Here is a 272,259-nt window from a genome sequence, read left to right as displayed (position 1 = left end):
TTAGTTTCTGTGGGGGTCACAGTTCAAACCTAACCTAAACCTACTTTTTGACAAGATTCCTTTCTGTGGGGTCACAGTTCAAACCTAACCTAAACCTACTTTTTTGACAGGGTTCGTTTCTGTGGGGTTCCCAACCTAATTTTGTGATTTATATGACATGTTGTTATATTTTTTAATATTTATATATTATTAAAGATATAGTAAATGTAATTAGTTAATATGTATATTATAGTATACGGTAGTATGTATATTGTATGTTATATTATTTGTATCTTATACAAATTGAAATTATACCTTTTGTGCATTATACATAAAAAAAGTATACTTTTTGAGCGTTTGTAAATTGAGAATATGCCAAAAGTTTGTATTCATTATGTTACGCACCCCATTTTAATGTATGGGATGGTATGATCTTGTTATATTTAATTTATGATCTCACGGCGGCACTCTCTCTCGGAAATAATGTGCTAGCCCTGCAGGAGCAGTAGGAGCACTAAACATGTTGTGTTATAAGTCACATAATATTCAACACTGTGTAGAAGATTTTGGTATATTGTTTTACTAATCAGAAGGGATTACATAATATTCCATTGGTAAACTTTTTATTTGTGTTTATCTATTTACATGTAAAACAAATCTGCACTATTTTGATCCTCGACATTATGCAGCTCTAGTGTAAACCAGCCTTTATCTTTAATATTCCTGAAATTATAGAATAACAATTATACGAGAATGGGGAATTCTAGAAAAGAGTCGGTTACGTGACGATTTTTTATTAATTGTTGAAAAATTATGATACTTATATTGAACTAGCTTTTGCCCGCGGCTTCGCACGCGTTAGTAAGAGACAAAAAGTAGCCTATGTCACTCTCCATCCTTTCAACTATCTTCACTTCAAAAATCACGTCACTTCGTCGCTCCGTTTTGCCGTGAAAGATGGACAAACCAACAGACACACAAACTTTCCCATTTATAATATTAGTATGTATAATTAATTGATTGTTGCAATGTCTTGAACAGGCCTTTATAATTCTTTTCAGTGATGTGTACATTTCTGTGGGCCTAGTGAAAAAGGGTATAACTCAAATTGACTCGGTGAAAAAGGTCACAAGTACGAGGTGGGACTTGTGCCCTTTTTCACCGAGTCAATTTGAGTTATACCCTTTTTCACTAGGCCCACAGATTGTATACTTAATATTAACAAATGTGTATAGATTCTAGCAGTATTGTAAGCGTCCTAAATTAATTTATTTTCTTTCATTCTAAACAATATAAATTTTTGCAGGTAATATTAATTATGTAGGTAGTTGCCAAACGCGTCACGTATCCGACATAGGAGCCCTTTTTTGTGAAATTCCCCCAACAATAGCGAGTATTACTGCAATGTTTTCAGCTAGAGGTCACCACTAGTACAAACGCGTTTATCAACCCATAAATAAGTGTAAATAAATTACGAAGCCATGAGAAGAGCCTCTATACAGGGTGTAAACCTAATACGGGCGAACCTCTTAACGGTGGTGAGTATAGGACATAAAAAATGGAATTAGATAATTTTTACTTAAAATTGAAATATTTTTTTTATCCATACAAATTAATTCGGCCCGCAACGTAATGCAAACACACTCGCGTTAAACGCTCGTTGACAGTTGTCATTGATTGTCATCGCAACCACGTTTACAGTACATTGCTGCTGGGAAATTTTTCAAAAATTCATTATGGGGTGAAAATTAAGAGTAACTCAAAAACACCTCTTAATTAATGATAACAATATTGAATTATATGCCTGGTTTCATTTATCGCCCTTATTAGGTTTACGCGCTGTATAGTGTAAATTTTATTCGTCTCGTTTTGTTTCCGATTTTTTTAAGATAAGTTGTTTTTTTTTTTTTCAAAACTAGTTAATCAAAATCCATTACATAATGATGTCTTACCAAAACGTTTATTTTTATAAAGCCATGTTTTCGAATAAAATGTATGTACACTATGTACACTAGAGGTACTATTTACAGTCGGTTCATCTTTACTTGTCCTATCATGTAAAGAAACGAAACGTTTCTAATGGGGTGGCAACGCGCATGTGACACTGTTTGAGTTGCAGGCGTCCATAGGTTACGGTGACCGCTTTACATCAGGCGGACCGTATACTTGTTTGCCACCGACGTAGTATAAAAAACGTCAAATATGATCAAAGACAATTAATAGTGATTAGAAATGTCGATAAAATGATGTATTAACGATAATTTGTAAATAAACGCTGTTAACGTCATAGGGTGGCTAGCCGAATGGCACAATCGCTCACGAAACGCTCACGAAACGAAGCGCTAGTAGATATCTATCTCTATCGCGCTTGCGTATTGGCGCGACAGAGCCAGCGGCGTATCGCTTTCGTTTGGCGTCGGAGAAATGCCATTCGGCTACGGGGCCAGAGGATTATTAATTTTACGTCACACAATATCTATGTAAAAACCAAAATTTAATTAGGTTTCGTCACATTTGCATAATATTTTTTTTTTGTATAATATAACATTGATGTATGAATAACGGTTTATTTATTGTTTGTGCTAGTAGCGCCATCTATACGGAATTTTGCGTAATATTCGCTATTGGTTTATAATATTGGTGTTTACTAACGATTGTAATTTTCATAGGATCTAGTATATTTTTCTAATGTTACCATTTTTATTGATTTGTCAGATTGGATTTAATGAGAAATGTATTAAAAGGTAATCCTTTAAAATAATTAAGAGATATAGGTTATGCTCAAAAAAGCTATTGTGTTTTGTGCCAAATTATTCATTTTATACGAGTAACTACTAAAAATAAACAAAAGTGAACAACTAAATTAAATTGAAGAATACATTTATTACACATTAGTTAATATTTTTAAAATTGTTCAATTTATCAGTGTATAATTATCAAAAATATAGTATGATCAGTTTTGTATAAATAAAACCATTTTTTGAAGAAACATGATATTTTAAGAATAACTCGTAACGTCAAATTATTCTAAATTAAATGAGTAGAGTTGAAAATGAAAGAATGTAAGGAAAGAAAGAATAAAGGTAAAAATATCAAACAAAATTTTAGTGAGTAACAATTAAATTCAATCTGACTTAAAATTAATATAATAAGAAGCCCCATTACAAGATTGACCACGTTTTTATCTCGCATGAAAATGTTTGAATAAACCTGTACCAACAATATTTTGTATTATTTCTAAATTTTTTTAGCATGTAACTTGGGTAAAACCATTCTGCTTTAATGTTAAATATGAAAATATTATATGGATTCTAAAGATAATAAACTTTATAGCAGAATAGATTTACCCAAGTTTGAAGATAAGCCACACAAGTGTGAACCAAAAGTCAGACAAAGTCGAAGAAATCGAGCGTACAACTGACTCCTATTAAAAAGTGAATAAACTAGTTCTTAGGAAGATTTTTTTAGTAATTTTAACTAGCCTTACGAACTCAATGTTTCAATTCAATCAGTCTTTCAAAATCTATAATTATCCGTATTATTCCATATTTTTTACCCCCGACGCAAAAACGACGGGTGTTATAAGTTTGACATGTCTGTCTGTCTGTCTGTCTGTTTGTCTGTCTGTCTCTCTGTTTGTCTGTCTGTCTGTGTGTGTGTCTGTCTGTGGCATCGTAGCTCACGAACGGATGAACCGATTTAAATTTAGTTTTTTTATCTAAAAGCTGAGTTAGTCGGGAGTGTTCTTAGCCATATTTCATGAAAATCGGTCCACTATGTCGCGGTCGGGGGTTTTTTCAAAATTTTAATTTTATGGTTAGGTTATTCTTGTATGTGGCGAATACATTTTCCACAGTTTCTTGCTTTTATTTCATGGTTTTATTTGTAATTTTTGTATCTGACTATCCAACTTCTTTTTGTTGTCGTCTAAACAATCATTTAATGACCTTCAAAACGCTCATACCAATATGTAAGCATAACTTAAAATACACCCAACCAAGACGATTTCGCGCGATTAATTGGTGATTTTTTGACGCATTTGAGTGACGGCCTCAAGGGGGAAAGCGAGCCCGCAAACGCCCCGTACACTGCTGGACGCGGAGCGTAGAGAACAAGCTGCGGGATTTCGGACTGAGTTGGAACGAGGCCAAGGCGGTGGCTCAAGATAGAAAGGTGTGGAAGGATCTTAAGGAGGCCCTATGCACCTATGGGGTACCCTAGGACAATCAACAACAACAACAACATCCAAGATGATTTCCAAAAAATATCAGATCAAAACCACTTCAAGCAAATATCAAAATTTTCAAACCAGAACCGGACTCAAGGTATACCCTACTACTAATAGCATCAGTTCGTATCGTGTTAATACGCCATCATCCCCGTAAACATTTGCCTCGCAAGCCTTCGATGGAGCCCGAAATTTAATCTGCCAGCCCTTTGAGGCGCAGCTTACGGCCTAAGCTCGTTCCGGGGGCTGGGTGGCCGATTCTGATATAAGATTTTGGTGTGATGTTACCTTATTTCGATACGACTTTATGAATTGTGTACTCTGGTGGTGGAATATACCCGGAAAGCGCAAACCATGCCGCCCTAAATCGATCTGGCGTCGCACGGTTCAGCAGGAGCTCAGGGTGCTAGGCATGGGGTGGGAGGAGGTTACCCAAGACCGGAGTAAATGGAGAAATATGATTCGAGCCCTACACCCCAGCAGAGGGTAACAAGACGCAAAGAAGAAGAAGAAGAAGATACTCTGGTAAAGTAGGTAAGGTAGGATGTGCTAATTACCAAGACGACCGTTAACGTTGTATCAATACCAGTTAGTGCCGTACATAACGCGCCAAGAATTGACTAATATTTTGACATTCCTAACACTACTGAAAGTTTGGCGTTTTAGGATCATCATCATATCAATTTTAGTACATTCTATGCTGAACTTAGTCATGAGCAAGTTGCGGAAACTTTCAAAAAAAATCTTAAATTCCTTGAAAAATTCACGAAACTTTCACGAAAAATGGAATTTAAATTTATGAAATGGAAAGTTTCCATCCATACAATTGTCCATACAAAGTATGGAAAGTTTCCGAAGTTTTCCTATGTGAAAATTTCAGAATTTTGGAAACTTTCCGTCGGCACATCAGTATGCTGAACATAAACCTCCCCTTTTTTCATGAAACATGGCTAAGAACACTCCCGACTAACTCAGATTTCAGACCAAAAAAAAACTAAATCTAAATCGGTTCATCCGTTCGGGAGCTACTATGCCACAGACAGACACACACACACACAGACAGAAAAAAGACAGACAGACAGACAGACACGTCAAATTTATAACACCCCGTCGTTTTTGCGTCGGGGGTTAAAAATCAATAACTGGTAAGTCAGAATCGGCTCCCCGTTCCGCTTGTTTTAATTAACGGTTTATGCTTAGTTATCAGGTATTGCTGATCCGAAAATAGGTTTAAGTGCTTGTAAAGGACTTATCTCTGGCGGGGATCTCTTCCGGTTGACCGGTGTGGTGAGAAATAATATTAGGTCGAGCATTGGGAGATTATCAGCGAGAAACGAGTAAGTCTACATTGAGATATGATGAAGTTGGAGGGTTGAATGGAGGTTAAGTAAAACTGGTCATTGTGGATGATGTGTGTTGTATTGTCAATAATCAATACAGAAGAGAGGGCAAGTAAAACTAAACATACTTTATATAGTAAATTATTGCTTACATGCTATTTTATTCACATACGTGTGTCACATGTATGTTGCAGACAGTAACGTTAAGTTACTGTTAAAGTGTTAATTAGGGATATACTACATCTCCCCGTAAAGTTACTCTTCACCCCCACAAAGGAAGAAAAAAAAATGTGACATACGTGTATGAATTTACATTTTTTTTTACTTATTTATTTTAAAATAACATAAACTTATTTTTATTTCAAATACATCTTAGTGTTATTCTTATGAGTTATATATACCTGATCATTTTTTGAAATCTTAACATTAGGTGACATATCTTCTATAACCTCATAAGGTCCATTATAAATAGAATCTAATTTATTGCCTACTTGATTTTTCAAAAGTACTAAGTCTCCTGGTTTATATTGAACAGAATTCATTTTCTTATCATATATTAATTTTCTACTAAATTTACTAGACATTAAATTATTTCTAGATTCTGATTGAGCTCTTTGTAACCTATACTTAAATTCTTTAGGATAACTATCATAATTATAGAGTGGGTCGACAGAAGAAATTAAATTATTGGGCAAACGGCAGTGTTTGCCGAAAACTAATTCGAATGGCGTATATTGTGTCTCGGTATGCACGGTGGTGTTATACGAGAAACACCAATAACTTAACCAAGTGCTCCAATCGGTGCGGTTGTTACTACATTGAATCCTAAGATACGCACCTAGATTTTTGTGTGTGTTTTCAAGCGCTCCTATGGTTTCGTGGTGATAAGCAGTCGAGTGTAGCTTATTAACACCTAATAATTTACAAATATCGCTAAATACACTAGACATAAATTCGGTACCTTGATCCGTTATAATGTCGCTTGGAATGCCATATCTTAAAACGAAATTATTTACAAAAGCTTTACTTACAGATTCAGTGTCTTTTCTTTCTAACGGGTATGCTTCTACGAACTTAGTCAGTTCACACTGAATTGTTAATACGTACTTATAGTTATAGTTATCTATTTCTAAAGGTCCAAGTATATCTAAAGAAATTCTTTCAAAAGATGAGCTTGGTGTCGAAGTGATCACCATTAGTTCCTTAATGTACTTATTAGTGTGCTTGTTGTATTGACAATGTGCACATTTCTTAACGTACTCGTATACATCGTGGCTCATTCTTGGCCAGAAGTAGTGTTGCTTTATATTATTAAGCATTCTATTAACCCCCGCGTGTCCACTGGTGGGTAATAGATGAAAATCGTTTAAAATAACTCGTATTTCGTCTTTATCGTATACTTTTGTAACACCTCTTGTTACTAAGATCCTAGGAATATCACATTTATAGCTAGCTAAAAATTCATTTACTTTATGTGCATTTCGATAATTCTTTATAATTATAACTTCACTTATGTTTTGCTCCTTGCAAAATTGTTCTAATTCCCTCGCTAACACGCCTACGGTAGATAACGATCGGGATGTTAGATACATGCACGATTTGCTTGGTACGTACCAAAAATTTCCTTTACTACTCATTATTCCATTTCGACATGTCTTGTAGTTAGAGTTTAGTATTAATTCAATATAATTTTTTGGTGCTTTGATGATTTCCACCACTCTAGGTTGATCAAGCCTATCGTGTGCGGGATCATCTGTCACTAAGCTACCTTGATCACACGTTTGTTGTTGTTCTTGCTGCGCGCGTAACTTCCGTGATTGAGCTCTCGTTATGACTGATACAACGTTTGACCTAATATTTTTTAAATCATCACTATTCATCGGTAAACGACTCAATGCGTCTGCAGCTGCATTGTTTCGTCCCGGAATGTATTCAATGTCAAAATTAAATTCCTCCAAATATAATCTATATTTGGTTAATCTGCTCGAAGGATCAGTCATTCCGAAAAGATAAATTAAAGGTTTATGGTCTGTGACAATTTTAAACTTTTTCCCATAGAGATATGGTCTAAAATGTCTTGTCGCCCAAACTATAGCTAGCAATTCCAAATCTATTATTGGGTATCGCGTTTCAGCTGGCTTAAGGTTTCGACTTGCATACGCGACTACTTTGCCATTAGAATTAGACAAAACTGCTCCTAAGCCTATCTTTGAAGCATCTGTATGTAAGGTAAACACATTACTTTCAGAAAAATCAGGGTAATCTAGAACTTGTGGACCTGTAAGTATTTCTTTCAATTTTATAAAGGCTGTTTCACACTCTGGGGTCCAATTGAAAACTGCATTTTTCTTAGAAAGTTGATTTAATGGATAAGCGATGTTCGCGAAATTTTGAATAAACCGTCTGTAATAATTGGCAAATGCTACGAATCTTTTAACCTCATCTGTATTCGTTGGTCTTGGATATTTATTTAATGCTTCTACTTTGGCTGGATCGGGTTCTACTCCATTTGAAGTAATTTTATGGCCTAAATACATTATTTCTTTTCGCAAAAATTCACACTTTAATGGATTTAGCTTAAGATTTGTACTTCTCAATCGTTCTAACACTCGAATAAGGTTATGGTTGTGTGACGTCATGGAGTTTCCTATGACAATGCAATCGTCTAAATATATGAAACATTGTTTGTAATTTAATCCGGACATGGCTATAGTCATAAGTCTAGAGAAAACACTAGGGCTTGTTCGCAGTCCCATGGGACATCGCTTCATTTGATACATCTTATCGGTCGTGAACGCTGTATACTTTCTAGATTCTTTGTCTAAAGCTAGTTGGTAATAACCTTGAGAAAGATCAAGTTTTGAAAAATATATACTACCTGCAAGGGAATCTAAAATTTCTGTTATATTGGGTAGTGGGAACTTATCATCCTGTATCTTATTGTTAAGCTGCCTATAATCGACAACTAACCTCCACTTCTTTTCTCCTAACTTATCACATTTTTTGGGAACTAGCAAAACTGGGCTGGACCACTCTGAAGTGGTCTCCTCTATTATATCGTTATCTAGCATATTTTTAATCTGAGTTTGAAGTTCATTACGTAAAGCATATGGTATTCTGTATGGCTTTACGTATACCGGACTTGAATTATCTTTTAACTTAATTTTGTGTTGTAGCAAGTTAGTTGTAGTTAGCTTGTCGCCGGGCAGATGAAAAACATCTGCGTATTTTGCGCAAATTTGTTCTATGCTTAAATTGTTCCTCTTTATTTAAATAAGTATCTAAATTTAAAAGATCTAATAATGTTTTTACTCTGTCAACACTAATTTTCCTTGAATCAAAATTGCAAATATCAAAATGACATAATCTGTGTACATTCAAACTTGATAAATCTAAACTGACTGGCTTATCTGTCGTATTTAATATTCGTACTGGTATTTTACCTTTCTCTGGTCTTGAAATGACACCTGCTACAAAAACGCCTTCTTGCATTTCTTCCGATAGTACTACACAATCATCGGTCAGCTGTGACGCGATGTGAGTCATAATTTCGCAGCGAGGTGGTATGTTTTGAATAAAACTACTTTTAGAATACACGTTCATAGGTATTGAGACAGTTTGACCTTTGTCCTCTAAAAATAATGCATTATGTTTATAACTTATGTCTGCATTGTAACGTAAGAAAAATTTTTCACCTAAAATAGCTTCAGCTGAGCATTGCAAATTCTTAAAAACATGAAACTTTCCTTTGCAAACGAAACCGTTAAAGTCTAAATCTAAATAAATGTATCCATCTGAAATTAAATCTCCACAAACTCCAGTAATAGTAATGCTATCTCCTTGCACTCGTTTAAGGAGATCGGGTTTGTTTTCCAAATATTCATACCTAATAGCACATAGGCCTGCTCCACTGTCGGCCAAAAGTTTTAATTTATGTCCATTACCTACACTACAATTTACCGTACTATAATTATTTTTGTTATAATTAAATATCGCACTGTTCATGTTAGTCACGAAAAAACTGCTTATTTGGCTTTACGTCCTCATTTGTCGATCGTATGTGTTGAGCACGTGAGTGCGCGGGCGCGGGCCGCGGCGGGGTCGCGCGCGCAGGTCGGCGAACGCTGGATGCGCGGTCAGCAAAAGGCTGTGGCCGCGTAGCTCTATTTGTCGAGAAGTGTTGCGAAATACTTGCATTACGGCTATTATTAGAATAATACCGTGTTCTAAATGTATTTATGTCTGTATTATAACTTTTACTCCTATCGTAACGATTATAATAATTATTCCGGTTCTCGTTGTTATGATAATTATTACGAGAACGTCCCCGTCTGTAATGTAGGATCTGATCGTCGCGTGGTGACGAGCTATACTCATCAATGGCTGTCCTAATAGCTTCGTGCAAAGATGTAAATTGCCTAGAAGATATTATTGTGCTTAATTTTGGGTCTGAAAGACCATCTGCAAAGCGCTTAATAGCTGACTTTTCGTTCAGTGGCCGCAGTACGTCGTACCTACTGTCGTTACCGTCGGCCTGAGAAATAGTCAAATTGACAAAAAGATCCTCAATTTCAGCTCCGAAAGCTTCTATTGTTCTCCTACCTTGTCTTGCTCTGTACAGCTGAGCCTGTATTGATTCGGACGATTTTTTAGGAAGCAAAAATGTACGCATATCAGAAACGAGAGATTCTACGCTAACGTATGACGTCTTTAACCTGAGCTTAGCGCTAGACGAAAGTCTTGTTTTTAAAACAAATTCTATCAATGTCCGCTGAGATTCGGTATTAATAATCGTACTGTACATAAGAATACCATCTATTAACTGTTTAATTGTATCCTCTTGCCCTGTCATGACGGGCAACAAGGCGATGGCCGTTTTAACATCAAAACTAGGTTTAGCCATTTTTCCGTCTGTTTGGGAATCTGTATCAAAGAATAGTAACGATAACTTAATCCTCTCGTAAGTGTAATTCATCCTGCTTTTTCTTTAACTGAGACACAATATCCGCAAAATGGTTATATAATTCATTTGATTCCTCTAATTTCCTTCTACCTATTTCTTTCCGTCGCCTCTCTGGACCTAACTTAGAAATATCTTCTTTTAACTTATTTAGTTTATCGCGTAAAGACTGTAATTCTAATAACATAATAAATTTGTCACCTCAATTAATCAACATATTACAAAAAAAAACTGCTGCAAAAAGGATCCCTATAAATTGCTAAATAACATGACAAAATAATATAACTAACTTACATAGATAGCGGGAACGTACTTCGCTTAGTAGGTCATGTTGAATTGTTGACGCTGCATTCCGCGCTGGCACGGGCGGGCGGTCGGGCTGTCGTGTGACGCTGGCTGGCAACGTGAGTCTTCCATGTGCACGTGACCGATGCTCTGCTACCGAAGATGATGCGGGCCGGGCTAACCCTGGACTCCCTCGAGCTGGGCCGGGATAACCCTGGACACCTCTTGATGATGGGCCGGGATAACCCTGGACACCTCTTGATTCGCGAGCCGGGAAACCCTGGACAACGCTCTTCTTTCTTCATAGGCTTATTTATATATAGAACATATTTTCTTTCTTCTTTTCTTCTTTAGTTTGCTGAGAGGCTTCTTTCTTCTTAAAAATGATTTCTTCAATGCTGATCTTCATAAAAGTAATCTTGTATCTTCAGTAGGGTGGAGCGAAAAAACACTTTTCTGGAATTAGCAAACCTAATAGTTATCAATCAATGCCCCTTAGTCTATGAAGCCTTTGTGTAAATTTTCAGCTTTTTAAATCAACATCTTCTGCCTCCGCATTAGGTTTGAAATTTTGAAAATCTCATACAAACCTGAAAATTCAACTTTTAGATAAAAAATTTTTTTCAGCAGTATTATGTTCAGTATACATTATTGATACATATTATTACAAGAAACTACCAAAAATTGCGAAAATAGCGTCAAGAATCGCCAAAGTTTGTCTAGTTTCAGTACATTTGCCAAAATAGCCGCTAAAATACTGAAAATTGGCGATTTTTACCGCTATTTTCGCAATTTTTGGTAGTTTCTTGTAATAATATGTATCAATAATGTATACTGAACATAATACTGCTGAAAAACATTTTTTATCTAAAAGTTGAATTTTCAGGTTTGTATGAGATTTTCAAAATTTCAAACCTAATGCGGAGGCAGAAGATGTTGATTTAAAAAGCTGAAAATTTGCACAAAGGTTTCATAGACTAAGGGGCATTGATTGATAACTATTAGATTTGCTAATTCCAGAAAAGTGTTTTTTCGCTCCACCCTAATCTTCAGTGCCGATCTTCATAATGGTGATATCTTCGTTAGGGTAATCTTGAATCTTCAATCTTGAATTTGTTTTCTGTCTTCATTATTGCGCTCCGTGGTGAAATCCGTTTCCTTGGTTCTACTGGTATGGATCGCCATGAGATATGATGAAGTTGGAGGGTTGAATGGAGGTTAAGTAAAACTGGTCATTGTGGATGATGTGTGTTGTATTGTCAATAATCAATACAGAAGAGAGGGCAAGTAAAACTAAACATACTTTATATAGTAAATTATTGCTTACATGCTATTTTATTCACATACGTGTGTCACATGTATGTTGCAGACAGTAACGTTAAGTTACTGTTAAAGTGTTAATTAGGGATATACTACAACATATTTCGAGAGCGATAATACTTTTTTATCTTGGTGCAATCTTGTAACTTTTAGTGATATTACAATGTTATAGTGCACACACCATACTCACAATTTTATTTCCATATGGGGTTGGCAGATAACATGAATTCTGAGGAAAGCGAATTATTGAAAATTGTCCAGTTGTAACTTGATGCCTTTGACCTGGGGCTACCATGACGTGCTAAAGCCGTTCAGTTTAGGTTGAGAGAGAGAGACGGAGCTATGTAACTGCTATAGCTGTGTCCCTTTCTCTCAACCTAAACTGAACGTCTTTAGTACGTCATGGTAACCCCCCTGTTATTGTCAATGTACAGTCAGCATTAATTTTAGCAAATAAAATAATGCACCAAAAGTATCGGACATCTTGAATAAGTTTTCTGAATATAGCTGAAGTTTGTACAGCAAGTAGTCAGAAATAACAAAGTACTAGCTGTTTTCCGCGGTTTCGCTCGCTTTAAAATCGAAAATACATGTCCATACAAACTTCCACCTCCCATTATAGGGGGGGGGGTCATTAGTAGGGGGTTAGAAAGAGATAAAAAGTAGCCTATGTCACTCTCCATCCCTTCAACTATCTCCACTTAAAAAATCACGTCAATACGTCGCTTCCTTTTGCCGTGAAAGACGGACAAACAAACAGACACTATGATTAGTATAGATAACCATTTATTCTATTTGTTAAACATCTTTTTTGTTTAGTGGTTATATAATGGTGGTTAACGTTGATTAGATTATCCCAGGACCGGGATAAGTGGCGTACACGAAGGGAGGCCTATGCTCAGCAGTGGGCGATTAATGGCTGAAATGATGATGATGAATCATCATCATCATTTCAGACAAAAAAAAAAACTAAATCTAAATCGGTTCATCCGTTCGAGAGCTACTATGCCACAGACAGACACACACACAGACAGACAGAAAAATCTCATCTCATCAGAGTTAACGTTGAAGCGTTATTAGATCCGCTACTTTTAAAATGCGGCCGAAAAGAGTGTGTTAAGTCGACACGAGTTACGAATTTCCTTTTCGCACGTGTATCGTACGACGTTCTTCAGAAAAGATGGCTCTTCTGTAGTTTCACAAGAATTTACGCACTGACACGAATTTACGCACTAGTTCGGGCGAAAGGCACCATCTGTACTGAAAAATTATGTTCGGTTTTATAGTTTTTAACCCCAGACGCAAAAACGACGGGGTGTTATAAGTTTGATGTGTCTGTACTGTCCTCCTTTGATATATTTTATTTATTTATTTATTTATTTATTTAATAAGTTTACACGGCATTACAGCATAAACACCAACACACCGAATAAACTAACATTGACAAAAAATACAATTTAAAAAAAAGTATTATAACAACACACAATTACTTAAAAATATCATACACCGACCGTGCATGGAAGGCCTATCATCCATCGTCTCGCAATACCTCAGACACTCAAGATACACTGTCTTCCATCTCCATGCAAACAAATCGCAATCAGGTGCTGACGTCAGTAGCGCATTGAGAAGTGTCAAAGCTCGAGGAAGCGGTAAGTTTTTGCGTGACACTGTGCGCGCTGTCGGCACCGCCAACATTACAGCGGGCGCACACGCAGACTAATTCTGGGAATATCAGGCACATACAATCTGAGAACGCAATTCACTAGATCTGGGCAGTCTGATTCACCCTGCAGCATTCGACAAACGGTGACTAACAGGTTGCAGTTACGCCTTACCTCCAGAGAATTATAACCTAGTGCTCCCAGCAAGAACTTCGTTGGGTATAGAAACGGGTAATAGCCATAGACTTTCTTGTAAAGAAATCTGAGAAAGGCCTTTTGGATCTTCAATTTTATCAAAAGAAGGAGTTCTGTAATAAATAAAACAACTATTTCTCCGTACGGCATTTTATCCGACCTCACACACTTGGTGCCATCTTGACAGCAACAGAGTGTTGCCAGCACACCGCCATTTATTTGAATACCACAGTGTCTGTTTATCTGTCTGTCTGTCTGTGTGTGTGTCTGTATGTGGCATCGTAGCTCCCGAACGGATGAATCGATTTAGATTTAGTTTTTTTGTCTGAAAGCTGAGTTAGTCGAGAGTGTTCTTAGCTATGTTTCATGAAAATCGGTCTACTGTGCCGCGGTCGGGGGTTTTTCAAAATTTTAATTTTGTGGTTAGGTTATTTTGCTCTATATACGTAGATTATAAATAAACCCCATCCATCCGTATGCGGATATACTCTCACGAGATCCTTCCTGGCCCCGTAGCCGAATGGCATTTCTCCGACGCCAAACGAAAACGAAACGTAGTCCGGCTCTGCCGCGCCAATATGCAAGAGCGATAGGGATAGATATCTACTAGCGCTTCGTTTCGTGAGCGTTTGTGCCATTCGGCTACGCACCCTGTTCACGATTACACCCTTTAGTAGGTATTTGGGGCACAGGATATTACATCCTCATTTTGGAATGTTTGATTAATTGGATATCGACCCCTGTACAGTCAGTAGGTAACCAAGCTGTAAATACGTGCCAAATTTATGTATACACACCTTAATGTACAGGAAATAAAGTTCTGTATACATATTTTTTACACTGGCTGTATTCATTGCTTTGTTGTTGACTGTACTGGGGGGTTACCATGACGTACTTAGACGTTCAGTTTAGGTTGAGTGCTTTCACTCACACACACAGCTATAGCAGTTACATAGCTCCGTCCCTCTCTCTCAACCTAAACTGAACGGCTTTAGCACGTCATGGTAACCCCCATGGTGTTTTGTAAGAGGCGAGCCTGCAATTTGTAACTCGAACTTTGTTTTTATACAATACGTGTAATGATTTTTCTAGTTTAACGTTAAGAAAAAAACTTTGGTATACCTATTTATATGTGACAAATAAACTGTACCAGATGTATTAGTATTAAAAGTGAGCAAACGATCAGATGGCAAGCAGTTATCGCCGCCCGTGGACATACGCAATATCAGGGGAGTCACTTATGCGTTGCCGACCTTTGAAAACCCTAAATACCTGCTTCTTGGAGAACCCCATGTCATAGCGCAAGCAAAACCTTAGAAGGTAGATCATTCTACAACTTGTACCTTCTCGATAAAAACGAGCGAGAGGCCCGTTTGTTCTTGATTAATACTAGAAAAAAATAGAATTTTGTCCCTGGTGCAGACTATATACTTACGTCAAATATCCGGTTTACAGTTTTTCGCAATTTGCTCGGGGATTAACGGGTAAAAAATAACATCAACATAATTACTTTGTCACATAATTGAAGGATATTTACCGAAATGATTTTCGGTTTAGCCTTCTTCACAAAATTTGAAATGTTGTCAATACTGAAGAAGAATTTAAAGTTTGAAAAAACCCCCGATATAGTAAACCGATTTTCATGAAACATGGCTAAGAACACTACCAACTAATTCAGCTTTCAATCCAAAAAAGGGGCCTCTTCGGAAGATACGGTGCCACAGATAGACACACACACAAACAGACAGACACGATAAATTAATAGCACTCCGTCTTTTTGCGTCGGGAGTTAAAAAGCAATAATAATAGAAAATGAGCAAATATAACTACGCCCGCATGACCATGCTAATTTGCAAGCAAAACTTAAATATTCGTAGAATTAAATGAGACCAGAGCTTAGCGAGTAGCTCTTAGAGGACTCATTAGTGGTTTCATTTGGGTGCAGAGTTAGGGTGCAGTCACGGTGCAACTGCAATATGCATCTGCTATGCAGCTATGAGGCTTTGATATGTAAACTTGTATTTCGTTTCTCGGAAATTGAGAACGTTTTTATAGCATTTCTCGTAATTTTTGAGTACTACAATTTTATTACCTATCTTCAAGTAATACGATTTTCAACTAATAAAATGACGTAATTGTGTGACGTAATAAAATTTTCGTTTATTACCGTTACACTTACCTAACGGTAATTGCGATCCAATTTAAAATGATTTCGCAGTAATCGCATTTAATACTAAATTGAATCATATCACAAAATATCTAAAAAAAAACATTTGTTTTAAGGGCAACACAGCTGAGCAAAAGGGAGTGTACAAGTTTCTAATAGGGTGGCAACGCGCTTGTGACACTGTTTGAGTTGCAGGCGTCCATAGGTTACGGTGACCGCTTTACATCAGGCAGGCCGTATGCTTGTTTGCCACCGACGTAGTATTAAAAAAAAAAAAAAAAGGGCCATCAGTTATATAACTAAAATGCCTTTCTCAAGTACAAGCTACTGTACTTGTATTCACATGCAAGGCGTCGCGTTGTTCGGAATTACCACGATATTTTATTCCATTAAGAGGGCATTCAACGAAAACGTCGTAATAATGTAAAATTGATAGTTTTAGTCGGCAAAATGCTACACTTTCCGTCATCTAAAAGACTTATTAAGTTCAGGATTCGATTAGGACATCTTCTTAACTTACATGTTGTGAGACTGGATTTTTAAAAACTAACTCACTTAATAAATTATGATTTTTTTTCTGGTGCATGTTTAGGAAAACCCGCGAAAAGTGCTGACTTAGTCCGTCTAATTTGTAAAATTTGGATAGTTTTGAATACTTCAAGTGGTAAATTTGTATTATGTATATCCTGTACTACAATCATCTGAGACTACTTCTTTGTTATAAGGCTTTAGAATAGAGTAAATGAGGATATGATGAATCCAATTTGTTTCAGAAATCACCTCAGAATAAGTGTCAATTTCTTCGAAAACTTACGTGTTTTTGAAGTAGTTTTAATATAAAAATAATCTGCAACGCTTACTCAAACAGATTTTATGCAAAAGTTTTCTATTAATTGCAATTTAATATTTTTGTCGATTTTTTAAAAATGCCTCCTTATTACCGGTTACGCGCGCTTGCGATGTCAGTACCGCGGCAGAGCTTGTAGAGGTAGGACGTATGTTAGTCCGCTCCGCACGCGGCTCGACGATCGCGAAGTTATTTTGTCATTGTGTGCGGCACCGCCGTGTCCAAAACCGCACTTGTGTGCGTGTTTGGCTGTACTGTTGCATGTATACTGCGACCGAAAACTTTGATCCTTGGGTTGACGACTTTGGTAACTAACTAATTAACTTGACTAATATTTTTAGTAAGTATTATTTATTATTGAATATCATTTGAGGTTACTGACTCGTCTCAACAAAATCTTTGACAATAGATGGTACTCAGGATCTGATGATGAAGTCAGATGGTAGTCATGAGTTCTCATCAACCAGGTCTTGAAACCATTTCGTGTTTGGGCTCGTTTGATTTGCCTCAACAAGATCTTTGACAAGAGGTGATGGTACCCAGGATCTGATGATGAAGCCGGAAGATAGTCATGAGTTCTCATCAACCAGGTCTTGAAACCATTTCGTGTTTGGGCTCGTTTGGTTCGTCTCAACAAGATCTTTGACAAGAGATGGTACCCAGGATCTGATGATGAAGCTGGAAGGTAGTCAAGAGAATTCATCAACCAGGTCTTGAAACCACTCCGTGTTTGGGCTCGTTTGGTTCGTCTCAACAAGATCTTTGACAAGAGATGGTACCCAGGATCTGATGGTGAAGCCGGAAGGTAGTCAAGAGTATTCAACAACCAGGTCTTGAAACTCTTCTGTGTTTGGGCTCGTTTGATTCGTCTCAACAAGATCTTTGACAAGAGATGGTACCCAGGATCTGATGATGAAGCTGGAAGGTAGTCAAGAGTATTCCACGACCAGGTCTTGAAACCACTTCGTGTTTGGGTTCGTTTGATTCGTCTCAACAAGATCTTTGACAAGAGATGGTAATCACTCTTTTATACTCTGGCGCATCCACTGTCTCAGTGTGTCAACAGTCAACTAAAGCAGGTAGGCGTAGCGTAGAGTTGTATTTCCTTACAAAAAACCAATACATAGATGTGGACCTTCCTGTGCTCCATGCAATTAAAACAACATAATATTTAAAAACCGGCCGAGAGCGTGTCGGGTCACGCTCAGTGCCTACACTGAGCGTGGCCTGACACGCTCTCGGCCGGTTTTTAAAGCCGCGTTGGTAAATAGCCGCTCGGCTCTTCCGTAGTTTTCCATATATAGAGGGGGGGGGACACTTTTTTTTTCTTTAGGAGCGATTATTCGCGAAAATATTAATATTATCAAAAAACGATTTCAGTAATTCATTTTTAAATACCTATCCAACAATAAATCATACGTTAGGGTTGAAATGAAAAAAAAAATCACTCCCTACTTTACGTGTAGGGGGTACCCTAATAAAACATTTTTTCCGCTTTTTATTTTTGCACTTTGTCGGCGTGACTGATATACATATTGGTACCAAATTTCAGCTCTCTAGTTCTAACGGTCACTGAGATTATCCGCGGACGGACGGACGGACGGAGGGACAGACAGACAGACATGGCGAAACTATAAGGGTTCCTAGTTGACTACGAAACCCTAAAAACACATTTTAAATATTAAACTTATATTGACCGGGATATAGACCGTGAATATAGTCTAATGAAAATAACCGTGAATCATTCAAAACTCTTACATTTTAAATATAAAAAAAAACTACTTAAAATTAAAGAAAACCGATCTTAGTTCCATTATATACAGAGTGGGGCCTGTAACAAAGGCGAAGAATTGAACTGTAGGCTATTCTCCTTATACTGATCAACATTTATTCAGTGACTTTTAAAAATTATGAAGTCTTTAAATTTTTAATTTTTCATACAAAATAAATATTAGCTTCAATGTACGCCATTATTGTTGTCATTGACGTTGTCTGTCACACTTTAGACTTAACAGAATTCGCAATACATTACCTCTTAGAAAAAACTTTCAAGGGTGATAAAAATCAAAATAAAAGTTATTTTTAAAAGTCGCCGAACAAATGTTGATCAGTATAAGTGCGTTTTCACATTATCCGATCCGATATCGGATGTCGGACCGATATCCCATACATTACAGGCGCCATCTTGGATTTTTTCTATTGAAATGCTTCCGACATCCGATATCGGATCGGATAGTGTGAAAACGGCTTAAGGAGAATAGCCTAGAGTTCAATTCTTCGCCTTTGTTACAGGCCCCACTCTGTATATGTACCTAGAAAACATCATAATCTTCCTTGCGTTATCCCGGCATTTGCCACGGCTCATGGGAGCCTGCGGTCCACTTTGACAACTAATCCCAAGATTTGGCGTAGGCACTAGTTTTTACGAAAGCGACTGCCATCTGACCTTTCAACCCAAAGGGTAAACTAGACCTTATTGGAATAAGTCCGGTTTCCTCACGATGTTTTCCTTCACCGAAAAGAACCTAGAAAACATATCATATACAAAATAAAATAAAACTAAGAAAACGGATTATATTCATTATACGCGATATAATCTGATTCCATAAATTTATTTCATGAGTAACTATCGCGGTGACAGAAGACAATATTATATACACAATTTATTATATTATAAAAGTTTTTTAATTTATTTCTTCCAAGGCTACACACGTTTTAATAAAAAAAACTGTGATAAGTTTAATAATTAAACTAAAAGGTCAAGTATTTATGCACGAAATCATGTATGCAAATATGTAATATATACTTTACGCAAGTATCAATAATGGTTAGTCCGCAACGCCACTGACGGCGTGGCGGTACCGACCATGAATGCTATCCCTTTCGCTCTAGCCGCACGTAAGGTTGGTTCGAAGAGGATCGCACGCTATGTCTGTACCGCAGGCTACAATCGTTATGCTTCTGGTTATAGTGTGCGTCTGCACACAGGCGCACGCCAGCGCCGCCGGCGTCGAAATGCGAGCAAGCAGATTTTTTGAAAGCGCTCTTAACGGAATAAATGTGAATTATTACACGATATGTGGTTCAATTTTCATTGACAATTAATAAAATGTGGCGTCTCACGGTTAAAGGTACCATCAGTGGGCGCTTATGCCTTTATTAATGACCCCGATGTAGTGACGGGTTTAAAATTTCACTCCTTTTTCTCCCGTTGGTTTTGTAGAAGTCGACTGTGGGATATAGGGTTTAATTCTGGTTTGAGTGATGGGCTAGCAACCTGTCACTGTAATATAATCATTTCGTTTTCTTAATGCACTGAAACAAGAATAGGAAATTGTTTGGTGCTCTGTTTACCCTTTTTAGGGTTCCGTAGTCAACTAGGAACCCTTATAGTTTCGCCATGTCTGTCTGTCCGTCCGTCCGTCCGTCCGTCCGTCCGTCCGTCCGTCCGTCCGTCCGTCCGTCCGTCCGTCCGTCCGTCCGTCCGCGGATAATCTCAGTAACCGTAAGCACTAGAATGCTGAAATTTGGTACCAATATGTATATCAATCACGCCAACAAAGTGCAAAAATAAAAAATGGAAAAAGATGTTTTATTAGGGTACCCCCCCCTACATGTAAAGTGGGGGCTGATATTTTTTTTCATTTCAACCCCAACGTTTGATATATTGTTGGATAGGTATTTAAAAATGAATAAGGGTTTACTAAGATCGTTTTTTGATAATATTAATATTTTCGGAAATAATCGCTCCTAAAGGAAAAAAAGTGCGTCCCCCCCCCTCTAACTTTTGAACCATATGTTTAAAAAATATGAAAAAAATCACAAAAGTAGAACTTTATAAAGACTTTCTAGGAAAATTGTTTTGAACTTGATAGGTTCAGTAGTTTTTGAGAAAAATACGGAAAACTACGGAACCCTACACTGAGCGTGGCCCGACACGCTCTTGGCCGGTTTTTTATTGAGTGTGCAGGCGTGAGTTATGCATGTACGTGAAATGACACTCAGCGCCAACCTTTTAAGGTACCTCTTACCATGGATACTGATATTGCAAAGTAGGTCCTGTCATAAGTATATATAGTCCTATATATACCTATATATAGTCCTCCTCACCGATTTCGGCGATGGCGACCTCAGCAACTATGGATTACGCCTGTTATGGGCTCTAATATTTTCTTCGTCTTCGTCTTAAAGACTTTGGCAAGTGCTACAATAGAGTTGGCCAGAGGTATTGTATGTATACATAGGAGGGCTTCGGTCTGTCTTTGCGTTGCTGGCGTTTGGCATCTAAAGTATTGAGGCGTCTTTCCTCGAATACTTGAATGAGTACCTAAGTCATAAAGCGAAATAGGGAACGTGCAAGAACTATAGAGGGCAGCACTGGCCGACTAAAGCGACACTGCGCGGATAAAATGAAAAGCAAAAACTTATCTGTCAAACTGCGGTCACATATTATAAACTGAAAAACATGAGTAAATAATAAAATGATGATTAAAATAATAAAGTACGGCTTTGTTCCCGTGAAGAGCGACATCGAGCGCGGTCAGAACAACGTCAAAGGGCTCAAATTATTTCAGGCGGGCCACGTTTTAGATGCGACTGAGAAAATCAACGTCGACATAACAGCTAAAATTAGTGGATGAATCGTGGCCCAAACGAGGATTTCAAATGTTTATGAAGCCCAAATTACAGTAAGTATGTTATTGTTAATATTTGGGTTCCCTCTATTTGGCATAACTTTAATTGTCCGAAACAATTTTCGCATAACAGACTTCGCATAATCGATTTTCGCCGAATATTAATCTGGCACAAAACGTATTTGTCATAATCTAAAATAATACGAATATTACTTTGTCCGAAAATAAGTTCGCATAATTCAGTTTACGCCGATTGTTTTAATGAATAAAATTAATTCACATAATTGCATTTGGCATATTTATTAAAATCAGAATATTGGCCCATACTAAATGATGTCAAGAGAGTCGGTTTGGTTAGGTTAGAACTGCGACCTCAAGAAATACAACATCTTGACAAGAATTTCAAAGACAAATTCTTGACAAAGGTTAGAACTGCAACATTAATAAAGTAGTATTACCTATGATAAAAGTTCTGCGTGGTAAATTTAGACTAAACCATGTTATGCAGAAATAATTTATGCATAAAAACTATTCGGCGAATAACCTTTATGCACGAAATATATTCGGACAAACAAAAATATGCCTAAACTAATTATGCGTAACTATACTATGCCATAACAGATTATGCGAAAGGTGAATTATGCCAATATAGATTATGCCAAAAAGAATTCGTGATTGTAAAATTATGCCAAAACAAGGGGAACCTTAATATTTAGTAATAACAGAACTGTATTTGCGACTGCAACCGACGGCAGTTTTTAAACCTCCCGCCACAAACGTAACCTCGTATGTTTTGAAACCTGGAGATGCTTGAAGCCTGTATCTATTGTATTATTCTTTACTATCGATGATTACCACAATTCAAATATCAGCGTTATAATTCAAGTATTGATCATACTTACGTACATATGTTTCTTTAATGCATTTATCCATAAATTTCGCTTTTCACGAGTCCAAGGTACGAAAGTGCTTTCGGCTGGAATGCTATAAAATTTTATATTTTTCACTTTATGCTGGTTGCCCCGCGTTGTGCTAGGACACCTAGATACACAACAATTCATTTTAACGCCCTTTTATTCCCTATTTTAGCAAATATTATGAATACAAATATTTCCGTGACAGACCAAAGTGATAGGTTGATAGTATTTGGTTTCCCATTATAGCCACTAGATGGCAAACTCCCCAACGCGCACGGTCCCTATACCCTTCGTTGTCTTTACACGAAGCATCAAACACGACTCTAACCTTTGTAGTTGTTCAATTATCATGAATAACAGCATGGTGAGGCAAGTATACATCATCTTTTTATCGCGGAACGTCACAAATGTAATTGTTAAATTAAATCGTGATGCAACATGAGTTAATATTGCCCAATTAGTTTCCAAACTTTGGTCGGATATCAGGATCATGTATGTGGTTTGGTCTAGTAAACATAAATTTGCCTGTGATTTCCACCAAATGCACTTAATTACTATTATTTTTGATTTGACGTGTGGTATTGCTTCTCATAACTCATATAATTTACACATTTATACATTAGCTTACACATATGTTCTCAAAAGGGGTAAACAGAGTACATGAAACTAATTAATAAAAATAAAAAAACGAAATTGTGATATTGTGGTGACCGGTACCCACCATTGCTAACACCACAATGGAACCCATATCCCACCGATGATGATAAGATGCCGTCCGATACAGAAATATGGAAATAAAGTCATGCCGCCGACTCCAAGTAAACGAAATTAAGCCAATAAGGAAAGAAAATGATGACTCTGAATCATTATAATATCTAGGTAGATAAAATTATCTAAGTAATTTTAGAATTGTTACATTCATATAAAAGTTTATCACGTTTTCAAGAGCTCACGCCTTTATATTCTTTAACATGCAAAGCCTAGGGTTTTACACATTTTACATAAAATGCTAAAGAGCTTCTACTTTCAAGCGGATATTAAAATATATAGTAGCATATGAAAAGCAATGCAAAAAATAATACAACTAATAGTAAGAAAAAAAATAGGTAAAAAATGGTGTTATGAGATAGTAGTTGTCAATGGACAATTTTTAATTTATTTTTTTATTGAATCCTTCTCGTGAAATATTTTATTAAAATAAATTACACTTTAAGATAATTTTTATTCCATTCTTATTTCATTTTTTAGCAATTTTGAGAGTCCGGACAGTGAAAAAAATATTGAAAACGTGAAACTTATAAAACTGTTGATATTTACTAAATCTTGATCTGATGAAGCCATCAAAATCCTTTTTAAAGTAGCTTAGTCTGGCTCTAAAGGTAAGTGATATTTAAAATTCAGGTACTTAAGACATTTTGAACTAAGTGGATACTTACACAACTAAAATGAATAACATTTTAAGCTCTCAAAATCAATCAATGCTTCTTAGCTTCACTTTCATAGTTAAACCAACTAAAAAAAAATATTGGAATCATTAAAACGTCAATTTCTCGCAGAAGAGCTGATTAAATAGATGCACAGAACAGAAAATAAACGAAAAAGAATACTTACGAACTCATTACTGCGAGCTAACTACTTGTGAGACTATTCTACCTTGTGCTTAATGCGTGTAAAATTATATTGAAATTGTTATTAAATTTCTTATAATAATATGATTTACAAGGAGAAAAGTTGTTTAACTGCACGTGCCAATATTGATACCGGAACAAGGGAAAGATCCCAATATTGAACAGTAATCGTAGCAAAACCTAGCTACGAGGTTAAGCAAGTTTTGCCACCGAATGAAATACAAAATTTTTCACCACGCCAACAGAAGAAAAAAAAAATCCTAAACTAAATAAAAATAAATTAGGCACCATGTGGTTTTGAAGCGGTAAGAGCGTGTGACTTTTAATTCGGAGGTCGCAGGTTCGATCCCCGGCTTGTACCAATGAGTTTTTCGAAACTTATGTACGAAATGTCATTTGATATTTGCCAGTCGCTTTTCGGTGAAGGAAAACATCGTGAGGAAACCGGACTAACCACAATAAGCCCTACCCTTCGGGTTGGAATGAGATGGCGGTCGCTTCCGTAAAATTAGTTCCTACGTCTAATCTTGGAATTCGTTGTCAAAGCGACCCCAGGCTCTCTTCAGTTGTGGCAAATGTCGGAATGACACAAGGAGGACGATGATGGAACAATGATGAGAAACTTTATGGTTTTGTGAACAATAAAAATTGAATTGGCGTAACATTACAATACGTTTGATATCGCGAATACAGTCAAGGTGCGATAGAAAAGCAAAACATTTGCCAATTAACTTTGAACGAGGGATTTTATAGGCGTCGTGTTCAAGTCATTCTGTAGCAGCTCCGGGTAAAATGCACAAACGCTTATGATAATTTTGTTATCGTAGCCAGCTATCTCTATCGCTTTTCCGTATTTGCGCGACGGAGCCACACTGCGTTCCGATCGGCGTCTAGCGTAAACGATTGTCATTTTGGTTAGGCCGGCAGGTATTTACTGCGAAGCATAAAGGGATTTATTTTAAATTTGCTATCAGGCTTCTATGAGTTTTTTATTATTAAGTCGGTAGCATAAAACACCGATAATAGTTTGTTTATTAGAAAGTGAACGATCCGAATCGGGTCCTAGATAAAACCGAAATTTATATACTCACTTGACTTTTCAACATACCAACGGGTAAACACATAAACGGCTATTTTGATTCTTTTAAAATAGATAGCAAATTGCATTTTATCCACAAGAGTGCAAAAGTAATTTCATACTTTTAACTCGATGTCTTAATACGAATGTTAGATTTTACCTACCCATAATGATGATTTTTAAACATAAATATTTATTAAATTGATGGATTTGATTTAGTTTGATGTTTTAACTAGAATTTGTTCGTGGTGAAAATTTTGTATTTTCACTAGGTGGCAAAGTTTGTTTAACCTTCATGCCATTGAAACCCTCGCAACGCTCAAGATTCCACTTTTTGAATTCAATATTGGAATCTTTTGCTTACTCGGATATCAATATTGGCACGTTTGGTTAACCCCTCAAGCACCTTGTTCCAGATCTGTCCCAGGCAATTTAAACTGTAATTAACAGATTGAAAGTTATTAATTCAGTAGCATTTTTTTGACAACGGCGTTCCAGGGGTTAAACAACAAATTTACCCCATTGCAAAAGAAATAACTATTTTATACCTACTAGCAATTTTATTACACAGAGGAGTATAATATGACAGCAAACCGTGTAGCTTTTAAACAATGTCGTGTAGGTTGTAAAGTTTCTCACATAGTTCCTATGTTACTTCTGTGGTCACGTCACATGTACTGAAATGAATAGAGGAAATAAAATGACATTGTAGTTTAGTTTCAGAGTAACAAAACAAAATGTAAACTTGGCTTTAACTGTTGGGGAATAAACTTGACTATGTATAGACCCACCCATTTTTGCCAAGAGTGGCACTGAAACTTTAGTATCATGTGTTCTGCGTACCACTATATGGGATACAGGCGTGATTGTATGTATGATGTTGTATGTATGTATGTATAGACAAAATTCATAAGATGCTTCACTTGGGTAAAGTTAGTTCATGAGGAGACTTCGTCAATGTATTTTTCATCATGCCACAATGTCTGTATTACATATTAAAAAAAAAAGAAAAATGAAAAATCCCACCTCCGGCAGGAGTCGACCGCGCGACCTACTGCTATGGCGGAGAAAACAATATTTTTTTCGAAGATCTGACTAGCTGCCCGAAGCTAGTGGAATAATAATTATAATTTTGTACATCACAATCTTCAAATATTCATAAAACTGTATCATTCTAAATCCATAGGCTTAATATTAAATATTAAAAATTTCTACAGAAATTTAAAATCAGTGAACTTTTATTTTAAATAAAACTTCGCAATCAAAGCGATCGTTCGAATTGTTCTAATACAATGGGCATTGTGCCTCCGCCTTTTAAATTTCTTATTCTGCTTTAAATTGTTCTGCTTCTTTTGCAGACTCAAGGCAGGATCAAAGCGTCTCGGCAGAGAGAATGAATATAGAGGATTTTTTTCTTTAAAATATGTTGGATCCGAAGGTTGCAGGTTTGTGTCCTGTCACGGTCGCCAAAAACTTGTAGGCAGTTAAGGTGCAAGTAAAATTCTTGAAGATTATGCATAAGGATAATATATTATCCAAAAATATTACAATAAAAATGGTGTTTAATAGCCGCTGGAGCTATAAATGGTCGATAGTGGGGCTCATGTGCCGGCGCCCGCGCCCTGCGCGCGAACGAGGCCCCGTCCTGGCCCTGGAAACGCCGCAGAAATGTAGTCTGGCACTGTCACGCCAATACACAAGAGCGATAGAGACAGATAGCTACGAAAGAGATGTTATCGTGAGCGTTTCGGGAGCGTTTGTGCATTTGGCTACGCACAATGTTGTCGTAGATAGGACATGTGTAGTCTAGTTGCATTGACCGCCATCTCTCGACACAGGGTTAAAACAGTTATATACTCAGCAGACCTAGCACATGATAGGAAAGACAGTATCGTTTTTTTTGTAGCTAATTGTATTAATATATAAGGAAGGTAAGTTTCTTTGGCAGCGTCGTAATCTCGCGGCAATCATATGCTATCCCTGAAAGTTTGGCAATTTTAATCATAATATGCTTTATTATGGTGTGTAAAAAAGTTGTTAAATACAAATTTAACGCCATCTACGGCGTGACACCGTGTAAACGAGCATACATTTTTTGCTGAAACTTTATTTCTCTTTTACGGAGTTATATTGTCTTTGATCTCGATGCCAAGGAGTAGTTTTATTTCTTGGGAGAGAAACATCTTTAATCGTTCCGAAGTTCGTGGAGGAAAAATCAGATTTTATTACAGTAACTGTTTCTTATTCAGAAAATAATTTATTTTCTGTTATGAGATGAGTTATTAACTTTTTTTTTAGTATGAATAGGTAGACGTTTGACCACGATCACACCTGATGGTAAGTGATGATGCGGTCTACGTGCAGCACGCTTACCTATGAGGTACAAGTTCACTCTTATTCAAACTTTCACGATTTTTACACATATTTAAAATTGCAAACGGGACTTAATCGCGTATTTACTATGTTTTAAACACTAACCTCCGACGTTTCAAGGAAATTTCAATCGAGACGAAGGTTTTAATATCTCATCCACATGGAACCCGGTCATTAGTAAATGCAGGAAGAAACAAATATCGCGGGTTGAAAAACCGAATATCGTGAGTGTTGTGTGTCGACAAGGTGACATCCCTAGTGCACAAACTGTTCAAGTGGGTAGTCAGGACCAGGTGCGGGTAGTTCGAAAAACTCGTACAGCTAGAAGATGTTGATGTCAACTTCAGCCAGTCTGCTCCGAGACCACGGGGACAATGCCGTCCTTGAAACGTCGGAGGTTAGTGTTTAAAACATAGTAAATACGCGATTAAGTCCCGTTTGCAATTTTAAATAAGTTCACTCTTGCTTTGAAGAGAACTGGATTGTACGTTTCAAAATGTCGTTACTCAATAAGTGTAAGGCTTGAGTGCACGCTCATATTAGGCGTGCAGCAGGGCGGGGCGTGCGGCGTGCATATCAAACAATTGAAGCTCATACAAGTGTTCTGAGTCGACGCTGCATAGGGTGGACGCACGCTCGCCCGCCACGCTGCTTGCCCCGCCAAACGCTCCGCTCCGAGCGTCCACTCAGGCCTTACACTAAACGTTTGTTTCATACATACATACAATCACGCCTGTGTCCCATGAAGGGGTAGGCAGAGCACATGAAACTACTCAGGTTTCAGTGCCACTCTTGGCAAATAAGGGGTTGAAAGAAAACGAAACTGTGACATTGCAGTGACAGGTTGCCAGCCTCTCGCCTACGCCACAATTTAACCCCATATCCCACAGTCGCCTTCTACGACACCCACGGGAAGAAAGGGGGTGGTGAAATTCTTAACCCGTCACCACACGTTTGTTTCAAATGTCTCAAATTACAAGCAATTGTCTGCCGAGGCAAAGCCGAGATCAAAAAACATGTGATCTGATGATTTCCTATTTACTGGCCAAGGTGTGTATACTATTTTTTGACGGAGACGGGAGCGGTAGCTTTATTTCATTTAACCCTTTTCGGCCAGAGTACATTGACATAGTGTTCGTATCTTTTTTTATCAGGCACACAAAATGGCTGACATTTACAACATGAAATAAAATAATATACACATAGGTTTTAAGTTAGAATGCCACCCAAAACATGTATGCGCAGCATGAAATAAACACATATAAGGAACGGAAACTATTTAAATACATTTTTAAATACCATAATCAAAACCTGTTTCAATTAAGAACATTATCATTAAAACATTTTGTCCCAGATGTTTCCAATTAAATTCAATTAAAGTAGTTGAATTTCTAATTGAGACGAGCAATTATTGAAAATTGTTTATCTAATTTACTAAGTTTTAAATGGTGGCAATTTCGTGTTTGAATTTTGTATTTTTTGTTTTTGAATTCAATTATAGTTCATTTGTGCTATGAAAATATTTTATAAATTTAAGTATGAACAATTTAAAATCCAGAAACAAATTAACACAAAGCTGTGAATCAAAGCTTAATTAGGTCTACCTACCTAGATATATATAATTTAAAACAGGACGTTTTGTAAAACAGGTACCTACCTACCTACCTAAACTTACAACCTACCATAGTACTGCAGTTAAAATGTAATAATTATTTGTTTTAGATATCTTGTTGTTATTTACTGTTGTTGTGTTGTATGTTTTATTTTATTATTTAGTTTCGGCTGTTATGCTGATAACGTTTAATTGCAAATAAATAATAATAAAATAAAAAAATTGTAACGTCAAAAAAAAATTACAAGTAGACTTAGAAATAACATGTGTATTTACACTTATAAAACACTTTGAAACATTTTCCATAATATTCCAGTGCCAATAAAAAAACTTCAAGAGCACACACAAAATCTCGCTCAGTGAAGTTTTCTAAAGACACGAACTGAATAACGAGGTAAAAGCGACCCTTCAGTTGGACCCTTAAAGTTTAGGAAATGAGAGCGACGAATTGACGTGATTTTTTTAAGTGGAGATAGTTGAAGGGATGGAGAGTGACATAGGCTACTTTTTGTCTCTTTCTAACGCGAGCGAAGCTGCGGGCAATAAAACCGGCCAAGTGCGAGTCGGACTCGCACACCGAGGGTACAAACTTTCAATGGTTAAAATAATCTCATGGTACTCATATAAGACTTGTCTAGAAGTATAGGTACTCTAATGAGCATTATTGTGTTTAGCGCCATCGCTCGGCAAAATTTACTAAGTAATTTACGTAACTTGTGACTTGTGCGAATCTTTAGGCTTTGAAAGTCACATGAAAAGTTGTCGAAACAAATAGTAGATGGCGCTGCATTCGAATATCTTGACTGACAACTCTATATCATACTATTGAATATAAACTCCATGGTAGCGCACAGCACAGCGGATATCATCTCGCTCAAATCTAAAGCAGAGGCTAACTGGGGAAGTAGCTCCGCTTTACAGAAGACCGCAGCCAAATAGCACTAGACCCTACTCATAATGTTGTGTTCCTGCCGGTGAAGCGGCCAGAGCTCAACGAGGGTGCGGTTTGCTGACGACGGGAGGACCTACGGAACTAATTAGTAGATACAGTCTATTGTCCTTTGAGTCGTCGGCACCCCGGACCCTCCTTAGAAAGAACTACAGGTGCCGTAGCCGAATGGCATTTCTGCGACGCGAAACGAAAACGAAACGCCGCGAAAGGTAGTCTGGCTCTGTCGCGCCAATACGCAAGAGCGATAGAGATAGATATCTACGAGCGTTTTGTTTCGTGAGCGTTTGTGCCAATCGGCTACGGGGCCAGGTTCGTACAAGTTTCTAATGAGTCGGCAACGCACATGTGCCACCCCTTGAGTGGCAGGCGTCCATAGGTTACAGTGACCGCTTTCTATCAGGCAGACCATATGCCTGTTTGCCACCTACGTGGTACAAAAAAAACTCTCGACGAATTCACCTTAAACATTAAAAATTAAATCAAAATCGATTGATTCGTTCGGGAGCTATGATGCCACAGACAGACATGTCAAACGTCAAACCTATTACTTATTATTATAACACTCCGTCGTTTTTGCGTTGAGGATTAAAAACAAGAAACTTCCTTCAAAACTATAATAAAACACAACTTTCTGTGAAAATTGGTTAAGTGCGAGTCGGATTTCGACATTTCCATACAAAAAGGTCATGAGCGCCGTAAAATATGTGATGGCAAAGTTTACTAAATTTCGTACTTTCAAGATTTTTCGTATATCTCGGAAACGATAAGAGATAGACCAAAATGGACTTCAAATTTGGGCTTTCGATGGCACAAATTTTAAATGTTTTCGTATATGTAGAGACCTTTTTTCAGACCGATTTGAACAACATTTTGGACAGTCAACTTATGAACGGTCATAAGCGCCTCCTTTTATGAAGGATTTTGAGTCATTTTTGCAAATAATAGATATTTTGAACAATTTCTATGAATTTTCCTGTGTGGTGACGGGTTAAGAATTTCACCACCCCCTTTCTTCCCGTGGATGTCGTAGAAGGCGACTATGGGATATGGGTTAAATTGTGGTGTAGGCGAGAGGCTGGCAACCTGTCACTGCAATGTCACAGTTTCGTTTTCTTTCAACCCCTTATTTACCAAGAGTGGCACTGAAACTTTAGTAGTTTCATGTGTTCTGCCTACCCCTATATGGGATACAGGCGTGATTGTATGTTGTATGTATGTATGTTCTATGAATTTCTTTCTAGCTGTCAAACGCGCTCACAAAATTTTAAGACATTTAGTAACTACTTGCAGCGGCAGTGAGTGAAAATCTTAATTTTAGTTTTCTTCTCTTAAGTCCGACTTACGCTTAGCTGTAGATTTCTAATAGGTTTTCCTGTAATCTACAGGTAGAGGGCTATCTCGTGTATTTTTTTGAAAATTTTACGCTATTTAGTTTCGGAGATAAGGCGGGGAGGGGGGGGGGGCGGGGATGGTCATTTTTTGACTATTTTCTGAAATTATTTCTAAATTACCAAAATACAAAATATATATTTGAGATACTCATAAAATGCTCTTTCATTTGATATGTAACACAATATAGTTTAAAAAAACTTTGATTTTTAATTTTCACTTTTACCCCCCAAAAGTGGCCTCTATGATTAAATTTAATTTAATTTAATTACATGTCCGTCTTTGTGTCACAGATTTACATATGTGTACCAAATTTCAAGAAAATCGGTCCCGTAGTTTCGGAGAAAATTGGCTGTGACAAACGGACAGACAGACACCGAGTGATCCTATAAGGGTTCCGTTTTTCCTCTTTGAGGTACGGAACCCTAAAAACTAGTATTGTCATAAATATCTTCTACCGACCGAGCCTGTATGGTGACGGGTTAAGAATTTCACCACCCCTTTTCTTCCCGTGGGTGTCGTAGAAGGCGACTATGGGATATGTCACAGTTTCGTTTTCTTTCAACCCCTTATTTACCAAGAATGGCACTGAAGCTTTAGTAGTTTCATGTGTTCTGCCTACCCTTTTATGGGATACAGGCGTGATTGTATGTATGTTGTATGTATGTATTTTCTATCGACTTCTACATTTCCTTCTAATTTTTGTGCTTTATGCTTCATCTTAAGGTAAGATTAGCCAAACCCAAAACCAATAACTCAAACAGACGTAGGAAATAGAGTGATTTGCCACAAATTCACAAAATGGCTACCAGTCATAACCGTGACGGAGTTGCCAAAACATCGCGCGCCATTTGCGATGTTTTGAAAAACTCACTCACAAATCATTGTGGACAGTTGGACTGAGCTTACGTGGATTAGGCAATGATGGAGTGGGGTTATGTCATCGTTTATGTCAAAGCCATTATGGAAAACTTTTTTTTATACCACGTCGGTGGCAAACAAGTATTTAAACGGCCCGTTTGATGGAAAGCGGTCACCGCAACCTATGGACGTGTCAAATGCTCGTTGCCGACCCATTAGAAACTTGTAAACTCCTTTTTTGAAGAACCCCATACTGTAGTTCATTGAGAATACCTCGGCAGGGAGCTCATTCCACAGCCGGAGCGTGCGCGGGAGGGAATTTCTCTGAAACCGCAAGTTGCGTTTTTTTAATTTTGACATTTTAACTTAGGCTGATCAAATAGAGCACTACAGGAAACCTTTTCTCCATAAAACGCATGTCATTTTCCATATCCTAAAATTTCGAAGACGCATGGTAGCAGCTCATATGCGGACTGTAGCAAATTCCTTCAAAAACGGGGTAAAGATAGCAATGCACCAAAGAGATGTTTCCGATTGTCAACTGTTGCGAACATTGCGTAACACATTCTGATCTTTAAGAGAATATTCTCACTGCAAACTTGCATGAGAATCATCTCATGAAAATTTCTAGTAATTTACAGAAATTCTGAGAATGTTGTGCAACTTACACATTGCTAGGTAAAGAACTTTCCTATTTTCAGAACCATTTTCTAATTTCAGTTTCATCATCATCATCCTCCTTGCGTTATCCCGGCATTTGCCACGGCTCATGGGAGCCTGGGGTCCGCTTTTGACAACTAATTCCAAGATTTGACGTAGTTTTTACGAAAGCGACTGCCATCTGACCTTCCAACCCGAAGGGTAAACTAGACTTTATTGGAATTAGTCCGGTTTCCTCACGATGTTTTCCTTCTCCGAAAAGCGACTGGCAAATATCAAATGACATTTCGCACATAAATTCCGAAAAACTCATTGGTGCGAGCCGGGGTTCGAACCCGCGACCTCCGAAACGAAAGTCGCACGTACTTACCGCTAGGCTACCAGCGCTTTAATTACAGTTTCATATTTACATAATTATATAAGAAACTAAGACTAAACTTAAAAGCTAGCTAATGTCTAAAATAGGCCCTTGAGGCAGTGTACCAAGGATACTGGCGGCATTTCCTCGCTGTATCGCAATGCTGATACGTTGTGCGAGGAAGTCGCCAGCTCTTCGGTCACCAGTTACCTCAACCAGACGCTTCGCGATTTCTGTGAACAACTTGTTCGCCCTGGGACCCCATGGACCTAGAGTTTCTACGCCAAAAGGTACAAATAGTTATTTGTTATACAAGGGGGGCAAAGTTGTATTTTAACGCCGAGTGTGGAATTGAAAAACGAGTAAGTGAAAGGATTCTATAGTTGAACCACGAGCGAAGCGAGTGGTTCGAAAATAGAATCCTGAACTTGCGAGTTTTTTAACACACGAGAAGTAAAATACATTTGCACCCGAGTGTAACACAAAACTTTTCCCCTCACTATAGCGAGGAAACTACAACGCAAAAATGCATTTAATCACTGCTTTCAGTAGTTCCACAGGTGGTAAATCATCTTTATTACTAGATTCACCTACGTTTATCAATTTTAAAGCAGTTAATTCGACTTTATTCAAGGTCAAATTACTTTACCCACTAGTGGATAAAATGCGTTTTTACCCGCTGGTATTAAAGGACAAAACACGTGTTTCCGAGCTAGTGAGGGGAAAAAGGTATTCTTTGCCAAGACTTTTGTATTTATTTCAGTTTTAACAAAGGTGTTAAAATTACATTGAACAATATAAATAAAGTACCTAATAGAACCGAATAGGATGGGAGTTAAAAGTAAATTACTCCGTATTTGATGGAAACGTTCTAATTGCTCCTTTTGTGAAGGTGCCATTAAAAAGGGTTTAATTTTAAAGGCCCTTTTAGCACTTGAGTTCCTTTTGTTGATTTTCGAAGGATATTACACAATGTGGAAGGTTCTGGTGCAATTTATAACTGGGAAGAATGAGTTGGCGAAAAATTACCTTTTAACGGGCCAATTTGAAGGTGCCGTGAAATGAAATTAGCAACTTACCTTTACAAGTGCAAACAGAAGAAAATTCGCAATTAGTGGAGATTAATTTTGACATGGAACGCGTCCTTAATGACGGTTGACGTCTACAGATTTCTATACATTTTCGGTAACAAAAAAGGAAAGTTTCAATACAATCAACCTAGGACATTTTGGGAAACCTAGTGGATCTTGCTCAGCATCATGGACTCTATCACCCTACCAATTTTACTAAACAACCCCCCCCCCCCCCCGTCTGCCGCCATTGACGGATCATAGTCCTATGTCAGCTAAGTTATTTATGTTGCTATGTTACATTTAATTCCATCTAACTTAAAGTAATTACTTACATATAAAATATCATTATTATTAGTCTATAAAAATCCATAATGGTATATAATTATCTATCTTTTACGAATAACTTACAATAACAATTTTTATGAAGAGTTGAAGAACCTTTATGTATAGAACGCCGTATGTATTCACATTTCACTAAATTATATCAACCTATTTTCATTTTTAAGACATCTCATAACATTTAACGCTTTAAAGCCAAATATGGTTAACCCCTTTTAATTAAAGTTAATTTCAAACTACGTGTCAAATAGATATAGAAGTCGATACACATTAAGGGGCTCCACAATCGCAAAGATACTCAATTAAAATTCGTACGAAACCTGTAGCGTAAGAAGGACAAAAACATTAACGTTTTATAAACTTAAATCTCACCCTTTACACCCCCACATTTTATATTTATCCTTACACTTACCTTAGTAGGTTAAAATTTAAATAACGCGTGGCTTGACGATAGGTTATTTTACCACGTATGTGTGTGTCGATGTAATTCAGGACTAGCATTCTATACGCTAAGCAAACGCACGAGAGCATTCGCTTCAATCACACCAATATAACAACAACATATCTCTCTAAAGAAACACTTAAGAATTTCATAGAAGTCTTACGTTGGATTTAAGAGGAGAGAGCTCGCGTCAAGTTGTATAGTATTCTGAATAAAGCTGACACACACAAGCGCACTTCAACGCATGCGTGTGAAAGCCATCTCGTCAGTACCGCTTCGTCCGTCGAGCCGACCGCACGTCCCGCGTCCCACTATATTCAAATATGAATATCGAATTCGAGCAGTGACATCTATATTCTACTCACGAAACAGTGCTTTGTTATACAGTGTGTTCGTTTTTTGAGTGTGTTGAATATTTAATGCCACTGCGGTGGTAGCGTGTCGCGTTATACAGGTTGGTTATTTTAATTACTTTTTTGCGTGAGCTTTGGTAACGCAACTATTATTTAGAAGGTTTTATTCTATAAACTGTTTTATTTTATAAGTCGCTTGGGAAACGGTATTTGGGTCACCGGTTCGGTTTAATGGTTATTATTTATTCAGTGGTTGGGTAATTGAATTTGAGCGGATGTGAGGTATTTTTGACAGGGGTTGAATGAAATTGATTCTTGTTCAGTCAAAACTGAGACTGAATTTATATTCAGCCGTTATTTTCAATATAAGTTGAAACGTAATCCAATAAATGTACAACAAAATGTTATTTATCTATATTCAATTTTATTGTGTTTTTTTTTCCTTTACAGTTTGATTATCGTCTCTGTATTAAATTATTCCGCTGAAGCTTTTCTTTGCGGAGTAAAACATAAAAACATTAACAACCTGTGACTTACTTTTAATATACGTAACTGACTGGTATCAAAAGATAAGTAATATCAACCAAACAACCATCTTTGAGTATTTCGTTTTTTTTTTGCCACTTTTATGAATGAATATTTTTGAAAAAAAAATCTGCTATTTCTACTCAGAATTACTAGCTTTTTCAATCCTAGTAGTTAAAAAAAAAGTCCCATACGATTTTTTCTTATTTTGTTACCATTTTCCGTACATGTTGTATGGGGCAACAAAAGAGGAAAGTAACAAAAATGTATGGAAATTCTAGGACACTTTTTGTCTCCCAGTGAGATTGAAAGTACTCGTGATTCTGAGTACAATTGACCTTAAATTCCCTAAACCAATCAAATTTTTTTTATTGGCAAAAAAAAAGAAATGGTCCTTTACCCTATAAACATGAAATACTCGACCCGGGTTGTGACCCGGTGGCCGAGCGGTTTAGGTAAAGACCGGTAAACGGAGGACGCTGGTTCGATTCCAGCTCGGGACACTTGGAGGCCTTGGTCAATGTTTCTTTGTATATGACATTTATTTCATGTTTATGAAGTATAATAGTAGTGTGACAACTTAAAATACAAATTAAAATATTTTCTATGAAATAATTTAATTTGTTCTTAGAGCATCTTTACCCTGTTAGAAAAATATCATAATCTATAACCGCAAAATTAAAATTTTGAAAAATCCCCAACCGCGACATAGTGGACCGATTTTCATGAAACATGGCTAAGAACACTCCCGACTAACTCAGCTTTCAAACCAAAAAAACTAAATCTAAATCTGTTCATCCGTTCGGGAGCTACGATGCCACAGACAGACACACACGCAGACAGACAGACAGACAAACAGACACGTCAAACTTATAACACCCCGTCGTTTTTGCGTCGGGGGTTAAAAATATGTATATTAAATAAGTAAAATTAAATCGTGTAGAAACGGTATAAGTACTCGACAGTGTCACAGTAGATAATTTCAATCTTAAATCATTGTCAATCATTGTGACAGAAGGGTATCATCTTTTGGACACTAATGAGAATGAGAATGAGAAATCGTTTATTGCCTGTTAATGTTTACATCTTTTTGTTCCCGCAGGATTGTGTCAGCTGACTTATGTCTAGGGAAGATCTGTGTAAGCTGAAGGTGTCATGTCACGTATGAGTTAAAGATGTTAAAAAGTATCTTACAGTTTTTATGTTTACCTACTTAATTCTAAGAGGACGAGGAGCCGCTGCCCCGCGAGGCCAACGTCTCATGTCTTTATTAATAAAATATTCAATTTCGCCAATTCTATTGTATGTTAGTAATGGGTTAAATTCTCCGTGTGCCAGGTAAGCGTCCCCAGGTGTGTCTAGGTCTTCTATTCCCAGCGATGCGATCTTGTCCAGCATTTTGTAATTTAGATCTGCTGCCCGGAGGTGCCATGCTTCTAGATCTGCCATTTCCCAGAGGGTTTCTGTAGGGAGACGTCTAGGAAATTGACCTGCACCCTTCAGCGCCATTCTATATTGCCTTTCGATTTTTTGAAGGTTGGAGTTACTGTATCTGGATAATAGCTGCACCACGCCATAGTCCATGATGGGAAGAATACAGGCTTGAATTATGGCTAGTTTGACCTCTAGATTAGTCTTGGCGTGGAAGCCGATGATGGGTCCCAGAGCACCTCGTACCTGTTTCAGCTTCTTGACTACTTTGTCTGTATGTGGAGTCATTTTAAGAGTCTTATCGAAAATAACTCCCAGATATTTTATTTCTTTTTAACACGCTTTTATTAGGTCGTCGTGTATGTAACTATGTATGTAATGGAATCTAAGGAAGCTAATTTAACCATCTTCCAGGAGTCGTAGCGTAATGAAAATTGGCAGCTATATGTAGTTCCGATGACAATACAATAATATGGTACTGTTGAGCTGATCTGATGATGGAGTCGGAAGATATGAACTGGAACTACATGATGGAACATCGTATCATAGCCGTTTTTGGGTTTCTTAGAAAAGTCTTGTAATGAACTTTGACTACAATTAGGTTTCAAGGTCTGATGATGAAGCCGAAAGATATGAACTGGAACTACATGATGGAACATCGTATCATAGCTGTTTTTGGGTTTCTTAGAAAAGTCTTGTAATGAACTTTGACTACGATTAGGTTTCACGGTCTGATGATGGAGCCGGAAGATATGAACTGGAACTACATGATGGAACATCGTATCATAGCTGTTTTTGGGCTTCTTAGAAAAGTCTTGTAATGAACTTTGACTACAATTAGGTTTCAAGGTCTGATGATGGAGCCGGAAGATATGAGCTGGAACTACATGATGGAACATCGTATCATAGCTGTTTTTGGGCTTCTTAGAAAAGTCTTGTAATGAACTTTGACTACGATTAGGTTTCAAGGTCTGATGATGGAGCTGGAAGATATGAACTGGAACTACATGATGGAACATCGTATCATAGCTGTTTTTAGGCTTCTTAGAAAAGTCTTGTAATGAACTTTGACTACGATTAGGTTTCAAGGTCTGATGATGGAGCCGGAAGATATGAACTGGAACTACATGATGGAACATCGTATCATAGCTGTTTTTGGGCTTCTTAGAAAAGTCTTGTAATGAACTATGACTACGATTAGGTTTCAAGGTCTGATGATGGTGCCGGAAGATAAGAACAGAAAAAAGGGGGGGGGCTCGAGGGGGAAGCATGAAAGAAAGATCAACGTAGTATTTAAAATAAGTTGGGTTAGCGTTTTCTTGTGACCTTTCAGAGCAAACAAAGGGGGCTCGGGGGCGAAGCCCCCGCATGAAAGAAAGATCAACGTTGTATTTAAAATAAGTTGGGTTAAGGTTTTCTTGTGATCCTTAAGAGTAAAGAAAAGAGGGGGGCTCGGGGGCGAAGCCCCCGCATGAAAGAAAGATCAACGTAGTATTTAGAATAAGTTGGGTTAGCGTTTTCTTGTGACCTTTAAGAGCAAACAAAGGGGGCTCGGGGGCGAAGCCCCCGCATGAAAGAAAGATCAACGTAGTATTTAAGATAAGTTGGGTTAGCGTTTTCTTGTGACCTTTAAGAGCAAACAAAGCATAAAAGAAAGATAAACGTTGTATTTAAAATAAGTTGGGTTAGGGTTTTCTTGTTACCCTTAAGAGTAACGAAAAGGGGGGCTCGGGGGGCGAAGCCCCCCGCATGAAAGACAGATCAACTTAGTATTTAGAATAAGTTGGGTTAGTGTTTTCTTGTGACCTTTAAGAGCAAACAAAGGGGGGCTCGGGGGCGAAGCCCCCGCATGAAAGAAAGATCAACGTAGTATTTAAGATAAGTTGGGTTAGCGTTTTCTTGTGACCTTTAAGAGCAAACAAAGGGGGGCTCGGGGGGCGAAGCCCCCGCATAAAAGGAAGATAAACGTTATATTCAAAATAAGTTGGGTTAGGGTTTTCTTGTTACCCTTAAGAGTAACGAAAAGGGGGGCTCGGGGGGCGAAGCCCCCCGCATGAAAGAAAGATCAACGTAGTATTTAGAATAAGTTGGGTTAGCGTTTTCTTGTGACCTTTAAGAGCAAACAAAGGGGGGCTCGGGGGGCGAAGCCCCCCGCATAAAAGAAAGATAAACGTTGTATTTAAAATAAGTTGGGTTAGGGTTTTCTTGTTACCCATAAGAGTAACGAAAAGGGGGGCTCGGCGGGCGAAGCCCCCCGCATAAAAGAAAGATTAACGTAGTATTTAAAATAAGTTGGGTTAGCGTTTTCTTGTGACCTTTCAGAGCAAACAAAGGGGGCTCGGGGGCGAAGCCCCCGCATAAAAGAAAGATCAACGTTGTATTTAAAGTAAGTTGGGTTAAGGTTTTCTTGTGATCCTTAAGAGTAAAAAAAGGGGGCTCGGGGGCGAAGCCCCCGCATGAAAGAAAGATCAACGTAGTATTTAGAATAAGTTGGGTTAGCGTTTTCTTGTGACCTTTAAGAGCAAACAAAGGGGGCTCAGGGGCGAAGCCCCGCATGAAAGAAAGATCAACGTAGTATTTAATATAAGTTGGGTTAGCGTTGTCTTGTGACCTTTAAGAGCAAACAAAGGGGGGCTCGGGGGCGAAGCCCCTCATAAAAGAAAGATAAACGTTGTATTTAAAATAAGTTGGGTTAGGGTTTTCTTGTTACCCTTAAGAGTAACGAAAAGGGGGGCTCGGGGGGCGAAGCCCCCCGCATGAAAGAAAGATCAACGTAGTATTTAGAATAAGTTGGGTTAGCATTTTCTTGTGACCTTTAAGAGCAAACAAGGGGGGCTCGGGGGCGAAGCCCCCGCATGAAATAAAGATCAACGTAGTATTTAGAATAAGTTGGGTTAGCGTTTTCTTGTGACCTTTAAGAGCAAACAAAGGGGGGCTCAGGGGGCGAAGCCCCCCGCATGAAAGAAAGATCAACGTAGTATTTAATATAAGTTGGGTTAGCGTTGTCTTGTGACCTTTAAGAGCAAACAAAGGGGGGCTCGGGGGCGAAGCCCCCGCATAAAAGAAAGATAAACGTTGTATTTAAAATAAGTTGGGTTAGGGTTTTCTTGTTACCCTTAAGAGTAACGAAAAGGGGGCTCGGGGGCGAAGCCCCCGCATGAAAGAAAGATCAACGTAGTATTTAGAATAAGTTGGGTTAGCATTTTCTTGTGACCTTTAAGAGCAAACAAAGGGGGCTCGGGGGCGAAGCCCCCGCATGAAATAAAGATCAACGTAGTATTTAGAATAAGTTGGGTTAGCGTTTTCTTGTGACCTTTAAGAGCAAACAAAGGGGGGCTCGGGGGGCGAAGCCCCCCGCATAAAAGACAGATAAACGTTGTATTTAAAATAAGTTGGGTTAGGGTTTTCTTGTTACCCTTACGAGTAACGAAAAGGGGGGCTCGGGGGGCGAAGCCCCTCGCATAAAAGACAGATAAACGTTGTATTTAAAATAAGTTGGGTTAGGGTTTTCTTGTTACCCTTACGAGTAACGAAAAGGGGGGCTCGGGGGGCGAAGCCCCCCGCATAAAAGAAAGATTAACGTAGCATTTAAAATAAGTTGGTTTAGGGTTTTCTTGTGACCCTTAAGAGTAACAAAAAGGGGGGCTCGGGGGGCGAAGCCCCCCGCATAAAAGAAAGATCAACGTAGTATTTAAAATAAGTTGGGTTAGGGTTTTCTTGTGACCCTTAAGAGTAACGACAAGGGGGGCTCGGGGGGCGAAGCCCCCGCATGAAATAAAGATCAACGTAGTATTTAGAATAAGTTGGGTTAGCGTTTTCTTGTGACCTTTAAGAGCAAACAAAGGGGGGCTCGGGGGGCGAAGCCCCCGCATGAAAGAAAGATCAACGTAGTATTTAAGATAAGTTGGGTTAGCGTTTTCTTGTGACCTTTAAGAGCAAACAAAGGGGGGCTCGGGGGGCGAAGCCCCCGCATAAAAGAAAGATAAATGTTGTATTTAAAATAAGTTGGGTTAGGGTTTTCTTGTTACCCTTAAGAGTAACGAAAAGGGGGGCTCGGGGGGCGAAGCCCCCCGCATGAAAGAAAGATCAACTTAGTATTTAGAATAAGTTGGGTTAGTTTTTTCTTGTGACCTTTAAGAGCAAACAAAGGGGGGCTCGGGGGGCGAAGCCCCCTGCATGAAAGAAAGATCAACGTAGTATTTAGAATAAGTTGGGTTAGCGTTTTCTTGTGACCTTTAAGAGCAAACAAAGGGGGCTCGGGGGGCGAAGCCCCCCGCATGAAAGAAAGATCAACGTAGTATTTAGAATAAGTTGGGTTAGCGTTTTCTTGTGACCTTTAAGAGCAGACAAAGGGGGGGTCGGGGGGCGAAGCCCCCCGCATAAAAGAAAGATTAACGTAGTATTTAAAATAAGTTGGTTTAGGGTTTTCTTGTGACCCTTAAGAGTAACGAAAAGGGGGGCTCGGGGGGCGAAGCCCCCCGCATAAAAGAAAGATCAACGTAGTATTTAAAATAAGTTGGGTTAGGGTTTTCTTGTGACCCTTAAGAGTAACGAAAAGGGAGGCTCGGGGGGCGAAGCCCCCCGCATAAAAGAAAGATCAACGTTGTATTTAAAATAAGTTGGGTAATGGTTTTCCTGTGACCCTTAAGAGCAAATAAAAGGGGGCTCGGCAAAAAAGAAATACTTAAATTTTGTTTGAATTAGTTGAAACGTGACAATATTTTCTAATCGAGTCAAACAAAATTCCACTAGTTGAAAGCTTCAAAACAACGTATGGCGAAAGTATGTCTCTCTAATGTCTTCAAAAAGTCCGCGATGGCACATGTCTATATTGTCTATCTTTTACGGATAACTTACTAGGTATAAACATTTTTATGATAATACCGTAATAAGAAGGTAGCCGCTAGTTATTATTAAGTAGCAATTAGCAATAAGTACACGTTAAGCCACAAATGGCATGTAAAATCCGCCTACTTGAAATAAATTTATGTATAAATGTTAAAAGTATTTCATTATTAATGACTAAAAAGTATAAAATAAATTAATAGTTTAAAAAACACTATAAAACACGCTTTTATAAATGCACGTAAAAGCCAAAAATAAATTATGGATCGTTCAAGTTGTCTCTATTTGTGAGCTGAAGTTTAAAAACTATGTGCTTTTAATTATAATATTTGATTGTAAAAGCGTGGGGCGCTGGAACAGGAAAGATTTTCTTGTAAACAAATACTAATCCGAACTTCCTGGCGAATGAAGTTGCATAAGAACATAACGTTTACATATGCCGCCTAAGGGTTACCAAAGAGAACCAAAGATGTCTCGTCCACGAACAAGAACTCTGCATCTGCATCCTGTCACTGTAGACACTTTCCCCTTTTGTTTTTTGATTACCGGAAAAAAGCGGCGTTCTAAGTGTCGGTGACTGTCGACTCTCCTCGCTACTAGCGCTTATTTTGTCTGAGTTCGACAAACTGGTACCTACTTTGAACACTGACTTTTAATTGATTTGACTGTTTAATGTAGAACCTACTAGTCATGCTGCAACTCCAGTTAGCGCGTCAATCTGTGTAACCTCCTTCCCGTAACATAGCATAATTTGATTTATCAGCAAGTTATACAAAAAGTCTTTCCTGTTCCAGCGCCCCACGCTTTTACAATCAAATATTATAATTAAAAGCACATAGTTTTTAAACTTCAGCTCACAAATAGAGACAACTTGAACGATCCATAATTTATTTTTGGCTTTTACGTGCATTTATAAAAGCGTGTTTTATAGTGTTTTTTAAACTATTAATTTATTTGTATGGGAATGTCTGATTTTTTATTTTAACCGTCGGCTTGAATTTTTTCTTTTTTGTGAACAAGATGCATTCTGTCTTATCTACGTTGCATTTAAGTCCCCATCTGTTATAATAATCCACAATGGTTTCAGCTGCCCATTCCGCTCTCATGGTGGCGTGATCGGGGTTAATTTGGACACTAGCGTGTCATGCGCTTTTTACTTTAACTCATCCATATCCATACTAATATTATACTAAATGGGGAAGTGTGTGTGTCTGTTTGTTTCTTCGTCTTTCAGGGCAACACGGTAGTAAAACGTCTTTAAGTGGAGATAGTTGAAGGGATAGAGAGTGACATACGCGACTTTTTGTCCCTTTATAATCCCCCATTTCACTAGAATAGGGGGTTAATATTTGTATGGAGCATTTCTTAAATTTCGAATTTAACGGGAGCGAAGCCGCGGGAAAAAGCTAGTTTCAAAATAATCAGAATCTCAAAAAAAAAAACGATATAAAATTTACCAAAATTTTAAAACATGTAAATCATAACTGTGATAACCCTAAACCATGAACAAAGTTAATTATACAAGTTCCAAAGGCTGGCCCTAAGGCATTGGCTACCGTGTAGACCCTGCGTAGGCCCGTAGCCACGTAGCGCAAAATTTTAAAATACATAAATTGTAACTGTGAAAACCCTAAACCATGAACAAAGTTAATTATACAAGTTCCAAAGGCCGGCCCTAAGGCATTCGCTACCGTGTAGACCCTGCGTAGGCCCGTAGCCACGTAGCGCAAAATTTTAAAATACATAAATTGTAACTGTGAAAACCCTAAACCATGAACAAAGTTAATTATACAAGTTCCAAAGGCCGGCCCTAAGGCATTCGCTACCGTGTAGACCCTGCGTAGGCCCGTAGCCACGTAGCGCAAAATTTTAAAATACATAAATTGTAACTGTGAAAACCCTAAACCATGAACAAAGTTAATTATACAAGTTCCAAAGGCCGGCCCTAAGGCATTCGCTACCGTGTAGACCCTGCGTAGGCCCGTAGCCACGTAGCGCAAAATTTTAAAATACATAAATTGTAACTGTGAAAACCCTAAACCATGAACAAAGTTAATTATACAAGTTCCAAAGGCCGGCCCTAAGGCACTGGTCCCATCGCGAGCTAGTAAGCTATCGGCTACAAAAACGAACAAAAGATAAGCACTCCCGTGCAAATAAAAGAGACACGGCGATTTTGATAGCTCACCGCTGGGCGAGTAACTTTATAGTTTATACATCGCCGTGTCTCTTTTATTTGCACGGGAGTGATTATCTTTTGTTCGTTTTTATAGCCGATAGCTCATAGTTTACTAGCTCGCGGTGGGACCAGTGCCTAAGGCATTCGCTACCGTGTAAAACTGTAGACCTTGCGTAGGCCCGTAGCCACGTAGCGCGTAGACGGCTACGCGGTGTAGGGTGGTATAGGTATTTTATTAACCCCCGACGCAAAAACGAAGGGGTGTTATAAGTTTGACGTGTCTGTCTGTGTGTATGTCTGTCTGTCTGTGTGTATGTCTGTCTGTCTGTCTGTCTGTCTGTTTGTCTGTCTGTCTGTGTGTGTGTGTGTCTGTCTGTGGCATCGTAGCTCCCGAACGGATAAACCGATTTAGATTTAGTTTTTTTTGTCTGAAAGCTGAGTTAGTCGGGAGTGTTCTTAGCCATGTTTCATGAAAATCGGTCCACTAGGTCGCGGTCGGGGGTTTTTCAAAATTTTAATTTTGTGGTTAGGTTATATTAGGCCGTCTTGGAACTATGCTTATAACAAGGATTTACATACTTCATACTAAGAACCGTACCTCGATTTTTTAGCGCCACCTATTAAATACTGTCATAACTACACTGATGATGTCTACAATTTTTTTTAAATGTGTATTGACGTGGTATCATGATTTTAAAATAAAGAAATATGTCATTTATTCAGTAAAACATAAAAACTCGCAAAAATATTTATGTTAAGTACAAGTTACAAAATACTATCTGACATGATCTTCGTTATGAAATAAAACTATGGAAACGGATTGAATTTAAAATACATCCCGACGTTTCGAACTCTTTACAGCGTTCATGGTCAACGGGTCACCCGGGTGTCACCCGTTGACCACGAACGCTGTAAAGTGTTCGAAACGTCGGGATGAATTTTAAATTCATTATAGGCGATTTCCATAGTTTTATTTCATGAGCAACTATCGTGGTAACCGAAGACAATATTATGATCTTATTTGTAAAGGCATACATAATAAATACATCGAATATCCCTCAGCGATATTTAATTCAAAGTCAGTTAACCGCTGATGCCATTATGATTCCTCTAACTACTAAATAATAACGTTTACCAAATACATCTGGAAATGGCAAGCCATTAATCAACCCAGTGTACCTATTTCTACCCACAGTTTTGCTTTAATAAAAGCTACTGTACTGGAAGGATTTTAGGTTGATAACAAAGATTAACTCGATGTCAGTTTTGTGACGACAATTAGGTAAGCATGCAATAAAAATATTGTTTTTGAGTTAATTACATAAACTATTTACAAGCAATAATCTACATTTAGAACATGAAAAAAAAAAATGTTTATACCAATTTTATTCTTAATTGTCGTCACAAAACTGGCATCGAGATCATTTTTGTTCACAACTTCCAGTAATTTTGGGTCCCAATCTCTGAAAATGTCCATAGATGCGGACAAAGCGCCAAAAATATTATCCACATTCTATAACCTTAAGACGATACAGGAGTGGTCAATTCTCCATACAAACGCTCTTGACTATTTCCTCCCTGGTTTTTGAAGATAGAGCAATGATTTTTTGAACGCAGATTACTATTATTTTTATCTATGTCGGACCGTTTCGATTTTTTTGATATTTTTATTGTTGAAGACGCTAGAGTCAATCAAAAATTTCCAAAAACACCCTTTTTAATTATGGCGCAAAAAAAGGTGTGATACTCCAGATTGGTAACAATTAGCCAAAAAAACTAAACGGTCCGACACAGATTATTTCATTGTTATTAGATTCTCAAATTTCGTTCCGATTGATTAAGTTTTGAATGAGGAAACAGTCCACAACCTCGGTTTTAAAGATTTTTTCGCATTATCTTTTGACTGAGTTGTTCTTAATGGTGTTTTCATCTGGGTACGAACGAACTAAATCACAGAATGGCATACTAATCACGTAGCCGAATGGCATTTCTGCGACGCCAAATCCCGCAGAAATGCTATCTATCTCTATGGATCTTGTGTATTGGCGCGACAGAGCCAGACTGCATGTCTGCGGCGCGTGGCGTTTGGCGTCGCAGAATAGCAATCGGCTACGGAACCTGTTCAGAACACTGAGTGAAAAATGCAGCATAATGTCACTAATATGTAAGCAATAAAGTCCATATACATATTTTTAGCAGGTTTTCCATGTATATTTAATAAAGTCAAAACTACTTATTTCTAGCCAAAAATTGCCCTTAAATATAAAAATAACTTTATTGTTAGGGGTTTATGTTGTATTTTGGATTTTTGTGTACTGATTGTTTGATAAACAAGTTAAATAGTTGAGGATTTAATGTTTTAAGGTTTTATCTGCCACCATTCTGACTTCGTTATTTGTAAACCCATTTGAATACGCGGAGATTACAGGATAAGTCTTACATATAATATCAAATTGTAATTGTCAATAGTACAAAAAAAAAATTCTATAGAGACCTGACATGAACCTACTCATTCATAGAATATAATAATACAAAAAGATTTGTGATCGGTTAAAGAGTTGAAGGACGAAAATGAAAATGAAATATTAATTTTTAAGAGGCATATTACAATGCGCATATGAACGTCAAAATAAAGAGATTGTTATGTTTCTTCATTCATAAAATAGGCCTCTCGTTCACAAAAGGCACATAAAGAAGTAGTTAAAAGGTATCAAGCCTTATTCTACCTGTTTGATAAACAAGTTCAGTTTTAAATCACTAGTCAAATTGATACAGAATTCAATTTCTATAGAATCTGTACTTTTACCTGATATCTGGAAATCGTTACAGTAACATGTATTCACTTGCCTTTGCAATATCAACCTTATTTATTAAAAGCGAAGGTTATTTTTCAAAAAAAGATTAAGTAAAAGTCATGGAAAAATTATCGCTCCAAGGGCATTCGGTTAAGGACGCTTAAATGACTATAAACGCTTAGGAACCTCGGAAATGTCTGCTATACAAAAAAGATCTTTATTAACATGGTCCCTGCGTCTTTTTCGACGACGACGTCTACGACGCAAAAACGACGAAGTTTGACGTGTATGTCTGTTTGTCTAAGTATGTGTCTGTCTGTGGCATTGTAGCTTCCGAACGGATGAACCGATTTAGATTTGGTTTTTTTGTTTGAAATCTGAATTAGTCGGGACTGTTCGTAGCCATGTTTCATAAAAAACATCGGAGGTGTTTTCAAAATTTTAATGTTGTGGTTAGGCTATTTATTATTGCTGACTGTATACAACCAAAGTAATATTAGACATTATTAGCAAAATCAATATTTGCCGACATTATAAAGTAGTGGCACCATTACTAAACCCGTGATTATGCTATAGCGTATGCCATTGCAATACTAGGGCGATAAATAGATATTATCAACGTGTGGTCAAAGATAGGTATTTAATAGATACTGTAATAACCAAACCACAAAATTAAAACTTTGAAAAAACCCCCTACCGCGACATAGTGGACCCATTTTCATGAAACATGGCTAAAGAACACTCCCGACTATTTAACTCAGCTTTCAGACAAAAAAAAACTAAATTTAAATCGGTTCATCCGTTCGGGAGCTGCGATGCCACAGACAGACACGTCAAACTTATAAAACCCCGTCGGTTTTTGCGTCAGGGGTTAAAAAGAGGAAACTGACTGACTGACTGACTGACATATCAACGCGCAGCCGAAACCGCTGATTCTAGACATTTCAGGCACGTACATAGGTTCCTTATATGGTGTTGAGGAGCACTAAGAAAGGATTTTTCAAAATCCACATCCTAAGGGGGTGAAATGGAGGTCAATGTTCAACGTTTGAATAAGATTACTTTTAGAACGCTGGCGAAGCCTCGGGAAAAATCTTAACAGCGTATTTTATAAAAATGTACACTCCTCATTTTATACCGGTCTGTGGTATGTTGGCGTTGTATTGATTTTACATGTTTTTGTTCCAACTGTGTATTACAATGGCGTGAGTGAAAACCGTTCATGTAGAAATAACATGTACATCGCCCGAAATGTCAAACATTTATTACATTTACAAAGTTTATTCCAAAAATGTATAGGTTTTGGATCGAAAACCTTTGGAAAACTGGGGTAAGGTAAGACCTGTTAGACGTATAAAAGTTAACAAGCTCAAGTTATGAGAGGGTTAGAAAATTCCTGTATAGTTCATTATTTCGGTGAGATTATTAGAATTAAAGGTTAAACAACATTAATTTTATCTGTAGCCAAAAACGTCTAAGAAAAGATATTTAAAGTGCTGTTTTAATAGACTTCCCTATTATTAAACCACCAGATAATCCACCCATTTACTCATGCTCCTAAAAATACCGTTTACCGCCATTTTAACAGTTGAAAAAAGTTTTACGCGCAATAAGATGGCGGGTAATAATATGCGAGGTAATAAAGTCCGCGGTTTATGGAGTAATATTATGGGGTAATAAACTGACCGTGATTAGAGAAATAATTGCTTATTTACTAGTTTGGATTAGGGATATTGATAAAATTAATTGAAGGATACTTTTATGTACTTCCTTACAAGTATTGTGATTCATAAATCAATAAAATTAATATAATACACTCAAATAAGAAAATAATACTCACAGAGACAGTTCTTGGCACGTAACACTCAATTGGCCTTGTTTAAACACAGAGTTCCGTTTCCTGTTTTCATCTTTAAATCAATTCAACCAGTGCCATGATTTGTCGCAAAAGAAAGAAAATATAAAAACTTTATTTTAACCTACTTCAACCACCTCCCACTTCAATACAAATGGGTAAGTAACATTTTTCCTTTTATCAAATTTCATATAATGAACAAAGGTAGGGCTATGAGAACACTTTAGAAAATTGAACGTTCTAAATTTAACAATCTTTAATTGATTTTTGAACTTGACATGACAATCGTGCCCACTTTGCTTCAAAAGAATTCTAAATTTAATTGATAACTGTATGATGATATCTAAATATGTCAATTAGATGTCAATGAGGAGGCACACTTAAAGTTTATGACAGATGGCGCCACCTCATTAGTCCATTGCACAGATAAAAAAAAATCCTACGTGAGAGCGAGAAGATGATATTTTTTCTCTGTCTCTCTCGCATATGAATGACATTGACATGCCTAGGCGCTTGCACAGGCGCCGCCTGGCGTGATAAAATGTCAGTGTGCCTCCCAATTCTATCTAGACAAGAGGTCGAAAACATATAACATTAGGGTATAGAGATGATTGAGTACATTTCTTGTGAAATGACTTCTTGGGAAGCAATATTGGCATATTCCATAAATAAATAAATACACAGATCAACTTAGCCCCAAACTAAGCAACGCTTGTACTATGGGTGCTAAGCGACGATATACATACTTAAATAAATACATACTTATATACATAGAAAACATCCATGACTCAGGAACAAATATCTGTGCTCATCACACAAATAAATGCTTTTACCGGGATTCGAATCCAGGACCGCGGCTTAGCAGGCAGGGTCACTACCGACTGAGCCAGACCGGTCGTAGTAATTATTCTCTGTTGCGTTTAATCGAAACTGCATTAGTTGGTATTATAATTATACGAAACATATTTTTTAAACAGTCAATATTTCCTCAATTTTTATTTACCTAAGTATTAACCACAAACCCGCACTCTCAACTGACGAACCTAAGACCTAAATGCATTATATACCAAACAACCATAATTAAGTCTACCAAAAAAATCTATTTGTACGTATAAAGTTGATATTCCGGAATTGTGAATATGCCTCGAAGTAAGCTTTGTTTTAATTTTCCGCGTGGATTATTACAAAAACTTTAGCCTTATGCCCTAGCTTTTGATGTTACACTGTAGGCCAGAGAAAAGGACAATTTCGTTTGTAATTTTTGTTTTTGTTGCTGATTTATAATCATAAAGCAAAGTATTTAGTTGATCACTTTCATCTAATAGCCCAGTACATTTTAGATTCCTTTAACTTTCAGTCCATACACCCTGGCAGATTCTGCCTCTGCGTGGGCAAGGGCAGCATCCGCTGGGTACCCCTTACATTTCATCAAAGTGACAAAAGGGCCTCTACGTGTTGGCTTCGGCTCCGCGGCTTCATTAACTATCTTAAATAAAAGTAGATTCGTATTTTAAACCCCCGACGCAAAAACGACGGGGTGTTATAAGTTTGACGTGTCTGTCTGTCTGTGTGTGTCTGTTTGTGGCATCGTAGCTCCCGAACGGATGAACCGATTTAGATTTCGTTTGTTTTGTTTGAAAGCTGAGTTAGTGTCCCAGTGTTCTTAGTCATGTTTCATAAAAAATGGTTCACTATGTCGCGGTCTGGGGTTTTTTCAAAATTTTAATTTTGTGGTTAGGTTATTATCCTCTTTCCTCCCGGGCAAGCAACAGTAGCAGCCTGTCATTGCATGTCAATTCTTTCCACCTCTGTATGCTAAGAGTGGCACTGAAACTTCAGCACTTTCATGTGCTCTGTCTATCCCTTTTGGAATTGTAACCGTGGATTTATGAATGTATGTAGAATAGGTATTTACCCTCTAGCTAATGCTTGAAACTCTTTCATAACAAAATAAATAAAATAAATGCAATAAATAAATAAATATTGGGGGACCCCTCACACAGATCAACTTAGCCCCAAACTAAGCTTGTACTATGGGTGCTAAGCGACGATATACATACAAAATAGATAAATACATACTTAAATATATACATAGAAAATATCCATGACTCAGGAACAAATATCTGTGCTCATAATACAAATAAATGCCCTTACCGGGATTCGAACCTGGGACCGCGGCTCAGCAGGCAGGGTCACTAGTCACTACCGACTGAGCCAGACCGGTCGTCAAACACACACACCTAATAAACAAACAGTGACAATTCGTCACTACTTTTAAAAAAACTTGTATCTTCGTCTGTCAATGAAAAGAAAATTGTAGTAAGTATGTATGGAATGCATATAGACTTACTGCGTTTTAATTTTGAGGAACAGCGTGAGATACGAGATTTTTTAAAAGTAGTGACGAATTGTCGCCCGACAGTGACGCCGTGTCTTGCGTGGACAACGGTCGCGCGACCGTCTCCGTCGCGTCTCATACTTCCATATCGATAAGGTTTGATTTCGTATGCGTCGCATCGCCGTCGCGCGACCATCGCGCGACCGTCGCCCACACTGAGAGAAATTTGCATTGTGAATTTAACAAGTTCGACTTGTTGCGGTTTATGCGTTTGAATCAGCCAAACGTATGTTTAAAACAATATGTGTCAGGTTGTTTTTATAAAATCGACTTGTTGATTCAAATATATTGCCGATTCAAATGACAAGTAGCTTGTTGTTTGAACCAAAGAGCACGTAGGCGCTATTTTAACCAAAAAACTTGTTGAACGAACATGAAAACTGGTTGTATTTTCTCTCAGTGCACGCAAGCCACGGCGTGACACTGCGCCGTTCGTTGCTTGTTCAACAAGGAAATATCGACGCTGAGTCTGAGTACCTAAAAATCTTCCTTATCAATTCAGAAATAGGCACGGAATTATTAATGTCACTGTCATTGTCAATGTCACTGTAGTGAAATAGCCTTTAGTTGTTGACCATAGTTTGAGCATTTCTTTTTCTGGCATTTTTTTTTATTTTGATTTTTTTAGGGAATTTTAGGTCAATTGTACTCAGAATCACGAGTACTTTCAATCTCACTGGGAGACAAAAAGTGTCCCAGAATGTCCATACATTTTTGTTACCTTCCTCTTTTGTTACCCCATACAATATGTATGGAAAATGATAACAAAATAAGAAAAAATCGTATGGGTCATTTTTTTTTAACTACTAGGATTGAAAAAGCTAGTGATTCTGAGTAGAAATACCACTTTTTTTTTTTTCAAAAATATCACATTTCATAAAAGTGGCAAAAAAAAAGAAATGCTCAGTTATGTATTGCTTCGTAGTTTTCTCTCTCTCTATTACCCTAATAAAGAAGAGCGAAATAAAACCATTTTTTTGCACGCCAGTATAAAAAATCAATTACCTACCTACTATTTTCGTAAGGGCACTAAGATAAGGGTATATACGTTAAATCGAGCGTATACGAAGGCTGACCTAGTCTTCAACCACTCAGTTACAAAAGGACGCAAGTCCTTACAAATATAAGAACACTTTCGTCTTTTTGTATTTGCTAGTGTGTTTCTTATTTACGGTTATAGGCGCGGGGATTTGAGTTGGATTTGCGAGAATATGTTACGCTGCATAATAAAGTTGGGGCAAGTTGGAACTGAAATAGATAGGTTAGGGACACTGGGTATAGTTGTCACAGGGGTTGGTTGTTACAGCTACAATTAGTATATAGCCAGACGCTCCGGCTGTGGAATGAGCTCCCTGCCGAGGTATTCCCGATGAACTACAGTATGGGGTTCTTCAAAAAAAGGAGTGTACAAGATTCTAATGGGTCGGCAACGCGCATGTGACACCCCTTGAGTTGCAGGCGTCCATAGGTTAACGTGACCGCTTTCCATCAGGCGGACCGTATACCTATTTGCCACCGACGTGGTATTAAAAAATATATGTGTAATACCATTTAAATTGAAACGTAATAATTAATCGACTCATTCGTTAAGTAATACCAAAGAGGATCGAGTATTATAGAGAGTTACTGTCGAAGTAAAATGTGTAATCACAGTGCATATACTGCCATCTCTCGACACAGGCTTAAAACTTTTGAACGTCAGTTTTGACAATTTGGTCCATATTCTTACCTCGATATGTGTGAAAATGTCAAATATTAATATTAGCGCCATCTAGCTGAGCATACCTCAAAGGTGTAATGCCATCTAGCCCATCGTAACTTTTTCTGTATGGTGCTGAGGTACGTTTTTTTCTGAGACTTTATCTGTCTATACGGAGTTATATAATTATGTCTTTGGTAATACTAGTGATCTTTCGAAACTGGATGGACGTACTCGCAAGCCCATGTCGTCTAGAAAGCTCTACAGTAACTTTTCCATATTAGTTATATTTGGGTAGGTACAGGTACTAAATAAAAGTTGCTACGAAACCCCAGTGGTTCAAGCGTGAAATTTTATTAGTATTTGTGCTGTATACCCTGGTTCGATTCTAGCGGTACAAATATACTCGTATCACTGTTTATTTCATAAATATGTGATATCAAGTCTAAATACCGATTTTCCCGGAAAGATTTTAAATCTCAGAAGCGAATCAAATTCTTTTGATCCGAACATCCCAAGATTGGCTTAGATCTGAAGAAATTATTTGAAATGAAAATGCATTTTATTGGTGATTAACGTGATCTTCTTTCAATAAAATATACTTTCTTGGTATGCAGGAAATGCCAATTTATATGATATAATTTTGTAATTTTTTATCTAGTATTAGCAGTAATATATATTTAATTTTATTCTTGCATCTTTATCATATTATTGTTACACTACATGCATGCATACATGCATGTAATGTAACAATAATATGATAAAATTACAAGTTTACTGTAAATAGAACAAATAAATAATGCGAATTCAACAAGTTGACTGTTGATAGAACAAGCACGTACTGTAACTACAACATGATAAAACAACAAGCTTATTATAGATTCAATAAGCTAAACTAACCATAAGTAGCTTGTTAAATCTACAAGTTACACTTAACGTAGAAACAACATGATACAGTATCATGTAAAAACAACATGATAAGTAGCTTGTTGAATCTACAAGTTACACTTAACATAGAAACAACATGATAGAGTATCATGTAAAAACAACATGATAAGTAGCTTGTTGAATCTACAAGTTACACTTAACGTAGAAACAGCATGATACAGTATCATGTAAAAACAACATGATAAGTAGCTTATAGAATCAACAAGTTAGATTTCACGTTAAATTAAAATGACAAGTAACTTGTTGAGTCTACTAGTTACACTTAACTAAATCCAACTTATTGTTTGAACCAAAGAGCACATAGGCGCTATTTTAACCAAAACACTTGTTGAACGAACATGAAAACTGGTTGTATTTTCTCTCAGTGTACCTTATGTCAAATTTTAGTGGACACTGGACACGTTGTTTTTAACCCCCGATGCAAAAACGACGGGGTGTTATAAATTCGACGTGTTTGTCTTTCTGCCTGTTTATCTGTGTGTATGTCTGTTTGTGGCATCGTAGCTCCCGAACGGATGAATCGATTTCGATCTATTTATTTTTTGTTTGAAAGCTGAATTTGTCGGGAGTGTTCTTAGCCATGTTTCATTTTGGGTCTACTATATTCGGTTTTTTTTTTCAAAATTTTAATTTTGAGGTAAATGCTCTCTTTGCAATTCGAAAACCGATAGCAAAATTGCATTTTATCCACAAGAGTGCAAAGTAATTTCATACAAATTTTAACTTGACGACTTAAGCTGGCTGGTGGAATTACCTACCTATAAAATGATGATTTTGAATCAAAAGTATTGAATAAATTGATGGATTTCATATTTTATTTGTAAAGGTATATAATATTTTGTTTGTGGTGAAAAATTTGTGTGGTGAAAAATTTTCTGTTTCTCTCGGTGACCAAAATTTTGGTTGGCATCCGTGCCTTGAAACCTTCGAAACGCTGAAAATTCCACTAAAAAAATTGAATATTTCGCTTGCTCGGGTATTAATATTGGCACGTGCGATTAAACAACAACTTTGTCCCTTGTAAAACAATTAACTATTTCGTCACTACTTTAAAAAAATCTCTTATCTCACGCTGCTTCTCAAAGTTAAAATGCAGTAAGTCTATATGCATTCCATACATACTTACTACAATTTTCTTTTCATTGACAGACGAAGATACAATTTTTTTTAAAGTAGTGACGATTTATATCCTAATCTCAATTTTCTCTTGAAGTTCTAAACATAGAATATTTATAAATTAAAACTTCCGTTAAATTACATTACAATGTTTATTTAAATCCGACTTCACAAATTATTTACTCCCTGAATGTTTGCCCTTGCCTGATTTTATTCAGCGCGAACTTACAACTATCGGGCGTTAAAGTAAATATTTAGTTTCGGTTTTATTCGGCTGAGGCGTAAACAAAATGGCGGACACAGACGATGAACTGTTAGACACTGAATTTTCCAATATTATTTTGTGTGAAATATTTAGGGCAGAAAACTTGTAACTACATCGATAATGCCTACAAATGTATTTTTTAAAAATGTGTGTTGACGTGATATCATGATATTAAAATAAAGAAGCATGTCATTTATTCTAATCTAAATATATAAAAGAAGAAGCTGACTGACTGACTGACTGACTGACTGACTGACTGACTGACTGACTGACTGACTGACATATCAACGCACAGCCGAAACCGCTGGTCCTAGAAATTTCAAATTTGGCACGTAGGTTCCTTATATAGTGTAGAGGAGCACTAAGAAAGGATTTTCCAAAATTCACCTCCTAAGGGGGTCAAATGGGGGTTCAAAGTTTGTATGGGGAAACAAGATTAGTTTGAATATTTTATTTGAAACTTCACAGGAAGATTCCTTAAGACATATGACTGAATACGTGTTTCAGGTTTTTTGAAAATGTAACTCCTAAAAGGGTGAAAAGGGGGTGATAAAGTCAAAAAATCAATATGGGTATCGTTTTTATTAACCGACTTCAAAAAAGGAGGAGGTTCTCAATTCGACTGATTTTTTTTTTTTTTTTTTTGTATGTATGTTACTCGATATCTCCGAGAATCGTGGACCGATTTTCAAAATTTTTTTTTGATCGAACCGGTATAACCCCGAGATGGTCCCATTGGCACCAAGTCAGGGTCTGATGATGGGATCCTGGAGAAATCGAGGGAACTCTTCAAATGTTATAGGCACATGTAATGTTTTTAGTCTATTTTTCAAAGGTACACCAATATTTACGTCTGATGGTAATAATTTTATGTGGCTGAGCTGATGATGGAAGGTCAACTCCTCAATGGTTAGGAGTTTAAGGATAATTCTTTCACTACTGTACATGTATTCGGACTGATACATATAATATCACTAGGAACCACTAAAAATCAACTGAGCTGATGATGGAAGGTCAACTCCTCAATGGTTAGGAGTTAAAGGATAATACTTTCACTACTGTACATGTATTCGGACTGATACATATAATATCACTAGGAACCACTAAAAATCAACAAATAAATAAACTTTTTAACAAAAAATAAAACCGCCTTCAAAAATAAGCGCGTTACAAAACACGGAGAAACTAAAAAGCCAAAAATAATAAACCTTTCAATTCAGATTTCTTATCGTATTGCAATAAGCTAAACATCCAAATTATAAACAAATCAATTATTTTTGGAGTCGGTACCAGCCTGTGTATGGTTGGGTGGGGCAGGCAAACAGGCAATAGCAAGGCGACGAACAGGTCTGGTACCGACTACAAAAATAATTGATTTGTTTATAATTTGGATGTTTAGCTTATTGCAATACGATAAGAAATCTGAATTGAAAGGTTTATTATTTTTGGCTTTTTAGTTTCTCCGTGTTTTGTAACGCGCTTATTTTTTGGTTTATCGGGTCGCTGATCACGATAAATACGACGTTTTTAAAATCTAACGAGGCGGAAGTGAAATACCTTCTCCCCTGTTGTGGTGCAATGGGGTTTAAATATATAAAAGAAGATATTGATTGACTGATTGACATATCAACACACAGCCGAAACCGCTGGTCCTAGAGATTTCAAATTTGGCACATAGGTTCCTTATATGGCGTAAAGGAGCACTAAGAAAGGATTTTTCAAAATTCTCCTCTTAAAAGGGTGAAATGGGGGTTCAAAGTTTGTATGGGGAAACAAGATTAGTTTGACTATTTTATTCGAAACTTCACAGGAGGATTCCTAAAGACATATGACTAAATACATGTTTCAGGTTTTTTGAAAATTTGACCCCTAAAGGGGTGCAAAGGGGGTAAAGTCAAAAACACAATATGGGTATCGTTTTTATGGTTTATCGGGTCGCTGATCACGATAAATACAACGATTTTAAAATCTAATGAGGTGGAAAAGAAATTTTCTCCCCTGTTGTTGTGCAATGGGGTTAAAATATCCAAAATAGCCATAAGTATAGCTTTAGTTTTTATCTTTACTTCTGGTTCAAGAGATTCCAAATTGACACGGAAGTTCCTTAGAGGAGCACTAAGAAAGGATTTTTCAAAGTTCACCTCCTAGCATGATAATTTGACAGGGGCAAGGACAGGGACAGGGCCAGGGACAGGGACAGGGACAGGGACGGGGACGGGGACGGGGACGGGGACGGGGACGGGAACGGGAACGGGACAGGGACAGGGACGGGGACGGGGACGGCGACGGGGACGGGGACGGGGACGGGAATGGGGATAGGGATAGGGATAGGGATCGGGATAGGGATATGAATAGGGATAGGGATAGGGATCGGGATAGGGATAGGGATATGAATAGGGATAGGGATAGGGATATGAATAAGGATAGGGATAGGGATAGGGGAGGAACGGGGATAAGAATAGGTATTGGGGTCGGAATAAACGGTCGGCAATCGATATCTAGGCAGTGTAAAATGCAGGTGGCTCAGTGAGAAGGGATTAGTAAGTAGGCATCGGCGAGTATCCTGCATCCGTAATAACTATTACATTCAATGTGCTGTAAGAAGATCGTTGTTTTGCTTGCCTTTTATATGTTTACGTTTGCAATAAGTATAAGCAAAATGGAAAAAATTGTAAGCGATAATGCAAGGAAGTACTTTTTACCCTACCGACCATAGCGTCGAGATACTGGCTATGTGGGTCGTATGAAGTTTCCCCAGTATAAATATTTATATAGCTAAAATACATACATATTCGTACCTACTACCTACGCTGTGGTCGCTGTGTAACAATTCTACAATCATTGCAAGAATTTCTTTAAAAACAATAGTAATAGGTGTAAGGTACAGTCAGCCAAAACCGGACCGTATAGCAAATAGATCAGTTACAATGGCCCCCCAGTCGAGAATTGCCCCGCTTTACCTTAATCGAAATAATCGCGGACAGATGTACCTACAAAGAAACCTACGGATCCAAATGAAAATCTTATTTTTTGTAAACGTTTCAATAAGAATACTTTTATTACGCGGGCGAAGCCGCGGGTAAAAGCTAGTAAAAAATAAAAACACGCAAGAATATTTGGGAAAAATATGATTTTGGCCACTTCCAGGCTGCGAAACAGCGCCATATTGTTTTAAGCCTAAAAAGGCCCATACACGGGTACGCTTTTTTGTATGGGCTTTGTCTGTCCCGAATTATATGGTCCTTGCTTTTGGCACATCGTGGACACTGGCGATCAAATATATGAAAGAGGCGCGTTCCTAGCACACATTCTAAGCTCGTGTAGGTGAACGTGTACCATGCTTGTATGAGTGAGATATGACAGGTTGACTGTTCGCGTTTTTGACCGGCGATAACTGTGAGGTAACCGAGAGGGGGTGGGCGGCGCTTTCAGCGGGGAGCGGGAGTGGCCATACTGTATGATAGTACTCTTTATTATACTGTGCTATAAATGACAATATAACAGATCGTAAAACATTAATATTTGGGTTTAATAAAATGGCTCGCGTCGTGCTCATAGTGCATCTTTGGCAAACATTCGTTATTTTGGCAGCAAACGATTCATAAAAAAAAATATATATATACATATTTTTGGAACTTTGTCCGCATTTATATTCAATACTGTAACTTTTGATAAAACCTACTGCGAGTTTTCGTTGGTATAGCCAAGCAATTGAAACCCTAGGCCACTGTAGAACTATGTCACAGTGACGTTACAAATCAAATTGTAAGAAATCTCATACTGCTTGTCATTTTGACATGGTTGTAGACTGGCCTAGGGTTCCATTTGGTTAACTGTACATATTGTTGGAACTTAGTCTTGTAGTTATGTTAACTCTGTGAAGTTCGTATACCGGTATACACTCTACTGGTGGTATAGAATTGTCTTCTTGACTATGTTACATTTGTAAAAAAAATAGTTTGGTTCAGTTCGTTTGCCTGAGCGGTCGGCACAAAAATACATTAGAAAACTATCTAGTATTTTATTTACTGTGTGCCTAGATATTTCCAAGTCGTATAACATAAAATATGTGGGTGGGTGTCTAGAGGAAGTGGTCTATAATGGATGCGTAGGAGGAAAGCGGATGAACTGGCATGCTCATGATTGACTTGAGATCCGGATCCAGACCTCAGGAGGATTAAAATATATAAGGCTTACGAAATATACATGTATCTCATAAAAAAACATTTTTAGAATGATTTAAGGTCGAAAGTCATAAAGGTCGAACATGTTAATAGAATAGGTTGTAATTATATCGACCATTTGTGAAACATTTTTACTCTTAGGTAGATACACTATTTAGTTGTCAAAGTTCAAAGGTCAGATTCATCATCATCATCCTCCTTGCGTTATCCCGGCATTTGCCGCGGCTCACGGGAGCCTGGGGTCCGCTTTGACAACTAATCCCAAGATTTGGCGTAGGCACTAGTTTTATGAAAGCGACTGCCATCTGACATTCCAACCCAAAGGGTAACTAACTAGGCCTTATGGGACAGTTCCCATAAGGCCTAGTTAGTTACCCTTTGGTTTGGTTAGTGAAGGAAAACATCGTGAGGAAACTGGACTAGTGTCCAGTTTCCTCACGATGTTTTCCTTCACTGAAAAGCAACTGGCAAATATAAAATGATATTTCGCACAAAGTTCCGAAAAACGGGGTTCGAACTCGCGACCTCAGGATAGTTTGAAATCGCACGCTCTTACCGTTAGGCCACCAGTTCAAAGGTCAGATTGATACATCAATATAATAAGAGTTTTGAATGATTCACGGTTATTTTCATTAGACTTATATTGACCGGGATATAGACCGTGATTACCTTTTTGATTTTTGTCGAGCTCCCGATATTTCGACGCAGTTGCATGCATCATGATCACGGAAAACTGACGAAGGCGGGTGGATGTTAAAGTTGTATAGACAGCGCGCGATCTACCCTCCTTCGCGTCTATATCCCGGTCAAATAAGTCTACATCAATATAATTCTGCCATTAGTAGAGAAAATAGTAGTTGCGCCCTTTTTCCTGATGATTGCAAAATAATGTACTTTTTCAAAATAATGTATGTTTTGTAAAACTATAATATCATGAGTAGCAAAAAGTACCTTAAGGGAATAAATCATAAACACAATTTATTATTAAGTAACCGCTGCAACTACAACTCAATATAATTATTCCTTTACTATTTTATTCCAATTTGCTTCAATTCCCTAATCGAAAACGTACGTGTTCCAAGTAAACAGACAGAATAAATAACTACTCTGGGTCTGCAAAAGCCTCTGAGGACCGTTCCAAAAGGCTTCAAACTTTCCAAAGGAGACCGTTTTCTCTCTAGTTCTACCATAGATTAAATATAAGAAGATCATAGTATGATCTGGTATGGGATGGTATTACCATCCCATACTTTAAATACTAACCTAACCTAACCACAAAATTAAAATTTTGAAGAAACCCCCGACTGCGACATAGTAGACCGATTTTCATGAAACATGGCTAAAAACACTCCCGACTAACTCAGCTTTCAGACACAAAAAACTAAATCTAAATCGGTTCATCCGTTCGGGAGCTACGATGCCACAGACAGACACACACAGACAGACAAACAGACAGACAGACAGACGGAGAGACAGACAGACAGACACGTCAAACTTATAACACCCCGTCGTTTTTGCGTCGGGGGTTAAAAAATACGACCGCCTAAGAACGCGCATACACATAGATGATAAAAAATGTCTTGTAGCTTTCGATTATACTTGTAGATGGCGTTAAGTGTCACTTTTGACATAGATTTATTTTTGACGACCAGTCTGGCGCAGTCGGTAATGACCCTGCCTGCTGCGCCGCGGTCCCGGGTTCGAATCCCGGTAAGGGCATTTATTTGTGTGATGAGCACAGATATTTCTTCCTGAGTCATGGATGTTTTCTATGTATATAAGTATTTGTATATTATATATATCGTTGTCTGAGTACCCACAACACAAGCCTTCTTGAGCTTACCGTGGGCCTCAGTCAATCTGTGTAAGAATGTCATATAATATTTATTATTTATTTATTATTTATGGCTCGAAAGTGACACTTAACGCCAATCTACAAAAAATCGAAGGGGGTCCAAAGTTCAACGTTTTAATAAGATTACTTTTAGAATGTAGTATTGTCATTTGATATATGCCAGTCACTTTTCGGTGAAGAAAAACATCGCGAGGAAACCGGTCTAATTCCAATAAGGTCTAGTTAACTCGGGTTGGGCGGTAAGATGGCAGTCGCTTTTGTAAAACTAGTGCCTACGCCAAACCTTGGGATTAGTTGTCAAACCGGACCCTGGATGACTTTTAGTAGGTACCGACGCGGGCGCAAAGCGGGAGAAAGCTAGTTACTTATAAAATATTTTGGATTTAGTACAGATATTTGAATATAATAAGTAAACATATAAATAGTAAACATATTATGTTTACTATCAAACAAACCACTTAAGTACTATTGAATGTTCACAACCGAAAATGTAATTCCATTTTAGTCCATACAATGAACAGAAAGTCCCGTATTTACACAACATTTTACTCCCATTGTATTCATTATATTGGAAAGTAAGTGTTTACATAGTAGATGGTTTTCTCGTCCCTTGGAGGGTAAATACTGCTTTGACCCAGACAAGGCTACGTTCACATGGGGCAAATTTTCTCATATAGGCAAGTAGGTACTGTACGAGATTTTATCGATTATCTTAGTGACATTAGAAGTAAGGTAACTCGGTAAATCGATCACACGACGTCCATGCGAAAAAATCGACATTCGACATATTTTTTACCGTATTGTCTTACCACCGGAGATGCGAGATTCTCGCAACAACTTTATCGAATGCGATGCTCAGTGTCGCTTATGTTTACGTTGATTCACACGGTCACACTGAATTCTCGTATACGTTGTGTTAGTAACAGCGTTGGCGAAGGTCATGATCATATTGGAGGACGGATTGCCGATTGCAAAACAAACACACAATGAACAGGGCAAGTAATTTATATTTCATAATAAAGTAATCTTTGATACGCAACAGGGTTGGCACAAGAAACAATTTAAAATTGCAAAGATTGACCAATTGGGTGTCCATTTCAGATGGTCACCATTCCTTTTGTAGTAGATTTAGATACATTTTGTTATACATTATAATATCGACATTTCTTACCTAATCAAACAAAGTAATAATTATTTCGCTAGCTGTCATAGAAAAATAGTTAAGTCTGATTTTTTACAAGCAGGAATTTGACCCCACTGTTGGCCATTTGAAGTGGCCAAAATTTGGAAATTGAAAGATAAAAAAAATAAATGGTGGTGGTCCAGCACTTCTGCCACTATTAAGTATGTCCTTATTTTTTTTAATCAAATCAAAACGCATGCAGTACACTCGATTTGTTGAAATCGCCTGGAATGACCCTTATGTTTACGTTGATTCTTTCACATGGACACACACTGAATTCTCGTATACGTTGTGTTTGTGACAACGAGAACGGATTGCCGATTGCATACGAGAATAATCCGAATGGACCTAGCACCATGTGAACGGCCGTCCCGTATACGGTCAAACCGTATAAAATATCGAATCGAATAGTCGCCGTGTAAACATAGTCTTATTCTGCCCCGGGTGCGTAGCCGAATGGCACACACGCTCACGAAACGAAACGCTCGTAGATATCTATCTCTATCGCTCTTGCGTATTGGCGCGACAGAGCCAGACTACCTTTTGCGGCGATTCGTTTTCGTTTGGCGTCGGAGAAATGCCATTCGGCTACGGGGCCTGATGTGCACCCTGTTTAACCCCCGACGCAAAAACGACGGTCTGTCTGTCTGTGGCGTCGTAGCTCCCGAACGGATGAACCGATTTAGATTTAGTTTTTTGTCTGAAAGCTGAGTTAGTCGGGAGTGTTCTTAGCCATGTTTCATGACACACACGCAGACAGACAGACAGACAAACTAACAGACACGTCAAACTTCTGACACCCCGTCATTTTTGCGTCGGGGTTTAAGAACCTACTCATTCAATTATCTTACAAGAATTCCGAGAACTGGTAGCACGTCGGTAAAACTTTGAAACGTTTCAAATACTTTTATACCACTTTTGCAGGTAGTATTAGTATTTTAAAGCGAGGCTGTAAGTTTTAAATCCTCCGCCTGTTTGTGGCATTATAACTTTTGGAGCCTGAAACAGTTTGATCTATTTTTCAAGTTCTCAGTACTACAACTAGAAATTATTAAAAAAAATACCAGAAAAAATATAAAAATATTACAGAGCAGCTGCTACCTCAAAAACCGAATTTTACAGTGTGCATGTAGGTGTAATATTGTTGCTTTTCCAATTTGCAATTCCAATATTTGTATAGACTTAATTAGAGTAACCGAGAAAGATACCCAAAAGATGAAATTAGGACAGGGTGCGTAGCCGAATGGCACAAACGCTAGTAGATATCTATCTCTATCGCTCTTGCGTATTGGCGCGACAGAGCCAGACTACCTTTCGCGGCGTTTCGTTTTCGTTTCGCGTCGCAGAAATGCCATTCGGCTACGGGGCCAGTTATAGCCGTGTTCTTTAGATTTCGAGTAGGTATGATTTTATCTTTTATTGTTATCAATGTTATTATTTACAAATCCTACAACCTATCCCCTTGATCTACACCTACATACATACATACATATAATCACGCCTGTATCCCATAAAGGGGTAGGCAGATCACATGAACTACCAAGTTTCAGTGCCACTCTTGGCAAAAAGGGGTTGAAAGAAATCGAAATTGTGACATTGCAGTGACAGGTTGCCAGCCTCTCGCCTATACGCCACAATTTAACACATATCCCACAGTCTACTTCTACGACACCCACGGGAAGAAAGGGGGTGGTGAAATTCTTAACCCGTCAGCACACGGGGCCCCTTGACCTATATGTATTCTATACCCATTCTATCAACCAAATTCTTAAAAGATACCTGCAAAATCTAACCATACGGCGTTCATTACATTCGTAATATATTTCATACATTACCAACAGATCTGAAGCCGAGTTAAGTAAATAAACGGAACTAATGTTAAACATCAGACGATGTTGAAATCCCTTGATTTGTGAAAACGTCTGGTGCTGGTGATGTTCAGTTGAAATATTTAGTTATTTCACTTATCGCTTGCTTTCATACCAGTTAAACGTTCTAAAACATTATTGACAAGATGTGTGGAAAAATAGGGCTGGTTATCACACTGAGAGAAAATACAACCAGTTTTCATGTTCGTTCAACAAGTTTTTTGGTTGAAATAGCGCCTACGTGCTCTTTGGTTCAAACAACAAGCTACTTGTCATTTGAATCGGCAATATAATTGAATCAACAAGTCGATTTAAACAACCTGACACATATTGTTTTTAACATACTTTTGGCTGATTCAAACGGATAAACCGCAACAAGTCGAACTTGTTAAATTCACAATGCAAATTTCTCTCAGTGCACGAAGTCAGGTAATGTTGGATTGTCAATTATGAATGAAACTCTCACGAAACGCTCATGATAATATCTCTTTAGTAGCTATCTATCTCTATCGCTCTTGCGTATTGGCGCGACAGAGCCAGACTATTACATTTCTGCGGCGTTTCGATTTTGTTTCGCGTGGCAGAAATGCCATTCGGCTTCGCCACCACCAAATGCGAGTAAGCGATATTATAAGCTATCGTCAATATAAACGAACAGGGGAACCATGACGTACTAAAGACGTTCAGTTTAGGTTGAGAGAAAGGGACACAGCTATAGCAGTTACATAGCTCCGTCCCTCTCTCTCAACCTAAACTGAACGGCTTTAGCACGTCATGATAACCCCCCTGTAAGCGAATAGCAGTCGCTCACATGTAAATAAAAGAGACGCGATGATAGCGCGAACGAGTTATGGGTATTTCGGTGGTGGTGTGTCTGCATTCGACACCCCTGTTGGGGTGTGAGTGGCCCCTTCCGCGCTGAGCGCTGTGGGGTCTGTCGGGGCGCGCCCCATCCTCATGGGGCGGTTGACGTCGTCATTTTGGGGACGACTGGGCGACCCGGTGATTGCTAGCCCTACCGGCCGTTATCCAACCCCGTGACCCCTAGCCTGGTGATACCGTTTGAGCGGGGCCAGGTTCGGGGCCGCAGTGAAGGCGACCGGCAGCTAGGGCTAGCGTGGGCGTGGTGGTGGTGGCGATGTTGGTGTTTAGTGGAATGTGGGGATCTTGTCCTTTTCCTCTTCTTCTTCTGTGATGGTGTCTGTGTAGTAGGGCTCGGGGCAGGTCCCGAGCTTTGCGCTTGTCCGCCGGTGGCCGTGTGTAGTGGGGCGCGATCCCTCGAAGATTCTCGAAGTTGGAGTTGTCCGCGCAGTCATACATGACCCACGCGAGACGTACGATGAACTGCTTATGGGTATTTCGTCACTGAGCGATGAACTATAAATCGCTCGCTCTCTCTTTTATTTACACGGGAGTGATTATCTCTTGTTCCTTTCTATCGCCGATAGCTCGTCACTTACTCGCTTTTGGTGGATAAACTCTGTCAAACAAGTCTGTCAGTAAATAAGAACAAAGAAAACTATAGGTATCCTTTTCTCTAGCACCTTAAAGAAAAGGATGCATATAGTTTTCTTTGTTCTTATTTACTGACAGACTTGTTTGACAGAGTTTAGTAACTTCACTGCAAACTTGAAACTTTATATCAAGAATTTTGACAGATACATCAGTTTCAAATTCAAAACCACAGTTGCTGCAATACTCTGTCCTTTTTATACGTCACTTACTTCGATAAGCGCCGTATTCAAGTCTGAACCGCCGCTAACCGGTTTCTGCCGTACAGAGAGCCGGAATATCCGGCGTCCGGCGGTCACGACTGTTGCAGTGTGCCGGATTATCCGGGAAACGTTCCGCGACGTATGTTAGGTGACATCGTTATATATTATACTGGAAACCTAGCCATGATAACCGTTTAAGAAAATGAAGCAATACGCTACGACAAGATTTAATAAAGGAAGATCATACCATCCCAAACTTTAAAATGCGACCGCCTAAGAACGCGCATACACTACACCACACATAGATGGCGCCACAAAAGAAAAATGTCTTGTAGCTTTCGATTATACTTGTAGATGGCATTAAATATCACTTTTGACATTTTATGGCTAGAAAGTGACACAACGCCAGTCTACTTAGTAATTGATGGCAACAAGGCATTTTTTTGGCGCCATCTATGTGTGGTGTTGTGTATGCGCGTTCTTAGACCGCCTAATGCGCATTTTAATGTATGGGATGGTATTATCTTCTTATATAAAAATTTTAATCTATGGCTACGACAATCGTTATTACTGAATGTACCTATAAATGGTAGCAGTAATTTATTAAGTGACTGTTACATTATAACCGACTCCAAAAAAGAAAAGTACTTATTTACAATAGGTAAAACAAAAATCTGAATAATTATTTTATTTATCGTTATTACTGAATGTACCTATAAATGGTAGCAGTAATTTATTAAGTGACTGTTACATTATAACCGACTCCAAAAAAAGAAAAGTACTTATTTACAATAGGTAAAACAAAAATCTGAATAATTATTTTATTTATCGTTATTACTGAATGTACCTATAAATGGTAGCAGTAATTTATTAAGTGACTGTTACATTATAACCGACTCCAAAAAAGAAAAGTACTTATTTACAATAGGTAAAACAAAAATCTGAATAATTATTTTATTTATCGTTATTACTGAATGTACCTATAAATGGTAGCAGTAATTTATTAAGTGACTGTTACATTATAACCGATTCCAAAAAAAGAAAAGTATTAACAATATGTAAAACAAAAATCTGAATAATTCTTTTATTTACCATTATAAAGTTTTAACACAATGGTTTCTGTTTCAGGTATGAACGGGACAAAGCACATTTTTCACAGAAGATGTTTAAGCGTGTAAGTTGTAAGTGTTTACGCGATTAAGTCCCGTTTTGTTCTAAAATTATGAGTGAAAATCGTGTAAGTCTAAATCAATATAAGATGCAACTATGGGAACAAATCAAATTTGCCCATAGTTGCGTATAGATGGCAGCACCAGTCTCTCTAGCTATATCGCAAACCTGTAAAGGTTTCGTATAGGAGGTGCAAGCACCTACTGCTTGCCCTTAGAGTTGGTCAAAGACGCCTAGTCTTACAAAGATGACATATAGAAGAGAAATTTCGACGGCTTCCGCTGTGGCGAGGTGGCCTAGGGGTGATGGCGTTTGGCCCGGATTGCTAAAAGACGCCGGTTCGAATCCGGCCTTCACCACTGCTGGTGCTCGTCGTTTTTTCTTTAATATATGACATCTTATTTCGATTTTCAATATAAGATGTTTAAAGTTAGTAATAATTGTTTTTAACCCCCGACGCAAAAACGACGATGGCGCTAATATTAATATTTGACATTTTAACACATATCAAGCTAAGAATACGTGCCAAATTGTCAAAACGGAGGTTCAAAAGTTTTAAGCCTGTGTCGAGAGGTGGCAGTCTATGCACTGTGATTACACATTTTACTATGACAGTAACTCTCTATAATACTCGATCCTCTTTGATCCAAGTTATCTAAGGTAGAGCCGTTTACTAAACTTATCTCGCCGGATAAGATTAGAAGAAGGCTCTCTGAATAAAGAACTTACCTAAAAGGCTGTCTCATGTATTGCGATAGCGAGCGTGTCTTGGTCAACCAGTGTATTGTGACCTTTATGTTTGTTGTACAACCAATTGGAATACTAGGCAGGCCACTCTACAACCATGTCAAAATGACAAGCAGTAAGAGATTTCTTACAATCTGATTTATAACGTCACTATGACATAGTTCTACAGTGGCCTAGGGTTCCAATTGGTTGACTGTACAATTATATATACATAAATAAACGCTTGTACACCCAAAAGGGGTAGGCTTCTGCCTACAAACTCATGAAAGTTTTTGTGTTGCACAGTGTATAATCAGTTTTTACATATTTACACGTTGTATACGTAACTGAAGAACAGGAAAAGCCGAAAAACTTGTGCAAAACATGCTTACTATGTTTGTATGTCTAAAGAAATTAACACACTGGCCCGTCCCGTTATATCCTAACGTGAGCCAAAATGTCCGAATCTAAAAGCATATTTTGGGGTTTTCGTGCAATATTCGAAAAATACTATACTGCTTCTAATTTGCTATTATTTTCTTTTAAAAGCTGGATTCACTCGAGTTACTACCACAGCTCACACTTTCAGCTGTTAGGCACTGGTCCTACCGCCAGCTAGTAAGCTATGAGCTATCGGCTATAAAAACGAACAAAAGATAAGCACCCCCGTCCAAATAAAAGAGACACGGCGGTATTGATAGCTCACCGCTGGGCGAGTAACTATAAATAAACATTGCTTACTAGCTCGCAAAAGTTTACTAGCTCGCCATGGGACCAGTGCCTAAGGCCTAAGGGATAGGTCACCGCTGGGCTAGTAACTATAAACATCGCCGTGTCTCTTTTATTTACACGGGAGTGATTATCTTTTGTTCGTTTTTATAGCCGATAGCTCATAGTTTACTCTCTCTTCTTCTTCGTCGAAACCTCATGACTGAGGGTCGTGACCACCATAAGTCGCTGTACGTTGCAGTGCTCTCCACTCAGGCCGATCTTTTACCTTCCTAAAGGATCCCTGGAGCCCAACGCGCGTGACCTTCTTTATTGTGTTGAACCAGCGCGTGGGTAATCCGGCTCTTTTACGATGGCCCTCCACTGGTCCGACGATCAACGCCTTCTCAAGGCTGTCAGGATCTCGTCATAGTTTACTAGCTCGCGGTGGGACAAGTGCCATAAACTGGCACACCCGAGCAATCGTCTCGTCATGCGTTGGGAAAGTAAAGTTCGGATAATATCGATAAGGGCCCGCCTTAACACGTTCCCTGTGTAACCGACAACCAGCAATTGACTCCTCACGTGCATTTTTATTTTTTTGTAAATTAACTCGGAACTGTATTATATTGTTATATTTATACACAAATACATCTTTTATGACGACCGTTTTCCCTATTTTCCCATTTTTCCGAGTGACCCACATGTGATGCACACACGTATAGGCTTCTAAACTAGTGCCCACAATGTGATGCATGCACGTACTATCTCATTGCTGAGTGCATCACTCCTATATTTATATACATATTTTTAAGTAATTTGACGTTCTTTTTGTTTCTATATATGTGGCCTACGTTTGTTTAAGCCATTTTTTTGAAGGAAGAAAGTTTCACAAAAGTTTGATTGGTATATGAATATGCCTAGTCAATTGTCAGAAGTGTTTGGTAAGACGGATGATAATCATGAAATACTCTTCAAAACTAAATGCGATTAGTAAATTTTTTCCATATACCTACTTATGAATAAATATAGATAATTTTAGAGGGAGTGATAGAAAAGATCATGGACGAATGGGAGCAAATTGATGGTTCTAACATTTCTGGTGATAGGGCCTGTATCGTCCTTGGACTATTGATGACATAAAATACTTTATTAATCGTGATTATCTTGAAGATTCCAGAATGGAACAATTGGAGATTACGTGGCTTTGCAAAAACTTACTAAGACATAGCCTGAACCAGGTTTGCCGCCTCTAGTTCAAAATGCAAAATGTGTACTGCCAGTACCAAATTTGACGTCTGACAACCGACAATCTGGAGCTTTATATAGTTGAATCCTTGCATCACAGTTTACGAATTTATTTGATTAGTCTTTTGTTTTCAATATAACGTGACATTTATGCAAATAATTAATATTGTTTAGTTATTTAAAATAAAGAGATATTTTTTTATAAACAGCCATCACCTGGAAACATTATGAAAATGTCCTCCGGACGCACGTGTTTTCTGTCAAAGTTTTCGTACCCAATATGTGCACGCAAATAAAAAACATCTAGCTCACACGTGCAATTTTTGGCGATGCCTTATGTTCACGAGGGGTCGTGCATCACCCATGATGCATGCACGTATCATGAACACCCTAAAATGCTACACATATGATACATGCACAGGGAACGTGTTAAGGAGGGGATGGAACACTATCCCTCCAGTCCCTCCACTAGGTGTTATCGATATTAGCCTCGATAAATACTAGGGAAACTAGAGGGAAAATAATGTACAAGTATATTTTTATCATGTCGATAACTGTATTATTTATTGTGGTAGGTTAGAAAAGGTTTAAAGGTTGTTTCAGTATGAGTCAAAAACGTGATACATGTTGTAACAATATGAAGAACCCGTAAGATTTAAACCATGCATTTCGCAGGTCAAAAAACAATTATATGAAAGAAAGGAAAAATTAAATTTCCTGAATTTCAAGAGCAAAAAAAAATATTTAAAATAGTCTTTTGTACTAAGAAACAATAACGACTTGTTTTGCATTAACTCTGAAAGTAGGCTAAATCCAGAAAAAAAGACATTTTAGTCTTGAAATTTGATCAGTAACACGCTGCTTAAATTATTCTATTTTCTCATGCTACAACGTGTAATAACACTCCACATTTAATTTTCACGTCAGAACTCTCAAAGATAACTCAATAAACGTCTTTCAATGCCATTTTACTCAACTTCCTTTCAAGTCGCCTGTCACATATTCAATCCAACTTTTGACACAAGCCTAGCCAAAATGACTATCATTGACGCTAGACGCCGATCCAAACGCTCTTTGGCTCTGTCGCGCCAATACGGAAGAGCGACAGAGATAGCTACAATAACGGTACCTTGGCAAGACGTGTGCGAGAAACTTTAATAGTCGAGGCGCGACTTCTCACCTTTGATCTTACGTGTCGTGTTAGAAGGTGGAACGAAGAAAGAAAATTGTGATTTTTTTGCCATTTGAGCATTTTTTTTTTATTTTCCCAATAATTTTATTTTTATTGTTTTAGGGAATTTTAGGTCAATTGTACTCAGAATCACGAGTACTTTCAATCTCACTGGGAGACAAAGTGTCCCAGAATTTCCATACATTTTTGTTACTTTCCTCTTTTGTTACCCCATACAAAATGTACGGAAAATGGTAACAAAATAAGAAAAAATCGTATGGGACAATTTTTTTAACAACTAGGATTGAAAAGGCTAGTAATTCTGAGTAGAAATAGCATTTTTTTTTTCAAAAATATCACACTTCATAAAAGTGGCAAAAAAAAATTGAAATGCTCATTTAGACTGAGGCGGAGCGATCTGCGCGGCGTTTTGTATGAAGTTGATGTTGTCGTCCGCGCCATTCTAAAACGCTCCCTGAAGTTAACACATATTAGTCCAGTGCGGATCGCTCCGCGCGGTCGGTCCGCGTGACCACACCTCGGACACTGGCAATCAAATATATGAAAGAGGTGCGTAAGGTGCGTTCCTAGCACACAGTCTAAGCTCGTGTAGGTGAACACGTACTATGCTTGTATGAGTGAAATATGACAGGTCGACTGTTCGCGTTTTTGACAGGCGGTAACTGTGAGGTAACCGAGAGGGGGTAGGCGGCACTTTCAGCGGGGAGTGAGAGTGGCCATACTGTATGATAGTACTCTTTATTATACTGTGGCGTGACACTAAAACCAGCCTTAGGAATAAAAGGAAATATGTTGGAGTGGAGAACGAATCATATAAGGCAGCATTCCCACTTAAGCGTCGCGGGTCTCGGGGCGCGCAACGGACGTCTCCGCCACGCCGCCTGAATGTAATTCAAAAAACGTCTCCTCAGTACATTTTGTATAGGAAGGACGTAACACGCGCCCCAGGCGGCGCGGCGGCGCGGCGGCATGGCGCGCGCCGGCGGGGACGCGTCTTACGTCCTTCCTATACAAAATGTACTGAGGAGACGTTTCTTGAATTACATTCAGGCGGCGTGGCGGAGACGTCCGCTGCGCGCCCCGAGACATGCGTCTTATGAGTGTGGATGGTCCCTAAGATGTATAGGCGCCTACCTACTCGTACATAGATGCACGGTACTTGCATAAGATATGTGTATTCAGAAACGCCTTCCCTACATACTCAACAGCCTGCCCTCTGACATCAGACAGGAAACATGTAAAGTGCAGTTTGGGAAAAAGCTACGTAGTTACCTTAAAAACTGCATATAATAATTAGTATTATAGATAATATAGTTATATGTAGATTATATATACATGATAATAGTGATAATGTAATAGAGTAGAGACTTCTCGATCCCACAGTCAAACCACAGTAAAATAAATAGTACTATCGTACAGTATGGCCACTCCCGCTCCCCACTGAAAGTGCCACCCACCCCCTCTCGGTTACCTCACAGTTACCGCCTGTCAAAAACGCGAACAGTCGACCTGTCATATTTCACTCATACAAGCATAGTTTCGATTCAATTAAGAAACTAAGACTAAACTTAAAAGCTAGCTAATTTCTAAAATAGGCCCTTGAGGCATTGTACCAAGGACACTGGCGACATTTCTTCGCTGTATCGCAATGATGATACGTTGTGCGAGGAAGTAGCCAGCTCTTCGGTCATCAGTTACCTCAATGAGCAATTAGTTATTGTTATTAGGCTTAGTATACTCGTATGAGTAGATTGTAGGTTTTTTTGCTGCTTTGTGTAGTTTTGTGTTAGTTTGTAACTGTGTAATTTGTGTGTTTTTGTAATTATATAATACTAGCTTATGCCCGCGGCTCCGCTAGCGTTAGAAAGAGACAAAAAGTAGCCTATGTCACTCTCCATCCCTTCAACTATCTCCACTCAAAAAATCACGACAATTCGTCGCTCCGTTTTGCCGTGAAAGACGGACAAACAAACAGACACACACACTTTCCCATTTATAATATTATTTAGTATGGATTTTTTATTAAGATTATGTAAATAATAATAAAGCTTCCTGCAATGACATTGTGATAATAGATCGACCGCAATGCCGGGCAGTGCTCGTTGACATCACCATCCCCCATGATGAGAATCTCGTGAAAGCCGAGAAGGACAAGTCCAGTAAGTACCTAGGCTCACGAGATAACCGCCATGTGGGATGTTGAATCAACGATCATTGTTCCGATAGTCGTTTCAGCGAACGGTCTCATAGCGAAGAGTCTCGACCAACATCTTAAGAGACTCTCGCTAGATGGCTGGATCAAGGGTCAGATGCAGAAGGCAGTGATCTTGGACACAGCGCGGATAGTCCGACGGTTCCTCTCTCTGCGGCCCTAACCACCGGCAGCTTGGGCCCTGCCCCGCTGCTGGCGGCACTCTAGGTTAGGTTTTTTATAATGTGTTTATATGTTTTTATATTGTTTTGTACGTATTTTTGTATTTTACATTTATATATTCATATTATAAACAGCCTAACTTAAGACGAAAGATGAATAAAGGAAATAAATCTTCAAAACTTGATACTAAAAAAAATTAGTTCATTAAATCATTATTTGAAACAAACAATAGAACAATGTAGATAATTGTACTTGTTGTATCTTAAACAAAAAGTGGCTGGGTGGCAAAGTTTGTTTAACCTTCGTGCCTTGAAATCGCAACGCTCAAGATTCCACTTATTGAACCACTCGCTACGCTCGCGATTCAATATTGAAATCTTTCGCTGGCTCGGGTATCAATAATGGCACGTGCGGTTAAACAACAACTTTGCCCCTTTGTAAAACAAACAACTAACCCTTTATAGGTCATTGGTCTCAAAAAAGATCACTCTGTAAGACTATCTTTTTGTATTTTTTTGCATAGAATTGAGTCTTGCCTATTAAAGGGTTAAATTTGGACATCACCAATATTATTGCAACTGTATTCTTATGCTGTATTACTGCTTCAAACATCGATTTTACTGCCCACCTTTTTCACATTTGTTCATCAACTCACACAAAGTCGCAGAGAGATACTAAATAGTTATGTTATATGGCAGCGTTCAATGTCGAGAATGCATCTTATGCAACATCTGCGTTGTGTAAAGGAACCAAGCTTGACCCATATTCAATTATGGAACCGGCTGTCTTGTCTCAAAGAAGAATGGATACAATTTCTACTATACAAGGTGCTCGCGAGGAACCCGCATAACTTGAACCACGCGTTTCTGAGGCCAAAAGAAAGAAAAAATGTAATATGAATTTTAAAATTTTTCGCGAAAAAAAAAAATTTTTTTTTATTGTTTTTTTTTTAACTTTTTTGGACGTATTTTCACATAAAAAGTAATTTTTATCCATAAAGTTGGCAATTAAAATGTTCCTTAATTTATTTTTCTAAAAACCAAATTTTTTGATAGATAACCGCCATGTGGGATGTTGAATCAACGATCATTGTTCCAATAGTCGATTCAGCAAACGGTCTCATAGCGATGAAAAATGTAATATGAATTTTAAAATTTGACATCTATCAATGACTACTGTGAGACTATGCTCCACAATTGCGCATCAGCGCCGTTAAGAAGACTTTTTCTACTGAGTAACAATACGGAATTTTTTTTTTAATTGGCAATAACTCTGAAACTAGACGAAATCTAGAAAAGTTTATATGACATTTTAGTCTTAAAATGTGACCAAGAATATGCCGTTAAAGTTATATGGGTTCCTCGCGAGCACCTTGTATAATTTATACCTACTAAGAAATTTTTTAAGTTATATCAGCGAGCGTAGCACATTATTTCGATAAACTTTATCGTGTCCGTGCGTCCCTATGTGTAAGTGCGATAGGGACGTACCGATACGATAATAGTTATTTGTTATACAAGGGTGTAAAGTTGTATTTTAACGCCGAGTGTGGAATTGAAAAACGACCAAGTGAAAAGATTCTATAGTAGAAAATAGAATCCTGAACTTGCGAGTTATTTAACAGACGAGAAGTAAAATACATTTGCACCCGAGTGTAACACAAAACTTTTCCCCTCACTATAGCGAGGAAAGTACAACGCAAAAAATGCGTTTATCACTGCTTCCAGTAGTTCCACAGGTGGTAAATCATCGTCATCATTAGATTCACTCACTTTTATCAATTTTAAGGCAGTTAATTTGACTATATTCAAGGTCAAATTACTTTATCCACTAGTGGATAAAATGCGTTTTTACCCGCTGGTATTAAAGGATAAAACACGTGTTTCCGAGCTAGTGAGGGGAACAGTTTATTGAACTAACCCTTAAGGGGCTACTAAAGGAGCGACTGACAGCTCATAGGCCACGCTTGTCAATTACCTCAGCCCCCGCAAGCACGCACACATAGAAGCGCCGAAATGCGATCCGCTGATCAATAGAGCTCCATCTAGCTTTATGAATGTAAACTACAACTATCGGTAGTCCGCCAAAGAAAAATATTTAGGCAAACTGACATAAGACAATTTCACGCTTCACAGATGGCGTTGTAACTAGTATTGTATTCTTAAATTCGTAAGCCCAATGTCAAATAACAAAAGGAATGGTTCTTAATGTTCCTATCAAAGCTATTATACGTTATTATGGCTTATGGAGTTTTTTCTACACTCCATATTATGCGCCTTAGGAGTTTTATGGAGACAGCTATAATAACGAATTATTCTTGGGTATAGGTCTAAGTAGGTAATTCCCCTCTTACGATAAAATTTCCTTGCTACCTAGGTATCATTAATATACGTTGTAATTGTTTTGTTTTGCTACGATAAACATCTAATTTACTTACCCTTTAGAATATACCATAACTTCTGCAACACTGCAAGCCGTGATGTAGGTAAGTGCGTTTTCACATTATCTGATCCCATATATTTACGCCGCCATCTTTGATTTTTCCTTGAAAATCCTTCCTAAATCCGATGTCGGATCGGATAATGAGAAAACGCACTACGTACCAACAGCGAGTCATTAGCCGCCTCTACAGCATTTTTTAGTTCCATTTTTCACACCCGTCGCGCCGCAGCAGCTACCAGATCTTGCTATGCCACTATGCGAAATGCAGGTGCTGCTAATGCTGCTATACAGAAACTTAGAAAACCTCTACTAGATTTGAAATTAATGAAAATTGGCGTTTACAGATTTTGAAAAAAAAAAAACTTGTGGGTGCAAAAAAACTTCATTTTAATAACTGTCAAAACGAATTTCTGAACCTTTTTCTGATACGGAATTAATATGAAATTGAGTCTCACTGAGGTGACAGCTAGGAACTAGAGTTGCCAAAAGCAACTATAAGTAGCCACTGACGCCACGGCCAACTCATTTATTTACTTTTATCATATATTTATCAGACTTAATACAATTTTAATTAATTAATAACTAATAATGTTCTAACAGTTATCCGTTGCTTTGTTCTGTATGATATAGGACCTACCTATATAAGTCCGGAAACTCGTACACTCCTTTGAAATTTCGACATGAAAAGAAATATCCTAGTATGCAAACTTGTGCTTAAAAAAACACCAAGTGTTTAAAAAATGGTAACGAATTGGAAAAATTAAATTTGAGACGCTTTTTTTTGGAAAACATTAAGTGGGCCTTTTTTTTTTTCAAAGTTGTCCAGGGTCTCTTTTTTTTGTAACATTTTTTACGCGGTTAATACTCAGAATCGCGAGGTTTTTCGATCCTAATAGGAGGAAAAAATGTCCCAAGATTTCCATACATTTTTTCGAACCTTCCATTCCGTTATCACCATACAATATGTATGAAAATATGGTAACGGAATGGGAAAAAACCTTAGGACACTTTTTTTCTCCTATTAGAATGATAGAGCTCGCGATTCTGAGTGGAATCCACGTAAAAATTTCTAAATCAAAAAAAAAAGTGGGGTGGACAAGTTTGAAAAAAAATGGCCAAGTATACCTATTTTCGAAAAAAAAAATGTTTGAATCTTTATTCACTAAAATGCCTCATTACGATACAAATGCGGAAAAAAGGACTACATTTTTCAGTACATGTGGCTCTCTGAAATTTCGATCTGACAAAAATGGCCCACTTCTCTCACTAGTGTAATATAAAAGCACCGTCTGTAGAGTGCCGAAATAATACATTACAAGTGCAAAAAAAATAGACGCTCGAAAGGAGTGGCGAAGTGATACCGAACAATACTGAAGTTAATTTTAACTAATAATGTAATGTTATTTATTATATAATTCCTTTAATATAATAAAAAAAATGTTAAGATAAAATTAACTACGTTCGATTAATATTAACTCAGTAACGATGTGACAGTATGTATAAATATATAATTATATACACCGTGTTTCACTTAACACTAAAAACCTGAAAACAGTTTGTTCAGAATCGAGAGTAGAATCGAATGAGATATATCTTGATGGGGGTAATATTTTTATTTAAATTTGTATTATTAGTTATTTTTTACGTGCCTATTCTATTGTACTCGTAAGACAACATTGTGTATATCGCATTGCTAGAGGTTGTTTACCTTTTTCAGTATTTAGGGGTATTAATACTGGTTACTTGGACGATTATTTTTTCCGCTACGAGTTTGACGTTGTTTGTCAGTTTAATCTTAATGTTTATCATAAGTCACAACAAATTGAACTCGTACCTAATTACAACCTTGTCATTTTGGATATTGGGTTTAAATTTGCTTACTGCTACAAAGCTTTCAAGTGTTTTACAGTGACATCTTAGCTGTCTATTGGTAAGCCTTATGTCGTTGCAGTAACGTACACAAATAAATAGTTTTATGGTTTATGGTGGAAGTTAGCAATTATTTTATTGAGTGTAGAGCTAAAAGTCAAGTAGAACTGTACAGAAAATTAAAAATTCAATTAAAAAAAAAGTAACCATCAGATTAAAAGATGAATACTCTAGATGAGTTTAAAAAAATAAAAATCAGTTGGGGTGTCTGAGGTTTTGAGTGTTACCGGAAACACGGTGTATATTTGAACTTTGACTTTGACTTCGAAAATTTTTCATAAATGGCGACCACGGATTTTAGAACCACGGTATGAGATAAAAAGTCCTAGGCCTAATGATAACATATTGATACCTAAATTCCAATTTAATTTATTTTGTTCAGGACCAGGAAGTTCAATTCCTGAAATGTTGAAATCCCAAGCGTTGACTTTCCCGGAATGTTTAATTTTTTACTTTAGCAAAATGTCGAATTCTTATTTTGTTGAAATATTATACTTTCTCTGCATACAAAGTTTTAGTTAGTTATTTAGAACTGACTGGACGCCACCTAACTCACAGGCACCTATTAAGGTACAACGCAAACACCGATCAACATAGACTTACATTACATTATAAATATATTGTCTTCGGTTAGGGCGATAGTTATTTTATTACTCGTGAAATAAAACTAGCTTTTAATGTCGTCGTCGGAAAACGTCAGGATATAATGATATTGACAAGTAAATTATATAAATACGCTATAATATATATATATATGTGTGTATATACAACGTGTTTCCGGTAACACTCAAAACCTCAGACACCCCAACTGATTTCTATTTTTTTAAACTCATCTAGAGTATTCATCTTTTAATCTGATGGTTACTTTTTTTAAATTGAATTTTTAATTTTCTGTACACCTCTACTTGACTTTTAGCTCTACACTCAATAAAATAATTGCTAACTTCCACCATAAACCATAAAACTATTTATTTGTGTACGTTACTGCAACGACATAAGGTTTAACGACATACGAGTTCAATTTGTTATGACTTATGATAAACATTAAGATTAAACTGACAAACAACGTCAAACTCGTAGCGGAAAAAATAATCGTCCAAGTAACCAGCCAGTATTAATACCCCTAAATACTGAAAAAGGTAAACAACCTCTAGCAATGCGATATACACAATGTTGTCTTACGAGTACAATATAATAGGCACGTAAAAAATAACTAATAATACAAATTTAAGTAAATAAAAATATTACCCCCATCAAGATATAGCTCAATCGATTCTACTCTCGATTCTGAACAAACTGTTTTCAGGTTTTTAGTGTTAAGTGAAACACGGTGTATATATATATGCATATATATATATATATATTTATATAACATATAAATACGCTATTTAATCTTTTCATTCTTAAAAATAACGTTGAGTTTGCGGTCGCCTTCGTTGTTACATGGATCCGAATTAGGGTCCATGTAATGAACGTCCGTGTACCCGTGTTACATCCTATGTTCGAATTCATGGAATTTTATTTGGAATTGGATATTGTTAATTACAACAACAGATTGCTGTGATATTAAAAAAAAACCGGCCAGGAGCGTGTCGGGCCACGCTCAGTGTAGGGTTTTTCGTATTTTTCTCAAAAAGTACTGAACCTATCAAGTTCAAAACAATTTTCCTAGAAAGTCTTTATAAAGTTCTACTTTTGTCACTTTTTTCACATTTTTAGGGTTCCGTGGTCAACTAGGAACCCTTATAGTTTCGCCATGTCTGTCTGTCCGTCCGTCCGTCCGTCCGCGGATAATCTCAGTAACCGTTAGTACTAGAAAGCTGAAATTTGGTACCAATATGTATATCAATCACGCCAACAAAGTTCAAAAATAAAAAATGGAAAAAAATGTTTTATTAGGGTACCCCCCCTACATGTAAAGTGGGGGCTGATATTTTTTTTCATTCCGACCCCAACGTGTGATATATTGTTGGATAGGTATTTAAAAATGAATAAGGGTTTACTAAAAACGTTTTTTGATAATATTAATATTTTCGGAAATAATCGCTCCTAAAGGAAAAAAAAGTGCGTCCCCCCCTCTAACTTTTGAACCATATGTTTAAAAAATATGAAAAAAATCATAAAAGTAGAACTTTCTAGGAAAATTATTTTGAACTTGATAAGTCCAGTAGTTTTTGAGAAAAATACGGAAAACTACGGAACCCTACACTGAGCGTGGCCCGACACGCTCTTGGCCGGTTTTTTTTTAAACATATGGTCCATAAGTTAAAGGGGGGGGGGACGAACTTTTTTTTATTTAGGAGCGATTATTTCCGAAAATGTTAATATTATCAAAAAAACGATCTTTGTAAACTCTTATTCATTTTTAAATACCTATCCAACAACATATCACACGTTGGGGTTGGAATGAAAAAAATATCAGCCCCCACTTTACATGTAGGGGGGGGGGGGGGGGGGTACCCTAATAAAACATTTTATTCCATTTTTTATTTTTGCACTAATGGTTACTGAGATTATCCGCGGACGGACGGACGGACGGACGGACGGACAGACAGACAGACAGACATGGCGAAACTGTAAGGGTTCCTAGTCGACTACGAAACCCTAAAAATATCTTGGTTTATATTAAGGCAGCAAAAATATACATCCGCTACGGAAATTGTGCATCTTATAAATACAATCTGAGTTACTGAAAATTGTCATGTCATAACCAAAAATGGACGCCAAAAAATGGACATGGCGAAACTATAAGGGTTCCTTAGTTGACTACGGAACCCTAAAAAATATATTAATTCTACATTGTCAACAATAAATATGGCAGGAATGGAACGTGACAGGAAGAAGAAGAAGTAATTATGCAATCCTGCCCTTATTGTTATGATTTTGTAAATCTAATCTAATCAAATTTCGACTAGGGGCAAATACAATAGAGTGTCCACCGGTTATATATGGTAGGCGTGTGCAGCGGTGCACGTAGAACTCAACATCATAGTGTAATAATGGAAAACAATGGATCAGTTACAATTGTCTCCCGGTCGAGATTTGCCCCTGTACACCGTACCTGGTCTGGTTGCTTGTGTACTATGATTATAACAGGTATACCCATTTCAGACCATCGGTCCCGCATAGTTTGAATTTCGCGTGATTATCCCAATTGTGGCGCGTAAGACAGACTCCTATGATTACGTATTACATCTGGTCTAAAAAACATAACGCAGCTTATTATTAACGTAAACAGTAATTTTTGATACCAGGTTCGAGAATTTACTTCGCAAATTTAATGGAAAATTGTTTACGTGGTTCAAGTAAGTCAAAATATTTTATTAACCAACAAACAAATAATCAATCAGTTTTTTTTTTTTGTTTTCCATTAAATTCGACACGTAGCTAAGTTCATAATCAGGAACCACCCTTTTTAGTTAAATTCGCAAAAAACATTTTTTCATCATTTTCATACATAATAAATGAATTTATTAATGTGAGAGACCCTTCAAGTTAGTGTCAAGTGATTGACGGCACATGTCAAAAGAAACATTAGGAATTGGTAAAGGTTGTCACGCACGTGTTCCGTCTTGCAGATTTATATTTTTTTAATAACTCGATAACCGTAAGAGTTAATACGCAAGTTTCTTAGAGAAATTAATTGTATTTCATCTAAAGAACCTTCCCTTAATGTAGTTAATGGGATTAAATAAAAACAGGTTGCAGTTTCGGAACGTTGCTTTTGATTAATATATTTAAAATAACTCGGATATAAACCATATAAAGCATAAAACCCAACGCTCCGTGCTGCCTACCAATTTCAATTAAAACATTTTTTTATGTGATGTCTTGTACCTAACCTACCTTTTTATTAAATGTAGTCTAACATGTCTATTACATATTATTATGTTGAACATGTAGAGGTCTGTTTGGTAATAAATAATTATAACAGATTTGTTATTTTCATATTTTTACCTCTGTGCGAGGGTGCAACTTTACTTCACCTATACCTTTACTCTAATAAACCATATACCTATTTAAAAAATGACAAACATCTGACACCTCATAAAAAAAACTTACTCAATGAGGCTAAGTATATTGATTGTGTACCTACACTTATGAGGACACCGTGAAACAATATACATTTTTAAAATAAAGAATAACGATTTAATCGTTAGAGATATAAAGGTATGCAGGGTTAGCGCATGATTGCCGCGAGAGTATATCACCGCGAGATAGACTACCCGTCCTTATGTCATTAATTAATACAGTTAGAAGAAGACGTGTCATCTATCTCGCGGCTACATACTTCCGCGGTTATCATGTGCTATACAAACTATTTCAAACAACCAAATAAGGATGTGATTGAGTGAAATAAACAAATTGGTAGTTATGTTGTTTTATTTTGTAGGTATGTATTTAAGGAGATGAAGAATACAGGTTATGCTATATGCAAATTTATTTTTTTGATGATTTTAAATTGCAGGAGTCGAATTGACCTCAATGGTCTGCAATCTAATTAAAATCGTATGCAAGCTCGGGTGCCAAGTAAATTATTTTATAAGCTTAGGAGTAATAGGAATGTATCCTTAAAATTAACGAAATTAGGAAAACATCGTGTATAATATTCATATGTCTTGAGAGAATCTCTATCTCTCTCAGTTATTCTCACTCAGAAGGTGGTGATCTTCAACACGACTCGGGTAGTCCGGCGGCTCCTCTTTCTGCAGCCACGGTGAAAGCGAAACCTTTTCCTGATTGTTGACATGTAACTGAAAGTTTAAAATTTTTTAGTAGGTAGTAAAATTACGTTTTTAAAACAAAGATGTCAAATCAGGTAAACCGGTGAACATAAAAAAATCTCTTTGTTCGAACTGAAAGAGAGAGGCTTTGTCCCAATTTTTTGCTCATTTAAAAGTCAAAATAACGGTAACAACAAAAATAGCGCTTGAAATCGTCGAGGGATTCGACACGACAGGACGATAATTTCTAGAACACAGGATTGAGGCACAAATTAATACTGAATTAATAATTATGACTGCTTATTGTTACCAGAACTTATTTCAGATCATACGTATGTTGTCCCATAAACATAGTACAAAAAACCTAGGTATTAGGTACCTTCTTATTGAAAAAATGTCCGTTGTTGAAGCTGTAGACAGATTTAGTTACTAACATAATTATCTTCATCACTTTTGACAGCTAGGATGCTCTGATGACATTAGAATCCCCTAAGTCAAGTCCAATCCATCAGAATGGTATTAATTTTATTTATTATTTTATGCCAAGCTCAAGTTAGTCAACATTAATTTAGACCTGTAAATTAAACCTAAACGCACTGGCTAGCTCAAACTAACGTACAAGGTAAATCAACGTGATTATTTTATTCTACAGTTTGTCAGAGTTTCGTTTCCTTTCAACCCCTTATTTGCCAAGACTGTCATAGAAACAAGAGTAGTTGTAGTATTTTTGCAGGTGATTTGCTTACCCCTTTATGGGATACAGGCTGGTGGTATGTATGTTTTTAAATATTATTTTATGTAAACTTTATTGCCCAATTCATTAAAATTTCAGACTAACTTATTTACTTATTGACAAGTTTTATGTCATCGATAAAAAAAACCTGAAGCTATAAAAACAGGTGATAAAACGAAACTGATTTAATATAAAACAAAACTATTTTTTATGTAATACGAGTAAACTAAGGTTTTTTAGCAGAGTTATTTTTAATATTTTTATACTAAAGATTAAAAATATTGCTATTATTTGGTTAAATTGATAACCAAATATACAATTTTTGTATAGGTTTTTTAATTTACAGAGGTAAAATCTTTTTCAATATGATGGATAGAAATAAAAAATTAAACAATTAAAACCTAACTAAATCTAGCTTAACCTAGGGGAACTACTCTGTTCAGTTTTATTAATAGTGGCTTAAAATTAGTGGAAATTAATAAATGAAATAATCATAATACAGACTTACATACCTACGCTTAGTTTGTACCTATATGACTGTTTAGCATGTCGAGCACTAGATATAATGAACTAAGCACTATATATTATACATTATTTGTATAAAATTCGGTATCTGAAATAAAAACTTACACAATAAATAAAAACTAACTTAAAAATAACCAAAAAATACACCAAAATGAATTCCCGCTGGAAGTACGAGTAGTCAAGTACGCCTATTACATCAATATTACTCGCTAAATTCTTTGGCCAAGGAATGAACCAAGCCTAGTCTTTCCTAGTACTGTCGAAGAGGACCTCCTTTATAGGTATATTAGCTGAAGTAACTCTCTAACTTCACTATACCAGTCTCCTTTAGTGATGATCAATCCTCTTAAGTAGTACCTATCAAATACCAGAAGCGATATTATGCCTTATCGTATACTCCTCATGCTAAGAAATATTATATTTATGATGATGGTTACACGTCATCATGTAGAAACAGACGCATCCCATTTCCATTCCCATCATACCATCTTCGATTCCTATTCCTATATAGAAGAAAATAGAAAAAATTGGAGTAGGTACATAATTGGTCGTTTATACACCTAAACAATTAAAAAAAAAGTGGTAATGGTTCAGGAATACACAGATATCACATACATCAGTATACCACAGGTCGATATTCAAGTCCCTACGTTTTCTATTGCATGTTTCAAAACACTCTCTCATCCGTCACTATCCGATGATATCACGGCGCTTTTTAGTGGCAAGGACGGACCTATTTAGTTGGACCTGATTACAGTCTTCTAATCACATGTAAAAGCTACCACGTAAGTACCATTCCTTAACACATGAGCTTCTTCTACTCCATGCTTGTGCTGCTGTTGTGTGCTTAAAACTATAAACTCATAAAGCTTATAACTATGTGTATATTAAAAGACTAAATGAATATTCTATTTCGGAATACCTGAACCATTAAAAAAAATTTACCGGATTATCAAATCAAAGTATGAAAACGAATTAACATTTGCCTCCTAGATAGTTGTGATTACCAAGACCTTCTCAGTCAAAAGTCGCCAAAGGTACCCGTTCTACTAAGCTGCCGAGGTACCGAAGCCGTCCTTTACAGATTGATTTACATTACTTACTGTTATATAATTAAAAACACATCCATTAAACTGTATGTAGAAAGCAAACTGGACTATATTTTGAATCCGTGAATCCAGACATACGGGTAACTTGGGTACCCGGACCTTGATAACACGGACCAAGCCATACATCCGGATTTATATAACACTACACAAAAGCGAGCCAGGCATAAATGAGCAAATCCCTTAACATGAGCTATGTGTGACTGAAGGGTTCCTGATCGGATCATCATCAGCAGTTCTTTCATCAATGCGTTTTTGAGGAAATCCTTTCTGAACATCATCAGCAGTTTCACTTCGTCAAATGTAAGTCCTTGAGTCATAATCCAAAACATTAAAGATTTTAGTCATAATACAAAAGTCACTACAAGTGTTTCGTTCAAATTTGAGGAGTTCCCTTGATCTCTCATGGATACCATCATTAAAAATCCAGCATGATCAAAATCTGACTTGAAACCTCAAAGTGCTTATTAAACTTAACTCGTTAAATTCGTCGTTGAAAACTTTCATTTCATTTATTTCATTTATTTGTTGTAGTCTTGTACAGTAAAATTAAGATGTTACATAATAAGGTATAATTTTTAAGAAAAAAAGTTCTGATGAAAGCTACTTGCGAATGTTGGATTATCTAGAAATGTGTAGGTATTTTTTGTAACTGATTTTAATGCTTTAATTATTCGATGGCAACAAAAATCAATATACGTATACCATTAAGGTTTGAGGACTTTCCTCAATTCCTCATGAATCCGATTATAAGAAATCGAAGCTTGACAAAATTTGACTTGAAAACTCAATATGCTTAACAAACATAACTAAATAAATGTTACTGTTCTGAACTTAAATGCATGCTGTTCTAATAAAAATACCAAAGTCACTATAAGTGTGCCGTTCAGATTTGAGGAGTTCGGTTCTGACCATCATCAGCAGTTCCACTGCACCAAATGTCACTATTCTGGACGTAAGTGCATGCTGTTCTTATAAAAATACCAGTCACTATAAGCGTGCCGTTCAGATTTGAGGAGTTCCGTTCTGACCATCATCAGGAGTTCCACTGCACTAAATGTCACTGTTCTGGACGTAAGGGCATGCTGTTCTTATAAAAATACCAAAATCACTATAAGCATGCCGTTCAGATTTGAGGAGTTCCGTTCTCACCATCATCAGCAGTTCCACTGCACCAAATGGCACTGTTCCGTATGTAAATACATGCGGTTCCTTAAAAAACACAAACATCACCATATGCGTGCCTTTCAGATTTGAGGAGTTCATTCGAAATCTCCAGGATTTCATCATCAGAACTGGGTCCTGAGAAACATGGGACCAATGTGTATGCATATATATTCAAACAAAAAAAATTCAATGTCGGTCCAGTAACGACGGAGATGTCGTGGAACAAACATAAAAAAAAACATAAAACTAACCTAACCACAAAATTAAAATTTTGAAAAACCCCCGACCGCGACCTAGTGGACCGATTTTCATGAAACATGGCTAAGAACACTCCTGACTAACACAGCTTTCAAATAAAAAAAAACTAAATTGAAATCGGTTCATCTTTTCGGGAGCTACGATGCCACAGACAGACACACACACAGACAGACAAACAGACAGATAGACAGACAGACACGTCAAACTTATAACACCCCGTCGTTTTTGCGTCGGAGGTTAAAAAACATACAGACGAATTGAGAACCGTCCTTCCTTGAGAGATTTGAGGCGGCGGTTAACAAGTAAGGCCATGACACCCTGGAAGGGCATGCAACATAAACTTAAAACTAGACTAAAAACTAAACTTTAGGTATTATTATATAATAACAATTAATTTAATGATTTCATTTGACTACATTGAATAAATTATAAATTTAAAATAGATATCATACACGAAAGAAAAAACGACAAGGCCCACTGGTGGCCGAGCCGGGAATCGAACCCGGGTCTTCAGATTACGCGGCTAACGTCTTCACCACTAGACCAGGGTGCCCGCCGTCGTAAGATAAAAATATAAAATATTCAATAAAATAATTTTATTTGTTCCCTAGTTGTACATTGAATAAGTACAATTAATTTAATATTCTATAAGATTATTGTATCCTATCCAAACTATAATATTATCATTATTTATGAATTAGTAATTTCTTATATTTGCTTTTAAATAATTCATTTCCAGGTTCTAATTTGATTGTATTAGGAATTTTATTGAATATCAAAATTATTAATTTACACTTTTCTAAATTCGTTTTTGGTAAATATCGGATCGGATGATGTGAAAACACACCATATTCTTTTGTGCCTATATTTTTGGTATGAAACCCTAAAAAGGAGAAAGCCAGTGCTTAGGTTTATTTTACTGTTCTGGATTAAGCTTGAGCTTAGCTATATACATAATAATAATAACGTTTGTCGTACATGCCACTATCTCGATGACTCGGGCACATCATTTTCGGTTGTCGTATTCCTGCTAACGGGGAGTACTTGCACAGACATGACATCGTAGCCAGGATAATTCACCAGCAGCTTGTCTTTTCCATACAGTCTTGTAGACCGCGAAGCGCGAAGTACCGTGCTAAAAGTAGGTACTTACCTGCCAGTTGTCGAAAATGGTCGAGATACTTGGTTGATTCGACGATCATTGTCCTGACCGTCGTTTCGGCGAACGATCTCATAAGCAAAAATGAGCGACTCGCTAGAGGTCAGATGCAGAAGGCGGTACTTCTGTACACGGCGCGTAGGTCGGCCACCTTGGACCCTGCCTGCCCTGCTGCTGGATGTATTTAAAAAATAACCATGTACCTGGAGTCTGTCTTTTTCCTTTATTATACCCAGGGGCAGGAAACTTAGAAGAGGCCCCTTTTTGCATAGAAAGTGGCTACATCGTGTAAGTTTTGGTACCAAAATTTCTTAAGTTGGTACTTTCAACTATAGCTACTAGATGGCGGGGTCACTAAAATACGTTTCTAAAAGTTTCTATATGAAATATTCCATTTCAAGCACAGAACATTTAATGTTATTTTGTAACAAAGATTTTTATTGAAAAATTATTTTTTTACTGAGAAGTTAAATATCAGTATTTTAGAATTATCATTATTAACATTTATTACTTATTACAAACAATGTCCGAATATGCCCACCGTAAAACGAAACGTTTGGAAAAATGGCGTTACAAAAGTCATATTTTTTTTAGGTTAATTTACTTGGTTTATTATTTTATTATTTATTTATTAGTTTATTATTTTTGATGTCTTTTTTATCACTTTATTAAATAAAAATTAAATGTTCCATTTTTTTTTCAATTCAAATTCGAAATTGTGATTTTGTTAATTTCTTGTTAAAAATGAGTGAACCCGGCAGAAATAAACGGTATTGCATTTTCAGCTGTGCGGATTTGGGTAAGTAAAGTAGTTTTTGATACATTTTCCATTTGCGTGGTAATTATTTCTTCATATTTATTGCGTTGTGGTGCATACACTTGGCCTATGCGTTTTGGATATTTATAATTTTTCTTATAAGATTAAACAAGACGGTTTACCACCACATATGTTGCAGGTGCACCCATGCACGGTATTCCTCATCCGGAAAGAAAAGTCGAGTTATTTGCTATTTGGCTGTCAATTGCTGGATAGAAACTGAAGGAGACTGACCCTTGGAAGATATATAAAAAGGTTTGTGACCATCACTTTACATTACACCAGAGCAAAAAGTAGCATGCCCGGTGGCATGTGTGAATTTTGAAGGTGGGTAAATAATTATACACCATATTTTTATTGAATTCCGTTAACTTCGGCATATAGTTAGGTCCACAGAACTTAATTTAGATAGAAGAAACAAATTCATATATTTGTATAGGGGCCGAGCGTGTCAAATTTTGTACTGAAGTTGATTCTTGCCTGTAATTTTGAATATGTCTCAGGCTCTTGATTGTTCATAATTTTTGTGTTGTTGCAATTGAATATCACGTAACAAGGCATTTTTTATGTTTTGGTTGACTTCAACTTACAAAAATTGACGCCCGAAAGCTGCAAGCTGCGAGTAAAGACGGACAACTCAGTGGATTTCACTGAGTTCATTTGACACGCTAAGTAGATACGTTTGCTTGATCTATGGTTTATATCTGTGGTTAGGTCCATTATAGGAAACAGAATAGCATGGTTAGTTTTTTTTATTTCGTAACTTTTTTTTGAAAAATCCCATACACCTGCAATAGATGTTACATCAATTGCGGTTAAGAAACGGGCTCTGTGTGTTTGATATGCGATTTAGTACGAGTTCTTAACCAGTCCCGTCTGGCAGAAAGCATGAAATTTATGTAGCTTATAGGGCATGTATGTAGCTTATAGGGTTATAAGAAAAAATAGAAGTAGAAACACGCCGAGCTGTCAATGTTTCCCCTCTTTCCCCCCACTTTTGTATCCCTGTTTTCAGTTTTTTTATATTTCCATGAAAACCGTAAAAGCTACAATAATAACGTCTAAAAGAAGTATATTCTCTATAAAATTCCCTACAATATTGTCTTTGTTAGCTAGAACTTATAATTTTCAAACTATGCTCATTTTCCCTTTGCCATATTTGTGTTTGGTGACCAGTAGGATAAGTAAGGCCAGCGACTTTGCACTTTTGCCTGTGGCGACGCTGCTTGGCAAAATTGTTCCTTGGGTCAAACTGATCCGATTTACCCCAATAGTCATGAAATCGCACGTGACTACTCCCCACAAAGAGAAGGGAAGTGGCCGGTTTCCTCGATGAAATCTATGCAATACTTCTTCTTGCTCCTAGCGACTAGGGCAAATCGTATATCATTTCCGTGTTAATCGTTTCTGCAAAAATCGTTGCTCCTTTTCATACAAAAAATAACGATTTTATAACAAAATAATGTTTTTAGGGTTCCGTAGTCAACTAGGAACCCTTATAGTTTCGCCGTGTCTGTCTGTCCGTCCGTCCGTCCGTCCGTCCGTCCGTCCGCGGATAATCTCAGTAACCGTTAGCACTAGAAAGCTGAAATTTGGTACCAATATGTATATCAATCACCAGAACCCCAAAGGCGGCGGTTTTTTTTTTCTTAAAAATTATTACATTATCCGATCCGATATTGAATGTCGGACCGATATCCTATACATTAATTACAGGCGCCATATTGGGTTTTTTCTACTGAAATCCATCCGACATCCGATATCGGGTCGGATACTGTGATAACGGCCTTAGGGTCATTACGCACCAGATCGGTCGTCATATATTATGGGTTCGTAGCAAAAATGTACAAAACGGAACCCATATAGTTTCATCATGTCTGCCTGTCCATATGTCATTGAATTATTAATTTTGATAACAAGTAATTTTTTCCTAATTCTTATTTATAACTGCAGGTTCATCACAGTTCCTGCACAAGGAAAGTAAATCTGCACAAAAGGACATCAGAAGTTTAAAGAACAAGTTGAGGAAGTCAGTGAAACAGGCAGGACATAAAAAAGCAAGACTCGCCACGGTTTCTAACCTGTTACATAGATCTGACGATATGGCAAGATTTACAAAAAATATGAGCCGATCATGCCGCATTTTTACGGGCATGCAATAACGCCAAGCATCAAAAAAACCAAAAGGAAGAAGATATAACATGGAAGAAAAAGTATTGGCGCTATCCATTTTCAAGAAAAGCCCTAAATGCTATAATTTATTGTATAAATATTTTAAATTATCATCAGCAAAATCATTGAAAAACTTGTGCGACATAAAAATATTGCCAGGTATTAACAATTGCATTTTTGAAAAATTAAAAGAAACTGTTGATGAGCTCATTGAAGAAGACCGATTGTGCACTTTAATGTTCGATGAAATGTCACTGACACCTCATGTTCAATATAACCCTGGAACAGATGAACTGAAAGGTTTTGTAAGCCACGATGATAAATTAAAAATCGCCAACCATGCCATGGTTTTCATGGTAAAAGGTATAAAAAAGAATTTCAAACAACCTCTGGCATACTATTTCACACAAAGTCTGAAAACGATTGAATTAAAGTAAAGGCGATTATAAAAGAAGGCTATACACAAAACTGGCCTTAAAGTGATATGCACGGTGTGTGATCAAGGGGCAACGAACGTGAGCGCTATAAACAGTCTCGTTAAAGACACTAGAGAAATGTATATAAAGGCAGGAAAACAATGGCGGGAGGAATGTTTCGAAGTCGAAGGAGCCAAAATTATTCCACTTTACGATGTCCCCCATCTTATCAAAGGATTACGAAATAATCTGTTAAACAAAGATATACAGTATAAAGATTCAAGCCAAAATGATAAAATTATAAAATGAGAGTTCTTCGAACAGCTTTATGAAGCCGATAAAACACGCGGAGAGCTTAGGTAAGTCAGCATTCATAATTACCAGGGTTCGAAAATATTCGATATTTATAATAAATATCAAAGTATCGGATATTTATGATATAGTATATCGGATATATATCAGCATTGATATATCCATTTTGTATGGAAGGCATATTATTTTGTTGCACTATTTATGAATATAACTTCAAGTTCAAATAAGGAAAAATCTTCAAAAAACATAACATTCAGTAGAAAAACAGAATCAAACACAAAAAAAAAATATCTTTAACAATGTAAAAATTTTTTTAAACCATTTTTGTATTGCAAAATTTATAAAAAAATTGTGTGTTTTTATTGAATTCCGTTAACTTCGGCATATATTTAGGTCCATTATAGGAAACAGAATGGCAAAGTTAGATTTGTTAAATTCGTATTTTTTCTAAAAAAACCATACACCTGCGATATATGTTAACTTCGATTGCTGTTGAGAAACGGGCTTTACAATTAACTCACACTAAGTAAGTGTCAAAACTATGTCATGTCAATCGCGTATCAAACACACAGAGCCCGTTTCTTAACAGCAATTGATGTAAAATCTATCGCAGGTGTATGGGATTTTTAGAAATTAGCGCGACCTGTATTCTGCCCTGTTACGCCGAAAGGCGCTAACTCAATCAGCGTAAGTTTTGAGTAAATCGCGTTTTTGTCAATTACTAATTTTCACCTACAAAAACAAACAATCTCAAGGATGTTTAAACGTATATATATACTATTTTCACCATAGATATTTTTCACATAGCCAGATTTTACATAAAGTATACTGTTATAAGTATTTGGTGAGATGGCGCTATTTTGATTAAAAATAGGGAACTTGAACACTGAGATACGGCCTTTAACCTTAATTGTGTCATATTACGCTCCATACAAAAAACATATATTTATTATATGATATAAATACCTTGATTTTTGGTTACAAAAAATAAAACAATTTTTTTTTCAACAACTTTACTAGTCTTGACAACAAAGTACACAAAAAAGAAATTGATAATACATTCCTTTCGATGTGAAAAAATTAGTCAAATGTTGGGAGTTCCCGCCAAAAAGACATATCCTATTAGCAGGAATTAAACCCGAGAGCGATTTTAAAATATTTTTCTTTTTTGTATGATGAATTCCCGCTGGGACTGATATGACAAGGTTTGTTCTTCTTGAATTGAAATGTTTTTAATAAGATTGTTCTCATCATTACAATTTGCGGTATCTATAGGTGTAATCGCTGACTGCTCGCACTAATGGAAATAGAGTTATTTGTTAATAAATCCAATGTTTTTTGATAGAGATGTTTTCCCAGTTTTCTGTATTGTTGTTATCTTCTCTAATTGTATTAACAGTTTCAATCTTTGAAGTAGAAGGCTGCGTTGTAATGTACTCTTCAGGAAAACTAATTTTAGGTATATCTTCGTTAATGATGGAAAAAAATTGTTTTTTATTGTCTTGTCCGGATAAAAGAGCGTCATCATTAGAATCATCACTGCTAGGAAAAAAATCAGGGTCGATATTTTGAATGTCACGTTTTAGTTTCTTAGAATCTTTAAATTTTTCTCTCAAAGATTTATTTTTTTGGGCTAAGGCCATCATCATTTTCGAACTTCTATGTGACATAGATAATCTGCAACCAACCAACATACATTTATTTAATCTATAAAATATATATAAAGGGACACTCGTATATAAAAAAAGCACAACATCTTATTTTTCTTCAAAAAATCTTTCTCTTCAAAAAAGGTTACAATCTTTCTGGTTATTCAGGCCCACCGTGTATAATCTAGTACTAATGTAAGACCGCTACATATTTTAAATACATAGAACTACGATATATATAAACATGGAATTATGAGCAAACAGACCTTTAATAAAAATGTAAAAAATACATACATATTTACCTACAAACACACTGTATATACAGTATGTAAACTAACGAAAACCATTTACTGTAACCCGTAAATGTCCAGGTGATACTGAGAAACTTTTACTATGGGATCAACCCCGAAATCACGAAAATATCTTCTGACAGTTTCATAGGTAGTTTTATTTTATAGTAAGTGTTTCCTATGGGAGAGTAAATTATGGTATATGGTCGGGGTGTTATACATATACTTGGGGTCGGTGCCTAGCTAGTATTCACACATAACATCTACTTATTAAATGCTGTTTCGTACTTATATCTACTTTGATATTACACAATAATATAAATTTATTATATAACTCAACATAAAAAATTATACCTACATGTTACCACGACATACGATTAAATGAAAAAAGAAATTCCATGTTCATATATCTTAGTTCATGTATTCGATTTCGAAATTTTACATTTATATAAAAAACTGGAGAAGTAATATGTAATGTAAAAACTTACCCAAATACAGATCGAGATCAAGTAGTCGATTTCCGTATGCGTCGTTTGAAAATATTGTGTGTAATTACTAATTAACTTTAATCTCACTAAACCAATTTGCACCACACCACAAAACCAATCTGCATCCCTTCGCAAACAAAATAATCAATTAAATGATCATTTCTTAACGTACCGTCATGTCTAACGGGAAACGTAAGGGATATGTGATTCTTAACTTAACGATCTTAAAGTCCATTTTAACTCGTAGGTATATTGTGTTAGTTTAGCCGTATCTCAATCATTGAAGAAATAACAATATCGATAGTTACTAAGCGTAAAAGGGCTAACTCCGAAAGTAGTTCGAAGGATGGACTTAACGCTTGTTGCTTTCGAAAAACTGTAAAAATATTTAGCGACCATTTCTAAACGTGTTTAACCTATGTCAATATAAGGCTATTTAGCTTAAGAAAATCGAGATGCCGTCAAACTTCTTAGTAATTATAGGAAAAATTGAGATATACAAAATATTGTTAGTGGTTTTATTTAAAGATTTAAGAGAGATAGCCTTATTTGGCTTATACCATTAGACGCACAATTGTGATGGCTATTGAATGGTGAAAAAAAAACCAAAAAGGCGTATCTCAGACTTAGCGCCTTTCGGCTTAGCAGGGCAGTATTGTATGTCGGTTTTTCAGGGATAATTATTTATATTGTTAATGCAATTCAACAGTTGTTATTTAATTCGAAACAAAATATTTTACACTAGGTTTTTTACATTTTCCTGAGAGGGTTCCTTTTCTATGACCTCACTTACCTCACTAGTAGTGTACATATCAGAGTGTTCTTGCTGAAATGTAATATTATTTTAGCACTAATGTATTAATTTTGTTCCTTGTCTATTTTCAGGAGCCTTCACAAACTAAGCCTTCAAAAAGATGAGAGTGAAGATGGCTGCCCAGATTTTTAGTCATAGCGTGGCTACAACAACAGACCATTTCGTTGCCAGAGGACTCTTGCCCGAGGAATGTCGACAGTTAATAAATCCTGTTCTCTTGATTGATAAGCTATTCGTTAGCTTGAATGCTGGTACATTTCATGTGCCAAATGGCAAATTATATAGAGGAGCTGTGCGCAAAACATCAGAGCACCATGAACTGTGGCGAAAGGCAATAACTTTTTTTAAAAATGCTAAATTTTTATCAAAAAAGAAGATAGGAAACAAAATTAGACTCGTCGAAACAAATATTCCTAGTACAAAAAATTTAATTAAAACTATCGAGGGAATGCAAGCCATCTGGAAAATTCTTAGCCAAAAATATTCTCTAGATAGCATGTTAACAAGAAATTTTAATCAGGACCCGGTTGAAAACTTTTTTGGAAATATTAGAAGCTTGGGAGTACGAAACAATTCGCCAACATGCACTACTTTTGAAGGTTCATTTAAATCTCTGCTCTTAACCCTTAATTTGGCAGAGACTCTGGTGACATAAATTTTCCGATTTTACTTAATATATTGAATTACAGGTGTTTTTAAAGCGTCCGAAAAATATTTAAAAAAATCTAGATTTATTAGTTTTGGAAAAAAATATGTCCGCCACAGCGGACTCTGCCAAATATTGGGATAAATTAATATGTCCGCTGAGGCGGACACTGCCAAACATACGGTCATTTAAAATAAACAAGTATTTCTTAACATATATTTATTTTAAAAATTAACAAATATAATAATTTTGTATGAAAATCAAACTGACACATATTTATAGTCAAATATCATAATTTTAACTTTTTTCCGACTTTTTGGCCAGATTACACAGGCCGTGATTACGACAGACTGATGTGACAGTGATGTCCCAGCAAAATGTCGTCGAAGATGTAAACAACACAAAACTACCCGAAATTAATTATATCAATGTTCGGGGCAGACAAAGAAATTATAAATTTTGATCTACCCGGTTTTCATTAATGTTTATTGCCCCTCGCGCGACATGTAACATTCACAATATCCGCGCACTACGTATACCTAAAAGTGCCAAAATTTTAACTGCTTGGTCCAGCACCACACGCTGTTGGATTAAATAAAAAATCTAAGCATAAAAGCAGGCCACCAAAACAAGAAAATCAAAATAATAAACAAAACAATATAATAATTTGTTACAATACGTGTCACCGTAACATTGGCATAGTCCGCCACGGCGGACAAATCGTATTTAGTATATATTTGGCACTGTCCGGTGCGGCGGACAACTTGTTTAGATGATGATTATGAGTATTAGATATTGAGAAATAAATTGAAAACATAACCACTTGCAACTATTATGTAATATATTTTATTATTTATACAACAGAAATACCCTGTTCTTACAAAAACCAAAAGAAAAACGCATAAATATTTTGCTAAAAACAGTTGACTTCTGATGCGGTGCCATCTTGACGAGTAACTGTCAAACGAGTGTAGACAGTGGTCAAATAGTATTTTTATACAAAGCATGTATCATAAAAGAGTCTCTTTCCATATGTTAAATTAAATAAAATTCTACCTAAAAAGCGAAATATTTTTTATTATCACCTGTCCGTCCCACCGGACTTTGCCAAATTAAGGGTTAAATAACTTTAGTTCCCAACAGGCAATCAACGCGAATTGCGAAGAAGATTTCAATTCATACTTGCAAACTTTAGATTTTTTTTTAGACGAAAATAAAAAAAAAGAAAGTTTAAAAAAACAGAACGATATGCAAATAAACGAAAAACTTATGGAATCATTAACATCAGAGTCGACAAACAATGCCAATTCGTCTACGCAGGCGCAATATGTTTGTGGCTGGGTCCTAACTAAATGTTTAAAAAAAAAACACAATGTTCTCTATGTCGAAACTCTTTGCTCGCAAACAAAAATGGAAAAGGTACTCTCATGCAGGCTAGAGAATATACCAACAAGATTTGGCTTTGCTATCCATCGGATGCATTATACAATAGTTTTAGAGAAATACAGGACATAACAGTCACATACAGTGCTGGACAAAATGCATCATACACCGACATATAAAATAAACTTTCTATCATAATTTTTTTACCCTTAAGCCCCATTTAGATGGTACGAGTTTCTCGCCCGTTTTGGTCGAGAAACTCGTATGACATTATCGTATGCGATAATCGCCTGGCGATTATCGTACGAAAACGTTTACATTGGTGCGAGAAATAAAAACTCGCATACGAGTATCGTATGCGATACTCGCCAGGCGATTATCGCCAGGCGAAATAGTTTAGACGGAGAGTTGAATTTTCGGGAAATATTTCCATAACATTTCTCGACTCGTCTAAACCGGTTCTCGTATGACATTTCTTCTCGAACGTGCGATTATCGCACGAATCGGAGCGAACCGATTTTCATGCGAGTTTTGCCTGTCAACTTGCGTGCTTAGTTGCTAATTAATTAATTATAAACACATATATTACATGCTTTTTTATAATGTTGGATATAATTTACTTTGAATTTATTTGAATTTAAGAGGAATAGTACCCAATAATATTAAAAACACTATAAAATATTTATGACGGTCTAAATAATAATTATATAATAGGGAAAATAATGAATTCGACCGTAGCGTTACCTAGTTAATAAAATCTTGGTTGCGATACTTGCTATTAGGTTTAGGATATTATTGAACATAAAATATAGATAAGATTTATTTTAAATGATAGCATTCACTATATAATATTGATAATGATAACCCTAATTTATTTTTGGCTTTAGCTGTTACTGAGAGTTAGCTGTAAATATAAAAATACCATGGTTTCTGTTTCTAGATAAAGAGAATTAATTTCGACTGTAGCGCATAAACTCGTATACGATTCTCGCATACGTGTTTTGTTTACACGGAGACATACAAACATCAAAGGTGAGGCGATTATCGCCTCCTCCCGAGCGATATCGTACGCATAGTTTACATGATACGATATTTTTTCTCGTACTTCGATAATCGTACGTTCGAGGCGAGAAACTCGTACCATCTAAATGGGGCTTTAAACTTAACATCACAGTTGTGTTGGAAAACTTTTAGCTAATTTCATGGCGTACAACATACAGACAATATCATATCAATGATTGTACAATTATTGTTTAACATGGGTATAAATATTAGTACTTTTGGCTCTGAACAAATTTGATCATACAATAAAATAGTAATAGTAATTAAAATACGAATGAAATGCAATGTACAAGTTGTGTATGGCTTTCATCTGCTTTAGATATTGCTGCTTGTCTCATAGGAACATTTTCAGTTACAAACTGAAGGTATTTATCCAACCCAAGCTTTTTCCTGTGTGCCTACTAAAGTAGGCAAAGTGGGTATAATTCAGAATAACATTGGATATTTTCTTTGTTTTTCCAAAAACTTCCTTAAATTTTGGCTAGGATTGATAACATGACACTATGTTAGCCATTGAAGCTTCTTAATCCTATGAATCACTACGAACGCATGAAATAGACATTCTAGTATTTTCTTTCAGTCATCTTTATTAAACACATCATATATATTCAGACGGGCGATGGCTGAAAAATAATACCAGTATGTATATCTCATGCGTTTGTTATGATTAATAGGAATGAATAGCTTGAATGGCTAACATAATCTCATGTAATCAATCCATGCCAAAATTTAAGGAAGTTTTTGGAAAAATAAAGAAAATATCAAATGTCATTCTGAATTATACCCACTTTGCCTACTTTAGTAGGCACACAGGAAAAAGCTTGGGTTAGATAAATACCTTCAGTTTCTAACAGAAAATGTTCCTCCGAGACAATCAGCGATATCTAAAGCAGATGAAAGCCATACACACTACTACATTGCATTTCATTCGTATTTTAATTACTGTATGATCAAATTTGTCCAGAGCCTAAAGTACTGATATTTATATTAATTATACTCATGTAAAAAATTAATTGTACGATCATTGATATGTTATTATCTGTATATTATAAGCCATGAAATTAGCTAAAAGTTTTCCAATACAACTGTGATATTAAGTTTAAGGGTAAAGAAATTACAATAGAAAGTTTATTTTATATTATCAGTGTATGATGCATTTTGTCCAGCACTTACTGTATTTAAAAACAATTTTGAGTAAAAATAATATAAAAGAAAATATAATGAATTTAACAGATTCTTTTGTCGCCTTTCCTTCGAATTGTGGAGAGCATCATGATTCATTTAAACATTTTTTCACTAAAACTACTAATAATGTATTAATACATAGTTGGTGTCGCTCTGTAAATAGAATTTTGTCGAGGAAGCAAACATATACAGAGAACGACGATCCTATTAAAAAAAGTGCTCAAATTTATTACAATATTCATAAAAATAAGAAATAATTATTTATATTAATATTAATACTTAAAATTGCAAACGGGACTCGCGAGTAACTATGTTTTTAAACTAATTTCCGTTGTTTGAAGGACGGCTTTGTCCCCGTGGCCTCGGAAAAGACAAGTCAAGAAGTCTTCTCCCAGACTACATGAACAACGCCGTTCTTCAAACGTCGTCGATTGGTTTAATCATCAATCATTCTATTTATCAATGATAACATTGAAATAATTGTGAAGGCTCGTTAAGTTTTAATGAAAATAAGTATATTTAAATTTGTGTACCTCAAAAACTATGTTTTTAACAATATTTGGTTATGCAAAATGTCATTTACTTTTGTCCTCCTAAGGCCTTATTTTGTTACTCAATAAAAGTTCAAAATTAATTTTGAATTTGTACAAAAATTTGTACACATAACACGAGGACTGAGATGACTATAAAAAGAAGTTAATGTGCTTGCATTATTTGCCATTTTTATTTCGGTTTTGGCGTAGAGCTCCTCTTGTAAAGACTGTACACGATAAAATCCGGCCATGCATAATATGGAATATTTTTTCACCGAATCCACATTTTGAAGTAATGTTTGTACTTTTATTAACCAGTATATCTTAAACTATGTAATAATAGTAGCTTTTCGTCGTGATGCATGAGTATGTGTGAGTTTCGCCGAATATAGTGCAAAGTACATTTCAATTTTTTTGTCCAGCGTTTTTTGACAATCTTCACAGGCTTCCTATCCCACTTTTCACAATTGTAGTTATATTTTTAAAAGCTGTTTTACACGCATTAGAATGTCATCATACCAAAAAAATAGTTATTGTAACTCATTTCGACATTTAGGAGTCAGGAAGACTTTCTACTCCAAGCACTGAAAGTTGTTTTTATATGGGAAAGCCAAAAAGTGTCAAAAAGTCGAACTCAGCAAAGTTAGAAAACCTCAGAACTTACTTAATCTTATTACAATCAGAAAAATGTTTACTATTGTGGAATCAGTAGGTATGTCATCAGTTATATTTTGGCTAATATTATTGAACATTAAAAAATCTTTGAAAGTTTTGTAAAGACTGCCAGAAGACAGTGGACAAAAAATACTGGTACCATGAGACTGCTAAAATTCATAGACCAACTAACGTTATGGTATGTTTATATCTTTAATTTGTAGGTTGATATCCACAAATTATATGGAAACGGTCCTGCTTGAAAATTCACTTTCTATTAAAAGATTTGCCATATTATGTTTGGCCAGATTTTATCGTGTACAGTCTTTATTATAGACGTTAAAATTTCGTGAGACTGCTGCGACAGGTTTCGGGCCAATTTCCTCTTGTATTAGTGATTTATTTACTATTAGCACACTTATTGTTAATTATTTTACCCTGTCATGTAATACAATAATAATTTAAATCCTGACCAGAAATGACTATGACCGACGCTGTTATTGTGATGCATGCGGTGACAATTCAGCATAATACCTATGAAGAAAATAGTTTTTATGAAATTCCGCAACAAGGTGCCTAAGTCATGTATTTCTGGTCAGGCTTGCTTGTGTAAACATTATAATATGTGATCAAACAATAAATTGAACATCAATCGGCACATATTGATTTTTTTTTACTTTTTCATGACTGCCCCTTGACTGTGTAGTCACCTATAATGAGATGTTTTGTTTTTACATTTTATTGTCTGCAACAATATTATACGAAATAAAAACGCGATGATATTATTGTAGTCAATAAAATAAAAAATAAATACATCTCATTGTTGGTGACTACGAGAGCCCGGAATGTAATAATTATAGGTAAACATGTGTGCGTGCACACATACATAAGATTTAGTATAGCAAAAACACGCTTGGGGCGCTTGCATCAACGTGCGTCCACGTTTGGTCGAGAGATGGCTCTCTTTTTATAATACTATTATTATACTCTTTGATTATACCGTTGTTTTTTTATCTTTTGTATTTTTAGCATACGCTACATAAAATATTTTGACATACTAACGTCAACGAATTTTAATCACAGACAACCGCAGAACAGAAAAATCACTGCACAGACCATACAGGTTGTTTGACAGCGAAGTACTAAGTACTAAGTATAAAATATCAAAGAATTATAGCAGGGAACGACATAACTACTTATGTTTTAATAGCCAAGCCGAAACGGCAGATTTAACATTTTAAAATTGTACTGAAACACAACCAACTTATCAGTACCTATAAAACCATGAGTCGTTTATGTAAATGCCCTTGGAGATGATGAAATGAGAAAATGAGCCAAATAAATATCTGTAAGTACTCGTCACACTAATAAATACCCTTGGCGGGATTCGAACAAGGGACATCAGCTTTAGCAGGCCGGCAGGACCAGTCCAGTCCAATATGTACACGTAAGGATTTCACTCCAGAGTTGTGGGTTCAAATCCCGTTGCGTGGCCAACCAACTTAAACATTGTAATTTTTTTTTTATTGCAATATCTATTCTTATTTTTCAATGAATGTATTTTTTATTTTTGTTTTATTTTATTTCACTTATAATTGTGTAAATTATGTACAATATACCTACATATAAAACAACATTGTAGACAATTAGGTTAGGCTCCCTCAGAAAAGGTTTTCGTCTTTTGAAGATGAATCAATATTAAATTCTTTATTTTATAATTTATTTGGTATAATAAGAAAGAAAAAAAAAACAAAAAGTAGAAATTTCGAAATAAAATGGAAAAAAGGCACCTAGAAGTTAGCAAATTTAGCTGATGGCTGGTACCACAGGGCCACGGACACATTATCGTTCGTGTCGAAATTTCATAGCATCTTGTAACTCAAAGAGTATAAAGTTTGACGTAGCTTTGGCAATACGCACACATGCGTATACATAATAAATACACAAAATGGACGTAGTTTAAGGTCAAAGGACCGAACACACAAAAATTGACAATAGAATTTAAACTTTCTGTCAATAGGAAAAGTCGTTAATTTCAATGTCATTTTTTTGAGAATGGATCCTTTTATCTAAACTACGTCCAAATTTTCGTAATAATAAATTGTCAAAAACGCTGCGCGATTTGACATAGGTCTTGCCTCCTCAGGGCCCGCCGGCCGTCTGACATTTTTGACAAAAGGGACGCGAGTATACTATTGACGTATGAAAGAAAGAGAAACGAAACCGCATAAAATGGCCGTTTTCTGTTGAATTCATGATATCGTAAATGATGATAAATCTTTGTATATACGATAATAAAAAATATTTCCTTCTACGAGAGACTAGATAATTTGGAAACCTTCACTTTAAAGTAGGTTAGGCTGATTAAAGTTGCATATTTTTCTCACAATGTTAGTTAAACGAAAAATTAAGACCTCTCTTTGGGTTAGATTTCTATCGAGAAAATTGTAAGCTTTCGTGTTTCGACTTGTACAAAAATTTCAATCATATAGTCAAGATATACATATCCAAAAATTAGATCTCTAGGTTTCCGGGGCTAAGCACACCAGTGAATCTAAAATCCTAATATTTATCGATGCATGGCCTTAAGCCCGCAGCACTTATATCGTATACCTACTATAGGTGATATCGTAATATACAGCGTGTTTATTCCATACGGGCGAATATCTTAATGACGATTAGTATTAGACCTGAGGACCCTAACTACATGTTTTTATTTTTAATAGATGAGATTTTTTTTTTCATACATAAAAATTCAGCACGCAATGTATTATGTCCACATCAATTAGCGTACCTACCTAAACGTCACTACGACATGACATTTATGTCATGTCAAATTAATTGGATGGTGTACATTGCTGCTGGGCCAGATTTCAAAAATTAATTATTCTTAATTAATAACACCTTTTAACAAAATGATTATCCTATACGATTCGTATGATCAGATACTATAACTGGATAAATTATTCGCCCGTATGAAATACACACGCTGTATGTACCTATTAGGTATTACAAAACTAACACAGACACAAGTTTCACAAACTACTCGATCGATTTAAACCACGTGGAAGGCCTTGAGACACCTATTCACTAATTTCCACGAAACTTCGTTAACACAACTTCCAGCTGTTTATAGTTTTGTTGTTTAAGTATTTAAGTTGACCTACTGTATGTATATTCTCATAATAGCGTGCTATTGCAAACTATCCATACTAATATTATAAATGGGAAAGTGTGTGTGTCTGTTTGTTTGTCCGTCTTTCACGGCAAAACGGAGCGATTAATTAACGTAATTTTTTCAGTGGAGATAGTTGAAGGGATGGAGAATGACATAGGCTACTTTTTGTCTCTTTCTAACGCGAGCGAAGCCGCGGGCAAAAGCTAGTATTCTATATTTACGATATAAAGTTAAAGCAATGTTAGATGACAGTAGATATGAAATAACATCCGGTCTGGATGTTTTCTATGTATAATTTTTTGTTAATATGTTACTGTAAAAGCGCGAAGTACGGTGAAACCTAGGTTTTACCGGTAAATCCTAGGGTTTACCGATGCCGATTGGTAAAATCTGGAAGTAAGAAATATTAAATTTGTTGTTTACTCCGGGATTTTACCGATATTGATTTAATAAAAATTAGGTCTTACCACGGCAGGCGGTAAATGTATCAGGCAAAAGTTTTGGGGAAGTCCTCTAGAAACTAAGATCACAATACCTACTCACAAAGGCATACCTACATCACTCAAGTAATGTGTCGACATACATTTTCGTTGCGTATAAATTCAACACTTATGTCATTTTGTTTGCGTGTCGCGCGTTCGTCGCTTATTGAGTATTTTAGGGTTAAAACCATTGACTTATATGGACTTCGTTAGGACGTGCCTATGGGGCATGAAAAATTGTGCAGCACTAATGTTGACCGAATGGTGGCCGCTATCGGATGTAAGAAGCGCCTGGCATACGTTGGCTCGTCGGGCGGATGACATTCGAGAAACTGCGGAGCACTTCTGTATGAGATTAGCCCGAGACGGGGAGGCCTATGCTCAGCAGTGGGCGATGGCTGAAATATAGTCTATGCGACCAGTCTAATCTTTCCAACTCGAAACCCTTTGTACCGTTCCACCAAGACGCATCGAACGAAAATGATGAAATTACATGAACTGCCTTGTCCTTTATTTGAAATCTTCAATCCTTCCTCAATTTTTTTGCCTAAATAAAAGAAAGATAATACTATTTTGACGATATGCCTTGATAATTATGCCTTTTATTCTTACCATTTATTTCCATTTACAATAAAAACTAACGGATATATTGTGTTGATCAGCAGTTCTCAAAAAGTTTGTACAAAAATTAAGGAAATTTGATTTTGTTTTATTCCTATTTTGTATGGCACTTAGGTACGTTTTTTTTCTTAGACTTTATCTGTCTATACGGATTTATTTATGTCTTTGCTATCATCTAACAGTTACACTAGTGTAAACAAAGATTTGGCTCAAAGGACTTGGATCCAAGCCATAATTATTAAAAAAAAAAGTAGTGTCTATAGTTTAATAAAAGATGGCGCCACTATAATCCGTCCTCAAATTTCCAGCCTACATAGTCTTCTTTTGACGGCAAACTGGTCGGAAAAGCCGATCCCGCGATTTCATCAACTTAATCGGATCAAACGCGAACACGGCAATGTGTTCTTTAAACTTACTATTTTAGGTTAGTTTCTGTGTAGCACTTTTGTTTTAAATATGGGTCTATGTTTAGTTTCTTTAGGTTTGGGGTAAACTTGATTGATAGTGTTTTGTTTTATGAAATGGTTCGATTTTGGTAAAAGCAAGACTAATCGATATGTATTGTGCGTTTTAATGTAATATTACATATGAGCGTTTGACAGCGAAGACAATCTATTTTTTAAATATAATTGTCATTTTTTACATTAACATGTTTATCTTGTATACAGATCTAATTTTAAGGAATTTATCAATATTAAAATCAAGCTGAATGTTGCGCTTTTACTTCGATTTGATTTGATTTCTTTAAATTCTTAAAGCACCAAAAACGTCAATTTTGAAACATAGTTATTAAAAAATTTGAGATTTGCGGCGATGTAGGTGATATGCTAGCAACATTACAATGTATTTTTCTTTTAACCCCTTGACTGCTAAGAGAGGCATGGAACTTGAGCAGTTTCATGTGCTTTACCCACACACTTTTGACAATACAGGTATGAAGTCCATATGTATGTTAAAAATGTTTTCCGTGTCTGTCACATTTTTAGATTAACCTATTTGTATGTACCTACTCGTATTAACTTAGTTACTTACCTTTGAAAGTAAATATGACGCTCAAAAGCTGCTAAGTCTGAGTAAGGCACTGGTCCCACCGCGAGCTAGTAAGCTATGAGCTATCGACTATAAAATAAAAACAGAAGATAAGCACTCCCGTGCAAATAAAAGAGACACGGCGATTTTGATAGCTCACCGCTGGGCTAATAAACATCGCCGTGTCTCTTTTATTTGCACGGGAGTGATTATCTTTTGTTGGTTTTTATAGCCGATAGCTCATAGCTTACTAGCTCGCGGTGGGACCAGTGCCTAAGGACGGCCAACCTAGTCGTTTGTGTTCATTTGACACGCGAAGTAATTGTGTTTGCTTGAAATGCTTTATCTATCTACTTATATGCTTGCTTGATCTATGAAATCTACGGTATTTATAGTACATACTTTATGGTTTTCCATTAGAGATAGTTCCATGGATCTTTTTTCCGTGAAAACCGTCCATTATACTCGTATATATTCCATTCGCGAAAAATTCTAATGAAAAATTGAAAGCCAAGCTTGATATTTGAACAATGGATATTCGTGAACGCGAACATTGGAATTGCAATGAATGTGTTGTTTTTGTTCTATTTTTCGTTTCCTTTTAATTGTATTACATTGAATCTAGTACGTTTTTAAATTTTATTGGGACTTATTTATTCAGAACCTTTTTGAAATGTTTGCCACCGAGTGAAATACGTAGTATGTGTTGTAAAATTTTTCACTACACCATCACGAGAAAAATATTATAACTAATTTAATGACATCAATTTATTTACCATTATAAATCATCAATTAAACGCCAATTCTACCAGCCAACTTTCAGCAAATTAAAATCGGTATGAAACTACTTTGCACGCTTGTGAATAAAATGAAACTTAACTTTTTGATGACATACCTTATAAAATATATCCCTAATGAAAGACCATAAGAATTTACAATGAACTTGGCCTTCATAAAAAGTATTTTTCTCTCAAAACTGTCACAGAAGGGATCTCGGCTCATATAAATAATAATCGCTCCTAAAGGAAAAAAAAGTGTGTCCCCCCCCCTCTAACTTTTGAACCATATGTTTAAAAAATATAAAAAAAATCACAAAAGTAGAACGTTATAAAGACTTTCTAGGAAAATTATTTTGAAGTTGATAGGTTCAGTAGTTTTTGAGAAAAATATGGAAAACTACGGAACCCTACACTAAGCGTGGCCCGACACGCTCTTGACCGGTTTTTTTCTGATGATGATATTGCCCTAAATAGTGGCGTTGTATCAGAGTTCGGAGTTTAGAAACAAATGACTCAAGCATTGATGGCTTTGTAAGTGCGATAGGGACGGCTCGATATTTTATCATTTATCGCGCGACCATAATTGCCTTGCAGATACGTAGACCTAATTTGAAGTACGTAATGACAACATTTCATTGCAAGTTTAAGAAAATAACATGTAGGCTGAGCAACTTTTACTATGGGACCTAACCGAAACTGAACACAAAATCGTAAATAAAATCGGTTTTATCACGTTTTAGCTGCCTGTCCTTGACAAGTCTGTATTTTTTTAGAAAAAAATGTTTTTTTTTATTTTAAGTACCAGTTTTACGAATAAAATTTACTTTTTATGTGAAAATACATCCAAAAAAAAGTAGGTAAAAAAAAATAACAAAAAATTTTTTTTGCTCAAATTTGCTTACCGTCATAGAACATTTTATCTTTATTTTGCTCACGGTTAAAATCTTTCGGGCCCCTCATGTTACATCGGGAACCATTTTATTCCTAGATACAAAACCCCACATATTTTTACCTGAATAGATAAACATTGAAACATTTTGCTTTAACACATTTTCTCTATAATTCCAAAGGAAGTCAATGGAGCATATAAATCGTGCTGTTATGGAGAGAATGTGTTTATATTTATACATCCATATTTTTAACCGACTTCAAAAAAGGAGGAGGTTCTCAATTCGACTGAATGTTTTTTTTTTTTTTTTTTTTTTTTTTTTGTATGTATGTTACTCGATATCTCCGAGAATCGTGGACCGATTTTCAAAATTTTTTTTTGATCGAACCGGTATAACCCCGAGATGGTCCCATTGGCACCAAGTCAGGGTCTGATGATGGGATCCTGGAGAAATCGAGGGAACTCTTCAAATGTTATAGGCACATGTAATGTTTTTAGTCTATTTTTCAAAGGTACACCAGTATTTACGTCTGATGGTAATAATTTTATGTGGCTGAGCTGATGATGGAAGGTCAACTCCTCAATGGTTAGGAGTTTAAGGATAATTCTTTCACTACTGTACATGTATTCGGACTGATACATATAATATCACTAGGAACCACTAAAAATCAACTGAGCTGATGATGGAAGGTCAACTCCTCAATGGTTAGGAGTTAAAGGATAATTCTTTCACTACTGTACATGTATTCGGACTGATACATATAATATCACTAGGAACCACTAAAAATCAACAAATAAATAAACTTTTTAACAAAAAATAAAACCGCCTTCAAAAATAAGCGCGTTACAAAACACGGAGAAACTAAAAAGCCAAAAATAATAAACCTTTCAATTCAGATTTCTTATCGTATTGCAATAAGCTAAACATCCAAATTATAAACAAATCAATTATTTTTGGAGTCGGTACCAGCCTGTGTATGGTTGGGTGGGGCAAACAGGCAATAGCAAGGCGACGAACAGGTCTGGTACCGACTACAAAAATAATTGATTTGTTTATAATTTGGATGTTTAACTATTGCAATACGATAAGAAATCTGAATTGAAAGGTTTATTATTTTTGGCTTTTTAATTTCTCCGTGTTTTGTAACGCGCTTATTTTTTGAAGGCGGTTTTATTTTTTGTTAAAAAGTTTTTGACGCTAGACGCCGATCGAATCCGTCGCGTGTTTTCGTAACTATAAGTATTCCTAATATGTCTTATTCTTGGCCTAACACATTACTTCTATCCTGTCAACCAAATTTTGGCAGTAGCAATGTACCTACATCAAACTAAAGTATGGTATCCCTATGAAACGAACAAAAACCAGCAATGTACGTCGAACAGCCACAGATTTTTTTTTTCAAGGGGCTCGTTGGGCCTGCAGCATTGGAATGCCTCCCTAATAAAAAAAGCATATGAAATGCGTATACTCATCCTTTATTTGCCATATATGCCAGTTATTTCTGTTTTTGGTAGGGTGGAGGTTTCCACAGATAAGATACAAATGACACGCGAATTTCCACCGATTTTTAAAACTAGTATTAGCTCGCGATTTTTCAAATTTGTCGCCTTTTTTGAGTGACAAGATTTGGTTGACGGTCTATAGTAAACTTATTGGCTCAAAAATCGCTCGCTCTCTATTTTATTTACACGACATGGGGATTATTACTCAAAATCGCGAGCTCTTTCGATCCTGATAGGAGAAATCCATGTTTTAAATTAGGTTGTTTTTATAAATCGATACATTATGTTATTGAATTTCTTGTAATTTGACTTATATTTGTGTAATTAGACGATCCGCTACAGGAGATAATACTTAAACATTAATTAGATATTGTTAAATCGTTTATTTTTAGAACTAGGTATCATGAAATTATTTATATTATTCTATTTGACGATCGTAATATGAATTCTTGTAGATTGACATGCAATTTATACTGTAATTTGTATTATGAAATAAATGAATCTGAATCTGAAAAAAAAAATGTCCCAAGATTTCCATACATTTTTTCGAACCTTCCATTCCGTTACCGCCATACAAAATGTATGAAAAAATGGTAACGGAATGGGAAAAAACCTTGGGACACTTTTTTCTCCTATTAGAATAGAAAGAGCTCGCGATTATGAGTGGAAACCACATAAAAATTTCCAAATCCAAAAAAAACTTTGAAAAAAATGGCCCACCTACCTACCTTAAAACCTATTGTGTGGGATCAATGACTAAATTGACGTATAGTGTCTGGCTAATGAAAGTTGATCCCGCAAAAAATATTTGAAAATCGGTTCACAATTCTCGGAGATATCAGGTAACATGCACACAAAAAAAAAACATTCAGTCGAATTGAGAACCTCCTCCTTTTTTTGAAGTCGGTTAAAATCGTGGCAATTTAAAAAAAAATGAGCGGGCAACACATTGATTACATGGATTTATTTTCGTAACTATAAGTATTCCTAATATGTCTTATTCTTGGCCTAACACATTACTTCTATCCTGTCAACCAAATTTTGGCAGTAGCAATGTACCTACATCAAACTAAAGTATGGTATCCCTATGAAACGAACAAAAACCAGCAATGTACGTCGAACAGCCACAGATTTTTTTTTTCAAGGGGCTCGTTGGGCCTGCAGCATTGGAATGCCTCCCTAATAAAAAAAGCATATGAAATGCGTATACTCATCCTTTATTTGCCATATATGCCAGTTATTTCTGTTTTTGGTAGGGTGGAGGTTTCCACAGATAAGATACAAATGACACGCGAATTTCCACCGATTTTTAAAACTAGTATTAGCTCGCGATTTTTCAAATTTGTCGCCTTTTTTGAGTGACAAGATTTGGTTGACGGTCTATAGTAAACTTATTGGCTCAAAAATCGCTCGCTCTCTATTTTATTTACACGACATGGGGATTATTACTCAAAATCGCGAGCTCTTTCGATCCTGATAGGAGAAATCCATGTTTTAAATTAGGTTGTTTTTATAAATCGATACATTATGTTATTGAATTTCTTGTAATTTGACTTATATTTGTGTAATTAGACGATCCGCTACAGGAGATAATACTTAAACATTAATTAGATATTGTTAAATCGTTTATTTTTAGAACTAGGTATCATGAAATTATTTATATTATTCTATTTGACGATCGTAATATGAATTCTTGTAGATTGACATGCAATTTATACTGTAATTTGTATTATGAAATAAATGAATCTGAATCTGAAAAAAAAAATGTCCCAAGATTTCCATACATTTTTTCGAACCTTCCATTCCGTTACCGCCATACAAAATGTATGAAAAAATGGTAACGGAATGGGAAAAAACCTTGGGACACTTTTTTTCTCCTATTAGAATAGAAAGAGCTCGCGATTATGAGTGGAAACCACATAAAAATTTCCAAATCCAAAAAAAACTTTGAAAAAAATGGCCCACCTACCTACCTTAAAACCTATTGTGTGGGATCAATGACTAAATTGACGTATAGTGTCTGGCTAATGAAAGTTGATCCCGCAAAAAATATTTGAAAATCGGTTCACAATTCTCGGAGATATCAGGTAACATGCACACAAAAAAAAAACATTCAGTCGAATTGAGAACCTCCTCCTTTTTTTGAAGTCGGTTAAAATCGTGGCAATTTAAAAAAAAATGAGCGGGCAACACATTGATTACATGGATTTATTTTTTATTTATTTTCAGCAGTTATTTTACTACTTTTTATGGTTATATTCATTATTATTTATAGATTACGCTGTTAAATTTTACCGAAACTCGTTAAAGTGACAGTCACACTGACAGGTGACAAACGATGATATGACATCCAGAGTTGCAGTTTAAAAAAATACTGGGATCAACTTTCATTAGGAGTTTCGGTTCGAACGCCATGTTAGCGGTATCGTGTTTTGAATATTTTTGCCTTCTTTTTAACCGACTTCAAAAAAGGGGGAGGTTCTCAATTCGACTGAATGTTTTTTTTTTTTTTTTTTTTTTGTATGTATGTTACTAGATATCTCCGAGAATCGTGGACCGATTTTCAAAATTTTTTTTTTGATCGAACCGGTATAACGCCGAGATGGTCCCATTGGCACCAAGTCAGGGTCTGATGATGGGATCCTGGAGAAATCGAGGAAACTCTTCAAATGTTATAGGCACATGTAATGTTTTTAGTCTATTTTTCAAAGGTACACCAGTATTTACGTCTGATGGTAATAATTTTATGTGGCTGAGCTGACGATGGAAGGTCAACTCCTCAATGGTTAGGAGTTTAAGGATAATTCTTTCACTACTGTACATGTATTCGGACTGATACATGTAATATCACTAGGAACCACTAAAAATCAACTGAGCTGATGATGGAAGGTCAACTCCTCAATGGTTAGGAGTTAAAGGATAATTCTTTCACTACTACTGTACATGTATTCGGACTGATACATATAATATCACTAGGAACCACTAAAAATCAACAAATAAATAAACTTTTTAACAAAAAATAAAACCGCCTTCAAAAATAAGCGCGTTACAAAACACGGAGAAACTAAAAAGCCAAAAATAATAAACATTTCAATTCAGATTTCTTATCGTATTGCAATAAGCTAAACATCCAAATTATAAACAAATCAATTATTTTTGGAGTCGGTACCAGCCTGTGTATGGTTGGGTGGGGCAAACAGGCAATAGCAAGGTGACGAATAGGTCTGGTACCGACTACAAAAATAATTGATTTGTTTATAATTTGGATGTTTAGCTTATTGCAATACGATAAGAAATCTGAATTGAAATGTTTATTATTTTTGGCTTTTTAGTTTCTCCGTGTTTTGTAACGCGCTTATTTTTGAAGGCGGTTTTATTTTGCTCATTAATGTTGTTTAAAGTGTAATATCGATAGCTTATTATGCAGTAAACTAACGTTATAGTTATAGTGAGAAGCTGATGAAGAATTAATCTCGAAACGCGTTTAGCCACTTTTTTGTCGTCAACGGCCGATAGTCCACGTGCCTTGTAAAATCTAGCTATCAATTTACAAGTGCCAACTACCGAACACTGTCGTACTTACCGTACCAAAATCAATAACAATTTGCTTATATTACCTTGACACTGGCAAAATAGTCCCACCAATGGACTGAGGCCATTTAATTTTAAAAATTCAATTCAACTTTCATTAAACAGACTCTAGAAATAAATCTTATACTTTTAAACGAGCAATTCTTGTATATTTATTTCTTTATTTATTTATATATACCGACGATTTCGGAAACCGCTCTAACAATCTCGCTGAAATTTGTTATGTGGGGATTTTCGGGGGTGAAAAATCAATCTAGAGTAGCCTTAGATCCCGGAAAACGTGAATTTTCGAGTTTTCATGAGTTTTTCTTTCGCGTTTGTAAACGTAAAATATGGTCGTTAATTACGCCGCGCGCGCATCGATTCCGCTTAGCTCAGTCGTACGAGGTCGGTCTAATGTACGCAGATAGATCGTAGGTGTCAGGGCTTCGAATCCCGGCCAGAAATCAAGTTTTTGTTTTTTGTCTTTTTTTTTTTGTTTTTGTATTTATAAGAGTTTTTTTTTATCTAAAGGCGTGATATATTAAAATGGAACCGAGCGAAGCTCGGTCGCCCAGATATTAGGTATATAATATACGGATAGCTTCAAAAGCCGGAAATGGTCTCACACGGCATTGTACAAAACAATAGGGGTCCAAACTAGAAGCCGGGTTCTAAAGGTTGCGTTATTAATACTTCCCCGCTCTCTTTCAAAACCGGAAATATGGGTACAGTACGAATATTCTCTATTACAAAACGGTAATTTTAGTTTAAGGTCTGAGTGTAAGGTATTACTATCGTAAAAACGATTATTAGAGCATTTCTTTTTTTTTTTCCAAAATTTTTTTTTTTATTGTTTTAAGGAATTTTAGGTCAATTGTACTTAGAATCACGAGTACTTTCAATCTCACTGGGAGACAAAAAGTGTCCCAGAATTTCCATACATTTCTGTTACTTTCCTCTTTTGTTACCCCATACAAAATGTACGGAAAATGGTAACAAAATAAGAAAAAATCGTATGGGACAATTTTTTTAACTACTTGGATTGAAAAGGCTAGTAATTCTGAGTAGAAATAGCATTTTTTTTTTCAAAAATATCACACTTCATAAAAGTGGCAAAAAAAAAAAGAAATGCTCATTAACGGCTTATTAACTTGGGTTAAATTGTGGCGTAGACGAGAGGCTGGCAAGTCATGGCAACCTGTCACTGCAGTGTCACAGTTTCGTTTTCTTTCAACCCCTTATTTGCCAAGAGTGGCACTGAAACTTGAGTAGTTTCATGTGCTCTGCCTACCCCTTCATGGGATACAGGCGTGATTGTATGATGTTATGTTGTATAAACATTAATGTAGAAGGGGGTTATAGGACGAGATACTTTTAAGACGATACGATACAGGTCAGTTCTCCATACAAACGCTCTCGACTATTTCCTCCCTGGTTTTTGAAGATAGGTACCTACCGTAATGGTTTTTTCAACACAGATTATTATTATTTTTATCTGTATCGGACCGTTTTGATATTTTTGCTATTTTTATTTAATAAAACGCTAGAGCCAATCAAACATTCCTAAAAAAGGCCGTTTTCAATATGGCTCAAAAAAGGTGTGATACTCAAGATCGGTAACAATTAGCCAAAAAATCTAAACGGTCCGACGCAGATTATTTCATTGTTATTCAGATTCTCAAATTTCGTTCCGTTTAAATAAGTTTTGAAGGAGGAAACAGTCGAGAGCGGAACCTCGATTTTAAAGATTTTTTTCGCAATATCTTTTAACTGAGTTGTTCTTAATGGACATTTTTTTTTCGATAAATCTAGTTAATAACACTAGTATATTTAACGGAAGTTCCTTAATTGAAAGGGGGACTCCGTTCCATTTTAGCATTTTCGCTCCTGTAGCGTCTTAACGCCGGATGTTACCAAGATAACGAATAACTATATACTTATATTAAAACATTACCACTCTTTTCTAAATATTTCTTTTAACAGACAAATTATCATGAACCCTCCCAAGCATGAAATAGTACATTACTACAGAGGCCGGGACAAATCCTCAGACCTATCCGTGCTGAGCAAGAACATAACAGATCAATATTAGTTATTTTTAGATTTTTTAAATTGCAACAACATCATGACATTTCGCTGAGCAAAATTGGAGTAATTATTTATATATTTGTATACTCGAGAAACTAACATTCAGAGGACTACTTGACGGTGTTTTTGCAAGCCAGGTCGGGCCATTTTTCGCCACTCCACGCTCTATTTATTTATTAGTATGAAGGTACGGTACATTGTTGCAGAAAGCATGAAACTTGGCATGCATATAGCTTTGCCGTTTATAAAAATAAAATAATTCATTAAGTATTATACCTTTCCCAGATACTTTGCTTCGTTTCATAACATATCAATAGAATTGTCTACGTGAGTTCATACGCTTGGCTAGAACTTATGTCTGGGGCATATTCTGCTTGTAATATATGGTTATGAATTTGATGTGAATTAGTTATAGGTACCTATAAATAAAATAAAATAAAATTAATATAAAATATTTATTGGACAAAAATAACATTAAATATTTTACAACCAATTATCCGCAACGCAGGCTTCGTCACGAGGTTACAGCCATAAATCAGCAACAGGCGTCGTCCTTCCTTACACACAAACAATAAAGCTATCCGCAACAGGCTTCGTCATTTACCCATATGTGGGTTATTGCAACAACAACATACGCGCAAACTAACTAGGACCCGCCTGAGTCGTACCGGGCGCAAAGGTTCCCATCACACTAGCAGCATTTCCACGCTGTACAGCCAAATAATTATAAATTGATCTTTCTTTCAAATAATTATAACAGTGATATTTATAAAAATGAAAAAAATATAACACATAAACTAAAATACAAAGTGTATCAGTAGCTATGTTTTTCTGTTATGTGGAAGGTCCTGACCACGAGACCACCCGGCCACCATGGCACAACATGGCATGTTATCTTTGATTATCAAGATCAAATTGTAACCTGATTCACCAATCAGAAAATACTTCTTGTATGACTGATAAAATCGCTCACTGAAGTGTGCAAAACCTGTTCACAAATATCACAATATACGGTTTAGAAGTTTACCCTTATCTTTTGTTTGCAGGTGAAGGAATTTATATGTCACGTACAAGAGACAGGTCCTCGACATATTTAAATGAAATATTATATTCCATTAAGGGATAAGTCCGCCTACATTGTATATTACTGACTCTGTAACTGTGTCTCTTTTGTTTCCTTTATGTACAATAAAGCTTATACATACATACATACATATTATAATGTTCACGCTGCTTGTATTCCAATGTTACCTAGAAGTCATACTTATTATACTAGCTTACTTAACTTACTAGTTAAAAAAATAAACAATTTATTGTATTTTTTTGCACAATATTTTTTTATGATATGATGATGACATGGTCAGGCATAACCTAACTTTCCTTTTTATATAAATATTCCACGTCAAAAAACTACAATTTACAAATATTAGGTGAAAATAAAGTGTTTTGACGCACCAATGAGTTTTTCACTTATGTGCGAAATGTCATTTGATATTTGCCAGTCGCTTTTCGGTGAAGGAAAACATCGTGAGGAAACCGGACTAATTCCAATAAGGTCTAGTTACCCTTCGGGTTGGAAGGTCAGATGGCAGTCGCTTTCGTAAAAACTAGTGCCTACGCCAAATCTTGAGATTAGTTGTCAAAGCGGACCCTAGGCTCTCATGAGCCGTGGCAAATGCCGGGATAACGCAAGGAGGATGATGAGGTGAAAATAAAGTGTCTGAATTCATAATAAAATGCTAAAATTTAACATTAAAATTTTTCACTAATTCCCAATATCACATCGTATATAAATCTTAAATTATTCCATATTAATACAACATCAAACGACAAAATCCCCCATAACAATTTAGAGAACAGTGCGATAATCCGTAAGAATCTTCACAAGAACGACATTACCATAAAACTCACCTAAAACATTTTAACACCAGTTACAACCAATCTAATGAAATATGTAACTCCTACTCAAAACACTGTGATGAAAAAATAACCTCTACAAATCATTTGGTTAAGGTTGAAGATGAAATGTAAGGATAAAAGGGGAGGGTAAGGAAATCAGGTAATAAACTAAAAGGAACTGCCGGCCTAGCCAAAATGACAATCTTTGGCGCTAGACGCCGATCGATACGCTACCTGGCTCTGTCGCGCCAATACGGAAGAGTGATAGAGATAGATCTACTATATTATCGTAACTAGGGATGTACCTACTAGTCGGGAAAGCCGACTATCCGGCCACAATTGTAGTCGGCGATTAGTCGGCGACTAGTCGGCAAAAAGGGCCGATTAGTCGGCACTTCATTAGTGATACAAAAACAGTACAAAATTAAATTACCAGCTGAAAATTATAGTTGTATTATGTAGCTATTAGTAATTCCTTTTTTTGTCAAAACAACAAATATCTGTTATCACCACAGAAATAAATTTCCTACCTAGGATTATCGACTTCATAGGCAGGATCACTACCCACTAAGCCAAGCCGGTTGTTAAAAATGGAAAATGTATATAAATATTGTCAATAACGTTTGAACATCTGTAAAAAATCATGAAAAGCGCGAACGAAGGACCAAATATTACATTCAAAATGTGAATTTATCGAAAATTTGGTTCTGGCCGACTAGCCGACTAGTCGGCCAACTAATCGGCCACCCGAGCGCCGATTAGTCGGTAGTCGGCCTAGTCGGCCAAATCAATAGTCGGTACATCCCTAATCGTAACCATTTGTGCGTTCGGCTACGTTCCCTGTCGGCCTAGACGAAATGGCACTCGTCGACGCCAGACGCCGACAAAAATGCAGTCTAGCTCAGTCGCGCCAAGAGTGATAGAGATAGGTCTACGATATCACAGTATAACAAAGAGTATTATCGTAACCGTTTGTGCATTTGGCTACGTAGGGTGGTTCCATTCATATTCGTGAGACACCATTTACTTTGCCTATTTTTGCCCAGATGGTGAGTACAGCTTTGTGAGCCTTTGCAATATATTTTGCCATTATTTGGAACAAGGTTCTTCAATTAAATTATATTCTGACAAAAAAAAAATATGCTTCACCTGAACTCGTTTATTCTGAGCGTAATAATAACTTCTGAAATTGATATATTTGGCCATCTCGCTCTCACAACTGCGCCACGGAGGCCTGCTAGATGTGTGCGAATTTATCCATGCCTTCCCTTAATTCTCATTCATCTGCACGGGAAGCATGGTCGCGTCGATAGACGATAAAATAGCAGGCCGTCCCTATCGCACTATGTATTTGTAAGTTCTCTTCCCGTGCTGGTGTTATAACAAACATCTACCCGTAAGAATAGATCTTAACAGGCACTAGAATCTCAATTTATATTAAGAAGTCGCCAGTAACAATGTGCTAACCCATACTAAATTTGTTGTTTTTTTTTCACATTACATAATATTTTTAAATTGAAGGGTTTTTTTAACATTTTTGTTTAGACGGTTCTTAATTAAATAATCATATATTTGTATAATTATGCATTAACACAAAAAAACATACTCTGTTTAATTTAAGCTTAATGAGATTCTCAGAGAAATACAACCTATTCATTAGGCCAAGGTTTTATCCTCAAAGAAAATAAGCAAAAAAAATCTAGCTAAGGCAAAAAAACCTACACTGTATTTTCTTTTCTAGACAGCAAATTAACTCCAGCTTCGGGTTAAAGGGGGTTACCAAGTACTAAAGTTAGAGAAAGAGGGACAGATATACTGCTATAGCGCTGTCCCTTTTTCTACAAACTCGGCTTTAGTACTTCATAGTTTCCCCGAGGCCTAATAAAAAATCTCTGCAGATCATAACCGCAATGAAATATAACCCTTTCACATTAATTTATTCCTATTTTGAATTAGCCGGAATTATTGTAAACAAAGGTGTGGCCGGTGCTATAAAAAATTTACACCATTCGAGGTATTAAAATTGCCGTTTATTAAAAATCTTTACATATTCCATTACACAAATAATGACTCAGTTAAACGAAAATGAATTTCAACACAAAACGTTTTGGTATATTTATTGAAATTAAAAAGCCGTTTTTGTCGGATAGTTTGTTTATTACACTGGTACCTATCACTGTGGAAATGTACCTGGGCGACCAAGTAGCGGACCGCTTAACATTATTTTTCAGCAACTTTTGAGACTAGGTGATAGTGAATTCTAATGGCTAATTGAAACCTTCTTCAAATACGATGGTGCATAATAAGGTGGTTATAAATGTACTTATTGGTTTTGTAAGTATCTGGTATGATATGACAGAACTTTGTCAATTTTTATTTTGACTTGCATGGGATCATAACATAATATAACAGTCATCGTGTTCGATCGATTCACGATTTTAAGTGTGTAATAGAGTGATCGTTAATAACTGGTTAAAAGTTACTTTTTTTCTGTCGGCCCTTATTTTGAGTAAAGTCAGGGGCTTGAGCTGCACGTGTTAGTTTGACAGTGACAGCAGTTTGTTTACGTTTATTCCGTTCAATCGTAATGGGATTATAGGCGTGTCACTGAGTGAGGCGAGTTTACTTTACTCATCATCATCCTCCTTGCGTTGTCCCGGCAATTGCCGCTCATGGGAGCCTGGGGTCCGCTTTGACAACTAACTTACTGTCGCTATAGTTTGTATCTTTAGGTAGGTATTCAAATAAATGTAAAGAAAATCCAATGATAGAGTTGAGGGTAAATGAAAACATTACACGACCAAATGAGAAAGGTTAAAGACTGTTTTTCAGGTGACAGATCTGCTTGGTTTTTGTATTTGGTTGGTTAACTAACAAATGTAGTAAATGCCCAAAAATGTACAAACTATTAGTTAACGATCTTTTAAATACCGAAGGCCTGATTTAGACGTGTAATAACAAAATATGTTATTACGGCTGTGGAGGAGCAGCGTCGCGGTATGAGGTGTCCAAATGATAGACACGAGTAGTAGATAGTAATGAATCCCAATCAATTTCCTTTATTGTGTAAAGGTATGCCTATATATACATGTTTGGGTTGTCGCTGACCAAGCAATATGCGTTATGTCGCAGTAAACCATTGTGTTACTGCTAAACACGTAAAGTGGCTAATATGCCATTACACCTCCCCCGAAAAGTCCCTTCACCGCCGGGGTGGCAGAAAAAAAATTTAAACGCATGTTACTTAGTTTACATTTTTTTCTGAAATTAAAATGAAATAGTTAAAATGAGTAAATGAGACAATAAACTCGAAATAAAATGAACATTAATTAATTAATTGTTCCTGGTGTGCTAGTGTCTTGACAGTGTCGCAGTCCTTAAAAATCATAAAAGTTAAGTTATTTTCCAGTTGTAAAATATTAGTAAAAATCAATAATAAGACTTGTAATTGTAACTTGTTAAAATAATTATTAACAGTAAAAATTCAACATCAATTACATTATTATATCTCAGGTACAAAATAATCAAACGCTATCGCTTCTTTACAAAAAAAAATATCTATGTAGTATATATGAAATCATTCTATCAGTAAAATAATATCGGTACTTTAAAAAAAAAATTAAAATTAATGCCATTTGGAGTCTAATACTCCTAATAATAAACTATGGGCATGGTCACCCTATAGTGTGGGCATGGTCACCCTATAATACCTTGGGCTACGCCTCTGTGCGTACCCTTTAACCTAACACAAAAAAAAAACACGGCATATCAGGCCTATCCTTTAGGGATATCCTGTACCTAGGCACATCTACATTAAGACTACAATGAGTCTCCTACATCTTTCACGGAGGAATACGGTTGTTCGCACCATGATCAAGTATGAAGGACTTGTGCTCTAGCTGTATGAGGTCACATAACTTGATGTGCCTCCACGTTTGCAGTAACTATTTAAGACATTGTCTCCAAATTGTTGATTTTATCTAACAAAAAGGACTAGTTACGCAACGCTAACCTGTCATACTCGTATACTAGTACCATTAACTAATTCACTATATGCCTGGTAACGAAAATTTAGTAAGTCTTAAAAAAAATATTTAAGAAAGTAAATCAATTCTACATGCACTACAAATCAGGTGATCAGTCTGAAATGTAGCTAAAGTAGTACTGGTTACTAATTAACAGCAATTAAATAATTTAATTGAATAAAGTTGTTAATTATTTAATTGTCGGTATCAAATTTCATTCACTAATTATTAAAATAATGTGGATTCGCGGCGAAGTCACGCGACCTAGTTAATTTTTTGCTGATGCGCGGAACGTGCACTAACGTCGTCGCGTGCGCAATTGCGTAAACTGTTTTCGTGGACTATTTTCGACACTTACAATTTGCTATTTACGATATGACTTTATAAATTATTTTACCATGTACGGTTAAAAGAGAAGTTATGTTGTAAAACCATAATAAGGGAATTATGATTTACGTTTTTATGGTAATTGGAGCGAGTAAAATTTAACTAGAATTTAGATTTTAGCAACAACCTTAAAATTTGGTAAAAATTAAGAAGAATACAAAATGCGAGAATTTTAAGTGTTATAAAATAAACGAAAAATATTAGGAAATTTGACATAATATGTGAATTAGAAAGGGAAATAAAATACTATTTAGGGCCTGTTCGTTGATGGAGATGGGCGCGTTCCTTACACCGTTGCTTCGCGCTGGCTCCATCCTCGTCCTCTTCCACGTGGCACTTGCTGACGCTGCATGTGACCGAATTCTCTGCTATCGATGATGATGCGGGCCGGGCTAACCCTGGACTCCCTCGAACATGGGCCGGGATAACCCTGGACACCTCTTCATTTGCTAGCCGGGAAACCCTGGACAACGCTCTTCTTTCTTCCTAATCTTGTATCTTCTTTTTCTTCTTTAGTTTTCCGAAAGATGGTTTTCAACACCGGACGTTTTCTGTCTTCTTAAAGATGGTTTTTTCAATGCTTCTTCAATGATGGTTTCATGAGAGTAATCTTGAATTGAATCTTCATTCTCGAAGTTCTCGGGTTCCCCGGGTCCACAGTGTGCCTGAACTGTGAACCCGGTCTGACTGCGTATCTGAAGATTCTTCACTGGTTCAGTGAGGCAAGGGTCGCCATGTAATAACAAAATATGTTATTACGGCTGTGGAGGAGCAGCGTCGCGGTATGAGGTGTCCAAATGATAGACACGAGTAGTAGATAGTAATGAATCCCAATCAATTTCCTTTATTGTGTAAAGGTATGCCTATATATACATGTTTGGGTTGTCGCTGACCAAGCAATATGCGTTATGTCGCAGTAAACCATTGTGTTACTGCTAAACACGTAAAGTGGCTAATATGCCATTACAGACGTCGTGCGAACTCGCATGCGATTTTAGTTACATTGCGGGCTGTTGAGTTTACATACGATTTTGCACAGCGGCAGCCCTCAAATACCCGCAATGTAATTAAACTCGTATGCGAGTTCTCGTACCGTATATGTAAATGGGCCCTAAAAGTACAGAGTATAGTGAAGTACGATTTATTATTTTCATCTTCAGTGAAACGTCAAGCATACATGTTTGGTATAAATAAATAAAGGTGGAAAGGAAAACGTGATGGGAATTATTTTCCTCTTGGCGTAGAAAGGGGGGGGGGGGGGGGTAAAGGGGGGAATTTCGCTGTGCGTGTTTGTTTGACGTAAGCTGATTGCGTGATGTGTTTCTGTTTAAACATTGATGCTGAAATTATAGGATTTTTACAAGGAAAAAACAGTTATATAAATGATTTCGGGTATGAGAAAAGGAAAAAACGAAGCCAGTAAGCCTGAAATATACGAGATAGTAATATATGCTTAAATCATATTGCTTCGATTACTTTTACCAGTGGGTTGTATTGTTTACTTTAACGTCCTTAACCGTTTAAATTGTTTGCCTGGTTCCAACTGTCAAGAATACAAAAATAGTACATTACATCAGAGGCCGGGAAAATGAGGATTTCCGGCCAAGTGGGTATATATATAGGATAGGGATACGAGACCGAGAATCCGTTTTCACGCCGAGGCATGTATAGTGCTTTTCTCAAACATACAATGAAATAAAAAAAAATGCTCTAAAGGACAATATTTTATAAAAAAAAGTTACTTTGCAGGCCTAGGCCTAAAAAATAATATGAAATCCCTTTACAGTCCTCTCGAGTTGTTGCGCCCAAAAAGCGATACTTCCCAGCCCATTTTAAGGAACGTAAAGACAATATTTCATTGCATGTTTGAGAAAAATACTTTTTTAGTTATGGTTCAAATAATTTAAGAGATTTGTAAAATTACCTCGTTCTGCTCACCATGTAGTTTGAGCCATTAAAATTTAGACAAATTAAATAAAATTACTTAATGAATAAGTGAGATTTTCGTTTGTAACACTTTTGAAGTAAAAAAAAAGTACTTATAATTACCAGTGTAGGTACCTATGTAATCTTAGCACGTCCCGTCCCGGCTTTTAATCATAACTTGCAAAACATGGAATATGTCCTTTCTTAAGCACATTAGGTAGGACGAAGATAGTAAAACTAATGCATTGCCACCTGGCTAAAGCTTCACGCGTTTCCCCATTCAATTTCACAAGAAAACACCAAAGGCCTACCAGTTGTACGCATACATGTTTGCGCAAATGATTTTCCCCCATCCCCCTAGACTACGCTAACCCTTGTCAACGCGTTCCGATTGAATACACAAAAGATCCGACCTTTGTTGGCCTAAGACATGCGAGATAGTTTCCTTCAGAAATAACAAGTGACGGTCGCGTGGATTCATTGTTTAGGTTGACACGGATGTGATTAAAATGGGGTTCAGATATTATAGTATTTTATGCAACCGGTATTTAAACAGGGAAAAAGAGAGTGGCAGTTTGGGGTGGTACGGGCATGTAATGAGGAGGGATCTCATATAGGCAAAAGAATGTTGGAGATGAATGTTGATGGATGCAGAGGGAGGCGTAAACCCAAACAACGATGGATGGATTGTGTGAAAGTGGATATGAGAAAGATGTGAGTGTTGATTTGACGACAGATAGAGGAGAATGGAAGAGGAAGACGTGTTGCACCGACCCCACATAACGTGGGATAAGGGTATTAAGAGGAAGAAGGAATTTAAGAGGTCAAAAAAAAAAAACATTCAGTCGAATTGAGAACCTCCTCCTTTTTTTGAAGTCGGTTAAAAAAGGCAAGTGGCGTGGGAAACAATTTGAGGCGAACCCGAACATTGTTTATAAAAACGCCACGAGTATTTTTGATTCACTTAAACAACGTTACTTATTCTACGACCATTCATTTACCTTTTAAAAAGATTTCTAATATTTCTCGAAATACAAACTGTTTACTGGATTTTGATACAAGGTTAGACAGTTAAAATGACATGTCTATCCAACGGAGCGACGAATTGACGTGATTTCTTAAGTGAACATAGTTGAAGAGATGGAGAGTGACATAGGCTACGTTTTGTCTCTTTTTAACTCCCCACTTCCCTAAAACGAGTGGTGGAAGTTTGTATCGAGCATTCCACAGTTTTCGAATTTAACTCGAGCTCGCTTGTTCTTTCTCTGGGCTGTTAAGTTGGTAGCAATGGAAAGTGGTATTTACGCAAAAGGCGCCAAAAAAAGATACAGCGTGTATACACAAAAAATAAATATGTTTTTGGGAAATAGACACTATTGTATTGACACTCAGTGAAAGAAATTCGTAGTCAGTCTGTCAGTTTATCCAAACCTACACCGTACGTACCCTCCACCGCAAACACCCAGAGGTCTGGTGTCGTGTATCGTGCCGTCTAAATTTATAGCCACCGCAGTATTTTACATACAAAAATACGCAAAACGAACGAGCGGTGAAATAAATACATCGTTGTTGAGAGCCAAACTCAAACCTTAACTGAATTCAATTTCACGATTTATTAGATACATTAAATGGCTAAAGTTGACGTCAACATCTTCTATAAAAACTACGAGTGAATGAGGAAAGTTCCTAGTACTCTGCATTGAAAATCTTCGTAAATTCCAATGCTAATTTTGCTGGCCAAATGTCAAAGAAAGCTTTGCTAGTAAATATTTGTTTTATACTACGTCGGTGGTAATCAAGCTTACGACAGTTACGACCCGTCTTTTGGTAGTCTCCAAAACCTATGAGCCTCTGCAACTCCCTAGCTGGTGTAATAAAACTTCACACTCTCGTTGAGCTTGGATTGCTTGCTTATCGTAAGGAACACATGATTACTAGTAGGAGTAGTAGGCTCTATTGTTATAATATTGGTCTGGGATTCTCTGCAAGATGGAGATCTTGGGCTCTGCGCTAGATTTGGAATTACATCCGCTATACTATGCCCTACCACTCAAAACGAGATGAGAGATATCATCTACAATGCCCTCACCTATATTTAGACGTAGGTTTAGGACAAACTTGGGCCCGGACTTAGTTTAACCACGGGTATTTTATAAGGACATCATCATCCTTGCGTTATCCCGGCATTTGCCACGGCTCATGGAGCCTGGGGTCCGCTTTGACAACTAATACCAAAATTTAGCGTGCACTAAGTTTTATGAAAGCGACTGCCATCAGACCTTCCAACCCGAAGGGTAACTAGGCCTTATTGGAATTAGTCCGGTTTCCTCACGATGTTTTCCTTCTCCGAAAAGCGACTGGCAAATATCAAATGACATTTCGCACATAAGTTTCGAAAGACTCATTGGTACGAGCCGGGGTTCGAACCAGCGAACTCCGGATCGTAAGTCGCGCGCTCTTACTGCTAGGCCACCAGCGCTTCTGGTGCCCTAGCGCTATTTTATAAGGACATATTCAAACCTTTCTCTGGAACCTTGAACTCGGCTATATCAGTGATTTCTTTAAACTGTCATTGTAACAGTTACATCGCACCCACATTCCTGACACTCATCCAACACGCCCTATGAAATGATTGAGTAACGTCGTAATCGTAAATCACCGGCATCCACGGCGGAAGCGAGAAAATAAGGAATGAATAAAGCAATTCGGGGGAAACAAGATTTCCTTCGTTGTGACGAACTTATGCTTCGAAATAGCGGTATAGGGTGGGGGTTACATATTCATTGAAAGATTATGGTGATATGATGGTTTTTGTGTCTTTAGTTGTTAGGCATATGAGTAGAGTGATAGTTTGTGTGATAAAAATGTTTTACGATCTGTTATTATGTCATCTATAGCAGTATAATAAAGAGTACTATCGTACAGTATGGCCACTCCCGCTCCCCGCTGAAAGTGCCGCCCACCGCCTCTCGTTTACCTTACAGACCTTACAGTTACCGCCTGTCAGAAACGCGAACAGTCGACCTGTCATATTTCACTCATACAAGCATAGTACGCGTTCACCTACACGAGCTTAGACTGTGCTAGGAACGCGCCTCTTTCATATATTTGATCGCCAGTGTCCGAGGTGTGTCTATAGACAGCATATATCATAAAGCACTTAGTGGTCGTTTCAAAATCATATCAAAAAATAACAAAACAAGTAAGTTCTGAAACCGGTTTGACTCAATATCGCACAGACTACGACTTGGCTGCAATGTATATAAGAACTTTATAGTGACTGGTTCCGCCTTCTACTTCTGTGTAGGTTCTTTTGAATCTGATCAGAAATTTTCCTTTAATTTATAGTTTATACATGTGATGATACAAATACGAGTATTTGTATATTGATTTAAACTAACACGATCTTCACTCATATTATTAAATTAAAACGGGACTTAATCGCGTAAAACTTACGTTTTATATTTAACCCGACGTTTCGGACATGACATTACGTCCGTGGTCACGGGTCTACCCGTTTTTTAGTGTTTTTAGTTTTACGCGATTAAGTCCCGTTTTAATTTAATAATACGAGTATTTGTATCCTAATCCTAAGGTAAATAAATAAAAATTATAGGACATTCTTACACAGATTGACTGAGCCCCACGGTAAGCTCAAGAAGGCTTGTGTTGTGGATACCCAGACAACAATATATATATATATAATATACAAATACTTATTTACATAGAAAACATCCATGACTCAAAAACAAATATCTGTGCTCATCACACAAATAAATGCCCTTACCGGGATTCGAACCCGGATGCGTTGATTTTAGAAAGGAAATTGGATTATTATACGATTGGTATTAAGATGCGTTGAATTTACTCGAACTAGATTATTTATTCGCCAAATCCCCAGAAATAGCCACGCAGCCCAATTAGTGCACGCCTATGCACCGGCGGCGTGAGATTAGTCATAAATGCAAGGCTATAAACTGCAGCGAGGCTAATTTTATACGCTGGTTAAGCACAGAAGCAGCTGCAGTAAATACATGAGCTTATTCCACCGTCCCCATTCTACCATCGGACTCTTAGGCGCGCGGCCGGTTTCCATCCTTGGTAGATATTCCGCGAATTCGCACGAAGCGCTTTGCTTCTTCTTTTCTTATGCGCACTGCCAAGGAGTGGGATTCCTTGTCGGCGGCCATATTTCCGAGCTCCCATAACCCGGCAACCTTCAAATTAAGGGTGAACACTGAACAGGCATCTCCTGGGCGAGCTCACTCCACCGTAGGCCACGTCTTTGCCTTTGGCTAGTCTGTGGCCAAGAGTAAGCCCATTTATAATTTAAAAAAAAAAACAGTTGAAACAGGCCCTGTACCATAAGAATAGCATAATTAATTTTATCGCCATTGTCCGAGGTGTGCCATAAGTTTCTAATATTTTAAAATAAGTTATTCGATAACCCGATCTTCTTCCATCCTTTCAAATGTGACCAAGCCAACTGAGAAGAATGTAGTATAACTACTACAAATTGAACCCATATTTCATAGTCTGTGGTAATCCTTGATGTACACAAATATGGCGCTATATTACCGCACTAGTGCGGTAATAAGCTCATTTACGCAATTATGTCAAAAAAATAAACGACCACAATTACTGTAAAACGTCTTAGTTACGATCCTCGTGTCGATTTGAAACTTTTCCTTCAGTCGTGTTTTAACCCTTAACTACCTACGTACTATTTTTATTTTTTGTCCACTTGTTACGGATTCCCTCTTTTCCGCACTTGTAGCGTAATGTACTGTTTCTGGATGAAACACAAAAAAGGTTTTCTTGTACTTTACCCTCCTTTTTATTTAACTCCTTACAAGTTCGCGAAGTTCATAACTTTTACAAATATTTTATATCGTGAAAGCTTCCTTCGAGATCGTTCGAAAATTTTATCAAATATTCAACCAGCCATACCAACCTGTATTACAATTTCAACGCATTTGATATGTATGAAAAGCGTTGCACGACTTAATAATAAATTCCTGCATTAAAACCTGGGACCTTATTCGACATACATAGCTAGCAAATCTAGCGTCATTTAAAAACATTGATATTATTGTTTATGAAGACTACAATTTGAAATGTATTACGTATTTATTGAAAATATCACTATTATAATAATTTATAGTAGTTTCTATTAGCCGTCACACCACCTGACGGTGGATTATTGGTTGTTACACTGATCACCTAACTGCGTTCAGTTTGGTTGTAACACTTGTCACCTAAATGAAGTGACATAGTGTTTTGTTTACGTTGGTCGCTAAGTCAATATTTTCCGGACATAAATGAAAGAGGCAAAATTAAATTTACGCCTTTCACAAGCGGTGATGGGAAACGGGTTAAAACCGGGATGTGTGGAAAGGGAAGAGGAAGCCTTCGCCCAGCGGTGGGGCCCTCAAAGCTCATAGGTATAAATAACTATGCGGAAGACATGTCAGTTGTCTCACGCCGAATGAGGCCCCAGTACAAAGCACAATATTCGTCAGATTAATCCAGCGCTCCCATGCGGGCTGAACACACACGTTTTTTACTTTATTTTATCTTCTTTTTATAAAGATTTAAGCAATACGGGAGGTATATTTTATTCTTACACAATGTCTGTTCTGAAAGAAGCGCTGGTAGCCTAGCGGTAAGTACATGCGACTTTCGTTGCGGAGGTCGCGGGTACGAACCCCGGCTCGCACCAATGAGTTTTTCGGAATTTATGTGCGAAATGTCATTTGATATTTGCCAGTCGCTTTTCGGTGAAGGGAAACATAGTGAGAAAACCGGACTAATTCCAATAAAATCTAGTTTTCCCTTCGGGTTAGAAGGTCAGATGACAGTCGCTTTCGTAAAAACTAGTGCCTACGCCAAATCTTGAGATTAGTTGTCAAAGCGGACCCCAGGCTCGTAAACTCGGAAACTGTTTGAACCCGCGACCTCCAGATCGAAAGTCGCACGCTCTAAGTCGCACCTATATTAAAATTATTGATTTATTGTTCCACAAAAAGTCTTTATAACTCAGAGAAAAATGGCTACCCATTCACAAGCGAAACAATACATTTTTCAGACAATTTTATGAGAAACACTAAAATATCGACGAGACGTTTCAAGTAAGTTGCCAGTATATTCCAAGATTACTGCAACTTCTATAATATTCAGTAAAATATTACTGTTCTCTCGCGTATAAATCGGATACAGTATATCAGAGTTAGTTATGACTTTCATTGTATGTTTTTTGATGATATGTATGTAGAGAATAAAGCACATATTTTACAGGACTTCTGAATTTCATTCAAATTAAATTGAATTAAATATAGAATAATATTTAAATTTCTTTGTCTTTATTATTTCATTTAAGGCTTGTTTTTTACTTAGAAGAGGTTGTAATATCAAAAGGGTTTTTGATTACAACCCCTTCTAAGTAAAAACTGTGCAACCATTAAGCAACGTTTTATTTGATGTAAATGTTGTAAAAGGCATTTAATTAAAAAGTGTATCCTCCAATGTATGGACTGAACTGGTCTGAAAAAAAGTTTTTTTTTTATAAAAGGTTGTACCCAAGCCAAGAGTTTCATCATTTTTTATGCCTACGTTGTACATGCCTATACATATACGTCTTGTTTGACCGACAGGACTTTTATACATTAAACATTCACTCTTCACACACATGTACGCATTGATATTTTAAGAATTTTTGACTACGTAACCTCTTTCTCTCTCTCTCTCCTCAGTATTATTATTCCCATCTGATTTTGGGGTCTATTTTTCCTGTTTGCGTAGCCGAATGGCACAAACGCTTACGAAACGCTTATCTATCTCTATCGCTCTAGCGTATTGGGGCGACAGAGCCAGACTACCTTTCGCGGCGTTTCGTTTTTGTTTTGCGTCGCAGAAATACACACACATGTACGCATTGATATTTTAAGAATTTTTGACTACGTAACCTCTTTCTCTCTCTCTCCTCAGTATTATTATTCCCATCTGATTTTGGGGTCTATTTTTCCTGTGTGCGTAGCCGAATGGCACAAACGCTTACGAAACGCTTATCTATCTCTATCGCTCTAGCGTATTGGGGCGACAGAGCCAGACTACCTTTCGCGGCGTTTCGTTTTTGTTTTGCGTTGCAGAAGTGCCATTCGGCTACGGGGCCTGTTCTTTCCTTCCACTTAGCGCTTTTGACAAGGTAACCATGTATTTAAAAAAAATGTTCTGAACTGTACAATAATTTTAACAACTGTTTTATTATTTCCAGGTAAATTGCACAAACTCACTTGGGTGGTAAAGAAGATTGATATATCAGCATAAACGTAAGTAGCCGTACTTCATGCATCAGCCGACGTTAACGACAACATTAGGTGCTGTGGCGTATTTCCTGTAGCTAAGATATTTGAAGATAACTAGTGAGAATATCGAGGGTAAATAAATCGAGATAATTTGTCCTTAAAATAACAATTTTTAAATAAGCATATCTTTATTTACATGAACATATTTACATAATTATATAAGAAACTAAGAATGGATCGGAATGGGGATCAGGAATGAGTATATTAGGGGAAGTTTGAAAGTTGCGCCTATAACGGAAAAGATGAGGAGTGGCAGGTTGGCGTGGTACGGTCATGTAACTATAATGAGGAGGGATGAATGTTATATAGGCAAAAGAATGTTGGAGATGAAGGTTGATGGATGGAGAGGGAGGGGTAAACCCAAACAACGCTGGATGGATTGTGTGAAAGAGGATATGAGGAAGAAAGATGTGAGTGTTGAGATGACGAAAGATAGAGGAGAATGGAAGAGGAAGACGTGTTGTACCGACCCCACATATGTAACGTGGGATAAGGGTAGGAGGAAGAAAAAGATACAAGAAACTAAGACTAAACTTAAAAGGTAGCTAATATCTAAAATAGGCCCTTGAGGCATTGTACCAAGGATACTGGCGACATTTCCTCGCTGTATCGCAATGCTAATACGTTGTGCGAGGAAGTCGCTAGCTCTTCGATCACCAGTTACCTCAACCAGACGCTTCGCGATTTCTATGGACAACTTGTTCGAGCTGGGACCCCATGGACTTATGTGGAAATTGCACATAGTTCGAATTTCAAAAACCAGTTTGATCAACTTAATTATCGGGTTTCACCAGTCGGGTGTCACCCTCGATATGTGCGCTTTGGTTGAACTCGTCTCCAATCGGTCCAGTATTACGAGCAATTATTAGGAGTGATAGAACAAGTAGGCAGGCATGGTCGTGCGATAAATGATAAAACATCAGGCCGCGGCCATCCTTATCGAACCCACAAATAGTGCGATAGGGACGACCTGATATTTTATCATTTATCGTGCGACCATGCTTGCCTGCTAGGTCTAGTAGAGTGCTATAGTTGACACTTTACAGCCACCGAGCGTCAACGATTTTACTTTTGTAACAGGTCTCTTTGTGTACGCCACCAAAGATTTTACAGTTTTAATAACGCTAAAGAGAGTGATGTGCATTAGAAAGGAAGAATACGATTCTCCCTTGAACATCTGTCCAGATAAGATAGATAAGATAATAAGATAAGATAAGATGTCCAACTTCGGCTTATTGAATTCTGTTCAGTAATGGTCCTATTATTAATATTCGATTTTAGTAACATTACGGACTGTTGATTTTTGCTAATGCTATATACATACCTAATGAAACTCGCGTCGTGTGTACGGGCCCTAAGTCGTAAAGGGTGGCGTTGCATAAAATATGCATTGCAAGTCGACTATAAAATTCAGACACGTCATCGTTTATTAAGTCTACAAAAACACATAGTTCAGTAGACTTGAAGTATTTTATAAAATACAACCATAGATTAAATAGAAGATTGTACCATCCCATAGGTACATTAAAATGCGACCGCCTAAAAGCGTGTAAAAAGTAAATGCCGCGACTAAACATGCCTTGTTGCCAGACATATTGACGTTAAGTGTCATTTCGAGCCATAAATCTATGTTGAAAGTGACACCTAACGCCATCTACAAGTATAATGGATATTTTTTGCACGCTTTTAGGCGGTTGCATTTTCATGTATGGGATGGTATAATTTTCTTATTTATGAAAGTATAAAAAAATTATACCATCCCATTAATTAAAACTATGGAAACGGATTAAATCGCGTATAATGAATCGCGGATTAATCGCGGCCTGTCATATGTGGGACAGACGAAACGAAGTATTTCCACACGGGTGAAGGAACACATAGCGGATGTCAAGCACCGTCGGCAAAGGGTCTGCTGTCTCTGAACATGTCATGGATAAAGTCAATCATGCTATAAAGTTTGACAAGCCTCTGGTTCTGGCTAAGGAGAAGCGATATATACCCAGAATGTTGCGAGAGGCCATTGAGATCAAGAAATATCCAAACTTTGATAGAGAAGATGGCTTTACTTTACCACCGGCTTGGGACCCAGTAGTACATCTGATAATGGAACAAGCACGACGAAGGCTGTGAGGCATTTGTGTTGTATGGTGTTGGACATTTGCAGTTTGTTCTTTGTCAATTTTGTGTAGATTAATTGGTTAATTTTTTTTTTAACATAGTAATGGTAAATTTTTTGAATATTGTATAACTAGCTTTATTAATAGTGTGTGAACCTGCCTTAGAAATCTATATTATTTGTGGTCATGGTTCATTAATATTTCTTCTATGTGGGTAGCTTTTGCACACTGTAATTTTTCCTCAGTCACCCGTTGACCACGAACGCTGTAAAGAGTTCGAAACGTCGGGATGTATTTTAAATTCATTATACGCGATTTAATCCGTTTCCATAGTTTTATTTCATGAGTAACTATCGCGGTAACTGAAGACAATATTATTTCTTATATTTAATTTATGATGCAACGTTACACCGTTAAAATGGGAATTCCCAAAGTGCAAAAGTAGATCAAAGTTATGAAGAAGTTATGCAAAGAAGCAGGGATAAAGTAGTGCCGATAGGGAAACTCTGCGTGAAGTTTAAATACGGTTTCTTTTGAAGTCGGTGGATAGTTTCTCTATTCATTTTCTTTCTGCGGCTAGGTCGCTTTACTCGTAATATGGATATTAAAAGTACTAATTCCAATAAGGCCTAGTTACCCTTCGAGTTGGAAGGTCAGATGGCAGTCGCTTTCGTAAAAACTAGTGCCTACGCCAAATCTTGGGATTAGTTGTCAAAGCGGACCCTAGGCTCTCATGAGCCGTGGCAAATGCCGGGATAACGCAAGGAGGATGATGATGGATATTAAAAGTAAAATTATATGGGAACGTATATTATATACGGTGTCTATGGGCGGCAGTGATCGCTTACCATCAGGCGACCTGTCTGCTCGTTTGCCTCCTATCCCATAAAAAAAAGAAAAAACACGATGTAAAGGGTTCGAGACGTCGGGATGAATGTAAATTGATTGTTTGCGATAAAATCCATTTCCATAGTTTTATACTTTGTGAAACAGGAGTTTATTCCACAATTTATTCGCATTTTTACTATAAACAGGATGGATTTTGAACTTGTATAGTAAACACTTTTCCCCTCACTAGCTCGGAAACACGTGTTTTGTCCTTTAATACCAGCGGGTAAAAACGCATTTTATTCACTAGTGGGTAAAGTAATTTGACTTTGAATAAAGTCAAATTAACTGCTTTAAAATTGATAAAAGTAGGTGAATCTAGTAATAAAGATGATTTACCACGTGTGGAACTACTGGAAGCAGTGATAAACGCATTTTTTGCGTTGTAGTTTCCTCGCTATAGTGAGGGGAAAAGTTTTGTGTTACACTTGGGTGCAAATGTATTTTACTTCTCGTGTGTTAAAAAACTCGCAAGTTCAGGATTCTATTCTCGAACCACTCGCTTCGCTCGTGGTTCAACTATAGAATCCTTTCACTTGCTCGTTTTTCAATTACACACTCGGTGTTAAAATACAACTTTGCCCCCTTGTATAACAAATAACTATAATGTAACAGAAATAACCCGATATTTATCTAAACACAGGTTTTCGTAAATACTTATCCAGCTTAAAACACGTATTTTATTTGTAAAAATCTTCTAGTAAACAAACCTCGAACATGCACAAACAGGTTTATGCAAATCAACAATTTGAAAGAACTTTTCCAATGTTTATTTGAATGATAATATAAAATGTTTAGCAGAAGTAGTATTTTGTTTTTAGAATTTGTTTGTTTTGATATTTCCATGGTTAGTATAGTAAGTACCTAGTTGGTTATGTCCTGTTCTCTAGAAAACTTCCCAAACAGGAATCAATATTCTCAAAGGGTTTCTTCTCACAGAGAATTTCGTAGGAACGGAACATCACTAGAAAGGACTATTCGGACGTTGTAACATTAATACACGGTGAAATCAAACGGAGCGTTCAAACTTTGCATAATGACTTTGAGGTCATAATGAAATGAAATGAATCTTCTTATTCACTCACTCATTTCTATGGAACATTTAAATTTTTTTTCGCGATTTCAGCATCGGTCCCATAGTAAAAATTGTTCATTATTACCTCAAAAATCACTATGCAAAGTTTGAACGGTATTTTTTATTTCACCCTGTATTATAATAGGCTACTTGCGTACTTGCCTACTAGTCAAATCAGCTTTTTTTGTATGAACTGTCAAAACGAATATCAACGTCCTGCTAATATGGAATTAATATGAAATCGAATTGAGTGACGTCACGGTCAACTTAGCTACTTTATATATTTCTACCTGAGTTATTAAATAGAAATTGGATTTTAAAATGTCTTCTATCCATGTTTTTCTTATAGTATTTATCTGCTTTATTTCGTACATAAATAAAAACTTTAAACTGTTTATTTCAAATTAATAATATTACAGTTTCTTAAACCTAGTAGTAATCTTTAAAATCTAAGATTGTAGTAACTAGGTAATACATACTATATTATAGTAATTATTATAATTAATCTATATCAGTGCTTCTTCATTGTTATTTTTTAGCATAAATTTTACATGGTATAAAACAACATGGTATAAAATATTTCATTTTAAGTACAGTCAAGTTTCCTATAGTTAACTATCAATTTTATTTTTAACAAGCAATATCTAACAACCTAAAAACCATGCAGCCATGTCACATGTTCAAAAACCTACCAAAATTATGTTTTAACTTTTTAACCACTTAGTATTTTTGAGCGTGTTCGTGTCGCCGCCGGTACGAACGAACTGTGAACGAAATGAGTTACATATTATTTGTCTTGTATACTAGACTTCTTTTTCCTCGATTCCTCCAAGCTGCGGGTCGCGACCACGTGAGGTCGTATTTTGTGCACCAAAGATGTCCATTCAGCACGGTCTTCTGCAGACCTAATAATAGGAACCTGTGTATACCAGACTACAACGGTTAGAAGGTTACGTGTCATACAGCTTTACAATATCCAACTAAGTACATTTCGAAATATCGGGAGCTCGACAAAAATCTAAAAGGTAATCACGGTCTATATCCCGGTCAATATAAGTCTAATGAAAATAACCGTGAATCATTCAAAACTCTTAAGTACATTTCATCTTCAGAATCCTCTCCAATTTATTTTTTACTTTTATATACAACCGTTTCGCAGATATTTCCGCAAATTACATTTACTTTTTAACCGTGGCTAATCTGTTATTTGCGCTGTAAACCTCTTGGTTTAAATTAGAAATTTCGCCGACTTGGCACCGTTAGGGCGGGGAGCTTTTGAATCATTTTGTAAACTTCTGTTGTAATTATTATTTGCGATGTGGTTTTGAAACTTAGATAGCGATTAAATCTAAATATATAAAAGAAGAAGCTGACTGACTGACTGACTGACTGACTGACTGACTGACTGACTGACTGACTGACATATCAACGCACAGCCGAAACCGCTGGTCCTAGAGATTTCAAATTTGGCACGTAGGTTTCTTATATAGTGTAGAGGAGCACTAAGAAAGGATTTCCCAAAATTCACCTCCTAAGGGGGTCAAATGGGGGTTCAAAGTTTGTATGGGGAAACAAGATTAGTTTGACTATTTTATTCGAAACTTCACAGGAAGATTCCTTACGACATATGACTGAATACGTGTTTCAGGTTTTTTGAAAATTTAACCCCTAAAAGGGTGAAAAGGGGGTGATAAAGTAAAAAAATCAATATGGGTATCGTTTTTATAGTTTATCGGGTCGCTGATCACGATAAATACAACGTTTTTAAAATCTAACGAGGCGGAAGTGAAATACCTTCTCCCCTGTTGTGGTGCAATGGGGTTTAAATATCAAAAAATATATAAATAAAAGAAGATATTGACTGACTGTCTGACATATCAACGCACAGCCGAAACCGCTGGTCCTAGAGATGTCGAATTTGGCACGTAGGTTCCTTATATAGTGTAGAGGAGCACTAAGAAAGGATTTTTCAAAATTCGTCTCCTAAGGGGGTTAAATGGGGGTTCAAAGTTTGTATGGGGAAACAATGTTAGTTTCACTGTTTTATTCGAAACTTCACAAGAGGGATCCTAAAAACATATGACTAAAGACGTGTTTCAGGTTTTTTGAAATCTAACCCCTGAAAGGGTGAAAAGGGGGTGATAAAGTCCAAAAACTAATATGGGTATCGTTTTTACGGTTTATTGGGTCGCTGATCACGATAAATACAACGTTTTTAAAATCTAACGAAGCGGAAGTGAAATACCTTCTCCCCTGTTGTAGTGCAATGGGGTTTAAATATCAAAAAATATATAAAAGAAGAAACTGACTGCCTGACTAACTGACATAATATATCAACACACAGCCGAAACATAGGTTCCTTATATGGCGTAGAGAAGCACTAAGAAAGGAATTTTCAAAATTCTCCTCTTAAAAGGGTGAAATGGGGGTTCAAAGTTTGTATGGGGAAACAAGATTAGTTTGACTATTTTATTCGAAACTTCATAGGAGCATTCCTAAAGACATATGACTAAATACATTTTTCAGGTTTTTTGAAAATTTTACCCCTAAAGGGGTGAAAAGGGGGTAAAGTCAAAAACACAATATGGGTATCGTTTTTATGGTTTATCGGGTCGCTGAACACGATAAATAGGTACAACGATTTTAAAATCTAATGAGGTGGAAAAGAAATTTTCTCCCTGTTGTTGTGCAATGGGGTTAAAATATCCAAAATAGCCATTAGTTGCATATATGTATATTATGTATATATCTTTATAATTATTAAGTTGACTTAGTTTAATTTAGATTAGTTTTTAATTTAATTGTATTTTATTTGTCTTAAGTTAACTACTAATATGTACTTTTTATGTTAATTTTGTTAATAAGTTATAGAATAAAATAAAATATGGTACTTACTTAAATAAAATATAACATAATCCAAAATAGCCATAAGTATAGGTTTAGTTTTTATCTTTACTTCTGGTTCAAGAGATTTCAAATTGACACGGAAGTTCCTTAGAGGACCACTAAGAAAGGATTTTTCAAAGTTCACCTCCTAGCATGATAATTTGACAGGGACAGGGACAGGGACAGGTACAGGGACAGGAACGGGATAGGGTTAGGGTTAGGGTTAGGGTTAGGAATAGGGATAGGGATAGGGATAGGGATAGGGATAGGGATAGGGATAGGGATAGGGATAGGGATAGGGATAGGGGGATAGGGATAGGGATAGGGATAGGGATAGGGATAGGGATAGGGATAGGGATAGGGATAGGGATAGGGATAGGGATAGGGATAGGGATAGGGATTGGGATTGGGATTGGGATTGGGATTAGGGGGATTGGGATTGGGATTGGGATTGGGATTGGGATTGGGATTGGGATTGGGATTGGGATTGGGATTGGGATTGGGATTGGGATTGGGATTGGGATTGGGATTGGGATTGGGATTGGGATTGGGATTGGGATTGGGATTGGGATTGGGATTGGGATTGGGATTGGGATTGGGATTGGGATTGGGATTGGGATTGGGATTGGGATTGGGATTGGGATTGGGATTGGGATGGGATGGGATTGGGATTGGGATTGGGATTGGGATTGGGATTGGGATTGGGATTGGGATTGGGATTGGGATTGGGATTGGGATTGGGATTGGGATTGGGATTGGGATTGGGATTGGGATTGGGATTGGGATTGGGATTGGGATTGGGATTGGGATTGGGATTGGGATTGGGATTGGGATTGGGATTGGGATAGGGATAGGGATAGGGCTAGGGTAATCTAAACATCCAAATTATAAACAAATCAATTATTTTTGGAGTCGGGGCCAGCCTGCGTATGGTTGGGTGGGGCAAACAGGAAATAGCAAGGCGACGAACAGGTCTGGTACCGACTACAAAAATAATTGATTTTTTTATAATTTGGATGTTTAGATTATTGCAATCCGATAAGAAATCTGAATTCGAAGGTTTATTATTTTTGGCTTTTTAGTTTCTCCGTGTTTTGTAACACGCTTTTTTTGAAGGCGGTTTTATTTTTTATATGTTTACGTTTGCAATAAGTACCTATAAGCAAAATGGAAAAAATTGTAAGCGATAATGCAAGGAAGTACTTTTTACCCTACCGACCATAGCGTCGAGATACTGGTTATGTGGGTTGTATGAAGTTTCCCCAGTATAAATATTTATATAGGTAAAATACAAACATATTCGTACCTACTACCTACGCTGTGGTCGCTGTGTAACAATTCTACAATAATTGCAAGAATTTCTTTTAAAACAATAGTAATATGTGTAAGGTACAGTCAGCCAAAAAAGTGGTTTACCACTTTTCGATCAATAGAGTCGAAAAGTGGTATACCACTTTCTTGGCTGACCGTACAGCAAATAGATCAGTTACAATGGCCCCCCAGTCGAGAATTGCCCCGCTTACCTACAAAGAAACCTACGGATCCAAATGAAAATCTTATTTTTTGTAAACGTTTCAATAAGAATACTTTTATTACGCGGGCGAAGCCGCGGGTAAAAGCTAGTTTACAGTTATAACTATAACTATAGTATTGAAAATGTTTAATCTAGATGCTTACAATTAGAGAGGCGTTGATAGAAATTGAATAGCGTTGGCAAGAAAGTTTTGATTAATTTATTAGTTGTATACTGTACTAATTATTATTTGCGATGTGGTTTGAAACTTAGATACAATTTAATTTGCAATGGTAATTTTTATTTGTTAACATACTGATTAGTGTGCAATTGCGCACAGCAGCATATTTCCTCTGATATTAATAGCCTTTATCCATATACATTTCCAGTAAAATTGATTCACAGAAAATCTATAATTACGCGCACAAATTCCCAATGTTGACTCTCATAATAACATGAAGTGTTTATTGCCTAACATGAAACTCATAATACCGATCTTTCAATTAAAACACATCAATTACGATCATATCACATCGTTATTCATCCGAATGTAAACAGCCATTGTAAACGTCAACGCGATTTCGTTTTTATTTGCACACAGACTCCACATTTTCACAAACACTCTAGGTACTTAAGAATGTTGATGTTTTGTGGTTTTAGAACACGTCTCTAGTCTCTCATACTATACTATGTCTGTATTTAAACTATGTACAAGTATTTTGTCTTTTATTTGTATTGCCTGTGTTAAGGGTTAAGAATTTCACCACCCCCTTTTCTTCCCGTGGGTGTCGAGAAGGCGACTATGGGATATTGGTTAAATTGTGACGTAGGCGAGAGGCTGGCAACCTGTCACTGCAATGTCACAGTTTCGTTTCCTTTCGACCCCTTATTTGCCAAGAGTGGCACTGAAGCTTTAGTAGTTTCATGTGCTCTGCCTACCCCTTTATGGGATACAGGCGTGATTGTATGTATGTATGTATGTATTTGTATTGTATTTATTTATTAACGCACAAATAAACAGTTTACATTTGAACAGTGTCCCACAAAACAGTTTTCACGGTTTGACTGTGGGATCGAGCAGTCTCTACTCTCTTTACATTATCGATTTACCCTTGAATCGCCGACAGACACATGTTCGAATATTATTTCAAAAACAACGTTTAAAAAAATTTCATATTGTCTGTACATAGATTAAATATAAGAAGATCATTCCCATACATTAAAATGCGACCGCCTAAGAACGCGCATACACTACACCACACAGAGATGGCGCCACCAAAAAAAACGTCTTGTAGCTTTCGATTATACTTGTAGATGGCGTTAAGTGTCACTTTTGACATAGATTTATGGCTCGAAAGTGATACTTAACGCCAATCGATGGCAACAAGGCATTTTTTGTGGCGCCATCTATGTGTGGTGTAGTGTATGCGCGTTCTTAGATGGTCGCATTTTAAATGTATGGGATGGTACGATTTTCCTATATTTAATCTATGGTCCGTATTAATATGCATTAATACAAACTATCTCTGTTTTTACAAAATTTACAGTAGGCACAAATTCGTTCAGTGGATTAAGCATGACGAAATTGACAAAGGAACACATACATAGAAGGTGCAGACTACATACTTTCGCATTTATAATGTACTAGCTTTTGCCCGCGGCTTCGCTCGCGTTAAATTCGAAAATTGCGGAATACTCCATACAAACTTCCACCCCCCATTTTAGGGAAGTAGGGGTTTAGAAACAGACAAAAAGTAGCTTATGTCACTCTCCATCCCTTCAACTATCCTACTTAAAAATCACGTCAGTTCGTCTCTCCGTTTTGCCGTGAAAGACGGACAAACAAACAGACACACACTTTCCCCTTTATTATATTACTAGCTTTTTCCCGCGGCTTCGCTCGCGTTAGAAAGAGACAAAAGGTATCCTATGTCACTCTCCGTTCCTTCAACTATCTCCACTTAAAAAATCACGACAATTCGTCGCTCCGTTTTGCCGTAAAGGACGGACAAACAAACAGACACACACACTTTCCCATTTATAATATTAGTATGGAGGTATGCATAATTATAGTAATTAGTAAATTAGTAATTAGTATTAGTATGGATGAATTGTTGTTCAAAATATTTTTGACTAAATCTCTCATTTTAGTAAAGTAATTTAATCTTAGTCACTCATCTCAACATCTACCAACTCTGTTCGCACCCTGATTTTTTGATCATGACACATTGTTTTTAATCAGTATTTATAATGTATGAAACCTTGTACAAAATATTTTTGACTAACGCCGTGGCTTGTGTGGGCGACGGTCGCGCGATGGTCGCGCGATGGTCGCGCGACGGCGATGCGACGCATACGAAATCAAACCTTATCGATATGGAAGTATGAGACGCGACGGCGACGGTTGCGCGACGGTCGCGCGACCGTCGCCCACGCAAGACACGGCGTAAATATCACTCATTTCAGTAAAGTCACTTAATCTTAGTCACTTATAATCTAACTCTGTTCGCAGCCTGATTTCTTGATCAAGACGCATTGTTTATAATTAGTCTGACGTGAATATATGATTCCACGAAAGCCTTAATTAAAATAGGGATGACATTCATCATTTGGGACGCGATTGAGGGATGGGGTTTTGAGACATTAGACTCAATTATTGTTATAACAAAGATGTAGGATATTTTATCATCACCAAGCGGGCAAGCACGGTCTCGTGATATCGCCTGTCCTATTTTGAGTCGATGCGAGAGCCCTCAGAGATGTGTTTAAAAATAAATACATAAATTTATGGGTTCTATTATTTCTTAGGTCATTTCAGAGTATCCTCCCGCGGATGGTCCCAGTGGTATGGAATAAGCCAAGATTTTCCCGATAGTCTACGGTAGGAAGTTTAAAAACAGGAATTGTCATGTTTAAAAAGAGTTTAAATGAAGCGCCTTAACACCTCAGGATACAATAACCGCTTGCGTATAAAAAACGCAGCCTATAATTTTTATCTTCCATATCTGCAGGCCTAGCACATGATGGCCGCGAGAGTATGTCGCCGCGAGATAGACTACCTGTCCTTATGTCATTAATACAATTAGACAAAGACGTTATCTATCTCGCGGCGACATACTCTCGCGGCCATCATGTGCTAGGCCTACTGGTACCTATTAAAAAACCAAACCATAGACAATAATTAAAAAAACCGGCCAAGAGCGTGTTGGGCCACGCTCAGTGTAGGGTTCCGTAGTTTTCCTTATTTTTCTCAAAAACTACTAAACCTATCAAGTTCAAAACAATTTTCCTAGAAAGTCTTTATAGAGTTCTACTTTTGTGATTTTTTTCATAATTTTTAAATATATGGTTCAAAAGTTAGAGAGGGGGGGGGGACGCACTTTTTTTTCCTTTAGGAGCGATTATTTCCGAAAATATTAATATTATCAAAAAACGATCTTAGTAAACCCTTATTCATTTTTCAATACCTATCCAACAATATATCACACGTTGGGGTTAGAATGAAAAAAAATATCAGCCCCCACTTTACATGTAGGGGGGGTACCCTAATAAAACATTTTTTTCCATTTTTTATTTTTGCACTTTGTTGGCGTGATTGATATACATATTAGTACCAAATTTCAGCTTTCTAGTGCTAACGGTTACTGAGATTATCCGCGGACGGACGGACGGACGGACGGACGGACGGACGGACGGACGGACGGACGGACAGACAGACATGGCGAAACTATAAGGGTTCCTAGTTGACTACGGAACCCTAAAAATCCATACTAATATTATAAATGCGAAAGTAACTCTGTCTGTCTGTCTGTCTGTCTGTCTGTCTGTCTGTCTGTCTGTTACGCTTTCCCGCTTAAACCACGCAGCCGATTTTGATGAAATTTGGAACAGACAATCTTTAGACCCTGAGACAAAACATAGGCTACTTTTTATTTCGAAAAAAAGGGATGAAGGGGTTGAAAAAGAGGTTGAAAGTTTGTATGGGATTTCTTAATTTTAAAAGATAAAACCATGAAACTTTATATTTTAGCACTTGATAAGAAATCATTAAACATATATTTAAAGTCACATACAGGTCGAACGCGATTAATTAACATTATTTTTACCTTTAAAATAAACATGGTGGGAAATAAACATTAACTAAAAGCGGGTAGATTATATTTATTTGTCTACCCCGAACATTTATATAAATTAATATCGGGTAGTTTTGTGTTGTTTACATCTCCGGTGACATTTTGCTGGGACGTCAGTCTTCCGCGACCACGGCCAGTGCAACCTGGCCGAAACGTTGGGAAAAAAGGTAAAAATAATGTTAATTAATCGCGTTCGACCTGTATGTGACTTTAAATATGTGTACAAAGCGCGAGAACTTAAAGTGTTATATCATTAAACATCTTGATAAGGGATAGGGATAGGGATAGCGATAGGGATAGCGATAGGGATAGCGATAGCGATAGCGATAGCGATAGCGATAGCGATAGCGATAGCGATAGCGATAGCGATAGCGATAGCGATAGCGATAGCGATAGCGATAGCGATAGCGATAGGGATAGGGATACGGATACGGATAATATGGGTATCGTTAGAGGGATACGGATAATCGGTCGGCGGTCTCTTACAATCAATGTGCTCTAAGACGATCGTTGTTTGCTTGCTTGAAGATTGATTACGTTTGCGATAAGTATAAGCAAAATGTAAAAAATTGTAAGGGAGAATAGAAAAAAGTACTTTTTACCCACCGATCATAGTGTCGAAATACGGGCTATGTGGGATGTTTATAAAGGTTTCCCCAGCGTATATAGAATTACCTACGCTGTGGTCTATGTGTAATATTTCTACAATCATTGCAAGCAAAAGTATTATGTGCAATCGAAATAATCGCAGATAAATATACCTACAGAGAAACCTAAGGATCCAAATGAAAATCTTAATGAATACTTTTATTACGCGGGCGAAGCCGCGGGTAAAAGCTAGTAATATATAAAATGTTTTTTTTAATAACAGTGTCTTTTAAATATCACAAAAGTAGACAATAAACGTCAATTAAGTGAATGTTACTTCAAAAGAAGTATTAAATTTTAATAACAACGTTGTATTCTGCCATCGAAATAAAAAGGTAAAAATATACGAAGTTAAAAACAGAAAAGACTAAAACAAGCTTGAGTATTCCAAATTGAACTTTATTGTACAGGCGTTCAAGTTAGATATAGAAAGAAAGATAAATAAGAAAAGAGAAATATGAGTCTTAGTTCATTTAGAAATAAAAATATTAAATCCCTTCTCGTTAATATTTTTCAATTTCTCCCTACCTTTTTTTCTAACAAAATTATTGTGCCAGTAGGTACACACGGTGAAGTACATTCGTATTGCTTCTATAGTACCTGTTGATGACGGCCTCTTTATAAGTTATACCTTTTTACTTTTTCTACCTTTTTTATGATATTTTTATATGTCATAGATCTGTTCTATCACCTATCTATATGTCTAACGAAATAAAACCATACTAGTTTTTGCAAGACTTCTTTTTATTACTTAAATACTTATAGGAGTTCAACAGCTCCTAAAACCATCAGTACCGGATTCTTTGTAGCTCCACGTAATCACTTAGTCCGATCCAACAGGTATGTAATAAGGCATTGTGCAAAAAATATAAAGCAAAATAAACAAGCTAAGTCCATTGAGGGATAAAGGGAACATGAAAAATATCCCTTTCCGGCCTTGACGAGGGGCGGCCTTGGGGATTTTACATGAGATAAATTACCTTGGACGGCAGATCACTGGTCTGAAGATGTAGATAACTTGATGGAACAAGTTCTTAAGAGATTTACTCCGAGATTTTCGACAGAACATATAGTCCTACAATTTATCTTCACTTCTTAGATGATGAGATAGATTTTAGACTTCATTAGCAGAAGCAGTAGGTACCTAAAGTGCGTTTTGGAAGCGCTGGTGGCCTAGCGGTAAGAGCATGCGACTTTCAATTCGGAGGTCACGGGTTCGAACCCCGGCTAGTACCAATGAGTTTTTCGGAACTTATTTGCGAAATGCCATAATTTCTATTTGCCAGTCGTTTTCCGAAAGGAAAAACACCATGAGGAAACCGGACTAATACCAATAAGGCCTAGTTACTCTTCGGGTTCGAAGGTCAGATGGCAGTCGCTTTCGTTAAACTAGTGCCAACGCCAAATCTTGACATATCGATACCTCTGGGTTCAATTGGCGTAAAGGACATTTTGGCGAAAATGAGTTATATATACAGTTTTGTTCAGAATTTCAAGCTCTATCGATCTGTGTAGTTAAAATTTCGATATCTCTTAAAAAGTTGCCTTTACGACCAAGATTTTCTACTATGGACTTGCAAAAATAGCTTTTCTGAAGGGGCGTAAATATCAAGTCATTAATTATAAATTATTATTTGTGTCGTAAAGGAAATCTACAAATAAAAATATAGTCGTAAGTCACCTTGATATATATAGAAAAAGAAGAAAGAATCTTTTGCTCCACCCTAGTGTACAGTTTATAAATTCAACAAAATATTATTAATTATTAATCAGCGGCGTCAAATACTTCACTAAACGCAAGGTTTAACTAGACGGCTCAAACTTCTAACTCGTTTAAGGCGCTCCCGAAACTTGTCGCTCCCCGTTTGCTTGGATCAGGAGTAATCAGGACTTAATCCTAAAAGTGTATTCGGCGTTTAAAATTGCAACTTGATTATGCTGATTTAATATTATGGTTCAAGAGCTAGTAGAATTATGAGACAAACTGAAAATTTGTCACCTTAGCACTGAAAGTCGGGACTAAATACCATAAAAAGAAACCTTTGGGGCCCAAGAATTAGGTATTCTTGAAGTAACTATTAATTTTTAAAAGCTAAAGTTGAGTAAGTATCTGAAGAACTATAAAATAAATAGTCCAGACCATATTTTTGCCCGGTGAATCAAAATGGTGGACAAGATCTAGACCATATCGAAGGCTGTTTTTAGTGGTTTGTTGGCCGGTAACTGCCAGACCAATACAATTATGGCCGCCGGCGGGCTTTCAAGGGGTGTTTATGTAGTGCACTCCTTCACATACCATTTTAGTGTAAACTCGCCTCATTCGGTGACACGCCTAATTCGGTGAAACAACCAAAAATCGTCTTTCGTAATAGTGCTTCAAAGCTTGTATCACCGAATTAGGCGCGTCACCGAATGAGGCGAGTTTACCCTAGTTATTGAGATTTGTTGAGATGAATTTCTTCTTATCTTGTCGATAGTTTTCCACTGTTACTCATGATTCTAATGAACCAGAAAGTAGGTAAGTGAAATATCATGATGACTAAACTTGTATTGGCAATCATAATGTTTATCATACCATCATGTCGTGTTTCGTAGGTTGCGGTGCAAACTGTTCAATCAGACTAACCAACAAAGTGCTTCTGTAGTAAAAAGTGTTTAGTATATAGTTATTAAAATAGAAGAACGATGGTGGCCTAGCGGTAAATGCGTGCGACTTTCAATGCAGAGGTCACGGGTTCGAACCCCAGCTCGTACCAATGAGTTTTTCGGAACTTATGTGCGAAATGTCATTTGATTTTTGCCAGTCGCTTTCCGGTGAAGGAAAACATTGTGAGGAAACCGGATAATTCCAGTAAAGCCTTACCCTTTGGGTTGGAAGGTCAGATGGCTGTCGTTTTCGTAAAACTAATGCCTACGCCAATCTTGGGATAGTTGTCACAGTAGACCCCAGGCTCCCATGAGCCGCGGCAAATGACGGCATAACGCAAAGAGGATGATGATGAAAATAGAAGAACGATGTCTAGATTTTATTAAATTTAAAATAAATAACAACTCAAGTCACTATTTCTGAATCTCTAATATGCTTTCTCCTAAATATCGACCTTCAAAGTAAGAGAAGCGTATCTCTCTTCACACACGAAGGACTTCCAAACCTTTTCAATTAATTTAGAACTGCTAAATTCAATCCCACAGTTAAAGTTAGTGTTTAACTAATGCGAGTAATTTGAATCTGATTAAAAGGGTTTTTGTGTGATCCGTGTAATTCGATTTGTTCTTGTGAGTGTTTCAACTCGATTTGAAAGTTTTATACGATTGTTACCAATGAATGATTAGATTGAAATTGCATTTGCATGAAATATAGGTACTTAAGCAATTGTTCAATATAATTAATTAAACTGTAGAATAAGTTCAATTGTTTTTTTTTATTATAAATCACTATTGGGGACACCTTACACAGATCAACCTAGCCCCAAACTGAGCAAAGCTTGTACTATGGGTGCCAGGCGACGATATACATACTTAAATAGATATATACATACTTATATACATAGAAAACATCCACGACTCAGGAGTTTTGTACTGAGAGAGATAAATTATGTCTGGGTACAGTCATCGGCGTAAATAAGTGTTGTTTTGCTTCTTGGCTTTTCGTTTCGATCAATATTAGACAAAGGCCTACCATAATACCTATTTGCTTGAGATCTTAATCGCGAAATTACCTTCATTGTTACGGATAAAAATAGCTCGTTACGACTCGATAAAAAGATTATGTTACCAACCGGTTTAGGGTTTTGTAAAATTATATTAGATTTAGGTATGCTTCTAAGGTAATTTTTAGGGTTCCGTACCAAAAAGGTACAAAAGGAACCCTTATGTCGACTCTGTCCGTCTGTCACATTTTTAAATGTCTCGAGAACTACTTATGCTATCAACTTGAAATTTGGAATAGTTATGAACATTGTTAACCTCTAAAAAATTAAAGGATTATTTTTTTTATTTATTAATATTAACTATACAAAATTGTCAATATGAAAGGGGGGCAAATTGTAAATGTCAAGTAACTAGGCCAAGTGGTCTAGATCAAGTTAGAAAGAGCTCGAATTGTACATATCAAAACTATTTTTTATAATTTTCTGGTTGTGGAAAAAAAAAAGAATTATGAAGGAAAGTGTAAAAAAAAATACCGTTCCCCCTCCCTTATTTTCCGAAGTTTACCGAGATAAATTTATGAAATTTTCATCAAACATGGCTATTATAATGAATATTACAGGAAAAATAAAATCGTACACGTATCATGAAAACTTTTTATTTATTTATAAAAAACCTTTCAGATTTACAGTTTCAATTTGAACACCCTTGCGGGTGTTTATTGTACCTGTATTTTTTAACAAAATAACAATAAAATTACCTGCATTCAAATGGAGGCAAAATGGTTAAAAACGTTTCACGCAATAATCAATTATTCCATAAAAATCATCTTCCATACTAACTCGCGCACATTAGTTTACTCAATTTGCCGATACATGTCGCTGTAATATTGAACGCTCATTTCCTACATCGCGTTTTTCCTGATATAATGAGATCGGTTCAGGAGCGTCCTTGCGACATGTCGTAAGTCGTAAACTATTGAATTCGAATAGTCTTGATTTTATTTGGACGTTGTCTAACAATAAAATTGTATATTAAAATATTACTTGTTATGTGGGAAATTGAGTCTTCAGGGATTTAGCCAAATCTGTAGAGTTATATGAATAACATTTTGATGATTCAACTATTGAAAGTTTGTATGGAACCCTCGGCGAGCGAGTCCGACTCGCACTTGACCGGTTTTTTTTATTTCTAAAAGTTACGAAATTATGAAATTTAAACCAGGGGCCCGTTTCTCGAAAGGTACAAGCCTTGTATTACAAGTGTGTCTCCATGACAACCCATACGATTTGACAGTTCGCGCACTTATAATACAAGGCTTGTACCTTTCGAGAAACGGGCCCCTGTTCTCTTATTTGTAAAGTGTACCTAATAGAATTTGAAACGAAATATTGTGGAAATAATACCTTTTTCACAAAAAAATATGCTTACAGATTTGCCAACCGACCGTAAAAAATTATGAAGGTAACGATGACTTGAATGTACGCCGTGTTCGTACGCAGCAATTGTAAACGGATGAGAATGAACGAGAATGAATATTTCTCATTCGTTTACATGTGTTGCGTACGTACACAGCACGTATACATACATACATACCGCACGGCGTACATTTGTTAGAAGAGTTATTACTGTGAGCGTAGCCGAATGGAATTTCTGCGACGTGAAGCGCCACCGAAACGCCGCAGAAATGTAGCCTGGCTCTGTCGCGCCAATACGCAAGAGCGAAAGAGATAGATAGCTACGAAAGATATATTATCGTGAGCGTTTGTGCATTCGGCTACGAGTCCCGATTTCATTAAGACGATACAGGAGGGCTCAATTCTTCACACAAAGTAAACGCTCTCGACTATTTCCTTCCTGGTTTTTAAAGATAGAGCAATGATTTTTTCAACACTGCTCTTATATATACTGTGCCAGACCTGAATCCATATCTCACAGTCTTGCCATAATAACCTGTAAGTTGACCTGAAAAGCGAAATTGCAGACACTGTGGCACACCTTCCCCACACAAAAACGCCTTAAAACATTTGTTAATCTTGATACTTATGTCTTTTCATAGAAAATTAGGAAAGTAATTAATTTTCAATTTTCACGGCTCATTAGTGGACATTCAATCTCTGTTGTACTCGAGTCTCACGCTATTGCTAATGAAATTAAGTTTTAAATTAGGAACTCGCTTTGTCTTAGGTGCTGATTATTTCGATTTAAGACGCTATAGGAGCCAATATGCTAAAATGGAAAGGAGCCCCCTTTCAGTTTGGGGATTCTAGTGTTATTAACTAGATTTATCGAAAAACAATTGACATCGTTTCAAAATTTTCAATGTCCCTAAATCGAAAACCATTTCGAGATATACGCTTGTAGATCACATAAATATTTTTTTTAATTTTTTTTCCGTATTTTTAGTATAAAAAATCTTAAAAATAGTTTAAAGGGGAAGTGACGTCAAATAGCTGATTTAGAGCTGCCACTATAACAAAAAAATCTTCCAGTTGAGATGTCACTTGAGTTTGACAGTGACACTTATCACAGTTCGTAGCAAAGATATTAAAAATTTCATGGCCTAGTCTATGGTTCGTAGTCATTCACTATAGGTTGACAGTGACATATGACAGTCAGACATACCGGACTGTTTGACCTGACAGTTAAAACAATTTTTTTTAGAAATGATTTTGTCGTTTTCTTAGGTGTATGAAACAACACATGTGACGTCACGAAGCTGTGTCTTGACGTTTGTAACTTACGCTCTTTCAAATCAAATCAAATCAAATATCTTTTATTGCAGTAATATTACACATTACATATAAATGTAGCAGGTAATACAGACCCTGTAAGGGCATAGCAACTTAATACATATTGTAATCATGTACTAATTATAATTACAATTATTTCTTATAAGCTAATGATATGTCTATACCTACATATAGACATCTGCACTATAACTATACATATTTGTAACATTGAGTGATTTTAATTATTTTTCCAGGAGGCATCATCAAAAAATTCTTTCATTGTATAATAGCTTTTATCTAACAAATATCTATTCAAAGCGGTTTCAAAAAGTTTGGGTTTTGCTATTGATTTTATTGTTTGTGGTATTTTATTATAAATTTTTATACACATTGTGTGGGGTCCTGCGTGGTATAGTGTGAGGTTGGATGTGGGCAATGCAAGGTCGTTATTATGTCGGAGGTTTAGAGGTTTAGTGTGTCGGTCTTTGGCTTGTGAAAAGAAATGGTTATGGGATCTTACAAACTTACATACTTCAAAAATGTATAAGGACGCAAGTGTCAGGATGCGGAGTTCTTTAAAGCGAGTCCGACAGCTTTGCAGTTGTTTTAGATTTAGTATTGTTCTTATACATTTTTTTTGTACAATAAAAAGGCTATTGATAGTTGTGCTATTGCCCCAAAGCAATATGCCATAACGGAACAAAGAGTGGGCATATGCATGGTACGCCGTTAAGGTAGTTTTGATGTCGGTAGTCTTTTTTAGTTCATATAATGCGTATGTAAATCTAGATAGTCTGCTTATCAATTGTTGTATACAGGGTGGTTTAACACCATGTTCCTTCTCGGGAATATAGCGTTATATAAGTGCAGCAGAGTAGATTAGTGAAGGTTGGAATGATAAATTAAACAAAAAATAAAATTAACAAATTTGCCAACTTTTGGCTCTGGTGATAACCCTACATGCACATACCATATTGTTAGATTAAGGGATCGCAATCGGGAAATCTCGGACATTGTTTGCATTCTTTCCGAGCGTTGACATTAATACACTGATGTATGAATGACGCATGTCAAATACTTAAATGAAATAATGGCAAAAATATGATTATCAATCTTTATTACATACTTTTAACCATTTTTAACACTATTTTCACGTTAACATCCTACGGTGTTCAAATGTTCTTCCATCTTCGTAGGTAAATGCATGATGTTCCGTGACGTTGTAGCACATGATATTTAATATTGTATGTAATTAATGTTTCCCTGGACTCCGGCGATAATACCGCAGTATTTTTTCATCAAGTCTAGCTGCAGGGCCCGCGGGTTGATTCGTTGGTCATTTTGTGCTTTTTGGTGATAGCCACATTGGGATAAGTTTGTAATCTAAGTGACTATATCAGAAGCACCTAAAAATTTTTCTATGCCCCACCTGATGCGAGAGTGGATTTGGTTTGTTACTTTTGTTTATAATCAGTCACATTACAGTTCCATTGCAGTTTTACGTAGAGCAAATTTCAATAATCACGATGTTTTAACATAGGCAATTTTAGTTGAATAATTATGACATTAGATGAAATGACAATACCTATCATTTCAAGCGTCAAACATCTTATCAATTTTCGACAACGTAAAGAGTTTTGCTGGTCGTTGAAAATGTAACCTATTAATTTTGCGAACCAAATAATAGTTAAGAACTAGGTCATGCATGAAAAAATGTGGGCGTACATTTTTTCATGCATGAAAAAATGTGGGCGTACATTTTTTCATGCATGAAAAAATGTACGCCCGGCTTTAAAAACAGTGATGTGAAAAGCGGTTATACCAATTATTACATTATATCAGTCTAAGTAAGATAAACATAACTTTTTTTATGATAAAAGAGGTCGCGATATCTTCCTTAATTGTTTATGCTATCATGTTTATGATTAGTAGTCAGTGGTTGTCATATCTAATGTCACTTGAACAATTTTTGTGTTGATATTATTAAAAATATGTATGTAACCTAAGTTTTCATCTGATAAATCCACAAAGAGAACGGTCCCTGAAAATCCTGCGACATTTGTTATCGGTGTCGGAAACAGATCCAAAATGGTACGGCATCAAATTAACACCAGTAAATGTTCTGTCATCTAACGATTGTTTACAAGTAAGGTCATTGACCCTGTCACCTGTTTAGGGTTTGCACCTAGTACATTTTTACAAAAATGTTTGAAAGGCTATAACTTGAAAATAGTTAAAGTAAATTGTATAGTTTCTAGGGGAAAAATGTTGTCCTAATGCTACACTATCTCCCATTTCCCGAAAGGATCGTCGTCCGATTCCACGCGGTATGTTCTTTCCAATTAATATGTAAGTCTATGTTCAATCCAAGCAAAGAAAAAGTTTCTACAAGTTCAAGTTTGATATTTTTAAAGGAATAGTCAATATTTAAAGATTGTTTTTGGTGGGGTCTAAAATGCATTAGTTTGGTTTTGTTGTAATTAATTTGAAGAATTAACTTTCTGCTCGAAGTAGTAATAAGAAGGGATTTTCTCATTAAATTAGCAGTTTTTGGAAAAATAAAAAAATACGTGTATCTTTTAGTATTGAGTTCTTTCAAACCAAACAATAAAAAGTAGTACTCAAAAATATGAAATGTTGTCAATTGTCCATTAATAACAACTCAGTTAAAAGATATTGCGAAAAAATCTTTAAAATCGAGGTTCCGCTCTCGATTATTTCCTCCTTCAAAACTTAAAATGATATAAAACTAAGGAAACGTAACAAATGAAATAAAACTATGGAAACGGATGGAAAAATTTATAAGAAATGATTTCATATGAGGCAATATGGACCCGTGTCGGATATACATAGTATGATAGAAGTGAATCCTTAATATCCCTCTTATTTTTCTAGAAATCTTACAAGAAAATTCAAAGAAGGTCGAGTTACTGTCAAAGTAAAATGTGTAATCACAGTGCATAGACTGCCATTTTTAACCTCATTTTTGACAATTTGACCCATATTCTTAGCTTGATAAGTATCAAAATGTCAAATGTCAATATTAGCGCCATCTAGCCGAGCGTCCCCCAAAGGTGTAACGCCATCTATGCCACCGTACCTTTTTCTCTATGGTTCAGAGGTACGTTTTTTTCTTAGACTTTATCAATCTTTACGGAGTTACATATGTCTTTGTAAAATTGTTACAAAATCCAACGTGTCATAATCCGAATGCCTCTCTACTTATCGACATACATTACATAATAACCTTAAACGCGAATACGTGTAGCTGTCGATTACTGTAAGTGGCTTGTGACAGTACAAAATGAGACGAACGTTTGAAAATGGAACTGTCGAATATATTGAAGTGGATGATAAATGCATACCTACAAGAATACACCAGCCCCTCTAGCACAACTTGGCTTGTCGCGCGCGAGTCCATACTTGAAGTAGCGCTTGGTGTATGGGCTCGCGCGCGACAAGGAAAGTTGTGCTAAAGGGTCTGATACATGTACAGATTTATTAGATGAGATGTAAGTAACTTAATTAAAAGTGAAACAAAAAACGGGTAGGTAGTGGTTACAAAATCTTACATTTTTTTTAATAGCCCGTTTATGTGTCCCACTGCTGGGCAAAGGCCTCTCCCCGTGATTTCCACAGCTCCCGGTGGTGTGCAAGTTCTGGCCAATTAGTCATGAAGGTGTCAAGGTCGTCCCGCCATCTCCGTCTGGGCCTGCCACGTCCGCGCTTAATTTGAGGCATCCACTTGGTGGCTATGCTGGCCCACCTATCCGGGTGCATGTGGCAAACGCGGCCTGCCCAGTCCCACTTTTGTCTGGCGGTCTTCTCCCCCACATCAGCTATTCGTGTTTTGGACCGCAGTGTAGTGTTTCGGATGCGATCCATCCTAGTAACACCTAAAATACTGAGCTACATTGCTCGTTGGCAAACCTTCAATTTGGACTTCTGACCCTCGGTGAATGACCACGTTTGGGCACCGAGTTACAATTACATACTTTGAAGTTTAAAAAAACGGGTGGATGTCGAATGAAAACAAGCGTCAACGCGACAAATAGTACAAGGTTTTATTGCTACAAACTGTAAATTTTAATAAACTCACGGGGCACAAAAGGGATAAGCAGAGCACCCACACTCATATTATAAATGGGAAAGTGTGTGTCTGTTTGTTTGTCACTCCTTCACGGCAAAACGATTTTTTAAGAGGAGATAGTTGAAGGGATGGACAGTAACATGGGCTACTTTTTGTCTCTTTGTAACCCGACCCCCCACTTCCCTAAAATAGGAGGTGGAAGTTTGTATGGAGTATTCCTTAATTTTACCTAGAATTTAACGCGAGCGAAGACGCGGGCAGAAGCTAGTATCTTATAATACTGCCCAAGTTCCAGTGCCACTTTTATAAATTAAGGGGTTGAGAGAAAGATCTTTTTTTTAGACTAGTGCCCTATAAACGGTCAAAGGTAATCTATTTTACAACCTGAACGATTAGTGAACAAAATAGTGAGGCTTAGTTAACTTTTCACTTTATTCCTTGTAATTGGGGCTAAATACATTCTAATAGACTTGAACTGGTGGTTTATGATTAATAAAAGACGCCCGGTGCTTATTACTGTCAACTGTCAGTCTGTCTTTTAACTAACACTGTTATTAATTATTTTTAGAATCGTTTAATCATTGGTATGTCAAATTTCCCTTCATTGTGTAGTACGAGATCATGAACACTATTAAAATGTCTTAAGGTTTATTTTGGAGTGAAGCGGAGGGCGTTAATTTTATTGATTGCCAGCTTTGGCTGAAAAAGAAAATACCTAAATTGATTGCTTAGTAAGACTTAAAGTGAAATTATTAAGTTAATTATTCTATTGAATTAACTGTAATTTCTCCAAATATATGTATGAACTAAAATTCATGAGTTTCAAATGTGACATTTTTAAAAAAACGCCACATTTGCACACAACAAACGATTAGGCACACTCAAACACTCAATGGTTATGACAGATGGCACCACCTTATTAGTCCATTGCACAGAAGATGACATTTTTTCCCTCTCTCTCACATATGAATGACAGTGACTTGCCTAGGCACTTGCACAGGCGCCGCCTAGCGGGAGACAATGTCAATTGTGCCTCCTCATTAGTTTCGTAGTACCACTGTGTTGTCACTGGCATTGCTCGAATACGGCGGAAACCTCGTGTCAGGCCGTACCGCCGTTACCATGGCGACCGGACAAAAACAACCGAAGACGAAAATAGGCAAGTTTTGTGGGTAACCGCCAATCAGGAACATGTGGCTAGAATTTTAATAGGTACGGATATTATAGTGATTAGGCGAAAAAAGATAAATGTCTAAAATTATATTTCGTAAACGGTGGGTTGAGCGAAAATAAGGAAGTTTTAGTACTTAATAAGTACATTACTACAGAGGCCGGGACAAAGGGGGTTGCCGGCCGAAGACATATTGTATAGGATAGGTCTGAAGCGGGCAACCCCATTTCCCGCCGAGGTATGTATAGTGCTTTTCTCAAACATGGTATGAAATAAATAAAGTCTACTGAAAATAGTAACTTTGGATGGCTGTATCTCCTAAACGGTGCGTCGTAGCGCAAAAATAATCAAATTTTCGTTCCCCTTTGATGCCCTGTATACGCTTTAAAAAAAAAACAAAAAGTTAAAAAAAAAAATAAAAGAAAACGAATTTTTTTTTGTATGAAAACGCACCCAAAATCAAATATTGTCTAGGGCCCGTACCAGTTGCAGTCGGCACGTCTATAAAGCCCCTTATAGTTTTTTTTTAATTGGCTAAATACCTGGATGTTATGTCACAATTATCTGTGTTTGGAAATTAAAAAAGAAGACTTTGCCGGCCTTGGCCTGCAAGGTTTGTATGAAATTCCATTATCTATCAATCGTCCTAGCCGCACCTGCAACGTCATATTTCGCTGCCAATTATAAGGCACATATCATCAATATTTCATACCATGTTTGAGAAAAATAAATTATTTTACACTATAGTCGAAATAAAGCTCCAGATAAGTTTAAGATGGGTTAAATTGTGGCGTAGGCGAGAGGCTGGCAACCTGTTACTGCAATGTCAGTTTCGTTTTCTTTCAACCCCTTATTTGTCAAGAGTGGCACTGAAGCTTTAGTAGTTTCATGTGTTCTGCCTACCCCTTTATGGGATACAGGCGTGATTGTATGTATGTATGTGTAAGTTTAAGAAAAATATAGGCAGATGTTCATTTTTAAGATTAATAAATTCTTGTTTAGTGTGGAGCATTCACATACACCGGATAGCCGCAATCCCAGTAGAAATACCTACATTACTGACAGAAACTCACGCCTGTAGTCCCAAAAGGGGTAAACCGAGCACATGCAACTGCTCATGTTTCAGTCTTAGCAAATAAGAGATTGAAAAAAAAAAACAACGAATTGATTTTGTAATATTGCAGTGACAGCAATTGTGTAACTGATCCATTTTTTCCATTATTTTTTTTTTTTATTATTATAAATGGGCTTACTCTTGACCACAGACTAGCCAAAGGCAAAGACGTGGCCTACGATGGAGTGAGCTCGCCCAGAAGATGCCTGTTCACTCTTGATTTGAAGGTTGCCGGGTTATATGAGCTCGGAAATATAGCCGCCGGCAAGGAATTCCACTCCATTATTACACTATGATGTTGAGTTCTGGATGTATCCACTGAACATGCCTACACTGCTTTAATACTGCCAACATTGTAAAACATGGAAAAAATGGACCACTTACATTTGCCCCGCTGTTCCTTACAAAAAACGTACGGTAATAAAAAAATATTTCAGAACATACCTAATATTATGATACAACTTAACTATTACATCTTTCCTCACACTCTATTCCTAGTCTCTTGATTTTGAAATATTTATTATCTTTGGCATTCCCTTGTGTTATTTCAGCCGGTAGCCCAAGTGTTAGATCTCAGCAAACGAAATAGTTTATTTACGTTATTATGTTTAGTTTAGTTTCTAAATGAGGTCTGGATTGATTTAATTCTATCTTCTATTTGAAGTCCAAAAATTAAATAACTTTTAATGATTTTATATTATGAATTCTAGCCCCTCTCTCTCCTACCCCTTTATGGGATACAGGCGTGATTGTATGTTGTTGAATTCTAGCAGTTAATGTGCTTTCATCAATGTTTTATCTATGGCTTAAATTGTATGGAAATAGTGAAAAGCGCCCCCAAACGGTTGCTACTACATACAATTTCGGTGACGTACCAAGTCACTTAGGTGTTCAAAAAACGTCAAACACTCGCGAAACAGGCTTTTTAACATAAAATTTTGCTCTCTCCCTAACATATCAAAAGAATAAAAAAAAAATATTAAAAAAAAAACTGTTGACATTTCCAGGTTGAGGATGAAAACCATTACATACTTGTAGATTACGAATGGGTTCGTTGATATAAATTCGCCATGTATTTTTTCTGTTCACTGTATATACAAGTATTTTAACTTTATTCATTTGTTACATAAGTAACAATTAAAAACTAATTTACAAAAAGTTTTTCAAACCGTCTTCACTACAACTTGTCCGCACTGGACAACCGTCACTGTATTCCCGCCATTTTATAACAATCAAAGATGGTGGCAATCAGTGACTTTAATCAGACAATTGATAGCATTTTATGTGCTGATCTAAATAAAAATAAGCCATTAATAAGTAATTGTCATTACATTACTTATTAATGAATATTTTAAAAACTAACTAACACATATTACAGAGACAGTTTGTAACAACTGACCCCCAAGGACTATGGCAGACTGTTTCCAAGTAACATTAATATTTAGCCATACGGGAAGTTTGGCAGTTCATTATTGTATAACAGCTGGTACCTATGTCACTGTCTGTTGCATAGGACAATGTGGAAACTTCAACTGGCTGGAACATGTAGATAACACTGCACGTAATATAAGTAAGGCACGTATTTAACCGGGCGACTAAATAACCATAGAAATGGGTATCAAAAATAATAGTTTGGCGACTAAAATAAGGCCTCAAAATATTTCAATATGAGGTAGCATTTTAATGTCATTATGGCTACGGTTTATTCAGACGCGAGTACCAACTATTTATTTGGCAACTGAATTATTATATTGGAAACAATTTAAGAGATACAGTTTAATAGGAAAACGGCTGTCTATTAATATAAAATATACAGTTCTTTTAAAATATTTATATAGCAAATTAACATAAAAAGTAGGTACATTTAAAATTTATACATCGGCACTCATCACCTGAGCTGTCATTTTAATAAAAAAAAAGGATTCTTATAAAATATAACGGTCGACAAAATATTATACTTATAGGGTAAGAAATTAGGTGTTTGGGGGTGCTGGCAACTTCGTCTATACAATTAATTTAACTTTTCATGACGTTTACTCTATCGAATCTAAGGCTGGCCTTACGCAGTCTTAACATCACTCTGAAAGATTATTTTTTTGGCAGGAAAACCTTACTCAGAATATGCTTTGGCATAAATCGTTCCGCAGATTTTATAATATCGAATCCTATGTTGGCATAATGTTCATGAGCAAAATAATCTTCTAAATTAAGAGTACTTCCGTAGATTTTTGTTTGCATAATATTTAGGCGGTAAAAAGTTGTCCATCTTCTTCCTATTTGTGTTTTGATAGCGAGTCATGTGTGTTGGGGATGCATGCCTCTGGGACTGTATTTCATTTCCTTTTTGCTATCGTTGTTTTGTTCATACAAAGTACCTAAGAATTATGCTATACTTAGCAAATTTGGTACGACTTATATTCTACTAAAAAAATAACCTAACCCTAACCCACTTTTTGCTAGCAGAAAATAATTCTGCTCTTGTAATATATATCTATACGATTATCATGGCAATTTTTTTTAATACCATGTCGGTGGCAAACAAGCATACGATCGGCCTGATGGAAAGCGGTCACCGTAACGTATGGACGCCTGCAACTCAAGGGGTGTCACATGTGCTTTACCGACCCATTAGAAGCTTATACACTCCTTTTTGCTGTGTATTGTTATAAAATGATTTGGTATGCGTTCCCTCGCTTGCAACTCGCTCGAAAATATATTATGTGAGATATTTAAATACTACCCGTGGTTTACGGGTCGCAAAGACGATGTTTGAATATAATAAACCTTTATTCGTGAACACAGGCAAGACAAAATACACATAAGTAATAACAACAAGACAGAAAGGAATGAAGTGCCACGAAATGGCCTCACCTCAGCGTGTTGATGGTGACTTCCAGCGCTGATCTTCCGATGAGACCATCGTTTCCATAAAGAAACGATTTTCCTACTTCCCAATATTTTTTTAGTTGCCTCCGCAATTTAAATACTACTTTAAACGATGAGCTAAGTATAATTATTTAGGTGCTAACATCTAAGTATATGACTACAAATATTAAAAATCTTACGCTTTACAATACTAGGTGCCAATTATTATTTTAGTCGCCAAAGTATTGTTTAATGTTCCTCGGCAATATTTTTGTTGCTGGAATTTGCTGCCGTTTTTTGAATAATAATGATGCTTAATATTTGAGGCTCATATATTTTTTTTGTCGCCACAATATTAAAACACAGCCAATTTATATTATTGTATGCCCGACATAACTTCCCGTTTAATATTTTAGTTGCCCGGTTAATTATATGCCTATAAGTAATTGCATAAATGTAAAATTAGCAATAAGGTTTTTTAAATAAATTATTCTTATTCTTATTCTTATTGTATATGCAACGCAACGTCAGTAAACTTTTATGAGAATAGGGAATCCATTTATGTCACACCACACGGGACACTAGCGATTAAATATATGAAAGAGGTGCGTTCCCAGCACACAGTCTAAGATCGTGTAGGTGAACGCGTACTATGCTTGTATGAGTGAAATATGACGTCGACTGTTCGCGTTTTTGACAGGTGGTAACTGTGCGGTAGCTGATAGGGGGTGGGCGGCACTTTCAGCGGGGAGCGGGAGTGGCCATACTGTACGCCCGTAGAAAATGCATGCAGGCGAAGCGGATGTTATATTAGGACTTTTGAAATTTATAGCACAGTATTTATATTTATATCGTGGGCGTATCATAGCAGAACCGTTGTCAGGACCTTCCGTAGTTGTTTATGAGAGCTTTCAATGAAATACCATGTCCATATCATAGAATTTACTGCACAAAACCGATTACACATTAAATCACATCACGGTAATACATTCCGCCTAATATTTCGAGCAAACCGCCGGATTGGATCGATGAATCTCCAACAACGCCAGCACTCCTCAACCATTTTCCCTGCAGATCGATTGGCAGCCTCCAATCATCTGTTCATCATCTGTTTTCCGTTCTTTTAGACAGTAGCGTCCTCTCTGACGTTTTGGCAGAACTCAGTCGAATACCAGCCAGGTTGTACAAAGTTGTAAAACCCTTGTTTGCTCTATTTGTCAATTATAGCGTCATAAATTTATTTATTTATTTATTTAAGCCTTTTAATTCTTTAATAATATTATACATTAACATTAATTTAACATTATGTGACATTAAACATTTCATTTTATAATATAAGTATTTTTTTTTTTTGCAAAATTCCTTTTTTTGTTTTTTACTTTTTCAGATTTATATTTATTAATAGTTATTAATGTTATTATTTATATACATTTTCATACATCATTATTATTTATTATTATTAAAGACCTCTCGACGAGTGTAGGCCTCCTCCATTTCTCTCCACTTTTTCCTATCCTGCGCTACCTTTGTCCAGTCTTCGTTTGTAAACTTTGTAAGTTCGTCCGACCATCTTTCTAGAGGGTGGCCTCTCTTTCTTTTACCGGGGGGCCCGGTCCATGTTGTTGCTCTTTTTGTCCATCTATCTCTGTCGTGGCGTGCAACATGTCCGGCCCATCTCCATTTAAGCTTTCTGCAGTGGGTTAGAGCGTCGATGACTTTTGTCTTGTTCCTTATCTCTGTATGGCGTTGTTTGTCTTTGAGTTTCAAATTAAGAATGCTTCGTTCCATGGCTCTCTGGCATGAATTAATTTTCCTTTTTGTGTGGTTGTTGTAGATCCAGGTTTGGCTACCATATGAGAGACAAGGCAAGAGGCACGAGTCTAGAACTTTTCTTTTTAATCTTATAGGCAGGTTTGATTTTAAAACTTCTTTGTGTCCCCAGAATTTATTCCACGTCATGCTTACTCTTCTGTGTAGTTCTTCAAGGTGTCTGTCTTTTGAGAATGATATTTGTTTCCCTAAGTATATATATTTTTCGACATATTCCAGCTGCCGGTCTTCCACGTATATGAGCCTGTGAATACTGTTAGACATAATTTTGGTTTTTTCGATGTTTAGTTCTAGACCGATATCACGACTGGCCGAGTTCAGTTCGTTAATCATTTGCTCGAGTTGTAGTGCCGTTTCTGAAAACAGCACTATGTCATCAGCAAACCGCAAGTTGTTAAGGTAATTGCCTTTAATATATATACCTTTCTTTGACCAGTTCAGTTGTTTCATGATGTTCTGTAAGACCGTTATAAATAGTGTAGGTGAGAGCGGATCGCCCTGTCTCAAGCCTCTACAAATATTTATTTCAGAACCGATTCTGTCCAGCTTCACTCTACTAACGCTTTTTCTGTAGATGTCCTGTATTAATTCTATCGTTTCTAGTGGTGTATTGCAGTCTTGTAGAGCTTTCCATATACTATCATGGGATATAGTGTCGAAAGCTTTGGCATAGTCTATGAACGCCAAATATAACGGACGTCTTTGCTCTACATATTTCTCTATTACTTGTTCTAGTACGTATATATTGTCTATTGTTGATAGGGACTTTCTAAAACCCGCCTGTTCAATTGGTTGAAATCTATCAGTGATTTTGGATATGCGGCGTTCCAAGCACGAGGCAAATAGTTTATAGAGACACGGTTGTAAACTTATAGGTCTATAATTGGCAATATTCGCTGGGTCGCCTTTTTTATACAGTAAAATAATGTTAGATTTTGCCCATTCGATCGGTATTTCTCTCGAGTCTAGTATTCTGTTAAACAGTGAAGTTAAATAAGGCGTTAGTAGATACTTTCCTGCTAAAATAATTTCATTTGATATATTGTCAGGGCCGCTACTTTTTCCCTTCTTCAAACTTTCTATTTTCTTAAATATTTCCTCACTTGTAAATCTGTCAAGTTTTGATGAATGTAGAGTCGTCGTGCCTTCCATGGTTCTATGTAGATATTCGTTTGTAGAGTTGTATTTTCTAGCATATAAATTTCTGTAAAAGTTTGTGGCAGTCTCTATTATTTTTGATCTCGAGGATATTTCTTTATCATCTGTTAAAAGTCATGTCATAACCAAATTATTAAATAAAATTTAAATAAGTCAAACTGAAGGCCTGAAACTTTTTTTTATAATATACCTAGGAGGCAAAGGTATTGATGCAGGAACATAACCACAGATTTAGTAAAAATGCGTTGTCGGTGTTTAAGATGGTACTTACAGCTGTTTTCTTGAGGGTTGATCAAGGCGGCTAGTTACGTTATCTCAACTAAATATATTTATTATTTTCGATTAATATTACCGCAATATCCATGTAATTCTTTCTGCCTATTTTTCTTAAGTTAGCCTCTAAAATAACATCCAGTATTCTACATGTAGTTTAATATCTCTACTACCGTCAGATAAATACACAGCAACTTAACTATCTGGCGGATTTTACGATCGGCCGCTAGCATATTTATTTAGGCACCGCCATTTTTGTCCCTCGCGAGCGTAATGTCCGCGCAATTTAGAAGGTCAGGGTCGTCTACAAACCACTACATACAACTCAACCAACCAGTCCTACTTGACCCTCTGAATTATGACAACTGTAGGAAGTATGGACAGCGTTAAAATGGTCGTGAAAAGCGCTGTGACCTGCGGAGATTTTGCAGATGTGAGAACCCTAATGTATGATAATAAAATCGGGGTTAGAGAAACTGAGTTGTGTTTTTAGAGTTTATAATTTTATATGCTTTATGCATTATTGCTGATGTATGTTGTGTTAGAAAATGACTGAATTCAACACTTAATAACAACTTTGGTAGTCATCGAGGGTGATTTTGTAAGTGTGTGTTACTAGCCAAACTTTGTTCAGTGACTTTTGAGGTCATAATGGACAACTTTTATTACGGGACCAATGCTGAAATCGCGAAAAAAAATGCGGCTGTTCCATAGAGATGAGTTGATATATTTTGACAATTTTAATACCTACATGTAAAACAAAGAAGAAGATAAAAGTACTAGTGCTCGATGCTGAACTAGTATTCAACATGGGTGGGCACTTTATGTCAAAGTGGATTATGTCAAGTTTTATATTCGATTATTGAAAAATATTAGTTGTATAATTTTTTATTTAGTACTTTAAAACTTTTATTTAGTACTCTGTAATTTATGTACTTTGAATTTACGGGTTAAATTGTCAAAAGTAATGTTCAAATGTTTTAATCCTGTGTCGAGAGATAACAGTCTAAACGTAAACGGTGACTACGCATTTTACTATGACAGTAGTCCTCTATACTCGATTCTCTTTGCTTTCATTTCACTAATTTCCATTTTATAACATATATTATCTTCTTGGCTTACCTTTAATAACCCCATTAGTTTCAAGATTCGGTTACCATTAATGGAAATGTTCCGTATTCCGAGTGAAATGTAATGAATTTCTGCTGAATTAATTTTATTTGATGTTCCATTTGATGGGATGAGCTGAATTGATAATATCTTACGGTTTGAATTTTAGTTGAAAAATGGAGAAAAATTCACAACGTACTAGTTATAATTGGGCATTTTCCGCAAGTCGACAACCATTGCGCCTATTTTGAGTGATCACAAGATACTAAAAAAAATTATTAGTCGTGATCATGATCATAATTTTTTATGAGTAAAAACACCAGTGAGCAGTAGGTAGAAAATACAATAAATGTGGCTAACCAATTGAATATTTCTTTTTTATGTTATGTTATCTTCTTTCATTGAAAGAAAGGGCCGGCAATGTGTATATTCCGTCGTGTCGCTATCCAAGTCTTAATTATGTGCTACTTTTACACAGGAGAGCCGTCCACCCTGTATACTTAGATACTAATATTTTATTAATGAACTAACCCAATTTGATTAAATATGATTTTTTCTATTTCAGGAACCCACAACCCTTTAAGGGTTGCCAGTAAAACGGCGTTCCACGCCAGCATAGTCACGTAAGTAAACTCAAATTAGTACAATTTCTACTAAATGGGCAGCCCTATCACATTCTTATTTACCATTGGTAAACTTCCTTTCAAGCAGTTGCTAAGCCAAATTCGTCTTTATCACTTAAAGTTAAGGATACAGGATCAGGCGGTTGGAGTTTCGCAATGGAAAATGTAAAGTGGTAAAGCTTCGCCTACATTTCAGCGAGGCATACAATTATTTTATTCTTTTATCTTTATTTGCTTCGCGGTTTTAGGGTTCCTTTGTTTTTGCTCAGTGAAATTTTACTGGGTTGAGCAACAGTGAATTAGGATTTTAGTAATTTTAGTCGCGTTTTTTATAAAACTGACAAAAAGTATTTGTACTTACCTATTTTTTGTAGAGATTAATACCCATTTCGTTCATAAAATACGGACATCTTTTTACAGCTATCGTGAAAAATTCGAAATCCAGAAGAATTCGTTTTAACCAGGGCCCGTAACTTTCATGCCGATGACATCAATTTGACGTCACGCTTAGGGTTTCTGATTTCTCGACCTATTAGAAGTCTCGAGTTTCGAGAAATCTCGAGCCCAAAGTCTCGAGTCGTCTCGAGTCTCGAGTCTTTTTTTATAAATGGTAAAATTTTGATAAAGCAATAAACAACAACATGATTAGTAGTTATTATTGCACCACACTATCATAAAAAATGCGTAAGAGCAATAAAAATCTTATTTGAAACAACATAAATCAAATTTTTACAAGAAAACTACAAATATAATCTTGAAAATAATACCTAATCCTTTAACTTCCCCGCCTGTGCACGGGTTAAGTAAATTAAAATGTCATGTATTAAATCATAATGTCATTGAAATTAAACGTTTAAAATAACTTCTTCTTCTTCCTCGTTTCCTCATTGCCGAGGTTCGCGACCACAAGTAGCGTGTCTCCATTGAACGCGGTCATAAGCCATGTGGACTGCACAGTATACGCTGTCGCCACACGATTTCTTCACACAGTCAGACCATCTCTTACGAGCCCCACCCCAAGAATGTTTGCCATTAATTCGCAATATTATGCATTGGTGCTCTCATAATGTGTCCGAAAAATCTGAGGGTCGCTCTTGGCATATTTTAGAGAGCCGTGTGGTGATATTCAGTTCTTGCAAAATAGAGATGTTTGTTAGTTCTTCTAGCTTTTCAAGTTATACTCGTAGCAGTCTTCGCCAGCACCACATCTCAATAGCGTCAATCTTAGCCACATCAAAACTTTTCGGGGTCCAAGTCCATAAGTAGTATAAGTACATAAATATCGAGATTATTGAAATAATCGCACTTTATTTTGACGTCGGATTCCTCTGTTCTTCCAAATCTTGTCGAAGTTAGCCATAGCACTCTTCGCAGGTTATCAATGACCCAAGATACATAAACGCGCTGACTTTTTTGTAATGACGAATTGCTTTTAAATAACATGAGGCTGTCAAAACTAGCCAAAGTCGCTGCCAGCTTACGTTGGAATGAGAGGTTAGATCGCTTTATCTCGTTATAATTTATGACCGCCGTTCGACACCGTCCCCACCGCCTCGCGATGAGACCGGGCAGAAGGTAAAAAGTTGCATTTCACTTCAGGTCGTACTTTACATTCGGGCCTCGAGACGTCTCGAGTACCTGTCATTTTTTTCTCGTCTCGAATGAAGCCGAAAGTCTCGAGAAGTCTCGAGTTCGAGACTCTCGAGCAGAAACCCTAGTCACGCTGCATATAGGATGATTCAAATAATTTTATTGTAATAATTAATCATTATTCATCAATCAATTTAATCATGTACAAATGACTTCAAAAGTGAGCTACTCATACGTGAAATAATTAATACCTACTTGATACGTGAAACGAAAAGGAAACAATTTTGTTTTGTTTTTATAATTTATTGAAATATGGTAACAAAATTATTTAATAAAAGGTATGTATAAAAATAAACAAATAATTTAATTTACTATTCACGTATCAAGTAGGTATTAAAAATTATTTTACGTATGAATAGATTAGTATTGAAGTCATGATTAAAATGATTGATGAATAATGATTAATTATTAAATAAAACTCTTGAATCACCTATATGCAGCGTGACGTCAAATTTATGTCATCGGCATGAAAGTTACGGGCCCTGGTTTTAACATTCATAAGTACGATGCCTTCCATAGGCTTATTGCATATCCTGACCATCCCTCCCGTCCCTAAGTAAGAACAAGTAATGTTCGACTTCCTAACTGAATCAAATCAGGGGGCCGATTTTTGAATCTCGGCAATTCGATTTCGTGAAGTTCGTTCTATCTCCACTACTAGCTATTTAAATTCTACTAACTGAATTGAAAACGATTGTTCATTACCACTAGTTTTAAAATTACTAGCCGTCCTTTCTCAGAAATAGCATTACGTCGTGTTCCACAGACTTTCGAAGGACGAATTCCAACGATCCTCTGTGGGCCGATTTTTGAGTCTCACTGTCACTAAAATACCAGTTGAAAACGGTGAATTGCCTATTATTTTCAGTGTCAATTTTCTGAATTCGAACGCCGTGAGACTCAAAAATCGGCCCCCAGATGATTCCGATTGTCATCAACACATATTCTCCCACAGCTGGCCAAAGGCTGGCTTATTCTTTCACGTATTTTTATCATTGAAAGTCTCCCACCAATCTATATCAAAGACATCAAGCTCGCCCCGCCATCTCTGAAATTATATGAAAATATTTTCGTAGATACACCGCTACAATAATCTAGACTACGCTAGAAAGCACACCTCGAACACTGGCGATCAAATATATGAAAGAGGCGCGTTCCTATCACACAGTCTAAGCTCGTGTAGGTGAATGCGGGCTATGCTTGTATAAATGAAATATGACAGGTCGTCTGTTCGCGTTTTTAACAGGCGGTAACTGTGAGGTAACCAAGAGTGGGCGGCACTGTAAGCGGGGAGCGGGAGTGGCCATACTGTACGATAGTACTCTTTATTATACTGTGCTTCCAGTGCGGAATTAAAAAAAAATAAAAATAAAAAAAAAATGTTTGGGACCTTACACAGATCGACTTAGCCCCAAACTAAGCAAAGCTTGTACTATGGGTGCTAAGCGAAGATATACAGTCATACAATACTTATATACATAGAAAACATCCATGACTCAGGAACAAATATCTGTGCTCATCACACAAATAAATGCCCTTACCGGGATTGGGATCCAGGACCGCAGCTTAGCAGGCATCACTACCGACAAAGCCAGACCGGTCGTCAAAAGACAAAGACAAAAACAACGACGGAACCCAGAACACACGTAATTGTCCGTGAAACGAAGTGCCTTATCCAATCCCATTTTATTCCACCTGCTCATTTCCACAAATGTGCCTTTCTTATCGTGTAATCTTCCTTCGCGTAGAATCTGTAGCATATTTCGTGAGATAATGTTGGGAGTAAATTTATAGACGGATTTCTCTTGACGTTTTAAGGGTTGAATTGCGGGAGAACATGGGTAATCAATTTTTAAAATAAATTTGGTTTATAAACGCTTTTTTCCTATTCTTAAGCTGTTATTTATCAATGATTATAAAATTCATACATTGCGTTCTAAACTCGCATCCTAAAATTCTGAACTGTTACCAGCTCTGAAGTCGTGATTCATTATTCGTGATCTTAAATTCTCGGAACAGTTACCGTTTTTTGGGGGAGTTTGGTATTGGTCAAATTATAAAAAATACTCTACAACAGTATGGATATAACGGGTTATGAGAATATTAACAGATTTAAGTTACTAATTAAGTTAATATTTATACTGTACTGTTTAAATAACATCCACAGCAGACCCCAGACTATACTAGGAAGAAAAATAAATAGGTAACAGGTATTTTACAAATATCTAAATCATTGGTCCGTTTGATCAACCATTGAGTTTTATTTGTGTAAATAAATAGGAGACAGTCCAGTCCTTTCAAGTTCATTCATTCGACAGAATCTAATCCGAACAAGTTCTAATATTTCTCGGTTGGGAGGTCAAATATTATTTCTTACCTATATCTTTGAGACTAGTAAGAATACAGAAAGTTTATTGCAATAATTCCCGGGGTTTTCACGGAACTTTTATTTAATGTAAAGAAAAAATCTAATACAAGATGTCAAAGGCACACCGGAAAAAATGTAAAAATACATTTTTTATGCAATTTTGTAGTTTTCACTGTAAACCACTGTTAATACGTTTTTAATATTCATCCATCCATTACTAGTATTACTACAGCTGAACACCCGTTATTTGTTTAGATCATAACTAATAATATGACGCAAAAAGCATTTCTTTTTAAGCAACACCTTTAGACGGTATGCGGTTTTTCAGCACTTATGATACAAATAAGAAAAATATCGTTCATATAGATTCCTACAGAGTAGTTCACATTTATAGTTTTGCCAACAAAATTGTTTTTTTTTTTAACGAGTTGACCTAAATCCAAAACTCAAAAACTCTTCGATTAAATTAACCATTCGTCTTCTTCAAACTCAATTCAAGCACTCAACGACGCACTTCATCATAAACGTCTATAAACGGCCCTTTTCTTTGAGAATATTACGCCAATCGACCTTTCGGGCCATCTGAACTGACCTTAGGGAAAGAAGTTCTGAAGGAAGCTCGATAGCCAATTCGCTTGGTCAATGACACTCATTACATTTTATATTTCCGACATTGCCGTCGTTTAAATTGGCAAATATTTCTGTCCGAGACCCCGATATTTTGCCATCCGTCCGTTTTTGTCTTTATATGTCAAAACCAAATTTAAAAAAAGGAAAAATGAACACCACCGACAGGATTTGAACCTGCTACTTCTTAAAATATCGCTTCTGCCAATAAACAACGGGTCTTCGTTTAGTTGGCAAGAGCGTTTGGACCGGTGTTCCAATTCTCAGGTTTACAGGTTCGAGGCCTACCGAACATAAAGGTAAAGTTTTCCGCTTCTACTTTTATCTCGCCAAAATGGCTTACTTGTAAAATTACAAATTATATTTGAGTTTTGAACTTTTGAAGAAGTGACGAGGTTATAAATTTTAAATTACGAGGTAAATTTTACTGTCGGTCGCTGCCACTTCTTGACTAAAATAGTTTCAATTAGAATTACAGTGCAAAATAATACAACCCGCAAATCTATTACGACCGGTCCGGCCTAGCACGTAGTGACCCTGCCTGTTAAGCCGCGGTCCCGGGTTCGATCCCGGTAAGGGCATTTATTTGTGTGATGAACACAGATATTTGTTCCTGATTCATGGCTGTTTTCTATGTATATATCTATATAAGTAAGTATATCGTCGGCTAGCAGCCATAGTACAAGCTTTGCTTAGTTTGGGGCTAGGTTGATTTGTGTAAGGTGTCCCCCAATATTTATTTATTTTATTTGATAAATTGAGATCTCCTTCACTCCTGCCATACCTGGTATAAAGAGTGAAAGAGATGGTATGTTCTCGGTAATCTATTGCAGATGGTATAGTATAAGGCTGTAAATAAAACCACATAAGTAGGCTTTCAAAGGAATCCATTTGAGTCCACTATGAAAAGGAAAGACGCGATGGGTGTCCCCGTTACGGGTGTATTTTGGGCTGAATGTGGAACCGCAAATGCTATTTAATTGATGTTTATTTAGAAAATGAAAATGTTTTATAATTTTCTTAGAAATGACCAAAATTTGGGGTTAACGTACTTATGACATAGTTTATATAACACCAACTTTGACGACCGCTCTGGAATAGCCCGTAGTTACCCTGCTTGCTAAAACTGGGTTCGAATCCCGGTATATATTTGTGTGATAGGCACAGATATTTGTTTCTGAGTTAATTATGTTTTTATAATATTTAAGTATTTATGTATCCATACTAATATTATAAATGGGAAAGTGTGTGTGTCTGTTTGTTTGTCCGTTTTTCACGGGAAAACGGAGCGAGGAATCGACGTGATTTTTTAAGTGGAGATAGTTGAAGGGATGGAGAGTGACATAGGCTACTTTTTGGCTCCTTCTAACGCGAGCGAAGCCGCGGGCAAAAGCTAGTATTCTATATATCGTTGTCCGAGTACCCACAACACAAGCCTTCTGAAGGTTATATATTGTGGGATTCTCCATAATATTTATTTATTAACAGCTATACTGTCCCACTAACGGCTCAGCCACGACATTGGTCTAAGCGCGACAGCGGTGAGCGGCGGCCATACATTGGAGCGAGACACAGCGATGTGACTTTTTTCGCACGTATGGCCGCCGCTCACCGCTGTCGCGCTTAGACCAATGTCGTGGCTGGACCGTAATACAAAAGTGCCTAGATGCTACGAAGCGTGGCTGACTGTACTCTTGGCAACAACCCGTACACCTACAGAATACCAAATATTAATAATATTAATATTCAAGTGCCATTCCCCTTATCAAAAAGCCAACACTTCTATTTATTGGCTCAATATTGTTGATATCTGAACGCATTACGCTGAAAGGTGGCACTCTAAACGTATCGAGCGATAAAATGTCGAGTGATATGATATCATTGCTATGAGAGGGGATGTGGTATTAATATATGACGAAGGTACCTTACCTACTCATATTTCTACCTCTCAAATATCTGAGTCGTATTCGTCGGATAATATCAACTTTAACAAATTGACGTTTATTAATTTAGTACATAGCAAATTTTCGACAGCTGTTTCCAGGAGTTACAACTGTAGAGGTATACATACGATAGTAGAGATAATAAGATATGTGTAGTGCATAATGTTGTAATATTTTTTTCTGAGCTCATTAAAAAAGTATTTTTTTTTTCTAAAACGTGTGCTCAAAGTAATTCATTTCTAGACAAGAACATTATAGAGTCCAAAATTTTGTTTTACATAATTTAAACACTCAACTTAAATTCTAAACTAAAATAAGATAAGTGTTCGAAACGTCGGGATGAATTGTAAATTAATTATATGCGATACAATCCGTTTCCACAGTTTTATTTCATGAGTACCTACCGCGGTAATCGAAGACAGTATTAAAATAAGATAGTTTAGTCCAAATTGTGGTTCAAGTTCCTGTTTATTTTCAAAACTAGAAGGTTTTATTTTGAGGTTATTTTAAAACTAATTTGATTATCACTTTTTTCTAAAGAAAATATTATTTTTTTGTCCCGACGATTTTAGAAATTGCTGCAAATTATTACTCAAGTATAGTGTATTGACAACCGCACATGTTATATACATCTCCATTACTAAAAACCCAAGAGTGCGTCTCATATTATCAGATACTTTATATGTAAGAGATACCTTAAATTTATGCGGTTCAACCCCTTAAACCTTCCGCTTCCTACTATATCAATCCATAGTCTGACAAACCAGTATAATGTAGATCTCTGAATATACACGGTGCTCGTGAGGAAACCGCATAACTTTAACAGCGTATTCCAGATCACATTTCAAGACTAAAATGTCATGTAAACTTTTCTTCCTCGCCTAATTTAAGATTTATTGCCAATTAGAAAAACCATCTTATTGCTACTCAGTACCTACAAAAGGCCTTTTTAATGGCGTTAATGCGCCAATAAGGGCTATAAGCCTCATAGTCCTCATTGATAGATGTCAAAAAGAAACAAGAAAAACTTTAAAAAAAAAAATTTTATGTGGCAACTCTATCAATAACATTTTCTTTTTATGTGAAAATATGTCAAAAAAAAAATATTTTTTAATTACTCAAATTTATATACATTTTATTCTTCCTTTTGGCCTCAGAAACGCGTGGTTAAAGTTATCCGGGTTCCTCGCGAGCACTTTGTATAAAGTTGTTGAGGCACTGGTATGAGCTATCGGTGATAGAAACGAACAAAAGATAGTCGCTCCCGTGTAAATGAAAGAGAGAGCGAACGATTTATAGTTCATCACTCGGCAACGACCTCATATAACTCGCTCGCGCTATTGTTGTCTCTTTTATTTACACGGGAGCGACTATCTTTTGTTCTTTACTATCAATATTTTTTCTTAGTTTTCTCGCTTTTAGTGGGAGCAGTTCCTAAAGTATGTAGCTCAAGTTATAATGGTGCTGTTTTCCCTCGTGTTTGTGTAAATAGTTGAATACATGTGGCAGTACTTGGGTAAAGGTTCCTAACAGCGATTGGCGCTTACATCGCATAGCGTCAGACTACTAAATATAGCAGAGGGAAACAATGGATCAAGCATGTTATACAACTATTTGGATACCAAATTCGATAAATTATAGAGAAAAAATCAGTCTCCATACAAATCGCCTTTCGTAAAAAAAATATACGCATTAGTCTCATAATTTCTTTTGATTATGATGTATGTATATTGAAATATAATACAAAATAGTATAAGTTTTATTCAAATCACATAAGTAGAGCCTGAGCAGCTAACAACTTTCGGATCGACCCTAGTAGTATTTGAGTTGCATTCATTTTAGGTTCCTTTACATAAGGAATGCCACATATCAGGAAGCCCTTGGGACATTATCAGGTATGTATTTATGACCTGGCAATATGCTTTTACGGCGTACAAATATGTGCGTCATGAGTGCTTATAAAATACTCTTATACGACGGTAAAAAAAGCTATTGTGGGGATTTTATGTTATAGAGCTATATTATGGAATAATACATTACGGTACAAGTGCAGAAAATAGAAAGTTCGAAACGAGTGGCGATATAGTAAAATACGGCCGAAGGAAGTGGTTTCAACTAACTAGACTTACGAATTACCTTTGTGTCCTAAGTCGACGCTGCATAGGGTGGACGCTAGGCTTGTGTAGGACATGTACTAATAGTACAAAAGACACGATTCCCTGCACTGTACTAGGCCGAACTACTCCCAAATGATTCTGCTCTCTAGTACATTTAGTACACTCACACACGCGCAACAGAATGGGAGCGAAAGGAGCGAAGAGCCTAGGAGTGACAATGACAGCAAAGCGATCCGTGTGATCCGACCGCAACCGAACTAAAACCGACTGACTACGACCGGGAGCGCGCGAAAACGGCCGATCTGGGTGGCTAGCCGAATGGCACAATCGCTCACGAAACGCTCACGAAACGAAGCGCTAGTAGATATCTATCTCTATCGCGCTTGCGTATTGGCACAGAATATATAATATATTATAATAGTACAAGTACAGAAGGCTCACTCCTTTGATGTTCACAAAACGCCGCCATTCTAAATTCTTACCTACATTAACAAACGGACCGCACGCGTGCAGACGACATTGAATTCTATTGCGCCGCGCGAAGGTCGTCGCCACTAAATGGGCCGCGAACTCGCGGCCGCCGGAATGTACTTGTAGTGCGGCGAAAGGATCGCGGAGTGAGCCGCCCCTGGTATTGGCGCGACATTTCGTTTGGCGTCGGAGAAATGCCATTCGGCTACGGGGCCAGCTCTCAGATAATACGAACGAGCGTTACTGTACGCCATATGCAATTTGTTTCTCGCTGTACTAATGTACTAAATGTCCTAAAAGAACGAACTAGTACACTTCGGAGATCGTACTAGTTGGGAGCGATCTTTTCAGTGAACGAGCAGGCACAACTCTAGTGGACGCACGCTCGCCCACCCCGCTGCATGCCTCGCCAAACGCTCCGCTAAGAGCGTCCATACTTACGGTGCTGTTATATGGACAACACAATTGCCAGCAATTCACATACCATTACCGCGTTTGTTTATTTAATACGCATCAAGTATGGAGCAACCGCGGCAATGGTATGTGAATTGTTGGCAGTTGTGTTGCCCGTATAACAGCGCCTTTACGGCACAGCCACGACTAAGCGCGACAGCGGTGAGCGGCAGCCATACGTGCGAATGAAAAGTCCCATCGCTGTGTCTCGCTCCAATGTATGTCCGCCGCTCACCGCTGCCGCGCTTAGACCAATGTCGTGGCTGAGCCGTTAGAGTTGGGCAAAGCCTGGTGCACACGGTCCAAGGCCCGGAGCCGGCGCCGAAGGCACCCTGAGTCGAAGTACAGATTATTAATAAGTTACTAACGTAACAGATCCTTAAGATCCTTTACTTGCCCGCAAAACGACAAATCTCTACGCTTTATTTAACTAATACTAATAAATTTAAAAGTGGAAAATGTCTGCCTTGGCTTGACTTGAACTCACGGCCTCTAGGTCGATACTCCAGCGCTCTGCCAACTGAGCCACCAAGACTTCAACCAAGCCAGCGAAATTTTCCACTACTAGGGTCAATGGGACCCGTAGCGACATCTACCGATCGATTGCAGACGTTTCTGCTAATCAGAAGTTAAAAATTTAGCATGGTTAGCGCATCGTAACTGGTGAATTTCCAATATGACTTGGAACTCCGGTTGCCGTTTAAGAAGTTTAACACTCTTACGGTAGATGTCGCTACGGGTCCCATTGACCCTAGTAGTGGAAAATTTCGCTGGCTTGGTTGAAGTCTTGGTGGCTCAGTTGGCAGAGCGCTGGAGTATCGATCCAGAGGCCGTGAGTTCAAGTCTCACCCAAGGCAGACATTTTCCACTTTTAAATTTATTCTAAGCCTAGTGGCATCTATTGCAGACGTTTCTGCTAATCAGAAGTTAAAAATTTAACACTAATAAGTTACTACGTAAAACTAAGAAGGATAGTAGGTACGTGCCATACTACTATACAGATAGGTGTGTGGTGCCCCTCAGCCACTTGTTCATTCGAATGAACGACTAGCGTGTAGATACTTAATATTAACGCGCGACCGCGAGGGAATGACGTAGGCCTGGTAGAACGCCGGACGCCGAAGGCGCTTTCATAGGTAGGTAAAAACTTTTAGAGTCGGGCGAAGCACGACGCACGCGGTCCAACACCGGGCGTTCGATATAAACTCATTCCTATAAGCTAATAGTCTAGAAATAGACACATTAAGTAAAATCAATTAGATATAGACCGTGATTACCTTTTTGATTTTATTGAGGTCCCGATATTTCGACGCAGTTGCATGCATCATGATCACGGGAAACTGAAAACGGCGGGCGGATGTCAAAGTTGCGTAGACAGCGCGCGATCTACCCTCATTCGCGTGCATCGGCTGCGTTCACTCTCAGCGATACCACTGGTCGCGTTCACACCAAAAAGTTAATCACGGTCTATATCCCGGTCATTATAAGTCTAATGAAACTAACCGTGAATCATTTAAAACTTTTAAAGTAAAATCAAGTTTAATAAGTAGTGTTTCAAATGACTTTAAACAGTTTTAAACTTAAACCACTTTGATAGTAGGTTAATACAGTCATAAAACTTAGTCATAAAACCGTTAAGAAACTACAAGAGACCAACTCGAAGTGAGAAACTTCTCAAGTTGTCACTTTTAACAGCCCCTTTTTTGTGAAACTCTGTTTAATTATTCTAGGAACTTCTTATCTTTAGAAGAATAGATTAGTTTGATCAAAGTTCTAGCCTTTTGTACTTTGTTTTGAAAAGTTACTTTTCAATCCTAATACCTATCTACAGCCGGCGTAGCCAAAGTGACAAGGGTTCACGCTAAGTGGTGATCAAAACCCAATTTGTCACTCGAGTACAGAAGAGCGATTGAGATATGCAATTATGCACCATGAGACGCTTACGGCCCAGCCACGACATTAGTCTAAGCGCGACAGCGGTGAGCGGCAGCCATACGTGCGCATGAAAAGTCCTATCCCTGTGTCTCGCTGGTCTCGCTCCAATGTATGGCCGCCGCTCACCGCTATCGGGCTTAGACCAATGTCATGGCTGAGCCGTTACGAAGCGTGTGTAAGGCCTGAGTGGGGGCTCAGAGCGAACGTGTGGGCGAGCGTGCCTCCATCCTATGCAGCGTCGACGCAGGGCACTTGTATGAGCTTCAATTGTTTCCCCGCCCCGCCGCACGCCCAGTACGCCCAATATGAGCGTGCACTCCTTACGGCCCAGCCACGACATTGGTCTAAGCGCGACAGCGGTGAGCGGCAGCCATACGTGCGAATGAAAAGTCCCATCGCTGTGTCCCGCTTCAATGTATAGCCGCCGCTCGCCGCTGTCGCGCTTAGACCAATGTCGTGGCTGAGCCGTTACGCTCAGCGATTGTGATGTAGGCTAAGTACCCAGGAATATTACTCTTAGGTAACATTATTTTAACACAAAATCAGAACTATTTTTCTCTTCTGTATGTCAAATATGCATAATCATACCACTTAAGTCCCCACTCATGTCCAAATACACTGTCATAAAAGATCATTGGCTGCTCGTTTGTAATATATTATGTTCGATATGACGGGACGATGACATCGTGCATAATATGCCAATAAAGAAAGATGTGAGATACATAATAATGCGTAGAATGTATGATACACAAATACGAGTACTTCAATAATTCCTTAGACTTTTTCAAGATATTCTACACTAGCTTTTGCCCGCAACTTTGTGTAGAATTAGTAAACTGGATGGCGCCTGATAAAAAATATAGGCAAAAATATTTAGTTTTGAGTAAAGTGCTTAGTTGCTTATTTTAACTACCAGGCGCTGCCACAATTGACCCATGTTTTACCTTCTTAAGGGATGATATCTGGCTTTCCTTCCCCGGGACTCAATTTAAGATTAACTTCTGGGATTAATAAAATAATTTCAATTTTTTACAATATTAATGGTCTGTGACAGATCTGAAAAAAGGTGCTTGAAAGGTTAATGCACCAATTTTAAACCAAATCAGTTGAAAGAATAAATCGGGATGATTTAACTCACGGATAGACAGACATATACACTTAGTACGGATTGATTGAAATTAACTCGAAGAAAAATATAAGACCGTAATCATTTTCCAACTCAATAATGACCTGTCTTTAAGTAATTGAAAAACCTTCAAATAGTTGTGTATTACGTATTCTCCACTTTGTAGTTTTTTGTCAATTGATGGACTTTTGATGACTACATTGGTATCAAGACCATTATTTCAAAATGTTTAAAAGAGAATTAGGACAGTTGTAACAGATATCTAACGACCAAGGATGATTTATATAGGATTTACAATCTTCATACCTACTAAGAATCGTACCGCATTTTTTAGCGCCATCTATTAAATACTATCATAACTACACTGATGATGCCTACAAATTTATTTTTTTCAAAATGTGTATTGACGTGATATCTTCTTCTTACTTACATACATAGAAAACATCCATGACTCAGGAACAAATATCTGTGCTCATCACACAAATAAATGCCATTACCGGGATTCGAACCCGGGACCGCGGCGTAGCAGGCAGGGTCACTACGCGCTAGGCCAGACCGGTCGTCAAAATCGTGTATGAGTTGAGAGTGAGACCAGATCTGTGACTTACTCCTCCAATTGGTAACAGGTTTCATTAACCGGAAAAGTAAGAAAAGAAAAATCCAGCAGCAATGAGCCGCGAAATAATAGCGAATTATCATCTAAAAATGGAAAGTCACTGTCCATTAATTATTTTTCTTGTGACTCTGTTAGCCGGAAAAACTGGAAGGCAAATTATTAATCAATGTCTAGTTACGCGTTATTAAAAAGTAATGTGTCATTGTGGACAGTGAAAATTTAATGAGAAACTATCGTTTAGTATTTTATATTTAGTATAAAGGCATTTTTATCTAGGAAAAAAATGAAGTAACACTTTTTGCAGGATTCCTTAGGTACAAAAAAAAATATCAACGCGCGTTTGGCCCGATACTAATTTGTGTGTCTTACACCAGACCACCACCAGTTACCAGTGTTTACGCCAGAAGAACTGAGTTGCGAGGACTTGGTGTTTTTACAAGTTTTGTTTTTGATGGGATTATGATATTCTGTTCCTCTCAGTTACAGTTATAGATATTCGTAGAAATACATTTTCTGTCCTCCGGCCGGAAAGAGCCTAATTTCAGGCAGCTGCGAAATCTGCTAAATTATTGCTGTGAAATTATTGTATTTATATATTTATTTTATTGATTAATGATGGCTTAAACAGATTCCTATCAAACAAAATACCTCAACCATTGACGATTCAACACTTCAACAAACCACTCAGATTATCGGCCTTGATAAACGAACCCGCGGCCATTGGAGGGTTGAATCGATCGATCGCGTGTTTATAGAGCCCTTAATTAACAGAGTGACTGTTAGGGTTAACTGTAAAGGCACATTTATGTAATGGTTTAAGGTTATTTTTTATGATTATTGTGTTTTATACACAGAGAACCTCCTATAGAGTAGAAATCTTGTATATTTTGTGCGCGATACGAGTCGCCAGTGTTTGGGGTGCGAGGAGCGGGCGGGGAATGTGTTAAGCGCGCTGTGATTGGCCGTTTCAAGGACGGCGGGCAGTCGCGCCAGATGAAAAGCGACAGAAGTATGACTGTCCCTCTACTGACGCGTAAGTGGCCAATGTAAGTTGACCTATGCCGGCTCTGAATAAATTATAAATATGACTTATTTGTGGAATGTAATGCCGTCTGGTTTTAAATTTGAGCTTCTTGTTACCTTTCCACACCATTTCACACTACAGGTGGACATCTTTAAGGCATCAAAATACCCTTTTCCAATTTTTTTGTGCGAAAAACACGCGCTGCTTTCGGGTCTGTTACTTGGTCGATACTGATCGGGCACGGCGAGCGCCCGCGCTTATATCAGTGCAAATACTAGGAAGGCTGGCCACTGCGAGTCGTCTTGTAATAGATGTCTATAGGGGTTGGTCTGTGGTTTTATACGTACAAGTATTTTGAAAACACCTTGGCCTACCTCTGCGGTTCGAAATACCATTTATGACCTTACATATTGTAGCTAAAGTATGTGCTTAATCTACGTATGATAAATAACCTGCCCGAGATCAGGAAGATTGGAAAAAGAGGGGGGAGGCCTTTGCCCAGGACCAGACATAACAGGCTCCCAATAATAATAAAAAATAATCGAATTTCACCAGATTTGGAAGTTTTCGGGCTCATTCTTCTCAGAATCACGAGCTGATTCGATCCTGACGATAAATAATGTATCCTCATTTTTTTTCCTTTACGTCACGATTTTAGTATGAACTTACTACGAGCGTGACTTATTGGAAACTCGAATTTTAAATGCAAAAATTTGGGACACAATTTTCTATCGTCGGGATCAAATCAACTCGTGATTCTAGGAAGAATGAGCCCAAACACGTCCAAATCTGGTGAAATTCGATATTCGAAATTTATTTTGAAAAACACCCTCGATAGACCTGAAAAAAATGTAATTTCAATAAATGACCTATCAGTTACTTTTGTAAAATATCCTGACTCATTAATTGAAATGTAATGTTTCTTTTGAGTTTAATAAATGTCTCTGACGAAGTCACAAACGCTGACGAAACTCTCACGAAACGAACCGCTCGTAGTATTTCACGGCCCTACAAATACGATAGCGTGTTCACTCAGTGTTCTGAACAGGCCCCGTAGCCGAATGGCATTTCTGCGACGCGAAACGAAAACGAAACGCCGCGAAAGGTAGTCTGGCTCTGTCGCGCTAATGCGCAAGAGCGATAGAGATAGATTACGAGCGTTTCGTTTCGTGATAGTTTATGCATTTGGCTTCGCACGCTGGCGTGATTGTTTGAATGTATGTAGAAGACGTTACTCGGTACTTTATAAACGTCATTGTAGGTACTCGTATGCTATTTTCAGTTCTAGTGTCGTAAACGTCACAGAAAATTCTCGTTTCTAACACCGTTTGGGGACACCTTTTACTTTCTCCACACACTTTCAGTAACTTTCTGGCTATCGATTGACGTATTCCAAACTCACGGTAACTCAGTTGAATCGATATACGGTTGCCACGCCACCAAAATACCGACCTATTTGCTAGGTCAGTCAGGGTCAGCGAGCGGCCTTTTTAAAATGCAGCCGGTGAAAATAAGAGTGAGCTATGTTATGTTTAGATCTCTTATACAATATAGAACAAGGTTTTGCCCGCGACGTCGTATTCATGGATCAGTAATTTTCATAGCGCCTGATGAAAAAATGAAGGCAAATAATTCAGTTTGAACATAATATTTACATCAAATATCAGGCGTAGCCTAAGTTATGTAAGTTTTGGGGTGGAAGTGGTAAATATTTGTCTTTTAGTGGATCATTTCCGAGATAGAAACTACATACTACATTTACAAATTATTTATGTACCAAATTTTAAATGAATTGGTTCACATTAATGAATAAAATGGAGCCAAACATTTATTTATTTATTTAAACTTTATTGCACAATTGAAAAAAAAAGTACAATTGGCCGTCTTAATGCCTTAAGGCATTCCCTACCAGTCAATCATAGGGCAAAACAGAAATTCGCGAATGTGATAAATGCTGAAGGAGAATATTTATTTAAAGTTCCTGCGATATTTAAGACCTCTTTTTTGTCCAACAGGATTGCCGGGACCAGCAGCGATGTGCCCCCACACCAGATTCAGCAGACTTGAGGACGACTACATAGCAGTGATGTGGAGGAGAGGGCAGAGCCGGTCGCCGTAGTATACTGTGTGAGGGAGACGGGAGATTATCGGTAAGCTCGCTCTTTTGTTTCAAAACCCTTATACTTTTGTTTGCAAGTTTACCGACAGTAACGACGAGTAACTGACGCATCCAATGATGAGCCTTATGACAGTAAAGTCTTTATCACAAAACGACTTGAAAGAATGGTCTATGGTACCAACATACGACGCGTAGGATTTTTGTTGTGTATTAATTATTAACTGAAATTGATACCATACACTAAAGAAAAAGCAATCAAGCCCACTGGTGGCGAAGCCGGGAATCGAACCCGGGCCTCCAACTAACGCGGCTGACGTGCTAAAACCGTAACACCACCTCGACCGCCGAGGTACCCGTCGAAATTTCTCTAGTGTATGTTATCTCTGAAGGCTATTAGGCGCCTATGACCAACTCTAAGGGCGAAATTTAATATTATTAGTAAATAATGCTCATGAAATAAAACTATGGAAACGGATTAAATCGCGTATAATGAATGTACAATTCATCCCGACGTTTCGAACACTTTACAGAACGTCGACGTTGGGATGAAATGTAAATTCATTATACGCGATTTAATCCGTTTCCATAGTTTTATTTCATGAGTAACTATCGCGGTAACCGAAGACAATGTTAGAATGCTCGCTAAGTTTACATGCCAAATGCTACAGCAAATATAGAGCTTACAAAGATATTTTTACATCCAAGTTCATGCAAATTTCCTCGCGCTTTGTATATTCTCCACGGAATAGGCAAATATTGTGACACTTCGCGTCCAAATAAAAAGATTTCACGAACGCGGTTAGCTACGTGCCTGTCAGCACTGTTGATTTATAGCTTTTAAGATTTGGCAGCCATTTTTCTTTTCCTCATATTCTCATTTTCACTGTTTGAAACGCATTTTGAGGTAATGGAATTATAATTGGAAAGTTAATCTGAAAGTTAATAAGTAACAGTTATTTACTTACATTTAATTTTTAACTAATAATTATTAGAATTCTTTTCATTTCTATATTATTTACCTCTATGTTCAACATGACGACACTGTTTTACATATTATCAACTCCATTGTAGGCCAGGTCTTAGCCTCTGGCTAGTCTGTGGCCAAAAGTAGGCCCATTTATAATTTAAAAAAAAGATAATTATAAACTTTGTTTTAAAAATGAAACAATACTCAAACGACACTTAAATATAAGACACTAAATCTAATGGCCACCTCTCGTGTCCGTCATCAAATCAGCTAAGTGTACCATACATTTTTGCCCTTCTATGTATGTATGTAACATGTATGCACTCTCGTTAAAATATTTTCAGCTTAATCAAATAAAGGGACTTTGTCTAGTGTATGGAAATAAATGGAGCATAATAGTAGGGGCAAGTGTTCAACCTGTGGACACTTTCCAGATTTTGATATATTTTTTAATTTTAATGAAACACCACTGACAGTATCATTACACTCTTTATTTTTTCCAAAGAACAACTAATCAGTCTTTAATCAACACAGACTTTTATAGTGCTAGCTATACAGTAACAAAAGATATGAGCTCTTTTTTAAAAATGCAGTTTTTGTCCACAGGTACATAAGGCGTTTGTACCTGTGGACTTTGATATCCTGCCTATGGACGGCACTGTACCTAAGGACATAAAATCAACAATATAGATTTAACAAAATATTTTCTTTTAAACTCTCAATTAACAAAATAAATAATAATCAAGTTACTAAATAACACGTTGGTTATATTTTAATAGACATTTTGCTTCTTGGCATTGCAATATTCTTGATACAACTCTTCAGCAAACTCGTCAGAGTGGGATGAGTTTCCACGATCAACACAGTCATCGGAATCATCATTCAGCACGTAACACTTTTGACAAATGAAACTAGATTCATCACCAGAATCTATATTGTCCTTGTGAGCTTTTGATACGCACTTTGCATGGTATTCTGCCTTGCAAATACTGCACACAAGTAAAGCTTTTTTGCTATATTTTTTATATACAACACACATCTTGTATGTTAACTTAGTGTTCTCTAAGATACAAACTTTTTTTGAGTCTGATGCCTGGTCAGACTTACTACAATTAGGTATTGCTAAGTCTTCCTTATTAGGTGATTCTTGCACATTTTTAGGCTTAACTTTGGTAGGATTCATGGCTTTTTTTGGTTTAATTTTACTTGTACTTGACTGATGTAGTTCTTCCTTATTTCCTTTTTTATTAGCAATGTTCTTTCTTTTATTAATTTCTCGCTTTAATTCCTCCATCTGAATTGAGTTTTTCACTGGCGTATCAGTTAGTATCCTAGTTTTACCAGGTTTTCTTCCACGTTGAACTGTCCAAGCGACTTTGGTCTAGATTCTGGCCCAGATATAATTTTTGGTACTTAAAAATCGTTGACTTTGGAATTTTGTATTTTTCAGCAGCTTTCCGCACAGAACATCCATTATTTACTTCTCGAACTGCATCCCTTAAAGTATCGGGGCATATCTTGCTACGTATTTGTCCACTTTTACTACGAGGCACTGAAATAAAATAAAAATATTTATAATTTTGAAATGTCCACAGATACAACAAGCAATATTGTACCTGTGGATAGTCCATAGGTACATTCAAGAAACTGTCCACAGGTACAAATTTGACACTTTTATTTTTAAACCGTTACCGATCATTTTTAAAACTACTTGCGGGAAGTAAAAACCAAAGACAGCAAAGATCAAACATTAAATTTATATATGTGAGCACTAAAACAATCATATTAATTACATAATTTGCAAAAATCACATTGAAAATGCAAGTATAAACTTACTTTTTGGCACAAAAACTTTCAACAGCCGCACGAGACACAATTCCGTCCATTTATAAAAATGGCGTCTGACCAGTGTTGCCATATCAGAAAAATACTATTTGAATACGTACTCGATATTTGTCTATGGCCTTTTGTTTTTTAAATACTGTTAGTGTCCAAAGGTACACGCGTCCACAGGTTGAACACTTGCCCCTACATTACGATACAAATGCGTAAAAAAGGAAGTTCGAAACGAGTGGCGATAAATTAAAACACGACCGAAGGGAGTGTTTTAAATCGACACGAGTTACGAATTTCCTTTTGGCACGTGTATTGTACGACGTTTTTCAGTACAGATGAGCCTCCGAAGTTTCGACCTGGCGTATAATGAACCACTTCTCGCACTAGTGCGTAAAAAAAACACCATCTGTACTGAAAAATATTATGTTTCTTACATTTCCTCGTGTTCACATAGCGTCCAGCAAAAACTACAGCTGAAAGCAGTTTTATGCTCTATTTTATTTTTACATTGTACTCTGTGGTTACATCAGAGATTTTATAGAGTTGCATTAGTTTACTTTGTTTTACGTTGGTTTTATTTTAGACAGAATCTAGTAGGTAGTTAAATATAGAGAAGACAGTGAGTAGACAACCGTCAATGTTGTAGATGACATACCTAAAATATACATAAATCTTAGGTATTTTTCACTTATTACATACATACAATCACATACAATCACGCCTGTATCCCATAAAGGGGTAGGCAGAGCACATGAAACTACTTAAGCTTCAGGGCCACTCTTGGCAAATAAGGGGTTAAAAGAAAACGAAACTGTGGCATTTTTCAGTTATTAGCCATATTTTTTAAGCTTTTTAGTCCTTATTTGATACATTTTCGTACAGTATATGGGAGCATAGTTACGTCATGAGAGAAAAATCAAATTATTTTAGGAGAAAACTTACTACTTGTTCAATTTAAATTTAAATTTACCTGTTCAATTTCAAAAATGTAAATAATTGTAACCAACACTTCTTAGCTAACGTGGTAATATGAAGTCTACAAGACATATCAAAGCAACGTCTAACAATAGGGCACTTGACTGTAGTTTAAATAATATATTTTTCAGTACAGATGGTACTTTTTTTACGCACTAGTGCGAGAAGTGGTTCATTATATGCCAGGTCGAAACTTCGGAGGGCCATCTGTACTGAAAAACGTCGTTCGATACACGTGCGAAGAGGAAATTCGTAACTCGTGTCGATTTAAAACACTTCCTACGGTCGTGTTTTAATTTATCGCCACTCGTTTCGAACTTCCTTTTTTACGCACTTGCATCGTAATGTACTATTATACCATGTACCATTATAAAGCATCAGATAATTATACGAAAAACATAGAAATTGGATTTGAAAATAACTACTGTCCATGTTTTTCTACCTGACTTATTAAATAGAAATTGGATTTAATAATAACTTCTGTCCATTCAATAAGTCAGGTAGAAATATATAAAGCAACTGAGTTGACCGTGACGTCACTCAATCCGATTTCACATAAATTCCATATTAGCAAGTCGTTCAAATTCGTTTTGACAGTTCTTAAAAAATAAGCTGATTTGACTAGGAGGCAAGTAGCCTATACGTTTGAAAATATTAGTTTGTCATTTCCTTTCTTTTGCCCCCAGAAATGAATCTCCTAAACATGGACGCGGAGAACCGCGTAGTTCTCAACGTCGGGGGCATCCGGCACGAGACATACAAAGCGACGCTAAAGAAGATCCCAGCCACCAGATTATCGCGTCTCACTGAAGCTCTGGCTAACTACGACCCAGTGCTCAATGAATACTTCTTCGACCGGCATCCAGGTGTCTTTGCGCAAGTCCTCAACTATTACAGGCAAGTATTTTATCAGAATAAGACATTAGACCACAAACTCATCTGATAGTAGGAGCATATGCGTTAGATGTACAAGGCAACACTAAAGAATCCAGCCACGAGATTGTCGCGTCTGACTGAATCGTTGGCGATCTACGACCCAGTGCTCAATGAGTACTTCTTCGACCGGCATCCAGGTGTCTTTGCGCAAGTCCTCAACTATTACAGGCAAGTATTTTATCAGAATAAGACATTAGACCACAAACTCATCTGATAGTATGAGCATATGCATTAGATGTACAAGGCAACACTAAAGAATCCAGCCACGAGATTGTCACGACTGACTGAAGCTTTGGCGAACTACGACCCATTGCTTAATGAGTACTTTTTAAACTGGCATCCAGGCGTGTTTGCGCAGGTCCTCAACTATTAAAGGCAAGTATTTTGTTAGATCTCGCTGGATAGTAAGTGCCTGACAGGTTTACCTTTCCAACTTCATTTATTATTTCAATATTACTTTTTAAGTCCCCATACTGGCATAAAAGATTCACAAGTATACTCGTGAGTAGGTACGAACTCGAGTTCAAGAAGTATTTTCATTGACCATGTCTTGGCGGTTTTAAACTAGAACTACAAACATTTGACCACAATCTCACCTTCTTAAGGGCAGGTTTGGTCAAGGATCTTACCTGAAAGGCATACGTTGGCATCGTAGGTGATTTTCACTTTCAATCCTAAAATACCTGTCCAAGTTACTTTTCGTTATCAAGCTGAAAGCGAAACGTTTAGTGCGAATCAGTGGCTGAGTACAATGTAAATCACTGCCTAGCCCCACGTCGGCTGAACGGATATGTGGCGATAAGCTCATGTTATCCAATCGCACACTTCACCCGCCACAATGGTGTTTGCCGACGCGTAGCTCCTAAATGGAGTACCTATAACTACCTACTACCACGTGAGAGTTCCCAAAAACTTTGTACATAAATGAAATGAAATGAAATATTTATTTTCCGAGTAGGCATATTACAATGCGCTTATGAACGTCAAATAAAGCTACGCCGGCTCTAACCCTACGCCTCAGCCTCGAGAAGATTTCAGTCCCCCCTCAGGGGGTATCCACTATGTGGGACCGGCAAGAAACTCGGCGGGCCACTTCTTTTCAAAACATTATTGATCCTATTTTGTTACCAACATTTAGTAGTAAGTCGTACTTATATAAGTCGACTTTCACTTTGCGAGAGATTTTAACCAGGCATTTCTGAGGCCAAAACAAAGAAAAAAGTTTAAATACAGTTGAGGAAATTTTGGCAATTTTTTTTTTAAGTGAAACTATTCTTAATTGCATCAACGTCGTTAAAAAAGGCTTTTGAACTGAGTAACAATAAGATTTTTTTTTTCAATTGGTACTAAACTCTGAAACTAGGAGAAATCCAGAAAAGTAACTATATTATATTTATGACATTTGAATCCAGAAAAGTATGATGACGAGCTTACAAAAAAATCAATTCATCAAATAAATTTTGGTAACAAAAATAAAAACAAATGATTTAACTTTTTCCTTAATTAACTTAAAAAAAAAACGGAACCCTTATAGGATCACTCGTGTGTCTGTCTGTCCGTCGTCACAGCCAATTTTCTCCGAAACTACTGAAACGATTAACTTGAAATTTGGGGGGTAAAAGTGAAATCTAAAATCAAAGTTTCTAGAACTATATTGTGTTACATGTAAAATGAAAGAACTTTTTATAAGTATTTCAAATATATTTTTTTGATATTTTTTATAAAAGCAACTTTCCAGTAATTTAAGAAAATGGCAAAAAATGATCTGATGTATGCGGTGACAGTTCAGTGTAATATGAAAAAAAATAGTTCTTATGGACTCATATATTTTTGGTCAGGCTTTATAAAATACATTAAAAATCAGCGCCGCCAAAAACAAACTGAAATAACCAAGAAACCTCGAAAGTTATCTCTCGAATTGGCTTTTCAAGTAGTGCTGAAGCATAAATGAAGCTCTTCAGCCGAAAATGGTGGAAGAGGAAAATCGCCACAATCTCGAGAGCCACTTCACCGCTTTTTCTGTGGAAAATGATTTCTTGTGAACGTTTTTTGCGGTTCATAATTGAAATGTTTTTCTTTTTCTTTTTATACTTACCGTGTATGTGTTTTCTTTTTGCGTAGGCATTTTGAATACTGAATTCACTAGTATTGATGTGTTGTGGTAGCTTTTTAGAGTTTATTTATATTATTTTTCTCTTGGTCTCACGCTCTGGGCCATTTTTTTTTAAAGTAGTCCACCCCACTTTTTTTGTAACATAGGTATTTTTCACGCGATTCATACTCATAATCGCGAGGTCTTTCGATCCTAATAAGAGATAAAAATGTCCCAAGATTTCCATACATTTTTCAAACCTTCCATTCCGTTACCGCCATACAACATGTATGAAAAAATGGTAACGGAATGGGAAAAAACCCTTGGAACACTTTTTTTCTCCTATTAGGATTGAAAAAGCTCGCGATTCTGCGTGGAAACCACATTAAATTCTCCAAATCCAAAAAACAAGTGGGGTGGACAACTTTGAAAAAATGGCACCCTTAAACGGTTTTTAAAAGTAGATTTGACTAATGAAAACTATTTTTTTTTTTACTTCTGATCAGCAGAAACGTCCAATCGATGCTACTAGGCTACGGGTCCCATTGAACTATGTGCCAACATAAACGTAAAAATTCTTATCATTGTAATTGTTATACAAGGTGCTCGCGAGGAACCCGCATAACTTGAACCACGCGTTTCTGAGGCCAAAAGAAAGAAAAAATGTTATATGAATTTGAAAATTATTGGCGGAAAAAAAAAAATTTTGTTTTTTTTTTAACTTTTTTTGGACGTATTTTCATATAAAAAGTCTTTTTTATCCATAAAGTTGGCAATTAAAATGAGTTTCTTAATTTATTTTTCTAAAAACCAAATTTTTTCGCAGTTTTTCTTGTCACATTTTGACATCTATCAATGACGACTGTGAGACTATGCTCCACAATTGCGCATCAGCGCCGTTAAGAAGACCTTTTGTACTGAGTAACAATACGGAAATGTTTTTTTTTAATTGGCAATAACTCTGAAACTAGACGAAATCTAGAAAAGTTTATATGACATTTTAGTCTTAAAATGTGACCAAGAATATGCCGTTAAAGTTATATGGGTTCCTCGCAAGCACCTTGTATAACAATAAAGTTTATTTCCGCTTGACCTGCCGCCGTAGATATTATATTCAATAGATGTATTTCCAACCTAAGGCACTGGTCCCACCCAAAGCGAGGAAACGAGGAGCTATTGGCGATACAAACGAACTAAAAATAATCGCTCCCGTGTAAATAAAAGAGACGCAATGATAGCGCGAGCGAGTTATAGGGGCGTTTTCAGAATTTGGGAACCCCCAATTTTAGCGTTAGTTGTTAAGACGATACGGTAGGGGTCAATTCTCAATACAAACGCTCTCGACTATTTCTTCCCTGGTTTTTGAAGATAGCAATAATTTTTTCAACACAGATTGTTATTATTTTTTAACCCCCGACGCAAAAACGAAGGGGTGTTATAAGTTTGACGTGTCTGTCTGTTTGTCTGTCTGTCTGTGTGTGTGTCTGTCTGTGGCATCGCAGCTCCCGAACGGATGAACCGATTTTGATTTAGTTTTTTTGTCTGAAAGCTGAGTTAGTCGGGAGTGTTCTTAGCCATGTTTCATCAAAATCGGTCCACTATGTCGTGGTCGGGGTTTTTTTTCAAAATTTTAATTTTGCGGTTATATCTGTGTCGGACCGTTTTGATTTTTTTGATATTCTGCTTTTTAACGATTCTAGAGCCAATCAAAAAATTCCAAAAACGGCCTTTTTCATTGTGGCGCAAAAAAGGTGTGATACTCAAGATTGGTAACAATAAACCAAAAAAAGCTAAACGGTCTGACATAGATTATTTGTCATTGTTATTCAGATTCTCAAATTTCGTTCCGATTGATTAAGTTTTGAAGGAGGAAAGAGTCGAGAGCGGAACCTCGATTTTAAAGATTTTTTTGAAATATCTTTTGACTGAGTTGTTCTTAATCGACAATTTTTTTCGATAAATCTAGTTAGTAACACTTGTATATTTAACTAAAATTGCCAAGTTGAAAGGAAATTCTCCTTTCCATTTTATCATTTTCGCTACCGTATCCTCTTAAAAAAAATTAACTCGCTGTCAGTTTTGTGACGACAATTAAAAATAAAATCTGTCCAAAAATTTACTTGTTTCACATTGTGAATGTAGATTATCGCTTTAAGTTTATGTAATTAACACAAAAACAATATTTTTATAAGAAAAAAAACATGTTTAATTATCGTCACAAAACTGACAGCAAGTTAATTTTTTTAACAACTTACGCTAATTGGGGGGTCGCAAAGTCTGAAAATGCTTATAGTTCCTTGCCGGGCGATGAACTATAAATTGGTCGCTCTTTTTTTTTTGTTTACACGATACGACTACGATACGACTACGATATTTGAGCAGTTCCCGAAAACTTTTTACATAGCCACGTCAGCAAATTTTAATTGAGCCTATTTTGTTACCAACATTTAGTAATATAAGGCGTTTTTAATCATAATCATAATCATAATATTTATTTCTAAGAATATGGTAGGTACAATTGAGATGTTAACAGGTTGAATTGTAAGGTTCAGCATATTCTGCCAACACTGGCAAGATAAGATATATTTTCGTAAGATATATACAGGATAATTGTTATAATTAAGAAAATATAGATACTAGGTTACCTTAATAACGAAATAAAACTTACTAAAATCTCAATTCATAAAAAAAACTTGGTAACAAAATAGGAATAATAAAAAAAATTAACTTTTTCCTTAATTTTTGTACAAACTTTTCGAGAACTGTTGATTTTCTTCGTTTCTATCGGCGATAACTCATCGCTAACTCGTGTTTGGTGGGACCAGTGCCTATAACTAGGACCCCAGATACTCGTGCCACATTTGTGAAGTAAAGAAGATGGACAATGCTATGAAATAACATACAAAAGGTTTGGGTAGGGTTAGGTCAGACGGAAGGTCAGATACAAAGAAAACTAGGAAAACATCTGCCTCCGTTGAATTGTAAAAAGGTTGTTTCTTTATTATTTATATTAGTATAATATTTTCTTTATTCTTTATCTAGTATAATATATAACGTTTTAACAATACCATACCTTATAACAATGGTATACCCAGTGGAAGGGATACAAGGAAAGGCATGTAAAAAATAGCTTAGATCGTAGGCAAAAAAGAACCCTCCTTGGAACTTGTACACTCCTTTTTGCTGTGTACTTAACACAGCAAAAGGGAGGGTACAAGTGTCTAATGGGTTGGCAACGTGCATGTGACTCCTTGAGTTGCAGGCGTCCATAGGTTACGGTGACCGCTTTCCATCAGGCGGACCGTATGATTGTTTGCCACCGACGTAGTATTAAAAAAAATATTTTTAAATCAAAGGAAAAATGTAAAAATTCACACCTCCGGCAGGACTCGAACCTGCGGCCTTTGGCCTTGCCGGGGCCATCGCGCTTCCAACTGCGCCACGGAGGCCTGCTGGATATGTGCGAATTTATCCATGCCTTCCCTCAATTCTCAACCGCCTTAGGGTGGCGTTATAGCAAACATTTATCAGTAAGAATAGATCTTTACAGGCACTGCCAAGCAAGCAAGGCCAAAGGTCGCAGGTTCGAGTCCTGCCGGAGGTGTGAATTTTTCCATTTTTCCTTTAATTTAAAAATATGTAATATCGCTCGCAGACGTTTCTGCATGATAAAGAACAAATTTATTAAAAAAAATGTTAGAAAAACATAACGAAGTAGGCATTTTATTTCAAAAAACAACAATTTTTTTTTGAAGATTTTATATTATGTAGCTACAGAGCTATCATATGGGATTCACAAAGTATAGATACTCTAACCGAATAAATATGTAAATATAATGATATTACATATTCTCAAAGATGAGATACACAGAAATGTTCCGCTACATTTTTTCTACATTTTTATCTAAATTGCTCTGAGGAATACACTCGTGTACGCACGTCCCAAAGCTCTAGACTAATCTAGACACGAGGCAATATATTCCTGATTCAAATCGTATGCCCTTGTGTGCCTGTTTAGTGATGTTCCATGATCATAGGCTTCATTTAGCATAAATGTAAATTGAGTTTTATTTTTAAACTAGTTTTTCACCGCGGCTTCGCTCGCGTTAACTTTTAAAATTGCGTAATGCTGTATACAAACTTCCGCCCCCCCCCCTCATTTAGTTCAGATGGCAGTCGCTTTCGTAAAAACTAGTGCCTACGCCAAATCTTGGGATTAGTTGTCAAAGCGGACCCCAGGCTCCCATGAGCCGTGGAAAATGCCCGGGTAACGCAAGGAGGATGATGATATTTTTATTATGAACATTTATAATCTTCAATCTACTAGTAGGTACTACGTTAATGGCATGAATACATCGCGAGAAAATTTATTTAACACTTTTTTGTGTGAAAGTGAGAACTCTATAAGTAGCAATATGTTTTGTCCTTTGATGGTCTTAGATTAAGGTCGCACGTTGACTGAATAATAAAAAGCACCAGGGGCTGTAGCTGAATGGCATTTCTGCGACGCGAAATAAAAACGAAACGCCGCGAAAGGTAGTCTGGCTTCGTCGCGCCAATACGCAAGAGCGATAGAGATAGATATCTACGAGCGTATCGTGAGCGTTTGTGCCATTTGGCTACGTACACTGGATATCTAGCCAGCGTTACAATCGCTTACCCTTCGTACGCGTATCGTAAGCTCCCTATCGCTCTTCTGTAGTGGCACAGAATATATAATAGTACAAGTACAGAAGGCTCACTCCTTTGATGTTCACAAAATGCCGCCATTCTAAATTCTTACCTACATTTACAAACGGACCGCACGCGAGCAGCCAACATTGAATTTTATTGCGCCGCGCGAAGGTCGTCGCCAATGAATGGGCCGCGAACTCGCGGCCGCTGACATGTACTTGTAGCGCGGCGATAGAATCGCGGAGTGAGCCGCCCCTGGTAGTGGCGCGACAGAGCCAGACTGAGTTTTTAAAATAAAAAACAAATAAAATAATATTTATTGCCACAACTAAGAATACTGTACAACTTAATACTAAGTATACATTTACAGAAAAAATAAACGAAAGTACATTCTCTTTAAAAAACTAGGCAATGGGTACCAGTCTCAGCATGTGCGAGTTAGACAGTTAAAGCTATCTAGCGCTGATTTTCAGACTAGACCTAGCTAGGTCGTCCACGAGTTTCAATTGCCACGTAACGTCAACGATTGTCACTTTGGCTACGGCTGAAGTTACAAATTGCTAAGGATAATGTAGTCTATAATATAAAAAGGTCTCGTCGCAGAAAATGCTGCTATAATTACTTAAGATGTTTTTTTTTTCACTACTGTGAATTAGAAAGTGTTTTCAATGCGATGCAAAGAATCATGAATTAAAGCAAGAAGTTAATAATTTCATAGACTGGCATTATAATCTACTAATTGCTAGGAAATTAAAAAAAACAGATTTTAAGTAATGTGACAGACGGACAGACAGAAAGACAGACGGACAGAGCGGCAACATAAGGGTTCTTTTTGTACCTTTTTGGTACGGAACCCTAAAAACAATGAAAACATTTAAATATCAGCCAGCCATATAGACTAAAACGTTTAAATTAAAATTATTTAGATAAATTCAGAAAGCCAAAGCAAAAGGGAGTGTACAAGTTTCTAATGGGGTGGCAACGCGCATGTGACACTGTTTGAGTTGCAGGCGTCCATAGGTTACGGTGACCGTTTTACATCAGGCGGGCCGTATGCTTGTTTGCCACCGACGTAGTATAAAAAAAAAAAAAAGCCACTGAACGCCAATAAATTTAAAAGTAATCAATTAACAAATTTAGTATCGGGGTAAGTATTTAAGATATTGCAGATACATAATATGGTATATAAAATGTATACCATATTATGTACTATGTTCGAAAAAATATGGTTTCGTTTTCGTCTTATCTAATTTAATATTTTGTTCGAATAGGGTCGACAATCACTTTTTCGAGAAAAACAAAAGACCCTCCAAAATTCTGATAAAAAATTCACAAATTTTAAATATTTAAATACCTCAAAAACTCCTTGCAAACAGCCAATCATTAATCATCCCTGACAAAAGCAACAAAGGCGGAAATGTCACAAATTGGTCGCAAATTGTCCACGAAAATTCAGTGAGTGTCGTCCCAATATTATATTACGAAAATGTCACCTGACGCTTGGCTGTCTGCGCCCATCCTTATCTTTTTAATGAGGACTTTTGTTGCAAGATCTGATGCCATGTGGAAAAGTCCTATAACCGAAAAAATGTATAAAAGCAGATACACGATGTCACGCGTAGACATCATACACAGTCATGTTTTTTTTTTATACTACGTCGGTGGCAAACAAGCATACGGTCCGCCTGATGTAAAGCGGTCACCGTAACCTATGGACGCCTGCAACTCAAACAGTGTCACATGCGCGTTGCCACCCCATTAGAAACTTGTACATTCCCTTTTGCTGTGTTAAGTACACAGCAAAAAGGAGTGTACAAGGTCTAAGGAGGGTTCGGGTTGCCGACGACTCAAAGGACAATAGACGGAATAAGTTAGTTCCGTAAGTCCTCCTGTCATCAGCACACCGCACCCTCGTTGAGCTCTGGCAGCCTTACTCACCGACAGGAACACAACACTGTATGTATTATTGTTTTTAGATTGTAAATATTTACCCGGATTTAAACTTTCACGATTGATGATGATGATGATTGTCTGTTGTCCCTCATCAGGGGCTCTTAGGAAGGATTTCCACTGTTCCCGGTCCGATGCGGCCTCCTTTACTATTACGATTATTACACCTAATTATTTTTAAATCGGGACTTAATCGCGTCAGTCTTCTCCGAGATCACGGAGACATCGCCGTCCCTGAAACGTTGGAGGTCAGTTTAACATGTAGTCTAGTAACAAGTTTTTTTTAACATACGCGATTAAATTTAATAGTATTTTATACAATCGTGATATAATACAAAGCTTTTCAGTCGAGTACCATGTTTAGACCACGAAGCTTGCTAAGTGGCCTAATAGTACGGTACGAGAGTGAAAAGCTTAATTATATCACTATTGTATAAGTACAATACTTTTTCTACGAGTCATCATCTTCATCATCAATGGACGGAAATATCATCATTCATGCAAGTTAAAATTAATGTTAATAAGTAGAGTCGTTCACCGTTGTATCAACATCGAATTACCTAGCAACCAATTGTTTGTAATAACCGTCTCTGATTGGCCGATAACGCGACAGATAAAAAAAATGTGTTTCAGATGCAGGAACTCAACTATAATGAGCTTATTATAATTGAGTTGGAACTGCCATATTTAGAGTATCCAACACTGAAAAGTTAGCACTTATAGTTTAGTCTGTGGTGTCCTAATTGACAGATTACAGTCGACAAGTAGAAAAAAATAATTATCTATAGATATTTAATTTAGAAAAGGTACTGACAATGACATGTGTTTTGACTGTACAGGAATTTAAAACTGTTTCAGATTAAAAATGCTACAAGCTGACCAAACTTGTTTTGATTCTGTAGTGGTTTTGATAAAGTTTCCAATTTAGTTTGCATGAAAATTGGTCCATCGTAGCACGAGCAATTTCTATCTGGTCAAAAATTAGACCAAAAATAACAAATTCCAGATTCAGAATTACTTCAGTAAGTACAGGAGTGAAATTAATTCAGTTCCTGGATGCAAAAATTTACCGAAATATTCTAACAAAATAAACTTAACTAACTGCCAAGAACAAAACCAGTAGTCAAATCTTTCATTGCATCAATAGACCCAGCCCTACATCAAGTTTAATATGGTTGTGGCCAAATTTACTTGTCTTTATCACGTCGTAACAAAATTGCAAGAATCTTGTTTTCTTCAAAGTAATTCTTACAAGTTTCTGCCTCAGGGAAATCCAACCTTTATAGGATGATCAAAAGCGAAAACGTATTTGAAATTTGACTAAACCATGACTGAATAGGTAAACGCGTTCATTAATTTCTTACCGTATTTCGGAAGGAATATTGTTACATTTGGAAAGAATGTAAGATGAATTCTTTTAGAAATATGTTTGGTTGTTAAAGAATATGAAGTTTTACATAATGATCTTATTCGAGAGCGTAACTTCGGAAGTATTATGAATTTTATCTTATTGTAAATCGTTTCCCTTGTTACCGACGTTTTATTTTTAGGAATTAGAAATGGGGATTTCACACGTTTTACGAGGTCGGTTGAATAATTTTTTGATGTCACATATATTTTTTAAGGAATGGAATAATAAATAGATTCAGATAGACTTCAGCATATAGCGCTGGTAGCCTAGCGGTATGTACGTGCGACTTTCGTTCGTCAAGTCGCGGGTTCAAACCCCGGCTCGCACCAATGAGTTTTTCGGAATTCATGTGCGAAATGTCATTTAATATTTGCCAGTCGCTTTTCGGTGAAGGAAAACATCGTGAGGAAACCGGACTAATTCCAATAAGGTCTAGTTTACCCTTCGGGTTGGAAGGTCAGATGGCAGTCGCTTTCGTAAAAACTATTGCCTACGCCAAATCTTGGGATTAGTTGTCAAAGCGGACCCCAGGCTCCCATGAGCCGTGGCAAATGCCGGGATAACGCAAGGAGAGTGATGATGATGAGACTTCAGCATTTATTTAGGTACGAGTCTAATCTAAATTATTCGGTGGTTGCCCACCTGAATAGTTTCGCACTCCTACTTATTTATTATAGGTCTGTATTATAGGTCTGTAATGTTGTCTATTAGGTTATTATTGAATTTAAGAAAGGAAAAAGTCTACCCATTTGCAGACTTCGATTATGAAAATGAAAATTGCCGAAAAAGATTGAAGCCGTTCACTTATTTGTTGCTGATTTCTATTTTTATATAATTGTGAAATTTTACACAGGACGGGCAAGCTGCACTACCCCACGGATGTCTGCGGGCCACTGTTTGAGGAGGAGCTGGAGTTCTGGGGGCTGGACGCCAACCAGGTGGAACCCTGCTGCTGGATGACCTATACGCAGGTTAGTACAACACGGAACATTTCTTGTGCAGAATCCCAGGGAATATATAGCTGACAAATGGGTACTTCATAGACGACAATCTAAGAGAGCCACCCTTTAAAGAAGGATGGTCTGCGCTCTGAAGGTTGGACGCCAACCAAATTGAAACACTGCTGTTGGATGGTTAGTAAAACTACATATTATCATTTGTATGTCCCAATCGCTTAAAAACTCCAACAAGCTCATCGCCAGGGTTTTTATTTGAATCATAAAAAAATATTTCGGAAACTCAAAGACACCTGTCTAGATTGTCTAGATAGAATTATATCAACTTCCCGCGAACGTTTGCTGGCCGCTGTTTGAGAAGGAGAAGGAAGGAGGTTCTGGGGGCTGTACGCCATCCAGGTGGAAACCTGCTGCTGGATGACCTTACAGGTCCTAACAGGTTGCAGGTTAGTAATATTTGAGAAATCACTGGCTACTCTAAATAAGACACGTCGACCGCGGCGGGTCAGAACGACGTATAGGTGTGATAGAAAGGGAACGGACTTTATCGGCTTGATAATTTTAGTGAACGTTTATGAATGAATAAGGGGTTAGGGTTTCCCCAATATCGACGAAGAATCTTCTTTCACCAACCCAAAATTTGAAGCGTCTTCGTACCTACTAACGAGGGATTTTATCGGCTGCCGGCGGTCGGGAGCCGATTCCGCAAGACCCTTATTGTTTGATTCTCGAGCCCTTCAGCTCTCATCGTCAAGAGCTACCGCGTATTTATCATGACGATTTTATTCGGAAACTGAGATTTTGGTACTGAAAAACCGCTTTTTTAGGGTTCCGTAGTGAACTAGGAACCTTATACACAGATAGAAAAGATATTTTAATTTAAGACGGAAAACTCTCTCAAACACTGTTATTTAAAAGGAATAATATAATTCTTCATCTAATAACATGGTCTTAACCTAAAGGGATATTCCTTTTTCAAAGAAGAATCAAAATTGTTCAGTCGTAACTTTATATACATTTGGTACAAATAGGACAGATTTGAATCAAAGAAGTATTTATTTGCAACAAAATATTACACCGTTTTAGTATGAATATGCTAGTTCTTAAAAAACGTCTTTGGTTCAAGTAACCTTTATCAAAGCAAAAATAAAAACCTGTTAAAAGAAGATTCACCACAATTTAACTACAAGAATTCTGCGTTTTTAATAGGAAATCATAATTTCTTAATTTAACTTTTACGTTCTACAGTCAAGACATAAAAGTTTAAATAAAAAAAATACACGGTTTTACGTCAAGATTTAGTTCAATCTTGGCTTGATTTTAATAGTTCTTGATTTGATGCTTTGCAACTCCATTCAAAGTTCCAGAATAACTTAAAACAAAAATAAACACAGATTTATGTCAAGATTTATTAAGTTCTTGGCTTTGTGTCACAAATTCTTGATTTAATGTCTACAAGCTCCATTTGAGAATCAACAAGTTCAAATCAAAAAATATCAAGGTTTTACTTCAAGATTTAGAACAATCTTGGCTTGATTTGATGCTTATAGACTTCATTCATAATTCGAGCAGGTTTTAAATAAAAATCAACACGGACTTAGGTCAAGATTTATTACATTCTTGGCTTCATATCACAAATTCTTGATTTAATGCCTACAAGTTCCATTTGAGAATCAACACGTTTAGATCGAAAAATAATAAAGTTTTGCTTCAAGATTTAGTTCGCGCGCCGAGCGGCGACACCGGTTTAGTTACCAAAAAACCCGCTAGATGGCGCTGACCCCAGCCCATAGAATTCGTACATCGCGGTGTTAAGATTTTTCCCGATTTGGTTAGGCTCGCCGGTTGGAACTTGATATGTATCGAATCATAGGAATACAAATTCCGACATAATAGCCCCCTGCTTCCCTCTGGGAACTACGCGCTATTATTGAGGACTATCCTAAACGTGCTTCCGCTCCAGTTCTCTCTCTCTCTAACTGGCTGGGGAACTCGTCTTCGTTCTGAGTTATAAGCTTGTAACGTACGGGTTATTGAACATAATACACACCTCTCACGTCATTTCGGCTTTCCCTTCTCTCCCCGCGCGCACCCCCGCTACAAACATTATTTACTCAATCTAAGAAATATAAAATTTCATTTCAAGAAATTATATATTTTAAATGAAATAAGATACATTACGAATTACATCCAAGAAGTAAGTATATTTGGTTTAAGATACTTACTGTTTCACCCCAAGAAACATTAAATCTAACTTCAAACATGTAAATCTTCATCTAATACCGTCAGAACTTTTAAAATGAAAAATGTATATATTTGGTGTAAGTAACTAATTGTTTCACCCCAAGAAACATTAACTTTTACTTTAATTATGCATAACTCTTAACCGAAAACCGTCATAACTCTTAATACAACAATTTTATTACTTAGAACCAAGAAATATTATACTTGTTTTTAAGAACTTGCTGATTTGCTTCTGAGTAATAATTATCACTGAACAAAACGTTTACGCTCTTGGAATAAAATTTATTCCAAGAGCGTAAACGTATCATTTAATGATTAAGTTTTAAAAAAAAGATTGTTTTGCTAATCATGTTAAGATATAAAATGGTTAGTGTAAGTAATAAACATCGAGACATTTTATGTTTTATATCAAGTAATTAAAATCTTCCTGATATGGGAAACTGGATATCTCTTGGTTCAAATAGATTTCTTTGGTTGAAGAGATATTTTCTATCTGTGTAGTTTCGCCATGTCTGTCTGTCCGTCCGCGGATAATCTCAGTAACCGTTAGCACTAGAAAGCTGAAATTTGGTAATCAATCACGCCAACAAAGTGCAAAAATAAAAAATGGAAAAAAATTTTTTATTAGGGTACCCCCCCTACATGTAAAGTGGGGGCTGATATTTTTTTTCATTCCAACCTCAACGTGTGATATATTGTTAGATAGGTATTTAAAAATAAATAAGGGTTTACTAACATCGTTTTTTGATATTATTAATATTTTCGGAAATAATCGCTCCTAAAGGAAAAAAAGTGCGTCTCCCCCCCCCTCTAACTTTTGAACCATATGTTTAAAAAATATGAAAAAAATCACAAAAGTAGAACTTTATAAAGACTTTCTAGGAAAATTGTTTTGAACTTGATAGGTTTAGTAGTTTTTGAGAAAAATACGGAAAACTACGGAACCCTACACTGAGCGTGGCCCGACACGCTCTTGGCCGGTTTTTATTTATGCGAATAAATATGCTTGGATGTGGGTAAAATAACGACAAATCTCTATCCATAACAAATGCGGTTAAAAATGTTTTGACCGTTAATATCCCGCATCCCGCCTGATATACCTATAATGGGTGCTTTTTGACGGCTTTGTAGACGACGAGTTAAGTTGATTACTTAGTGTAATTAATTCAAGACGCTTTAAAAGTATTTCGAAATTTTATACTTTCCATTTTAAAACATTTTTAATGTAATTAACAAAAAAGCTTGAAGATAATAAATTAGGCTTTTAAGGTTTTAATAAGGTTTAAAGTATTAAATTTATTCTTTGAGTGAAGTGTCTTAAACATGTTAAAGACAACTTTGATAAAATAGAATCACTGAATATTTAGTGAGGTAGGTTTAGTTAGAATTGAGATATTTTAAAACGACTTAAGATAATAATTATTTCCAGAGAAATAATTTCAATGAATAATTTTAGCATAAATCCAATGAGTTTTGAAAAATCGACCCTTTTATACTTTTTGATGGTTTTGAACGGTATGAAAATTTTTACAGTTGACGTGGTAATATAATTGCACCTAGATAACTACTTTTAGTTTATTTCGCTGGCGCCAATCAGCATCGACACAGTAAAAGGACGACTCAGTTGTTAATCTCCGGCAGCGGCGACGCGATCGGGTATTTGGCTCTCTCGCACGCGACATAGCACTGCCACGCATCGCGGCGCGTACTGACGCGATCGGCATCCTCTGGTTTCGCATGTACCTACCAGGGATGTAACGGAACTCTGCTTCTGCTTCCGTTTCTACGGAACTTCCGTTTTGTTTTACACATCCGCTTCTGTTCCGGTTCTGTTATTTTTCAAACGGAAGTTATAGCAGATGTCAGAACCTAGCGACGCGCGACGGTGGGACATGAGCGGCGTACATCAAAGACCAATAGGTCTATACCTGTTATTCGCTCATCTCTCCGCTTGCCACGTGCTGTGATACAAAACATCAATCGCTTCATTCCGTTAGTAGCGAGTGAACAACTAACTATTCAGTGGTGCAGGGCTTATCTACGATCCCCTTAGAAGCAAACTGCAGGGAGATAAAGCTGCTAGGCTTTTGTTTATTAAATACAGTTACTTCTTTTATAGTCACTCCATTTAATTTAAAAATTTAATTGGGTGCTAACAATTACATATATAAATTTTACTGGTTAGTTTTGGATTGTATTATACTACCTACGAGTAAGTTTTCTTTTCGTTTCTAATTTTTGGATTGTAATGATATACTTAAGATAGAATATCAGGTAACTTTTCTTTTCGTTTTTAAAACCTAAGTGGGCCTAAACACTGATTACAGGCTGAACAGTAAACACCTAAAAGTTATAGGTAATTTAAGTAGTTTTGGTTTATGTTATACCTATGTAGTATTTTTTCATTTCGTTTTTAACATCTATAACTTCCGCTTCTGGTTCCGGTTCCGCTTCTGCTTCCGTTAAACTAAATTCAAAACTTCCGCTTCCGGTTCCGTTAAAACCACATCCGTTACATCCCTGGTACCTACTCTCTGCGCTTCGCTGCGTGCGAGCGCTACTCAAGGACAAACCGAGCGGCGCAAAATTTGTTAGAAGAATTATTACTGGCATCGAGCTTGAATGTTGTATCATAACCATAACAAGTTGCCCAAACCTAAATCAAACTCCTTAGTTTCTCTGTGCACAAACGATTCAGTTTAGGCAAAGATGTATTGGTATATTAATCAGTGTACAACCCAGAGGTGGTCATTCCACCTGCTTTTTAAGACTTCGATGAACCAGCAAAAGTCGACTCATCGATTTTAGGATAAGGCTCATTGCATCAAAGCAGTTAAAAAAATCAGTTTACAAGGGGGCATTCTTTTATTTTACAAAGGGGCAAAATTGTTTTTATACAAATAACGTTTTAGACCGCACGTGCCAGTATTGTAGATTCAAAATCATTGAAAGGTCAAATTTATCAGCCAGCTTAGGGCATCGAGAACATGCAAGTTGTGGAATGAGCTACCGTCTGAGGTGCTCCCCTTGCGCTATAACATGGGGTTCTTCAAGAAGCAGGTATTTAGGGTTCTCAAAGGTCGGCCACGCATAAGTGACTCCCCTGATGACTGCTTCCCATCAGGCGACTCGTCTGCTCGTTTGCTGCCTATTTTCATTACAAAAAAAAATCAAGTATTTACAAAAAAAAATGTATAAATTTAACTTTTTCATCACTTTTCGAAGAGTCAAGTGAGAGCCTTTATCACTTGGTGCAATGAAAATCGAATTTATACCTTCGAAAGGCTTTGTATACATTCTATTACTAACCCAGCAAACTCTTATAACTGCGATAGTTGTAAAGAATCGAGATCACGAATGATTTTACTCCACCACGACTCGTCAACCAATAGGAACACGGATTCGATTGACCGTCTCCGACCGAAGGCTTAGCAAATTGTTTGCAGTTAATCACCACTCTATTGATCGTTATTTAATCGCTGCTAAGCTTCGTCTATTAACTAAGTGTGGGTTTGATGGATTAAATCTTTGACGTTACCAATACGGTGCTCTTGATTTCAATTTTACAAAGATATAAATTGATTAAGAGTATTATTAAACGTATTATTTGTGTTTGCAACACATTTGATGCAAATTCTTTTTTACAACTTATAATTACTTACACCTCTAGGTTCTACAATGTAATATATATATAATATGCCTGGCATCCATTGGGTGGACGACATTAGAAAAACTGCGGGGCACCCCTGGATGAGACTAGCCCAAGATCGGGATAAGTGGCGTACACGAAGGAAGGCCTACGCTCAGCAGTGGGCAATTGACGGCTGAAATGATGATGATCATGATAAAATTTTATCCAACACTGTATATTATTTCCTAATCCTTTTAAATTAAGCGCTAAATACATTATCCGCCTAAGTATTTGTTTATAATACAAACAAAGGGAAATCAAAAACTTTCCCTTACACCCTAGTCAGGTACAACGTGATTCAAAATATAACATCTGAAACTTTACATATTCTGACACATAAATAGTTAACTCAAATTCGCTGCATATAAAAAAAAGATAAAAGACATTTATTCATGACGCTCACAAACACGTACGTACAATACGTACATGTACACAAGAAAAGAACAAAAAAAAACAGAGAACAGAACATTAAGTGCGCATCACAAAATGGATCCAACTCAGCATGATGCTAGCTGGAAGCCAGCGCTGGTCTTCCGTAGCGCCCATTCGGTGATGCCACGACAGACAACAAACACACAACAATAAAAAAGAAGAGGACGAAAAGAGACAAAAAAATAAAACAATTTACATAACAACGCAATAATACACATAAATAACAAAAAGGAAAGACATAACATAACAGAACACAAAGAAAACACATCAAACATTTGCAATTACAATGAACGCGACCATATCATCTGTCAGCACTGCACGTGCATATGGAAGCACTCAGAGCATTCTGACGTTAAATTATGTAGTGTGACAGTTGATATGGATGGTGATACCATCTACTTCGAAATGTGATAATAATATAACATAAATATATTTTGTATGTATTTATTTATTGTAGTACGTCCATATTATATATGTAGGTGTTACATCTTACACAATTGTTTTAAAATCTTAAGGTTCTCAGTCTGATGCAAAATGACAATTAAGGAGTACATACATAGCACTCTCCAAGTATGAATCTGGGAACGAGATCATAAAAAACAATAGGTATGTATATTGAATTCTAAAACTAACAACTAATACTACTAGTATGTACATAATTTACAATTGTATTATCCTTAAAGCACCTAATTTAAGTTAATGTACTGTACAATACATGTATATAAATATGGAACCACCCGAGCATAGTATAATAAAGATTTAAGTACTATCTCAACCGACCCGTGACAGCTTCCAATCCCATTCAATAGTTAGTATAGTCAATAGTTATTTGTTTTACAAGAGGGCAAATTTTTGTTTAACCGCACGTGCCAATATTAATACCCGAGCAAGCGAAAGATTGCAATCTTAATAAATAATCCAAGATTTACCATAAACTCACAAAATTAAGGATCATACGGCTACGTACCCAGCCGAATGGCACAAACACTCACGAAACGAAATCCGAAATCAGAAATATTTATTGTTTAAACTGTGTAGGAAGTAACACTAGGTACATTTTTCAGTGAGAGTTCATACAATGTATTTGCCTTAAACTAAATTTATAACTCAATATCTGGGCGACCGAGCTTCGCTCGGTTCTATTTTAATATATCACGTCTTTAGATAAAAAAAACTCTTATAAATACAAACACAAAAAAAAAGACAAAAAACAAAAACTTAATTTCTGGCCGGGATTCGAAACCCTGACACCTACGATCTATCTGCGTACATTAGACCGACCTCGTACGACTGAGCTAAGCGGAATCGATGCGCGCGCGGCGAAATTAACGACCATATTTTACGTTTACTAACGCGAAATAAAAACTCATGAAAACTCGAAAATTCGCGTTTTCCGGGATCCAAGGCTACGCTAAATCGATTTTTCACCCCCGAAAACCCCCACATAACAAATTTCAGCGAAATCGTTAGAGCGGTTTCCGAGATAATAAATAAATAAATATACAAGAATTGCTCGTTTAAAAGTATAAGATATCCTATACTAAATTTTAATTTAAGTTTACATAATTATAAAATTCTTTTAAATTATAGAAAAAAAATTCTCGACTTTTCGAAACGCTCGTAGATATCAGAATTCTATCTCTATCAGACTACCTTTCGCGGCGTTTCGTTTTCGTTTCGCGCCGCAGAAATGCCATTCGGCTACGGCAGCAGCAGTCGCAATATTTTTGCTAATGCAGCAATATGTTACAATAGTACATTACATCAGAGGCCGGGAAAATGAGGATTTCCGGCCAAGTGGGTATATACCATATATAGGGTGGGATAGGGATACGAGGCCGGGAATCCTTTTCCCGAGGCCGTTTTCACGCCGAGGCATGTATAGTGCTTTTCTCAAACATACAATGAAATAAAAAATGCTCTAAAGGACAATATTTTATAAAAAAAAAGTTACTTTGCAGGCCTAGGCCTAAAAAATAATATGAAATCCCTTTACAGTCCTCTCGAGTTGTTGCGCCCAAAAAGCGATACTTCCCAGCCCATTTTAAGGAACGTAAAGACAATATTTCATTGCATGTTTGAGAAAAAATAATTGTTGTTGAAAGTCTCTTCGAAATAAAGACGAGACGGTGGCAAAATCGTTAAAACTTTGGACGGATAATATGGAAGTTCGGTCGGATTTCCGGGATGGTTCACTTTGTGAACTCGTTTACTCCTTATTTTCCTCTCATGTACTTTTGCTCTAAACGAGACAAAAAGTGTGTTACATATCCACCGAAAGTAGGAAAGTAAGAAATGTCTCGGCTACGTCTTATTAGCAATAATTAGGTACTTACGGGTCATTTTAGACTTACTTATTGAGCGGAGCGGAGCAACGGCGTAGGTCTACGGTTTAACTCGATCTGAATTTTGTATATCCTCATGTTCTCTACAGGTTAAGACCACTGTGACTCGACTGCGATAGTGATTTCAAGAACTTAAGACAATACAGGAGGGGTCAATTTTCCATACAAACGCTCTCGTCGTTCCTGGTTTTTGAAGATAAAGCAATGTTTTTAAAACACAGATTATTATTATTTTTATCTGTGTCGGACTGTTTTAATTTTTTTGATGATTGTTTTATTTTTCTGCGTTTTTTTATTATGGCGCAAAAAAAGGTGTGATATTCAAGATTGGTAAAAATCGGCCAAAAAAACTAAACGGTCCGACACAAATTAGTTCAATGTTGTTCAGATTCTCAAATTTCGTTACGATTGATTAAGTTTTGAAGGAGGAAACAGTCGAGAGTGGAACCTCGATTTTAAAGATTTTTTTGCAATATCTTTTAACTGAGTTGTTCTTAATGGACAATTTTTTTTTCGATAAATCTAGTTAATAAAACAAGTATATTTAACTAAAATTCACAAGGGGCCGTTTCCATTTTAGCATTTTCATTCCTGTAGCGTCTTAATTTTTTTTACTTTTGTGATTTCTAAGCCCATCGCGAAGGTCACAGACTTCACAGAGCCACTTGTTTATTATGGTCCACTTTGATGTCGGTTGAATGCACACTAAGATACTACGGACGGCCACTTGTGTCCCCATCCAAAACGGTTTTTTATCTGGGCATTATCGCGAGAACAATCACCAAAAATATTTTTTCTAAGTAGGTAAATTTTATGCTTTTCCTACTCAGAATCACGAGCCCTTTCTATCTAGGATAAAAAACAAGAGACAAAAAATGGTCCCAAAATTTTCTATCATTTTGCATGTGTACATTCCACTTTGTAACCGCGCTGGGCAAAGTGTTTGAAAAATGGTAACAAAGTGGAAAAATTAAATTTGAGACGCTTTTTTCTGCCTAGTAGGATCGAAAGGGCTCGTGATTCTGAGTAAGAAAACAATTAAATTTACCTATTTTAGAAAAAAAGTTTTTGAATCTTTTTTCGCGAAAATGCCCATCTGCAACTTGAGTATATTCGCAAAGGCGATGTATATGTATTTATAGTCATAGGGCTTACGGAAAAAAACTGCATTTTATGCAGAAAGCATGCCACTTTGCACAGTGATACTAGGGACCAATACAAATGATTTCATCCGAGGAAACACGATTTTCATCCACTAGAATTCAAGATGGCGGACATTTTCCAAAATGGCGGCCGCATATTTTTAAAAATTTATAGAATCGTAACGGCTGCGCCGATTTTGATGGTTGGGGTGTCTATCGTATCGTATTGAAGCGTTTATTAATATAAAAAATTAAAGTCATAAAAAAATTAAGATGGCGGCCGAATAATAAGAAAAATATGAAAATATCAAACTTTTTTTTTCATTCTTGTGCAATTTACCAATAAATTTTCTATGATATGGCTACATTTGTATGTATTTAAATTAAACCTGATAATATTATCTACATAATAAAATAAAAATCATGAAAATCCGTTGAGTAGTTTTTGAACTATACCCATTTCAAATGGAGCGCGCGGATTTGAAAGACGTTTTCGCACGTGATGTAAACAATTTTGGAATCATAACGGCTGCACCGATTTTAATGGTTGGGGTAGCTATCAGTTTGTATTAAAACATTTATTCATATAAAAATTAAAATCATTTAAAAAATAAAGATGGCGGCCGAATAATAAAAAAAATATGAAATTTTCAATTTTTTTTTATTCTCACGAAATTTACAAATAGTTTTTCTACCATATGGTCACATTTTTATTTATTTAAATAAAATCTGATATTAACATCTGCAAAATAAAACAAAAAACATTAAAATCCGTTCAGTAGTTTTTGAACTATACGCATTGAAAATGAAGCGCGCGGGTTTGAAAGACGTCTTTGCACTTGATATGTGATGCATCGTATCGTTTGGTACCGCTATACACGCAAGACTGATTATTTATTTTGGTCACAACTTACTATATTACTATTCAGAATCAATGTTTTTAGTATTTATATACATTATTAGTTTTTTATTCCGAGTTTAGGTATATTTAGATAACCCCCGTAAACATGACCATCACATAATTTTTATTTTAATACGTAAAAGAACTTAAATGCACATAACATAACATTTGTATTAATAGCAATTGTCCTTTCCGAGGACTCCAGAGATAATTTTCGACAACTTCTGTAGGGGGCTAAAGAAATATCTATGTATAAAATAACTTGTTTTCTGCGACAAGGAGCGTATGTTTTTGTAGTGCTGGCGATGTTGGTGGGATGCTGGTTATTAATTTTGGTTGGAAACAGTTCCTTGCGCACCAAGTTAACCGATAAATGTTGAGTCTGCGGATCAACTTTTCAAGCTTGGCCATTATTCCTCCAGGAAGACACTTTTTCAGTATGACAACAACCAACAAGACTTTTTCCAGAAACTGTAGCCTGTTGATGTTATAAGTGTGGTGATTTTTTTTTTCTAAACATTTTACTTCCTCAGAGAACATTTGCTCTGCTATTTCAGGGTAAACCATAGGAACGTAACCGGAAGAAGCTGATAGCCTCATTGTACCTCGCGCAAAAGATATGGCGGAACAGGGACTCACGCGTATCATCACATCTTCCGATACAGATGTCTTGGTATTTAAATAAAAACCACTGGAGTCTTCGGGTGAAGGATAGACGTAAAGTCAGTGGCCAGATTCGGGTTTGGACCTAGCTTAGAGCCTCGAAAGGTCTTTGCCTCATGTGAGGCCTCGAGTGAGTTCAGGGTGGTAACGGATGCTAGAGTGTCCCATGCCCTTCGTTGAGTTTATCTCGCAGTTTGTAGCCGTGGAGGCTTTCAGGGCGTTACGTGCGAGATCGGACGTGATGTAAATGGAGGCAGGAATGTCGGCAAAACGACACTTTACGAGTGCCTAAGCCGCCAAACCATACCGGTAAACAGGCCTGAGTCCATGCTTGCTCACTAAAATATGTGTTAAGAACGGCATTTAAGCATGTGATCTATGGAGCTAATTATATTGGGAAATTTCCAATTCTTATCTAGTATATTTTCTTAATACTTCAAATGAGAATAACCTACCGGAGTATAAGTTATAAAGTAGCTAACACTTTGGATCTTGGAAGACCGACTGCTATTCGTGGTTTTTACGCCTTTACGTCTGACACCACTTCTTTTTTCAATACAAAAGGAAAAAATCATGTTCTAAAACATTGTTTGCACACACACTGAAGTTATACCAGCTTTGATAGAAACATCGCAGTAACTACAAAGTCTTCCTGGAGGAATAATCGCCATGCTTGAAAAGTTCACCTGAACTTGGTGAGCAAGAAACTGTTTACCACCAAAAATAAATTAGTAGGTACCTAACCAACATCGGCGGCACTCCGTGTCTTATAACAACGCCCCATATTCTGGATATTACTTCTGTGCCTATGCCATCATCCTGGGGTTGGAAGACGTACAATGATAGTTGGGTAAGGTACTGCAGTGGTCTGAAAACAGGGAGATATGGTATGAATGGGTATACTTGGACAATTGCGGTTGTGAAAAAGGCTGCGAAACAATACGCTGTACGTGTTGTGGGTCTACCCTGCGCGGCGCAAATGGCGCAATGCAAATAATGCAATATATTAATAATGTTATATTTGCAAATTAGGCATCTGCCAAAATAAAAAGTATTTTGCAAAAATGATATTATAAATTATTATGTTATCATTATTTCCTTGTATTTTGATATTATTTTGTATGACTCTTTTATCTTTCAGTATAACCTAGACGAGAAGCAAAAAATATGTTTTGTATTAATATATGTTTCCGTAGCCCCCTACAGAAGTTGTCGAAAATTATCTCTGGAGTCCTCGGAAAGGACAATTGCTATTAATACAAATGTTATGTTATGTGCATTTAAGTTCTTTTACGTATTAAAATAAAAATTATGTGATGGTCAAGTTTACGGGGGTTATCTAAATATACCTAAACTCGGAATAAAAAACTAATAATGTATATAAATACTAAAAACATTGATTCTGAATAGTAATATAGTAAGTTGTGACCAAAATAAATAATCAGTCTTGCCTGTATAGCGGTACCAAACGATACGATGCATCACATATCAAGTGCAAAGACGTCTTTCAAACCCGCGCGCTTCATTTTCAATGCGTATAGTTCAAAAACTACTGAACGGATTTTAATGTTTTTTGTTTTATTTTGTATGATGTTAATATCAGATTTTATTTAAATAAATAAAAATGTGACCATGGTAGAAAAAGTATTTGTAAATTTCGTGAGAATAAAAAAAAATTGAAAATTATATATTTTTTTTATTATTCGGCCGCCATCTTTATATTTTAAATGATTTTAATTTTTATATGAATAAATGTTTTAATACAAACTGATAGCTACCCCAACCATTAAAATCGGTGCAGCCGTTATGATTCCAAAATTGTTTACATCACGTGCGAAAACGTCTTTCAAATCCGCGCGCTCCATTTGAAATGGGTATAGTTCAAAAACTACTCAACGGATTTTCATGATATTTATTTTAATATGTAGATAATATTATCAGGTTTAATTTAAATACATACAAATGTGGCCATATCATAGAAAATTTATTGGTAAATTGCACGAGAATGAAAAAAAAAGTTTGATATTTTCATATTTTTCTTATTATTCGGCCGCCATCTTAATTTTTTTTATGATTTAATTTTTTATATTAATAAACGCTTCAATACGATACGATAGACACCCCAACCATCAAAATCGGTGCAGCCGTTACGATTCTATAAATTTTTAAAAATATGCGGCCGCCATTTTGGAAAATGTCCGCCATCTTGAATTCTAGTGGATGAAAATCGTGTTTCCTCGGATGAAAACGTTTGTATTGGTCCCTAGTATCACTGTGCAAAGTGGCTTGCTTTCTGCATAAAGTGCAGCTTTTGACCATAATTTCGCCGTAAGCCCTATGACTAATGCGAAAAACTTTTCCCATACAATTTGTATGAAAAAAAAATCACGGTACGTACTTACGGTAATGTACTAAAGAGCCACAAATTGAAGAAAACTTTTTCCACATATTCCCCATAGTAAAATGTACCTATGAAAAATGTATCCATTGATTTGTGGGTTTTTAGTGCATTGCCATGAGTTGACCCCTAAGCAACGTGTATGTATATGTTGGTCGCCTGAAATTAGGATATCATCGCGTAACATTTACTCGAAGTCAGTAGTAAATTCGCCGCTATTCTCAATATAAACGTTAAATTATTCCTCCAAACACAGGAAGACTTAACTGCCAACACTTTCCTACAAACTTGCGCCATTTTGAGTAAGAAGGACAGATTTATAGTGTGAAACGATCAGCAACAGACCAACTGCATTACGAATGCAAGTGCTAACAGAAGTACTGCTTTATTGATAGTAGCATTATGCTTGCAATGTAGCTGGTGAATATTTTAGGAGTTGCATTGAGAAACTTGAATGTGATATGGGTCCGATGGCAATATTTGGTATTTTGACATTTTGGCATTGAAATTCATTATAATTATCGTCCTCTTTGCATTATCATGGCATTTGACATGGCCCATAAAAGCCTAGGGTCCGCTTCCTCAATTATTCCCAAGATTTAGCGTAGTAAGCGCTATTTTTTAGAAAGCGACTGCCATCTGATCTTCCAACCCAAACGGCAAAGGGTCCGTCGAAAAAATCTCAAAATATATATATTTTTTATTTCATCTTTATTATTCTACATAGAAGATTTTCTTTTCTTTATTTATTTTTATTACTGATTATTTTCTTCTGTAGACCCCTTCTGGGTAAAAGCATTCTCCAGCTGCTTCCATTTCACTTTACCTCTTGCCATGTTTTGCCAGTCCTTGCCTGCAATAGCCACAATGCCATCCTGGTTAATGGATGTCCTCTCCTTCTTGAGCCCTGTGGCCCTTTCCTGTCCACCTGTCATCATTTAGCCTTGCGACGTGACCCGCTCATCTCCATTTCATGCTCTGAGCATCAGTTACTTGCATCCTCTTTCTAATATAATAATTATCCATTATAAAGACACGAATAAATTCCATTGAGAGAATTTGAACATCGGAGTGCTTTCGTCATTGGCATAGGCAAGATCACTCGAGCTCACTATGGAATTAGACATGAAATGCAACTCTAAAATAATTTTTATTAGTAGTTAGTATTACATCCCCTTTTAGTCTCAAAACTCACAACACAAAATAAAAAGTAACTTTTAAAACCAGATGTTGTCAACCTTTTTAACCGACTTCAAAAAAGGAGGAGGTTCTCAATTCGACTGAATGTTTTTTTTTTTTATTTTTTTTTTTTTTTTTTTTTGTATGTATGTTACTCGATATCTCCGAGAATCGTGGACCGATTTTCAAAATTTTTTTTTTGATCGAACCGGTATAACCCCGAGATGGTCCCATTGGCACCAAGTCAGGGTCTGATGATGGGATCCTGGAGAAATCGAGGGAACTCTTCAAATGTTATAGGCACATGTAATGTTTTTGGTCTATTTTTCAAAGGTACACCAGTATTTACGTCTGATGGTAATAATTTTATGTGGCTGAGCTGATGATGGAAGGTCAACTCCTCAATGGTTAGGAGTTTAAGGATAATTCTTTCACTACTGTACATGTATTCGGACTGATACATATAATATCACTAGGAACCACTAAAAATCAACTGAGCTGATGATGGAAGGTCAACTCCTCAATGGTTAGGAGTTAAAGGATAATTCTTTCACTACTGTACATGTATTCGGACTGATACATATAATATCACTAGGAACCACTAAAAATCAACAAATAAATAAACTTTTTAACAAAAAATAAAACCGCCTTCAAAAATAAGCGCGTTACAAAACACGGAGAAACTAAAAAGCCAAAAATAATAAACCTTTCAATTCAGATTTCTTATCGTATTGCAATAAGCTAAACATCCAAATTATAAACAAATCAATTATTTTTGGAGTCGGTACCAGCCTGTGTATGGTTGGGTGGGGCAAACAGGCAATAGCAAGGCGACGAACAGGTCTGGTACCGACTACAAAAATAATTGATTTGTTTATAATTTGGGTGTTTAGCTTATTGCAATACGATAAGAAATCTGAATTGAAAGGTTTATTATTTTTGGCTTTTTAGTTTCTCCGTGTTTTGTAACGCGCTTATTTTAATATCACTACACGATGGCTCCAAAATATCATAACTTTGTAATAAGCTTTTACTTAGTTACAGCGCAGCTTTGGGCAGCTCACTGAAGCTGGTAAAATATGTTTAGTGAGTGTCGCAGTAAATAAACATTTACCAGTAGCTTAACATGTTAAATGCGACATCAGGTCGATTCGGCCCGATACCTGTAAGGTTCATTGTGATGTCAACTAATTATTGTTTGTACTTTTGGCTGTTGAAAAAAGTGTAAACAAACCGGAGTTGGCAAATTTGACAGATCCAGTGGTAGTGAACATTTTAAGGCCAGATTGATGAACAAAATTATAGGTGGTTTTCGGTTAAAAAACAGAATAGTATGAGTAATATTCGTTTTATTTACAATGAAATAGATATATTGTATTTAAAAAGAGAACTAATCCAGGATCAATATTATTTGCCTTATGTACACACGTCTTGGGGTGAAAATTTTTCCATTTTTTCCTTTAATATAAAAATGTTTAGAATCGTTAGCAGACGTTTCTGCTTGTTAAAAATAAATTTAATATTATTTGACTAAGTTTTGTATTCAAAACAGTATCAGCCACACTCACGTACATTTTGTTTTAATGTACCCTTCTCGAAACCAGCCGTTGTCAACCTTTTAATATTGCCACTATGTCATACAATTTGTCTTAGTATTTTCAATGCTCTCCAAAAAAATATCGACCTCAATAATTTACCTCATGTTTAAAATTTTCTGAAATCAGCAATGGTCAACCTTTTAATATCGCCACCTTGCTGCGAAGTGACATAACTTTTTAATAAGCTTTGTTTAGCTACGGCGTTTGCTTTGGGCAGCTGGCGACGGCCAGCGAATTAGCGAAGTTAGCTGGTTACACTCGCTGGGTCACAATGTGACACAGTAATAGCATTCATCAGTAGCGTAACTACCAGTGGCGGCTGGTGAAAATTTCTGCTAGGCAACACCACACCAAAAAGAAACCTACTTTAACATTAGGTACTTTACTAGTCTGTAATCAATGGACCAGCCGCTGCTGGTAACTACTAAAAAATAATAGTAATTCTTTCTTTAATGTTCTGCAGGGCTAGAACATAAATAATATGTCACCGCGACATAGATGACATGAATGTCTTTTTCTAATTGTATTTGGTTAATATTATGAAAAAGAAACGGCGAATATTAATACTGATGAAATATTACATACTCGTAGTAGGGACAACAGTTTACAAGACTCTCCCTTTTATGTGTGACTATAATGCTCATTTATATGAGTTTTAAATGATTCACGGTTAGTTTCATATGACTTATTTTGAGCGGGATATAAACCGTACCAGTACCAGTGGTAACGCTGACAGTGAAGTGAACGCAGCCGACGCGCGCGAATGAGGGTAGACCGCGCGCTGTCTACACAATTGTGCATGCAACTGCGTCGAAATATCGGAACCTCAATAAAAATCAAAAAGGTAATCACGGTTTTTATATTAAAGGAAAAAATGGAAAAATTTACGCTTCCGGCGTAAATGCCAAGACCAAGACGTGTGTACATAAGGAAAGGCATGGAAAGATTTGCGATGTCCGGCGTGGCTTCCGTAGCTCAATTGGTTAAAAGTCTTGCACGGATTGCAAATGATGCGGGTTCAAGTCCCGCCGGAAGCGTAAATTTTTCCATTTTTTCCTTTAATATAAAAATGTGTAGAATCGTTAGCAGACGTTTCTGCTTGTTAAAAATAATCACGGTTTATATCCCGGTCAATATTAGTCATATGCTCATTTATGCTTATCTATTCCAATTTTAATTATTGTGACTTATATTCATTAAATTTACTCAGTATAATTAGTCTGATAGGTTAAAAACAAAACTCTTAGTTTTCATTCGTGAAATTTGAACTAGGCACGTTTTACTTTTAATTTTTGCGACTGTAGTAGTAGTAGTAGTAGTAAAACACTTTATTGTACCAGAAAATAATACAACACACAGGAAAAAGAGCTTATTATAAGTACAAAGGCGAACTTATCCCTTTAAGGGATCTCTTCCAGTTAACCTTTGAGCAATTGAGGGAGAATTGGAGATGGTAGGCATACAGTACAAACGGCGCAGGAAACGGATTCTAGGTAATAATAAATTATAACTTACACTAACATGCAATATATACGAATAAATACATAATATACAACTATACAAACTGTTTACTGTGTAATCATCTACTATGACATTCGCGTTCGCAACCTCTAGCTTTTTTTTGATAAAAGCCCGAAGCGTGCCGTTGAAAACATTTCGTTAACAGACTTTCTGTACATTACTAATTTCGCGTGGAAAGTCATTCGCTTTTATTTCATTTGGGCCACTGTTTTCGGTAATTTTTATACTTATGGCTTTTTAGCAAAGGCTTTTTTTTAAAGTTAGTATTATTTTATTTGGATGACTATCGATGATATAAGGATCATCAGTTTAGATATTATTAGTTATTAAAGGTATAATTATACGATTCCATGAGTAACATACTCGTAGAAGAAATGAATACGTGCGTCCGTGGCAAAACATACGCAATGCGACGAATTTAAAAACAAGTTTAAAGATTCCTCACAACATGCCAAACGAAGCCTATGTAATTTGGTCGGGTTATTTGTTGGCCACCAAAATTTATGCTTAATTTTGGTGGGTAATTAAAAAAGACTAGGATAATAAATAAGGCTTTATTTGATACTTAGGTATAATGAAACATAACACACTTTACATCTCGTGTAATCATCTCGCCCTAATCCCTAAATTATTCTTTATGGAAGGTCAGTTCGGAAATTTTTACATTTGTATTTTGTAAAGGGATATCGGACTTCGTGGGGTTTCAGAAAGTAAGTCATTTACTTTTTTTATTTCATTTGGTCGGGCTGTTGCCTACAGGGTCAGTTTGGAAACTTTTATACTCCCCTTTTGGTAAAAGTATATTGGACTCCATGGGTTCCAGAATTGAATTTGCTTTTTTTATTTCGCAACGACTTGGAGGTAAAATTTTGCGTCAAAGTTTTGGTCAAATTTAAAGTTTTCCTCAAGTTGGACGTTCAATGGTTCTACAGATAAAATTTTGAACACTTCTACGGCAAACGGTAGTTTCAAGGTACTGCCATTCTGTTGAGAGAGATGAAATGAGTAAGTTACATGGTCTTGTAAATAGAAGAAGAGGAGGTACCTAACCGGGAAGTTACGAAGTTCGCAGCTCAGAATGCATATGAGATAAACAGCGAAAAAAGAAAAGGAGAAATTGACAAATTCATTTGGTGCCTTTCAGTCATCTAAGAGATTCTAAGAGATCCTGTTTCATAAAAGGCGTCTGAAAACGTCAATATTTAAAATATTTAATAGATATAGTCACACTTGCAATACACATTACACACTTCAATCCGATGGTACATATAGTAAACCTACTTTATATATTATATTAATACACAATGATAGAATAAGTAGGTTACCTCGGCCGCCCGCAGCGTAAACTTCGTTACCAGCCCGCTCTTTGTTGTCACTCAATACATTTTTCACGTCATTCACCTCACAAAATATTGTATCGATAAATGTTTGATTCACTGCTTCAATGAGTTTGCGGTCGTCGAGTCCGTGAATGCGGTTTTAAAATATTGTTGTTGGTTCTGTTTTATACAATTTGATATGTATTTTGTTATATTTTGATATGGTACTACCTTGAGATTCTTTAATTTTCATAATACACTACCTTGGGGCATCCCATGCAAATGTCGCTTACGTAAAGCTTTTGCCTTGTGTGCTATAAATCTAGTCACGCATGCTAATTACTGATATCGTAATGCCTAAAGAAAGTGCTTTTCTTTGTACATATTTTGTAAGTACCATTCCACTTAAACCGATAACTCGTCAAAAGATGAAATCAAATTCAGGCAAACCTAATCTGCTCCATAAAATCGTAATGCTCTTAATCTAAAAGGACATTTTGTTCTGTTTTGCTACTGATTGCGAAAGAAAATTAGAGGGGGAAGATGTATAATATAGCTATTCATCCCGAACTTAAAACTCGCATTTACCGAAAACTGTCGCGCACCCTTATGATTTCCACTTCTATCAGAACATTGATTCCAATTTATATTTTTAAGCACATTTAGTTTAGATTTTATGGAAGTAATTTATTAGCATCGGATTCATATGATTTTTCGTAGATCTTTTTTGTTAGATTTTGTTAGAATTTCGGAGTTTATGTTTCATGTTTAGTTGAAAACCATAGAAATTTTCTAAAGCAGAATCGGTTTCATTATCTTTGCGTACGGACAAATTGGTTTTGCGAAGCAGTTAAATGCATTCATGCAATTTAAATTAAATGGAATTTGATTCAGTGAAGTTTCCGAGTTTTATTTTTTGCAGCTCGATTGTGAAAATTATTTGTAAATCCGGTTTCAAAAAATATTTATCTCTGTATGCTATATGGATTTTAGTTATTGATGCTTAATACTGAGAGAAAAAAGTAGGAGTTTTTTAGTACAGTTAAGAAACAGTTCAATTCTCATGAAACATCTTTTCCACGCTCATGCCATGATCATCCAGAAATTTAAATTTCAATTTATTTCATAAAATTAACTTAACACTGACAGTTAAACCTTACGTGCTAATTAGCATTTTATTATTCTAAGAAATCGAAACTCTATATATTTTAGTCAGCCTAGAAGTTTTCGCTAATAATACCTATTCCGATTAACTGACAGACTAATATCGTCTGGTGGACTTGTATTTCGTGGGTTCATAACCTAACCACAATTTTTTTTTTAAACCCCAGACCACCTTATAGTGGGCCGATTTTCATAAAACATGGCTAAGAACACTCCCGACTAACTCAGATTTCAAACAAAAAAAAAACTAAATCTAAATCGGTTCATCCGTTCGGGAGCTACGATGTCACACAGACAGACAGACAGATATGTCAAACTTATCCCCCCGTCGTCGTTTTTGCGTCGGGGATTAATATCAAAATTGGCGAGGTTTGAATTAAATAAAACACAGATAAACCTAATAAACAATCCTTCCTAACAACTCCCATTAGATACACATCCATCCCCATTTGTAACAAAAACCTCAAGCACATTAATCGCCTTTCCAGTAAATTTATAACAATTAATTCCTCCACGAGCGTATACTCCCTAGTAAAACTTTTCTCTTTGAGAGATGGAGCCAACTTCTCAATGGTCCTCCAACCACGGGTTAAACGTGAAATTGGGTATCTTTGAGTTCCCCTTCTTGAAGTTTGAATACATTCCCTAATTTTGCAGGGTTTCCTTTTTATTCGTTTCCAGTTTTATGTTGATGTTGGATATTTATTTTAATCGCCTGGCAGAAATAATATTAAAGTTTTTGTTTATTGGTGATAAATCTTTCTGAACTTTGGTATTTAATATTTTAGGAAACCAAACATCCTTCATATTATAATAGAAAGATTTGATAGAAGGCAAGAATTTTTTTACCTTCCTACTTCCGATACCGGATCAGATAATGTGAAAAAACTCTTATAGTTTGACTAAGCTTTCACTATGAATCCGATAGAAATGTTACAATAACTCTTCCAACAAATCTAACTTAATCTTTCGTCCACAGCATCGCGACACCCAAGAAACTCTGGCAGTCCTAGACCGTCTGGACCTGGACACAGAAAAGCCCTCTGATGAAGAGGTGGCTCGAAAGTTCGGCTTCGAAGAAGACTACTACAAGGGCACTGTGTCCTGGTGGCAACAGCTGAAGCCGCAGATGTGGTCGCTCTTTGATGAGCCGTACAGCTCTAATGCTGCCAAGGTAATTTATAAAAGTACTTTTAAGAGACTAGTTTTAAGGACGTTGGCTCAAAATGACAACAGCTAGTTACAAAATGACTTTCTTTCTTAAAATGGTAACAAAATAAGGATGTCACAACTTACTGCCAGACCAACTAAAACATTTTAAGACATACGTTTTAAAAACGTTTTCATAGATCAGAGAGTTGCAGCAGGTAGCTGTGACTGACAAAGGATAGATCAATCCTTATTTATCACCTCTATAACTGACATACCCCCTATTCTGGCCTCTATTAGTGATACCCTCTATAAATGAGACAAACATTTTATTATGCCTGTCTAACTGAGACCCTGGATAAGTGGAATACCTCTTTAAGTTAGACAATTTTAAGTGAAACAAAGACTGACAATGGCTAGATTAAGAATACTTTTAAACTGATAACAAACAAATAAGAATTTGACAACTATTGTGATCAACCGGAAAGAAAACCTGCGCTTTGATCAAACCAACCGAATTGTGTTATTAGTTTAAGTGTCAAGTTTTAAGTACGTTTCCAAAGAACAAACAGTTGCAGCAGGTTGCTCTGACTGTCAACAGCTAAATCAAGAATATTTATACATACAAAACGCACACATATAATGGGCCCGGCTGTGTTCAACCGTTTGCCAGCACACGTCACTGATGCTACGTCACTGACCAGTTTCAAAACTAGGCTTAAACCTGCTTAAACGATGGCTTATCGAGCACACTTTCTACAGTTTTTCAGAATTTACTCATTTAGTAAATACCTAATGTAGGTAACCTCCAACACCTCTGGTGTTTCGGGTGTCCATGGGCGGCGGTGATCGCTTACCATCAGGCGACCTGTCTGCTCGTTTGCCTCCTATCCCATTAAAAAAAAAAAAAACAACTGTAGATAATAATATTTTGTTTAAAATTTAATTTGTGGTATGTTATGTTATAACTTAATAAATAATTATAAAGTATTATTATAATAAATTATGAAAAATGACATGTAATAGGAATTATTATCAGTAAACGAATATATTATGAATATGAATATAAAGTGGTAAGTAACAAAATATAAGAATGTATCTACTTAGTGCCAGACCAACTATTAAGTTTCAAAAAAGAAGACTTGCGATTTGGTCAAACCAGCCGAATTGTGTAACTATCTTAAAAAGGAGATCTGATTGAAGTACCTGTAAATATATCAACTGTTTTTAATACTCATGGAGAAGTCCATGCATTTAGGTATTCAAATTTGTCACGATGAAGACCAATCATATTATTATTCTCTTTTTATCTTCGACTAGACTCAATCATAAGATAAATAAATGGCTCGCGGCTTGGAATGAAGCCAATATTAAGCGAACTGAATAAAAGCTTATCGTTCCATGATTTTTGATGGACGTAAGTATAACAAAATGTCTGTTCTCTCTTTAACTTCATTCGCATTTACGCTGATTGATCTATGACCTGTCAAATTGAATAAACACAAGGTTATGAGAAATACACAAAATGAATGAAATGTAATCAAATAACACTTTAAAAACAGATGTCTCAGAAAAAATCAATGTGTTGATTGATTATGGACCAGAATTTTATTTATAAATAAATTAATATTTTAGGATACCTTACACAGATCTACCTAGCCCCAAACTAAGCAAAGCTTGTACTATGGGTGCTTTGTATTATAGTCAATGCTTATATTTCTAATCATAAATAAAATAATAAAGACCGTTGACCTAAGAAAACAACGTCGACATACTGTAATTTCTCACAAAAGCTTAGCATTTCTTGAAACAACATTTCAAAAGCAACGAAGCCATTTTAAAGGATTTCTCAATGAGAAAAAACCTCTACAATGAGAAAACGTTACATTAAACTAGCAGTACAAGTCAAAATTAAAATTTTATTTCCGACATTTCCGTTTATTTAAATAATTTGAAATGAATGAAGCATTATTCCTTTGGGTTGTAATCCTTTGACTCAAGAGTCTTACAATGTACATCGATTTGGCAGTGTTTCCCAATTCAAGAGGGTTTGATTTAAATTAATGTTAATAGCAGCTCTTTTGTCCTGGTTTTAGTTAAATACATCATTGATAACCTGACTCTTAACATCATTGTTTTAATTTAAATCATCATTCATGCGTTTTAGTCGTTATTTATGCAAATTTTTAATAAGAGATAAATTAACTACTATTTAATATTTTAGGACTGTAATATTACTAACGATTTGTTATTTACTTTGTATTATTTATTTATTTAATCTTTATTTCACAAAGAAAATACAATTGTACACAAGGCGGACTTAATGCTAAAAGGCATTCTCTACCAGTCAACCTTCGGTCAAAACAGAGAAATTGCTTTGCTATGTAGGCAACTTTGAATGTTACTAAGACATTAATCAAAATAAATATTTTGTATAATTTCCTCCTCCTAACAGATGCTTTTTGTTTTTCAGGTCGTAGGCGTGATATCAGTGTTTTTCATATGCGTGTCCATCATATCGTTCTGCTTAAAAACCCACCCGGACATGAGAGTGCCAGTGATAAAAAACTACACAGTGACAACCGCGAACCAAACGCAAAGCTGGGCACTGGACAAAGTGCAAACGAACGCCCACATTGCGTTTTTCTACATAGAGTGTGTGTGCAACGCGTGGTTCACCCTAGAAATCCTAGTGCGCTTCATATCCTCCCCGAATAAGTGCGAATTCATCAAGTCCTCGGTCAACATCATTGACTACATCGCCACAATGAGTTTCTACATCGATCTTATTCTACAGAAATATGCTTCACATGTAGAAAATGCTGACATCTTAGAATTCTTCTCTATTATAAGAATCATGAGGCTGTTTAAACTGACGCGTCACTCGTCGGGGTTGAAGATTCTGATTCAGACCTTTAGAGCGTCAGCGAAGGAGCTGACTTTGCTAGTGTTCTTCCTAGTACTTGGTATAGTGATATTCGCAAGTTTGGTGTACTACGCGGAGAGGATACAGACGAACCCGCATAATGACTTCAACAGCATACCGTTGGGGCTGTGGTGGGCGCTGGTTACCATGACGACGGTGGGGTATGGAGACATGGCGCCGAAGACATACGTCGGGATGTTCGTTGGAGCATTGTGCGCTTTGGCTGGTGTGAGTATTCATTTTTTTTTTAATATAACAAAGGGCTGACATGTTGATAATAATGACAGCTTCAATATTTCAGCTATATTTACGGAGCTAAATATCAACTTTGCCACTGACGTGTACACCTGTGAGCAGTTTGTAAAGTTGTAAACTTGAAGTTTCTCGCAAAGTTGTAGGAAAGTTTTACCAGGATTGCAATCACATAATGTATCTGGTTTTACAGCAGTTTACGTTAGGGTTGTTTTTTATTTAGTCGTCTTTTTTAGATTAGTGTAAAATTTAGTAGTATTATGCAAATTCACTGTTTACCCTAAAAACTTCCTATATGTTGTAAAATGTATGGGATTTTAGTTAAGGGTAATTTGAATAAATTTTCTATAGTAAATTAGGATTTCGTAGATATTGTTCTTCGTCGAGAACGATGGGTTTCTCAAACAAAGGCACCAAAGGATTAAAAAAAAAACGTGAAAAAACAGACAAGTTTAAATCGACTCATTAAATGAACTTATCTATTGATCACAAAGAAAAGGTTGTCCGTTTATTATTTCTACTATGACTGCTTAAATTGTAACTAGGAATATTTATTTTTGAAAACATTCCGTCATGTTACTCCAAATTCTATGCTATGCCACAAAAATGCCCCCGTCTTCATAAAATGTTATGCAAGAAATTATCGTTCAAAAAATATTTGACAGATGTACAAATCGTTTTAGGCATTAACGAAGCCGCCTTCTTTAATGTCTTTCTTTCTTATTTTTCTCTTTGTAATTGATCCTTGATCCTCCTCGTGTCCCTTTTAATCAATTTCTCTTATTTGTAAATGAAAGTCTAAAGTATCAGGTATCCAATTATTTTTCTCTTACCGTCTCTCAATGTTATTATAAGAAATTTAGTAGAGAGATAAGACTTGTGAAAAATTCTGAGGTGAAATTTCAGAAATAAATTAAAATTATTACCAGAACATGCAAGGAGATGAAATAAAACTTTCATGAAACATTTTATAAAATGTTTAAAAAAAATTTTAACACACATTATACTTATGTCGATAAAAGCGACACATAATTCAATATAAGGTTATTAAAAAAACATCAATTGTGTAATCATAAACTAAAATGTTCCTTTGCTAATCCGCGAATTGATAACGTGCAAGTCAATCAGTGCTAACCTGTTGTACTTACTTGCGTATTTTTTACATGCAATTAATTTTCCCACCCTCCCATCGCAAAAATAAAAATAAATACGCAAATAAATACAACAACCCACCACCAAAAATACAAAACTCGACACGTGTTTCGCCTCTCTACGAGGCATCCTCAGGAGCTGATGTTGACGGTCCGAAGTTCCGCAACTGACTCAAACTGACTGAAACTGAGTTGACTTGCACGTTATCAATTCGCGGATTAGCAAAGGAACATTTTAGTTTATGATTAACATGGATTTCCGCAAAGTAACGCCTGATTCCATCGATTATCAATTGTCTAAGAAGTTCCATGACCCATCACATATAAAAAAATTCAGAAATCTACCAGAAAACCACTTATCATCAAAAAACTTTTCAAACCAGGTGCTGACGATAGCCTTACCCGTTCCCGTCATCGTGTCCAACTTTGCCATGTACTACTCCCACACGCAGGCTCGTGCAAAGTTGCCCAAGAAACGGCGGCGGGTCATTAACGTCGAGCCGACTAGGCCCCCGATGCGTAAGTATTTACAGTTGTTACAGGTGTATGTTTTCTTACGGCACAGATAAAATTTGAACCCGAATTCAACGACAGATTTGAATTAAAGAGCCTATTTTGTATAAATATTGTCATTACATATTTAAACGATAAAGGTTTTTACCTCTAGTGTATATTTGAAAGATAAAGTAACATATTTAGTGTATTTTTTGTAAAGTTGGATTCGGGTGACAAACTAAGTCTCACTCTTTAAGTAACGATTAAACTGAGCAACCAACAGATCGTCACTACTTAAAAAAAACTTATATCTTCGTATGTCAATGAAAAGAAAATTGTAGGAAGTATGTATGGAATGCATATGGACTTACTGCGTTTTAATTTTGAGAAGCAGCGTGAGATACGAGATTTTTTCAAAGTAGTGACGAGATATATAAATATAAGCAATAAAGCTGGCACTGCTTATTAAGATAAAGCTTATCTTGCTAAAAATTTATTTAAAGCGTATTTGATAACCTAAAAAACTAAACACGCTTATTTAAAAGACTGACCTATTTCACAATAATGACAATTGTCACCCGACGGTGACACTTCGCCGTTAATTGCTTGTTCAACAAGGAAATATTGACGCTGATTAACAATGTTACTTGTCAACCCAGAAATACTTACAGAATTGTCAATGTCTAGTGTCACTGTGGTGAAATAGCCCACTTGTTACGCCGCTTTTAGGAGCATAACGATATTACACCCGTTTTTATTTCTTTTTAATGCAGCACTAACATCTAGCTAATTTTTTCCTGTTTTTACATTTATGGATTATAAAAAAAAACTCATTAAGGCCTAATTACTCTTCGAGGTCAGATTTAAAGTCGCTTTCGTAAAACTAGTGCATACACCAAATCTCGGAGTTAGTTGTCAAAGCGGACATCAGGCTCCCATGAGCCATGACAATTGCCGGGATAACGCAAGAATGATGATGATGGATTATAAAAACAGCAATAAAATTTCATAGGAATAAATTTCATAACTCTAAAAACTTAAAAAAATATAAATTATTCCTTTGCCTTGAAGTGGCAAATGTTCTAAAACTTGTCAAAAATAAAGTTCAATTATAATTAAGAAACTCGTTTGGCCTCGAAACTCAAAAGTTCGCAGCAGCTGTCTGCCGCAGCCGTCAGCTGCATTAATTATATAAAAACAAATGGAGAAACAAGACTTTTATTTACAGTCTCGTTTAGAAAATAAGCTGGGGATTTATTTCGGCAACTCTGTTTGCTATGCTTGAAAATTGTGAAGTGTTTCAACGCTTAGTTTAGAGGCAGAGAACTAATTTTATTTGAGCATGTACTTGTACAATAAAAGTTTACTTAAAAAATACATTGTAGAGATATATGTTTTATTAAACAATAATTATCTATAATCTAGAAGGAAAATTCTTAAAAAATACATTGTAGAAATGGGTCCATATTGGCTCATATAAAATTATTTGTTATAAAATTGTTGTTTGTGCTCCGAATGATCATTTCTCATAATTTTACTTATCATAATTTTGTTTCTATATACCAATTTTATATGAACTTTGGCGCACCCTGTAGAAACATATGTTTTATTAAACAATAATTATCTGATGCTTTATTTTGTGAATGTATAAAACTTTATAAAAATACATATATTCAATTTAATAAAAATTAATACAATAAATCCTTAATTACTAACAATTACACATAATTCTACCAACTAAATAAATTAAAAATTACAAATAATACTAAGAATAGCCTAAACTACTTACTAACTAAATCCACTCCGAGTCCCTCCCGAAGCAAAGGAGCCCAAAACGCTCGCCGCGTTGCCACGTTTTAAACAATTAAACATAATTATATTCTTACAATGATTTCTTCTTATTCTTAAAAAAAACTATGCTAAAATTTCTACCCTCACTCGAAATCGTCGCTTACAGAAGGTGCAATGTTAGTTGCATTGATCGCTTAAAAATATTGAGCATTATAATTTCACTCTCTTCATTTACTATGGATACTTAATAATAAAATTTGATAAAGAAATAGTTGTAATCAAAAAACAATCTGCTATTATTCAAAAAAGGGTAATATTCTTATGTATAATAAATGTAATTTGATATTTCTACTAAGAACGCGGGTTGTAAATTTCTAAATTGCGTTTATAATCAAGATAAACTAAATCGTAAAATAAAATTGGAATTCTAATACAAAACAAAGCTTTGAAATTGGAAACCTCGAGATTTTATCAAATTTCCTGATTGTTAAAGTAGAAGTAAATAATGTTTGATAAGAACGACAAAAAGGCTTAAGTGCCAAAAGTTCACATACACCTAATAAAAGACATATTAGTAGTAGGTATATAACGGTTTCTCGAACACTCCGCGGCTACATAAGCGGGGAAATTTTTAAAAATTTTGTGCCTTAAGGATTCCTTATATGCAATAACGGCTTCTGCGTATATTAGCGCCCGTCCCACGGCTACGCGGGCAGGTATGTTTTTTTTGGTAGTTTTTTGTTCAAACCTTAGCTTATATAATAACGGATTCTGCGTTAATCGACGCCCTTCCCACGGCTACATGGGCGGGTACATTTTTTTTTTTTGGGTAGTATTTATTCAAACCTTACCTGCTTCTACACCGGCTGATATTGGTTTTTACTTAGGGTCATAAATTACATCCCTGTGAGCGTAATAATTTTTAAGCAGGTGTGTGACTGTTTTTTTATCTATAATAGACATGGGAATCATTTCTTTGGAAACGATTTATAAAAGTTTTTGCGATGTAGGTATGCTCCCACGCAATAAAGATTAGGACTTATGAGACAAGGGTCGTGAGAATTACAAAACAATAAATTAAAGACACTTTTTAGCGCACAGGTGGATAGTAATAACGTTGAAATAGGACAAACGCATAGGATCTGTTTTTTTGTGTCTATTTTTTGTTGTTTTTAATTACAAAATATTTTAAAAAACCTGGTCTGGTTGATACAAAACTCGTTGCAACGTGTCGTGTCTTTACAACGGACAGGTGTCTCTTTTTTATAAATAGTTTTGTCATTAACTATAAAACATTTAAAAAATTGGTCTGGTAGACGCAAACACGTTGCAACATGTTCTACCATACAACGCACGGATGTTTGTTTTATTAGAATGTAGGTTTTTTGTGCTATCCGCGACGTATATGTATAAAGTGTATATGTGTGTGTTCACTAATAAAAGCACGGCTCAAATCGATGGGACCGTCAGTCCATCATATGGGTTTGTTTGAAATAGTGTCAATTGATACAAGTATATTTAAAGTGGTGCAAACTATTGTGATACTAGTATTATTCATCATTAGTGTCTATTTTAAAAGCTGTTAAGAACTTGTAGCGAACTACAATGGAGGTAAGCTTAACTATAACTGACTTTTTTATATTTATATATAAATATTACGTATCTACATGTGTCCCTTGCTATCCGATCTCTTACAAATGTTTATTTTTGTTTTAGATATCGAACGAGAACTCTCTTGAATACACAATGAAAAATTATTATTATGACAATTTGAGTGATAATGAAACTGAAGTTACAAAGCCACTTAAAATTCGAACCCAGAAACGAACCAACAATATTGATATATTTTTCGAAAAGCCCAAAAAGAAGCAAGCTTTAGAATATTCATCTACTGTCGCTCAATTGGCAAATGGAGGGACAAATTATATAGCTTCTCGCATAGCCGACGTTTCTAAGGTCACTCATCTCATAAAAATTGACGTCTACGATATGAAAAAGTTGCGGGGTGTTCCAAACGACCAACACTGGAAACATGCAAATACGAGAATCAAATATTACACGCAGACCGAAGACGATGACTTTTATTGTAACACTCATGATTTAGTTTATAATATAACTAAACATATTGCAACTCAAAACGACTGTAAAAAATATTTCATAGAGACAAAGCCATAAATCACCCCCAACTCCGCCCACGTATCATCTCCCCACCAACGAACAACGCTCCCCACAAACGATTTTGGGACTATATATAGCCGGACAATGCTGAGCGAACCCATACCGCATTTCGGCTGTCCAAAATCAAAACCTAGCAAGGGACATTTTTTGTCAAAATACGTTTTTTTAATCAATCAGCCTCAAATTTTGAGCTGCGTCTAATGCAAAAACACCTGTATTTCTATCTCAATTAGAATCAAAGTTACGGAACCCTCTAAACCTAGCAAGTGCATATCTTACATGCAAATATCAAAATCAAAATCCTAGTAAGTAACATTTTCAAGTCCAAAAACCTAGTAAGTGCATGCTATACTAGGTTTCTGAGTTTGTAAACGGAACATACTAGGTTTTTGAATATGGAATTGTCCCATACTAGGTTTTAAATTTAAAAAATTGCCGAAGGGTTGAACAAGGAATTCAAATATAACAATAAATAAAACATAGCAAGTCAGTAATGAGTGAAGTTTGAATTCAAACGGTCGCCGTTCCCGCGCCCCCGCCCGCGTTTGTTCCGTTCGGGATCCGAATTTAGGGAACGAGTTTCAACCTGAAGTTTCTAGTTTGTCGTACTTTGCGCTGCTGCGCGGACGCATGATGAATAAAAGTGATCGATGGAGACGAATTTTAGCAGCTGCTTTTAGATAGTCATTCTCATTATGTTCGTTGTTTTAGCCCGTGATATTATACTTTTTTAATATTGTGTGTGGCGATCGCAAAAGTGTTCGTGGTGCTGAATTGTGGTGTTTTATTTGTGATGTTTTAATGGGGCTTGGATCGAGGTATTAACATTCGGAATGCTTTTTAACACTATTTTTGCGATCTATTTTACGTAGGTACCTACTTAACCTACTTATATATATTTGACGATGGGAGCAACTTAAAATAGTTCTAACAATTATGCCTTTCCAATCTACCTAAAGGAATAACTGCCAGTAGTACCTAGTGCTTGTAACAGGTTGTTGATGTGCAGTATATGGCGTGTGGTACATATGAAACTATCGTGTTAAAAAAAGGACACTCTAGTTGCAAAATTAGTGCCTTTAATGCCAGAAACAAGGCGTGATTTTTGGAGTCGATTGCCAATTAATGAGCTTTCGGATTATCTTTAAACTGGAGGCGAATAGGCTACTAGACTCATATCTAATTTGGCGCAATAAATAATTGTCTTCTGTAATATTTTGGGTACCTATTAAATGTGTACGATGTCTACGTATTTTTAATTCAAAAATGTGAATAAATTTTTTTTGGCCACCGAAAACTCTGTCGGCCGTGTAGTGACCTCATAGAATTCATGTCAAATCAATCGCTGACATTACATAATACCTTTATGCCTCGTACTTAAATTGTCAGAAAGTGTTGTTTTCGCACTGAATTACTTCATTCACAGAAAATTTATAGATGACATGGCTGATGTTGTTTTTGCCTGAAATATTACGTACCTAAACGTATTCTTTAAAAATATTTTTTTGCGGTTTATAAGCCATAATAAAATATAGTGATATTTTTTTTCCGTTAATTGGATAGTAAGTAATGCTATAAGACAAACTATAAAAAGGGTCAAGTAGCCTATTGTTTACCCGATGACTGATTTTTGTTTTATGCATAAAATTTAATTAATTGTCTAATAATGTTGCCTTTTGTTATTATGATCCCATCAAACAAATATTATAATGTGATCAGACACGAAACGACATTTTGATATTTGCTAGTCCCTTTTCGGTGAAGGAAAAAACGTGAGGAAACCGGACTAAGTCCAATAAGGCCTACTTACCCTTCGGGTTGGAAGGTAAGATGGCAGCCGCATTTGTAAAAACTAGTTCCTACGCCAAATCTTGCGATTAGTTGTCAAAGTGGACCTCAGGCTCTTATGAGCCGTGGCAAATGCCGTGGCAAATGCCGGGATAATGCGAAAATTAACCATTTGAAATACTTAGTAAGACTACTTGCTAGCTTTTTGTTTTATAATTGACGAAACAATACTATTATTTTTTTGTAATTAATTGTTAGTAAGGCACATAAAAGTTCTAAATAGACACATACATTTAGTTTCAACAGTTTGTCTTGTAAAGCAAGTTATACTTCTTTATATAAAACCAAGTCTTGTGAGAAAAAGGTCTTTGGTACTAATTTTTTTTAACAAAATCTTTGTTTGCCTCTCCTGTAAAATTTCGGTAAATGCACTTGCTAGGCTTTGATTTTGGACAGCCGATTTCCATCAACACTCGCTTCATTTACCCGTGAAATATAGTGATATCAACATGGACCTGCAGGACTCATATGACAGTGAGCTTTACGAACGCTGTGAGGATATATCCGACCTCGTTAATACAGAGTTCGACAATGAACTTTATGACCGTTGTTTAGAAGCCGAGAAACAACAAAATATGTAAGTAGATATTAATATTTAAATAAATATTTTAACTCGTTCAACTTCAATAACTGTGTAGTGGTGGGGGAGGCAGATGAAATGTAATATAAGTATAATCCTGATCTTTCTGTCTCACTTAATAGTTAATACGCACCTAAACGCACCCACACCATTACGATGGAGCTTACTCGTGAAGATATTAAAATGTTTAGCAAACCAGTGTTATTGAATAGTTTTCATAAATATTTAAGACTATGGTTCATTAGTGGAAAACTAGATCATAGTATAACTCACGATCGTGATGTTAAACCCTATATTACCCCTTGTAATGGTCACGTAACTGTTATGCGATCATCGAATTCACCTTATGATGAGATAGATGGCGTACTAACAATGGAGGCATATTGTTCTCTTTGTCAATTAAAATGAATGTCAGGTATTACAAAATAAGATACTTTTGTCCTGTATAGATCAACATCTATTCGTGTGCATATTTTTGATATTTTTAACTTTTATTTTTAGAGCTGCAACACGAGGAGTAAAAAGAAAAAGAGTGTCGGAAGAAACGTCCATATCACGAAGCCAGCACATACCAAGCCAGCACCCAGCAGTCACCGTGGAGCCGCAACAGCCATCAACGTCAGGGATTGTCGAGTCGTCGTGCACCCCTGCTGTTGATACAATTGATTGTAAAACATGTAAGAAAAACGTTTCCAGGAGGTTCTATGCCCAACATTTACGAAGCAATTTACATAAAAATAATAGTTTAAAATTCCAGCATTTACATCCCAACGTTCAGCTTATTGAAACGGCATTTGGTAATAGATTATTGACATATAGGATAGAATCATTTAGGGAAAAAACTAACCTTGAATTTGAAACACCAGAAATATTTTTTGAAAATATTAAAAGTTCGATAAATAAATTAATAGATGACGCCATAAAACAACTCACAATTTTCAAGGTTAGTTTTATATTGCATGCAGAATTCGTACAAGAAACTAAGGGAATAAATAATTTTTTTGATTTTAACATTTTAAGTTGGACGATATGTAAAGGAGACAATAGAGAAGAGTTCTTAGAAAGTTCAAAAAATGCGCTTACAAATAAAATTTCTAACTTTGAAAAAAAAGACAGTGGGTGGGCCCTTAAAGAAATAAAATATTTAGATTTTAACTTAAATAAATTTAATCCTTTGCGCGGGTCTTCCTACATTGATTTACCACATGATATTAAAACAAAAAAAGCAATCATTAACGTTCAAAACTATGATCATGAGTGTATGAGATGGGCAATTCTATCAGCATTATATCCGGTTAGGGACAATTCACAAAGAGTATCATCCTATATGTCACACAGAAACCAATTAAATTTTTCAAATATACCATTCCCAGTCAAAATAACAGATGTGCATAAAGTAGAGAAATTAAATAATATAAGTATTAATATTTTTGGATTGTATTACAATGAAAGTTCAAAATCGCACGAAGTAAACGGGCCACTTTACTTTACCAAATGCCGTAAACCAACACACATTAACTTACTATATATATGTAAGGGTAGCCAGGGACATTACTGTTACATCAGAAATCTATCTCGACTAGTAAGCAGACAGATTTCAACTACCAAATCTAGTTATCACATTTGTGATGGATGTTTACTAGCGTTTACCTCAAATGAACAACTAATAAATCATCAAAATAATGATTGTAGCCACGTTGTTGTTGATCTACCAAGTCACGAAAAGAAGAAAAAAAGAGATTGGTACGGTAATATCATTTCAAACGATTATATTGTTTTTGATAAATATCACCGAAAGCTTAAATTACCGTTTGTTGTTTATGCAGATTTTGAGGCATTTTTAAATCCTGTACCACCTCCAGCATCGAGTCATTCTGACTCGTCTTCATCATCCGATTGTTCTAATCCATCTACATTATACGATTGTCCAAAACCATCTACATCATCTGAGTGTCCTAATCCTAAGCCCTCTAAATCGTACACAAAAAATGTTCAACAACATGAAGCTTACAGTTTTGGTTATTTTATTAAGTGTTCATTTGATGATACCCTTTCATGTTACCGTTCATATACAGGTCCGGACTGTGCTAATGTATTTATGAATACTCTATATAACGACTTAGCAAAATTAATAAAATATATTAATTTTAGGAAACAGCCCATTCAATTAACTCAGAGTGATTTAGATAAAATCGGAGAAGGTAATGTCAAATGTTTTATTTGTAATAACGCGCTAGAATCAGAAAGCGTATTCTGTTACGATTGGAACACAGGGAAATTCCAAGGCGTAACCCATAAAATTTGTAATAATAAATTCAAACCTCCATCGTTTGTACCAATATTCTTTCATAATCTAAGTAATTACGATGCACATTTTATTGTACAGGCATTAAATTTTCGTGACGGGCTTACTGAAATTATACCCCAAAATAAAGAAAAATATATTTCGTTCAGCAAAAATATTAAAATTGATGGGAAATGTTTAGAGCTTAGATTTGTTGATTCTTTTAGATTCATGTCTAGCAGTTTAGATAAATTAGCCCGAAACCTTCAAGAACGTCAATTCCATGAATTAAGGAAACAATACCCTAGATATGAAGATTTTAAACTTTTAAAGCAGAAGGGTATATTTCCATATGAGTTTATGAAATCGACTAAATCACTTAATGCAACATCGTTACCTAAAATAGATGATTTTTACAGTTCCTTAACAGATAGCTCTATAACAGATGAGGATTATAAACATGCACAAAGTGTATGGTCTCATTTCGACTGCAAGACAATGTTGGATTATTCAAATTTATATCTAAAAACAGATGTTCTCCTTTTGACTGATATCTTTGAAAATTTTCGTTCAGTGTGTCTTGAAACATATAATTTGGATCCAACTCATTATTTTACAGCTCCTGGTCTCAGTTGGGATGCTATGTTAAAAATGACAGAAATTAAACTTGAACTTTTAACAGATTTTGATAAAATAGCATTTATTAAAAAAGGGTTACGAGGTGGAATATCACAATGTAGCAATCGTTATGGCAAGTCAAATAATTATTATATGTCAGAATTTAATCCAAATGAACCGTCATCTTATCTTATTTACCTCGATGCTAATAACTTGTATGGTTGGGCGATGTCGCAACACCTTCCTGTTGGTGAATTTGAATGGGTTGATCCACATACGGACTTCAAAGTTCCAAACAATTCTGATTATGGGTATATTTTAGAAGTCGATATGGAGTATCCAGATTCATTACATGATTTACATTCGGATCTACCGTTTTGTGCCGAACATATAATAGACGAAAGTAAACAAAAAAAATTAATTCCTAATTTAAACAATAAAACAAAATATATTATCCACTACAGAAATCTTGAACAATGTTTAACCAATGGATTAAATCTAACTAAAGTTCATAGAATATTAAAATTCAAACAAACTAACTGGCTCAAAAAGTATATTGATCTCAACACTTCGTTGAGAACATTAGCAGAAACCGATTTTGAAAAAGACTTTTATAAATTAATGAACAATGCTGTTTTTGGAAAGACTATGGAAAATATTGAAAAAAGGGTTGATGTGAAATTGCTAACACACTGGAAAGACAAAGGTCATATGAAAGGAGTGGAAAGCTATATCGCAAGACCTGAATTTCATAGTATTTCAATTTTTTCTGAAAATCTAGCTGCAGTTCAGTTAAAAAAGACTACGGTGTTATACGATAAGCCAATATACTTAGGATTTTGTATATTGGACTTATCAAAAACATTAATGTATACATTTCATTATGAATATATGCAGCAAAAATTCAAGAACAATGTGAAATTGTTGTATACTGATACAGATAGTTTTATATATCACGTTTTTACAGAAGACTTTTACTCTGACATAAAAAACGACCTGAAAAAATATTTCGATACTTCAGACTATGCTCCTAATAATATTTTTGGTTTTCCATGTATAAACAAAAAGAAAATAGGTTATTTTAAAGATGAGAATAAAGGTAACATTTTAAAAGAATTTATTGGTTTAAGGTCTAAAATGTACGCGCTAAATGTTGAAAATGTAGTGGATAATAAAAACGGTGTAAAAACTAATCACACATTAGTGTCTAAGGCTAAAGGTGTGAATAAATGTGTCACTAATAAATTTAATCTACAAGACTACAAAGATTGTTTAATGGAAAAGAAAAATTTACTATCAGAAATGTATAGATTTAGGTCTTTAAAACATGTAATTTTTACACAAAAAATCAATAAAATTTCGTTGTCACATTCCGACACTAAAAGATATCTTTGTGAAGAATCATTCGACACCTTAGCTTGGGGTCATTATAAGCTAAGGAAATGAAATCAATATTTATAAAATAACTTCGAAATCGATACAAATATAATTGGATCTACTTGTATATGTGGTTTATTTAAGCGTATTTATTGTTAATAAGCTTGTGTTGGTTGATAGGGGATGATCTGTATCAAAAAAGTTTATTTAAAAATTAAATGTTTTTATTAATAACTGAAAATTGTTTATATTAAAATTAGACTAGTTATTATTTTACATAAGGTGTGTTTAAAACAATAAGATTTAGATGTGTATATCTATGTGTAATATATAATTTGTATTTTGATATTAATATTATTAATATGATGATTAATTTAGTTTATACGTGAATTTGTAGTTTTACATATAAATAAATAGGTGATCAAAAAAGTGTGTTATTTTCATTAAAGTCTTGATAGGAGGAAGACCTTTTTCTAAAATGCATCATTTTATTCATCCATTTACAGCTATTATTGCTGGTCCAAGCGGATGCGGGAAATCAAACTTTGTTACCAACTTTTTAAAAAATGTTGATAAAATGTGTAATACACAATTTAGTGAAGTGCTCTGGTGCTATGATGAAATGCAGCCACTGTATACTTTGAATGACATTGTTTACATCCAAGGTATTCCCGATTTAAGTATGTTTGATGGGAAGCAACCTAAACTACTCATAATCGATGATTTAATGAGAGAATCAGATGGACGTATTGTTGATATTTTTACTAAAGGTAGTCACCATAGAAATTTAAGCGTTTTCTATATAACACAAAATCTGTTTCATCAAGGGAGAGGACAACGTGACATATCTCTGAACACAACATACATTGTTTATTTTAAGAACCCTAGAGATAAGACTCAAATTCGGTATTTAGCTCGACAAGTTTATATTCATGCGAATGCGCTAAGTCCGAATTAGATTTGTTTGCCTTACCATCAACGCAAACAAGTATAGAAAATGGGCAGTGGGTACATTATAAACCTATTTCTTCTCTTAGTGATGATGGTCCTATTGAATTTCAAGTACCAGGTTCAGGTGATGACTATATTGATCTTTCACACACTTTACTGCATGTCAAAGCTAAGATATTGAATCAAGATGGTACTAACATCAAGTCAGCAGAAACTCACGTAGCTCCAGTTAATAATTGGTTACATTCACTTTTCAACCAATTGGATATTTATTTAAATCAAAAACTAGTCTCACCGCCTAATAACACATATGCATACCGTGCGTATATGGAGACTCTACTAAATTATGGACCAGCAGCAAAACAGTCTCATCTCACATGTGGGTTATGGTACGAAGACACTTCAGGTCATATGAATGGAACCGATGCAAATAATAAAGGGTGGACTAAAAGACAAGAATTTATTAAAGACAGCAAAGAAGTTGAAATGATAGGACACCTGCACGGTGACATTTTCAACCAAGAAAAGTTTTTAATAAATGGTGTCGAAGTTCGTGTTAAATTAGTACGATCCAAGGAGTCGTTCAATCTCATGTGTAATCAGGATAAAAAACTTAAAGTACTTATAATGGATGCAAGTTTGATAATTAGAAGAACAAAAATCAATCCAAGCGTTTTACTTGCACATCAAAAAGTTTTAGCTTCAACAACTGCTAAGTATCCCATCACAAGAGCAGAAGTTAAAGTACTGACAATACCATCAGGTGTACAAGGCAAATCACTTGATAATATTTTCCTTGGTCAAGTCCCAAAAAGGTGCATCATAGGCTTTGTTGATAATGCAGCCTTTAATGGAAGTTTAAAAAGTAATCCTTTTAATTTTCATCATCACGATATGAACTTATTTAGTTTATATGTAGATGGACATCAAGTTCCTTCAAAAACATTACAACCATCTTTCAGTAGCGGCTTAATGGTTTCAACATATCACACCTTGTTTTCTGGAACGGGTATTCATTTTCTTAATGAAGGAAATTCAATCAGTAGAGCAGACTACGGAAATGGTTACTGTTTGATGTGTTTCGATTTAACACCTGATTTATCAGCAAGTTCGACTTCTCATTGGAATCTTGTTAGACACGGCAGTGTACGATTAGAAGTTCGATTTGAAAGTGCTCTTGCTACGACTGTTAATTGCATTGTTTACGCAGAGTTTGATAATATAATTGAAATAAACAAACACCGAGATGTTAGTGTAGATTATAATAGTTAGTTCTTAGTTATATATATTATATTTATAAAACATCAGTTCATTAGTTCCTAAACCTTGATAGTGAATTCATCTGTGCATTAAATAAGTACCTATTATATAATGAATACCAAGGAAATTAAAATATGTATGAAAAAAATTTGTCCTAATATTGAGTCGCACGTTTATCCAGCTAACAGAATACCTGTTTTCATGGATCTACCAGTTTATATCATAAGCAATTTAGACCCTGATTTTAAGCCTGGTTCACATTGGGTAGCCATACATATTGACATTCATGGTAATGGTGAATATTTCGACTCTTTTGGTAGAAAGCCTTCTGGTTATCATAAATTATTTTTAAAAAGAAATTCAAAGAAATGGTTATATAATCATGTATCTGTTCAAAATCATTTCACCTCAGTTTGCGGTGAATATTGTTTAGTTTATATTTATTTTAAATTTAATGGTAAAACAATGTTTGATATTTTAAGCTATTTTTTAAATAATACAATATACAATGATTGGGTTGTAAAGAATATGTTTAGAAAAATATTTTTGTGTAATAAATAAGTTTTTTACCAAACAATGTCTTTCATATTATTTTTCCCCCCTATGTTTTATTACAAGTACACAATCTGGGTATTGAAAGTATGTAAAATAAAATAAAATGCAAACAAAAATATTTAATCGTTTATTTAAAATAAAGGTTTTGTGTTACAATCACTTAATATCTAATTACATATACACACACACACACACACACACACACACACACACATATTTGAAGATAGTTCTATATTACATCACCCCCGTGTTTTCCCCCCACTCCGATATCCAATCATCATATACTACAGGCGATGAACATCGTATGGCACTGTCTAATACAAATGTATCATATGATAAGGGCTCATATGCCTCATCAGTTATTAATATAAGTGTGCTATCCATGTCTATAGCATCTCGTTCTTTCTCCTCCTCGTCTTCTTCCTCCTCCTCCCAGGTCATTAATAAAGGATTGCCGATTAATAGGGGTGGTGATGGCGAAGCCGGAGAATATGGTTTGAAGTTTGAATGTTTCAGTTCAACTTGTTCACAAATTTCAATCAACTCTTCATCATGATATGAGTCCTGCAGGTCCATGTTGATATCACTATATTTCACGGGTAAATGAAGCGAGTGTTGATGGAAATGCGGGTCGAACTCTGTATTAACGAGGTCGGATATATCCTCACAGCGTTCGTAAAGCTCACTGTCATATGAGTCCTGCAGGTCCATGTTGATATCACTATATTTCACGGGTAAATGAAGCGAGTGTTGATGGAAATGCGGTATGGGTTCGCTCAGCATTGTCCGGCTATATATAGTCCCAAAATCGTTTGTGGGGAGCGTTGTTCGTTGGTGGGGAGATGATACGTGGGCGGAGTTGGGGGTGATTTATGGCTTTGTCTCTATGAAATATTTTTTACAGTCGTTTTGAGTTGCAATATGTTTAGTTATATTATAAACTAAATCATGAGTGTTACAATAAAAGTCATCGTCTTCGGTCTGCGTGTAATATTTGATTCTCGTATTTGCATGTTTCCAGTGTTGGTCGTTTGGAACACCCCGCAACTTTTTCATATCGTAGACGTCAATTTTTATGAGATGAGTGACCTTAGAAACGTCCATTTGCCAATTGAGCGACAGTAGATGAATATTCTAAAGCTTGCTTCTTTTTGGGCTTTTCGAAAAATATATCAATATTGTTGGTTCGTTTCTGGGTTCGAATTTTAAGTGGCTTTGTAACTTCAGTTTCATTATCACTCAAATTGTCATAATAATAATTTTTCATTGTGTATTCAAGAGAGTTCTCGTTCGATATCTAAAACAAAAATAAACATTTGTAAGAGATCGGATAGCAAGGGACACATGTAGATACGTAATATTTATATATAAATATAAAAAAGTCAGTTATAGTTAAGCTTACCTCCATTGTAGTTCGCTACAAGTTCTTAACAGCTTTTAAAATAGACACTAATGATGAATAATACTAGTATCACAATAGTTTGCACCACTTTAAATATACTTGTATCAATTGACACTATTTCAAACAAACCCATATGATGGACTGACGGTCCCATCGATTTGAGCCGTGCTTTTATTAGTGAACACACACATATACACTTTATACATATACGTCGCGGATAGCACAAAAAACCTACATTCTAATAAAACAAACATCCGTGCGTTGTATGGTAGAACATGTTGCAACGTGTTTGCGTCTACCAGACCAATTTTTTAAATGTTTTATAGTTAATGACAAAACTATTTATAAAAAAGAGACACCTGTCCGTTGTAAAGACACGACACGTTGCAACGAGTTTTGTATCAACCAGACCAGGTTTTTTAAAATATTTTGTAATTAAAAACAACAAAAAATAGACACAAAAAAACAGATCCTATGCGTTTGTCCTATTTCAACGTTATTACTATCCACCTGTGCGCTAAAAAGTGTCTTTAATTTATTGTTTTGTAATTCTCACGACCCTTGTCTCATAAGTCCTAATCTTTATTGCGTGGGAGCATACCTACATCGCAAAAACTTTTATAAATCGTTTCCAAAGAAATGATTCCCATGTCTATTATAGATAAAAAAACAGTCACACACCTGCTTAAAAATTATTACGCTCACAGGGATGTAATTTATGACCCTAAGTAAAAACCAATATCAGCCGGTGTAGAAGCAGGTAAGGTTTGAATAAATACTACCCAAAAAAAAATGTACCCGCCCATGTAGCCGTGGGAAGGGCGTCGATTAACGCAGAATCCGTTATTATATAAGCTAAGGTTTGAACAAAAAACTACCAAAAAAAACATACCTGCCCGCGTAGCCGTGGGACGGGCGCTAATATACGCAGAAGCCGTTATTGCATATAAGGAATCCTTAAGGCACAAAATTTTTAAAAATTTCCCCGCTTATGTAGCCGCGGAGTGTTCGAGAAACCGTTATATACCTACTACTCATATTTGGCTTATTGACATGATGCGACAACATAAAAAAATAACGCTCATGATTCTACCCGTAGTGTGAATTTCTTTTATTTCATTTATGAGCAAATCCATTTACCTAATTAGAACAGATTTTATTTGAAATTCAACTCGATTTATTTGTGCTTTAGTAAACTTTAAATCCTAACATAACAAGTGAAATATAACAAGACAAGAAGTGTATAGATAAACATACAGCCTCCTAATGATAACCACTTATGCATAATATATTTTATGTACGCGATTTAAATAATAATTTATTTTCCCGTACATCACTTCTACTTTAAAAAAATAAAATATTTGATTCTTCTTAGATGCATGCAGGTTTCCTAAACACAATGTTCATCTCCACCCAAGGTCAACTGGTAATTTTTGAAAGCTGTACTTAAACATTTAATTTTTTTTTAAACTTGAATGTAAGTTAGATTTTGATGAAATCCTTATATTCGGAAAAAGGAAATATTTCACTAATATTTTTTGTTGTTAATATTTTTCATTTATTTCAATATTTTTTGTTTTTTATATAAATTTCAACAATTTGAATACACTAACTTTTTTGCAAAAGTACATATATTTGTGTTTCTACAATTGACATATTCGTTTATCTACCAGATATATAACCAGTGAAATATAAAAATAACAACATAAGTATATTAAATGAGAAGAGGGATTGTAAAACATTTAAAAATTTAAAAAAAAAAAAGTATTCATAATGTTACTTCTAATTACATTCCAGTAAGAAGTACTGGAACATTCCATTCTACCTATATTAAAAACCAAACAGCTTGCACTTTCACTTTGAAAAAAAAATCATGATGTTGTCGTTTTAAACAAAGCTAATCTAGTATTACACCCAGTAGCTTTCACAATAACTGTCTTTGTTAATCAGTTCAAATCATTGACATTCACAAACACCTGTATTTACACATCCGTGTCTTTTTAGATGCACTTCAATGTATAAAATATTATAAAATTATGAATAAATTGAATCCCTTAAACATTTATTATTTAATATCGTATCACTTTCCACCCAAGCTGCCGTGGGGAGAACACCAGGTAAAACAAAAACTTTTCAAAATTGTAGAATAATTAATTTAAAAGTGTTTTAGTGTTAATAGTACACACAATTGTGTAGAATCTACATAATTGAAGTAGTCATTGATCATTCATATTTATTTGTAAGTTTTATGTAGCACCGTTTCATCCTATTGCAAAAGTAACGCGAGTCATCATTTCATTGGGTGTTTTTTTATTTTACATATTTAATCATTACCTAAAATTTACATCAGTCAAAAAATCAAAAACGTCATAAATTTTTAAATTTGCTTCATAAATGAAAAGCACGCAGTTAAATCGTGACTGGCATTACATTTTTTGCGCAATGATGAAGGGGACACAGAAATAACAATTTAACTCCACATTTTCTCTAGATAAATACTGCGTTCGTTTGAACATATAAACCATCTAAAATTATAATTTTAAACGGTGGTCTAGTAATGCTATAAAAACACTTGACCACAATATCGTTAGAAATTAATGTGTCGTGTCAATCTCAACTCGGAATATCTTATGGTGAGTATCGTCATCTGACTGAAGTGGCAACATCGTCATGTCGTCCCGTTTTCTTACACATATTTTTGAAAAGGGATGAAAATACAATGCTGTCTGTCAATACTTTTTAATTTCTACTTTTATTGGTCAGACTAAGCTCTGTACGGCTTCACGCTCATCCTAAAACTCCAGCTTTAGTAGAAGCTGTATCACGCTGCCAACTTGCGCATAACAATCTGTAGCTGCAACACATTTCTGGTTCATTTTGTTTAGTTTGAAGATGGTGTATTTCAAATGTTACTGTAGAACCGAAGCTAGATTGCAGAAGCATATTCAAGGAAGGTCATTATTTGTGATGGAGTTAATAGTTCCTAAATCATTTTAGATTATACTGGAATTTCTTCACTTTAGAGTAACATCTCCATGTTTTCAGTTTGAGAAGATGCGAAAATTATATTTGTATTTTCAGTTTCATTGATTATTTTATCTTGGAGTAAAGTGAGATGTCAATTCGAACAACCCAGTTCCTACCCCATCTCTTCTTATTTTTTTGCTCTGTAACTAAAAAAAATCTTTCTTTTAAATGAGCTTTAGTTCCTATCCTTTCCACATATCCCTTCATACAAATCATACAGAATATTTTAAATTCGTTTATAATGCAGGTGCACCAGGTGTCCCAGGAGGTCCAGGCGGGGCATTGCCCCCAGGAATGGGACCTCAAGCGGTGAACCGCCGCATGAACGCCATCAAAACCAACCACCCTAAGGACATCATGGGACCTAATATGGGTAAGACTTGGATTTTGCTTAGCTGATACAAAAGATTAGGAAATTTCGTGAGATAGTGGATTTAAATCAACGATGTCACGATAGTAAATTATCCAATGGTTATGACGAAAAATTAAGGAATAGTTATTAAAGTCAACAACAACATACATACAATCACGCCTGTATCCCATAAAGGGGTAGGCAGAGCACATGAAACTATTAAAGCTTCAGTGCCACTCTTGGCAAGTAAGGGGTTGAAAGACATTTTCTTTTCAAACTGTGACATTGCAGTGACAGGTTGCCAGCCTCTCGCCTACGCCACAATTTAACCCATATCCCACAGTCGCCTTCTACGACACCCACGGGAAGAAAGGGGGTGGTGAAATTCTTAACCCGTCACCACACAGGCTATTATTAAAGTCATTAATTTAAAAAGCTGGTCCTTTAAATTCTGTTGATCCCTAAAACCTACTGATGTGCCGACGGAAAGTTTCCAAAGTTCTGAAATTTTCACATAGGAAAAATTCGGAAACTTTCCATAATTTCCATTCGGAAACATTCCATTTCATAAATTTATATTCCCATTATTTTTCGTGAAAGTTTCGTGAATTTTTCAAGAAATTTGAGATTTTTTTGGAAAGTTTCCGCAACTTGCACATCAATACTAAAACCTCATAAATTAAATACATCATTTAATGCGAAGCAACTTATGGCGAGTATGATATTCAATATTTTATTTTATTATCTCTTGCGGAAAAGAGACAACCTTAAAAAGTAAGAAGTATAAATATTGTCTTCTCGAAATTATTCTTGAATGAGTCTGACGATTTCAAAATCCCTGTTTAAATTGACCTCTTCAGCTTGAACAAATCTAAATCCTAACAGACGCACTTACTAAGATTTGCTTCGTAAAACAAAGAAGTTTTCAAACACGCAGAATCTCACAAAGTGGGTCAAGTAAGGACGCTCCAATGCTAATCCAATTTTTTCAAGGCAACTTTGGGTTATGCACTTAGCAAGAAAATGGAGAAGTTTGGTCGTAGAATTACAAAGTTCGGTTTAAGAGTTGGATAATTTAACCCACGTACGGGTTTTTTGAATCATTTACGATATTAATGATTTTGATTATCTATCTATGTAAAACTTTTAAATTTAAATCTTTTTCAAACACAAACAGTAACTGCCAAAGCGATCGAATATACATATAAAATTAATGTTGATTTAGAAATAAAAATATGTAAACTGATATTGTATTTGACTACTTCAGCGCTCACTCTCTATTTGATGTCGGCTATGTTTAATATTAAGACTGAACTTTAGAATGTGTGTGATGTACCTAGATTTTTGTATAGGCAATTTCACTAGGTAGAAGCACTTAACTACAGGTAAACCACGGCAGAAGAATACAACTAACGTTATAATACACTAACATATTCAAAAATAACATTTCAACTAAAATTCGTCGTCATAATTTATTATTATGTTTGCATTTAGCATTAGTTAATGGACTGCCATTTTCTGCATTCATATAAAATGATACTCTATTTGAGATTCTGATTGTTCCATATTTTGTCATAAATAGGTATTTGGGTCAATATTCTATGAATAGAACTTAATAGGTTACTTGCTACGATGCAAATATGGCAAATAATATTTGCAATGCTGAAAATGTTAATCCATATTAACCGTACGAATGTAAAATACTCACAAAACTAATTGTAGCTTATGCAATGTAATCCTCCACAGATGGTGATCGTAGCGAGCTAGAGGCTATGATCCAAACAACACCAAACAACTGCAAAAGAAAAAACTTAAACATGCTTTAGAAGCATCACAAAATCGACGCCGTCGGAACTCCGAAGGCTTTCTATACTGTCGCCTGCACCCGCGGACTTAGCTCACAGGAATGAACTAGACTTCACTAATCATTAACCCATAATCATTGCACAAACGGCAATCTTCAAGCAGCACAAGGAGCCGACTAGGTTCTTTCGCTTCGCCAGAGACGGAAGGTTCGAGAATTTGACATTCTTGGGTTGTATGACCCTGTCCCGCGCTAGTATAGCAGCTTCCCGCTTTAACCCCATCGATGTTGTCGTAGTGATTAATTTGCTAGAAATTATGAAACCTCCAGTTATTTTCTATTTTGATTCTTCAAACATAAAATTTTACTAAGTATATCATTTATTCAGTTGTAAAACTCGTGGTAAACTTAGCACGCGTTTTTTTTATTATAATGATTGGTGGTTTCAAAATAATTCTGGCATTTTGCATCGTATGTCATTTTTGATGTTTAACAAATTTCTGTGTCAGTCACCAGTGCCCGGATTGCTTTAGTTGTTCATTAGGATTACGAACGCTTTAATATGTTTATAGTGGTGAAGTGAGTTCTTGAGTTGCAAGTGACCCCGAGTATTTTTTCAGGCAACAACCATCAAACAGCTATCAAAAACAACATTACGCCTCCCGAAGCCTCCAACACACCTATTACTCCCAACACTGCGGTACACGTCCGAAACAAATATAAGCTTTACACTAACCGCCTAAAAACTATACCTATAGACAAGCTACTTAACATATAACTCAATTTATAATTAACACACTATCCTGCAAAAGTTAACTAGATAGTTAATGTTTCATACTTACAATTTTAATATTCCATTATTGTGTTATTTGATATTAGCATAGTTAGTGTCTGTATTGTCAAACTTTACTTTGTCGACTATTCTAACTTTATATGTGGGTTTGTGTTATCCTAGGTAGATTAATGGCATTGTGATCCTATTTAATATCTTCTTTCTTTGGAACACTAAAATATTTACAGTGTAAAACAATCAATTTCCCAAATTTACCAGGCATGACAGCATGAAAGTGAATTCTTCAATGAGTGTTAATGTTAATGGTGTCTAAGATTTCTTTACGGTTTCTACGATTTTCTAATCATATTTAAATTCCCACAGTCGCAAGCCTGATGCCGGGTCTGGACATATCAGTGACCACACGTCTGTCCCCGAGTCCTCGGGACATGAGTCCGGCTCTGGCCATAGCTCTCCCCATGATGAAGTCTGTCAACATCGTCCCAGCCCAGTGCTTCGACAACATGGCTTTCCACAGCGAGAGAGTCGAAGATAAAGACAGTGACAAAGAAGATACACTCAGCAAGCGTTCCAGTCAGCAATCTCTCGAAAGCGATAACACACTCAGAGTGAACAATTATAAGAACGGATACATGAATAAGAATGTCGACGAGAAAACTGATTGCAGAACGCCGTTGCTTCGAGATCATAAGATAGAATCGCTGGATGAGAACAAACTTAGGGAGAACAAAGCTGAGAAAAGAAAGTCATCCGCTTCAACATAACAGTAAATATTGTAAATAATATTGCAACCGCTATTCTAAACTTTATTGGATAAGGCTATAGAGTAACAAGACATAATTATATTGCAAATTGTAGAACTTGAAATGGATATTATTTAAGTGAACAATTTGCAATGAGTAGCCGTTGTTGCTCCATCGCCTTAATCTATTGAGACCAATAGAACTAAGAATGCTTTAACTAATGCAAGTAAGCTAATACTCATTCATACCCTTATACCGTGCAGAGCATAACAACGTATGGTAAACCAAACAGAGTATTCAAACATATGTATTGACTAGTAACTTAACCCTATCTTTAATTGCAAAAGTTTCGCGTAGTATGAGAAACGACAAGCCTTCGTATCCAGTGTTAAGCGTAGACTGTGAGATTAACAGTAAGTAACAAATATCACCGATGAATTAAAAAATAAAATAAAATTGCAAAGGTGCTTAGCCAAAATAAAATTGCAGACAGTGGAGTTTGGTAATGTTATAAAAATAAGAAATATATTCCTTTTATTTTACTAATAACTTCTAACAAAATTTACTAGAGGATTGGGTGACCCTGGGGTCTATAAAAAAACATTGAAAATTTAAATTTAACCGTCTGCCTGTCATCGATTCATAATTATGAAGAAATACACAGAAGACGATAAATAAATTTTAATTTTTTAATGTTTGCGGTAGGCGCCCTGAATTTTCATGAATATCGGTGATATTTGTAAACTTATATGTATTATCGTGGATAATGTTAATGTTCAAGCATTCAAGGCCGTGATAGCTGTAAGATAGTTAAGAAGTGCTTGGAGCACTTGCAATTTACACATACGTACGAATATTAGTTAATAGTTGCCTATCACAAACTAGAGTAAATGTTACGTACCTTTATATACCTAAATTGTGCAAATCGATCTTTTTGGCTGAATTTTAATAATTGTTAATCTAAACACCTGATTCAAAAGTATCATCACCAACGTCATCAATATTAAACTCTGTTGTAGTTGGACCACAGGTTCTATTTTCATCAGGCCTTTTTTAAATTGATAACAGTATTGTTCATAAAAGCCATAAAACCGACGTATCGTATAATCACCCTTTATTAAGTTTTCAATAGCACTGTGACAATTTGTATAAGAATGTCCAATTTATGTATTTAATTAGAGAGCCTATTCATATAATTCCATTCGATTCATGAATGCGGAACTGTTCTTAATTAATTTTCATTCGCTTCGTATTTCACATCAACATTTGTTGGGCATAATCCGAAGGCGGTCTCTTTGTGCAGAATTCCAATTTAACATTTGGTCAAATTCCACACCCAAATGTCAGCTTTTTTTCTGAATTTCATTTGTCCGAGACGTAATATTTGCCTGTTTACTAAAATAAAGCTTTTTTACCACAAGGATTTTTCTGGATTTGTTATTGAGGCCTGCCAAGCGGTTGTTGCAAAAAATCTGTGGCATAGTACGTGGTTTTTGATATAGTACTTTAACCAAATATATAATATAACGTACATTTATACGGGATAAGACAGACACTGGGTCAATAGTAACGTTTGCAGGGATTCCTGATATTAGTAAAAAAATGATAAAATGCAGTCAAAAGGATCGGTAGCATCTAGTTATTATAATCGACCAGGATTCGGTAAATAAATCATAAACATGTTTTAATAGTTGGATAACAGCATTTATTCGAATGTTAACTTCAATACGTTTCCAGTCCATTAGCAGAACTTTCGGGAAGTTTACACCAAGAAGATTTTCTTTTTTTTTCTTTTTTTACTTCGATAACAACGTCTACAAATAGAAAATAGTCCACGTGATTGATGTAGGTAAACATCTTTCACATTTTTTGGATCACTTTCAATGATACGCAAGATCATATCAAAATAAAATCAAAGGCATTAAAGATATTAATTTAAATCAATCTCATTGAGCGAATATGCAGAAGCAGCCGATGTAGCTGATGTTCCAGCACAAAGTTTACCAAAGTTTTGAACATCAACAAGTATGCAACAACAACAAACATTTTCATTTACAACAGACTCATAGCTTCCCGAACAGTTCGATTAAGTATACAAAAACAATCGATATAGTTTGTACATATAGCGAGCATAGTATTAACATTTTTGTATCTCAAAAGTTACGGTATAAAATCACTAGATACACATATCATGGCACTCTTTCATTCTTGATGTTACTTTACTTGTAAATAAATATACTTATCATAGTTACTAATTAAGGGTAGATAGATGTGAACCAAGTGGTTTTGCTTTTAAATGCAATGTTTTGTTACTTATATTAAGGGTAATAAGTTTGTTTGTCACAATTGGGACGATAAATTGAAAGTACGCGTCTAAACTCAGGGACCCTCGGTGTTTTATATAAAATTGTTATTGATAAATAAAACATTTAAATTAGACTGCTTGTAATTTTATTGGTTTCATTCATATCGAAAATGTTTGTTTCAGATTTTATTGTACGCATAAAATGCAATAATTTTAAAATAAAATGTAGATAGCACGATACTGTTTATAAAAATATTTGTATATACTTTTAGGCTTGTATGATTTACATAATTTATACCCAAATAATTTTAACTGTACCAATTAGATTCATATAAATTAATGTTAAGTCTCGTAGTGATTGAAATTTTATTTAAATGTTTTATGAAGTTTATACTTTGCCACGAAAATGGTTGATAGCGAAAATGGAGCTAGAGGACCACAAAAAGTGCTCGATTAATATTTATAATTTGTTTAAATCTAGCAAAATGCTGGAATTCTTGATTCGAGCTGAGGCATTTGAGACTAATTTTTCTATAGGTACACAGCTAAATTCACATTGGCCATGTGATGTTTCTTGTAGAAAAGGAAATGACGAACGCGTCAAAGATGTATCTGCATCGTCGATCGATAAAATCATTATGTCTTGAACTTTTTTTTTACGGAAAAAAACTAATTGACATTTTCATGGCGCATATCAGACTCTGATAAATTCAGATTATATCATATTTGGAGTATTTTATTTATTCTGGCTTTTGCATCATGGTGTCAAGGTGGCTCATTAATCTGACACTAAAATAAATTACATTGTTAAACACTTATTTACTTAAATAAAATAAAATCATAGTTCAATTTAACAACATGGAATGAAAAACAGTATGACTTTTTGCTTATGTTGGTTTTGAATCCTACATTGTTAAAATGAATGCACAAGGCCTATTTTGGCAAAACATGGCCCAAAAACTAGTTTAGTTACCTATGCACAAAGGGTAAACACCAAACTACGTTTATTTTATGTACGTTTACCTACATTGTATGAAACAAAATATTTTCCATTTATTTAGTAGAAAATGTTGATTGCTATTCGGTTTCAAATATTAAAATACCTATTTCGAGTAGGTTATAAAGCAAGTTTAATTAACAGTTAATTCCAGGAAACGAAATCGTTAATTAACAGTAAATTGTTACCTTGAAGTAGGTACCTAACGATATTGGTAATTTTCGTTTTATACAGGAACGTTTATAAAATTATTGAATGAACATAACTGTATAAGTACTTATTATTGTAATTTATTTTTAAATTGCTTTTCTTCAACAAAGTTTATAAAGTTTGAAGGGTATATTTGAAACTTCTGGGGTGTGATGTTTTGACCTACGAAATTATAATAAATACGTACTTAATAATTAGATCTGTGAACAATTCCAGTTTTGAAATATTGAAAATATATGTTTATTAGTTTGTGAAGCAATCTCAGGAAGAATGGGTGAAGACATTCTTGCCCGTAAATTCCGAACTAAAATAATGTAGGTACCTTCTAAGATATTATATCCAGGAAAATCTTGTTGATTTTATAAACCATTTCGATTATGATATGACAGACTGTGAGATTTAAAAAGGGCCTTCAGTTTTCGGGCGAATTCAGACGTAAGGATAGAGCGGTTTCGCACACTTCGTCGGATCGGAATCCGATCCAAACCGACCAAATCGAATCTCCGTCATCCGATTCCTTGGAATTTGTGAGCAAATTATCACATAGGTAAATAATTCTACGGCTATTGCCATATTTTCAGGGGTTCTGGTGAGATTTGGATCGGACTAATTGTCAAGGACTTGTCTTATTCCTGTATTATTACTTTAAAATCGGAAAGCCTTTTCCATTCACGCACTGTATCTAAAATAAACTTTTGTGATAACTTTTTTAACATTTTGTTATGGAGTTTGGCTCCAGAAGTTGCAAAAACTCCCGAGCGAAGTTTTGTTCCGAATCACGAGCAATGCTAGGGTAAGGCTTCACAGTGAGTAAACAGGGCTTGTATTTTATTGTATAGCGTCTATATATACATATACAATTTTAAAATACAAAAACAAATTATTTGAAATATTGTTCATTAAACATGTGACATTACTTTTTGTGTTTTATTTCATCAACTTTAAACGGGTTGGAAAGGGATAGAGTAAGTAATACTTATACCCAAATATAGGGAAAGAATAGTAGGTACCTCTATATTACGATACTAATTTGAAAAAAAAAGAAAATTTCGCCATGTATCGTACGACGTTTTTCAGTACAGGGTGGCTAGCCGAATGGCACAATCGCTCACGAAACGCTCACGAAACGAAGCGCTAGTAGATATCTATCTCTATCGCGCTTGCGTATTGGCGCGACAGAGCCAGCGGCGTATCGCTTTCGTTTGGCGTCGGAGAAATGCCATTCGGCTACGGGGCCAGATGACCCTCCGAAGTTTCGACCTGTTTTCGTAGTCGTATGCACAATCGCTCAGGAAACGGTCACATTAATATCTCTTTCGTAGCTATCTATCTCTATCGCTCTTGCGTATTGGCGCGACAGAGCCAGACTACCTTTCTGCGGTGTTTCGATTTGGTTTCGCGTCGCAGAAATGCCATTCGGCTACGGAGTCTGACATAATATAATGAACCACTTCTCGCACTAGTGCGTAAAAAAACACCATCTGTATTTAAAAGAATATTCCTGATTACATGATAAGAATCAAGACAATAAGATGCTCTAATTGAAACTTTAACAGTCGAACCAGACTGCGTTTCGGTCGCCATCTAGCGTCAAAGATTGTCATTTCGGCTAGACCGGCAGACAAGAATGACAAGATTTACTGACTGCCAACGTAGGCTCATTACACCGAACCTAAAATCATTACCACACATAATAGGCAGGGTCTCCCTTATAACTAATAACCCTAATTCCAGCGTTAAGCTCTATTAATTTTAACTGTTTTACTTGATATGGCATGACCTTGGTCATTAAAATGGTAATAGGTGATATAAATTTAAATAATTTTGTGCGCACGACCATTTTTAACATTAATATTCTGCGCAACGTTTGAGCTTAGCGTATATGAATAAAGGATGGGGCAGTTAAATTATATTACTTTTCCCCTCACTAGCTCGGAAACACGTGTTTTAATTTGTCCTTTAATACCAGCGGGTAAAAACGCATTTTATCCACTAGTGGGTAAAGTAATTTGACCTTGAATAAAGTCAAATTAACTGCTTTAAAATTGATAAAAGTAGGTGAATCTAGTAATAAATATGATTTACCACCTGTGGAACTACTGGAAGCAGTAATAAACGCATTTTTTGCGTTGTAGTTTCCTCGCTATAGTGAGGGGAAAAGTTTTGTGTTACACTCGGGTGCAAATGTATTTTACTTCTCGTGTGTTAAAAAACTCGCAAGTTCAGGATTCTATTCTGGAACCACTCGCTTCGCTCGTGGTTCAACTATAGAATCCCTTCACTTGCTCGTTTTTCAATTCTACACTCGGCGTTAAAGTACAACTTTGCCCCCTTGTATAACAAATAACTATTTCTTTTGTTCTATCAAATTTCATAAGCGCATTGTAATATGCCTACTTGGAAAATAAATATTTCATTTCATTTCACGTTTATCACGCGACCGGGCTTGCCTCGTCGGGCCGTCCCTATCGCACTATTTTGTAAGTGCGATAGGGACGGCCAGATGTTTTATCATTTATCGCTCGACCATACTTGCCTGCCTGGTTTCACACCCGTACAGTATATAATATACTAGCTTTTGCCCGCGGCTTCGCTCGCGTTAAATTCGAAAATTGTGGAATGCTCCATACAAACTTCCACCCCCCATTTTAGGAAAGTGGAAGATTAGAAAAAGACTATATAAGTATTCTCCATCCCTTCAACTATCTGCACTTAAAAAAACACGCCAATTCGACGCTCCGTTTTGCCGTGAAAGACGGACAAACAAACAGACACACACACTTTCCCATTAATAATATTAGTATGGATATATAGCCTTTATAACATTTACCGACCGCCGCGGTCTGTGGTAAGACCCAGGTTTTACGAAATCAATGTCGGTAGAAGCCCGAAGTAAACAACAAATATTTTTTACTTCTTTATTACCAATCGGCATCAATAAAACCTAGGTTTTGCTTGGGGCTTTAACAGTGACATAATCAGCCACATTCATAGAAACTCTAGGTCCATGGGGTCCCAGCGCGAACAAGTTGTTCACAGAAATTGCGAAGCGTCTGGTTGAGGTAACTGGTGACCGAAGAGCTGGCGACTTCTTCGCACAACGTATCAGCATTGCGATACAGCGAGGAAATATCACCAGTGTCCTTGGTACAATGCCTCAAGGGCCTATTTTAGACATTAGCTAGCTTTTAGGTTTAATCTTAGTTTCTTATATAATTAATGTAAATAAAGAGATTTAAAAAAATCTAGGTATCTCAATAATGATTTCAAAGTACCGCCTTTGAAATCTGTCCATCTATCTTGACAATTAACCCCAAATTACATTTCACGTCACAAGTGTATTGTTAAAGCTAACAATACGGGAGATAAGTATCTTACCTCCATTGTAAAAGAGCTATTGTAAAACACATACAATCCGTAAAAGGATTTTCCAACCAGCCAACGTCAAGATCGAACATGATTCGTAAGCTTTTCGTAGCTGTCCCTATCGCTCTTCTGTGGTGGGGCTGTGGGGCGACAAAGCCAGCCCACAGTATAAGGACGATTTAGTAGTTAATCTCCGGCACTTGACTCTCACGCACGCGCCGCGCGCAACACGGCAGTGCGGCGCGTACTGACGTGACCGGCATCCTCCGGTTTCGGATGTACTCTCTGCACTTCGCTGCGTGCGAGCGCTACGCAAGGACAAACCGCGCAGCGCAAAATTTGTTAGAAGAATTATTACTCGTTTGCATAAATAATTGTCACTTCGGCTAAGCCCACTGAACCTTTAGCCAAATTTACTATAGTTGACACTCCAAACAAAATGCAAATGACTCTGTCACACCAATATAAGAGCGAAGACAGATAACTAAGATATGATACGGAGTGTCAACGATTAGACTCTTGGCTAGAGCCTGCTTCGTGCTAAGCCGAGATTGATGGATTCTTTCCATACGTGGATTTGGATCTGGGATGCTTATAAAGTGGGTTGGGATCGCAATCTTTTCACGTTTGTGACTTATAACCTCGTGTGCGATTAGATTAGAAACTGTTATATTGTCTCCAATAAAATAGACAAGAAATCGGGACACTTTGTTTAAGATGAATATCAAATGGTGAACACCGAAATAGCTGTAACTTGAACTAATTCAAATTCATCCTCCTAAATCCCTGCGTACAATGCTTTATAATATAATATAGTAATAAATCATTTATTTCGAGCAAGTTACACTCATAATATTTTTAGTAAAAAAAAAACTGAACTCTAAGGTATGTGTTAGTGCTTAAGCCTAAGAATACTTATAACTATAACTATGTACATTTTCTTTTTTCTGAGTACGGCACATGTAGCCGACTGCAGCGTAGCAAAAAGGTCCCCTATCATCTTCATGACGATGTTGGGGCTGGCGCGCACCCGGCGCACCAGGGATGCTGCTCTCTTGCGGATGGTACAAAGGTATTTTCAAATACAAAGGTATTTTCAAATACAAAGGTATTTTCAAATACATATTTTTTTTTTTTTATCTTGTTACAAAGGGTTCTTAGTTAAAAAATAGTTACTTGTTTTACAAGGGAGCAAAAGTAGTTGCCTAACCGCACGTGCCAATATTAATACCCGAGCAAGCGAAGGATTCCAATATTGACCTGCGAGCGTAGGTTAAAGAAATTTGCCACCGAGTGAAACACAAAATATTTCAGCACACCAACACGAACAAAATATTGACTATAAAACATCAAACTAAGTCAAATCCATATTCATATTCAATATTTATGATTTAAAATCATCATTTATAGGTAAATTCTACCAGCCAGCTTAAGACATTAAGTTAAAATCTGTATGAAATTACTCTGCACTCTTGTGGATAAAATGCAATTGCATCTGTTTTCGAATAGCAAAGTAAGCCGTTACAAGTTGGTGTGGTGAAATAGTTATTTGTTATACAAGGGGGCAAAGTTGTATTTTAACGTCGAGCGTGGAATTGAAAAACGAGCAAGTGAAAGGATTCTATAGTTGAACCACGAGCGAAGCGAGTGGTTCGAGAATAGAATCCTGAACTTGCGAGTTTTTTAACACACGAGTAGTAAAATACATTTGCACCCGAGTGTAACACAAAACTTTTCCCCTCACTATAGCGAGGAAACTACAACGCAAAAAATGCGTTTATCACTGCTTCCAGGTGTTCCACAGGTGGTAAATCATCTTTATTACTAGATTCACCTACTTTTATCAATTTTAAAGCAGTTAATTTGACTTTATTCAAGGTCAAATTACTTTACCCACTAGTGGATAAAATGCGTTTTTACCCGCTGGTATTAAAGGACAAAACACGTGTTTCCGAGCTAGTGAGGGGAAAAAAATATAACATTTGTTTCCCAGTCTCTAGATATTAAGGGGCTTAAGGGCCAATTTTAAATGTATTAAGCCTATCCAAGTAAATAGCCTCGAAATACCCAGGCAATTTTTCCAATCCTAAATTTGAACTTTTATTTCTATAAAAAAAAATCTAAACTCGATTGTAATGTGAACTTGTACAAGCACACCGTAACTTAGGTATCTTAGGATAGGTATTATTTTGTCCTCCCTCAAACACTGTCGCTTGGACGTAGGTTACATGATGTACATAATTGATGACCTCTCCTTCGTAACAAATGTACGGACCTTGACCCGAGTGTTGGACCTCGCATTAGCCAGTAATGGGGTCCGGAGACGTTACACTCAAACATACTGCGAATAATAAGACATCTATAAAACCATACACATACACACATACATTTATAGACGGTCAACCAAATCTTGGCACCAACATTTTGGCAAATTTATATTTTGAAAAAAAAAATCCCCGACATAGTGCACCGATTTACATCAGACATGGCTAAACACTCCTAGATAATTCAGCTTTCAAACAAAAAAAACACAAAAAATCTAAATCGGTTCATCCGTTCGGGAGCTACGATGCACACACACACAGAGACAGACACGTCAAACTTATAGCGCCCCGTCGTTTTTGAGTCAGGGGCACAGACCTATCATTTTGCTTACGCTTAAGTGCGTTTTCACATTATCCGATCCGATATCGGATGTCGGACCGATATCCCATACATTACAGACGCCATCTTGGATTTTTTCTATTGAAATCCTTCCGACATCCGATATCGGATCGGATAATGTGAAAACGGTCTAAGGACTGCTGAAGTATGCAAAACAGAAGCTTTCACGTATATGATCATCCTATGAGTGCAAAAGAGGCAGACTACAAATGAAAAAACGTGACGAGTTTTAATACAGGCAGCGGCCGCTAGCGGCCTATCAATTTAAGTTAACGGATTTATCGTACTTTTCAGTACAAAAGTTGTATTTACAGGATACAGGGAGTGATTTCCGTTTCGATTAAACAGTTAGAAAAGGAAATTATTCACGTTATCATACGTAATTTTCTCAATTTTAATATTCCCAATGACACTTGACATTGGTCCAGTTTTGGTCTCACTTTTGATATTCGACAGTTGTTCTTTTTCATCCTACTTCTATGGTCAGGGGTTAAAATGTAGGGCTCAGCGGCCAATTGTCTTCATAAAACGCGTGTCTCGTCCCTAAACCTTGAAGTTGGCGGAATCATCGACAAGCCATAATACTTACAAATTGATTGAAAATGTAGGGGCGAGCGTTTAATTCCCAATAGCAAAACAGGCGCAAATTTACCTTTTCTTAGTGCCAACATTAGGTTGACCGTATTTTTAACCCTCGACGCAAAAACGACGGGGTGTCATAAGTTTGACGTGTCTATCTGTCTGTGTGTGTCTGTCTGTGGCATCGTAGCTCCCGAACGGATGAACCGATTTAGATTTAGTTTTTTTTTTGTTTGAAAGTTGAGTTAGTCGAGAGTGTTCTTAGCTATGTTTCATGAAAATCGGTCCACTATGTCCTGGTCGGGGGTCTTTTCAAAATGTTAATTTTGTGGTTAGGTTATTAATATAGAAATAAACGGAATTTTTTTTATTTTGATTGTTTAATGTTATGAAATTTCGCTCGCTGGTTCAAACTAATATCTACTTTATATGATCTCAAGAATGTTTACTCACAAATCCTCTCTCATCTGTGTAGCAAGTTACTTACTTCAAAAGAGTATTTATTACAAAACGAAATAAAAGTGTTGATGCTTTCCTTACACTTTACCTCTAATGGCGTTTGTCACAGTTCAGGCCGCGGGTGAAGAAAAATATGTACACGAAAGGTTCTGTATACAGTTTATTTACAGGACACACTTCAGGCACATTTCACAATATATATTTACACAGATTTACAACATGGAATAACAATTTTACACGACGAAACCTAAACAAAAATCAACACACAGCGTTGCGTAGCAGTATCGCAAGAGACAATTTTCACAACTTTTTTTCAAAACAAAAGAAAAAGCGGCCGCCGCGCACACGGCCAGTACGCGCGCTTGCCGACGAACCTCCCAGGGTGCGTAGCCGAATGGCATTTCTCCGACGCCAAACGAAAACGAAACGCCACGCCAGTTAGTCCGGCTCTGTCGCGCCAATACGCACGAGCGATAGAGATAGATATCTACTAGCGTTTCGTTTCGTGAGCGTTTCGTGAGCGTTAGTGCCATTCGGCTACGCACCCCTGGTGCTCGGCAGACCAAGGAGGCCGACGCTGAACCTGTCGTTTACAGCGGTATTTACATTCGAACCATCTCTGACGTAACATAGACATTATTGCAGTTTTGAACTTACAAAATGTAATAATATGGTTTGTGCCCGTGTGGTTAAGAATTTCACCACCCCCTTTTGTTCGGTAAAATCAGACCATAATTGTAAACTTTCACTTAAAGAGCTTTATGAGTTTTCCTATACTTAATAGATCTAACATAAAAGAGTTCTTAAATGTATTGCAACAGAGCTTAGATTCTCTAAGTGCTTTGAACCTGCCAGTAGAGCAATGGGATGTACTTTTAGTGTATATAATAACTCAGAAATTAGATAATTCTCTGAGAGCGGCATGGGAGTTGACAAGGAAAGAGACTTCAATTCCTACAATAAAGGAGCTTTTAGATTTTCTTAAGCTGCGTGCAACAGTATTCGAGCTTATGAATGACAAGTCTGACAAATTTCCTCAATCCAAATCAATACCCAAGCTCGTTCACGTATCGACATCTGATGATTGCGATGATATATGTACTCTTTGCCAAGGGCAACATACTATTGCCAAATGTATACAATTTTTGGAAATGCCAGTTGACAAACGCATAAACTACATAAAATCCAAGTTTTTGTGTTACAATTGCTTACAGCCTTACTCTGCCAAACATAAATGCTCAAAAAAGTCGTGTTCTACATGCCACGGTAAGCATCATAGTTTAATATATCTTGCTAACCCTCCCCCTAAACGCGCGAACATTGCTATCGCTACAGAACCTATAGCTCAACAGCAGCAAAACACAGCTACAATTTCGATGCAACAGCAATCCCTGCAACAGCAGACACAGCAACAGCTGCCCCAGCAACAGCTGCCGCGGCAACCCATATCACAGCAACAGTTGACACATAACACACAACATACCTTAACGAAACCGACAACTGTCAATGACGTTACACATACACAAAGTCAACAGAATTTTGTGACGCCTACCACAATGCATATAGCAAATTTGAGTAAACGAATTATTTTGTCTACAGCTATAATAAATATACAGGATGACACAGGAAAATGGCATCCTGCGCGAGTTTTGTTGGATAATGGAAGCGAAGTCCATATGATTGCTCACGGGCTTCTCAAGCGCATGAACAGTAAGCTACATCACGATAACCACCATATATACGGCGTTGGCGTGACAGGTAAGCAAACGCAATTATGTATGAAAGCTAACATAGCTTCGAGACATTCTGACTTTACAACGAGTCTTGAGTTTATTGTCATGGAGAAAATAACCCTTCCATTACCACATGTTCACATAAACACAAGTACATGGAACATTCCCGCCAAGATTAACAAATTGCTTGCGGACCCTACATTTTATGAACCTGGCGAAATAGACCTTCTTATAGGAATGGAATATTTCTATTCCCTATTGCTAAATAATACAATTAGCCTAGGACCAAACAAACCTTTACTGATCGAAACCGTTTTAGGCTGGGTCGTTGGAGGTCCCCTCAAAGAATGTATATCGGGCACACATAAGTCACATAGCTCTCACATTGCTTTACATATTGTTGACGCGCCTACAACTGATGACTTATTAGTTAGGTTTTGGCAACAGGAAGAGGTAAGTCCTAAGGTCGTGTTTACACCAGAACAAAAATATTGTGAACAGTTGTTTCTTGACACAACAGTGCAAGCTGACACTGGTAATTTCGTAGTAGAAATGCCCATACAAAACGAAAAGGTTCAAAAGTTAGGTAATTCATTTCATAAAGCCTATCGCTGCCTATTAAGTCTTGAGACTAAGTTTCAAAAAGATCATACACTCTACACATTATACAAGGCGTTCATTGATGAATACATCGAGTTAGGTCACGCTGAGTATATTGATAACTTTCAAAACACACAAGTGCCGCAATGTTTCTTGCCACATTTAGGTATTTTAAGGCCAGAAAGTCGCTCTACTAAATTGAGAACTGTTTTCAATGCAAGTAGCAAGACGTCATCGGGGTTGAGTCTAAATGACATAATGTTAGACGGGCCGAACATATACAACGACGTACTCGACATAATACTGCGATTTAGAATGTACAAATATGCGTTCACTTGCGACATAGTCAAAATGTTTAGGACTATTTTGGTTAAAGAAGAGCAAAGACCGCTACAGCGAATCTTATGGCGAGATTCGAAGTCAGAGCCTTTGAAGTGCATTCAGTTAAAGACTGTAACATACGGTACAAAATGCGCGCCTTATCTAGCCTGCAGGACTTTGCGCATGTTAGCTGGACAACACAAAGCAGAATATCCAGAAGCCGCCGACATCATCGAGTCTGAATGTTACATGGATGACTTCCTATCTGGAGCTGACACTCTTGACCAAGCACAACAGGTTTGTTGTCAACTCATAGAAGTTTTACAAAAGGGAAACTTCGTGCTTCACAAGTGGACTACGAATGAGCCTCAAATACTCTCAAGTACTGTTCCTACTAATGATGACACTTATGATTTTACCCCTAGCGGAGCTGTCAAGACGTTGGGAGTGAAGTGGTTACCACAGAGCGACACGCTTACTACAGCTATTCCAGAGCTACAACAGTTCAAGCTTACTAAACGGAATATACTGTCTGCAATAGCAAAAATATACGATCCTATTGGCATACTAGCGCCAACGGTCATCATAGCGAAGATACTCATGCAAGACATTTGGAAGGCCAAGATTGATTGGGACATGGTCATTCCAGAAGACCTACAAAAAACTTGGTTAGGATTTCAAGAAAATCTACCTGAGCTACAAAACATAAAAGTCCCTCGATATTATTTTACAGATATACCAACACGCATAACCTTATTAGGATTCAGTGATGCATCTGCGAAGGCATTCGGTGCTGTTACATACTTCAGAGCTACATATCCGAACAAACAACCCACCTGCAGTCTGGTTATGGCGAAAACAAGAGTCAGTCCAGCTACTCATGTCCAATCGTTGCCTCGACTGGAATTGTCTGGATGCTTATTACTTGCACGCTTAGTAGACAAGGTGAGAAGAGCTTTCAAAGACAAATTTAGTATACATGATATTGTATTATTCACAGATTCACAGATTGTGTTACATTGGATCAAGTCACCATACAAGAAACTTCACACATTTGTGTCTCACAGACTCATGGAGATTATAGAATTGACCAAGTGTGAGATGTGGACTTACGTCAATACAAAAGAGAACGCTGCTGATTTACTTACACGAGGAGTTTACCCACAGAACTTACAGAGCACCTCACTGTGGTGGAACGGTCCAGATTGGCTGCTTCGAGATCCTAACACATGGCCAATGACGTCATCGCCTGTAATCTCTGACCATGAAAGTAAGATTGAAGTGATCGAGCCACGCACCGCTCATACAGTAAATCAACAAAATATACAGGATGATTTCTATACATATTTTCAGAAACATTCGAGCTTTAATAAACTGACAAGAGTATTAGCTTATATGTTTAGATTTATTAATAACTTGCGTAACTTGACTAAAATTGTGTCTTTTCTTACAACACAGGAACTGAAAAGTGCACACAACTTCATAATTCAAACGATTCAGCGTGTACATTTCTCTAAGGAGTACCACGAGTTACATACATTGAAGTTACACATTATACAGTCCACAAATAATACAAACTCGCATAGTACTTCTAGTGAGAATACACACACTGATGTTCGAAGCTTATACACTTACAAGTCAAGCCCTCTACGTAAGCTCAACCCTTTCCTTGATGACGATGACATTATTCGTACGGGTGGTCGTATACAAAATTCTAACATACCTTACAGTCAAGCACACCCAATAGTATTACCAGGGAAAGAACACGTGACAACTCTACTAATTGAACAGTTTCACCTTCGTTTGTTGCATATAGGCATACAAGGTACACTTTTCGGGCTTAGGCTAAAATATTGGCCAATTAACGGTCGTATGGAAGTCAGAAAGGTCATACATAGCTGCGTTCGCTGTGTTCGATACAACGCTGAAGCCTGTGAGCAGCAGATGGCTAGCTTACCCGCTCCTAGAGTCACTTTAACACGAGCTTTCTTACTGTAACATGTCAGAAACTTACTTCCATGTTTCATCATATGCAAGCATAATAATTATATTTTTTGTTTAGTTGATTAAATTCCTGTTTCGGTCTCACGATAATTAAAATTTTGTTTGTCTCAAGTAGATCATATTTTAGAAATACGAGATGGAGAGCTTGGAGATTTATAGTGAACCAAAATATTTAGATGCTTATTTGTAGCTCAATTTGAACCTTGTTTCAAAGTCATAAAGGTTTTGCAGTAGGGGTTTTAAGAAATGTTGCCTGGTCAAATTCAAATCTACAAGAAGTTGTGTCAAATTTCAAACTGTACAATTAAATGTTACTAGCCAATAAAAACAAATTTAAGCCATATTGAACCATATTACAAAGAGCGTTGATTGAGACAATTTTTAAAGCATGTGCAAATGGAAAAAAGTCTAGTGAGCCAATCCTGTGTCCAAACATGTGGAAAAAAACTTAGTTCGGCCACGCCCTATGAGTAGATCAAATTGGACCTTATTCTGATCAGGAAATAAAACATGTTTTATTTAAATATTGTATGAAATTATGAATTTCAGCGTTGGTTAAGAAATACCAATCAGGAGTGAGGAAGTGGGAGCTAGTGGGGATTTCAGAGTCTTGGAAGGGATGTTTGAAATGGGATGCAAGGCATTGCATGAGTATTCATTCATTGGCATTCGGGGATTAGAGAGCCTTCCGCTCGACCGTCAGACTGGTTCTATTTAGGTTTATTTGGGTAAATCTAGATTACCTATATTATGTCCTAGCCTTGATTTTGCTAGTATTTCATGATACTGGTATGGTTTGGGTTGGAGGATAATATAGAGTTTTGTGTTAATAAACGTATATTTCAGTGTTTAATTGGTGTACATTTAAGTGTCTTAATTGTTATTGTTTTGGAGCTCGATCACTGCTAGTATTATAAAGTGTACTAGTAGAGTTTAGAGTTGTAGAACAATAGTATCGTTAAAGTTTTAAAGTTTTGTTAGATTTGTGAGTGATTCTTATTAGTTAAAGAGATAATTGTGTTTTAATGTGTGAAATGTTTTAGCTTGGATTGTTTTAGTGTTATTTTACGCTAGAATAATTTTGTTGAAGGATTTCATATATTACTTAGTTTTGTTAGTTAATTAATAACTTTTGTAATTAATTATTGGGGTAGATTATTTTAGTACCTAGGATGAACTGGTCTGATATTTTGCTGTCTTTTGGAGGGATAGGGCAGGTAACCTAACGGTGTTCAACTACAGCCCTAGTCAACCAAGGGACATTTCTTGGGTTATTTTAGTAGAGTCCAAGTGAGCTCTTGGCAGTTTCCTGCGTTTATTAAGACAGGATTTTGCTCCTGGAATCTGGACGATTTGAGTTGTTATCTAAACTTCTTAAATTTGCCAGGTTCTTGTCCAACTTTCCTATTTTACTTTACCCGTCTGGCTGACTTCTTGCTGTCCCAATCCCTAGTGTGAGAACCAGCCCACGTGAAGAAATAGGGAGTCAGGTCTAAGGGTTATTCTTCGCCCGTCTTAGTTAGCTTTAGCTAGAGATTTTCCATTGCACTTTCGGAAAATCACGCGAGTAAATTAAATGTGCGATACGGATCGCTAGTTTGCTAATATGTCGGTAGAGTAGATGGTTAGTTTAGCTGTTAGGGCTAGGATTTTGTTTGGTATAGGAAATATAGTATTAAAATTGTTTTTTTTTTTTTTTTTTTTATACAACGTCGGTGGCAAACAAGTATACGGTCCGCCTGATGTAAAGCGGTCACCGTAACCTATGGACGCCTGCAACTCAAACAGTGTCACATGCGCGTTGTTTTCTCTTTTTCAAGTCTTTATTAATTTTCTAAAAAGTAAGTAAGTAAGTAAGATCAAAAGTTAAACTATATTTTTTTAACACGGGATTTGGTTACTTAATATGTTAGACTTTAACTGTGTGAGTGAATTTATAAATAAATAAATAAATGAATGTTGTACATTTGTACATAGATTGAGTGAATCCCACGGTAGGCTCAGGAAGGCTTGCGTTTAATGATGTTCAATTATTGAATTGGGATTAGTAGGGCTTATAGGAATTTATATTAACTATGTTTATTTATGACAATTGACAAACTCGACATATACATTTATGACTTTATATATATTTTTGATCCCTTGTATACCTACTGGTAGTAAATAAATATATTGTGGGAATATTAAAATAAATAACTCACAATATAATGTCAGATTGTAAATTCATTTTGTTTTAAAATAAAAATGATTATTTTTAATTAGCTTGTCCCTCAGCAGTTTGCCTGTCTATTCTGTTATCTATGAACCTGTGATTTTTACATAATGGCTTACAAATATAAAGTCATATTATTCCAAATACCTATCATAAATGATTTGTCTAGACTGGATCGAGGCAGAAAGTTGCAAGATCGTGGTTTATTTTGGTCCGAAAGGTGATACAAAATGACTACATTAACAGTTTGGATAATATTATTTTGATAAATACCTAAAAAAACAATGATGTACAAAATTACAGAATTCTGGAGAATTGGAGTGGTCAGATACACTGCTCTACTACCAGTATTTGATATTTTAAATTGTCCCTTTGCAAATCCTCTCAGTGGTGATGAAAGTGTCACAACATAATGGCTCGGACAAATGAAAGTAGTCCTGTCATTATGAAAAGATGTCCCTTCAGGACCACAAAATAGTTCCTTCAGAACTGGGGCAGGGGTCTGACCCGTAACTGGATGATGGCCATGGACTGTCGCGGAGGCGGAGCGACATCTATAACCCCAAAAATAAAATATTTTAAATTGTATTATATTTACTATTGATTTTCTATATTATAATGGTGACATTTTAGATTATTTACTGACAAACATTAATTATTTTAATTTTGACATAATTATGCTCATTTGTTTATTTGTGTTTATTTAACTAAAACAATCTGACTATATTTGATTAAATCTCATATTTTAATTACAACTTATTATTCACTCTGATTTATGCTGTGGACTTAATCCATGTATTTTGGTTATTGACATTTTAGGGTTATTAGGAGTAATAGGACATTACTGTTTCATAATATGCGAAAAGGACTGGTTACTATTTGCGGCTACAACATTGGGTTCTACATAGACACTAAACGATCACTAGGTCAAAATACTGATCCAATTTAAGATATTAACTTAATTGATTGTTTTCGTTTCATGGTAATTAATTTTATTTAATAAATTTTAGAGTTTCAATTTTTGTATGGTTATATAGGTTAACTAAGTAGGTAATTGATGTTAGTTAGGTATTTATAGGGTAGGAATATTACATTACATGTTGGCGTTGATTTTAGCGGAGCAGTATATATTCGAAATTCTATGCTTCGAAATAGTAAGTATACCAAAGGATATATATGTTTGTTTATATGTCTGTCAACTAAGGCAATACACCTAGAGTTAGTTACAGAATTGTCCTCACAAGCCTTTATTTGCGCCTTAAAACGATTTATTAGTCGAAGAGGTTACTGTACGCATTTGTACTCGGATAACGCTACAAATTTTAAAGGAGCAAATAACGAGCTTCATGAATTGTATCAATTATTTAAAAATGACACTTCATACAGTCAAGTAATAGATTATTGTAATGTCAATTCTATTGAGTGGAAATTCACAATTCCTCTCGCCAGCCACATGGGTGGAATATACGAGGCTGGAATAAAGTCTGTAAAAAGTTTACTGAAACGATATTTAGGTAATGTCAGATTGACATATGAGTTCTTTTACACAGTTCTCGTTCAGATAGAGGGTGTTTTAAACTCAAGGCCCTTATGTTCAGTTTTTGATATCCCTGATAATGATAATATTGTTTGCCTAACACCGGCTCATTTTTTGATTGGATCTCCAATTTCAGATATACCTGAGCCTAGTATTGTCGATAAAACCGAAAATAGATTAAATATGTTTCAAAAAATTACTCAAATAAAACAAAAGTTTTGGGTACAGTTTTATAACAATTATTTGAGTGAGCTGCAACCAAGAAGCAAGTGGCTGCAGAGAAGAGCCAATTTACAAATTGGTCAAATAGTTTTATTGAAAGACGAAGCAACTCCGCCTGCTTGTTGGCCGCTGGGTACAATAATATCAATCAACAAAAATACGTCTGATAATTTAGTGAGATCTGTTCAAGTAAGAACCCAGAAAGGAGTATTCATTAGGCCAATAGCTAAAATTATTTTGTTACCTATTAATTAAATAAGTTATTTAAGATAATTTCCTATTGAAAGGGCCGAGAATGTTCGGTATTAAAACCTTTTCTTTTAAGTAGTTTAATATTTCGACTTTCAAATATGACATGCTGTAAAAACTGTTGTCACTTTTCTCTTCTTCTTTATTGTACAACGTCATATAAAAATATAATACATTATAAATATATAACAATGTTTTAATTAACAAACACCTTTCTTCCCGTTGGTGTCGTACAAGGCGACTGTGAGATATGGGTTTTGGGCTCCTTCGCCAGGCCTCTTTCACGCGCGTAATCCGGATCATTAATCGAGTAGCGATCGAGTTAGATATATTCTCTTGTTCTCTGAACGAATTCACTAAGGCTACGCTATATAATATTGTCTTCGGTTACCGCAATAGTTACTCATGAAATAAAACTATCTTGTATGTGGGTAGCTTTTGCACATTGTCATTTTTCCTCAGTCACCCGTTGACCACGAATGCTGTAAAGTGTTCGAAACGTCGGGGAGGAATTGTAAATTCGTTATACGCGATTTAATCCGTTTCCATAGTTTTGCTACGCTATATGTTTTGTGCTACGGCAATGTGTAAAATGTTGTGTAAATATCCATACTATCGTATTAGCACGTATTAGGATGCCCTGTTATTGTTAGTTTATGTGTATGTAATAAATAAATAAAAATTGTGGCGTAGGCGAAAGGCTGGCAACCTGTCACTGCAATGTCACGATTTCGTTTTCTTTCAACCCCTTCTTGCCAAGAGTGGCAATCACAGAACTTAATTTAGATAGAAGAAACAAATTCATATATTTGTATAGGGGCCGAGCGTGTCAAATTTTGTACTGAAGTTGATTCTTGCCTGTAATTTTAAATATGTCTCAGGCTCTTGATTGTTCATAATTTTTGTGTTGTTGCAATTGAATATCACGTAACGAGGCATTTTTTATGTTTTGGTTGACTTCAACTTACAAAAATTGACGCCCGAAAGCTGCAAGCTGCGAGTAAAGACGGACAACTCAGTGGATTTCACTGAGTTCATTTGACACGCTAAGTAGATACGTTTGCTTGATCTATGGTATATATGACATCTGTGGTGGCAATGAAATTTGAGTAGTTCATGTCCTCTGCCTACCCCTTTATGGGATACAGGCGTGATTGTATGTATATATGCATGATTTGAATAGACGGACGGCAAGAATTTAAGTTACTTAATTTCAAAAAAAGTAAAAAGTAGGAATTTTGCTGCCAGTCTTGACAGGTCCATTGCATTCACTCCCTTCACGGCAGTCGGCCATATTGCTTGCACAAAACAAAATAAAAATCTTGATGCTTTGTATACAGCGTCTGGCAAATAAACTGTTCGTTATGAGGAAATGTCAAGTTGCGCTTTAATTGGGCCAGGTGTTGAGTATTTAAACAGGATGAAAACAGCTACAATACAAATTTAAGAAAGGACATTTAGACTTTTTGTTCGCTGACAAGCCATAATATATCTTGGTATTTTATTTTTTGAAGGAGGTATAATTTTTCCTTAGTAACCTATATATTATATTATAGCCTTTTTATTCCTTAAAATTCATACACATTTTTCACTAACTATTTAGTTACACGCTTTGCTTACATAATGCTAACAACATCAATTCACAAATGAATACTACTTTAAACTAAAAAAATTAAAAAAAAATATCTATCTAAAATTCATTCAATTCATTAATAGCTCCAATTTGATGTCAATATTTTAAATTTATTCAATTGTAAGAAGATTAAAATTTAGTTTATGTATGTATAATTAATAATTTTATAATTATTTATAATTTTAGCATTCGCATAAAGTAAATTAAAATTTATTAATATTAAAATATTACGCAATATCATTATCAATTTGGGTCTACATTATAATTTATAGTAATTACTGGTAACATTAGAAAAGTAATAAGATTATTATGTACATTTATCTATGTGTAACATGCAGGTTATTTTGATAAATTTTATTGAAAATAATTTCTAAGGACCTCTTCGCGAGTAAAGGCCTCCTCCATGCTCTTCCATGCGTCTCTATCTTTTGCTTTATTTATCCAATTTGTTCCCGCCACTCTGATAATCTCATCATTCCACCTGTCTTTCGGTTTTCCTCTCATCCTTTTGTTGGGCGGACCTGTCCATGTGGTAATTTTACTCGTTCATTTGTCGGGGTGCATGCGGGCAACATGACCGGCCCATTTCCACTTTTGTCTCTTGCAAAATTCTACGGCATCTATAATATTGGTTTTTTCCCAATTTTGTGTTTAGTACTGTGACAATATATATTATCCATGTTTGGCTGCCGTAGGATAGGCAAGGAAGTATGCAGGTATCTAAAACTTTTTTCTTCAATTTTATAGGTATTTTAGATTTCAGAATTTCTTTGTAACTCCAGAATTTATTCCATGACATGTTTATACGTCTATTTATTTCATCTTCATGTCTGTTTTTAGAAAATGACACCTGTTGTCCCAAGTAAACGTATTCTGATACATATTCGAGTGCAGCGCTGTTTACGTAGATGGGTATTTTTGTAGAGTTCGTCATTACTTTTGTTTTTGTAGTGTTTAACTCCAGGCCGATGTTGAGACTGACTGACTGACTTAGTAACCTATATTGGAACATAATATTAAAATGTAGTGTTGTAGGTTATTTGCATATTTTAATGAATATTTGAAAAGAAGTGTAAGTTTTTGCTCCCAAAATCCAGGTTAAGTATATTTATTATTCTAGAAATCCTTACTCTACAAAACCTATTTCCCGGCTCTTAACCCCCCCCCCCCCCATCTAATTTAAGGGTCATTACGAGTGTTTAAAGCACCCATCGTCGGAACGACCTATTCGCAGAACGACCCCAAGATGAGCTTCGCAGGTGGAAGTTTTAAGTGAGACATACAGGATGATATTGGCTTCGGTTACCGCGATAGTTACTCATGAAATAAAACTATGGAAACGGATTAAGTCGCGTATAATGAATTAATAATTGCTCAACTCAAGCCTGTTTGGGATACAAACGTGCTTACTCGCCGCGTGAAAATCTCCCTCTTCGAATCTATTGTCAAGACCGTGCTTCTCTTCGGCTGTGAGACATGGAGAGTGACAAAGGGGCTGACGCACAAACTTCAAGTGTTTGTCAATAAGTCCCTCCGGTCGATCCTCCGTATCTTCTGGCCGAAAACTATAAGGAATGAGAATCTGTGGAGTATGTGCCGACAACCTCCGATCGCCCAGGAAGTGGCTCAGCGGAAATGGAGATGGATCGGTCATACCCTTCGAAGAGGAGCTACCAACAGCGCCAGTATCGCGTTTGAGTGGCGGCCTCAAGGAGGAAAGAGGGCCCGCAAACGCCCCGTACACACCTGGAGGCGGAGCGTTGAGAACGAGCTGAGGGAATATGGACTGAGCTGGAACGAGGCCAAGGCGGTGGCTCAAGATAGAAAGGCGTGGAAGGATCTTGTGGAGGCCCTATGCACCTATGGGGTGCCTTAGGACATACAACAACAACAACAACAATGAATTAATAATTCATCCGGACGTTCTTGATTCAATTCGACGGTTCGATTTCTTGTATGTGGGTAGCTTTTGCACATTATAATATTTCGTCAGTCACCCGTTGCGTTGACCACGAATGCTGTAAAGTTTTCGAAACGTCGGGATGAATTATAAATTCATTATACGCGATTTAATCCATTTCCATAGTTTTATTTCATACAGGATGATTTAAGTGCAATACTCCGTGTTCATAATAATTTTATTAATGTCATTTGATATTTGCCAGTCGCTATTCGGTGAAGGAAAAGATCGTGAGGAACCCGGACTAATTCCAATAAGGTCTAGTTTACCCTTCGGGTTGGAAGGTCAGATGGCAGTCGCTTTCGTAAAAACAAGTGCCTACGCCAAATCTTGGGATTAGTTATCAAAGCGGACCCCAGGCTCCGGATGATGATGATGATGATGATTCCGTGATTGTTTCACGTAGATATGTCAAGTTAGGTGAAAAAAAATATGTTAATCTGGCGTAAGGACCGTTGTTGCAATTACTCTGAAGTAGTGTGTTTGATTTTTAACCCCCGACGCAAAAACGAAGGGGTGTTATAAGTTTGACGTGTCTGTCTGTCTGTCTGTCCGTCTGTCCGTCTGTCGGTCTGTCGGTCTGTCTGTCTGTCTGTTTGTCTGTCTGTGTGTGTGTCTGTCTGTGGCATCGTAGCTCCCGAACGAATGAACCGATTTTGATTAAGTTTTTTTTTTCTGAAAGCTGAGTTAGTCGGGAGTGTTCTTAGCCATGTTTCATGAAAATCGGTCCACTATGTCGCGGTCGGGGGTTTTTTCAAAATTTTAATTTTGTGGTTAGGTTATTGCTATTTTGATCATACTTCTAGCCATTAATATACTTGTGAAATCGCTGGTATCGGTTCAACCAATAAACTGATTTCCATTCACTCATACTGTGCCTCATTTTTAAAGTATTTTAATAAATCAAGTAAAATTTAACGCGTCGCTACTGAAAATCATCCTGTATTAAGTGTATAACTACGCAAGATGAAAGCTAATAAAGTAAGGAAAGAAAGTCCAATTTACATTGCGATTTATGGTTAACATCTGCGCTTACTCTGCTCAGAAAGTTTCCTGTAGTTTTTTGCTAATGTACATATTTTTAACCCCCGACGCAAAACCGACGGAGTGTTATAAGTTTGACGACGTGTCTGTTTGTCTGTCTGTCTGTGTGTGTGTCTGTCTGTGGCATCGTAGCTCCCGAACAGATGAACCGATTTCGATTTAGCTTTTTTTGTTTGAAAGCTGAGTTAGTCGAGAGTGTTTTTAGCCATCTAAATATATAAAAGAAGAAGCTGACTGACTGACTGACTGACTGACTGACTGACTGACTGACTGACATATCAACGCACAGCCGAAACCGCTGGTCCTAGAGATTTCAAATTTGGCACGTAGGTTCCTTATGTGTAGAGGAGCACTAAGAAAGGATTTTCCAAAATTCACCTCCTAAGGGGGTCAAATGGGGGTTCAAAGTTTGTATGGGGAAACAAGATTAGTTTGACTATTTTATTCGAAACTTCACAGGAAGATTCCTTAAGACATATGACTGAATACGTGTTTCAGGTTTTTTGAAAATTTAACCCCTATAAGAGTGAAAAGGGGGTGATAAAGTCAAAAAAATCAATATGGGTATCGTTTTTATGGTTTATCGGGTCGCTGATCACGATAAATACAACGTTTTTAAAATCTAACGAGGCGGAAGTGAAATACCTTCTCCCCTGTTGTGGTGCAATGGGGTTTAAATATCAAAAATATATGTAAAAGAAGATATTGACTGACTGACTGACATATCAACGCACGGCCGAAACCGCTGGTCCTAGAGATGTCAAATTTGGTACGTAGGTTGCTTATATAGTGTAGAGGAGCACTAAGAAAGGATTTTTCAAAAATCGCCTCCTAAGGGGCTCAAATAGGGGTTCAAAGTTTGTATGGGGAAACAAGATTAGTTTGACTATTTTATACGAAACTTCATAGGAGGATTCCTAAAGACATATGACTAAATACATGTTTCAGGTTTTTTGAAAATTTGACCTCTAAAGGGGTGCAAAGGGGGTAAAGTCAAAAACACAATATGGGTATCGTTTTTAAGGTTTATCGGGTGGCTGATCACGATAAATAGAACGATTTTAAAATCTAATGAGGTGGAAAAGTAATTTTCTCCCCTGTTGTAGTGTTATTAGGGTTAAAATATCCAAAATAGCCATAAGAGGAGCACTACGAAAGGATTTTTCAAAGTTCACCTACTAGCATGATAATTTGACAGGGGCAAGGACGGGGACAGGGACGGGGACAGGGATAGGGACGGGGACGGGGACGGGGACGGGGACGGGGACGGGGACGGGGAAGGGGACGGGGACGGGGACGGGGACGGGGACGGGATAGGGATAGGGATAGGGATAGGGATAGGGATAGGGATAGGGATAGGGATAGGGATAGGGATAGGGATGGGGATAGGGATGGGGATGGGGATGGGGATGGGGATGGGGATGGGGATGGGGATGGGGATGGGGATGGGGATGGGGATGGGGATGGGGATGGGGATGGGGATGGGGATGGGGATGGGGATGGGGATGGGGATGGGGATGGGGATGGGGATGGGGATGGGGATGGGGATGGGGATGGGGATGGGGATGGGGATGGGGATGGGGATGGGGATGGGGATGGGGATGGGGATGGGGATGGGGATGGGGATGGGGATGGGGATGGGGATGGGGATGGGGATGGGGATGGGGATGGGGATGGGGGGGATGGGGATGGGGATGGGGATGGGGATGGGGATGGGGATGGGGATGGGGATGGGGATGGGGATGGGGATGGGGATGGGGATGGGGATGGGGGGATGGGGATGGGGATGGGGATGGGGATGGGGATGGGGATGGGGATGGGGATGGGGATGGGGATGGGGATGGGGATGGGGATGGGGATGGGGATGGGGATGGGGATGGGGATGGGGATGGGGATGGGGATGGGGATAGGGATAGGGATAGGGATAGGGATAGGGATAGGGATAGGGATAGGGATAGGGATAGGGATAGGATAGGATAGGATAGGGATAGGATAGGGATAGGGATAGGGATAGGGATAGGGATAGGATAGGGATAGGATAGGATAGGGATAGGATAGGGATAGGGATAGGGATAGGGATAGGGATAGGATAGGGATAGGGATAGGGATAGGGATAGGGATAGGATAGGATAGGGATAGGGATAGGGATAGGGATAGGGATAGGGATAGGGATAGGGATAGGGATAGGGATAGGGATAGGGATAGGGATAGGGATAGGGATAGGGATAGGGATAGGGATAGGGATAGGGATAGGGATAGGGATAGGGATAGGGATAGGGATAGGGATAGGGATAGGGATAGGGATAGGGATAGGGATAGGGATAGGGATAGGGATAGGGATAGGGATAGGGATAGGGATAGGGATAGGGATAGGGATAGGGATAGGGATAGGGATAGGGATAGGGATAGGGATAGGGATAGGGGAGGGACGGGGACGGGGACGGGGACGGGGACGGGGACGGGGACGGGGACGGGGACGGGGACGGGGACGGGGACGGGGACGGGGACGGGGACGGGGACGGGGACGGGGACGGGGACGGGGACGGGGACGGGGACGGGGACGGGGACGGGGACGGGGACGGGGACGGGGACGGGGACGGGGACGGGGACGGGGACGGGGACGGGGACGGGGACGGGAACGGGGACGGGGACGGGGACGGGGACGGGGACGGGGACGGGGACGGGGATGGGGACGGGGATAGGGACGGGACGGGGATAGGGACGGGACGGGGACGGGGACGAGGACAAGGATAGAGATAGGGACGGGGATAAGAATAGGGATTGGGGTCGGAATAATCGGTCGGCAATCTAGGCAGTATAAAATGCAGGTGGCTCAGTGGGAAGGGATTATTAGTAAGTAGGCATCGGCGAGTATCCTGCATCCGTGATAACTATTATATTCAATGTGCTGTAAGAAGATGGTTGTTTGCTTTCCTTTTATATGTTTACGTTTGCAATAAGTATAAGCAAAATGGAAAAAATTGTAAGCGATAACGCAAGGAAGTACTTTTTACCCTACCGACCATAGCGTCGAGATACTGGCTATGTGGGTTGTATGAAGTTTCCCCAGTATAAATATTTATATAGGTAAAATACATACATATTCGTACCTACTACCTACGCTGTGGTCGCTGTGTAACAATTCTACAATCATTGCAAGAATTTCTTTTAAAACAATAGTAATAATTTTAAGGTACAGTCAGCCAAAAAACAGTGTAAGGTTCTTGGCTGACCGTACAGCAAATAGATCAGTTACAATGGCCCTCCAGTCGAGAATTGCCCCGCTTTACCTTAATCGAAACAATCGCGGACAGATGTACCTACAAAGAAACCTACGGATCCAAATGAAAATCTTATTTTTTGTAAACGTTTCAATAAGAATACTTTTATTACGCGGGCGAAGCCGCGGGTAAAAGCTAGTGTTTCATAAAAATCGGTCCACTAACTATGTCGCGGTCGGGGTTTTTTTTTAAATTTTAATTTTACATACCCTAATTTACCTACTTTGTTCTCTTAGATATATAATATTGATGTTTATTTCTCTTGCACAGTTTTACGTATGTTACGAGTACCAGCGTATTATTATTTTTATAAAAAGTTCATCATCCTCTTTGGGTTACCCGGCGTTTTTCATAGGTTTGGTAACTAATCCCAAGATTTGACGAAACTAGTTGTTACGATATTACGATAGCGACTGCCACCTTATCTTCAATTTCGAAGGGTAACTGCGGCTTATTGGGAAGTCCGGTTTTTTCACGATGTTTTCCTTCA

At 36.5% G+C, this 272,259-nt stretch overlaps 1 protein-coding gene across 5 annotated transcripts; it reads left to right on the top strand.

Moving 5' to 3' along the window:
- Positions 1 to 35,591: 35,591 nt before the first annotated feature.
- On the top strand, positions 35,592 to 248,821 carry LOC125231435 (potassium voltage-gated channel protein Shaw). Of its 5 annotated transcripts, XM_048136890.1 has the most exons (12): positions 35,592 to 35,755; positions 163,957 to 164,014; positions 180,360 to 180,494; positions 184,928 to 185,138; positions 196,158 to 196,275; positions 217,837 to 218,031; positions 220,480 to 221,160; positions 222,719 to 222,854; positions 239,771 to 239,791; positions 240,949 to 241,074; positions 243,478 to 243,557; positions 244,014 to 244,154. In XM_048136890.1, exons 4-12 carry the CDS (start codon positions 184,930 to 184,932, stop codon positions 244,023 to 244,025), a joined length of 1,578 nt encoding a protein of 525 aa, XP_047992847.1. In that variant the 5' UTR covers positions 35,592 to 35,755; positions 163,957 to 164,014; positions 180,360 to 180,494; positions 184,928 to 184,929; the 3' UTR covers positions 244,026 to 244,154. The 5 variants fall into 5 exon arrangements, with proteins under 5 accessions (XP_047992847.1, XP_047992849.1, XP_047992848.1 ...); XM_048136892.1 differs by lacking the exon at positions 239,771 to 239,791; XM_048136891.1 differs by lacking the exons at positions 243,478 to 243,557; positions 244,014 to 244,154 and adding an exon at positions 242,800 to 243,059.
- Positions 248,822 to 272,259: the final 23,438 nt, after the last annotated feature.

Source organism: Leguminivora glycinivorella, chromosome 11 (assembly GCF_023078275.1).
Source record: "Leguminivora glycinivorella isolate SPB_JAAS2020 chromosome 11, LegGlyc_1.1, whole genome shotgun sequence".
NCBI lineage: Eukaryota > Metazoa > Arthropoda > Insecta > Lepidoptera > Tortricidae > Leguminivora > Leguminivora glycinivorella.
The sequence above is the reverse complement of the archived record's forward strand: the minus strand, read 5'-3'. Positions and strand labels throughout refer to the sequence as shown.

Bases quoted from the DNA above. Each gene is read 5' to 3' on its own strand.
- LOC125231435 (XM_048136894.1), top strand. From the start codon at position 184,930: ATGAATCTCCTAAACATGGACGCGGAGAACCGCGTAGTTCTCAACGTC. The intron at 185,139-196,157 runs GCAAGTATTTTA...AATTTTACACAG, and splicing joins CAAGTCCTCAACTATTACAG to GACGGGCAAGCTGCACTACC. The intron at 196,276-217,836 runs GTTAGTACAACA...TTTCGTCCACAG, and splicing joins GCTGGATGACCTATACGCAG to CATCGCGACACCCAAGAAAC.